At 40.6% G+C, this 228,071-nt stretch overlaps 21 protein-coding genes across 30 annotated transcripts; 8 read left to right on the top strand and 13 right to left on the bottom strand.

Annotated features, from left to right (window-relative positions):
* Positions 1 to 13,294: 13,294 nt before the first annotated feature.
* scyl1 (SCY1 like pseudokinase 1) lies at positions 13,295 to 23,277 on the top strand. The gene is made up of 18 exons (XM_022759971.1): positions 13,295 to 13,464; positions 14,090 to 14,230; positions 15,262 to 15,384; positions 15,520 to 15,746; positions 15,998 to 16,088; positions 16,518 to 16,673; positions 17,001 to 17,159; positions 17,371 to 17,478; positions 17,943 to 18,056; positions 18,181 to 18,336; positions 18,481 to 18,669; positions 19,184 to 19,259; positions 19,487 to 19,678; positions 19,840 to 19,988; positions 20,121 to 20,210; positions 20,375 to 20,695; positions 21,190 to 21,268; positions 21,569 to 23,277. Exons 1-18 carry the CDS (start codon positions 13,357 to 13,359, stop codon positions 21,691 to 21,693), a joined length of 2,604 nt encoding a protein of 867 aa, XP_022615692.1. The 5' UTR covers positions 13,295 to 13,356; the 3' UTR covers positions 21,694 to 23,277.
* Positions 23,278 to 24,287: 1,010 nt separating this feature from the next.
* LOC111232445 (HRAS-like suppressor 3) lies at positions 24,288 to 27,940 on the bottom strand. Its single transcript, XM_022759970.1, has 5 exons — positions 27,695 to 27,940; positions 26,726 to 26,791; positions 26,143 to 26,269; positions 25,569 to 25,849; positions 24,288 to 25,289 (listed from the first exon to the last, which is right to left on the bottom strand). The coding sequence occupies exons 2-5, from the start codon at positions 26,726 to 26,728 to the stop codon at positions 25,152 to 25,154; spliced, it is 549 nt and encodes a 182-aa protein (XP_022615691.1). The 5' UTR covers positions 26,729 to 26,791; positions 27,695 to 27,940; the 3' UTR covers positions 24,288 to 25,151.
* Positions 27,941 to 29,425: 1,485 nt separating this feature from the next.
* LOC111232453 (HRAS-like suppressor 2) lies at positions 29,426 to 32,956 on the bottom strand. 3 transcript variants are annotated; one of them, XM_022759984.1, is made up of 6 exons: positions 32,891 to 32,956; positions 31,638 to 31,730; positions 31,454 to 31,521; positions 31,006 to 31,132; positions 30,414 to 30,712; positions 29,426 to 29,791 (listed from the first exon to the last, which is right to left on the bottom strand). In XM_022759984.1, the coding sequence occupies exons 3-6, from the start codon at positions 31,454 to 31,456 to the stop codon at positions 29,663 to 29,665; spliced, it is 558 nt and encodes a 185-aa protein (XP_022615705.1). In that variant the 5' UTR covers positions 31,457 to 31,521; positions 31,638 to 31,730; positions 32,891 to 32,956; the 3' UTR covers positions 29,426 to 29,662. The 3 variants fall into 3 exon arrangements, with proteins under 3 accessions (XP_022615705.1, XP_022615704.1, XP_022615703.1); XM_022759983.1 differs by lacking the exon at positions 32,891 to 32,956 and adding an exon at positions 32,683 to 32,855; XM_022759982.1 differs by lacking the exon at positions 32,891 to 32,956 and adding an exon at positions 31,960 to 32,199.
* A 1,536-nt stretch (positions 32,957 to 34,492) lies between these two features.
* Positions 34,493 to 39,684, bottom strand: LOC111232455 (HRAS-like suppressor 3). Of its 2 annotated transcripts, XM_022759986.1 has the most exons (6): positions 39,603 to 39,659; positions 39,284 to 39,319; positions 38,654 to 38,725; positions 38,245 to 38,353; positions 37,738 to 38,006; positions 34,493 to 35,256 (listed from the first exon to the last, which is right to left on the bottom strand). In XM_022759986.1, exons 3-6 carry the CDS (start codon positions 38,666 to 38,668, stop codon positions 35,134 to 35,136), a joined length of 516 nt encoding a protein of 171 aa, XP_022615707.1. In that variant the 5' UTR covers positions 38,669 to 38,725; positions 39,284 to 39,319; positions 39,603 to 39,659; the 3' UTR covers positions 34,493 to 35,133. The 2 variants fall into 2 exon arrangements, with proteins under 2 accessions (XP_022615707.1, XP_022615706.1); XM_022759985.1 differs by lacking the exon at positions 39,284 to 39,319 and having other exon boundaries at positions 39,603 to 39,684.
* A 1,011-nt stretch (positions 39,685 to 40,695) lies between these two features.
* Positions 40,696 to 46,545, top strand: ints5 (integrator complex subunit 5). Its single transcript, XM_022759812.1, has 4 exons — positions 40,696 to 40,931; positions 42,407 to 42,659; positions 42,883 to 44,859; positions 45,255 to 46,545. Exons 1-4 carry the CDS (start codon positions 40,837 to 40,839, stop codon positions 45,972 to 45,974), a joined length of 3,045 nt encoding a protein of 1,014 aa, XP_022615533.1. The 5' UTR covers positions 40,696 to 40,836; the 3' UTR covers positions 45,975 to 46,545.
* Positions 46,546 to 47,376: 831 nt separating this feature from the next.
* ganab (glucosidase II alpha subunit) lies at positions 47,377 to 60,788 on the top strand. Of its 3 annotated transcripts, none has more exons than XM_022759962.1 (25): positions 47,377 to 47,411; positions 48,250 to 48,351; positions 48,469 to 48,577; positions 49,060 to 49,187; positions 50,085 to 50,264; positions 50,420 to 50,485; positions 51,787 to 51,844; positions 51,969 to 52,050; positions 52,234 to 52,330; positions 52,469 to 52,649; positions 52,822 to 52,975; positions 53,272 to 53,507; positions 53,638 to 53,764; positions 53,970 to 54,049; positions 54,287 to 54,427; positions 54,881 to 54,977; positions 55,294 to 55,395; positions 55,969 to 56,212; positions 56,745 to 56,809; positions 57,105 to 57,181; positions 57,401 to 57,475; positions 57,640 to 57,753; positions 57,879 to 57,988; positions 58,239 to 58,339; positions 59,100 to 60,788. In XM_022759962.1, exons 1-25 carry the CDS (start codon positions 47,392 to 47,394, stop codon positions 59,207 to 59,209), a joined length of 2,856 nt encoding a protein of 951 aa, XP_022615683.1. In that variant the 5' UTR covers positions 47,377 to 47,391; the 3' UTR covers positions 59,210 to 60,788. The 3 variants fall into 3 exon arrangements, with proteins under 3 accessions (XP_022615683.1, XP_022615686.1, XP_022615684.1); XM_022759963.1 differs by lacking the exon at positions 47,377 to 47,411 and adding an exon at positions 47,482 to 47,657; XM_022759965.1 differs by lacking the exon at positions 50,420 to 50,485 and having other exon boundaries at positions 59,100 to 60,787.
* Positions 60,789 to 62,051: 1,263 nt separating this feature from the next.
* LOC111232486 (pre-mRNA-processing factor 39-like) lies at positions 62,052 to 71,276 on the top strand. Its single transcript, XM_022760041.1, has 15 exons — positions 62,052 to 62,109; positions 64,003 to 64,253; positions 64,490 to 64,615; positions 64,731 to 64,849; positions 65,378 to 65,545; positions 65,963 to 66,143; positions 66,294 to 66,398; positions 67,218 to 67,335; positions 67,450 to 67,604; positions 67,749 to 67,875; positions 68,590 to 68,861; positions 69,317 to 69,501; positions 69,639 to 69,713; positions 69,930 to 70,101; positions 70,231 to 71,276. The coding sequence occupies exons 1-15, from the start codon at positions 62,052 to 62,054 to the stop codon at positions 70,300 to 70,302; spliced, it is 2,184 nt and encodes a 727-aa protein (XP_022615762.1). The 3' UTR covers positions 70,303 to 71,276.
* A 699-nt stretch (positions 71,277 to 71,975) lies between these two features.
* Positions 71,976 to 76,073, bottom strand: ubxn1 (UBX domain protein 1). The gene is made up of 10 exons (XM_022760226.1): positions 76,034 to 76,073; positions 75,419 to 75,483; positions 75,235 to 75,288; positions 74,970 to 75,097; positions 74,453 to 74,534; positions 74,110 to 74,301; positions 73,518 to 73,569; positions 73,257 to 73,379; positions 72,853 to 73,036; positions 71,976 to 72,642 (listed from the first exon to the last, which is right to left on the bottom strand). The coding sequence occupies exons 2-10, from the start codon at positions 75,475 to 75,477 to the stop codon at positions 72,602 to 72,604; spliced, it is 915 nt and encodes a 304-aa protein (XP_022615947.1). The 5' UTR covers positions 75,478 to 75,483; positions 76,034 to 76,073; the 3' UTR covers positions 71,976 to 72,601.
* A 4,783-nt stretch (positions 76,074 to 80,856) lies between these two features.
* On the top strand, positions 80,857 to 94,496 carry LOC111232380 (EH domain-containing protein 1-like). The gene is made up of 6 exons (XM_022759873.1): positions 80,857 to 81,635; positions 86,452 to 86,549; positions 90,820 to 91,061; positions 91,844 to 92,014; positions 92,874 to 93,038; positions 93,364 to 94,496. The coding sequence occupies exons 1-6, from the start codon at positions 81,247 to 81,249 to the stop codon at positions 93,895 to 93,897; spliced, it is 1,599 nt and encodes a 532-aa protein (XP_022615594.1). The 5' UTR covers positions 80,857 to 81,246; the 3' UTR covers positions 93,898 to 94,496.
* Positions 94,497 to 97,048: 2,552 nt separating this feature from the next.
* LOC111232381 (microtubule-associated proteins 1A/1B light chain 3C-like) lies at positions 97,049 to 98,889 on the bottom strand. The gene is made up of 4 exons (XM_022759874.1): positions 98,698 to 98,889; positions 98,545 to 98,600; positions 98,328 to 98,434; positions 97,049 to 98,089 (listed from the first exon to the last, which is right to left on the bottom strand). The coding sequence occupies exons 1-4, from the start codon at positions 98,753 to 98,755 to the stop codon at positions 97,900 to 97,902; spliced, it is 411 nt and encodes a 136-aa protein (XP_022615595.1). The 5' UTR covers positions 98,756 to 98,889; the 3' UTR covers positions 97,049 to 97,899.
* Positions 98,890 to 101,645: 2,756 nt separating this feature from the next.
* LOC111232561 lies at positions 101,646 to 115,014 on the top strand. Its single transcript, XM_022760137.1, has 5 exons — positions 101,646 to 102,163; positions 109,351 to 109,570; positions 110,668 to 110,851; positions 110,894 to 110,985; positions 111,227 to 115,014. Exons 1-5 carry the CDS (start codon positions 101,897 to 101,899, stop codon positions 113,776 to 113,778), a joined length of 3,315 nt encoding a protein of 1,104 aa, XP_022615858.1. The 5' UTR covers positions 101,646 to 101,896; the 3' UTR covers positions 113,779 to 115,014.
* A 119-nt stretch (positions 115,015 to 115,133) lies between these two features.
* On the bottom strand, positions 115,134 to 116,578 carry ttc9c (tetratricopeptide repeat domain 9C). The gene is made up of 4 exons (XM_022760136.1): positions 116,476 to 116,578; positions 116,111 to 116,293; positions 115,298 to 115,441; positions 115,134 to 115,162 (listed from the first exon to the last, which is right to left on the bottom strand). The coding sequence occupies exons 1-4, from the start codon at positions 116,576 to 116,578 to the stop codon at positions 115,134 to 115,136; spliced, it is 459 nt and encodes a 152-aa protein (XP_022615857.1).
* Positions 116,487 to 129,752, bottom strand: LOC111232427 (high-affinity choline transporter 1-like). 2 transcript variants are annotated; one of them, XM_022759939.1, is made up of 10 exons: positions 129,666 to 129,752; positions 125,376 to 125,603; positions 124,065 to 124,178; positions 123,301 to 123,456; positions 122,679 to 122,827; positions 122,242 to 122,385; positions 120,377 to 120,530; positions 120,074 to 120,291; positions 119,694 to 119,988; positions 116,487 to 116,842 (listed from the first exon to the last, which is right to left on the bottom strand). In XM_022759939.1, exons 2-10 carry the CDS (start codon positions 125,557 to 125,559, stop codon positions 116,583 to 116,585), a joined length of 1,674 nt encoding a protein of 557 aa, XP_022615660.1. In that variant the 5' UTR covers positions 125,560 to 125,603; positions 129,666 to 129,752; the 3' UTR covers positions 116,487 to 116,582. The 2 variants fall into 2 exon arrangements, with proteins under 2 accessions (XP_022615660.1, XP_022615659.1); XM_022759938.1 differs by having other exon boundaries at positions 116,755 to 116,842; positions 118,205 to 119,988.
* Positions 129,753 to 132,687: 2,935 nt separating this feature from the next.
* On the top strand, positions 132,688 to 141,511 carry LOC111232472 (zinc finger protein ubi-d4-like). 4 transcript variants are annotated; one of them, XM_022760015.1, is made up of 11 exons: positions 132,688 to 132,720; positions 134,519 to 134,679; positions 135,055 to 135,162; positions 135,409 to 135,602; positions 136,058 to 136,150; positions 136,629 to 136,713; positions 137,209 to 137,343; positions 137,994 to 138,125; positions 138,399 to 138,511; positions 139,356 to 139,437; positions 140,100 to 141,511. In XM_022760015.1, exons 1-11 carry the CDS (start codon positions 132,689 to 132,691, stop codon positions 140,183 to 140,185), a joined length of 1,221 nt encoding a protein of 406 aa, XP_022615736.1. In that variant the 5' UTR covers position 132,688; the 3' UTR covers positions 140,186 to 141,511. The 4 variants fall into 4 exon arrangements, with proteins under 4 accessions (XP_022615736.1, XP_022615735.1, XP_022615738.1 ...); XM_022760014.1 differs by having other exon boundaries at positions 135,406 to 135,602; XM_022760016.1 differs by having other exon boundaries at positions 132,702 to 132,720; positions 134,498 to 134,679; positions 135,406 to 135,602.
* Positions 141,512 to 144,619: 3,108 nt separating this feature from the next.
* On the bottom strand, positions 144,620 to 157,636 carry LOC111232559 (sodium/potassium/calcium exchanger 3-like). The gene is made up of 17 exons (XM_022760135.1): positions 157,528 to 157,636; positions 157,113 to 157,211; positions 154,714 to 154,790; positions 154,519 to 154,593; positions 153,479 to 153,563; positions 152,437 to 152,540; positions 152,148 to 152,222; positions 151,928 to 151,953; positions 151,767 to 151,820; positions 151,520 to 151,656; positions 151,001 to 151,170; positions 149,506 to 149,770; positions 147,742 to 147,908; positions 147,531 to 147,645; positions 146,585 to 146,697; positions 145,771 to 145,836; positions 144,620 to 145,472 (listed from the first exon to the last, which is right to left on the bottom strand). Exons 1-17 carry the CDS (start codon positions 157,634 to 157,636, stop codon positions 145,362 to 145,364), a joined length of 1,848 nt encoding a protein of 615 aa, XP_022615856.1. The 3' UTR covers positions 144,620 to 145,361.
* Positions 157,637 to 163,936: 6,300 nt separating this feature from the next.
* Positions 163,937 to 168,129, bottom strand: zdhhc24 (zinc finger DHHC-type containing 24). Its single transcript, XM_022760230.1, has 3 exons — positions 167,527 to 168,129; positions 166,522 to 166,799; positions 163,937 to 165,692 (listed from the first exon to the last, which is right to left on the bottom strand). The coding sequence occupies exons 1-3, from the start codon at positions 167,829 to 167,831 to the stop codon at positions 165,400 to 165,402; spliced, it is 876 nt and encodes a 291-aa protein (XP_022615951.1). The 5' UTR covers positions 167,832 to 168,129; the 3' UTR covers positions 163,937 to 165,399.
* A 6,190-nt stretch (positions 168,130 to 174,319) lies between these two features.
* On the bottom strand, positions 174,320 to 180,902 carry pola2 (DNA polymerase alpha 2, accessory subunit). The gene is made up of 18 exons (XM_022760189.1): positions 180,562 to 180,902; positions 179,909 to 180,033; positions 179,678 to 179,760; positions 179,481 to 179,538; positions 179,204 to 179,313; positions 178,508 to 178,707; positions 178,211 to 178,299; positions 177,674 to 177,826; positions 177,132 to 177,194; positions 176,921 to 176,972; positions 176,592 to 176,710; positions 176,376 to 176,414; positions 176,090 to 176,163; positions 175,850 to 175,952; positions 175,608 to 175,714; positions 175,311 to 175,367; positions 175,096 to 175,222; positions 174,320 to 174,942 (listed from the first exon to the last, which is right to left on the bottom strand). The coding sequence occupies exons 1-18, from the start codon at positions 180,644 to 180,646 to the stop codon at positions 174,790 to 174,792; spliced, it is 1,797 nt and encodes a 598-aa protein (XP_022615910.1). The 5' UTR covers positions 180,647 to 180,902; the 3' UTR covers positions 174,320 to 174,789.
* Positions 180,903 to 181,801: 899 nt separating this feature from the next.
* On the bottom strand, positions 181,802 to 188,886 carry LOC111232771 (type 2 DNA topoisomerase 6 subunit B-like). The gene is made up of 14 exons (XM_022760431.1): positions 188,814 to 188,886; positions 188,503 to 188,626; positions 187,504 to 187,557; positions 187,309 to 187,430; positions 187,105 to 187,188; positions 186,970 to 187,025; positions 186,463 to 186,534; positions 186,051 to 186,255; positions 185,187 to 185,310; positions 183,073 to 183,222; positions 182,808 to 182,929; positions 182,281 to 182,391; positions 181,975 to 182,073; positions 181,802 to 181,863 (listed from the first exon to the last, which is right to left on the bottom strand). Exons 1-14 carry the CDS (start codon positions 188,832 to 188,834, stop codon positions 181,816 to 181,818), a joined length of 1,392 nt encoding a protein of 463 aa, XP_022616152.1. The 5' UTR covers positions 188,835 to 188,886; the 3' UTR covers positions 181,802 to 181,815.
* A 1,173-nt stretch (positions 188,887 to 190,059) lies between these two features.
* Positions 190,060 to 193,671, bottom strand: LOC111232685 (thiosulfate sulfurtransferase/rhodanese-like domain-containing protein 1). Its single transcript, XM_022760311.1, has 4 exons — positions 193,608 to 193,671; positions 191,420 to 191,548; positions 190,946 to 191,108; positions 190,060 to 190,780 (listed from the first exon to the last, which is right to left on the bottom strand). The coding sequence occupies exons 1-4, from the start codon at positions 193,618 to 193,620 to the stop codon at positions 190,726 to 190,728; spliced, it is 360 nt and encodes a 119-aa protein (XP_022616032.1). The 5' UTR covers positions 193,621 to 193,671; the 3' UTR covers positions 190,060 to 190,725.
* A 677-nt stretch (positions 193,672 to 194,348) lies between these two features.
* Positions 194,349 to 196,424, bottom strand: LOC111232661 (leucine-rich repeat neuronal protein 4-like). Its single transcript, XM_022760279.1, has 2 exons — positions 196,261 to 196,424; positions 194,349 to 195,527 (listed from the first exon to the last, which is right to left on the bottom strand). Exon 2 carries the CDS (start codon positions 195,523 to 195,525, stop codon positions 194,734 to 194,736), a length of 792 nt encoding a protein of 263 aa, XP_022616000.1. The 5' UTR covers positions 195,526 to 195,527; positions 196,261 to 196,424; the 3' UTR covers positions 194,349 to 194,733.
* Positions 196,425 to 204,188: 7,764 nt separating this feature from the next.
* Positions 204,189 to 224,258, top strand: slc16a2 (solute carrier family 16 member 2). The gene is made up of 7 exons (XM_022759950.1): positions 204,189 to 205,171; positions 215,030 to 215,174; positions 216,017 to 216,515; positions 218,666 to 218,809; positions 220,192 to 220,420; positions 222,550 to 222,822; positions 222,935 to 224,258. The coding sequence occupies exons 1-6, from the start codon at positions 204,754 to 204,756 to the stop codon at positions 222,804 to 222,806; spliced, it is 1,692 nt and encodes a 563-aa protein (XP_022615671.1). The 5' UTR covers positions 204,189 to 204,753; the 3' UTR covers positions 222,807 to 222,822; positions 222,935 to 224,258.
* Positions 224,259 to 228,071: the final 3,813 nt, after the last annotated feature.

Raw genomic sequence — 228,071 nt, 5'->3', positions numbered from 1 at the left:
TCCTGCACCCTGGGCTGAGGATGGAGGGGAGCTGGTGGGTCCTCTGTGCCCAGAGCCTGGGTGCACTTGCTGAGGTTGGTGCTTGTGGAAGTGCTGGGTATGTGAACTGTGTGAGGCAGTGGGCTGCTGTTTGCGGTGGTGGCGTTGTTTGGGTTTGCTGGGTTCAGGGCTGGTGCTGGTACCGTCAGTAAGGTGAGGGCCACATCTGCCATGTCTGTCTCCTGACACAGAGCCTCCAGTGGGCGATGGCCTCCTGTCTTTACGACTGCTTCCATGGCGAGTATTGTGGCTGGTAGACTGGGGGTGATAATGAGGCGGGGGGCTACCATGGTGGTTCCTAGCTGCATATGAGATCAGTTTGTCCGGATTGGAGCAGACTGAAGGTTTTCGAGAGCTGCTGCGAGCTGCTTTCTCCTGTCTGCTGTGCTGTTTCGGATGCTGCTCCCTTTCCTCTCCTGAGCTCTCTCTGTGCTTCTTGGGTGGGAGCTGAGGTTTGACTGGGCTTGGTGTTTTGGGGGCTGGGAAAGGTGTCTTTCCAGTAGTTTTATTATTGTTCACACCCAAGATGGTGAGGTCCGATGCACTTATAACCTGTTTTGTTATCTCATCTAGAAAGGCTGAGAATTGCACCTTTCCCTGCACAAAATTTGACCTGGCTTGCTCTATCTCAGCTTGAGTGATCCCTTTCCCTTTCCGTCCACTCGGATCTTGTTCTTTGGAAACTCTTGGCGACAGCACTTCCATCGACTTAGCCTTGCGAATGTCAGTATGAGGCTCCTTGTTCTTGAGGATCCCTTTGCTGGGTAGCTGGCTGGAGGACACTGCTCTCTTCGGGCCCCTGGAGACCCCTAGCAGAATGTCCTCCTCGCTGAAAGCCAAGCTTCGGTTCAAACTAGCTGTCTTATACAAAGGCCCATAGTTCATGTGTGGTGCCCTGGATTTTTCTCTTCCAAGATTACTTTCATTACTCTGCAGAAGGCCTTCTTCACTTCTGCTGTGACCTCGGTCAAGAGAAGCAAAACCTTGCTTTCCCCTCTGTTGTGAGCTTGCCTGTATCTCACTACAAACACTGCCTTTTTTGCCATGATTCACTGTGGCAAAGACAATGGGCTCACTGCTGTCGTCTTCCCGAAAACCTCTGCGTGCATCTGAGATGTTGGAACAAGACAGGGAGTGCTGTGGCCGCTCAGCATGACGAAGAGAGAAGGGATCATTTGCGCTCGCCTCTGTGTACCAGGAGGAAGAAGAGGAGGAGGAAGAGGATGAAGAAAGGGTAGAGGAGGAGGCCCTGGAGAGAGTCACAGGGGTGTGGTGGTTGAAAAGTATGTCATCCTCTTCGCTGTGGTGAAATTGCTGTGCTTGATGATGATGGTGGGCATCGTGGTGAGGGCTATCATGGAGATAGTGACCATGATGGTGGTGGCGTGGGTGCCCATGGCTATCATCTGTATTTCTGTCTGTATCATCAAACATTGTGTATCTACAACAAAGGGAAAAAAGGGGCAAAGGAAAATTAGCAACAACTTAAATGATGTATCTGCACCAATAAGTGGACATATGGAACTGCAATTTTGCACACTTAGAACTTATAACCACTACCAGCATCTGTATTTTTAATTCTGAGAGGTTGATTAGAAAAAGCAGATTACTTTGTTGGCAAATTTCAGAATGTAATTTTTTTCCGCTAAAACCCCATTATAAATTCATATAAACCAAGCATACTAGAATGTATCCTACCTATGTGAATGAGGGTCTTGGTGATGGTGATGGTGAAGGTGATGATGGTGGTTGTGGTGCTTCCGCGGCTTGATCTCGTCCATATCAGAGGGGCTGTGAACAGGCTTAAAGAACTTCTCCATCACCTGTCTCTTGCCTGGCAGTAGGCTGTGGATGCCGTCCTCGCTGGGTTGGCTATACAAGGGGTGCTGATGGTGGTCCGTGTTGGTACTCAGCTGTTCCCTCAGCTCCTCTGCTTTTTTTCTGACAATATTTGTCTCTATAAAGATGCAACTTATCTGTTGATATCAGCTGCAAAAATCATCACTTCAGATCACACAATAATCTACTGCTGTTTAAAGCCATTCTGACCACAAAAAATGGATAGAGAATGTGATCTAAGCTAGGTGATGTATTCAGTACTCAAAACATTTACTCACAATAGTCTCTAAATCTCCAAGTGTTTCAGGAAAGTATCCAGCTGTGTATCTACCTATGGATAAGTTTGTCTCCCTCAGTGTCTGGCTGCAGAATAATGGAATCACGGCTCATGAGCAGGAATGTATGAATTCCTGAATGGTGGTTTGATTTTGCATCACGCCTGATGTAACAGCTGGGTGCTCACTGAACCAGCTGAAAGAGCGGGACCTTTGTCCTCATACAGGAGACAATCGAACTGAGCCCGTGGGACAGGATCTATAATGGTGTTCATTTAACCCACTGATATAACCCGCAAAAGTGAGGTTTGCTCATATGTTTGTGCTGCCTCACACTTCAGCTTGTCTATGTCTATATCCTATTATGTTGTATAACATTGTTATGTTAACTTTGTTTTCACCAGTATTGTTATAAGTCAGCCAAAGTTACTGAACTGCCTACAGTTGCCCCATTGATTTTAAGAAGTTTCCTGCAACCATTCAGCTGAAGCCTATGTAATTACATTTACTAGGGGTGGGTGATGTGACAAAATGGATACTGTTGGGATGATATACATTTGTCAGCTGTCAGAGGTTATATCCTTACGTTTTTATTGTGGCAGCTATCCGCTTTAATATCTTAGTTTGTATTAAATAATTATTGGCAATATCGTAAGTCAGTGAGTTAGACTTATGAATTTGTCATTTGGTCTTTTCAAAGATTTTTCCATCAATGTGTAGTACCTTCAGGTTTTAGTAGTAGTGGTAGTCAGGTATTTAATTAGCTGGATCAGACTAATTACTCCTCTTTGTCAGGCTATTTCAATAATAAACAAGTGATATCCAGAAAAAAAAAATCTTTACTGTCATCAATATTGATATAAGGTCATAGATACAGATGTCCACATTATTTCCATAAACTTCCTACTTATAATTAGAATTGATTATTCTTCACAACTTCTAACACAGTCCAGTCCAACTCAATGCAAATTGAGGACAACCGCTTAATAATGACTTTGATTAGCAAGTACTTCACACCAAGGTCTTGATCAGCCCTTTGAACGCCTTTGTGTGGCATGGTTATCATATGAAAGGATCCATGCCTCTTTTTCTAATGTCTCTGTGGCACTAACTATACTGTCTAACAACCATGAAAGAGATCAATTCATTGAGCCTGGGAGGGGCTGAAACTCATGCAGAGGACAACTCCCTACAACACAACAGGGTGCTGCTGATCAATGAGCTATCATAAGAATAGTTGCATAAGGGAGGTTGCCCAGACTTGTCCAAGTTACTGTAATCAATGTTGAAAACAGCCATGCACATGAAAACACAAGGGAGGGATAGGCAGATTTCATGTTTTGGTTCAGACGTGACAAATGGCATGTCATTTTGCACTGCACCCCCTGCTGGTTATCAAAAGTAACTCACAATATTACCTTTTAGTACTGGTAATTTTCCACTGCCACAGCAACACACTTCCTGGGACTAGATGTTTCTGGATATTTCTAGTTTTATCACGTACATTCTTCGGCCAACTATAACACAGTAACAATTTAATATTTAAGTTCATGTTGATGACATTGAGCCTACAGTAACATTATGAAGGCTTGTAATAATGTCTGAAACTACATGATACCACCTGATATATTTGTTTAAGAAACACTGCAAACACCAGCGCCAGAGAAACGCGTTATTGACCGTGGGGCATCCAAGTTAAAGGAGATGAGTTGGCTGTTTTCTTTTGTTCGTCAATCACAAACAGCATATCATTGCAGTAAAGAGGAAGGAGGTCCGGCAATTCAACCATATTCTAGTTTGATCCGGTTTGTAGGACCGTGTTACACACAAGTAAAGATTAATCCGCGCAGCCATTCCTGTGACGTCAGCTGTTTTGACCGTTACTTATCTTGGTACAAAAGGATGACAATGTGTCTTTCTATTGAAAGTTTCTTCACTGCTTCGTGTTTCAGACATTTACATATATTTAAAAAGAAACTAGCAATCGTAATGAAATCACACACACACTCCTCTCTTTTGTCTGAAAAAGCCATTTCATAAAATACCAAAACTTCGTGTATTAGTACAGTATGAGTATCTTTAGTTACAATTTATCTTCACGCATTTGATTAATTTGTCACCCTTAATGCTTTGAAGTCATATGTAAAACCACAATCAACATATGTAAGCGTTCTTTGTCCTTTGAAAGCGGGACTACTTTCTCATCGGAAGAGTATCTCCTCTTGCCTTAGTCGAATCACCCAAACAGTATAAATAGCTCCAGTGACGCCGTTACAGCTCACACTGCATTGAGACCGTTTCGGCGTAGCGTGAGTCGTAGCAGGTCAAACCGATCTTGTTTTTCTTCCTTTTAATACTTCGAGGTTTAATCGTTAGGGATGAAGATATGTCGATTTGCTTTACCTAGTTTTATTTTTTGTGAAGTATTTGAATTTAGCTTGTTTTGATGAGTCAGTAAGCGTTAGCCCCTGCCTTAAGGGTAGAAATGTCTTAAATATCAAGATACGCATTTTGCTTTCTTTCGTATTTTTCAACAAGGCTTTTTGACATCAAGCTTGACAAATTTATACGTCTCCGCGAACAAATGTCAATGAAAAATAGCCTTGATCGAAACCAAAGCTTCAGTTTTTTGACGATTAGCTACCGAGCTAACGGCAGGCTAAGTGAGACAAATATAGACTGTTAATGCCAGCATTGTCAGAACTTTTTAACGGTCGCCTTGTTACTCTGGCAAGTTAAAATAATGTTTTATCAAGAGTCAACATGATAGATTGACGTTATGTATTTTTTAAAGAATGTAATCCAGGTCACTGTTTTTTATGTTCGTATTTGGCTCAAGATGGGAGCCGTGACGTAGTACCTTAAAATGTTGGCTATTGGTCTATTTGAACAACGCGCTTGCGTGGCCCATGCTATTTTCCCAGTCGTGACGTATCCACACAGAAATGGAAAGGGAGTGGTCAGGATTTCACAAGCGCAAGGCTGGCAATGGCCGCAAGGCGACATCCAGCGACCGCAAGTATTTGAGTTAAATAACTGACTGTACAAGGGAGAGCGTTTTAATAACAAATTTAATTGTACACTTACGTAAGCAATGATGTTAGTTATCCAGGCAGAGAAGTGAGATACTGACTAGGGTCCAGGCGAGTCAACTGACTTTGTCATAAAGCAATCGCTCAAAATAGAAAATGTTACTGAAGCCAGTTAATAGCAGAAGTAAATCAGACTGCCTTTAAGATTCATCATGAGAGCAGTTAAGCTATGATTAATGAGGAAATAATATGACAATCATCCAAAAATATTCTAGTATTTAAATTATTTAAAACATGCGCCATATCTAATATCATTAGATAACCTTTGGAAATGAATAGAGCCAAAATAGGAGACGACAAAAAAATAGTCTGTTAAACCAACAAAGGAAAATGGCGTGTTTGAAAACCAAAGAAGCAATCAAGACAATCAGTCTCTTTTGTAGACAGTTAAAATGGTAGACGAGGCCCTGGCCTCCTCAGTTTATGCCGTTGTTTGGGCAAGCATCTTGAAATGCAACCAATTTTAACTTTTTTTTTTTTCTTTTTTTTATTTCTCGAGTTGCACTCAAATGGTTTTTGTTTCTTTCTTAGTTTCCTTGTAATATTTTAAGCATCTTTTGAAGGAATCAAATCTTATATTACCACAGCTCTAGCTATAGCTCGAGGAATCACAGGCTGATATTCTATATGGACTTTCAGTTATCAACTTTTTTTTTTTTTTTTTTTTTTTAATTGCTTAGAGAAGACAGAAGATTTAATTTTTTTTAATTTTTTTTCCTCTGGGGGGGGAACATGGACTGAGTTATCGATGGGAGGAATGGACTTAGTTATTGTGAGGAAGAATGGACTTAGTTATTAGAGGAAGAACACAGGACCAGCGTGGAGCGAGGCCATGGGACGGGGAGGACCAGAGTGGAGCCAGGCAGGACAGGACCAGAGGGCGTAGGAGGACCAGAGTGGTGCCAGGCAGGACAGGACCAGTGGGCTTGGAGGGAAGAGCAGAGGGGGCCCAAGAGAGCAGGAATCAGCAGAAGCAGCTGTCGGCGAGTGTACACCAGAGGGAGCCAGAGGAGCAGGGCAGGGTAGCGGCACAGAGTGGCCATTGCTGAAGCGGTTCCAGAGCAAACCAGCCAGTGATGAGAGGGTGGGACGGGGCGCACAAGTGTCTTCTAGCTTCACAAGTTTAAAGCAAGGCGTTGGTTTGTATATTGGGTAGAGGTATCTCTGTAACATTCTCTGGCATCTAGTTTTTTAACTACTTTCTTGAAACAACTGTTTTAGAACACAATTTCTCGCACAGCTCTCTCTTCCTCTTTTCAGGCAATCCGTGTAAATCGTTTTGTACCGTGGTCACCCCTCCTGTTGTGCGCTGACATGAGTGTGGTGGTGTCTGCTGTGATGAATGCCTTGATAGTGTGCTGGCGAGAGGAACATCTTATCGGACTTCCCGACCCCTGCAATCAGAAGTAGTTCCCCCAGCCGGAGAGAGGCAGCTCCTTGTTGTTCGATAGGTCTTCCCCAGAGAAGCTTTCAGCATTGGAGTGTGAGAGTGGATGGTCTCCTGTGCGGCCGATTGATGTGTGTATTCAGCAACCCTTCAGTGCTTCAGCAGCAGCGCCTCATTGGTACAGATCAGCTACATCTACCTCTTAACCCAGCAGTGAGTTAATGCATGAAATGTACATGTGGGTGTAACTATCCGGTACATTAACTCATCATTGCCTATGCTGTATAGTAAACAGTAATTTTCAATCCCAAAAAATTGTACTGAAATAGTAGTTGATCCTAGATGGTAAAGAGTTTTGGGTTAAGGGGAGGGGGAGGGGGGTATTTAAAACGTGTTTCGAGTTCTTCTTTTCACAGGCCTGGCCCCCTAAAGCTGATCATCGAAAGAATCCCCCTGCGCTAGCTGCTCGGTACAAGTTGAGCTCATCTTATTTACTATAGTGCTATGGATCGGGATCGGGTGCATCCACTACAGATTAAAAAGATGTAGGAAGGTATTTGGTATTGTTCAATAAATCCATTAGATTAATTTATTCTACACCATTTGGAACGTGTTGTAAATGGGGTTTCATGCACATCTTTTGGGTAATGGGAGGGTGGGTTGTGGGGCCTTAATCAGTCTCTTCCTAGACTTCACAGCTCCATGTTACCCAAGGCAAAATGGCTTGGCTAGGAAACATCCAGGTGCACCCAACAAGATTCAAGTGGACACTTTGCTTCGCAGGATAGCAACCCCAAAACTAGTCTCCTGGTGTAGCAGGAAGTGCGGTAACGAGTCTCTTTACTAGAAGTCATTGTAATTTTGTGCAGGCTTCAAGTTGCTTTGTGGGGTTGGGAGGGGGCTGTGTATTTGTGACTCTTGCAGATTAAGTTATATGGCCCGCCCTTCAAAATCTACATTCAAGTCCACGTCTACATTTCATAAGGAAGGAATCCCTCGCGTTCAGGCCTGCGGTATTTAAATGCTTCTTCTGGAAATAGCTTCCAATCTTTGAATTGTATTCATAGTCAAACAGTTGTGTCTTCACTAAGGCAGTTGTACTTCTGATTACTGTAATGCAGTGATTGTCTTATAGTTGTGTACTGCTTCATTGTATTTGGGGAAGGGTTTTGTGGGAGAGAGGCTTTTTCCTTTGCATTTTTCAGTGTGCTGTGTCCTGTGCGCTTTCCAATACCCGAGACCATCAGGAACTCTCCTAACTCATTGTATGTACAAGTTTTCTTGCGCATCGAGCATCACGTAAGGTCACTAAATGTGTTCACATTTCTCTTAACATTCATTGTCTGGCTAGATGCCTCCATTGCAATTCCTTTGCAATTAGTTACTATGCCTTGTATTGACAATACAATGAGTGAACTATCTGTAAAGGATTTTCTTATTGCATAATAAATGCATAGCTTGTTGTGATTGAATACAGTTTTGGTATGCATTTGTTCTTTTGGGGGCTTGTGTGGGGGAGCTTTTTCTTGTGCTTTTTCAGGTATGACAAAAGCTTGGAGCTTTGTAGAGCACGGATGTGACCTGGGCTCGAATGACATCCTTTTCAAAGTGGATATTGAAGGCAGATAAGTTGAATCCATCAAATATTGATGTTGGAAAGGAGAAAATTTTCAACCCTAGAGGGGTCACTTATCTTGACTGGGCTCAACTGCCCTCATTGTTCTTGAAATGAAAGCAACTTGCTATACTGACTGTAGAAATAGCACTGCTGTGCTTTCTTAACAAGATTCTCTTGTGATAACGGGAAGATTTGATGGACCTTCATTGATTCTGACGTTATCTGCAGTAAAGCATTTGGGTAAGGATAACAATAGTCAGTTCTACGATACTGTGAGGGGAGGGGGTGGGTGTGTTTCTTGTCTGCCTCTCTGATCTTACAGAACAGTCCAAGGAAGAATGCAGTCTACCTAGGACAACACAGGAATCATCCTGCCTTTTTGAAATCAACCAACATGCAGTTTGAACAAATGGAGTCAGGTTGTTTTTTTTGATGCATATGGATTGGAACAATTAGCCCTCAGCTACTAGCCCTTGTGCAACTGTGCAGGTGGCAGGTTGGTCGAATTAAATTACTTTGAATCGTGCAACTGTGCGAGGTTCTCAAAATTTAAGTGGCTGAGGAAAGCTGTGCATGGTGCAGCTTGAATTTGGTCTGAAATGCAGCGCAAATGTGTTGCCGTACTTTATATTGTGCATTGGTTTGGTTGGGTGTATCCCTACACTTCTCTTCACAGAAATCAGCGTGCAAGACTGGTTCAAGCACGAGTGAAGTCCTTTAACCTGGAGCGTGTAATAAGGTGCTGGCTTAACTTGTTAAAAAAACTTCTGCAATGTTGTAGTTGGAAAAATGACATCTTGGAACTGGCTTTATGTTAACCTCAAATCATCAGTAACAACAATGCTTTACTAGCATATTCCTCTTTGGCCACGGGGCCCTATTGCTTTGCATCTTAAACCATAAGATGAGTAGAACTCGAATCTTTGAGTATTGTGTGGTGGGTGTGTTGTGTAGATCACTCTTTGTTTCAGATCATTCTCGTCTGTCCACTCCGATCTCGCCTGCCTCTGAATGCAAAGCCATCTGTGGAAGCTGTCAGCGAATTTGAGTGTGGCCCCTGAATGAAGTACCAACCCCCTGTGCGCTTGAGCTTAAATCTGAACCCTTGACGTCCTTCGCAGAAGCCCCGCTCTCTGTGTTTGTGTGTGCCTTTTTTCTTTTCCCTTTGGTTTCTCAGGTCAAATTGCCTAAAAATTGTCTATTTGTCATCTGGGATGGCCTAACCTGTGATGGAACACTGAGAATCCAGTCACATTAAGATCAAGAGCTGCAAGCTTGTCTCGCTAATACTGCATCACTTCAGTCTCATGGGTGCTAAGTTAAGTAATTTCGGTTCCCTTGATTTTTTTCTTTAACATACCATGGCTTAAATGTGTAACTCAACATGTTGCATGCACATCAGCTCTGCATAACATTTTATTCGTAATACACAACATAATGTCCATGAAGTCGTTGTCAAACATTGCAGTAGTATTCGGTCAGGGGTTTTCTGGGGTGGGGCAACACTTCTCTCTCTTCCTTTCAGATTTCTCGTTCAGCTTAACTTGCTACTGAGCCAGGCGATTTAAACCGCTGCAGGGAGTCATGGGATATCTTGGTACAGCCTGCTTCTAGGGTACAGTCTTTATTACTTGGAAGAATTGCGCATCACTGAGGAAGAATAGCTGTGGCAAATGCTGCTGCGCCATTTGCGGTAAACAATAACCATATTGACAAACTGTCATATTGGATGAGTATTGGTATTTCAGTGTGGGGTTTATGTGGGAGGGGGGGTGGGGAGGCTTAAATTGTCTGTCTTCTTTCCATTACAGCCGTAAACTTGGCAAGAAAGCCTTCACAGTTCGTTTGACCCGCGAGTCCTGCTGAATTGCAATGGGGAAAACGGCTTTGAGTTTCACCAGGGATGCTGGTATCGTGGCTTTGTTAATATGGATAAAAGGATATCGAGGAATCAGTCATACACCAATGCAGTGTCGTCATGGGGAATGCTGGGGATTGGGGAAACCAGTTGTCTCTTTCTTCTAGTTTCAGCCTCGAGACCAAGAGAAATCCCCATGTGGTGACAGGATAATATAGCAGCAGGTGTTTAGGGGTTTTCTTTTCCTGGAGGAACAAACTCTTTGGTTTTGTTCCTCCAGGTTTTGCTTTTGCCCTTTATTGCAGCAACAACAAAAGCAAAAGACTCCGGTGGTGGCACTCCTGACTCTGTCGGGACGGGGTTCAATTCCCTGCGGTGTCTTGCTTTTTTAGTATGCTGTGTGGGGTTGGGGTGGTAGGATAAATGTGGGTTTACAGACCTTTGGAAACAAAGACTAGCTGGTCATAATGTGGTCACAGGCGTAAAAGCCCTGCTCAGTAACATGCCAAAGCTTTTGAAAAGAACAGCAAAACAGGACAGTTACAGGTAACACGGTTATAATTAAAACATTTGTTTGTGAATTTTTTTTTTTTTTTTTTTTTTTTTTTTTTTAAATAAAGGGTTTTCTTACTTTTTTTGTAAGAATGTTACAAAATCTTGTATATGGTGTAAAATACGCAATAAGTGATGCTAATTCATAAGGATTTAGTAAATTGAGTGGAAAAATGGAAGTTGTACCAAAGAATTGTCAATGGCTGTAGAAGATGTCTGAAAGTGTAATTTACAAAGTTCTTGAGTGTTTTTTTTTTTTTTTTTTTTTTTTTTTCTTTCTTGTATGTGGACACCGGCTGTTAGGAGACAAATATCCATAAACTACAAGAGACTGGACTGTTCATGTAGCAAGCAGTTTAATTCTTGTGTGGAGTTCAAATTGTTTATTTTGGCACAAACTTAAACAAATTTTGTACTTGGTTAATCCATCCTTTTCCAAGTTTCCTGCTGCTAATTGGGCCAATGTCACATTAGATGATATTAAATTATGTTTGTATATTACTGACTGTTATATACACCTTGAATATAAATGTATGTACTTAATAATATACCCTATACTGTACCTTTTAAAGCATTTAAGAATCAATTGTTATTGACGTTTGCACATCACACAAATCTTAAAACTGAAACATTAATGTTATATGCCTCTAATAAAGAGAATCTATTTGTTATCCCTGTCAAACGTGTTAACATGAGTTTTAAAGGCTTCGAGAGGTTAGGAGCCAAAAACATGTTGAATAAAGGTGTGTGGTATTTTTAGATATCATACTTGCAAAAAAAAATTTAGAACATGAATTTTGCACAAATGGGTGACAAATGAAAGGAACAAGAACTAAGTCAACACAAGTCCCCAGAACAGCTTCAGTACACCTGCAGTTAAGACAAGTCAGTGTCCTTCTGTAACTCACCTGTATTTGTACAGTAAAACACTATATAGCATGAGATGCAGTTAAGATGTTATGTGTGAAAGTGAAACACAAAAAGCAATATAAGGCAATGTATTTTCATTGTAGTGTCTTGATTGGCTTCAGCCTTCAGTTACAGATCAAATTTCGTATTTGACACCTGTGTTATCTTGCATTGAAAATTACCACTAATATTAAACTGAAAAGCAGTTGCACAGAATCTATAATCCTATATAGTGATCATCTCGACACTGGCCCTTGGAGATAAATACTGAGCAGAGGGACTCTTGAGCTCCCACAGGTCTGATGTAACTGATCAATTTACAGTACTAAGACTACTCACTGCAAATTGACCAAAATCCTAAAGCGAAACACTGACAGCGTTCTCAGATGGAAATATGTCTGATGTGCTCCTCTGTGTCACAACCAAAATAGCTTCACGTCTACACGTCTGAAATAATCTATCACAGAATAATGTGGCTTTGCTGCACAGTTGTACAATAGTTGGTCTGGCAGTTATGAACAACCAGACCCACAGGGTTCCCAAAAACCCAGACCACGAGGGCCCTAAAACCTACCGCTGAGCATTCAGGTATGTCTATGAAACAAACAAAAGCCCCGACTGAAGACATACTCTGGCGCAGCATGGTGTTCCTACTGAAGTTTTGAGCAGTTTGTTGATACATGCCTAAATACACAGCAGACAGTACTGATCACTGGTTGGGTCATTTAGGGTCCTGTCATGCTATTTAGAGATATAATAAATATATTGGTCCTATATGTAAGGTCAGATCATAAGTCTCCTATACATTTTCATACATGTAGGTGACTTTTATGTTTTTTTTGTGTATTGTTTTCTTAAAGAATCGTTCAAGTTAAGATTTGTTTTATCAATTTCAGTCATTTGGAACAATTTATTTGTCCTCTTTGCCCATGTTTAAAGAACCCTTATATGCAAATTAAAAAAAAAAAAATACTCTTAAACAATGACTACCACGTTTGTGTTGATCATCCACTACTTTGTCTCTGCCTTTTATTTTCTTCTGGTTGTCATGTTACTGTGTCCAGTTCTTATAAGTTCTCCACAGGCAAAACTAATATCTGATATCGATATAACTAATATCTATTGACCCCTGTTGGAGGTTGGTTGGTTAAACACAATTGTTACCATTTGAATGTAGGTTATAATGTGGGACCTGCATTAAAGCCCAGATCATTTGAGTTTATATTCTGCTTTAGTGTTGCATTGTACAGGGGAAATTTTTAATTTATCAAATTTCCTCAAACCAACTGTTACACAATCAATAAGGGGCGTTTTGTGTCTGTAGCCCTCTTGACCATGTGGATAATCTAAGTGGAGACCAGCGGCCCATTATCTCATAATCCATAATATTTAAATGTCATTCTTTGGTATTGATTTAGCATCCATGTGATGAACTATTTAATGTGTTATGGAATACAGTTGTCCTTTGCTACAAAGAAAAATAATTTTTCTAACATGCGAAGTCTCACCAAAAATGCTTCAGATTGTAACCTTAACTAAATATTGAGAGGAATTTATCTGCATCAAATCTTATCTAGATTCAGTTTTTACTAAGAATACCTCTGAATTATTGAATAATGAATTTGATTAGGTTTACTGACACCAACCTAATGTGGAACTAAAGGGGAGAAACAGAGTTCCCACGGAACCATTTCACATCCGTGCCATTTGCTAGCTAGCCTCTTACAGTAGTCTGTGTTGTTCGTCGGTCTCTGTGTGTGTTTGATGAGGTGTGGAGGAAAGAGGAGATGTGGTCCTTTTTTGCCAGGGATCCTGTCAAAGACTTTGCTTATGAAATTCTTCCAGACACCCAAGAAAAGTCTGGAATATGGACTTTACATCGGGGGAAGCGAAAGGTAAACGATGGAGACCGCTGCCGATTCTCCGCTAGCGGTTAGCGTTAGCTCGCCTTCGTTATGGAGGCCTGTCTGTTAATTAGCCTTCAGATACGTTGTCCGTTGTTATACCGGCGTGGTAACGAGTCAGTTATACCTGTATTGGTCTCTTCTGTCTGGCGGAGTGCATGTCAGTACTGATATAAATGTTTCTGGTTGCTCTGTTTTCGCTAACGACGTGAGCTTAGGCGTTGTTTACTCGCTGAGACAGACACGTATTTCTCGCCACGTCACCCGGTTTTAGCCGAGTTAACAGCTCTTATCTCAGTCGTGTTCAGGCTTCATCACACGGATAAAGGTGTCGTGATCGCTAATAGCTCCTCACGGAACAAACTGCCTTGATGAATATCTTTGAGAAGCTGAATCCAGACAGTCATCCTCCTCACTGCAGGGCCACATAATGACAGCCAAGCAGCAGCTTCCTGTTTTCAATATCCTGAATCACCCTCTTTGAATATGATGTGGTGATATGACTATACTTGATTTTTCAATTCATGTCTGATTTGTTTACACAAAGCACAAACGCTTAAAGTGTGGCATGTCAATGTATGTGAGTGAGTCATTTTACCCCAACCTGTCTCCTCAGACCAGTGGAGAGCCGGTCTCTGTGTTTGTGTACGAGGTAGCACAGGGTACAGAGCTGCAAACCCAGCTGGCCAAGGCTGCCTTCAAGCGTATGAAGACCCTGCGTCACCCCAACATCCTGGCCTATGTGGATGGATTAGAGGTATGTGTGCTTTTGTGTGTTAATTTGTGCCCACTGTCATTACGTCTGCACACTCTGCCATTGTCTGTAATGTTTAAAAGAAAGGGTCATTGTGCCTGCTTTGTGGCATGTTGCAAAATTATGAGTAGCCTTGTTTTGTCATGTAACTATTATATAATTAGTTGTGTCTCATCTCCACCATCTGCTCTTCTCTGCCTGTTTACGTTCAGATAGAGGTGAGTGAATATGCCACTCGAGGCCTTGAATATTTGTACAGTAACTGTAGTGAGTAGTGTTCAACATAATGTATGCAGATTATTACACAGTTTTCTCAGTTTTTGTGTTTAAGAAGAGTATAATTAGATTATTACATTAATGTTATGCTTTTGAAATCGGTGCATCTATGACATGATATGACAGTTTGAAATTAAAACCAGCCTGTCTATTAATCGTCTTCCACCTCATCTGTGTTTGTGCATAATCAAAATTCTGAAGATGTTTACTACTGATCACACTTACTAAAACTGAGCAGCAACTAGGAAGTTGCCCAAGTCCTTAACTCAGTAAGATTCCTGCCATAAAGTCTTTTTGAATGTTAGTGTTTTTGCACGGCTGTGTTGTCCAGGTAATAATGCAGTATTAACTTTTATTGCCTTAAAGAAAAAACCTATGCTGATGAAATGATCATTTCATTTGTTTCCTGAAACATTGTAATATTATATAAATGGATAATTAAAACAATATTAGTTCATATATCCCAGAAGTCAATATCAAAATACTGTTTTACTGTGTATTGAGTTATTGTGTTAACTACCTGTTATATTACCATGTAGTACACAATGACAAAAGTTAAGTAAAAGATATTAACATGTAATTTTAACTGGCAATTTTTGTTGCTATTGTGTATATATACTATATGTTAGGTGTTTTGTGTTTTTATTATAGATTACATTATTTTTAATCCTTTCATTCAGCCTTCTAGTTCAGTGTTTTTGCAGTGGTCAATAAAATAGCCACTAAATGATAATCAATCATGCTTGTGGTTGTTACAGACAGAGAAGAGCTTGTACCTGGTTACTGAGCAGGTGACACCTCTGGCAGTCCACCTGAAGGCCCAGGCAGAGAAGGGTGGTGTCGGGGAACTGGAGATCTCCTGGGGACTGCACCAGATAGTGGTAAGGACGGGACAGTGTGCCAGCTGATACTTTCAGGGCAGCCATAGTGTAGCCATTTCTGTCACTATCCTCTTCAAGCCCTCTCTTGCTGGTTAACTTTTTTACGCTACCTCTGCCGTTTGCTGTCTACCACAGAAAGCTCTGAGTTTCCTGGTCAACGACTGCCACCTGCTTCATAACAACTTTGGCGTGTGGGCTGTTTTTGTGGATCGAGCTGGAGAGTGGAAGCTAGGGGCCCTTGACCATGTGGTCCCTGAGCAGGGCGACCCAAGTGGGGTCACACTCCCTGCCCCGAAGGCTGTTTACCCAGACATGGAGAAATATGACCCACCAGAGATGTCCAACAGCAGTGGAGAGAAATGGTAAGACAGGGGGATTAAAAAACAAACAAATTGAGAGGAACTAGTCACAATAATATGTTACACAGGAAGTAAAAGGGAGCAGCAACAAGAATATTTGGAGAAAGTGCAGAAATGTCCGAAGAGGTTCGTTATAAGACCATGTAACAATACCTGAGTTAAGTGTTGCTGAGATGATGTTAAACCTGGCCCTTGCCACTGCCTAGTTTTCTGTTGTAACTTTTTTTATGCAACTATGTGCATGTTTGTTGCAGGGCAGGGGAGGTGTGGCGGCTAGGCTGCCTGATCTGGGAAGTGTTCAATGGGCCACTACCTCGCACGTCCTCCCTCCGTTCACTAGGAAAGGTGCGTCACCTTGACCGTTCTTTTGTCTAATTACTTAACCATTGTTATTGATACTTGCCGTATTTCCACTTGATTATTCTAAAGATTCTTCAGATTTTTATAGGTATTGAAAAAATATTGTCTTTATCAGTAAATCAGTTTCCATACAAAGATTTATCGAAGGTTATCAATTTAAATGCAAATCAATGCTTGTTTCCATCCACTGCTGTTACTCAAATAAAAGGAGTTGGTTCATCAAGATAAACAGCTGGTGATGCTAGTTTTCCAGTCGGGTGCCATTAAACTCTTACAGAAGAAGAGGGCACAGCAAGATGATGTAATTAAAAGAGTGCCAGTTAAAAAATCTGCTAAAAGGAGTCTTTGTTTGTGACCTAGAGTAGTATTGCTCACAGAGTTGTGTTCTCTCTCTTGTTTCCTTTTTGCTCACAGATCCCCAAGGCTCTGGTCCCTCATTACTGTGAGCTGGTGGGAGCCAACCCCCGGGCTCGGCCCAACCCAGCACGCTTTCTCCAGAACTGTAGAGCCACCGGGGGATTCCTCAGCAACAGCTTTGTGGAGAGCAACCTTTTCCTGGAGGAGATACAGGTCCAGACCTCAGAGCTACCATCAATTTCCACCAGTATACTCACAACCTAAAGTATTAGATGATAGGACAGAAGCTGAACAAACTCTGGTGGACCTATTCTGGGTGTACATTGTTTAATTTAGTGAAGCAAACACCAAACTTTGCTGTCTCACAGCAATGGAAACTATACTATATTACAACTCTAGCATTTATTCGATTAATGTGTTTCTCAGAAATCTTGAAATCATGAAAATCAAGTCATAATGTTAGCGTAATTATTATTGTGCACAATAGATGATATATTATCAGTAGAATTCAAAGTATGTCCCTAAATTCGCCCTGTCTAGATCAAGGATCCAGCCGAGAAGCAGCAGTTCTTCCAGGATCTGAGTGAAAATTTGGACTCCTTCCCCGAAGACTTCTGTAAACACAAAGTTCTGCCTCAGCTGCTCACCGCCTTCGAGTTTGGCAATGCTGGTGCTGTCGTTCTCACACCACTCTTCAAGGTAAACCCCTCACCTCTCACCCTCACACCTTACTAAATAGTAAGTACGAAGTAAAACATTCACAAAACCATTGTTCAAACTAAGTCAAAGTAAGACGTGGTTATGCTTATGTTAATATTCAGTGCACACTTATTTCAGGCTCGATTTGTAAGTTACACCTGTACCCACTTTTTAAAATCTCTTCGATCTTCTACATCCGTCTGTGTGCCAGGTAGGGAAGTTCCTTTCAGCAGAAGAATACCAACAAAAGATCATCCCAGTCATCGTGAAGATGTTTTCCTCCACAGACCGAGCCATGAGGATACGACTGCTGCAGCAGGTGTGTACTTACTACAGGCCTGTTTTATCTGCACTCATGGAGGTAGCTTTACCTCCCATGCAGCACTGGAAATGGATTTCAGAAATGCCTTCAAGCTAAATTCTGCATTAAAAGAAATGAGCATTTGGAGCAGGATTTTCTGAATGTGTAAGCTATAACCAAGTGTGATCTTTTTAAATATTGTCTGGTTTATATAGTGTATGTCCCAGAAGTGAGGTGAATGTTATAAAGGGAATTAGTGCACATGTTATTTGAGTTTTATTTCCCTCCCTTTGGTACCCATTTAAAATTAGCAGCTCGTCTGTTTTATAGCCAGGAACGAAAAACATCAGTAAAAAGTAGGATAAAATAGATGAGCAAGACATTTTATCTGCCTGTGCTGTTTGTTAGCCTGTGTTAAAGGACACAAACATTTATTCGCTCTACCGTTGTTCCTCCTCTCTGTGTGTGTCTCCGTCTCTCAGATGGAGCAGTTCATTCAGTATCTGAACGAGGCAGCAGTCAACTCGCAGATTTTTCCCCACGTTGTTCACGGCTTCACAGACACCAACCCCGCCATCAGAGAACAGACTGTTAAGGTAGTTTGCACAGAACAACCACAAACCAGGAGGTTTCATCACATATTACATATTACCCGCGTACTAGATGTTGTCAACCTGCTGTAGCCACTGCTCTCCTCTTTTTCTTCCTCTCCCCGTCCAGTCTATGTTGTTACTGGCTCCCAAACTGAATGAGACCAACCTGAACCAGGAGCTCATGCGTCACTTTGCCCGGCTGCAGGCCAGAGATGAACAAGGCCCAATCCGGTGCAACACCACTGTCTGCCTGGGCAAGATCGCCTCCTACCTCAACGCCGGGGTAAATCACACCCACACCAATGTGCAACACTTAGTTCATTTAATGCAAACCCCCCCCCCCAAAAAAAAAAAAAAAAAAAACACTTCCACCAAAGTTCAGCAAAGAATCTGCTCAAGGCAAATTTGGTTATCCCTCTCTTCACAGACTAGACAGCGTGTTCTGATTTCTGCCTTCTCACGAGCAACTAAAGACCCGTTCCCAGCTTCACGCTCCGCTGGTGTGCTGGGCTTTGCCGCCACTCACAACTACTACAGCGTAACGGAGATCGCTGCCCGCATCCTCCCCACCCTCTGTGCCATCACTGTGGACCCTGATAAGAGCGTCAGGGACCAGGTACACATGACTTTACTTAATACTGAATGAAACTTTATCATATCTTTATCATTTTTTGTCACTGTGGCTCATATTAAATAGTAAAGATTCAGCAAGTACTGCAATCACATAGTGTAGTGGAATAATGCCTGGTCACTACAACCGGCAGCTATTACAAAAAAACGTAGGAGAGAAAATGTAGTCAAGGTTATTTAAGAGTAAAATGAGATAGATTCTTTGTAATGACCAGCAGTTTAATGAGGTTTAGACACATAATCTCATATACACACTTGGACTGTTTATTTGAAAACACAGCAATCCCAGGTTAAATTCTTGGATGAGACAGGGGTGTTTGAAATGTCAGTGACAAGCTGTAGTGTTTAGCTGGCTTGTGATATGATTAGTTTTTACTTAGGCTAAATATCTCTGTCTGGCTTATGAATTATGGTGAAATGAAATGATATGAAATATGGTGTTTATCCTGTGCTGGTGTATTTCTGCTTAGGATGTGCTCTATCATCTATCTCTTTGTCAGGCATTCAAAGCCATCAAGAGTTTCCTTTCCAAGCTGGAGACTGTGTCAGAAGACCCCACCAAGCTGGCCGATATAGGTGTGTAACATATTGCACTGAGATGCAAAGTCTGCTGTCTGTTTTAATGCCTCATTCAGCAAGGAAACCAATGATTACATTTTACCTTTTTGTTTACCTTGCTCTGTTTCTGGGGAAAGGAAAGCAAATACTTCTGCAACTACCTCAAGTATAGAAATTTCTGTCAGTTATATTTCTTAAATTCTAAAACTAAAAACTTGAAATGATTGCTCTTGTCCGTCCTGCAGAGAAGGATGTATCGTCATGTGCTCAGGCTGCAGGTGCCTCCTCTAGCTGGGCCGGCTGGGCCGTGACTGGCATGTCTTCACTAACGTCTAAGTTGATCCGCAACGCTCCAGGGACAGAAGGGGGTGCAGCAGCTGAGGGCAGCGGGCCCGCCACCAGCCCTACTAGTGCCACAGATGCAGCACCTGCACCTGGTAGAGTTATCAAATTTGATTAACTAGAAGTCATGGATAAAAGGGTGTTTTCACTCAGTGTGTCCTTATTTTGGTCTAATCCAGGTATTATTTAACCAGGACTGATGAAGTCTTAGTAATGCTGTCTAAAACCTTATCTCTTGTTTTTCTTTCTATCTCAGGTTCTGAAGATAACGCTCCGCAAGCCTCTCTGAGTCACCATGCTGCCTCCAGTAGTGCCAACCAATCACAGACTCTTGAAGTAACGGACAATGATGATGAGCCAAAAGGGGACCGCTGGGATGACGAGGAGGACTGGGGAAGTTTGGAGGTCTGATTTCACCACTTTTCACTGAACAAGAAAATTACTAATTATTATTTAGACACACATGTATGTGTGATTATGTTAATACATAACTGTAATTTCAAATCTCATGAATTGTTGATTTTTTTTGCCTCAAAGGAGCCAGAGAAATCTCATGCAGAGCCCGATGATTGGAGCACTGACTGGTCAGGAATGGCATCATCGAAAAAGAAGGCCAGTGACAGAGGAGTATGAGCCTTTAATTTGGATCCATTATCCACCTGTCTTGTCTTTACAGAGTCCAAGAACTTTGTATTTAGTGTTCTTTAAGTGGTTAAAATTTTAGCTTTTTATAAAAAAAAATTTTAATTAGTCTTTATTTCAATCTTTTTTTTCATCTCTTCAATATCAAGGTGGGCCGGTCGTCCTCCTCCGTGACAGTGAAAAAGCAGAGCTCTGACTGGAGCAGCTCAGGCTGGGACGCTGACGACAGCTGGTCCAACGAGAAGGAAGGCCAGGGTCAGAGCTCTGCGGGCGAGGAGGGCTGGGGCAACGACTGGGGGGAGGAGGAGACAGACACAACCTTGGTCAACAAGACGCTCCCCCTGCCTGATGGGGTGCGGTTAGCCAGCGAGTACAACTGGGACAGCAGCAACACATCGAAGGGAGCCAGTCAGAACGACCTGTTCGCCAGCGTGTCCCAAAGAAACACAGCCAGTACTGCTGCCACAATGGTGAGGACAGAGGGAGGCAGAAAGACAAAAGAGCAAAAGATAGACAGATGAAATTAGTGTTAATTAGATTTGAAATTATCAGTGTGTGAGAAATTGTGACTCTTGAAAGTGAGAAAACACATCACAGAAAAAATTACTTCTATTAATTGGGATAAAAATGCTGCATCCTCACTGATCTGTTTTACATGTTTAAAGTGTTCCAGTCTGCAAAGTAAGCTATTCACATTGATGCTGAGCAAAAGGACTGTGATCAAATGTATGTAACTGTAAACATTAGATTACCATCAGATTTAGAAGATAGAGGTAGAGGGATGAAAAAGGACAATGTGGCTAAAAAAAGAACCATCTCCTTTGAATGAGGTGAAAATAAAATACTACGTTCTCTTGATGAGAAGTTGATCACTAGGTCAAGAGAACATGAACATTTAATAAGAAAAGAAAATAGTCAGGGATTTCTTGACAGTCCAAGGATTTCAGTGTTTTCTCCTTGTCAGACCGGAGACAGCTGGGGTGCAGAGGCAACAGGAGACTGGGGAGTGGAGGAGAGCTGGGAGTCAGTGGATGGAAGCCAGGGTAAGTCTCTCAGCTGGTCTCACTCGTCAGAAACGAGACCTTGGAATTTCTCAAAATGAGCTGCAAACAGATGATGCATGTCACGTCTACACTTAGTCTGGCATTTAATAAAAATCCAAATTCTGTGCATGTGTTGTGCTATGCAGCTTCACTAGCATTTGTCCCATCACTAGACCATTTTTACCTCCTCACTTGAACTGCTTCTGTGTTCACACTAATACCCAAGTATTCTTGTTACCTGACCGTTAATTCCTTACTGTACGTCTGTGCATTGAACTGCCTGTTTTTATTGCTGCCCAGGTCTCAGCAAGGCCGAGTTGTCCAAGAAGAAACGGGAGGAGAGGAGGAAAGAGCTGGAGGCAAAACGGGCAGAGCGCAAAGCTGCTAAAGGTCCTCTCAAACTGGGCGCACGCAAGCTGGACTGACGAGGGTGGAGATTGAGAGGGAGGAACATGGACCGCAGTCACTGATCCCAGAACAGTAGATCGACGCTCAACATTCCACAAGTAAAGGACCAGAAAGAAGTGTTAGAAGTGAAACTGTGAAAAGTTGCTTCTGCTGAGTAGATGAGCTCAGCTCAGATGAGATCAGCCTCTAAAGAAATGACAGAGGGGGGAAAAAGCAACAGTCCAGTTCTTTATGAATGCAGTGTTGTGGATGGAAGAGCTAAAACAATGGAAAACAAAAGCAGAGACATAAGAGTGGAAAACAAAACCCAGAGAGACATGAAGCAGCACAGAGCAGCAGCCCTTACAGAAGAAGTGATTTAACAACATGTCACTCTGGTTGTTGTTTTTTTCATTACTCATAAAGTTGCAGTTGTAAAGTAAATGTATATAAATGGTGCATCTTGTCCTAAAATGACATGAAGAAATAACACTTTTTAAAAAAACAGATAAACATATATAACAGAATTTCAGAATCAAACTTATTATTATACTGAAAGTTTTTCAGTACACACACACACACACACACACACACACACACACACACACACATACACACACACACACACAGTGGATATGAATGTTTTAGTTCAGCTTTCACTTAATTACAGATTTAAGGTGTAAAATCAGTCCATGCATGCACTTGTGTATTTGTACGGCCTAACACGCTCCATAGCACGAAATTACAACTGCTGAGTTTACTTTGCACATACCACACTGTATTTTATTGTACTGAACTGGCCTGACAGGTGAGTCTCTGGACTGGTTTCAGATCTGTAAATGTGAAACATGCACTGCAGACACATAACAGAGCAGCTGGGCCATGGACATAACATTGTTAAATAGAAGCTGGACACCAGGTTTCAAGGGGAAATCAATTTGTGCGTTTACATGCCGTTTTCTGTCCCATGAGCTATAGTGCTGTGGTGGAGGGTTTATGAAATCAGAGTTTTATTTGGAAGGTCTTGTTATACATTTGTACCTGTATAATCCTACAGATTTCACCAAAACCCCCTGGGATCATTTAAGGATATTAATATTTATCCTGCAGTTATTTTAGTCAATATTGGGTGTGGTCTGGGTAAAGGAGACGTTTCTTTTACTCTTTTATTTGTGCCTTTATTTAATTACAGATCTGCTCCGTAGGATCATAAGAACCCCCCAATTTCAGCAGAAAATTTCAAAAGTGGACCTGAGATGCCTCAAACCAGCAGATTCTGTTTCCATCAAACCTTTCAGTGTGACCCCATATCTCCTGTTGGATATGGTGTTGTTAGGTTGGGTGTTACAACACATAATGCTGTATAGATAAGCCAAGTGACGCAATCAATAGCCATCACCATTGGAGCTAATGTCCTGGTATGGGGTGGTCAGGACAGGTCAGGAACTATGCTGCATTTTTCTGAAGAAAGCTGGAGGGGATGTTTTTCAGAGAATCCAAATCATGTAGCATGTGAGCTATTGTAAAATAAAACGTATGTTTCTTCCTTACATTAGAGTACTGTTTGTGTGTTAGGTCATCCTCACTTCTAAATAACCACAATTAAAATCAAATAAAATGCATGACCTCAGCTTGTCAAATGTACAAAGCCATTTCACAGGTGAGATATACAGTAACTGATGGTGAAAGGAAGCGTCATGAAGTACTGAGCCATTCCAGGAAAGTGGTTTGAGAAGAGGTTCGTTTCTTCATGCTTCATGGTAACAGTTCGACATTCACAAGCCAGAATGAAAAACAGGCAAATACAAATGTTTGTATATTACAAATTAAATATCAGTTTAAGGGAAACCATGAATGTATTTTTTTATTCAAATAATACGTCTATAGTAATTACTTATATTTATATAAGTTATATTTAATAATTATATATTTATATATAGTGTATTCAGAAAGTGTTCAGACTCCTCCACCTTTTTCCCATTTTATGTTACAGCCTTATGCTACAATCCAAAATAATGTTTTCCCTCCCACCCATACCTTATAATAACAAAGCAAAGACACAACTTTAGAAATTTTAACAAATGTATTAAAAAGGAAAAACAGAAATATCACTTTGATGTAAGTATTCAGACTTTTTTCTATGACAATTAATTTAGCTCAGCTTTCTCCCATTTCTCTTGATCGTCTTTGAGCTACACCTTGACTTGAGTCCACCTGTGGTCGACTCAACTGATTGGACAGGATTTGGATAGGCACACACCTGTCTACATAAGGTTTCACAGCTAACAATGCATGTCAGAGCAAAAAACAACCATGAGGAGGAAGAAACTATGAAGTTTTGTCAAAGTGAGCAATCGGGGGGAGGAGCTTTGGTCCGAGACATGACCAAGAACCCGATGGTCACTTAGGCTGAGCTCCAGGGATCCTGTGTGGAGGTGGGAGAAACCTTAAAGAACTGCTTTGCGTCAATTCTAAGTGTGATGTCTGCAGGAAACCAGACATGATGCTTAGGATTGGTTGTCCTTCTGTTTCTGAAAACTTTCTACCTTGTCCACACAGGATCTCTTACAAGATAAAAGGAAAATCAATAAAAAACAAAACAAAATAAAATATGTTCAATTACATTCCTGGGTTTAGTTTTCATACATTCTTTATTTCAATCATTTACATTTGCAGAAAATATCATTTTGCATGGTTAATATGAAGCCCACTTTGTTAAGAATGATATATATTCTTGATATAGGTTTATTAGTAGATGTGAAATTCTACAGTTTTTCTATTAACTTGAACAAGCAGTTTGATTAACCTTGGTGATATAACGGCCAATTTCAGGTGTAGGTATTCCAGATGCTGTTTATCCCTAATGCCAGGATTCAAGATCAAGTACTGGAAAGTGGTAAATTAATCATCATGAAAGACCTGCTCCAGGTGTCTGATACAACTGTAGTCAATAGGGGATCCTAGGTTGGTTGTTAATTGATTAATTTGAAATTCCTGAAAAGGTTTCATCCTTGAGTTGAGATGTTTGTGCCAAATATGAAGAACCTTTGATGCTGGTGTTTGGCAGATTGATGCTGCTTGTGGTTGAATAAATATGGTGAAACATTAGAAAGAGAGAGGATGTCCTTGCCTGCTTTCATCACCACATTTGGAATAGGATGTGTGTAGCTATTGCTCTATTGTGTTTCTAAACTGACCAGGCACAATGTTAGTAAATCTAATCTACAGCATAATCTATATTAAAATGACGTACATCTTTGTATACCTTTTTCATAATGGTAAATTGGGATTATCTGGGGTCAAAACATACCCTTTAAATGAATAAGTGCAAATAAACATGGGGTAGCTACTTTCTGTGAATTGACATAAAAAAAATTGAAACAAATACACACACTTGGAAATTACAAGATATTTTTCAAATTATTTCATGTATTTCATTGAGTAGGCAACTGACAGAGAAATAAATTCAGGAGGAGGACAACACTGAGGAAGTTAACTACTCCAGTTTATCCAGCAAAGCCTTGGTGTAAACCGCTGCGCCGGTGGCTCCTCCCACTGTCCCTAATGGTCCTAGTAATGTTCCTACTGCTCCTCCCAGATATCCTGCTCCTGCTACTAATGTATACTTTAGCACCTGTACCAGAGATCAAACAAACACACACACACACACACACACAGTTGTAAGAAATGTTTTTTCCAGTATCAGGATTTTTTTCATCACTTGTCTTGTATTAACATTTGCAACTCAACAAATCCTTTGACCTTAATGAGAATACATCATGAACTTAACCAAACTGTGATTGTTGCATGAGCTTAAACTAACTCAAAAGCGGTTGAAAACAAAAAACAAATTTATGGTACAGTTTGGAAATCTGCCTTCTAGAGATAGATTTGAAATTGTGGGTCCACCTACCTGCCAAGATCTGCTCACGCCATATCGTAGCTTGTTGACAAAGTGCTCACAATTCCACTTGGTGACATGGTAAAACATGTCCTGACCCACCAAGGAAAGGGCCTCCTGCACAATTTCCAGGGCTGGCCGAGGACTGCGTTTGTTGTCCAATTTGTTATTTACGCGCCACTCGTCATTCCCTGCCACATCCTTGAGTTTTTGTCTCTTTATTTTGCCTTTGAAACCCTTAGATTTTGTTTGTGGCTTGGACGAGCTGGACGAGCTGGAGAAGCTGTCTGAGCCTAAGGGTATGAGGAAGAAAGAAAGACAAATAAGTTAGACTTCATATATCATCTGAAGGTTGTAACATGTTTTATGATGAGTTTGAACATTTATGTTGAGATCTGTTTTATCATTTGATTTGTGAAAGTTGAATAAAATGTTGGTTGGTTTAATCAACTAAATAATAATGGTCTGCACTCTCTGGTCTGCACAGGATTGCATCTTGGCTGCTAAATGAAGGTCTTTACTGGGAGTTGTCAGTGTTTGGGAGCATCAGTCCAGACTTTGTACAGACGGTAAAGAAATGACTCACCGAGGTTCACCAGGTGAACAACGTATCCATCTCCAACGTACACAGCCCAGTGCTGATAATCTAGCAGTGGCACTCGCACACCCGAAACGTTTGTACGGAAGATTTCAATCAAGTCCCCAAGCTCTGGCTTCTCGAAAAAATTATAATAAAGCAAAAAATTAATACATTTGACAAATAATTTTGATTCATGTCCTAAATGTTGTGTATATTTTGTTTTATTGATGATTGTTATAGTGATACATGGTGAAGCCTACTTGGAAAAAGCAAGAAATTAATACATTTTGATTGAGGTGCTAAATATTGCAGCATTTTTATCTAGGTGGTGTGTTTATTTTGCCAAAGTGATGGAAATCCTTCTTCCTTTACTTATATTATATATTTTACTATTTGCTGATGTTTTATCATGTTCTCTTGCTCTCTTTTTTATTGTCAGTTTTCTCATGATCTATTGTACTTAACTTGAATTTACAAAAATTATTAAAAAAACAATTTTATGTTGACCGAAACAAAAAAAGGTTGTTTAGAGGAATGTGTGAGTGCTCTGTAGTTTACTGTGGTTCAGCTGTTGATGGGACTTACTCACCATGGTTTGAGCTATTGCCTGTTCTCAGATTTTGGGCCCGGTTTGACTGTCTGACAGAATCAGCACCTGAAGGAACAAATCAATCACAAATATTATAAGAAAAGCAAAGATTTGATGTCATCCTTTACAGAAGTATATCCTGAGGTAGTCTAGTTGCTAGTCTAGTCTTAACTAAGTTATTTCCCTCACATTAACTGCTTCATATTTGGTGTGATATGTTGTTTTGAAATCCTATTGTATGAGATTCACAGTGCCCTATCTACATGCTCTCTGTACATCAAAGCAAAACTTAATTCTAAAAATTAGTATGAGAATAAACTTTTTAGCCAATAAATGTACAACAAATGTACCAAATTTATCATATTTGACAGTAGACAGTACAATGACTACATACAAATATATATATTGCAAAACAAAGATAGACAGACAGACTACAATGCCCTTTAGTCTTTAATAATTAATGGTTATAATTGAATAATTATTTATTATAATGTTCTTACATTATTTTTTTCAATGACCTGTAATGACCTAAAAATGTTTTTCATATTTTTAATTTTCATAGTAATAATAATAATAATAATCATAAGTCTGTCTCACAATCCATTTAGTTTGTCATTGCACTCAGAAGGCAAAACTTCAAACTTTTTGTTGATTACAGTGCAAACATAATTGACAGAGCACAGCAGCCAATCAGAAGCACAGAGGCGCCGAAGGCCCACCCACAAAGGAAAAGTTATTTGTCAGGGATAACGGAAAAGAAGGAGCCGGACTGAATTTGTGTTTTTAAAAAACGAAAAAATGTCCTGTTCCTGGTGTCTGCCTGTGTCAAAAAGAGACGGTTATAATGTAGGCCTATCTAGGTCAGTTAGTTGTCTTAGCAGTCAATTTCAGTTTCATTTTGACAATTCAAATCAATTTAATAATTTAGTGTCAGGTAGTTATGTCAGAATATATCAAGGAGTTTCCTACCTTCAGTAGTGAGGCTGTCACAGCCGGCGTTCAGGGGAGAGTCCTACTCCAGGAACTTTAGTTTGGCGATGACCAAAACTTATGATATCGTGGCAAAAAGACAAGAAAACGTCTACTCCCTCAACTATTGTGAGTTGCTTATAAAACAAAAGTCCAAAGTACAAGGTCACTCCTAGAAGAAACAAAGAGCCAAAAGAGAAAGTGGAAGACCGCTACCTTTTTATGTGCCTCGGTTGTGGGCGGAGACCAGGAAAGTTCCATCGTCTCCTATATAAGGTAAAATATAAAACAAACAGATTACACCCGTTTTAAACATGACGACCACTGTGGTCTGCGATATGAATTTGACTACTTCTTTGCCTACTTTATCAGGCCACTACACACACACAGTGGATATGAATGTTTTAGTTCAGCTTTCACTTAATTACAGATTTAAGATGTAAAATCAGTCCATGCATGCACTTGTGTATTTGTACGGCCTAACACGCTCCATAGCACGAAATAACAAATGTGCTGAGTTTACTTTGCACATACCACACTGTATTTTATTGTACTGAACTGGCCTGACAGGTGAGTCTCTGGACTGGTTTCAGATCTGTAAATGTGAAACATGCACTGCAGACACATAACAGAGCAGCTGGGCCATGGACATAACATTGTTAAATAGAAGCTGGACACCAGGTTTCAAGGAAAAATCAGTTTGTGCGTTTACATGCCGTTTCCTGTCCCATAAGCTATAGTGCTGTGGTGGAGGGTTTATGAAATCAGTTTTATTTGGAAGGTCTTGTTATACATTTGTACCTGTATAATCCTACAGATTTCACCAAAACCCCCTGGGATCATTTAAGGATATTAATATTTATCCTGCAGTTATTTTAGTCAATATTGGGTGTGGTCTGGGTAAAGGAGACGTTTCTTTTACTCTTTTATTTGTGCCTTTATTTAATTACAGATCTGCTCCGTAGGATCATAAGAACCCCCCAATTTCAGCAATATTCAAAAGTGGACCTGAGATGCCTCAAACCAGCAGATTCTGTTTCCATCAAACCTTTCAGTGTGACCCCATATCTCCTGTTGGATATGGTGTTGTTAGGTTGGGTGTTACAATATATAATGCTGTATAGATAAGCCAAGTAATCACCATCCATTCACCTTTAGAGCTAATGACCTAGTATGGTCAGGTCAGGAACTGTTTTATTATTCTGGCTGGAGACAATGGAGAATCCAAATTATGTAGCATGTGAGCTATACTGTTAAATCAATCAACAATCGGGTCCTCTCTTACCAGGGCCCTTCTCCCCGATTGCTCAGTCAGTCAGCTCTAGCAAGTGATCTGATTGTTACAAACATCTTCCATTTAAGACTTATGGAGACCACTTTGCTCTTGGGAACCTTCAATGCAGAATTCTTTGTTGTAGTCTTCCCCAGATCTGTGCCTCAACACCTCCTCATGGTTGGTTTTTGAGACCTGAGAGCTATGAGACCTTATACAGACAGGTGTGTGCCTGATAAAGGGAAAATGAATAAGAACCAAAGTAAAAGATGTTCAGTTATATTCCTGGGTTTGGTTTGCAGATAGCCTTTATTTACATCATTTACATTTACAGAAAATATAAGTTATACTTAATTCTATGTGTGAACACTTTTTAGCTGGACTGTAACAGCGGGGCCAGCCCTATAATCTCAATTGTTGCTGACTGTCTGACTGTCTGACTGACTGTCTGACTGACTGACGGTATTTTGCCTATGAATGAAAACTAAACTAAACAACTAAAAATGTTTCAAAAACATATTTTGTATTTTCACTGGGTAACTACTTACCATGAATTAGCATAAAACATATTGAAGCAAATACACACACTTGGAGATTACAACATGTTTTTTTCAAATTATTTCATGTATTCCATTGAGTAGACTACTGCCAGAGAAATAACTTCGGGAGGAGGAAGAGGAAACTGAGGGAGTTAACTACTCCAGTTTGTTCTTGACGTAAAGTGCTAAAGCGCCGGCTCCTCCTGCCACCCCTCCTGGTCCTGCGATTGATCCAAGTGCTCCTCCTGCTACTGCTGCTGCTCCTACTGCTGCATACTTTAACACCTGTACCAGAGATCAAACACACACGCACGCATGCATGCATGCACATGCGCGCGCACACACACACACACACACACACACACACACACACACACACACACACACACACACACACACACACACACACACACACACACACAGACACACAGTTGCAAGAAATTTTTTTTTTTCTTATGGCAATGTAGCTGCAAGTGTCAGGATTTTTAACATTGTTTATCTTGTATTAATATTTGCAACTCAACATTTTCTGATCTGTCACCTAAAACTACTCTGTTCAGGTTTGGGAAAAGATGTTGTCCAAGGGCCAGTTGAGCCTCCATCCTCAGGGGTTGGACACAGGTCTAATGCCACCCAGTTTTAGTAATAAATTTAGAATAACATTAATGCACTTATGATATTTTTCTAAACCTAACCAAACTGTGATTGTTGCATAAGCTTAAACTCACTCAAAAGCTGTTGAACACAACAAAATTATGCTATAGTTCAGAGTTAATTTATATCATAATCAAAAACAATCCCTTTAGAGACAACAAAAGAATAATAAAAGTTCTTTTACCATTTCATTTGATTGTGTATAGAAAACTGTGAATCTTTGTTCCAGTTTCCAAATTGTGGGTCCACCTACCTGCCAAGATGTGCTTACGCCATATCGTAGCTTGTTGACAAAGTGCTCACAATTCTGTACGGTGACATCGTAAAATATGTCCTGACCCACCAAGGAAAGGGCCTCCTCCACAATTTTGTGGGCTGGCCGAGGACTGCGTTTGTTGTCCAGTTTGTTATTTACTTTCCACCTACAGTGGTCTGCCACAACCTCCAGTTTTTGTCTCTTTACTTTGCCTTTGCAACCCGTAGGTTTTGTTTGTGGCTTGGACGAGCTGGGCGAGCTGGGCGAGCTGGGCGAGCTGGAGAAGCTGTCTGAGCCTAAGGGTATGAGGAAGACAGAAAGACAAATAAGTTAGACTTCATATATCAACTGAAGGTTGTAACATGTTTTATGATGAGTTTGAACATTTATGTTGAGATCTGTTTTATCATTTGATTTGTGAAAGTTGAATAAAATGTTGGTTGGTTTAATCAACTAAATAATAATGGTCTGCAGTCCCTGGTCTGCACAGCATTGCATCTTGGCTGCTAAATGAAGGTCTTTACTGGGAGTTGTCAGTGTTTGGGAGCATCAGTCCAGACTCTGTACAGACGGTAAAGAAATGACTCACCGAGGTTCACCAGGTGAACAACGTATCCATCTCCAACGTACACAGCCCAGTGCTGATAATCTAGCAGTGGTATTGGCACACCTGCAACTCCCATACGGAATATTTCGATCAAGTCCCCAAGCTCTGGCTTTTTGGAAAGAATAATTAAGTAAAAAATAAATATTTTTGACAAAAAAATTTGATTCAGATCCTAAATGTTTTTATCCAGGTGTTGTGTATATTTTGTTATAGTGATGAAAATCCTTTTTCCTTTGCTCCTCTATTAGCTTTTATTTTATCAAGATCTCTCTCTCTCTGTCTTATTGTCAGTTTTCATATGATCTACTGTTCTTAACTTGAATTAAGAAAGAAAATTCTTAGCATTTTATGTTAAATTAAATAACAAAAGGTTGTGTAGCCTTGGCAGAGGCATGTGTGAGTACTCTAGTTTACTGTGGAATTTACTCACCATAGTTTGAGCTATTGCCTGTGTTCTTGGATGTTTGGCCTGGTTTGACTATCAGACAGAATCAGCACCTGAAGGAACAAATCAATAACAAATATTATCAAAAAAAAGGGTGAGAGTTTGTGTATCTAACAGGGTAACATTCAATTTTCCTTGAAAGCCGGTGTAGCGGCCCACTTGGAATTACCACACAAGATGCAGAGAGCTTCGACTGGTGTTCGACTTTTATTCTCTCCTCCTTTCACCACTGGCATTTTAACACCTTCTGACACCGTGAAAACTATGAAAGTGGACAGAAATACAAATGCCATGGTACCAGATTTCAGTAAATAATACATAGAAATCATGTTCACATTTTTAAACTTAAACGATACATTTTTACATGAATTTACCGTTTTAAACTGCTATGAGTTGCAGTTCTTATTAAATAAAATAATGACAGTTTCTCTCAGTTTTAAATAAAATGAACCACTCTTTTTATAATGAATACACCGTTAGTCTCCTCCTACCTCCTTCTGCTTCCAAGGGCGCTAAGTTTTAGCTCAGCCTGCTAGCAGCCCGTCTTTCTCACACTCACACACCTCGCAGTAATAGCTTACATGAGAAATACCATGACACAAAAAACACGGAATGAACCACAATAAAATGACCGTTCACAAGTGTCAACACAAGATACCACATGTTAATAGTTTGTTTGCATGTTTTACCAGTTCTGTAGCATCATGAGCACGTTGTTTTTAGCGAGACGGGAGCAGGAAGTCTAGTGTCTTCGATAACAGGAAGTTACAAAATAAGAGTGGTGCTCTTCAATATAAAAGTACAAAAAGTAAAGTGGCATAACTTATAGACGAAATTAACTGCCATTTACAGCCGGCAAGATTCACCAAAAGGTGGCGAGCACTTGACGTTGCAGATTCTTACATCTGTAATTACAACTTCGCTGCAAGTTTTAATAAAAGGATGTTCCTGCTGACCTATTGTGCTGTAGCCATTGTAGTGAGTGACGCTGTGTGAGGGATGTACATCGAACAGATGTACAAAACGAAACAAGGCGATTGCCCCTGAGATGATAAAAGCAAGGGACTGCACCTGTGGGAGGGAGCGTCTGAGAGTAACAATTAGCATCAAGTAGACTAGTTGAAATGAGAATGTAAGATGAGAATGTCAAGATTAACCTTAGCCGTCCGGTTTCAATTTGACAATACCAGCCTGTCCTCAAGGAGTTTTTTTACCTGCAGTCGTGACAATGTCGCATCAGAGGTCGGAGGAGAGATCTAGGCTACTCCTGGTTTGGTTGCTGAATGTATAATCTATTTCTATTTAAGGCTTCACAAAACGTAGCCTATAATATCGTCACAAAACCCTCTGGGCAAACAGACAAGAAAAGCTTACTTCCTCAACTACTGTGAGTAGCCTACACAACGAAACCTCTCTACTTACAACAGTAAAGTGAAACATGTAAAAACGAGCGAGATTTCCTCCTAAAGAGAAAAGGCTGGAGTGGTAGTTGTTTACTTTGAACTGTGCGTCAGTTCTAAACTTAGAGCAGGAAACGCCCACTATCTGTTATATAAGGTAAAAACCAGAGACTGTTTATAAAAAGCTGCTAGATAAGACAAGGCTCCACGCCCTGATACTTGGACTTTATTTTCAGAAATGGGTATTAAAGAACAAAAAAAGTAGGGTTATTTGATTTTCATTTTAAAATAAAAAAAATTGAAAAAAATTAAAAAATAATTCTTTTTCATAGTGAAAAAGAGATGAGCGACCGTGGTTTGATTTTAATTTTCTATTTCATTAAAAAAAAAAAAGACCCATGTTTCATATTTTGAAATAGGCAGTAGCTCTGTTGTCAGGACACCGGACATTATAATGATTTCTAAGGCAAAGTAAAGGACGTTTAGAGTTATTGGACTGAGAAGCAGCGCTCTTGATACACTTCCTCTAAACATTTCTGTGGGCAAACTCTTTTCTGTTCTTGATCAATATGTTTTTAGCCTAAAAAGCCTCCTTTTCTGCCGGATAGAGGAAGTAGTATATTCATCCAGCGGTTCTGGTCATCTGCTGTTGTTTTGAGTGGTGGTGTGAAGTTTAGATTAAATAACTATAACAGCTTCGGGTATATGTTGATAATTATTCAGTGTTGCTTTATTGCAGTGAACAGTAGACTGCCACATCCTTGCAGTGGTAGGAGTTTTGGACCAGTTAATTGATAAGTTTGAAATTCCTGAATAGATTTTCACAATGTACATTTGAGGGAGAGAGAGGATGTCCTTGGCTGGCTTCCCTGTGTAAAGCGAAACATTATGACAGACGCCTATTGGCAGTGATGGTAGCCATAGGTGAAGTGTATGGAGCTTTAATGCATTTAATAAGCGACTAAAACATCTAGTATTTTCACAGTGTAGCTACCATGAATTTACATAAAAACAAACAGAAACAAATACACACTTGGAAATTATGAGATATTATTTAAATTAATTCATGTATTCCTTGGAGTAGGCTACTGACAGAGAATCAGTTCAGGAGGAGGATGACACTCAGAAAGGTAACTGGTCCAGAGTATCCAGTAAACCCTTCATGTAAAGCGCTGCACAAGCGGCTCCTCCTACTGTCCCTCCTGATCCTAATAGTGTTCCTAATGCTCCTCCTAGTAATCCTACTCCTGCTGTATACTTTAACACCTGTATCAGGAGATCAAACAAACACACACACACACACGTCTGAAAAAGGGTCAAAGCTTTGAAGCTTTGATGAAATAAAGTACAGTGACATCTAGTGATCTGCAGAAATTATAGCAGCCATTAAGGAGCGTAGTCAATACATAACTTATTCATTAACTTTCTGTGTGTGTTATAAATCTTTCTGTATGTCTTACAGAAATCAGAGGATTTTTGGGGGTGTGCTTATGAATATGGGGCATTTTGTGGTTGTGAAAAGTGTATTCAGTGTATGCAGAACTTTTACATGTGGGGGGATTATTTTTATATTGTTGCAGTGGTACTTTTACTTAAGTAAAGGAATGACAGACTAACATCAAGATTCACACAAATTATTTTTTTATTCAAATCTTTTGAAACGTCAAAGGATGACATAGTGGTGTAACATGACATTATATGGCTTTCCTGTGAGATGCAATAACAATTTCTTCAGTTAAATGTATTTTGATTGTTAAATGTTCTTTTTAGATAGCTTATTTAGTACTGGCTAACAACAGTCACCATTGAGATTTGATTCAAATAGCCAAAACCAATCCACCATGAGCAGCAATCAGCAACCATTTTTGTTTAAAACTTTTCAGGATGAAAATAATTATAAATCAGTAGAAAAGACCCCCCCTCCCCACCATATCACCCGCATGAATCTCACATCCTTCATAATTCAAAAAATATCTTCATTCATTCTTGAGATGTCTTATTAAAACATTTTAACATCTATGGCACCTTAAGTAGTGGAGATCCTGTTCGTTGTGCTTATGCCATAGAAATTTTAAAAAGTCAGAAAAAAAGTGCCTTGCATTGCTTTTCAAACTAAAAAAAGGCATGAGGGACAGGTGGAGGTTTAGTTAGTTAGTTAGTTAGTTAGTTAGTTATCTGTGACTGAGACTGATTATGATCAGCACAAGTTAGGCTTTGCTGGTGATGTGTTAATCAAGCCAGTAAACGGGCAACTCAGGACTTTGATCACTTTGTGTTCTTGTCTTGTTTTTTGCTGCTTCCAAACAGAACTCCTGCCAGAGCCACAACGCCCAGACCCACCATTGTTGCCAGGCCTGCAGCCACGACTACTTCTCCTGCCTTACGCACCTACAGAGAGAAACACACATCTTTCAGTAGGAGAACATGGACATGCTGAGTGTTCTCGACACCGAAAACTCCAATAAAATGATCCACAACTCAGGGAATTGTGTCACTTGCATATTAGTTTTAATTTATATACAAATGTAGATCCAATTCTTATTTTTAAAAAATGCCTTACCAAACTCACGTCTGTAGAAAAATGTGCAGATATTTTGAACAAGAGCCAAATATCTTTATTGTCAGCTTTTCCTCCGTGGCCATCTTTGGATATGCATGATATGCATATTTGCACACACACAGAAAACATCTTATAGCGCTGTTTTATTCTGATCCACAGACAGAAATATTTCTAAGGTCTAGGTTCTAAGCTGAATAAAACGGATACATGTGAGCTTGAAACATAGCACAACTTTTCCACAGTACACCATGCTTTATTCACCACACTTTTGGTAAAGAGTATAGGAGAATAGTTCTGTGTCATACTAGACTAGTGCTAATCTTTTATGTCTTTATTGAACATACCCATTAAACATTCACTGGTGGAAAAAGTAAGTGAACCCTTGGACTTGAATGACCGGTCAAACTTCCTTTGGCAGCAATAACCTAAAACAAGCTCTTCCAGTAGCTGCTGATCAGACATGCACAATGTTCAGGAGGAATTTCGAACCACTCCTCGTACAGAGCTGCATCAACTCAGACATGTCTGGTGTAAGCAGCTCTCTTCAGGTCATTCCACAGCTTTCTATACTGGATTAAGGCCTGGGCTATGACTGGGCCAATGGTGAATTTTCTTTGTTTGAAGTCATTCTATAGTAGATTTACTTTGATGTTAAGGGTCATTGTTGCGTCACCCAACTTCTACTGAGCTTCTGCAGGTGGACAGCCACCCTGAGATTATGGCCACAACAGCGGTGCCAGGGCTATAAACCACTGAATGACTGAGTGAGTGATAAAGTTGAGTGATCAAGTTACACCATTAGTCAGCTGGCCTGCAGTGTTGCCAACTTAACACATTTGTTGTCAGATTTTTAGACTTATTTTCCAAAAAAAGCACCTGGCGACTGATATAGTGACAAACTTTAGCTACTTGCCAGTAATGTGGATCGGAAAATGACTGTTGGTTAACATGTAGTCTTAATGGGCTGTGTTGCAGTCACTATTTCATAATTGTTCTGTTGTCTGACAACAGAAACAGAAATTCATGTAAATGAGAGCAACTTTATTGGAAATTAAATGCTATTAATACACTGTATTTGTTTACTGGAAATTCAGCTGTATTAAAATACTGTACATGTGAGCACAGAGAGTAGGAGCAAAGAGCTGAAACCAGCTGACACAAGGCAGAATGCAGATACACCATGATGATGTCAGTTGTTCACAGCGGTTCCACAACAGTTTTTAACCCCATCCTCACTTTTGCACTTTGACCATACACTGTCCGTACACTAGGTTTTGATTTAGTCTTGTTTGGAGAGCAGCCGTGTCCTCCATGGTGTCCATGGCAGGACACCGTGCTCCATGCAACCATGCACCACAATTTACTTTTGGACTCATCTTAGCTGGGCACCCTTCTAGGGAGAGTATCCACAGAACTAAAATGTCTCCATTCATAGACACTGTGTAGCTGTGGACTGATGAACATCTAAACTCTGAGATGACTTTGTAATCACTTCAGGTTCATGCAAATAAATAAACAATTCTTGATCGCAAGACTTGAGATCTCTCTTTTGTGAGGCATCGTTCACATCAGCAGATGCTTCTTGTGAATAGCAAACTCAAAATGTTTTAGTAATGAAATATGTAATGTAATAGGACCAAAATGTGTATGTTTTTTTTGTTATAAGTAAAAATAGCTCTAACCCACACCTCCAATCTTGTCTTTATTGATTGGACTCCAGGTTTGATAACTCCTGACTCCAATTAGCTTCTGTGAATGTCTGAATGAAATTTTCAGTATGGACAAGAATGTTATTAGTTAAATAGATTGTGTTTGTTCATCATTGTAACTTAAATGAAGATCTGACCAGTTTAGTTGACAAATTTATATGTAAATAAAGATAATTCTAAAGGGTTCACTTCTTTTTCTTGCCACTGTTAAAACCAAGCTATCAAGCTACCACAGCCACCATGCTTCATCACAGATTAAACTGCAAACGTCTGCATCAAAAGATAAAGCAGTGCACAGTTGAGGCTGCCTTTGCAGACTTTCTCACCCTCTTTAGTGGTCCAAAGTTCCTGCTTTCCTTTATGGGAGTCCTTTCCCCTCCATAACCCGTCTTGAGCAGATAGCCATGATAAGTAATGTGGAAGATCTGCGTTTCTTTATACATGTTGGGCCTTTTGGTACAAATCCCAGATCAGCGCTATATATCCACTCAATTTTAAGTCTCTTCAACGCTTACTTACATCAATCTACACTGGCTGCACCCTGTCCCCTGGTCCAAAAAATGTTTTGTAAATGTTAAAGACCAACATGCCTCGACCTACCTGCCGGGACTCAGCCTTGCCGTAGCGCAGCTCGTTGGCAAAGTGCTCACAGTTCCCCCTGAAGACACAGTATGGCAGTTCCTTGCCCACCAGCTTACGGGCCTCCTTCACAATGACAGGAACTGGGAGGGGCTTGTACTTCTCATCCAGGCTGTTGTTTATTTTCCAGTTGTTTGTTCCCACCACATCCCACAGCTCCTCTCTCTTCACCACAGCCTTCTCACTTAGAACGGACATCATACTGTTGGAGCCCGCACCTGGGACCTCAGCTATCATTAAAAAGGAATGACAGAAAGAGAGATAAACAGACATGCATACATTTGCAACCTATTGTGTGTGTGTTTTTTTATGAATTATTGAAACAGTTTAACCAATAAAATAATTTAAGCTGATACTCTGGTCTGAAAAACTTCATGCCACAGTGAATGTGAGCTGTCAGATGAAGGTGCTCTTTGTTCCAGACTGGGACTTCTGTCACAATCCAGAGACTTGTGTACCATGACTCACAGGGTGGTGCCAAGTGAACGACAAAGCCATCACCGATGTAAACTGCCCAGTGCTGGTAGGTGCCACGGAAGATTTCTATCAAGTCCCCAGGCTCTGGTTTCTCATCATACTTGGATTAGAAGACACAGAAAAAAAAAAGTTTGACTTTGCAACAGACTGTTTTAGCAACAACTGCAGCACATTTGACCTGAACTCTCTGACATAATCTGGGTTAAACAAAGATAAGAATATGACTTTTTATTAAATTAAATGCTATAAAACCATAGTATGCTGGACACACACACTTTAAATGTTATCCAGTGCATAATGATTCATAATTACTATAACACATCCCAAGAACACCAAAAAATAACCAAAAAACATCATCAAGTCTATTTTCTATATTCTAATTAAGCAGTAAATTCCTCACCAGAGTCGGAGCCATTTCAGTGTCTCTTGCGTCTGTAAATCTTGGATTGGTGTGACTTTCAGCGCCGGCACCCTTTTGTAGACCAAATATTAACAAACGATATGAAATAAAATTATACACAATTTATCTGTGTATCTGTGTGTATTTAGCATGGTTGCTCATGTATTTATCTCAAAAGTACAGCATTTTACAGATTGTCTGTGTGTGTGTGTGTGTGTGTGTGTGTGTGTGGGAGAGAGACTTTAGATTTTGGCAACTGAAAACAAAACCTGTACCTGAAAAAGTAAAGATTGGCATTGAAACATGTTTATTGAAAATAACTGTATTTGCTTTGATAAAGGTTTTAACAAAACACAGATGCCCATGTGGGAATGAAGAATGAACCTTATATTTTTTGACTATTGAATAATCTTTTTTATCTTAATTAATTTTTGGTAAGTTTGAATTCTGGTGTGTTTTTCAAGGACAGCCTCCTCTTTTTTCCTGGTCTTTTTTTCAGTGATGTTTTGTTATTTAACCAACATTCAGGGATGTAAAAATGGACAAAAATAATAGAAACAAACTACACCTTCCGAAATGGTATAAATCAGCACCTCTCAAAAGACTTGAATGTGAAAGTAACGTTAATACCTGCACACACCTTCCCGTTCTTGTTTAGATCAGATGCTGTAAAACAAAGTGGACCATCGCCAAAATAATGCGAGTGTATTCGGTTAAATGAAAGATAAAAATCATTGTTTCAAAGCTTAATCAAACAGCACGAGCCTAAACAAGCGACGAGACGTCAAGGGAGTCGGAAGCAAGCTAGTTCTTAGCTGGTTTGTGTTTACATAATCTAAATCACCTTTAATCATCATTAACGTTACACCATATAAAACACCGCAGCTCACGAAGCCTGACACTAGCCTACAACTCAGTATGTAAATGGTCGGAAAGTCCTTCTTCATACCGTAAACGATAATGTCCACGGGCCGGTGTATCGTCAGGGTCGTCAAAGGCACTGACGTCAAATTTCAGCTGTGAGCGACCAGCTGATCATTGCTCTCTGTAGCCGCTAGGGCCGGTCACCTTCACAATAAAAGCAGCTGCTACTGATACTTCTAGTACTGCTAACAACAACAACAACGACAACGACAACGACAACAACAAATACAACAACAACAATAATAATAATAACAATAATAATGATTATTATAATGGATAAATTCAGCTGGCAGTTAATCAGGTACACCTTGATAAAACTAATGTAGGCTGATGCAACAGTCCAGCAATAAATCTCCTACATTCATGAATGTTATAATGTTCAGTTTTTGACTGCATTACATTTAGTATGGTGTGCCTAATACACTGGCAACTGACTGTATGTTACAGATAATATTATGTCATATTATTAATATGAATATTATTGAACCCTATTTGCTGCAAAGCCCTGTCCATCTTTACCATTTTGCAATAGTGCTTTATTGACCTTTGATTATTTGTGATATATCTTCTAGGAGAGGCTTATATTGCTAAAGGGAAACCTTCAGAACACTACACTGGTAATCATATACATTTGGGATAATGCAAGAATTGAGCTGAGGGTGGCTGAGGGGTCCCACTGGTGTGGGAGAAGTGGGATGATTTGTGTCTGTCTGGACAGTGCTAAATGTGTGTAACTGGTTTGTATTATGGTATGTTGTTTTTTGGGTTTTTTATTTGACATTACCTGTTTTTGTATTCATGTTCAAACTAATAAAGTAGTATTTGGAAATAAACATTGCATGTCTAAATATAAGTTGATTTATTTCCAGTGTTCCATAATTACATAATTTATGCTTTCATTCTTTAAACAGTAGCAGAATTGACTAAACTTACTTTAGTTCTAAACCTAGAAATGTGTTATATCAATAACAATATATGGTAATAATATAATTGCCATACTTTTCTTTAAAAATACACTAAATTTCATGTCTCTAAACTTTACGAGATGTCTGTAGTCACCACTAGATGTCGCCAGTGACGTCAGCTGTCCATGTCGGTTTTCTTTTTCATAGCGACGAAGAAGTTCCACCTTCCGGCTTTGTAGCGCCCTTTCGCTGTATTTTTGTCCTGAAATTGTACAGAAAATATAACAAAAAACTGTCCTTGTTGTCCTCGTCGAAGTCACATTGGCTGACAGGAGGATTTGATGTGACGCTTTAATGTTAAAAGACCAAGCGATGTCTGTGGTGTTTGACGGGAGTCCGCTGAAAGCGATGCAGAGCTCACACACTCACACCCCGCAGACTGCCCTGAGGTGAGTGGTGGAGGACTGGACAATTTAGACCTGAAAGTCAGTTTAGTGCGTGTTTTATGTTTTATATTTAAGTTAACGGTATAGACAATACTGGGTCAGACTTTTATTTGTTACGACATTGTTCTGTAGGGCCAGCTCATGAAGAAAGTGACTGGATTGACAACATGCGGCACGGTTACACTGAGGAAATGTTATCAGTTGGAGCAAAGCACGTATTTGTACAGCACCAGTCACCAGCAAATGTTCAGTATTTTATATATTTTATATAAGATTTTCAATTGAATTTATTTTAGGGCTGTAATGCAACTGCTAATAATTATAATTAATACCATTCATAATGATCATATTTGATAGTAATCATTATTGTAATTAATAAATATTATAATTAATAATAATTAATTCTTTAAAAATTTTAGAGCTAAAATGATTAGTTCATTGACACTAAATGAATCTGTCCATGAATATAAATCAATTGATTACTAGTAAAAAAAAATCCATTCATCTAAAAATGCCTAACATTACGTAGTTCCAGCTTCTCAATTATGACAATGTGCTGCTGTTCTTTGATATAGAGCTGCAGATGACTCATTTAATCAATTAGTTGACCAAAAAAATATGAAAACTTGCTGCTTGTCTTCATCATGTGTTCTTAAATTTTTGTTGTAGCCTTTATCTGATAGCAATCGAAACACTAATCCATGAATATATCCACTTGCTCAGTTTAAACTATTTTCCGACAAATTTTGGACTAAGCAATCAATCAGTTAATTAAGAAAAAGAAAGATTTTAGTTGTTGCCCTTTTCTTCTTCTTTTTTAAATCTAAGAATAGTGAAAAACACCTACCACAACTTCCATGACACCTCATAATGACATCTTAAAACCGAGAACCCAGAAATATTCAGTTTACAAATTTACAAACCAGAGAAGAGCATCAAAATCTGATTTTTGATTCAAAAAAAAAAAAAAGAAGCTGTGTACAGAATATAAAGCAATAGAGAGAAGATTAATCTACAACAATTTCGATAGTAGATAGGAATTGTTTAAAAGATAATATAAATTAAAAAAAAACAATAGTTATTAGTTCCAGCTTCTCACATATAAGGATTTGTTGCTTGTCTTCATCGTGTATGACAGTAAATTAAATATGTTTTGGTTTTTGGCTGTTGGTCAAACAAACCTAGCAGTTTAAAGACATCACTCTGGGCATTGGGAGGTTGTGGGTCTTTCATTACTTTTTCTTACATTTCGACTAAACTATCAATTGACAAAATAGTTGAATACTATGTTTCTCTTCCTTGTTGTTAGTGATGTATAAATACATCTTTATGGGGAGTTTGAATTGAACCTTTCGCTCTCACACACATACAGGCGCACACCTCTTTTTATTTTGTTCCTTTTCCTCATCATTTTCTGCTTATGGATGCTAAACATCACACTTTGCAAATCACTCATCCTGTCCATCCTTCTCCCCTAGTGCCCAGGAACTCTCCCAGGAGATCAAGTCCTTCATCAGTGGCATTGACACCGTTCAGGGGCGGAAGCTCAGTGTCCGGGAACACGCCCGCTGCGCTGTGCGGTTGCTGCGCTCAGTCCCAGCCTGTCGAGGGGCGGTGCTGGAGCATCTGAGGGGTGTGTACGATGAGCACGTCTCTGCCTTCCTGCACAACCTGGAGACAGAGGGGGAAGCCAGCTCCGCGGTCAGCTCTAACCTGGAGGACATCATACAGGTGGGACATACATAGAACTTACAGTGATGAAATTATTAAGACTAATTAAGATTAAACTTTACAGGCCATTTTCAGTAAGTCCTCATTGAAGAGATGCAAAATCAACTAAGGTGTATTTGTATAGCCCAATATCATGTAAGGTTTCTAAATCACTCAGAAATATAGGATAATGGTCAGTTAAATTCCTCAGGAAACGGTTTTAATTATTTCTGTTCATCCATAGGAGGTCCATGGCGTGCTATCAGAGTTCATCCGGCTCAACCCCCGGGCCTGGGCCCCCCTGGTATCTGCTTGGGCTGTGGACTTGTTGGGCCAGCTGAGCAGCAAACACGCTGGCCGCAGGGTGGCCCCCCACTCCTCCAGCCTCAATGAACTGCTCCAGCTCTGGATGTCTTGTGCTGCCACCCGGTCCCTCATGGAGGCCTACTCTCAGTGTTTGGCCGCCATGCTGGCCTGGTGCCCTGATGCCTGTGTGGATGCGCTGTTGGACACCTCGGTTCAACACTCCCCACATTTCGACTGGGTGGTGGCTCACATTGGGTCTGCCTTCCCGGGTACTATCATCAGCCGAGTCTTGGCATGTGGACTGAAGGACTTCTGCTCTCATGGCGCCAAGGACCAAGGGCTAATGGTGATGGGAGCGGATAAAGGCAACAGAGTGCCTAAGATTGGCTCGGTGGTGGGAATCCTTGGACACCTTGCAGTACACCACTCCGACAGCATCAGGAAGGAGCTGCTCAGGATGTTTCAGGAGAGCCTGAGTCCATCGAGCCCTCTTTCTCCCAATTCGTCCTCGACCTCCTGGGAGAGTTCCCCTCAGCTGCGTCGTGCTGCTGTACCATTTCTGCTACAACTGGCTGCAATGTCTCCCAACCTCTTTGGTGCTGTGTCTGCAGAGCTGGTGGAGTTGTTACGCCCTCCTGTCCTGCTCCAGCTGCAGGCCTTGCTGCAGGGCCTCCCCAGAGAGGAACTGGATAATATGCTGGGGCTTGCTGTCCATCTCATTAGCCAGAGTCCTTCAGGAGGGTCCCGGGTCCTCCGTTTTCTGGCAGACACAGCGACCCCAGCCTCGGTCATCATCTCTGGCCCGACACCCTCCCCTCATGAAGGAGTCAGAGAAGGTTGTGACCGCCTCCTTCAGATGCTGCTTCTGCATCTCCACAAACTGGTCTTCAACCGATCAGATGTAGTTGAAGGAAATCACCATCACTCTGCTTCCTCTCAGCCCCAGAGAGTCATCCCCTTTTTGGAGGAGCTGCAGTCTCATGTGGGTGAGCTCTGTGCTGAAACACTACGACTGGAGAGAAAACGTCACCTCTGGCTTCACCAGCTTCTGTGTCTGCTGTCAGTGTATGGGGGTCCCAGCGTTGCCACCGAGGCCCTCTGCCAGCTACTCACCCAGGCCCGCAACCCAGAGGAGCTGGCTCTGGCCTGGCAGCTTCACACCACACTCTCCTCCTGCATGGCGGGACTCATTCCTGCCGCTGTAGCTCGCTGTGTGGCCCAGATCCATACACACACCCTGGGGCCCCGGCAGCTGAGACAACTGCTGCTGAACCTGGCCTCAGCCATCCAGAGTCAGGATGAGGAGAGAAGAGGATCAGCGGGCGCTCAGTCCTCCATGGCCATCCAGGTGGGCTCAGCGGTCTCAGGACACCTCCATGATTTTGGCCCACTCCTTCTCCACGGTGACCCGGCTGTATCTCACGCCACAGTGCGTCTCCTGTCCTGTAGCCCCCTCCCTCGCACCTCCTCCCCAGCACACCTGCTTCTGCTTTCCCGTGCTGCTGTCACTCATTTCTTTCTGGCGCTTCGGAGGAGAGGAGAAGGGGGGAAGATAGGGAGGGATGGGGGACAGGCAGGTGAGGCTGTGAACTGTTCAGTCCTGCTCCTGTCCCGTTTTGCAGCGTACTCTCCGCTCACTCTCAAGGCGGTGCTTCAGCAGCTGGTTGAGGGAGCGTTACATAAAGGCAACACTGACCTGTTTGGAGGGCTGATCGCAGACATGTCTGGGGCCCCTGTTACTTCCCCCTCTGTGTCCCCTGACCTCGGAGCCTCCCTGCTGGACATCAACTGTCGGTTCGGTACCACCGTCAACTTTTCTGGCAGTGTGTGGTCTGTATTTCATGCCGGGGTGATCGGCAAGGGTCTGAAGATCCGCACCATCACACAGCTGCCTGACCCATCTGGGGTCATCCAGGTGAGTTGGACAGTTGAATACTGCATTTGCAGCAAAATGTAGATGTATACCAAAAGTTATTTTTCTATTTAAAGTAGGCCATGTGTGCAGATTGAACATACAGCTAGAGCTTGAAAATACATTTTCAGGCAAACACTTCACAGGAAAAAAAATAATGTTGTTGGGGTGGAGGTAGAGGGCGGTCCACTGAAGTAAAGCTCTGCAGATATACACAAATGTATGGATTTGTATGTTTTATTTCATTTCTTCCTGCCTGACTGTTATCTCAACAGCACTTGAAAATGATTAAAAACGGTAGAACTTTTATAGTAAGCGTGATTATATGTATTTTGTGTTTGATGTACTGTAGCAGAAAAGACTGTCAACGTGTCACCATCATTTTCTTCCCTCTGTAGAACATCCAGACTCTGTTGGCTGTCGTAGTCCAGTGTTGCAGCTCCTCTGGTCTCAACGGCTCTATCAACGGCTCACAACCCCCATCTGACCCTGACGAGCCGCCGCCCATCAACGCCGAGGCAGCCAAGGTTGTAGCAGTCACACTGGTGGAAAACGTCTGTCCGGATGTGGCCAACGGGGAGCTGTCCTGGCCCCCAGAAGAGCATGCCCGCACCACGGTGGAGCGAGACATCCACATTCGTCGTTGCTTTGAGGCTCACCCGGTGCTTTTCCCTCTACTTCAGGTGGTGGCAGCTGGACGCCCGGCTCTCTGCTACTGCTCCGCTGTGCTCAGAGGCCTCCTGGCCACCCTGCTGGCCCACTGGGAGGCATCCCGTGAGATGTCATCCACAGACTCCCCGTGGCACCTCCAGGCCTCCTGCCTCCTGGTGTCATGCATGGGAGAAGGCCAGCTCCTGCCTCCTGTGCTGGCCAATGTACACGAAGCCTTCCCCCACCTTACTCCCTTTGAGGTGAGGCTGCTGCTCCTGGCTGTGTGGGAGTATGTGAGGGGCAATGGACCAATGCCCCAGAAGTTTGTCTTCAGCTCAGAGAAGGGCCTGTTCTGCAGGGATTTCTCTCGGGACGGTGACGTGGCAAGATACGTGGCACCGATTCACAGCGTCCTGCATAAAAACATTGATAGATTGGGACACCTGTGCTGGCGGTTCCAGCTCTAAAGGGTGGTGAACCGTGAAGAGCAGGTGGCAGGGAATAAATAGATGCCGTAAAATAGATGTAAAGCTGAGTTACATTGTTCCGAGAGTGGACTGCGAAGTTGCTATAACTGTTCTACATTTTCACACAAGTAGAGCTGCGTGTGTGCGTGCGTGTGTGTGTGTGTGTGTGTGTGTGTGTGAACCTTTTGTACCATATTTTTCAACTTTTCTAACAAGTTGTTTCTGTAAGAAAGACAAGGGGACAAGAGAAATGACAAACATGTATAATGTGTTGATATAGAATTTGCTCCCCACAAAAGACAGCCTTAATATGTAATTTCAGTTAGAAAGTACAATGTTACCATTTATAGATTGTTTGTTTGTTTTGTATAATTTCAGATTGTTCATGTTCAAAACTTCACAAACTGTTATTTCAGCCACTATACAAAATTAAATCTTCATTTGGTCCTAGAATGTGTCTCGACCTGAGCATCCTTGTTTACGCTAAAATGTATCATCACAGGACTCACTCACTGTGATTCAGGTGATCACCAAGTCTTATTACCATTGTCTTTACATACTGTTAATCCTCTGGGCCAGTGGTTTCCAACATTTTTTCTGTGTTTTTTCTTTGTTAGAGACTGTTTCATTTTAATAGTATATATATAAATAAATGAAAACAATAAATATATAAAACTGCTGTTTTTCACAAGAAAAAAACAATAGAAAAAATTCTGAAAAATAAACATTATTCAATGTAGCAGAATTTAGATTTTCTTACTTTAGACACTGGTTATCATCTTGTAACTCCTTAGATGCATCTTATGTGGGTCATGACCTCCAGAAGTCCTGCCATTATTTGTATTCCGGGGGATAAAAAACACTAATATTTTAAAGTATTATTCACCACAATTCAGCACCAAATTGGCTCCAGACCCTGCTTGTGACCCCCTATAGAATGATGTGATTACAGTTACAGGCTATGGCCTTAGTGTGGCAGATAGTGATATTTTTTTCTTCTCAAATTAACAGATTAAAGGTCTAAAGAGCCAACACTTATGGAAAAAAAGAAGTAAATATGATAGTGTATAACAAGATTGGCTTTTGAGGTAGAATGGTCTGGGTAATGAGGGTTATGGGTTCACAAAGTTATGATTTATTGCAGGGCTGTTGTGCTGGATTGCATTAGATTGTACACGTGTTTCCGCAGCTTGAACGTTGCATTGGTCGGAAGTCATTCCAGTGTGAGCGCTGGGACAAATCTGGGACAAATGTGTGCACTTCTCTGACTGGAGCTTGGAGATGACGTGTCATCTATTCATACGAAGTTTTTCTCTTTTTTTTCAACAAATATTTCGTTGCGTTGTGGTGACTCTTCCTTTTTAACGATCTTTGTTGCGGAGTGAAATGGGCGGAGTTAAGCGGGAGCATAATCAAGATGGCCTCCTTCACTGAGAGGTAAGACAAAGCAGTTCCGGTCTTTCATCGTGAATTTATCGTTTGTTTGATACATTATCAGTGCGGGGGAAACCGGAGATTATCACCCCGGCTGCACACTCGGTAAACGGGTCAGCAGATTTTTTTGTTTTGGGGTTTAACGGTCGATAGGAAGGAAATCATACCGGAGAAGTCGAGATCCCCCTCAATTGAATTAGCGGTTTGACAGGCAGTCTGTTAGCACGATATCCTGAAGTATCCAAAGAGGTAAATAACGACAACAACGCTATCAGATAATCGGGTGTTACTTCGCCCATAAAAGACTAATGCACTATTGTTGCCACGTAAATAATTAGTGCCTGTGTTTAGTTGCAATTTTACATAATTTAATTCCTATTGCCTGCGAGCTAGCGCGCATTAGCCGATACGTTAGCTAATGCTGTCTCTTGGCATCATGTCAAACACATCACATCGCCCGGCTCTAACAGGAGTATGAGGCCTGGGAATTAGTCTCTGTATGCAGACTCAGAGTATAAAATGAAAAACGGTACTCTGGACAGTCTGTTAAATGTTAATATATGCACAGTGTGGCTGCAGCAGGATGAGGAAACGGGAAATGGTTTAATTAGCTGACTGACATTTTTCTGGCGCTGCCTTTCACTGGAAGACATGTTCTACCTCCATAGTGGGATCAAAGTCCGGGTGTGTGCTTGTCACTGTGTGTTTTTGTGTAACTCCTATATACGGGCTGTAGTTTGGCTCGGGTATTGCTCAATCAAATGTGACTTAATGAATTGGAAAGGTGACTTTCAGCCAAACCATCTTAAAGCTTATGCTGTCTCCTTGATTTTCTTTGTAGGATGGCACCTGTCTTGGTGCTGTGGATGGCTGTGTGCCTCAGTGGGACGTGGGCTGTGGACAAGGGCAACTTCAAGACCTGTGACCAGAGTGCCTTCTGCAAGTGAGTGCAAGATGGAGAAAACAATAATACTTCACTTGTTTAAAGTTAGTTTTGCTGGGGGTAAAAAAACAACAAAATTAACATGGTTACTGACACTTGGTTTTAAATTTTAAACAGGCGTCAGCGAGCGTTGAAGCCTGGTGAGTCTCCCTATCGAGCTCTGCTGGAGACCATGGAGCTGACCAACACCAGACTCACCCTGCAGCTCATCAATGACAACAACAAGGTGAATCACACATAAAAACGACTCAGGAAGCAGTGGGCCAGTGGGATAACGCACTTAATGTTTAACATCAAGTCTTGCAAGGTGTCTTCTTTTGGAAGTTACCCTCCTCTCAAAAGTTCCCACAGTGTAATAAATCACAAACTCCTCACGTTTTTGAAGTGTCAGCTGAAAGCGAAACAGGTCCACAGTGGATATTCAGCCCATTTCCCAGAATGACCTCTCTGCTTACTAAAACTTCAGTAAACGTTGACATAGTGTCATTAGAGCACCAGTTACCAGTTTTCCTTTTCCTTGTGGTATCAAATGCCTAACATGACAAACTAAGTGTTATGCAGAAAAAAACTGTCTCTTTGCTGAACCCATTTGCCAACTGCTGCTTTAGTGTTTATCAGATAATAATGGAATTCCTCTGTACCCTCCTTTGCTTCTCCTGAATCTTTACCCGCTCCCCTTCTGCCCCCCTCTCTGTGTTTGGCTCTCAGGTGCGTCTGCTGCTCGAGCTCTACCGTCTCCAGGGAAACATAACAAGGGTTAAGATTAACGAGCTGAAGCCGCTGAAGCCTCGCTATGAGGTCCCAGACGTGCTCATCAGGGAGCCACCTACTGAGCCGTAAGTCTCCCATTGGAGTTACTAACTCTGTGGTGTGAGTGGGTAGGTGGAGGTTTCTAACGTTACAGAGTTAAACTAAAACAGGCAAAATTAATAATTTCTATCTGTAGTCCTGCCATTGTCAATTTCATTAATGCAGCCAAAAACCACACATTTCTCCTACACCTTCCATTTTGATGGGGAAAATAGGGGAGCATAGAGCGCTTTCAATATGAAGAGAGAGAATGATAATGTACCTTTTTTATTTGACATGTCACAGTAGGAGAAACTCAGTCATAAACAAAAGTCAGTGATGGCTGAATTCCATTTAGCTGCCTCATTTTCAAGGTCCTGGTGTTGTGCATGTTGGCTCACTGTCACACTGTTATGACTTACTTACTGGGACACTTGAATGCAACAGAGCCATCATTAATGTTACTCACATCAAGGTTTTCCTTCTATGACAAATCAAAACGTCGGCATATGAAGTAAATGAATACCTCCTAATAAAGTAACTCACAGGGAGATGGATGGAAACAAAAATGTGCTCTACTGTATAAGTTGAGGCATGTACCCCTGGTGCATAATTCAACTGTGAAGATGGCAGGAATGTGAGAACTGAAACTCTGAATATAAATTCTTCCTCTGAAACAAAAGAGGCCACTTGAAAAAGAGCCAGCCTATTCATATAATTGCTTTCTGGCTTTATCTCTCACAATCATTTGAAACTTCTAACCTTGAAGTTTGGTTTGGCCTCAGTAGAGTATAATAACAGTCTAGAGTAGATAATAGACTTATGATAAAAGACAGCTCTAATTGAGTTCTTTTAGTTTTTGTCTTCACTTCTCTTTTACAAAGCTAAATCCTCTCTTGACCCTGATTTCCTCCCTCCCTCCCTCCCTCCCCTCTCTGCCTCAGTCTGTCTCTCTTGTCTCAAGACGAGAACGGGGTGGTGCTGTCCCTGGGCGCGGAGTCTCAGAGGGTCATCGTCAGTGCCCGACCCTTCCGACTGGACATCATGGAGGGACGTGAAGTGCTGATGTCGTTGAACTCGCGCGGCCTGCTGGCCTTTGAGCACCTGAGGATGCGCAAGGACACGTGAGAAACCACGCATTCTTACAAATACCAGCCCTCTCTTTTAATCCACGTTCTCACTCAGTGGATGATTTCTATTTTTGTTCCCATGAAATGGTTTGTTTTTTGAGTATTGTCTCTGACTCGTTGTTCTGTCCTCTTCTCCCTTATCATCCTAGTTTCTCCTATAAAGTAACTAGCACAGTGGCTAGCGTGTGGGATAATATCAAGAGGGTATTCACTAGGTAAAGACCCTTAAGATTTGTAAGTGTGTATTCTGTTCCTTGTGCCAATGCTGCCAATAGTGACATAAAATATAGGGAATCCCATCACACTACGTTCTGTATCTACCCTCAAATGTGACTGAGCGTGAAAGAGAGCAGTGTGGGTGAGTGTGTGCATGGCGTTGTTTGATTTGATCCAGAATTAAGGCGCTCAGTATCGCCCTGACTGTTATCATCATTGTATTTTTGAAGGATAATTTAGATACTGACAGAAAATATGGATGTTGATTTTTTTTTTCATTTTATTTCATGAAACAAAAAAAATCATCCTGATCATCAGAAAACACGTTCACTGGGAGATTATACTGTAGGGTCTGCTGATTTTACTGTACACCACTGTCTTGTCAGATCAGTGTCTGATTAACTAAATCATACCTCTAGTGTCACTTCAGCAGCTCGTCTGATAAACTGATCTAACCCTGCAACTGCATGACCGACTGGGTCTCTTGACTAGTTATGTTGACTGTAATTATTTGTCACGCTTGCTCAGTTTCCAGAGAGAACTAACCGCAGTAGTTGAAAAGCGATGTATTTCTGACTTCGCACATAGCTAGTCTGTGTCCCACCAGATAGCTTTTGCCTTATTTGCAGGCATCGCTGCTCACTTCCCAAACCCAACAGCAACATCTCTCTTTGTGGTTATGCTTGTGTTTGTATTTTTGTGTTTTCTAGGTGTAAGAATTTCCTTAATTTGGGAACAATTTACCTCAGAACACAGTGCTTCTTTTGAGATCAAAAGTAAACAAATCTTTGTCACCACTGTGTCTTGCATGTGTGCTGCTGCAGATCATGCACTTCCACAGCTGAGTGTGACTACCAAAAGTTCTTTGCAGTTCAGGGCTTGTGTGAAGGGGTCTTTGGTGATACACCATGGCCTGGATTACACCTTGGTATATGTCGGATCCACTGGGTATCAGTTGGTACTTTTTTAAGGAGCCTTGTAGGTGTAGGCCTCTCGAGCTCCTGTCCCATGATGCCTAGCTTGAAATAGCCACAAGGTAGGGAGTTGCTCAGTCCCCTTTGTCATTAAAGTTAAGTCATTCATCACCTTGTAGAGTACTTGTTATTTTTCAGTGTGGAATCAGGGGACAGTCACCAACCTCCCTGTTTTTATGTCCTTTTCCTTTTTATCATAGTTTAATTATACTCCCATATATTGTCCCTCTTCACAAGACGGTGTGATTCTGTCAAAGTGACACATCTGTCTTTTTCCTGTATTCCCCCTCCCCAACTCACCTTCCATTCTCCGTGCCATGGAGCAGTCAGGCAGACCCGGAGGCCGAGAAGAAAGAAGAGGCTGATCCGGCTAATCAGGCTGAGGTACTCGCTACACTACAGCACAATTTATTTTCCTCTTTATTTTATTTTAAAGACACCATTTTTACACTGTCTCCCAGCCTCAGTCTCCTCCTGTAAATTACTGTTCTTTCTTTTCGCCTGCCAGGCAGCAAAGGAAGAGGAAGAGAAAGTAGAAGACGGGATGTGGGAGGAAACATTTAAATCGCACTCGGACAGCAAACCTAATGGTAAGTCATACTTATATTTTCAGTTACGGGTCATTTTGGTGTAATTACCGGTACCATATTATGTACCATAGATGTTTTTCAGATCAACTAAATGACAAATGTAGAAATCTCAGCTTTAAAATTGCTCTGACCATTTTTACTTTGCCGCCCCCTGAATGATTATTGGTTATTCTCACCCCACAGGTCCATCTGCTGTTAGTTTAGACTTTTCATTGCCAGGTGTGGAACATGTATACGGCATCCCCGAACACGCAGACACCCTCAGGCTCAAAACAACAGAGTAAGTGGCAACAGCAAGTCATATTTCACATTCAAAATGTAGTTTGACTTTTCTTCCACATTGGGTGGTACATGCACAGTTGTTAGTATAGTCTTCACTGCACTGAATCAAGCCGACATGTGTGTTTGTGCATTCCAGCAATGGAGATCCATATCGGCTCTACAACCTGGATGTGTTCCAGTATGAGCTGTATAATCCTATGGCCCTGTACGGGGCCGTCCCAGTTATGTTGGCCCACAATGCCCAGCGGACCACAGGCATCTTCTGGCTCAATGCTGCTGAAACCTGGGTGGACATTAGCTCCAACACAGCTGGAAAGGTATGTCTTTTTCACTGCAGAAACTTTTTCAGGAGCAAATGAACTTCACCTGCATTTGGACTGCATGAATTTAATTCCAGTTTTACTTTTTGGATCATAGTTTGTTTTAAGGGCCATGATGACTGTCTGATGTAGAATATCACAGTCCTTTATTCACTTGCTCTCTCCCCAGACGGTGTTTGGAAAAATGCTGGATTATGTTCAGGGCTCCAGTGAGACTCCACAGACGGATGTGCGTTGGATCTCTGAAAGCGGCATCATCGATGTCTTCATTATGCTTGGACCAACACCCAAAGATGTCTTCTCTCAGTATGCCTCTCTTACAGGTAGGAAGATGGATGACTGGCCATTTACATGAAGGCTCAGTTCTTTACCTCCTTTTCAATGTAGCACTTTCTTCTTTTCAACATGTTCCTCATACTGAAGTTATTTTATTTAATGGTGGTTCAGGCATTTCACACAAAGGCATTGGCTCCAGTTTTAACAAACCATGTAGTTATTTCATGTAGTTAATTTATATTAAATTAAATGTTTTACTGCCTGATATCAGGTTTTCACTGACATCCTCCGTCTCACCTTCTCTCCTGTCGTTGTCTTACCTACTTCTCATGTTGTCCTTCAGGCACCCAGTCCTTCCCTCCCTTGACTTCCCTGGGCTACCACCAGTGCCGCTGGAACTACAATGACCAGGAAGACGTGCAGTCAGTGGATGCAGGCTTTGACGAGCACGACATTCCCTATGACTTCATCTGGCTTGATATTGAGCACACAGATGGGAAGCGCTATTTCACCTGGGATCCACACAAGTTTGCGACACCAAAGGAAATGCTGCAGGGTCTCATGGACAAGAAACGCAAGGTACAGATGATAAATAATCCAGCATCAGTGTACCAGCAGACAGTGTTAGGATCCACATCATGGGTTTTCCTGCCAGAGGTTTTTACACTTTCTGCTCAATTTCTTTCTCAAAATTTTTTTTTTTTTATAGATGGTGGCCATTGTGGATCCTCATATCAAAGTAGACAGCAACTACAAGATCCATAATGAAATCCGTTCGCGGGGTTTCTATATCAAGAATAAAGATGGTGGAGACTACGAGGGCTGGTGCTGGCCTGGTAAGTCTAAATCAATCACCAGAAAATGTATAGAAAATGCTTTTGTGAAAACACTTTAAGAGCTATACTTTATGAACTTTAAAGTTATATGTAAGTTTAGCCATCTTCATTATCAAGATCAAAACCTTCATTCTGACAATTCATATTTGTATCACATTCTTTTCTGTTCTGCCTCTCTCCCCTGGGAACGAATGATGTGCTTTAGGTAGCGCCGGCTATCCAGACTTTACCCGTGCAGACATGAGGGCCTGGTGGGCCAGCATGTTCGCCTACGATCAGTATGAGGTGAGCCTCGAGGAGATTTCTTGATGACATCGAGATACTGAAGATTTAGCGTGCTAGCTGTTGCTCTGTGTGCCAGCTTTCTGTGAGACAAGACAATTATTGAAGAACACTCTCTGACAAGCATGACCCCCGATAATTTCTTTTAAAACCTTTCGTTTAACTACCAAGTGTCACAGGCTCTTTCTCTGGTCGGCCTGGCCTCAAGATTTACATCCACAATCTCTGTCCACTCTCCAGGGTTCCATGGAGAACCTGTACACGTGGAACGACATGAATGAGCCGTCAGTCTTTAATGGGCCAGAGGTCACAATGCACAAGGATGCAATGCATGGAGCCTGGGAGCACCGTGATGTGCACAACACCTATGGCTTCTATGTGGTGAGCGCATGCAATTCTTCTGTGGCTTTGTCTGTTGAACGTTTTTCTGAACTCAGAATAATTTAGACTTTGTGTTTCATCCTCGTGTTTTTTAGTCTGGTTGAGTATTCATGCATGAATGTAAGTAATGTTATGTAAGTGTAAGAGATGAACATGAATCAATGTATCAGCAAAATGAAATGACCTGTAGCCATTAAATAACTCTGGACAGGTGAAAATATATTACTGTACTTTTCCTTGATGTTCTGATACCATTTTCCTACAGAGGGAATGAAATATTTTTTTAAATAGTAGTCAAGTAGTAGTCTTTGAGATATGATTATACTGTACATTGTTCACAAACTTCTTTCAAAGAGACTCAAAGTATGATTTAACAATCAGATGATGTTGGTTAAAATACCCCTGCAAATTACCCACTGTGCCTCACTGATTTTGTATGTATACAACCTGCAGCAAATGGCCACAGCGGAGGGTCTGATCCAGAGGTCGGGAGGAGTTGAGCGACCGTTTGTTCTGACTAGAGCCTTCTTTGCTGGGTCACAACGCTACGGTGAGCCCCTTACTGCTTTTTACTATTCATTCTAAACGCAACCTCAAATCACTTTACTCTAATCCTGGGAACAATGAAAATTTGCCATCGCACATTTAATAATTCTCTTGTGCTGATTACAGTCATCTTTGTTTATGTTCATTGTTTGCTGGATCAAACTACACTTTCAGTTTAGTCCAGATTTAATAAGGTTTTTTTTAATAATAATAATAATGATCTGAATTTATAATTTACTAGTACTTTAATGACACTAGATTAAAGCTTACTATCGAAAACAAATTCCATTAATACCAAGAATTTGTTATTCTGTCTGCAGGTGCTGTGTGGACAGGAGATAATGCTGCTGAGTGGGACCATCTGAAGATCTCTATCCCCATGTGTCTGAGTCTGGGCCTGGTTGGAATCTCTTTCTGCGGTGGTGAGTATTATCTGGTAGTTTGTCCCTTTGGTCAGTGTAAAATGACCAACTTGTTTTGAAGAACAAAATATTAAGATTATTTCGGTTGGCTTTTTTAAATCGTTCGATTTTGTTTGTGTGAGCAATTTTTAGGTTTCAGGTTTCAGGGGGAAAATTCTTGTGTTAAAATCTGTTTTCTGAATTAATTTGACATGGGCACAGATCTCCCCAGAGTGTTTGTTTTATGTTGTCATGGAAACACCTACTGACAAACTGCATGACGTGTTACCATGGTGATAGCACAGATTTTCTGTGTAATCTAGCTGCAGTTATGTTGAACAGTTATGCTGCCCGTATGTGTCATGTACTGAGAGTTTGAAACTTCATTCATGATCAGATCAGTTGTTTTATGACACTGCACCTGCATTTAAAAAAAACAAAAAAACAAACTGATTTGATAAAAGAAATGCACACTTTCCCTTTCAGGTCTATTCATAATCTCAAAAAAAAATACAAGATCTTAAGTGGATGTTGTGTCTGTTTTGACCTCTGTCAGCCCAGACTTGCCTAACATTTACCCCCTCCATCTCACAGCTGATGTTGGTGGCTTCTTCAAGTCCCCGAGCACTGAGCTGCTGGTGCGTTGGTACCAGACGGGGGCGTATCAACCGTTCTTCAGGGCACACGCCCACCTGGACACCCCCCGCCGCGAGCCCTGGCTGTTTGGTCCAGAAAACACAGCGCTGATCCGTGAAGCGGTGCGCCAGCGCTACACCCTCATGCCCTACTGGTACCAGCAATTCTACCAGGCACACCGCACTGGACAGCCCGTCATGAGGTGAGGACAGGGCAGGGAAGACTGTGTGTTTGTGTCTCTTTCATGATAACTTGCCTGTAGCTGAAAATCAGCAACAAAATGGCAGAGTTTTAGTTGAATCCATCAAATCCAGATGTAAGTACTTGCTTGGTTTAGGTGTCTAACTAGAGAATATTTTCCTCTGGCTTTTTGATGTAGCCTCACGCGACCATCCTATTTCTGTCGATAATAATGATGAAGTTAAGCCTTTGCCATTAAATCTCAAAGTAGATATTTTCTCATGTTTATGATTAATGAATAAAAAGTAATGACGTAAAAGCTGTATTTACATAATTTGGAATAGAAAATACTCTGGCACACTGACAAATGTACACAAAGAAATATAAAATCCAAACATCTGTTCTTTAATCTGAATTATATTTGTGCACAATATTCCATTACACTAAATAATTGTGTAATTATCTTGTCAGTAAGTGTGAAAATGTTGGTCACGCTCACCCAGAGGATTCCTTGATGTTACTCTGCTCTGCTCACATGTGCATCTCTGTTGTAGACCACTGTGGGTGGAGTATCCTCAGGATCCTGCTACTTTTGCTCTGGATGACGAGTTCTTGATCGGTAAGAAACAAAACTCAAAAACTTGGGTTTTCTTTAACTGGAAATTTCTGTTGCCTCCAATTATCGATGATCAAATTAAATGACACTCTCCAGCTCAGTGCACACAAATAACATGTTGCATGTGTTGCAACATAATGTTGGCATGTGTTAGGTCTGAATCAGGCCTGTTTGCTGTGAGAACAGCTGAGGTACAAGAGGACAAACCATAACTAAAACTTGAAATCAGTGATGACGGTGAAGCAGACATGGTTCAAAAGGGTTACATTTCCATTGAAGTTACTTAACTCTGCTGCAGGGAGAGATTTGTTGGTGCACCCAGTGACTGAGGAGGGAGCCAGGGGAGTCACCGCCTACCTGCCTGGTAAAGACGAGGTAAGAGGTGGAAACAAGAGTTTAAATGCATCTTAAAGTTACTGCATCATTCTGGTGTCTTCAGGCAGAACTTCAGTGTTCATCTCAATGATTGTGGTGAAAAGTCTTTTTTTTTTTTTTTTTTTTTTTTTTTTTTTTATAGGACATTGTGTCAATAACATGTCTGCAGATTTGGCTGTTCTTGTTATTAGTCAAGCTTTTTTTATGTGTGTTCCTCAGGTCTGGTTTGATGTCCACACCTTCCAGAAGCACAACGGGGCCCAGAATCTTTACATCCCTGTCACCATGAGTTCTGTAAGACACACACAGAGATGTACATAGTACTGTCATACAGCACTACGTCTGTGTGAAATGATGTGGCGATAATTTACACATACATTAGAAGGCCCTCCACATCCTTTAATAGTTAGTATTTTCTCTCATTTCTCTGGTTTTAACATGAAGCCTTCTGTCTTTAGATCCCAGTTTTCCAGCGCGGTGGCTCCATTATTCCCAGGAAGCTTCGAGTTCGCAGGTCCTCCTCCTGCATGGAGCACGATCCTTACACTCTATATGTGGCTCTTAACCCGCAGGTAACTCAAGTGTACACACTCTGCTGCCAGTTCCAAGACACAACTGTCAACTGCTGCTATTTTGACATGCTGCGTACCAAGTAGCAAATTGTCATGTTTGAAGTTTTGTCCTCTTTGTCTGACAGAGAAAAGCAGAGGGTGAGCTCTACATTGACGACGGCCACACGTTCAACTATGAAAAGAAGGAGTTCATCCACAGGAGGCTGTCCTTCGCCAACAACATCCTCTCTTCTGTGTGAGTGATAAATATGCTCTGTTTCAGTTCAGTAGTAAACACTGCTTTGTTATTCCACAAAACATAAAGACACAAAAGCACAGTAAGAGAACTGAAGACAGATGCTGGTTTCTGGTGATAATGGCAAAGAAAAACAGCACTTCATCTCATCTCTATTCTCATTGTCGCTGAGTTGTGTGAACTATTACTAGGAACTAATCTTTGTATTGTAATACCTACCATGACCACCATGTCTCTGCTTGGTCCACAGTAACCTGGCTCCAGATGCCCAGTTTACTACCCGCTCCTGGATTGAACGCATTGTCATACTGGGAGCCAGTAAACCCAGCAAGGTTACCCTTAAAGCTGCTGGTGAGTCCTATACGCATAATTTCTGATGGTTTTCTAATAGTTAAGGTAGCGTGGAACTGAATCTACCTTTCTTTTTATTTTAATGTCATTCTCTATGTAGAATGTGTTGGTCTTTGCAGTGTTGCAAACAACCAGGTGATGTTGTAACTAATCCAACACCACTGTTATTGGAGTGCCAATCCAATAACACTTGCATTCCAACTGGTGTTGGTGTGAAAATCTGTTAATATAGGTGGCTTCTTGGCTTCTCGGGATTTAAGAATTCATGTGCCAACACGCTAACTAATGCCAAAACTCACTTCCCCAAATTGTAGTAGCTATTGTTTTTGCTCAGCCTTTGAGCTGAAACACAACTAAACTTTGTCTGGACTTTCATACTTCAAAAGCTGATGATATTTCTGTGGTGTGTAAAGGTTTTCTGCAACCACAGGGAAGGTTTTCCTGTGGTTGCAGAAAACCTTTACACTAAATTATACCACAGAAATGTCATCAGCTTTGAAGTATGAAAGTAACAGGAAAACAGGAAAGGCTTTTCTGTGGGTGCTGTTTCCTGTGGGTGCTGTTTTCTGACTGAGCCAAATCAAGTTGCACCCTCAGGATTACAAAGATCTTATTATCCCATGTTTTTTTTTTTTTTTTTTTTTTTAATTTTTAAAGATTGTCTGAATGAAAAATAAGAGATTTTACATTTTGGATGAGAATCTATCTGCTTTCTCTAATGTCTGCTTTGTCTAATACTTTCTCCTTCTTCCTTTTGCAGATGGTCAAGAGAGCCAGATAGAGTTTGATTTTGACGCCTCCATGTCTGTGTTGACACTCCGCAAGCCTGGCATGAACTCAGGGGCAGACTGGACCGTGATGCTTCAGTAACCATGGAGACGGAAAATGAGGAGCAGGAGGAAAACATGACTGAAGTGGACTGAACAGGAGGAGAGAGGCGGGAGGGTGCTGATACTCAAGACTAACTAAAGCAAGACAGGATAACCATCATGGAAAATAAAGACAAATACACACGCACACACTCAAAGGATATCAAATACACACAATTTTCAGCCCTATACACAGACACACACAGACACCCAAATCCATGTAAACCTGTTAGTCATACTGAGCCACATAACGTCTCTGCCATGTCCCTCTTGTGTTCAGTCACACTGTAATACCTAACAAAAAGGGTTACTATTAGATAGATAATTATTTGTCACATTTTTTCAGATAGATAACTGAGCAACTCAAATTATGTCATTGTAATGAATCTTTGGGGTTAAGAAAGAAAACATTCAGGCACTTGTTTTTGTTTATGTTTTATCGTCTGCTTGGTTTTCCATCCACTCTGCCTCGGAAGAAAAATCAGATCAGTGTGGAGCCATTGTTTGCCATTTAAAATGAAGGTTCACACTCAAAGCACATGCTCCACCTGCTGGTGATTCCCTCTATATGTTTCTGACTTGAAACTCATCAGACATTCATTCCATCCCTCTTTGTAAGCCAAGCATTTCAATCAAGTGAGCTAGAGCTAGACCTTCTTTACTTGTGCCACATTTCATGTATTTGGGGATGGCTTGCCAACAATCTTCTTTGTGGCTCCGCACTAAACTTTTATCCTGCAGTTTCGTAATTTTCCTGATTCTGCAAAATGTAAAGAAGTAATCATCTTTCTCAGCAATCCCGGCCAGTTCATTCTTGTTTAGCCTCTACCATAATTCCTAAGTGATCAATTTGTGTGCATGGAATTGATTAATTATCATCGCTTCATGATAGAAGTGATGAGGTCCTTGAAATGTTGCACAGAGGGGATTATCAGCTGTTCTTTTGAACAGACTTGGCAGTGGGAATCACTTCAGGGGACTGAACCACTGACAGTGTGGATCATCCTGTTGATGTGCTTTCTTTATTTTATCAAGTTCTTTTTCCAGCATCGTTAACTAGATTATTTTTAATGCACTTGAGGATGAGTGAGAAAATAAAAGTTGTTTAGATTTTCATGTGTTACTAGTTGTCGGGACAGTCCAAGATTTCCAGTGTGTCATTTGGATCTTATTGAAGAGGTTGCATCCAAACCTCCTATCCTTAAAAGGTATTTCACTTGCATATATCCATTTAAAGCCCTCTGATTTACATGAAAATCAATCTTAAATGCACACTGAGCAGTTATAAAAATATTCAAATGATTCTCTGGAGACTCAGGTTTATGTCCCGTCTAGTCAAATCATCTGACCTTTTTTAGGGATTTTGTTGTTCTGACTTTGTTTCGTTGATTGTTTTTATGATCATAAATGTACGTTGCTGCAGTTTTGTTGGTGATGGCTTGAACTGGTGGAAATGGAAGTGAAGGAACAGACTTCAGCTGTCAATCAACATTGTCAGATGTACTTTAAAAGATGAGACCAAGTGAAAATAAAGTTGACCAAATGTAAAAGAAGCTTCTGATTATCACTGCTTTTGAGTGAATTAACTTGATAGTGTCTTTCTATATTTTATGAGTTCTTCTAGAACATCAAGACTAGATTGGACAATTGTTTAGATCTGAAAAAATCAACAATTGGTTAAACATCAAGAGTATTATCGTGTATTATTAGACTGTACAACATGAAAATGGGTCCTTAGGGAAATACACAACATATGTGTCTAATTTGTCACATTTTATATAAGTTTGTTTGATTTCTGCCAGATTTTAGGAGTACCCCTTAAAAGGAAGCGCTTAACAATTTCATTCAGTTCATATACAACTCCTTGGCTTACGTACATTTACAGTTTGTTAAACATATGAGTTTGTTTTTTGTATTTTTTACCACAGCAAATTAAACTTTTCATGCAATTAAAAAGACAGAGCTCAATTTAGTCAAATAATCCACAATAACAGCAGAATATATCGAGTTACAAATTACAAAAAAAGAATGAATAAAAAACAAAAGGAGGTACAAGAAGTTTGTACAGTGGACATTTGAAAAAATCTCGCTTGATATATATATATTTTTTCCAAATCATCAGGTTATTGGAAAAATCTGTTATGTCCAGAGGTGGAAAAAGTACTCTTCAAAAGACCTTTTAATAAAGTAAAAGTAGCAATACACAGTGAATCATAATATACTTAAAGTAGTAAAAGTAAATGTACTAATTTCACAGAATGGCTCATTTTAGATAAATGAATATTATATTATTACTGGATTATAATTGTTGAATTGTATAATTCACCACTTTAATGTTCCAGCTGATAAAGGGGAGTAATTTTAACTATTTTATACACTGTTGGGTGACTTGTGGACTCCCCAACAGAGATCAATAACGTCTTATTTTATCTTAAAATAATACCTCAGTTTTTATTTAGTTATTTTACAATAGTCTCTATTATTAATCTGAATCTACAAAGTAAGTTGAAACTAAAGCTATCAAATAAATGAAGTAAAAGCAGTAGAATATTTGTCTCTAAATTGTAGTGGAGTGAAGTATACATTAGCAGAAAATTGAAGTACAAATAAAATAAGTACCTAGTAGTACCTAATAGTAAAAAGTACCTCACGCCTGTAACTGAGCACAGTACTTAGCCTAAATCACGCCACAGTTTACAAAGAAGCCCATATTCGTACAAACAAGTGTTCAGTGCATTGTATGTCCCTATAAAAAACAACAACTTTTTTTCCAAATTACTATTTTTTGTAGTTTTCATTAACTTGTTGTCGCGCCTCAGTGACGTAGCAATACGTTTTCCATCATGGCGGCCGAAGGCGGTGAGGAGCTGAGCGGCAACGGGGAGCTCGAAGATTCTTCAGGTTAGTTTGATTAACGTGTGTGAATCTTACAATATGCCGGTTTGTATCATTTTACAGTTACTGCTGTGCTCTGCTTTCATGTCCAGACGTTTCGAGTAAAGACTGTGGCTGGACCTGTTTTTAGGGCAAGCGTGAGAAGCTAGGCTAAGCTAACGTGATTTCAGCTACACAACCTATCTGTGAAAGTACTTTAACCAACTTTAACTAACCTTGCTGAGTTTAACAAAGGTGTTCATCACCTTTCATCACAAACTAGTTGAATTAGGTCCACAACAACCCGAAGATACTGGAGCCTAAACGGTGATCTTTTTATGAATGAAATCAACCTGTGCAGGTTTAGACAGGGGTGTGTTTCGAATAAAAGCCCTGAACTACTGATTTTGTTTTTGTTTTATTGGATGTTTTAGTCCGGTGTGCATCACCAGCTGCAGGTTTACTGTCGTGTTTAGCTGAGTAACTGGTTTGACTGCTCAGTGTATAAAAGAAGTATTTGGATTTTAGCTAAATTTGACAGTCAGAGTTCTGCTTAAATTCTTGTTCATTCATTTACTTTACCTGCTACTAGTTTACTACAATGCATGTGTGAGTGCAAAATGAGTTTTTCATACACAGTTGTTATTGTTGGCCTTTTCCAGGAAAGTGACCAGGAAGCAGAGGAACAGGAAAGTTAATTAATTACATACATTACATTCATTTGGCCAATGCCTTTTCCCTACACAGGAAATTTTCTAAGTAGCTTTGTCTTGAAGTGTGTTCACCCACCTAAACTAACACCCAAGAGTACGTCCAGTGCTATAGTAGAGATGCGACAAAGGTTTTAGTTTTTTTTCTTCACCACTACACCTCATAAACAATGATGATTAGGCTAATTACAAGGGAGGTTTAAGGAAAGTGCTTCAGCATGCACTGCAGGTAGGGTACAAAAATGACAACAGCAACCTGAGTCATTTAAAGTCATTGTTTTGTTCTCAGCCATGTATTGTTGTGTGGGAAAAACTGTATTGTGTTGGAAATTGTGTTCTGATTGATCAGTTTACAGTTGTGTGAAGGCAGGCTTTTATATTCTTGCGCAACCTGTGATTGTCTTGTTGTCAACCATGATCAGAAGTGCTAAAAAGATTCATCAACAACAATTTTCATAGTTTCAAGGTTAAACAGTGCTAATCGATTAGTCAATTGACAGAAAAGTAACCAGCAACAATTTAAAAAAATAGACTAATCATTTAAGTAATTTGATGTCAAACATTCACTAAGCTTCTGAACTGTGTTGCTTCTCTTTACCTTGTGTGATAGTAAACTGAAGCTCTATTGTTTCTATTGACTGTTGATTGGACAAAGACATTTGAAGATGTCAACTTGGGTTTTCGGAAATTGTGACTGTGAGGAACTGGTTTTTCTCTTTTGTGACAAAAACGATTAATCAGGAAAACAAGCGGCAGAATAATTGATGATGATGATAATTTTTAGTCGCCGCTCTAGAGTTTAACTGTATAAGCTGAACTTTTTACCAAGCAAAAATGTAAGCAATCAGTGGTTTAAGCTTCTCAAATATGAGAACTTACTGATGTAAATCAAATCTAAATCTTTGGTTTTTTGGGTTGTTGGTTGGATAAAATAGCAAACTGTGAACAATACCTCTTGAAATTTGTAATAGACTAAATAAATAACAGATTAATCAGTAATAAAAATAATCTTTGATTGTAATTCTATGGTCTGTATTAAAAACTTCACGCAGGTAGTGTGTGAGTCAGGTTGCTCCGGGACGAGAGATGACTTCATGTCACAGATTTCTGGAAAATGTCCGGCAATATGGGAAAACATCTTGAGGTGTAAAAGGAGCTTGTAATGGAGATTTATCTGAGTTATTAAACTTTGATCTTCTTCCCTCTTTAGCCATGGAGGCTTCTGAGGATCCAGCACCGCCTCCAATTGAGATGGCCGAGATGTCAGAAGAGAACGGCAGTGCCGGCGCAGCCCCTGAGGCTCCAGTGGCTCCCGACCCTTCTTCTTTCTCCATGCCTCCAGCTGTAGAGGATGAGGAGGGCGAACTGCCTGCTGACTTTGAGCGTCTGTGGAAGGCCGCCCATGACAATCCTCAAGACTTCACCAGCTGGACTGACCTCCTGCAATACTGCGAGCAAGAGGTGTGTGAAGAAACAGCAGAGAAGAGGTGGTGTTTAGATAAAAAACAAAAAAAACAAAACAAAAAAAACCAGCTTAGGAACCCATTGTATTGTTACTTAGTAATGATGTATTACCACCTCAAACTGTTGAAACATTGACTTCTAGCGCCCCCATGAGGCCACAAAACATGCTTTGTGAGGAAGCTTGTTGTAGCCTCATGCGACATTTGGACTTACATTTTCTCTCACCTGTTCAGAGTCACATCACAGCGTCACGCAGAGCTCTGGTGGCCTTTCTCGCTCGCTACCCGCTCTGCTATGGCTACTGGAAGAAATTTGCTGATCTGGAGCGCCGTGCAGGGTACAACGCTAAAGCAGAGGAGGTAAAACAGAATGAGAGTTGACAATTTTGCGTTTTTTCTTCCCAACACAACTATGTAGAGGATTAAAGAAGTGTTTTTATGTGCTCGTATAAATGGCTGTGGTGTGTTGTGTTAGGTGTGTGTTCAGGGTCTCCAGGCTATCCCTCTGAGTGTAGATCTGTGGATTCACTACATCAATCTGCTGCTGGGAACACTGGACATGAACCTGCCTGAGTCGCCAAAGCGGATTCGCAGGTAGACAAACCCTCCCACACACACACACACATTTAAGACTTGTTGTTGTAATTGTCCTCTTTTTGAAAGAGCAGAAAGGTTGAAAGCTGGATTTTGACTCCTTATATGTTAAAAAAATGGTGCTTGTTCACCACAGTTTACAATGAATTAGGTCCTCCAGTGCTGAGCACAGCACAGTAAGCACATGGGTCTAAAATTGAAGAGAAAAATAAGAGGAAATGCAAATGCTGCTTCTGATGAGCAAGAGTCCCTTTGTTTTGCTTTTAGTAAACTGCTTTTATTAAAGTCAATTTCCCTTAGAAATATCAGCAAAATCATTTAGCAGGATAACTTCGCTGGTGTTGATAGCAGATAAACTACACTATTAACTCCAGTATACTTTCCTTTATTAGCTGTCTATGACAGCTCTTTCAGTATCCACTATTGTTTAACCTTTCCTTGATCTTAAATAAACTTAAAATGAAATTTGGTACAGAACAGATAGTTGTGTTCATGTTTTGATGGTTTTCCTCTCTCTACCCTCCTCAGTGTGTTTGAGGACGCCGTTGTGGCAGCAGGTCTGGACTTCCACTCAGACCGGCTTTGGGATCTGTATGTTGAGTGGGAGAAGGAGCAGGGGAACATGAGCAACGCAGCAGCCGTTCTGGACAGAGTCCTCAAAGTTCCCACCCAGCTCTATAACACGCACTACGAGAAGTAAGACCACACACATACAGTCATCAAAGTCATACCCAATCAGAATTAAAGTAAATTTAGAGAAGACAAAAATATTGATATAAATGCATTATTGTTCGTACCAGGTTTACTACTGTAATAATAAATGTAATTTCCCTTTTTGTTAAATAATCAATATTTCCAGTTCTCTGCTATCCTCATTCAATTCTGAGAAATTAAAGTCATGATCTAATTTGTCTGTATTTCACCGGGCAGTATGCTTTCAGTAGAGCTTTTTTTTTTTTTTTTTAAGGGGAACAATAAGTCAACATGCTATTGTTATCTTTCGAATATTCTTCTCTTGCTTGGACACCTTCTCTTTTGCTCTTTCTCAGTCTTTTCTTCTCTCATGAATCTCATTTTGTGTCCTGCTCTGTCCTCCCTCCTGCTCTCCGTCAGGTTCAAGGAGCACCTGAACAGCCATGAGCCCAAAGAGGTTCTTTCTCCAGAGGAGTACGAGGAGCTGAGGACGTTGTGCCGCCAGAGCCAGAAGGCAGAGCGCGCTGAACAGGCCCAGGAGGAGGAGGAGGAAAGGCCACCGGGGGAGGAAGAGCCCGCCACGCCTGAGGGCACAGACACAGTGAGTAACATCGGACTAGTTGTCACTCAACCCTGAGAGGATTTTACTTAATTAGTCAAAAAGTATGTACTGGTGAGAGATAACTTAGATGAAAAAAGATGGTTGAATGGGTGATCATTTTTTTTTATCATTTTTACGTTCTGTGTTTAGGAGGAACTGATGCAGAAGATCAGGGAACAAGTGCTGGTTCGCAGGGACAAAGTGTACCAGGACAACGAGGGAGAAGTCCGCAAGAGATGGCACTTTGAAGACGCTGTAAGTTTTGTTTTTTCTCTCTCTCTTTTCAGGCACCTGTGTATTATATCTTTTTATCTTCCTGTATTTTTCCTCCTGCATTCATCCATTCAACTTTCTGTTTTCTTTTGGAAACTTGAGACCAAAGTATGACATCAAATATATTTTCCAGACACTTTGTTTTGAATCCAGGGCTGGATATCATTTGACAGATTTGTTTATTTTGACACCAGAGTTTTGGTACCATTATTATTTTGCTGTTTTTGGGGTGTAACAACATGTTTTTCTATAAAAATCCCCTTTTTCATGTGATAAAAGAAGCCAAACTCGCCAAATTGTCTAAAAACAGGCAGTGGCACAAGAGATTTAGGCTAAAATAAACACAGTATGAGATGAGGCAAAATCACGATTTAAATCCCAAACTGGTCTAAGCGTAAATAAATTTGATTCAGTACTTTACGTATTCTGTGTGATGGACACATTTAGGTAGATTTCAATACCCAGACCTTTTGAAACCAAAACCCAAATTCTTAATACAGCTGCGATTGTGCTCAAATAATAATAATAATAATAATAATAATAATAATAATAATAAAATATTCCCAAACCGGTGAAGCATTAATAGAATGTGTAATGGTTTTGCTTCTTAATTTCTTAATCACTATAAAATTAAGTTTCACTGTAAATTATTTGACTCTTGACCTGTAAACATCATGTTGTCTTTTTAGATTTAAAGTCTTTGAACTGGTTACCCACTTCAAACTACACTCACCTCATCCACTCATTGCTACATCAAAAAACACATCTGATTTTCCCTCTCTGTCTCTCTCCATCGTGCAGATCAAGCGGCCCTACTTCCACGTCAAGTCACTCGACCGGCTCCAGCTGCGAGCCTGGCACTCCTACCTGGACTGGGAAATTGCTCAGCTGAACAAGGACACCAAAGACCCCAACCAAGGTGACATACATGATGAAGATGCTGACTGTTGTCACCTTTGTCTCTGTGGTTTGATCAATTTGTGTTTCAACGTCTGAAAGCATCTGCAGTTTTGACACCATTGTCCCTTACTAGATCCAAACCAGGCAGCCACAGAGGGGTCAGAGGTCACGGCTCAGACCCACGAAGTGTCAGAGGATGCTGCAGTTGCCCTTGACGACCACAGGGTTCGCATCCTCTTTGAGCGTTGCCTAATCGCTTGCGCTCTGTATGAGGAGTTCTGGACCAGGGTAAGGAAAAAGTGTGTGTGTATCTAGTTCCATGTCTAAGTGTCGTTGAAAGCCTCAAGACTAGATTAAAAAGAGAAGTTTGTGTGTGTATAAATACTGGTGTGTATGATCTCTGCCTAACATGTGCATGTGTATGTTGTTCAGTACATTCAGTACCTGGAGCCGCAGAGTGTGGACGAAGCCCGAGCTGTTTACAAACGAGCCTGTGAGGTTCACCTGACATATAAACCCAACATCCACATGCAGTGGGCCACCTTCGAGGAGAGGCACGGTACGATGAGACATTAACACACATAGACACACTGTGCAAATAAAAGCTTTACTGTTTTTCCTTTTCTTTGAAATGTTAAATATCTTAAGAAGGTCTGACTTGAAGTTAAATTGATTGAAAGTGAAATAGATGGTAACCGATTCAGTGAAAAGTGAAGGCAAGTTGTATGTGTGTAGTTTCACCAAAGGATGTCAAAGGGACTAATAAGAATTCTACATCAATACCTTTATGTCCACACGTGAATTAATACAGAAGGTAGAGAACAGCTTGTTGAATATGATCTAGTTCTACTACACAGGATTAAATCATCATAACAGACAAACCTCAACTGGTCATTTCCTATTCTCTGCTTTTAGGATTTATAGTCAGCTTATCAAAACTATTTCAGTTGAATCAAAGCTGTGCATGTGTGACGTACATGATGCAATACAGTCATGTAATAAATACAACCATCTTGAATAGTTGTTGACAGTTTCACAAACTGGTAATTTTTAGGTTGTATCCTGCGGTGCCATTGTATTAGAATGCATTATATTTTAAGTATTTATATAAATATAGCCATTTATTTAAATAAGCGTATTACCTCATTATGAAGCAGTCCGATGCAAAAACATCACAAAGCCGCGAAACTTAATATAGAACAGAGCCAACACATCAGAGTCCTTTATTTTGTAGCCACCACATTCATGACAACTCGTTCATCTTCTCCAACAGGTGATTTAACTGAGGCTCGGCGAGTGCTGGAGGCCCTGGAGAAATTCCTGCCTGGGTTGGCAGTGGTCCGTCTCCGCAGGGCCGCTCTGGAGAGACGAGCAGGCCATCTGGACCAATCGGAGGCCTTGCTGCAGGATGCGGTGGCTGAATCCAAAGAGAAGCCCACGTTACACGCTTTCTACTCCATCAAGCTGGCTCGCCTGTTGCTGAAGCTCGAGAGGAACCCCGCCAGAGCCCGCAGAGTTTTACAGGAGGCGCTGGAGATTAGTCCGGTGAGATGATTAACACACACCCACAGACATCACAGGATTCTGATCCATCTCCTCTCACCGCTTTAAAAGTTAAGGAATGTGAATGTAGCTTTGCTCTAAAAATCTGTTTTGCTTCATACAACTTGCCCGCCAGTGGCTGAAATTAATTTATTTTTAATTGTGTGACAGCTTGAGCTTTCAGATTGTCCACACTCAGTTTGCAAGAGGCTTTGTCTATTCATGATGCAACCTGCTGAGTTTTTTTAACCATCTGACAGAGTGATAAGTTTCAGTTTCTAATAACTGACCATGCCAAGTGGTAATTGTCAGATTTCTGCATAAATGATGTGTTGAACGCTATGATTTACATCTCATATTCTTGTGAATGATACTTGTAGCTTCAGAAGTAAAAAGCCAAAATGTAGTACTTACAACATATAGTAACTCTTGTTTTTAATTTCCTCTCTCTGCCTCAGGATAATGATAAACTGCACTTGAACCTGTTAGAGCTGGAGGTGTCGGGGGACCCCTGGGCCTCTGCTGAGGCAGTGCAGGAGTGTGTGACGCGAGCTCTGGCAGCGCCTCTCGCCCCACACACCAAGATCCTCTTTTCACAGAGAGGCCTGCAGTTCGCAGAGGACTACAGCAACTCTATCCAGAGGTCAGAGTTCAGCACAAGTCATCTGATATTATTAAATATTTTAAATCCATTTGGTCATGTAAACCGTGATCGTACCTAACAAACCAGTCATCATCTTTGACCAGAATGTTGTTCCTCATTGTCTCTGTCCTCTGCAGTGTGCTGTCTGTCTACGAAGATCACCAGAAACTGTTGAAGGAGCTCGGTGGAACAAAGAGAGGAGCAGAAAACGGGTGAGAGGGGAAAGTGCATTATATATTAATGTCCCATTCTTTTGTGCAGAATAGCACAAGTTAAAGACGCAGTTTAGGATATTAATTGAAAAAAAAAAAATCACTTATTTCGTCCAATGACACTGGCACTGATACTGAGGCTGATGTTAAATAGGAGGAAGGTTGAAAACTGGCTGAAAGCGTTGACTTGCCGTTGATGGAGTGTTTGATCTGCAGGGACGAGGACTCGGAGAAACTGAGCAAAAGTGAGGACGGCTCTGCTGTTGCCGTGTCCACACAAGTCCCACCTACCATGCCGCACGTCCCCATCACCACGCCCCCTCCAACTATGATGGGCACCGACATGAGCGCACAGACTGGCTACGGGGGATACAGCAGTTGGTACCAGGTACTAATGAGATTTTAACTGACAAAATGACCTAAAGAGAAGCTAGGGTGAGGGTGGGTGTACTATGATAAAACACAGTTCAAGATATTCCGTGTACATTATTTCCTATCTGTTGTGATTTGTTCCCAGCAACCGCAGTACGGCAGCTACGGCTACCAGAACACCTGGAACTACAACCAGGGCTACTATCCTCCCAGCTAAAGAGATCAACAGCACCAAAAGTGTGGCACCAAAAGACCACGGGAAGCAGTTTGACCCAGGATGACTTCTCAGCTGAACAACAAACTGAAGCACCCAGTCCTGCCAGTCAAGTCCTGCTAAAAATAATCCCAGCATCCTTTCCTCTCCGTCCTTCCTCTGAGTTACCTCACTGTCCTGGATTTGTGAGATTGAGAGACTGGAGTTGAGATCTTTTAACATGTGTCATTTCAGCGTTGAGTCTGAGGGACAGGTGGGAAGACGACGAAAGGAAACAGTGACGTTCATTTTCAGTGCATCAGTGTCTGCATTTTAATCAGAACTATTTTTGTATTTGTTTGCAAGCCAACCCCTTTGCTTGTGTTTTAAAGTTATCCACAACTTTATCACAACTTTACAGGTGATGTATGATTGACATTTTGTACCATTCCACACAATAGGCCATTTGTTGTTTTTTCTAATGTATATAAAGGTGTTTTATAGTGTGTCACAACAGATCTCCTTTGTGTTGTGTGTCTTCATTTGTCTCTGTGATACTCATTAACTGAAACTAAAACTTTAGGCCTGTGCATCTTTTAAAAAGTTGGAAATTCTGGAAATTTCTGTACATCATGTTGTATTGCCTCTGGCCTCATGTTGGCAGGAATTCAACTGAAGACAATCTCATTTGCTCAGTGTAGTGTTATTTTGATAGGTACATATATACGTAGCGCTCATTTTCTTTTTGTTAGATCATTACCAACAGTCCACTTATGCATTTGCCTTCCTCAGAGTGTTATATGAAGACAACACGAGTGCTGTCTGTAAATTGAATGGACTTTCAGGTGGCTGGAGCCACCTAACATAACTTTAAGAGATTTAATAAAAGGGTAAGGGTCCCTTCTTCTGTTTTTGCCCATTAGTTCTACTAAAAGTGTGTGTAACCAATATTCTTTATAATGGTGTCAAATGACAATGTGAAAGGGGTCACTTGTAGTGATTAACCTACACAGAATTACTCTGTAGCTACTCTCATCTTTACGGAAATAAATGGTGGGTTTCAGCTCATTGTGTAGTTAGCCAACCTTCTCATAGCGTGGTGAAAAAAAAATCTAAAACCAGCTGTACACCAGCTGCTCAGCACCAAACATCAGACGGACACAGCAACAAGCTGGTGAACATAGTGAAGCATTTAGCCACTGAAGAGTCAGACCTTTGCAACCAATGTTGCTCCTTAACTCCCGGATGTGTATATAAGCAACTTTTTGCTAACAACATTGTCATATCAACTTAAAAAGCGATGATGTCAGTGTTGTGTTCACAGCTGTTTCTAATTACAGGTGTTTGACATCAAAGATGGCTCAGTTCTATGACAATGTGTCAGCATGCACAATACCACAATCCTCAACCTGAAGCAGCTAAATGGAATTCAGCCAGCAATGATTTTATTATTTACAGCCGTGCTTTTGCATGTTAACATTTTCATCTTATTTTATATGTCACAGAGTTCCAGCTCACTAGGTGCTTTAAAATCCAGTGGGCAGTGATACTTTTGGCCTATTCCAGCTTTCCATGGTCTTAATAAAATGAAATCAATCCTAATAATTAAAATAACTAAAAAGTGTTTGACAAAAAGAAAAATACAGAATATCAGCAGGAGGGTTACACAAGTGATTTTTAGAAAATCCAGTCCACCATCACAATTCTCCAAGTCAGCTTTATTGTAAGTAGATTCTTGGTGATTATGTAGACATAACTGTCAATATATTTTAACTTATAAAAAAACTGGCAAAGTAGAATGTCACAAAATCAGGAAGATAGTGGGGATTAAATTTAAGGCCCTTTCAGAACCAATCAAGTAAGTCTTGTGTGGTGCTTTGCTATATAAGGATCGGGTTAAAACTGAACAAATTTGTTCTGTATCATTTTTGTAAATGTGTTGCTGAAACCATGAGCGGTGCTTCTTGAGGCAGTATCAGTCAGAAGCCAGCTATCATCACTTTGTTCTTGATAGGTAAAGGTCACTGTCAATCCAATCTACAGCCAGTGAAATCAGCCCAGAAAGACAAGGAGCTGCATTCAGTTAGTCTAGAAAAAACAAACCATTTTTCCTTATAACTTTTCCATATCTTCATTTTAAGAACTATTACACATTGTCTGAACACAGCCTCCAGCTCCATCTCTGCTTTAGTTCAGTTAGCTGGCTTATTGAGTGATACTAAAAAGGTGGCGGCTCTGTTCCTGGATCCATCCGTTTCAGGTGTCTCTGGTGGTGATGTAGTGGAAGTGGTGAGGTAGGCTCACAGAGCAGATCCTCCTGATCTCACTTTTTGGCAACAACCAGCACAGCTGAAGGCACCAAACCTAAAAAGACAGACAGGGAAATTGTGAAAAAAGGTCAGATACAATCACAATGCATTCTATGAGAGTACCAGGTGTAAATGGCGTACAGTTCAGACAGATGATGTAACCTCCCTACAGTCGTCCACTAAGTCCTGTGAATGCTATACGATGCGACCCATCTCGCCACTTCACTTCTCCTACTCAAATACCGCTCTACGACCCAGTGCTCACCCAGCTCTTTCAGGGGCTTCTCCATGTCCAGTTCGGTGTAGACGTGACGCGGGTAGGGCGACAGCAGCATGAAGTCCTGACCCTCTGGTGTGTTGCCGTTCATTTGCACGTAGACACGCACTGCCGCCAGCGGCTCCTGGGCCTTGAAGACCGTCGTGATGGTGGAGCCGTCCAGCAGACGTACCTGTGAAGAGCGGAGGGGAAGAGGAGAGAAGAAGTGGGGAATATACATTTTACAGTTTCATGCCAAACATATATTTAGTCATTAAAATAAATACAAATTTGCATCAATGTCAGTTTGTCTCACACTTTAAAATAAGTCTGATCTTTTCATTGATTACACTGATTAGACAAAAAAAAAAGAAAAAAAAAAGAAGCAAAACAAGTATGGCTGAACACTGCACCTGTATCCTGGACTCATCATACTCCTTCTTAGTGGGTGGAGGGCCCTGACTGGTGGGTGATGAGGGGCTGGGCTGGGCAGGTTGGAATGATGCAGCTGTGCTCGGGGGTCCTCCGCCTCCAAACTAGACACAAGAATAAATAAATAAATAAACAAACACAAGAGTCATTTAAGTTATTGGGTCCAACAGACGTGGCAATACAAAGAAATTGGAAGTGAACAAGACAAAGGGAAAAGTGAACTACACCAATGACAGAGGTACCTTTTGCGCTCTTTCCTCTCTGTCTCGCGCTATCTTCTCTTTAACCCTTTGTCTGACAGGAATAAAAACAAGCGACACAAAATCATTAAGAACAGTTTAGTGAAGATGCCTGCTCATATTTGTTCATTTGCAATTTGTCACTTATTTTTGGACCTAGCCTCTGAGATCCTTTACAGTGCCCACCTCAATTTTCCCAATTTATAGTATTTCTTCTATTATCTTAGTTTGTTTCAAGATGAAATAGGATGGCATTCAAACAAGAACTATGGGTGCATTTTATTTTTTAATGTTAGACCTCCTGTGATTAGCAAACCTGGTTCCAGACCTCTGCATTTCTGCCCAAATCTTTTGATTTTCTCCAGAAATTCATTAAGAATAATGAATAATAATAATAATTAAATAAATAAATAAAACAATATTTCAGTCTGATTATCAGGCAAAGAAGTGGAAACATCCTTGGATCATTTAGGTACTTTAACGTTCTATTACAGCTTAAACATGATAAATTGCTTCATGTCTCTATACACAGTCAATAACCATTACCTGAATCTCCTTTTCCTTGCTCAGAGATGTGTTTTAATTAAGACCCTACCTTGCCATTTTGTCCTCCATTTTCTCTCTCCTGCGCTGATCAGCAAGCTTCTTCATATCATCATCCTGCAGTTTTTGGCGGATCTGCTGCAGCTCTTGGCCCTGCCTCCTCCGTACCTTCTCTCTCTCCACCTCTTCTGCCCGCTCTCGCTCTCTTCTCTCCGCCTGCTTCACCCGCATCAGTTCCTCTAGCCTGAAGAAGAGACAATTCTCCAATATCTCTAAAAAGAGTATGCCCACATCATTTTGAACTCCTAGACACAACCATGGGTTTTTTATAGATAAAAGTCAAGACCAATACACTGAATCTCCACCATCAGTAAAAGTTACGTGTGCACTCTGACCTCTTAACTTGCTCACGTTTCTCCTCCTCCGTCATTGGCTGCTTTGAACTCTCATCAGTCTCGTTGTAGCCGATATCTCCACCTGAAGCCAAAACAAATGGACTGACATGAATGGCTGACATCATATTACATTCAGTGTAAATTAACAGTGACTACCACTTCATTCTACTCAAGATAAATTAGAGATTATATCTTGATCACAGATGGAAATTACATGTTTTGAAACATGTGACTCAGGGATGTGGGGGGCGCCATGGATAAATTTGTCACATATGATGATATCAGTGTATATCCCAATATTGCAATTTTTCTGGAATAATCAACTAAAAAACTCTGCAGATAAAATAACCAGATGGGAATGTCTCATTTTGTCAAATCGTGTGAATTAAATAACTTACAAATGAAGAAAGTGATGCAAAGTCATACAAAAAACAATACTAGAAAGCTGCCATGGGATAAATTTCTGACAAGATACTTGATGGTAGACAAATTTATATTGTCTCAAGGCATATGTGACCTTCAGCGGTGTCGGCTAGGGTTGGCTGTTCTGCGTTGGACTGGCTGTCTGCTTCCCCTCCCAGGACGTTTCCCACAGGCGGCACATAGGGCTCATCAATGTCAGGGTCGTTCTCATGTTCCATTAACCTGAGGAAAGCACATCACAGAGGAAAGACAGGGGTTAAACTGTTGAGAGAGTGGCAAGCTGCACTGTGGCGCTGAGGACTATATTAACCTGGGCAGTTCACTACTAGTATGATTATTCCTGTGTCTATCAGACTCACCAGTCCATGGCTTGTTCTATCCCCTGGTTCCCCGTGTTGGCCACCGCCTTCTCTCTGAAAACACCAACACAGCAGGACAAGTAGGGTTGCTTTAATGCTAGACAGTTTTATTTCACTTGAAACCAGTCTCATATCTAGAAACCATATTAAACAGGATCAGTCTTTGATTGTGGTGTCAACTCACGCTCTGTTTCTGTCAAAGCCCATCTCCAGCAGGCTCTCTAGTGTTGTTAGCTCTGCCATTTTGACCTGAAACAGATTGTACACATGCTGGTATATTAACGAGAGAGTCATTTCTCTAATCGTGCTATACTGTTACACTATTGTTATAGAAGGTAAGACATTACAAAAACGCTTTAGCAAAGTTAAATCACCATCTGAAATCAATACAATTCATGACTTTTGTTTGGCTCAGTCCTGTGTAAAGGAGCCATATTACGAATGAGGTGAATACAGAACACTATCTGAACAAAAACTACAATTTCCTTGACTAGCAGGCTGACAAAACACTTGTTTACTTGTTCTCTAGTTGTAGCTATTCAGTATCACAACTAACGTTATGTTGAGAGCTAAAATTAGCATTAATGTGGCTAACGTTCAAATTGCGAAAGCTAGCTGGGAAGTCTCGTTGGCTAGCACGATAAAAAACGATCGCGAGCTCTCATAAGCTCTCCATCAGTTTGTCTGTTAATGTATGTCTATATGTTACACGTTAAGGCACACGGGAGTAATATTTTATTCCTCCCAGAGGTAATTTCAGCCAATACACTCGTGAAGAAAACATTAGTTAGCTACTCACACATCGGCCAACACCGCTTCAGCAGTACGGGAGACCACATGGGTCAAACTGAACAGCTCGAGAATAGCGATTTTTTTTGTTTGTTTGTTTTTTTACCTCAGGTCTTTGGGGCTATTTTAGAAATATCACAGACATCGATATTTAATTACCTAAATACACTTTCAGAAACCACAGACACCTGAAATTTTTTACAAACTTTAAGAAGAATTTAATTCCCGAAAAGCTTTAGACCCTTTACTTAAGTAAAAGTTATACCATAAAAGGAGTTTATGTTTGAGTCCTCTTTTCTGTTATATATATTTTGTATCATTTGATTAGTGGATTAGTGAGGGAAGAATGTGTAAGTGAAATTACAATTCTATAAAGTACATTGTCAGAGCAGAGTTGAACTGATCTCTTTCAGTTTCCTTCTCACTAATATTTAGGTCTCCTGTTTTAGATCTTGACACATTAATGTGTTTTCTCGGTGTGACCAACAGGTGCTAAATAAGTAATAATTTATTCACAAAACTATTATTATACAGGGGACTAGGCTGATTGGTTACTCCAAATTGACCATAGGTATGAATGTGAGAGTGAATGGTTGTTTGTCTCTGTGTGCCCTGCGATGGACTGGCGACCTGTCCAGGGTTTTCCCCCGCCTCTCGCCCGAAAGGATGCTGGGATAGGCTCCAACCCCCCCGCGACCCTACTAGAGGATAAGCGGTAGAAAATGAATGAATGAATGAATTATTATAAAAGTTGCCAAACTTTGGTGAAAGATACATGCAAGTCAGTTACAAAGAAAGAAAAGTCATTGTCTGAGGACCCACTTTGCAGGAATTCTTGTCTTCAGGTGAATCTTTTCCATGAAAATGAAATACCTGACTGTGATGAAATGTGGAGATGTATGTTTCTCTATATGTGTTACACAACAGAATAATGACAAATGCAAAAGAAAGTTAAAATTATGCTGCTGGCTCAAATGCAACTTCTGCTATGACAAAAAGGCAATGTCTTCATTTTAATTTACATCATATTTTGAGGTAGCCTACATTTATTCTAAACTGTTTGCAAATTAAACATATTTCAACAATGTAAAACAAGTTCAACAGGTTCTTTGTTTACTCGAAAGAACGAAAGAAAGAAAGAAAATTAACTAGTTTTTGACTTATGCTTCTCTGGTGCATCATCAGTGATTGATTCTTTCTCCATTTAGATATTTAATCAATTAATTATAATCTGCCCCACATATCTGTATAAGTTTTTGAACCATGTAACAGCAGAGGAAGGAAGCACTAAAAGACTGAATGAAGAGGTCGAAGTGTGAGGGGGCTGATTTGAAGAGGTTTGAGGCTGAATGGTGTCTCTGATTGGCTACTCTCCATCTTGTATGATTGTATCCCATCATCATGTGCCTGTGGGTGTTTGAGCAGAATGCAGTTTGTTGAGTTTTATGGTCAGGTTGGGTCTGTTACATATTTACAGTAAGTGTAATGATTAATTTTTTTTTCTCTCTTCCCCCACACAGTCTTAAGCAGCCCTCATTCACGAGCCTACCATTACTTAGGGACAGACTTGTGTCTCTGTCTGCTCACTTCTGCCTTACTTCTTTTCTCTTTTAAAGGTTTTCCACTAATTTTTTCTCTCTAATTTTATCCTTTAATTGTTTGACTTGTTTTTCCTCACACTTTCATTTCTTTTTCTCCCCATTTTCTACATCTCTCTCAGAACTGAAATGAGTCTTGTGTGCAGTTTTTACTTGGTGAGTATAAACTTTTATATTTGCATCTTAATGTGGCTAATTAACTGGAAATTAGTAATCAAAGAAACAGTTTAGTCACTTTACAATTAATTTGTAGCCTATGGGACATATATAGTTTTCATTTAAACTAAGAGTTTTGTATTGCGTATTGATTAGATATTTACTGTACATCCCCTCTGTTAGAGTCTTTGAGAGTACATTCATATTCTTTGGTCAGTAAAACTTCAATCACAGATCATCCTTTGAACAATTTTGCCGCCAAATTTGAAATGAACTGAATGGCTATAAACGGAGATAGAAAATGGCCCTTGAGGAAATTTATGAAATGAGTGTAAACTGAAATGAGTTTCAAATGCTTCCTGATTGCGTTATTGGTTGGCTGGCAACAAACGTGTTCCTTCTATAAACTAGGTTGTTGGATGAATGCAACTAATTTGCACAGCTGTGAATGGGGCTAAAATCCACTTTTCATATTTCATTTCAGTAACAGAGCATCTTCAGCCTCAAAATCTCTGCACCTGTTGTATCTCCGTAAACCATTATGGCTGTTTTTGAAAGGGGATCTAAAGTTGACTGAAATATAATGTGTTCAGGATATAAAAGGTAATCGTTGTAGATTTTGACTCGAAGCCAGTCTGATCCTGTGAAAATGGTGAGTGTGAAGATATCTACAAGTATTGAGTGAACCCTTCAGCACAAAGTCTTTTATATAATATGTCACTTTCTTCTCAAGCCCAGAGATTCATGATAAAGTCTCTAAATGCACTTTCAGTGGAATTATCTGGTAAAAAAAAAAAAAATGGGCAAAGTTGAAGGAGACAATAGGGGTGAAGGTCTCTTTAGCTTAAATTGCTTTATGGCTCTGTTTTGTACAGAGGGAGAGAGTTAAGGGTCAAAGCTCAGTCAGGATAAGTTAAGAGAGATTATGGGAAACTAAGGGGATGAGGTGTACACAAGGAAATGATGCGTGCTGCTGTTTACTTCTTGTCTTCAAAGCCATATCAGTACCTATGTGTAAAAGATTAATTTTAATGGACAAAGGGGTTAAAATTATTTTGATGGGATGGCACTCCCTCTTGACTCATAGCACACTTTCACCGAGTAATTGACATTGATTTTATTGGAGTCAAAAGGGTAACATGTAACCGCAGAAGCAGTAAAAACCAAGATCAGGAGTCTGAAGGCTGCAGTGGATGATATCTTACTAACCATTTATTAGGTGTGGGTTGTATTATCACATGAGGACTCAGATATAAAATCTGCAGTAAAATGATTTGAATTTGTGTAGTCAGCAAGGCCCGACCAAAAGAGGGCAGCATTATTTCATTTGTGGTAAACTTTTATGACACTGGTGCCATGTAGGTTAAGTATGTAGGGTTATGAAACATTTATCTTTGAGCCATTGTTGGCATCTACCAGTTTAAGTAGTATGGAAACAATACGATTCTGGCCTCTGCTGGGGATGTGAACAATTCACACACATCATGTTTAATCTGCATTGTAGTTGTCAAATGAAGATAATCACATCTGGATGATCACAATCAAACCCCACAAATATTCCCAAGCACTTGAAGTAACCTCAGTCCTGTGGTGAAATGAATACTAGAACTTTCTACCAGTGCTGTCAGCTGTGTTGTTTCTGTGGGTCTCACCAGCTGTAACAGCATCTCCATATGGAAAAACTCTGGCTTCCAGTGGAGCTGCTGTTATCTGTGGAGAGACACCTCTTGTCATCGAAACACTGCTGCGACTCTGTAACTTACAGTGGACACATCTGACTTTCAAATGTTAATGGCTTGTATACAGCAACACCTTCCAATGGTTGTTTTTCTGTTCAGTTTTGTGTTAATTCTTTTTTCTCTGCAGGTTGGTCTTTAAGATAAAATAAAGCAAATCCTGTAAATCCTGTATAACTGTCTCTCTGGTTCTTTATTATACTGTTTGTACAGAGAAAACACAAACAGAACATTAAAGGACACCTTTCTTATGAATATATCAAGTGTGTGTGTGTGTGTGTGTGTGTGTGTGTGTGTGTGTGTGTGTGTGTGTGTGTGTGTGTGTGTGTGTGTGTGTGCACAATTTGATATAGCTATCTGAAATTAAAACCAAAATCAAAACTTCATGTGATTGTAAAGGCGACTTTGACTGAATGAATGAATATTTTTGTTCAAGTGTCTTGTACCCTGAGGTGCCCGACCCACATGAGCTTACATGTACTAGTTTCAGTGTTGCAAGTAAAATGATGTGAGGAGAGAACAGATCAGAGTCAGACTAAAAATCTAAATTCCACAGAAACTGACTCTGAGAAATGTGAATCATGTGAAAAATACTCTTCACCCAGACTGAGAAATACATAGTAGGCCTATTAATTATGTAAAAAAAAAAAAAAAAAAAACACATGAAAGAAACCCTTGTGTGTTAATGGTAAAAAGTTACTGGCATGTATGAAATACTCTGCTGATTGTAAACTATAAACCTTTCTAAAGATTAAAAGTCCTTACAAAAGACAGGTTCAAATTAACCTCTTCGATTTCAATGTAGAAGAGAGTATTAGTGAGAGGCTGTTGTACTTTGTACTTGCGCCAAGGTCTCCTACTGCTCTGAAGCTTAAGTGATGTCCCACTTTGCTTTGGATAAAAGCATCTGCCAAAGGAATAAATGTAAATGTAAAATGTTTCGGTTGAGACTAGCAATGAATTAATTATAGTAGGCTACTACACAAGAGATCAATTAATTTGCATAATTCTGTTGATACCCACAAATCAAAAGAGGGCATCAGAGGCGGCTATAAATTTTTCTTAGGCTCAAAACAGAAAAATGCACATCAACAACTATGAAAAATACCCAATATTATTGTGGAAGATACAAACAACACTCAAAATAAGTCTATCATTTTGTCCCTTTTAATGTGAGGAAATATCATAAATAAATTAAAGACTGATAAATTGTGGAAAGTTGGGACGTAAACATTCACTACTATATTAGTGTATATTGGAGTCTGGAGTGGATTGCGTCCTTGAGGCTTTTACTGTGAAATATATGTGAGTGTTTCCGGTATCCGTGTGCCACTCTCCTTCCTTGGTGGGGTTCACCAACTGACAGCCGGTCGCTAGAAGAGTTAGCCAACAGCTAAGAGGAGTTGTGACGGTATTGCAGTCATAAAAGTGCAGCATTAGACTATATCTCGCCACCTAGAGCTAGATATTTATGTTGGAGTGTGGCTTGCTGTCTTAGGTGAGCCAACGTCAGTTGAAGAGGGAGTCCTCCCTGAATGACTGGCTGAGTGTGTGGCTAGCTAACGAAGAGGAGGGTGGGGACAAAAAACTTCCAAGACCTCGCCCAGCCGTTGCTTCATTCCAGCAGGCAGCTACTCACTTGACGGTGTGAGTGATCCGCACCACTAAGCTAGATAATTATTTAAGGGGAGACTGACACAGCTGTGTCAATTAAGGGCAAAAAATCAGTAATCATGTTCAGAAAAAACTTGAAGAAGGACCCCGAGCTATTTCAGAACGTGTCGGAGGGGCTGCGGAGGCTTTACCGGACCAAACTGTTCCCACTGGAGGACACGTATCGATTCCACGACTTCCACTCCCCTGCGCTCGAAGATGCCGACTTCGACAATAAGCCCATGGTCCTCCTGGTGGGTCAGTACTCCACCGGGAAGACCACTTTCATCCGGCACCTCATGGAGCAGGACTTCCCCGGTATGCGGATTGGCCCCGAGCCGACCACAGACTCTTTCATCGCGGTGATGCACGGTGAACAGGAGGGGGTGGTACCGGGTAATGCTCTGGTTGTCGACCCCAAGAAGCCCTTCCGAAAACTCAACGCCTTTGGCAACGCATTCCTCAACAGGTAAAGCTAGTGCCAAGTCCACAGAGCACATTAAAGAGCTTACACTGAGCAATGTGAAAATTGTAATACATTAGGATAATAGGAACTGGGCAGTAAGAGCCCAACAATTATTTGCCTAATATGTGAATGGAAGGGATATGTCATGTCAATGTCATGCTTCATATCAACAGCTGTGTGTTAACAAACGTGTCATAACAACAGATCACCCATGGTTTAAATGACCTGCCTACAAGTCCTTACATGTAGCACACTTTTTCAAGGTAGCACTGTGCCATTACACAATCTTCCCAGCTGAGCCAAGTGTGTGTGAGAGTTTTCCCTCTTTCATCATCCTGAGAGAATGCGAGTGTTTAGTGTCAATAGCAAGGTGGAAGAGCCAGTCTGTGTATAGAAAACCAAAGGGCAGTAAGGTGCTTTCCCAGCACCTTATGCCATTCGCCCTTTACCTTTCACTTTGAACCAAATCCTGCCAGTTAACATGGCACCTTGCCCTTTTTCATGCACTTCTTCCTATGCTAAAAGCACCTGGCAGAGCCACTCGTGACAGACGGTGTTGTCCCAGTGTCACAGTATTGCCCCTTGAACATACAAATACTTGTAAGTGATGTTGCTAGGTAGCAAGCTGACCTTGTCCTGTCCTCGGATGTTGGTGCCATAAGTTGAGTACCTGCTGGTCATATAAATGTTACCACATCAGTAGAAACTGAGAGCCAACTCCCTTATTTCACTACCGGTGAGTGTGTCTTATGAAATCTTATCACAAAGGGTTAAAGGTTTTGGAGTTACAGTCTATCTTCTTAAAGTATTGTTAATTTGAGTCAGCCAGTGTTTTACCATGGTTACAGTTAGGTTATAGTGACAAGACATTGGAGTTTGATCCACATTCCTGATGACCTATAGATTCTGAGGAAACTTCCCAAGGTTTTATGAATCACAGAGGGCGCACTCAGGTCTGTTATTCACCCTGAAAAGTCAGAGGTAGAATTGTTCCCCTGGCAAAAACTCAGATGACTCAGAAGTATTACTCAGGTGGGGCTTTCACCAATTAATGCAAGACAGCAATGGAAAACATCTGAAAAAAAGATATAATAGCAGTATATAAAACAGAAGAGAAACTGAAAAAAAGCAAATGTAATAGAGAGAAAAGGGGCCATGAAGGACAGCGGAAAGACTGCATAGTGTTTCACATAGTACATGAAATCAGCTCCTACCAAGTCAACATACAAGGTGAGACTGCACAGGCAAGGTGCTATGAGTCAGTGTCAGTTGCTTGGTGAAAGCTAGAACATCTTAATCCAGTCTATTGCGTGTGTGGATTTGTGATGACAGGAGATGGCTACCATCCGATTGTTGAAGGTGTCACTTCCTGGTGGATGTGATGGGTATATATCCTTCTCTTCCCGGTAGCCAGGGTGGTGTCACCCAGCACAGGAGTAGCCAGGAAAACAGATGGACAAATAATACAAAGAGATAAATGACTAACTTGTAGACCGTAATGATCTTAATCTGTTATTAGCTTCAGATTATCAAGTGGGTCATGTAGCCCTGTTCTTTATTAGTACAAACACTCAGATTGATGCTTCCTCAGTGAGGCCTTTTTCCCATTATCCATTGAAATCATTTCCCTCAATTATGTGAAGTGTTTGCTTTATCTTGCATTAGTTCACACTTCTGCCAAACAACATCATGAGAGTCAGACCCAGAAAAGTGAAGTAATGCATTTCAGATAACGCTTAACGGTGTGTGTGTGTGTGTGTGTGTGTGTGTGTGTGTGTGTGTGTGTGTGTGTGTGTGTGTGTGTGTGTGGCCAGGGTTGTGACACTTCATAGGCCACAATTCACTGCACTTGAGTTGATTATAGACTTGAGGGGAAACCAGATAAGATTGTATATAAACAAAGACTACCGTCCATCACAGCATCATTTATCAAACTGTTAGACTCAGTATTGTGGTATCATGGGACTTGTGGTTCCCTTTGAATTCATTCTGCATCTTTGTCTCAGAGGCATATTGAGGCTTGGGTGGTCATCCATTGGCTTAGGGAAAGTTCACATGATCGTACATAACAGGATATGTGTGTATGGCAGTCACAGGTGCATGACCTGCTTGAACAGCTCTGTGTATGTGTAGGCCTAATGCAGAATTCAGTTGTGATGGGATGTATCATGGAGTGGGCCAACAGTTGATAACATTTTTGTCAAGAACAAGATCCAGACAGACATTTGGAACTGGGCTGTTTTTGGCTCAGACTGGGCCAATTTTCCACCCATGAGGCCAAAAGTATTTGGATTGGCCTTCAGCTGATGGCTGGTTACATGTATTTTTACTCATAAAAGTAGATAGTGAATATCACGGGTCAGATTGTTAATTGATGGATTTGAGGTGGAGACCATGATGGCAGCTCCACTCTGTAGTTCTTTAACTATAGTCATTCAACCTGCAGATTATCCCTTAACTGCCAGGCTCAGATAGGGCTTATCCTCAGTATAACCAGTTATTTATGAAGAGAGTAAACACAAATCAGTCATGGGATTCTCACACCTACAGTTTGTTCTTGGACAAAGCAAAAAGGTAAAGACTGGTGTACTCAACTAGCTTGCCAATTTATCCATTATTTGTATTCTGTAGCGGCTCTTGTGCAGTGATTTTGTACCATGTGTGTCTGTAAAAGTAATTTAATACTTCTTTTCCACCTCCTGATAGACCTGCGTATTTTTTAGCTCTTGTTCCCTTCTAGTTAAAATGCCACTGCAGTCAGAGGGCCCCAGTGTGTTTGTGCTCTCTCTGTATGCCATTAGTCAGTAAAACCAGAGTCAGCAAAGTTTAAGTTCCGCACTGGCCCTCCCCGGCCCACACTGTCCTGCTCCGTCCTGTCCTGCTCATGGCCTGTTATTCCAGGACACTGACTCTGCACTTTGCTGAGATAGGGGCTGACATATGCACAGCCTTACACAGCACATAACAAATACACGAGGAAACGTGTAGATATAAATATATATAATATATAGATCATTTTTTCACACACACAAACAACTGAATTTTAGAGGACGCAAACGTAGAAAAACCAACACTGTTGTGACCTCCCTGTCCAAATCCCAAGTGCTAGTGACAGCCACCCCGTTTCCTCTTCTCTACGGGAAGCTGAGGTTACGATGTGGGGGAAGGTCATAGATCAGGAGGTGGAGCAGGAGAGGAAGACCTTCTGTTATAAGCTGGAACCAGACTTCCAGTATGACTGGACAGGTCTGATTTTGAAAAGTAACCTAGGTCTGTGGCCTCAGAGAGGATGGGTGTCTCACTCTCTCGAGACATAATCAAACATCCAAGCACGCAGATATTTTCAAGTTCTCGGGCCCCCGTGCCTGGTAGGGTCCTGCCCTGTTTCTAAGAATTCCTGCTCAAGTTCATCGGAGCATTTTTTCCTACTGTGTGGAAAATGTTGGGATAGATAAATGGAAAACCTGAGCCAAGATTCCAACTGGATATCATACTCCATCAGCTATGAGAGGGAGGGGAAAAAACTGCATGTTTGTTATCTTTGGCACTCACTATTATTGTATTGTAATACCATACATAGGATCTCCATGCAAGAGGCACTGCTTTCATTTTTTTTTTACTTGTTCATTGTCCTCAGATTTTTCCATTTTCCCCCTCTGCGAGTGGTGTGAGACCTCTGTTAAGGTCTGTGGTGTGTCTGGCCTTAGTGCGGTTGCAGCAGGAATGTAAAAGCACGTTTCTCCCGGTCTTATGACCTGGTGCCTCTGAGCTCATGTTGTGAGTATCGGTTCAGATTGACTCAAAGGGCAACAGAGCGAGAAGTAGTACTCTGAGCTGTGGGGTCACTTAACAATCCCCTTCTTTGTTCTGAATGGGACACCGTGGGTTTATTCAAAATCACTCATCCTCTCTCGTGCTTTACAGTGTGTTTATCTGTCTGTGTTTGTCTGTGTGTATGATTTCAGTTGGAAAGTGAAACTGCCACTTGAAAGTTTAAATCCCAGTGTCCCAGCATAAAAGAGCCTATTGTGTAGTGAATAATGTTGCATTGGGAATGACTCATGCGTACAATTCATAAATTGTTAAGTATTCCCCCGGTGTTTCCCTTACATTCTTACATCAATGGAGGCCTCATACAGTTAATACTGCCCCCACTGTTAGGAAAATGACTATATCATCATGTATTCTTCTGATCTCTTAGGAAGAACAATTAAGTGCAAACTAGCGCTGCAACTCACAATTAGTTTAATTTATGGTTTGGTGCATAACACATCAGAGAAGAGAAAAAAAGGTCCATAATAATTTCCCAAGGTGACATCTTTAAGACCGAGGTGATGTCCTCAGTTAGATTTTTTTGATCAATTCACTATAATGTGAAATATCTGGCATTGTTGCTTGATAATGCACTTAAACGATTAATTAAATTATCAAAAGTGTTGCCTGTTAAATTGTCAGCTGTTTGACTAATTGATTGATTGATTAAATAACAAATTGTTTCAACTTTAGTTAAATCTAACTGCAGACAGTAAAAATTCATTCTTTTTCAGAATTTATTTGCAAAAATCAAATTATTCTGTCAACATGAACAATTTTTAAATGAAAGGATTTCTGAAAATGTGATAGTAGCTGCACTCTGAACCCATATTTACTCAGTTCCATGTTTTACCTGCTTAGCTTTTCCAGTAAGGGTATTCCGCTAATATCAGGGCCCCAGAGCAAGGAAGTTGTTTCTGAAAAGCAGTAGAATAATGTCTGTTTAGTGCCATGCCTATTTATAAACACTTTCAACCAACCGGTTTTCTTTCTGTTTTCTCAACAGGTTCATGTGTGCCCAGATGCCAAACCCCGTCCTGGAGAGCATCAGTATCATCGATACTCCTGGAATCCTGTCTGGGGAGAAACAGAGGATAAGCAGAGGTCTGCTTCACACACATACACCGTCACTTTACCCATTCTCTCACTGACCTATTCTTTAGCACTACTACTGTTAAATAAAGCCACACCCTCTCTGCTCAGAAACCCTGAAATACTCTAATCAGAAAGCCTTGCACACACACATGCAAAATAACCTCACAGGAAGTCACAAGTTTAAATAGAAGAGGAAACATGCTTAAACAACCTGCATACTCTTCCTTTCCCTGAGCCTCTCTCTGGTATTTCTTTTTGGTATGTGCTCTGCAAAGTCAACCCTAGTCTCTCTCATAGTGCTGTCAAACCCATATTTAAGGCCCTCAGGCCCAACCAACCAGGTCATGTCAATCTGATAGAAGCCTTCACAGCTTGACAGAAGTAAGGAGGGGACACAGGACACTTTGAAGTTCATTTCCTGTCTCTGTACCTGTGGTTTTCTAGGGCACCATCGTCATTCATATCCTTCCCTCTTTTTTGTTTTTCTTTTAGTTTTCAGATCGTACTGTAGCCAGGTTTATTTTAAAAAGGGCTGAATTAACACCAGTAAATAAATAAACACTTCCTCTGTATAGCTGTTTTCTGTCATTATGTGCACCCTCTGTTTGTCCTGTGCTGTGTCATTTATCACTTTATATCTGAGTCATTTCCCTGTTCTCTGTGGAAATAAATCAATTCATATTTTTATCCATTTCCCCCTGTGGTCCAACAACGCTGTTGACCTGCAGGGTCACTTCAGAATTGCCACATGCACAGTTTTCCCTTTACTTTTGATGATCCTACAGAAAGCAAGCAGAAATAACAGTACATCTCAAGACAGCTTCTGCTTTTCTACCTGATTTCAGCCCCTTAAAGAGGAAGCACACTTACAAACAGTGGAGTTTTTGTGTACTCAGGAGAAAGGAAATGGAGTAAAATGGCAAACATAGCATAGAGTTTCCCAAGACCCCCCCCCCCCCCCCCCCCCCCCTCTCCCTCTCACCACCACCACTGCCTGTGTTGCACAGAGAGCTGAAATGAAATTAATTGATAGTGTCAGTCCTAATAAGAAGCATGAGAAACATGAGAAAAGCATGATGGTTGTCGGAGAGACTGAAAAGGCCAAACAAGCGACTGTAAACACAGAGGTGTAACCCTAACCAAAGGAAGTAGGTGTGTATGTGTGCATATGTATGTGTGTGCGCGTGCATGTGTACAGTATGAATGAAAAGACTGGCACATGTCGAGGTGACCCCGTCTGAGGAGCAGATGAAATCTGATGCCTCATTCCTCAGACAGTTTTGTTTCCGTATATACATACTTATACATTCTTACCCTCAAACACACATATGTTTATTCCTTTTTTTTCAAGCTTACACACACACTCACTCACACGTTATCCTCTGCTCTGTTTCTGTATAAATACAGATACAATACAGTACTCAAAGACATACTGTACTGACTGTGTCATATATAAACAGGACTGATTGGATTGTGCAGCTGAGGTGTGACGGGCATGTGTTTGTCTCAGTACTAGTAGTAGGCAGATGTTAGGCTTGTACCAATCTACAGGAAGTTACACTATTATTTCAGGTTTTCCCTCAGTGATGTAATCTGCTTACAAAAGTTGTGCTTGTCAAATATCATAGCCAAACACATATATATATATATATATATATATATATATATGTGTGTGTGTGTGGTATCAGGTGTGGTCCGACCCATGAATTCTGAGCACTCATGTTATAATGTAGTAATAACTACTGAGTACTCATGGGTCAGAACGTCAACGTGCTGATGGGCGTCACAGCTGGTGTGATCCTATTGCAAGAGGGCCTTTACTTGGCACATCATTTTTAGGCCTGTCCAAATTTGTCATGAGTGTCTGGGTGTATCATAGCATGTCTATGCATATGTTAGAGACATAGCAGTTGTTGATGCTATGTGTTATGAGTCTAAGTCTAGGCTTGAGCAGCTGTCTTTCTGCCTGATTCCCTGACACGTGTGTTAAAAACAGACTTAAGAGAGAATGAGCAGATGTCCTCGGCTGGGTCCCACGGGGATTTCAGACTTAAAATATTCCCCTTTTATCCCTCTACACTTACATGTCATGAGCACAGTCACACATTCCTTTTTTGCTAGTGTTTTTCTTTGTCCATCCCCTATGTCCATCTCTTATTACATTTCTGTTTTTCCCTTACTTTCACTTTTACTCACCCCGTCTTTCTCTTTCTCTTTCTCTTCCTCTCCTTTCTTTTCTACGCCTCTCTCTGTCTCCCTCTCCCATCTATCTATATCTCTGTCTCAATTTGTCTCTCTCTGTGTATATTAATCGTACCTCTCAGTCTCTGTTTTGTATTCACGTGTTCAGACACAGACAAAAGACAGCCATGTTGGAATGCATGTGCAGCAGATCTGGCGTTGATTGTGCGGCAGCCGAGATGAACTTTTAGAGCAACTGCATTCTTCTCTGATCAGATGACACACAGACTCTAATCAAAAACATAATTCTCTCTTCCTCACTTCCTGCACAGCTCCTCCAAAGGAAAGTCCAGGAAAAAGTCCTGTTTAATGTAATTTGAGTTAGCCCCCTTGTGTCTCAAATACCCAAAGGAAGTGAGCAGTACATTACGTTTCGATACTCAGGCAGGGATAGAAATCTGTTTATAGGTTAACCCATGTCAGGCTCATCACTTTTTGGTGTTATCGTCATTACTGACACTGCATAGCATAGTATTTTACTTAACACTTGTATTTGCCCTCTGTCTCAAATGTTTGTTCTCTTGCTTCCCTTTTTGTCTTTCATGACTGGCAAGCTTGTTGTTTATAACACACATCACTGTCCATGATAGAGGTCATTTCTTTTTTGAGGCTAATACATGCTGTAGATTTATGAGTCAGACCGTGCAAAGGGACTCTGGTTCAACTGATCTTTACCTCCAAATGCGTCTCTCCTGCTGTCTCAATAAAGCTAGTTAATCGGTAACCAAGGCTAAAAGCTCTGCCTCTTCAAAACCCTTATCTAAACATTATTGGATCAACATGACTTGGAATATGAAAATACAAGCCACAATTAAACCTTGTCCAACATGCATTTATTGACCAATTGGAGCCATTGAGATCTTTGTCCAGTTGGCCTCTGTATTTCTCCACACAGACTATTTGTAAGCACAGCATTCAGTGGAAAATGCGAGAGATCTTTTCATATTGACATGAGCTTTCCAGATTTTTGTCAATAGCTTTCTAATTTTTTTGCATGACACTGTTTCTTTACTTGGACCCACTTCCACTGCATGTCCATCCTCGTTTAAAAAAATGTGTAACATGTCCTAATGAGCTAGTATTTTCAGTTATTTTGTCAAAGGTTTTCTCATTTTTTATCATAGACACTTTGACAACCCTTTTTGTTTTTTGAATATTGAACTAAAATACAAATCATATTTAAATTTTTGCTTAATGTATGTACTTGGTTGTTTTAATTATTTTGGAGGTATGAGCAGCTAATAAAGGTAACAAAAACAAACAAACAACAAAACATTGAGGGAGTGAAATTACCTGTAGCCTACTGCAACAGCTCACATGGTGAATATAGTATAATGCACACGTCCATAGCACTAATTCCATCAGTGCAACAGAGTCATGTTATAATCACCACTCCGCTGCTCTCAGTTTCTAGAAATAGTGTTTTCACACTACAGTTATTTCTAATAGTTTTTTTTCTTTGCCCTACTTCTGATTGATGTTAAGCAGCATCAAGACAACAAGTTAACAGAGGACGTTTTGAGTTAGCATTCACTGGAAAACAGGGGAAATTAGAAATAAAGGCCTGGTTCCCTCTGCTGCTGAAGTAAATAAAAGGCCCGGTCACTCTACGTTGTGGCAGCTAAACTTAAACATATACATACCATATGTATGAGGATTATAAATGGCAGTAGAATACAGAAAATGAAGCAGTGCAGAGTATCTCTTACACATTTCTGCATAAGCCCTGTCCCCATCCAGTATAACTCTGAATATAGATATTTTTGTGAAGTAAATAGATACAAGAAGGAGCTTTGCATTGCTGTTACCTCAGTGTTTAGAAATGTCACTAATGTCAGACTGTTGTTTCCAGCCTAAATACATTCAAGCCTCATGTAATTCTGACCGTGTCTCAGTCACTTCAGCCTGGGGAAAGTCGTCAAATCAACTGTAAGAAAAGGCAATAACCAGGCATTATGTGAAGTTATTAGAAGGAACAACAACACATGTACAGACCCCAACTTTTAACAGCCGGTCTCCTCCACTTGTCTCTCTCCAGGTTACGACTTTGCCGCAGTGCTCGAGTGGTTTGCAGAGCGCGTGGACCGCATCATCCTCCTGTTCGACGCCCACAAACTGGACATCTCTGACGAATTCTCTGAGGTGATCCGCGCTCTCAAGAACCATGAGGACAAAATGCGTGTGGTGCTGAACAAGGCGGACCAGATCAGCACTCAGCAGCTGATGAGGGTTTATGGAGCACTGATGTGGTCTCTGGGCAAAATCATCAACACACCTGAGGTAAAAATCATTTGTTTTTCACACTTGTGCTTTTGTTTTATCCATTGTCTATTTAAATAAATCCGAGCATGTGTTTATTTCCCACACTGGCTGCCAGAACTTCCCTTCTTAAGCTGGTAATGGCAGGTTGTTAGATATACTCAGAACGGTCACAGTCTGTTAATGTTTTGAGGGAAAATGTGGCCATCTTAGGCAGGTCTGGACAGAGGTCAGATGACCTTTTTTTCTTCTTCAAGGACATGTAATCGAATCGTCATTCCAGCCAGTGTTTTTAGCCTGTTGTTGTAACAAAAGTCATAGTCAAGACAAAAACTCTTAAATGTGTGAATGTAATGAAAGTGAAAGGCAATTTTAATATCTTCTATTTCAGATCCTATGTCCTGCCTGATATCATGTGACCCAACTTGTCTTGATTTTTCCCTGACTGTTTAGTTAATGTTTGATCCAGGGCCATATTCATAAACCGATCCCAGAGAAACCTTTGGATCATGTAGACAATTATTCATTGACTTTGAGGGTGCATTGTACCGTGAAGCCTCTCTATATGATATAAAACACAATACACTTCCCTTTCGACATCACAGTCCTGTATCATGTTGTCTGCACATCATGTTTGTACTTTTTTGGGCATATTTAGTGCTTATTTAAACATTTTAGCCAGATTACACTGTCATGTATCTGACCTGTGCAAGAATTTGCTCTGATGTGGGTGTGGTCAGTAAAGTGTAACCAGAGGGACAATGAAGATTAATGGAGATTAACTTGGGCAAACTTTATTCCAGGTTGTGCGTGTGTACATTGGGTCGTTCTGGGCGCAGCCTCTGCTGGTCCCAGACAACAGGAAGTTGTTTGAGGCAGAGGAGCAGGATCTGTTCTTGGACATCCAGTCGTTGCCACGTAATGCAGCACTACGCAAACTCAATGACCTCATCAAACGCGCACGCCTCGCCAAGGTCAGTCTACCAGCTCTGTGAAGTACAGTGATGCTTTGAGCTAATGGCTAACATCAGCATGCTAACATGCTCACAGTGACAATGTTAACATGCTGACAGTTAGCAGATGTAATGTTTGACATGTTTGGCATTTTAAGATGTTTAGCATACTAACATTTTCTTATTAGCATTAAACACAAAGTACAGCTGAGGCTGATGGGAATGACATTAGTTTTTTAAAGTAACTGAAAAATTAACATTTTGACCTAATGATGGCACTAGGTGAAATGTCAAGAGACCAAAATGAAATAATTCATCCTGAGGGGGGCTCATGAATGTCTGTACAAAATGTCATAGCAATCCATCTGATAGCTGTTGAAGGCCAAGGTGGTGGACTGACGGTCATTGTCATACCAGGAACCATGCTGCTTGCATGGCTAAAAACCCCCTGATTTAAAAAAACTGCATCAACACATTTTATTTTCACTCTTTGTTCTCATTCTTCTCACCACCTGTCCTCCAGCCCCACGAGGAGGATTACTCAAAAAAGTCCTGTCATATTCAACATGGGTAGTATTTAGTTTCTAAAGCAGCCACAGGCAGAAGTGAGAACAAAAGTGTGTCTGAAGAGTACAGCAATCTGACACACCAGTAACCTTGTAACACACAAGAATTGAAGAAAGATTATTTGTTGTTGCTACCAGTCTGTATTTATACTGAGTAAATCCCTAATTTTAAGAATCCCCTCCAGAAATGTTTTAAGACATATATGAAAGTACTCTGCGTTGAATAATAATAATCTGGTAAGAATTTTCCACAAAAAGTTCAATTAACTAGTTACAGTTAAAATAAATTATGTCTGTTTTTCTATGGTGACCAGGTGCAGGCCTACATTATCAGCTCTCTGAAAAAGGAGATGCCCAGTGTGTTTGGAAAGGACTCCAAGAAGAAGGAGCTGATAGCCAACCTGGGAGAGATTTACCATAAGATCGAGAAGGAGCACCAAATCTCACCTGGAGACTTTCCCAACCTGGCCAAGATGCAGGTGAGATAAGGATAAATCCAGACGTACTATCCAGAGATACAGATCTGATGAAGTAACAACTTCGACTCTATTTTTGTCATGTTGTATAAAGTGTTTGGTTCAGAGTAGAATGACCTTCTAACCTTTACTCTCTTCACATCTTTGCCCTTCTTTCCTGTCCTTGCCCTCCTGGATGGGCCAGGACGGGGATGAGATTTATTTTTCCTGGTTTGTCAGGAAATCCTGCTTCTTGTATGCTAGTCCTGTTGGTAGCTACTGAAGACTGATCTATTTCTATCACCAATTCCTGTTTTCTCTCAACCCCCCCCCCCCCCCATCCCTTCAGGAGCTGCTGAATGGCCAAGACTTCTCCAAGTTCGCCGTGCTGAAGCCCAAACTGCTGGAGGCGGTGGAAGACATGCTAGCCAACGATATCGCCCGTCTTATGGCCATGGTTCGCCAGGAAGAGGCTGCCATGCCTAGCCAGACCGTGAAGGGTGGAGCCTTTGAGGGAACCATGAGTGGTCCCTTTGGTCATGGCTATGGAGAGGGTGCCAGCGAAGGCATTGATGAGCTGGAGTGGGTGGTGGGTCGCGACAAGCCTACGTATGATGAGATCTTCTACACCCTCTCTCCCATCAACGGCAAAGTGTCTGGTGCTGCAGCCAAGAAGGAGATGCTGAAGTCCAAGCTGCCCAACACGGTGCTGGGAAAGATCTGGAAGCTGGCTGACGTGGATAAAGACGGCCTCCTCGATGACGAAGAGTTCGCCCTCGCCAACCACCTCATCAAGGTGAAACTGGAGGGCCACGAGCTGCCGCCCACGCTGCCTGATCACCTGGTGCCCCCGTCCAAACGTGGGATAGTCCAGCAGGATTAGAGGAGAGGGTAGCAGCCTAGAGATGTCAGCGCTTTGAATCATGTTTAGGACTCTCCAGACAAAAAAGTCCAACGAAAAGCATGAACAGCATCATCCTCCATCAAGCTGTGAATCTCCAGGCTTCCTGACGCACCGTGAGGAGGTGTTACTGTGATCTTTTCCACCAGAGAGAGACTGGAGGGATTCTGGGGGGGAAGTGGGAGGGAGGGTAGGTCCATCTTTGTGCATTAGGGAATAATGTTCAGGTATCTATTAGAAATAAATGTGAGGGGGGGTTGATTTACCACCTGATGAAAGGACATTACTGGATGGATTACATGATCTGATGCGTAGCTGGAGGTTGCATGATGGGGCTGAACATGGATTTGTGAATCCTGTGTAAAAGATGTCTTATAAGCATACGGTCCATATTATTATATGTTGATCCAAAGAAATATAGTTTTTTTCCATTTGGAGAGAGAAAGAGGAAATAAATCAAAACAGCTGTTAGAATTGTTTTATCTATATTTTTGTATTTCCTGACTGTTAACTTTGACTCTTTCCAAATGCTTGCCTTTTTATTATTTTGCCAGATAAATAAAAAGGAGTACTGTACCGTCCGACTCGTGGTTATGTGGATTTTTATTGAGTCTTTCTATGGTACATAACTTTGGTTTGATTTTAGCAGATGTTTGACTGATGGGAAAAAGCCTCTAATTAAAATCTGGGGAAACCTAACTAAAATAAATTATGTTTGCACAATAAATCTGAACTGAATCATAGTTTTGTGTTTTTTTATTTGTATTAATTTGTTATTGATGTTCAGGCCAAGGACTATGTCACTCAGAGGTCATCCATAGACTGACTTTTATTTTGAAATGCACTCATTTTGATAGTTGTGATGTGGTCTACTGCCCCCTGTGGTCCAGAAAGACTAACCAGATGCCTCAGGAGGACATAAAAGGCCATTTATCCATGAAACAAGTCGCTTCTGACTGCATATATTTAGTGCAAATTGAGAACAGTGGTGTCGGCAGACACTCGTCACATGGAGACAATTTACAAAGCTAAAAATTCAGTCCAGGTTCAGGGAGATGAGCACAAATCAAAAACAGAAAGACCACAATCTCTCACATGTGAGACTTATTTTTGAATCTGAATAGAGATGAAGTTGGCTGTTTATAACTCCTTTGAATTCACCTCATAAACCTGCGTTATTATTGTTCATCATATTATTCACCATTATTATTATAACCTGGACAAGTTTGAATCTGCTCAGGTCTGTTTGCATAATTCAAACAGGATGTAGGAATAAGAAACTGAAATGTAAATCAGATGCACTGCAACCTTTGAGAGTAAATTTAAGGAAAATATGTTTTTCCCATGTGAGCCTTGTTTTTAATGGGAACAGCAATCAGGTGATTGATGCAAGGCCAAGAATTACATCAGCATATTCCCATATTAAATCTTCCACTGCATGTCTGGTCAAGTGTGTTTACATATTTCCGCACTTCCACATCTATCATCCTCGACTTGGAACAATCAGCTGGTTGTTTGGAATTTGTGTGACCGTGGCATCACAGCTGAGCGCACCAGACTGCCTCTCAACATCTCAGTGTTTCGTTTCATTTTCATGTTCCACTCAGAGTCATGTTTTTCTCCCTCATCAGCATACTCATTGGTATTCTGCTCACTGACTCACTACATTATCAGTCAGCCTGATCTCACCTCATTATCTCCACAGCAGCAGGACATTTCATGTTTGATAAAGTCCAGAGGCGCTCTCTTGTGTCTCGATAAGTTACTACAGTTATTGTGCTTGGATATAGACTCATATTAGGGCCAATTCTAACACTATGTATGGTGGTGTTCTTTGTCCTCTGCTGCAGCTACAGTACAGGGCTACTGCTCAGTGAACATTGTGACTCATGGTGCATTGATCATATTTAACCCCTAGATAATAATGTCAAATCTATGTCACAGATCTACACCAACCTAAGAGATGTGAGCATTTTCTCCCCTTCTTCACTATTTACATAACCTTGAGGAAATAACCACAGACTGCAACAATGATTAAAATCCAGTGATGAACATATACAGTGTTGTGTTGCTCTGATAAAACCATTGCGTCATGTATTATATGATTTGATACAAATGTTTTGATTCAAGGCCCAAATTAGGATTAAAGCATTTTCTGTCACAGAAACTGAGCTGAAGTGGCTGTACAATAATAAGAAAGCACTGAAGTGAACCTCCCTCAGAAAACTTTTTGTTCGGTCAACAGATAATTTACAGCTGGTAGAAGCTTCGGGCTTCCTCTTGTTCTGTTGATGATAATATATTGACAGACAGCTGCTGGAATGGCCACAGTGGTGTGAAGTGAGAGGCGGCATGACTGCATGTCCCTGTGTTTCTGTACACTGTGTGTTTAGATAGCTGTTGCCCTCCTCCACTGTATATCTCTGCTTTACATTGTTTCCTTTTTCCTGTCTTCCTCTGTTAGGACGTCACTATATTCCCCATGTCTCTTTTCCCCTCTTCCTTCCTTTTCCTTCCACTGTTTATGAAGAGCAGCTTCTCCCTGTTTTTCTTCTTCTGTTTCTTTGTTTTCTTTGTTCTGTATTCCCATCACTCCCCTGACTCTTTCTTTCACCCCTTATCTCAGTGTTTTGGGTCACATTTGTCCCTTAGATGTCTAAAAATAACCCCCCCGCACCAACCCTCTGACACACTGACCCCTGCAGATAGTTGACTGGGTCGGGCTTATATAACACTGTCATGTGGAGGGAGTGCCTCTTCTCAGAGGCAGGTGAGGAATGAGGCACCTGTATGTGTGAGTACAACACATATGAGAACACAAGTACACAGGGAATTGACTGGATTTCAATTGAACATACTCACGACCTCAGCCGCAGCAGATCGTCCTCTAATAAAAAGCCCAGAAAGGTTATTAAATAAGGCCTGGTTTTGATGTTTTAACTCTCCATGAAGCTGTTTGAAGTGTTTCTTAGTGGTTCTGGATTTCAAGCACTGAAAGGGGGAACAAGGAACAACAGAAGCTACTGTAAACACAGTTCACAATGTCTCATATTGTTGACATTTTAGCACAAAGTCTCCCATAAAAAAATTGAAGTAAACAACACACAAAGTCAATAAATTAAAACGACAAGAATTCATTCATTTTCTTTTAATACTGACAGCTGGATACAGAACACATCAGAGCAGCAACAACAGCCTCAAAAGTCCCTGTAATGATCCACGAGAGTCCAGAGCACAATTTCACATTTTCAAGGGATGATGAGGATGATGAGGCAATCAGAGAAAAGAGAGGAGGAAGGGGAGATAAGTGCTAAGAAGGAGTCTGATTACCAGCAAGACTCCGCTTTTGTAGAGTGGAGGAGAGGGTGGTGGAGGTGGTGGTGGTTCCACTGGACTGATTTTACCCTGAACTGGCAGTGCAGTTATGTGAAAACTGGTTTGTCTGCACTGAAGCTCAAAGCTTCTGAGGTTACTGAAGGACAAATATGAGAATGTTTGTCATGTAAAGGGGGAAAAAAAAACATCACAATTTTAATATTTTCTCTGAAATTTTTGGAGTAACGGAGAATGATTGCAATGCTCAGTCCATTGCATAGTCATGATTGTTTTTTTTTTTACATAAAAAAATCAAACAAGTTTCTGTGTTGACTTCTACTTCTTCTCCCAAAATCTCTTAACAGAAATCATTAAATGAGCCAATCAAATAATCAATCAGTCTAAAACGTCTTCCTCAGGGGGAGTTTTGTCCACATATGTCCGGTTTTGGCTAGTTGAGGTTCCAATGCAATCACAAGATGGACATAGTGATTTGCTGTGTTTAAAAGTCTACAGGGGTTCATGAGGTAGTCTGAGATGCAGTTTGGGGTTAAAAAAAACTGGACGAAACAGTCTCGCCTTGGCTCAGTTAGTCCTTTTTTTTTCCAGTTTGGTTGTGTGGTGTCACCACCATTGGTCCGGGTTCAGTTCATTTTATCTGTTTCTGGCTCAGCAGGGTGGCCCAGCTGCTGGCTGAGGTGCTCCGAACATCTCCTGTGAGGCGTAGGTGATGTAGAGGAAGCCATCAGTGTCACTGTGGCGGGAATAAACCTCCCCCATGCTGGAGGACATGCAGGACATGCTCTTCTCTGCCACCAGGAGGAACAGGGCCTGGGTAGAGTCCAGGGCGATCTTATTCCTGAGAGGAAGAGAGAGGGAGAGGTGGGTGAATGATGGAAAACAACAGAGATTTTTTAAGACAGAAAAGTGTGTGTAAGGGAGGCAGAGAACAATGGCAAATCTGACAGTTTGGGGGAGAAAATGTGGGAGAGGGAGATTTGAAATCAGAAGAAAAGCGTTAGAAACATCAGACACAAGCTGGATGAGAAGTGAGTAATAACCATTAGAAAAGTCTGACCCAGTAACAGATCATTTACCTGAGCAGGCAGAGGAACTGACCCAAGGTGAGCTCGAAGGGAACCAGGAACTTTGTTTTGTCCAACAGGGGGAGAGTCTTTTCACGGATGTAACGTTCAACAATCACCTGGGCACAAAAACACATGTGTGATCAGCTGACGGTGCAATCATACCCAGCAAAAAGAAAAAAGCATAAGACATTACATTTATAAAATAACAGAATTTAAACAAACTCACAGGCAACTTGTTGGGGAATTTAGACCGAATGCTGCACACTTCATCTTTTCTTGTTTCTAAAGGGAAATATTTATACACATTTTGCACTTTGTTAATGCAACTAGATGCACCAGTTAAAGAGTAATCAAAGAATCAACTGAAGATGTGACTCACCGAGGCATTTCCTCTGCTTGAAGGGCATCATCTCCATGGATTTCTCAAAAGGAGCCATGTTGGTTTGTTTGTTGCTTGGGGCGGTTTGCAGAGACAAGTGGTGATGGAGGCGTGTGTGGCTGGTAGCACCGGCGTGGTGGTCTTTCCCGGGCTGACGGTGACGTCCCCTCGGGTGGAAGTAAGCAAACCCCACTGAGAAGCTGTGACCGGTGGTGTTTTATAGGAGGCAGAGCTGGGAGGAGTCGAAATGTGACACCAACAAACAAAGACACACTCCTTGTCCTGGTGGGCAGCGTGCGGATGCAAGGATGCATCAGTGTGTGTATGTGTGTGTGTGTCTGTGTGTGTGTGTGTGTGTGTGTGTGTGTGTGTGTATGCTCTTGCCCCCCCTCATTGGTTCAGAGCAGATTCACACGTACTGGTTATCTCACAGAGCATTCTCACATCTGCTTGTGATATTGGTGCTGCTGTCACGTACACATTCACACAGAGGGGTACAAACATGAAGAGAAGAGTGTAATGAGGGCAGCCCACCATGTGAAGAGAATAAACAACACATGACATTAACGATTCAGACACACAGGGACTCCAGAGGAACCTTTAAACATGGCCGGTGCCGCCTTTATGATAAGATTTGATAGCACTGAATTCAACCTTTTGTTAATGTCCGATCTTAGACCTCACTATCTGATAACCACGCTGGCCTAATGGTCATGTCGTCACCATATCCACCATGTTTCTTACAGGTACTGTGTCTCCAGACTGTAGCAAATGGGATGTGAATATATTTCTGTTTTTCTTCTATGCAGTTTCTTCCTGCTATTATATTATTTACTGACTCCTTTTTCACACATTTACTGCATTTAAGAAAAGGTTTCGTGGCACTGAACCGTACAGAGCACCACCCAGTGAGAATTGGTGGGAATAGTAAAATGAATGATGTCTGGATTTGATTTAGCTGCTTCAGGTATTGCTTATGCTGCCTCACTGTCATGTCTTACTGGGACACTTGAATAGAGCAGAGCCAATGTTAATGTTATTGGAAACGTGTGCTTTTCCTACTATGGACTTGTGAAAACAGCCTATAGTCGCCATCTTCATCAGCAGATGGAGTTTGCTCACTTGTCATGTCAAATTTCCATTTTTTTCTGAGCACTTTAGGGACTTGCAGCCAGATAGGAACAGCGTAAATGCCATCTGCTTGAGGAGAACACTTTTATTTAGTTTTTGTTGTGACTGTTTTAGAGAGGCTGCTGATTCTGCTTTTCATTCCAGGGGCTGCGGTTTGTGGTGGCATCTCTGCTCCTTCAAGAGGTACTATACAGTCTGTTTGTATTTTGGGACCCTCCAGCCTGTAGAGGCACAGCAGGGGACAGAAGCTGTGTTGCAGGTGAAGATCACCCTCTGCTGGTTGAAAGTTGGCACCGATGTGCACTGTACCTGTCAAGGCTGAGAAACAGAATACAGAAGTATTCCAACATCAGTCATGTTTCATTTTCCTCTAGCTGCTTCTCCGTGAATGAGTCTTGCTGATAAAAATGTAATTATCTTGTTTTTCTCCAACAGAAGGATGTATACTCCTTTGGTTTTTAAAACTTGTGACATTGGACATTTTTATATTCAAGAGGAACCATTTGAATCATTTTCCAACCATGTTTGAGCATAAGGCTTTCAGGATAAATGCAATGCCATCAAACTTATAACCACAAAAACAACAAAGGATCCAGGTAAGAATGCATTAGATTTACATTAGTGTAAAAATAATCTGAGTGTTATTATTGAGCATGGCTGGAGCTCAAGGGCAAAAATTTGCTGTTGGCTATTGACCCTCAAATCCTGCAATGTGTGTGTACTGTCACCTCCAAGTTGCCATCAAAGCCTAGTGCACACAACAGACTATACATGGTAGCCTCATTAATTGCAAGAGTCCATGCATGAAGGATATTATAGTCATATCACATATAAAAATTTTGTATTACAAGTCTTGTATTCAAAATATTATGAGATAAGCGAAGGCATCAAAAGTAGAAGCACTCAGTGAACCCTGTCAGTGTTATATTTTTATATAATTTGTTACATCGATGAAAGTATTTAACAGCTTTTTAATGTTGTAGCTCCTTGAGGTAGATGGAATTCAATTCTGTTTGTTCTGTTTGGTAGTTGACTCAGCAGCTAATCATATGTTATAAATTGATGATACTATAATTGATATATAAATGTTTTAAATAGGTGTTTTCACTTATGTTGCTTGATTGAACCTCTTCCAATTATTTCGGTTTTTGAAATTAGTTTGATCGACATCTCACTCAGCCATTAGTTGATTTTGCGTTACCTTTAAGGGGCGGGGTAATTCAATTAAAGCCAGCCAGAGAGATTGAAAACACCTGTGGGTGAGCGGAGCCTTTATTTTGCAAAGTAAACGTAACTGGTAAATGAATAGTGGAGAGTGGAGAGAGTAGGTTACAATAGTTTCCTCTGAAGTCTAAGCAGAAGTTTAAGGCAGCATAAAATGGAAATAGCCTACTCTAATAAAGTGCAAGGGGCTCTAAGCTTTGCACTCGGTTACATTCCTCCACTGACTATGGGAACGGGTTAAGAATGGGAGTATTTGTCCTCTGGCATGATGCTCACTGAAGTTGGACAGTCGTGGGATTTTTCCGTGCGTCCGTTCGAAAAACTTCCCTGACCAATCTCTGTGCAGGTCTGCTGCAGTGGCTCCTCCTCTCCGCTGCCTGCTCCCACATGTAACGTTATCACCCTCTGCCTGTCTGTTGCATTGTCTCATTGGGGACGCTGCGTACGGAGCCCAGCACCATGGTAACTCCACCGGACCGGGAAGCTTAGAAGTGACATAAAGAGAAAGGACAATGTCAGTAGGAAATCAAGCCTGGATTAATATGAGGCATGGCTCGCTGATGATCCTCCAGGCTACCAGTGGATTCATTAATTCTAGTCTTGTGCCAGTCAGCAGGGCTGCCTGAAACTGTAGGCTGCATGGCACGTTACAGATGGTGAGGAATATATTTGCCTTAATGTCGCGTTGATTCAAGTGGCTACTATGTTGCTATCGCTCGTCCGGACCTGTGTTGCTGTACCTGGAGCTGGCCCCTAAGCCACTCATTCCTCTCAACCAGTGCACGGTAACTGAGCGGCGGTCAGCGTTGCGCCCTCGTTCCGCCTTGCCGGCACCTCGACGAGGATGGCCGGCCGCCGCAGCTGCGTGAACTCACTCTGGTCGGGCACCGAGCGCGTCCGCATCGGCGAGCGCCTCAAAGCGACGCTGGCCGGGGTGCTGGAGCTGGAGCTGCTCAGGTGCAAACACCTGCAGATGGTGGACGCCGCTCTGGAGGACCGAGCCTCCGCTGCCGCCAAAGCCGAGGAGCCACGGGCGGAGGAGGGGAGCGGAACCCCGGAGAGCGCCGCCTCGGATGCCGAGCATGGCTCTGCGACATCCCGCAGGCAACAGGTCAGTCAGTGCGTCTGTCAGCTCATAGCCCGGATCTCTACATGACGAGATTATTAAATATGGATGCGGGGATGATGGTGATCTGCCAACAAGCCAGTCCCTCTGCGGCTCAGTAGACAGATTTTATCTCTGCCTGGCGGCGCATGGCTATGCTGAGGGCTGAATACCCAATTGATTGAGATGGTGCCAGAGACCGTCCGAGCATGCAGCCCGATCATTATACACAGCAGCAGTGTGTGACCGTCACATGGAGCAAATGTCATTGAGGTCAGGGCACCAGGACCAGCTCCTGTCTGGCTGGCCCTGTGCCCTGCCTCAAGGTTATAAAGGAGGATGTGGTGGGATACAGGCGCTAAAATCAAGTGTAGGTATTAATACACAAGCCAGCAACCAGACACTGCTGCATTGTTTGGCTGTTGCCGGTAAGCTCATCAGCTGTAAAGGTCACTTTGGCACCCTGTTTGCATTCAAATCACCCTGATCACAATATGAAGGTAGACTCCATCAATGTCTGTCATCTTGTCCCAAGCCAAAAAAAAGTGCTTTTTTTTAATCCTGAAATCCTGAATGCTCCAGTTGTGTGTGTGTGTGTGTGTGTGTGTGTGTGTGTGTGTGTGTGTGTGTGTGAGTGAGAGTGACATGTACTCAGAAAGGGTTAGGTTGTGTGATCTCGGGATCATCTTCACCCACACAGAAAAAGAAATAAACCCATTTCCCAACCTTTTCTTGAAATGGATACGCAGGTCGTTTTGTGATGGGAATGTGGGTTGACATGTAATACAGGATGTGAATAGGTCCCATACTGAGGGCTGGTTACAGAGGCTGTAGTTGGTCTGGTCCATTATTCCTGAGCATGAACTAAATCTGAACCTGTGAGGTCATCAAGCTGTAAAATCTATTGAACACAGCAGCAAAAACCCAGCAGGATCTTACTGGGAAAAATGGGAGAAATTGAATTAAGACTAAAATGGGCACTGGCAAGAAAATACTGAACCATGAAAGTGATAGGGAATATTAGGGCTGAACTGATTGATTGATTAATTAATTAGATGATCAGCAGAATAATCAACTAGCCTATTTTGATAATCAAGTGGCCTTTCTTTAAGTCATTTCTAACAAAAACGCCAAATATTCTCTAGTTCCAACATCTGAAATATGAAGATTTGCAGCTTTCTTTGTCTTGTGTGGAAGTACACTAAATATCTTTAGGTTCTTGATTGTTTGTCTAACAAAACCTCACATCCAAAGATGTCATCTTGGGCTTTTCAGAATAAAGTGATGGACACTTTTTTTTACCAATTAGTTGAAAACTGAGGGAATACCACAGCCTCTTTACATACGGCACCAACTTAAAGAAAATAACGGCACCTTTCATCTGAAAGACCAAGCCGTGTGTGTGTGTCGTTTTCTAAAAAATCAGTCTATCATGGATTGTCTCAGGATCATTCACAGATTTGACAAACCAGTTAAATGACAGATCTGTGTTGTGGTGAGTGAATTTTTCACCAACTATTTTGATAATTGCTTAATAATTTAAGAAATTCTTAAAGCAAAACTACCAGACCATCCCTAGCTACAACTTCTCAAAAGTGAGGATTTTCTGCTTTGCTTTGTCTTTTGTGACGGTAAACTGATATATATTTTGGTTTTGGAGTATAGGTTGAAGAAGACATCACCTTGAATGAAATGATCCTGTATATTTTCAGCAGTAAAGTCACTGTAAGACTAAAAACATCAAAAAATAAAGATGCACTGACATGCAGTATGTTCAGAAACAGACTTTTTTTCTGTGGACTTAGCGGATTCACTGCATTGCATGTACTGTCGAGTGCAGTGACGTGTGTGTTAATTTCTACTGAATCAGTCTCTCATGGATTATCTCTGGATCAATCCCAGATTTGACAAACCAGTGACACGTGTTCAGGATCTCCTGGTGATGTCAGTTTTTCACCTCAGGTATTACAGTAAATGGGTCATTGTTGGCTGCATTAATAACATTTTATTGTCATCCACAGAAAGTAAGAGATACTTTATCACTTTGCACAGTGTGTTATTACACTGTCAATATGTGTGCTTGGTACCAATGAGTGGTATGAGTCAGCAGCCTCCAGCACATTTATACATGTTCTGTTTAAACCAGGCCACTGCTGAGATCACCTTTGCGGAACGGTAAACTTATTTGACAAAATAATATGAAATCATATCCCTCGTAGAGAGGAAAAGAACTTGAAATAATAAAACCTTGTTATTATCAGTGCAGGGACAGAAATTTACAGTCCCATCAGAGCGAGGGCATTTGCATGGAAGTGCGGCTCATAATGTGCTGCCTTCCCCACCGCCCACCTACCAACATCTCCTCTGTAGTTCCCCCCGTGGTGCCGAGATATCCTGTGGAGAGGCCGAGCAGCATTGCTCATTCTCACCTCTGAAGGGAGCTGCCAGTGTAGCAGAGCAGGCTGGCATCCTGCCCTCTGCCCGGTGTCAGCCTCCGCCAACACACACTCCAACATTTGCATAAATGGAGACAAATTGTTGTTCTTGTTGTTGGAAAAGTGACCACATCTAAACAGTGCAGCAGCTGGACAGAACACAAGGAAGAGACAGTAGAGGGATACCTGCTGCTTTGTTTACTACCATAAAGGTGGAAAGGTTTAGTGGAAAAGTAAAGGTTTCTTCCTTAAACACATTGTATTTGTTTTACCTGAAATTCATTACTTGCTGCTTTAAAATCACAGCTTGTTCCGCTTTCAAAAATATAACTAGTTTGTAAGCTGAGGATTAGGTGACTCATAACATAATGCGCTCTACTTTAACACCAGCTTTTTTTCTTTTTTTTTTTGGAATTAAAACTCTTGAAATATGATTCACCTTTTCTCTCTTTAATAGCAGAGAGAGAGGGCAGAACTTATCACTGTGTAAATCCATATTTAGCAGGTTGGGATTATGGTTGTATGGTGTCATCTGTGATGGGAAAATGCAATTTAAAATGACTCCTTTCATCTTTTGTAGCATGTGATGAGTCGAAAGCGTTTGTGAAGCATGCAGGTTTTTGAAAAAAGTAGCAACACCTATTGAAAAACGATGCTTCTTCAATACTGTTTGTGGAAAGGAAACGCATTTAATTTGCATAGATACGTTTTCATACCATAACTAATTCTGTTTTGTGCATGGAGTCTGTTTTTATAAATAGATCAAGCTTTGATTCCAAAATAAAGTATTCTGCATATATTGAAAAAGTAGAAGAAAACTTTCAGCGTTCACAACTTTTAGCAACTCTTCTTGCCTTCAGAATGGGTGTCAAGGCCAAGTTAGTGAAAATCGTCATTGTTGCCACTCGGTGTTCAAAAATAAAATTCTCCTTTTGCGATGGAAACCCACAGCAGTGCGACAAGTAGAAGAGCTTCCAATAACTACAGTAGAGCTACAACAATCAGCTGCTTAATAGATAGACATAAACTTGCCTGGTCTTAACAGAATAGTAAACTGAACATCTTTATGGTGTGTGTCTCTGCTCCATCTGCAGCGCTGTGTGCGCTCTTACTGAAGGCAGCCTGTCTTGAAATTAGGTTTAGTATTGGAAAGCATCATCTTACATGGAGAGCCATTACCCTGACTTGTGGAGTGAGACAGCTTTTGTCTCTGGTTCTAGCCTCAGGATCCTTCTGAACTCACCAAAAAAACAAAAAAAAAAGTCTGCAACATTGATGCAACTTGAAAGATCGACCTGAATGTTTCAGCAAAGCTGGAGCGCATCGCTTCACTCAGTGGTGAAGCTGAAGATGCACAACGTGGCCTGTCTTAAAATTTCAATAACACATTAATAATGGCCGGAACATTAAATATTGTGCTGTGTAGGATGAGGAAGTACTTCCTTCCTACACTGTTTGACCAAATTATTCAGCCTCAACATGACTACCGCTGCCCTTTGTCTCGCTGTATTGATATTATGCCCTTAATAAGAGGAGGTGTGTTGCTTGGGTGGTAATGATCACTGTTGCAATCGACCCATGCATTTTCTACATGTTATTAAAGAGCTGCTGTGCTGCGCCCTCACATGAAGGGATATCATATTACAGAGCTCTGAGCAGACCCCCACCCACTTGTCTGTCATCTGCCTATGATTTGATCATGCACTGATCTCTGTGTAACATTATATCCTGCAATGCATTATGCTGTTGAAGGATAATACGGAGAAGTGGGGGTTTGTGTAAGAAAAGAACAGCAAGGGATATTTCTTCAGATATTTACACATTCAAAGGACTTTTTACAGGGTTAATTTGTATCTTGAAATGATCATTATTAAAAAGGGGAAGGGGAAAAACCTAAGATGAGGCCCGCACAAGTGCAGAATGATAAACATGGGCTTTTATGGCAGCTGCAAGAGAATGCAAAAAGTAGGATTTAGCAGCAGAACAGACGAGAGAACATACATGCGAACGACAGTCACAACGAGACTGGATTTGTGTGCGTTCAGGCTGAGGATGAGTTAAATATTTCGCCAGGCCTGTTGTGCTGTTGTGGTTCTGTGTGGGAGGAGAAGCGAGCGAGAGTTAGAGCGAGCAGCTGTAGCTATGGTGAGTAGGGGGCGGCTGGCTTGAAGGATATACAAGAAGTCGTTGGGGGGGGGGGGGGGTATTGTCATGGGAGTGTGGGGAGGGTGGGGGTCCTTCAAGATGCCCTTCTCTCACCGGCAAACCGCTCACCCCTCCCTCCCCACCCACCCTCCCTCCCTGCGTTCACCGCCTTCACTCAATCAGTGACTCACACTCTTATTTCTCAGTCTCTGTCTCTTTTTTTGTCCCTCTCGCTCGTTTTGGTCACCCACTCAGCCACGTCTCACTTTAGATTCACCGAAAAAACAAAATGAAGAGAGAGAGAGAAAAAGAATCGGGGGACAGGAGTGAGTCAACTCCCTAATCTGTCAGAGCTGAGATAAGCCTAAGACAGGTCAAAGTCTGAAAGTCTTTCTCCCACTTCTTTTCCTTCCTCCCCTCTTTCCTCCTTAGTCCAGCCCCCCCCCTTCCCTTCTGTCGCTCCGGCTGCTCTTTGTTACGTCATCTGTCTTCCCCCATTATCTTCTGAATCCCCCTCTGCTCCTGTCTCCCCAGCAGTGACTCACTACCTGTATTGTTTCCTCAGTAACAAGAGGATTGATCGCTGCCACTCACAGTGTTTCTGTTGTCTGGGCTCGATCGCTCTAATGCAGGGGCTCTTGGCTGCTGTCCTGGAGGGGTGGGTTAAGGGATTTGGAGGATAATTGGAGGAGGGGGGTTTCTCCACCAAGCCTTTACTAATTTGGGAAATTGAGGCACTTTTCTTACCTGACAGGGCGATTGCTATTCTTGTTATTGTGTGTGGGGCCTCATTCCTGACTGTTCCGGTAAGCGCGGTGTGATGTCATTGTTGCGTGTCTGGTAAATGATATCATGGACACACAACACTACATGTCCTGTCACACGGGTCTAAATGTGCCTCTGCAGTTCCAAGGAGTTGTGCGTTTAAAGTTGTGGTCTCGTTGTCAGTGGTGGAGAGTTAGTGCGTACATTTACTCATGTACAATGTGCTTTACTTGAGTATTTCCATTTAATGCTACTTTCTGCTTCTGCTCCACTACATTTCAGATGGAAATATCCCACTACTTTTTTTGACAGCCTTAGTTACAAGTTACTTTTCATAGAGATTAAATATAAAAAAAAACATAAAAAACGTATGATTCATTTAAAAAAAATACAATAAATAATAATAGTCATGTCATTCACAGGGGACCCTCATCTTCAGAACAAGAAGTTAGCTATACTTTTGAGACTTTAAGTACATTTAATACTTCATAATACTTAAATACTTTTACTTAAGAAGGATTTTGAATAAAGGACTTTTACTTGTAATGGAGTATTTTTACGCTGTTGTATAGAGACCTTTTCTTAATTAAGAATACTTTTTGTATTTTACATGTGTTACCAAAGTTTTGCAAAAAAATGCAATGTCCACTTACTTACTCATACTAAACTTTCAGATAAATCTCATGGCCTTCCTCAGTGGATGGAGATGTTTAGTTTGTTACCATGCGACTTGAGTGTGCTATTTCAGTGATCTCATAACAGGTGCTTTATACAAAGATGGTCTCCTAGTGAAATATTTTGTTGGATTTTATACATGATTTTGCACACATTGGCCTTTGTGATAGTGACTTCAAACATATTGCCCAACCCTACATCAACAGATATTCAGTACATCACCTACAATACTAGCTGCCCTGGTGATGTGTCTGTACTTGCACCCCTTGAAAACAGGCTCACAACCACTTGGCAGGTATGGATGGAGACACAAAAAGATAACGCTCTGTTAGGACTTAAAGATAATTCAGTACTATTGTAATCATATTATAATGACATGATCATATTATGTTATTATTGTTAGTAATAAATGATTCAAACTAAATTGTGATAAAAAAACTTAAAAAATTAACGGTTAAATTATTGTTTTACATGTGTGAATGGTTTTGTCTGATGTAATGCACAGTGGTGGGACAAAGCTTCTTGCACTGGACGTAAATCTGATGAATAAAACAATCTCACCACAAAGTTAATTTAGAAGCCACTCTGGGGCTTTCAGTTGTATCACACAATCTGCCTGGACAGTTGGACTGTTTTGCTGTTTCTAAGGTCAAAACTGAGCTTTCACATTTTTATATATTATTTTGCATATATATATATATATATATATTTTTTTTTAATCACCTTGTCAGAGGTGAAAATCATTGTTATAAGAGAAGCCACTTTCAGTATGCAATCATTCATACAGCAATATGCCCACTAAAGTGAACATCTTCCACACTGGTGAAATTTCACTTTAGCAAAGAAGCCCTGTAATGTGTGTCACAGCAAGTAATTCCTGTCACTGGGTGATAATACCCTGGGTGATAATACCTATAGTAAATTAGACACAATATCATCTAGGTAATTTTGCCACTTATATTTTAAATTTTATTTGATTGTAATACAATTCTTTTCTGAACATATGATTCCTATCTTTTTTTTTTTTTTTAAGACAAATAATTCTTTTTAAAAAGTCGTACTGTATATTGCACATATTGTCATAGTCACAGTATTTTGATATTTTGGTCACAGATACTGTAGTATTTGATTTTGTCAGTGTTGCCCTCCTATAACTTATTACATTTCTTTCAGGCTCCCTCTCCTTCAGATGTAATGGTATTGCCATGTCAGATCAGCCCAGAGGACTGTGGCAGTAATTCAGGGGATGGGACGGTCCACTCCTCATCTGCAAGGGGAAGTAATTCCCGCTGGTCTACTCTGTCCTGGGACGCTCCCTCTGACCTGCTCTCTCCCCCAACACCAGACCCCAGTGGTATGGTCCACCTGGACAGTGACTCCAGACCTAGTTCAGGTAAAAATGTTTGTTCAGTGGTCAAAATGATGGACAGTGTGTGATAACAGCACTGACCTGTATGATGACCAACAGTTTGTCACCTTCTGTTAAAACTGGAACTCACCTTGTGTAAGAGAAGTCCCATTAAACATTAACCATACTCTTTTTACTTTGTTTACTTGCACTCTTTGTGTCTTGGCACTGACTCTTTTTTGCTGTCAGCCTTTCTTGCCAAACTCTTATCCAGTCCCTTTGTAACTCTGGTCCCAGTGTTTCTACACCCAACTCAGACATTTCTCTCTCAGCTATGCACTCATACACGCCTTCTTTTTTTTTTTTTTTTTTTACTATTCTTTACTTTCTCGTAGAGGCCACCTGAAAACTCGGCAAGTAAATCAATTCAAACCTAAGAACCTAAAGTGTATTATTTCAGATATTTTTATGTTTGATGTTATAATAGCTTTATAGGTTAACCTGTTATTCTTATAAATCTTAATTTTGATATTTAAATATTTTTTTTAGAGCTACCTACATGTTACTTGTTAGTCAAACAGTGGCCCCAGTACTATGACGCCTTTCTCCTGGAATTTATGCTAATGAAGTTTGAGTTTCTGTTGGTGATGTCTTGTCTTTGTTTAGCTAGTTTTTACTGACCTCACAAACTACCCATTTCTCTTTATATACATCCAAACTAAACACTGTTGGTACTGAAAACATTCTTCAGGAAAGACCTACCAGACGAGTACATAGAAGAGAAAATGTAAAACCTATAGGTTGAAGCAGCGAAAATTATTGACATCCACGAACTGATAGTTGAAACTATTTCTTAAAATCAAATTTAACATAAGCAGTGAGGCCCATGTGAGCAGACCACAAAAGAAAAACTAAAAATTACCCAACGAAGCAAAAAGTACAATCCCTAATTTAGAGATTGATTAATAACATAATAAAGGAAATTAATAATAAATCAAATGAAATATCGGCAGTATATTACAGAACAACCAGAGAGGTTAGGACTCTAGGCGGTATCACGATGACAATGTATGACATGTATGACAATGAGCACCATGGAAAAATTGATGGAATACTGAATTTATTTCCTCTCTCTTGTTAAGGTTTCTATTCAGTGAGCGGCAGCTCTCTGTCAGACTCTTGCTACTCTGTGTCCAGTGATGCTGCTCAGGGAGGACCAGCGCCACCAGCCAGACCTCAGAAGCTGTGGGAGCAGGTTACTCTGTCTACTGACAACACTGACACCCTGTGGTCAGAAGGGCGATTGCAGCAGCAGCAGCAGCAGCAGCAGCAGCAGCACCAGCACCACCACCACCACCACCACCACCACCAGCAGCAGCACCAACACCACCAGCAGGACCAGCCTGTACTGCAGAATAGCCAGGATGATGCTGAACCAACAGAAGGGACCCCAGTTTCAGGTGAGCTGGTGCAGATGACGGAGTCATGTCTTATGAATCCTTCCAAGTAAATACAAATTTACAGTAGACGGCTGAAGCTAGTTCAGAAAGGGCAACTGAAGACAGTTCAAAGCAAATTTCGGGTGTAAACATCAGTGGAAGTGTTATGTCTGGGAAGAGTTGGATATGTAAATATTTAGGGAATGATAATCTAAAATAAAAAAAAATGTTACGTCTAAAATTCCTCTCTCGTCTCTTACAGTACCAAGTGACATTGAAGGAGCTGGTCTGAACTTTCTGTCTGACCTCTGCTCAGGACTCGGTGACTCCCTGATTGTTTCCCTCCTCCCACTTTTTGACCCAACCTCCTCTTCTTCAACCTCTTCCCTCCATCCGAAACCCCAGCTGGACTCTCGCTACTGTACTGACCTGGTGTCCCGTCGGACCAAAGAGGTTTACCCCTACCCCAGCCCGCTTCATGCCGTTGCCCTCCAGAGCCCCCTCTTCACCTCCCAGAACCAGGAGCAATCAGCATCTCAGAGTCCTGAAGAACCACAACATGATGAACAACTAGAGTCCAACACTGACCCAGCTCTGCCTCTCCAGCCTCAGCAGCCCCCCACCCTGGCCTCCTTCACCCAGCTAGAGCAGTACATCTCTCGCCTGGCTCATCAGTACCACAGTCGGGTAACCTCTTCCACCTCTGATCTCACTTCAGGTGTCACCCCTGGTACAGTTGTGCACAGAGGCCTTTGCACCCCTGGCAAAACTCATGGTTCCACCCAGTCTCTTTCTGCCTTTGAGAGCCGCAGTACACCCTCCACTATGCCAGGGGGCAGCATCACTCCCTGTAAGTCACTACTGGGAAATTCAGCCAGAGTCAGCCTCAGCACTACTGGGAAAAAGGCCACTAGGAACTCAATCAACCTGGGTAACCTTCCTTCAGCAACTGGAGAGGACTTGAACATAAATCTGCATCTCAACCTTAACTTGAACCTGGCCCCAGGTTTAAATTCTAGCCGGGGACTCATGGACAATCCCAAAAATGGCAGTTGTGGAGCTTTGAGGAGTGACTTCACTACAGCTCCTACTGCCTCTGCTTCATCACTCTCCTCCGCTACACCCACCCCAGCACTTAGAGCTCGCCCTCGCATTTCAACTTGTCCGACCAGCCTGAGCCACCGCAGTTCCCTGGAAGTCACTTCGGCGTCTGGACCAAGCACTGGTTTTGGGTCATCAGCTTTCTGTCGCTCATTAGACTGGAGCAGTGGTGCTCCACCTGAGGCTGGACCATCAGTGTTTGGTACAAATGCTGGATCAGCTCCTGGGTCTCAGCGTAGCAGCCTGATCCAAGAGTCCAGTTCCAGTCCCAAGTTAAGCGAAGACTCCCCCATGGTGGGAGAGATATCCCGCCTCTCTGGCTTGTCCAGGGCTGTTGTGGTCGGACTGATGGAACAAGGTGTGGAACTGGATATTGACTGCTTCCAAACAGATTCTGCAGGTGAGGTGAGGGGTCACAGTAAAACTCACCTGACTGCCCAAACAGATCAGTCACATGACTATACTAGACTAACCGACCTGAATCCCCAGAGACCAATACAGCTCTCCCTCAGTGTCACCCATTCTCCTCAGTCTCAGTCAAGTCTCACCCCTCCTCTCTCACACTCTAGCAGCCCCATACACCCTTACCAGTCCGTCCATATTCCCTCTCCCCACTACTCTTCCCACTGCCACTACCAGCAAATCCCTTCCCCATCCGACCTTCCCTCTTCCACGGCCTCTTCCCCTGCCTCCCGCCCCACTCCCAGGGGTCGCTCCCCGCCACGGCCTCTCCAGCCATCCCCACTGGGTGCCACCCCTCTCTCAGTTTTCCGTCGGGATACACCCTTCCAGTGCTCCCTGCCCCGCACCAATACTAGGACCTCTCCTTTAGAGCATGGCGGAATCCAACCAAGAGGAGGATCACTTCGACAGAGTGGGGGAGGAAGTGGAGGTAGTGGCGGGTGGAAGAGGGCAGAGGGGGAAGGGCTTTACAAAGGAAAGCATACCTCCCACAAGTTAATCAGGGCAGCCACAGTAAGCAGCTATGCCAAGAAAGAGGACTACAGCTCTGTTTGGGGTGAGGAGGAGCAAAAGGAGCGAACAGCGGCTCAGACACCAAGAAAGACCTCCAACAAACTCTGGAGGGGCTTTGAGGGACGCCTCTGGGGCAAAGAGTCAGAAAGTGAAAGGGAGGAGATGGACAGAGCTGAGTATGGCTACGGATGGAGGAGGAACAGTGTTGGAAGCTGGAGGAGGGAGCACCGCAGAGTGAAGGCTTCATCCAACAGTAATGACAAGAGGCCAAAAGTAGATAACTCCCCCATCTTCTCGAAGAAGAGGGGGAAAGAAGATGGGGAGAGACGCAGCTCCAGCCTCAGGCTTTCCAGAAGGGCTTTGTTCAGGAGCGAGTCCCAGGGTTTGCTGGTGCCTCGTAACCACAGCGAGGGGCCCACAAAGCGGGCACACTGGGTCTCCTCATTAGACGTAGGGCAAGGAGGCATGGGCATCAGCAAAGACGAAGGGGTCAGACTGCTGAGAGCAAAGGAGGAGGACAAACGCCTGTCCTCCACTGCCAGCCTCTTTAACCTTTCTCGCTCTCAGAGCCTGGAGGGCAGCTGCCACTCCCTTTCCCCTCTCTCCTCTCCCTCTTTTTCTCCATCCCCTCCTCCAAGGATGCCTCTCCAGCGCTCTCGATCACTGAGGGACTTGGGGAGGAGAGTGTTTGGCTCCATGAGGTCTCTGAGTCTCAAACGGAAGCCATCCAAGAAGTGACATTTGTACAATAAATGATCATCACGGTAGATGATTCTTCCATGTGTTACATTCAAAACACCAGTGATGGTTGGTATTATATTTCATGTGAAAAGAAGTGCCATTGTTTTTTAATTTTTAAACTTCAAAGATTTGTGATTGATTAGACAGATACACATGCTATAATACTGGCCATAAGTTATATGCCAGTCCTTTCATCCACCACCAACATGATGGAAGTTCCTCTCAGGCACATTAGTCTGTAAAACCTGCTATTAATTTTGTTCTTGGCTCACGACATTCATTCCAGTGACGTTTTTGTAAATTTTTATTGACATAGCCACTTTTTATAGCCTTCCAAAAAAACTACAAAATGTCTGACAAATTTCTCCAAACAGGTTCTACAGCCTAAACAGAGTGCTTTGTAGCCAAATGATTACACTGTATCTCCCAAAGTCTTTCCTCACTAACAATGTGTTATTGTAAATTGTACAAGCAAAAGCGCTGCTGGGTGCAGCATGGCCTACAGAGAAAGGTCAGTGAAGAAAACACAGGTGATGTGGGGTGTTGAATTCCTTTTAGGTGCTGCAAAGAACTACACACCTTTTTAAAAACTCTTATTCTGGGTTCCTTTTGTGGCTTAAAAGTAGCCCAATTTAAAAAATATTCAATATGAACTCACAATATTGGCTATAACCAGCTTCATTACATATTGGTTAAATCCCCCTTTACCATGAGTATGAATGTGTATGTGTACACTCCCCCTCTGCATGCTGCTCTGTGACTTGTTCAGTGATTATAGCTATTGTGAGAATGTGATATTCCTCTTTGTTTATGGGCAATATTGCCTCTGAAGTACAATCATATTGGCCAGACAATGACCAAAACCAAGCAAATACTCTTTAACTTGATATTGTGCTCAGGATTTTCAAATAAATATTGAATGATTAAAATATTGATGAGTTATTTGAGACAAAATGTGGCTTCTCATGGCTTACGATTAATAAAAGAAGCTGATAACTAAGACTTGTACTGTGCCTGAAATATCTGCATTATATAATGTTTGTCAAAAAGACATCTGAGCTTGGACATTATTTATAAAAAATACTTTACTTGAAAACTCACAAAATCAACATTCACAGCACTGACCAGACAACTGCAATCATGGAGGCGTTTTCAGAACTTAGTAGTAGTGCATGAAGAGTCACATTTTTGTTCAATATCCAAACCCTTGCTCTTTTGAGATAAAAAAAAAAACAGCTCTGTTTCCATGTTGCTAGGAAACTAATGTTCCGGTCCTCATCTTTCTATTTTCAGCAGCGGCATCTTAACTTTCATATTGACTACATTCCAGTATTCTGTATACTGTACAATCCTTACTCCCCTAAACTCACCTCATAAGCGTCTAGAGGAGAAACAGTAAAATTAGTGATTCAGGATGTGTGATCATTCTTCAGTTGCTCTGTGATCAGTTGAACGCAGTCTCTCTCAGGTTGAGGCTTTACTTGGTGGAGTGAATGTGCAGGCTAGACTCCCTCACCAGCTCTGTTGGTTTGGTCAATCCCCTCTCTGGAGCTGCTCTTCGGGCCGGAGGAAAACATGCCTCGATACATGGCCTTCTCTTTTTGTAACTCACGATTCAGTTTCTCCTCAGCTCTCTGTAGGTGCTTCCTCACGTTAGCATCTGCAACAGAAAAATCAAGACTTATTTTGGAGAGGCCTTCTTCAAATATGTTGGAGAAGGCTTGGACAGAATCTGCAGAATTGTGATAGAGGCGTTACATATACGGATTTGATTTATACAGCAATTATTTGACGGAGCCAAAGTCCAAAAAAACCTCTTTACATGTCCCATACTTGGCAAAAATTAACAGAAAATGAATGAACTGGCTGTGATAAATTGGTCCATGAAATAAAAATACAGAGCACAATTTGGTCTTCGTCAGGTCTGAATTTGCAGTGTCAAATATTTTATTTTAAGTTGTATCTCATTTGATTAATTGGGGACAGCTGATAACTTGTTAATTAATAAGCTTTAGAGGTGCTGATGGGCAGATTTTGTTACTTTGGAGAGAGCCAGGCTAGCCGTTTCCCCCTGTCTCCAGTGTTAATGCTAGGCTAACTGGCAGTTGCTTCATATTTAACAGACATTTAGGATGGTGGTATTGATCTTTTAATCTAAATCTTATTAATAAAGCAAATAAGCTCATTTCCCAAAATGTCAAACTATTTCTCTAAGGTAAAAAGTACATCATGCTCCGTTGTAAGTGGATCACATTTTGGTATAAAACCATCTTGACAATTTTTTTTTCTTTTTCTGCTGTTGATGATACTGATGTGCTTGGTTTTTTACCATTAGGCTGCTCTCTGCTGGCCTGGATGAGGTACTGTTTGGCAGTCTGTGCATCTCCCATCTCCAGAGTGGCTACTCCAGCCCTGTACAGTGCCTTGACATCACCTGGTCGCCACTTCAGCACCCGCAGGCTGTACTCCTGCACACGGGCGTAGTCAACACTTTGTCTCTGCAGCAAACAGGCTGAAAGAGATAAATATGTACATATATATTATATAAAAACATACACAGTGATACTCAGAATAGTTGTGCTACCACTGGAATACTTTTTAACAGAACATGAGATGTATTTAAGTCAGTATTTCCACTTGGGCTGAATATTATAGTGGTTGTTCCACCCTGCATGGTTGTGATGTTTTATTTACCAGCTAAGTTGTTGTAGCAGTCCACTTGTGTGTTTCTCAGTAAAGCCTCCTGTTCAGGTGTGAGAGCAGGTGTCTCAGGTCCAAACCCTTTCACTGACGTCATCACATCAGAGTCGAGGCCTCGGAGGACAAGCAGAGAGCGGTGATAACGACCTATGGCTGAGCGAATGTTCTTCTCCCTGTAGAAAGCGTTTCCTTCCGTTTTCATTTGGGCTGCTTCCTCTAGCAAAGACCAGACTGGCTTTGTGTAAGTCCGTCGGTGTCCAGAAGTGCTTGGTTCTGCTGCTGCTGCCGCCGCCGCTGCCCCCTGCACATCTGGACTCTCCTCTCCTCCTGTAGCCTCCATTTCTGCAGTGGAGCTCATTAGCTGGTAAAATGAGAAACTTAAGGTAAATGAAAGTGTTATGAAGTCATTGAAGAAGACATCATCTCAAGCTCCTGTTAGACGCTGCTGTTGTACATTTAGTCCTCCACTCAATGAACATACAATACCACCAATACCAATACCACTTTTATTGTCACTGTCATTATTAGACTGATATGATAAACCATCAAGGACATCCATCCATTATCTATACTGTTTATCCTTATAGTGTAACAGTGCTAACCGCCCCCATCCAGGGTAATAAAATCAAAATTTGCAGTACTGTATATATTATTTGGATTATTTCCTGTCCTGTTTGGCAGCACCTGAAGGTTGCTCAACATCCTACTGGATCATAATTTTTTACACATATGATTACAATCTTTCATCTTTCAATTTTTCATCCTGATTGTGCCTACTGTAAATTCACTATGACAGGGCACCTGTATTGCCCAGGGATGAAGTGTCAACACTACCTATACCTAATCTCATTTTGAGTATTGATACTTGAGTCAAGAGGATCAATACCAAAAAAATAATGGATCCATCACATGTTAGATGACACCCTGGGCACATGAACACATGCAATACTTGCACCTGCGTTGCTGATGTGTGCATTACCACATTACCACTGAAAACTGTCTTGAATTTAAACATGCAGGTGATTAAGTAGTTAACAGAGAATAGTTTAAAAACCATGTTTGGCAAATGTTTTGTTTGTAATTCAAATACATTCAGAATTAGCCAAGTATAATGTATAATTCACCACATATGTGATATATGATCATATTTCTCTCCCTTATATGATAGTACAGTAGCTGCTTTCCCATAAAAAAATTTTCCAGCTCTGTATTTCTTACTGATGTCTGGGACGATTTCATTAACACTGGGGTTCACTGATCTTACACTTTCATCCGTTCAAAACATACAGCCCGATACATGAGACACTACAGAACTCATTAAAAAGTATTTTTTTTGGCAACAACCACTTCCACCACACTGTGAGAAAACTTAACATTAAATGTTTTACTTTCATGACTACCACTTTGCTATCCTTAACTTGTATGTACCTGAGGCACTGCTTTGGCACATTAGTTTCTATGGCTACACTGAAGTCCCTCCTAGCATACGCCATAATTTCCAAACGTCATCCCTTAGCAACATTTCAACGACCCTTACCGAACTTTAACGAACAGGAGACCGGAGACAGGTTAGTCGCTACAGCTAAGCGAGCTAACGGTGTTACCAAGCTATCTTCAACTCCTCACTCCCACTAGCTTACTTTCGTTCATTTAAGGATGTCTACACATTTTAAAGGTGTGGTACATTAAAATGTGACGGATAAAGTGTTATGCATTATCTCACCTTACAAACTACCGGGACGATAATCAACCGAGAGCTAACTATTAGGATAGTTCTCCCAGTTGACAACCATTCTACTGCTATTGGTCACTTCCTTGTTTTCTCATGAAGTGGTAAAAACTTCAGCCACACGCAGCGTTACTGCCACAGCAAGGCCGACCGAGGAATTACAAGTACCGTTACATAGACACAAAAATATCTAAATATATTTTCGCCACATTATTTTATCAAAATCATGATAGTGTCTCTTTTGTCTTTTAGAAAAAAAAGTCTTGTTATAAAGTATTGAACAGTATTTTTAAAATTTACTTTGCATGTTAAGAAACCTCTTGGGTGATGTGCACTAAACAAAGTGAAATTAAAGTAAATTTTAGCCTCCCTACACTCACAAATGTATTTTGCTTATTGTTGCTTCACAGACTGGAGTATGTTCAAAGTTTGAAACTGGAAGACTGTTTTCAAATTGATCTACTGAAGATGGAAAGTTTGAGCATGATTGTGACAAAATCTCCAGTGCACATACACTGAGAATGGACCTTTCAGGAAAGTAGGTGACATCTTGCATCCGTTTAACTTTTAAAATTAAACATATTTGCATATTCATAGATTATGGAGTTTTCAAGTAGGAAGACGGGGTAGGCTAGATGTCATTTTAAGAATTTCCAATAAGGGAAAACCATTAAAAGCTCATTCCAAGCAGAGAATTTTTAAAATGTCTTAATGTGGATGGGATTTTTAAGCGCCCCTTACTCAAAAACCTTATTTGAGAGCTCAGACATGTTAATTGGGATAACTTTCAGCTGCATACCTATATAAGACATTATACACTATGTATGAGTGTAAATGTCACAATGTAAGGGAGGGAGTCGGAGGTCTATAGATTTATCCAGCAACTCCAATCATTCATTCATTCATTCATCCTGTTCATTAATACACAGTTTCCTAGCTAATTTGGGCATTGATTGATTGTTTGAATGTTAAACTTAAAATTACACCACTATCAAGGAACAAAAATCAACAGCCTCAGTTAATCAAACCCCACAAAAACATAATTAGAGCCAATGAAATTACTACAAATTCACTAGCACGTGCCCTTGTTCCAAAGGATGAATTCTTACACCATCATGTGGCCAAGATCATCATTTTAAAAAGAAAAAGTATTTGGTATGAAAACATGATAATATAACTATATAAAAAACACGTTTGCATTCCTTTAAATTGTTTCTCTGTCAGTTCTGCTGATTTGTGGTCAACATTAATTCAGTCTCATTTTGATCTTCAGGTTTCTCCTCCTCGTCTGCTATGTTGGTGCCATTGCTCTTTAATCTTAATTTCTGTGGCGGTTTGGGGGTTTTCACTTTGAATACATCCCACCTCCCAGAAATCAGTCCTTTGTTGAAGAGCAGTGAAGCCAGGTATGAGAATAACAAATTGGCAAACATGTTGGACAACATGCAGATAGTCATAACAGGAGAGCGCTGGACATACACACCGTCCTCAACAGTGCAACCTGGGAAGTGGAGAATAATTGGCAATCCTATGGAAGGATCACCACTCAGCACTCTCAACAACACCCCTACTATCAAGCCCATGATGGAGCCGTAGCCATTGGAGATGTTAAAGAAGAGGACACAGACGAGTTGAGGGAACATGATAGTGTAGGTTATGCTTGAGCCCAGGATCCAGAAAACCATGATGCTGTTGTGTAGGAAGGAGAGTGATGTGCCAGCCAAGCCCACCAACACCACAATGACACGGATCACCCACTGGAGCTCCCTATCTGATGCCTGCAGGAGGGAAAGAAAAGGCCTGTAAGATGAAACAGAAAAGAAATAATCACAAGTCTAATCTTCCTACAAGGTCTCCTCATACCTTGGTCCTCAGGATGTTCTTATAGATGTTGGATGTGAAGATGGAGGCAGCCGACAATAAAGCTGAGTCTGTTGATGACATCACGGCGGCAGCTACAGCTCCAATACCAATAATGGAGATGTAATTTGGGGTGAGGTGCTGCAGAGCAATGGGCAGAACCTGACCAGCCTCACCTCGCTCATATGGGGACAGGGGGCCATATAAGGTCATGTTCCAGTCTGACACCAAAACAAACAAATATCAAATAAATTATCATAGTTTCACAATTCTATTATACTCAGTTCTCAATTGCTGTAGGCCTACTCGTTGATGCTGCGACTGCTCCAATCAACACAGAAGGGATTCCAAGTATGATGATGAGGGGAGCTGCAACAAAGCAGGTGATCCTGGCTGTGGCTGATGAGGAGGCTGACAGCGTCCTCTGGTGGAAGTCCTGATATCCAAGGTTACCTAAAGTCTTTAAAAAACAAAACAAAATTTCTACATTTACTTGCCATCACTCTGGGGCATCAAAACTCCAGCAACACTTAGTAGTGGTAGTAAACAGAAGAACTTCACTTGACTGATGTGTTTCGGCTCGTGGCATTCATCAGGGTCATCATAAAACATATCGCAAGGGACTTTTAAATAAGATAGGTATGGAACAAAAAATACAAAACAGCCAATCATGTGTGAACACATATATAACTGCCCATGGGGCTTCTCCAAAAGTGAGTTTGGCCTGTGGTCATGTGGCTTCAGGTCAAACGTTGTCCCAGGCTAGGGGACATGGGTGCCACCCTGTTTTATTCAAAGCCTGGAGAAGTGCACCTCAAGGACTGTACAAGAGGGACCTTGTCCCAAACTGTGTCCATTTGATGTGGCATGGCACCCCCACAAAACTCTTAAATTTAAAAAAAAAGTTTGAAAACGTGCTTATTATGGGAAAGACAACAACAAGAAATTCATAAAAACATTTCAGAAGTCATCATAAAAATACATAATATACATAAATACATCCAAACCCAAAGGTCTTAAAAGTCAAACTCAAGAAAGAAGTTGCCAACACCTCTCAGTAGGAAACCTCCATAAAGGAGCTTTATGTGTTGATGAGCACTGGTCTTATAATGTGGGTTATTTACAATGTGACGTCAAGTCAAGTTATTTAGTTATTTATTTAGGTTTTATTGTTCTTTAGAATCTAGAATCTAACTTTTTGCCCCAAATGACCCTAAAATCACCACTGTCCTTACCACATACTCACCTTCTAAATTAAAAAAATATGCAGATTGGACTGCAACAGTGGGACCTGTCCTATAAAAGTGAATGTCGCTGACTGACTGACTGACTGACAGATCAAGTTACACCATTGGTCAGCCGAATGTTGCATGGCTGAAGTTACACCACTGATCATCTGGCCAAGGGTTGAAGTTTCCCCATGAGTTGTTGCTATTTCAAAATGATTTAGCGCAATCAAGCAGTGTTGACAACTTAGTGTCTATGTTGCCAGATTTGCCAACTTTTCAGACACCTATTCTGAATTTTTTTTTTTTGTAAAAAGCACCCACTGCTAAGCACCCAGAACTAAAATACTGTGTATGTGAGCACAGAGAGTAAGTCAGAAAAAAACAGATTAAGGGCTGAAATTGGGCAGAATGCAAATATGACGTGGTCCCACCATATGATTTGATAGCAACAACAGAGACCTGATTGGAAATTAGTAAAGAGTGAGGAAGGATGAGGGATCTCCCCAGCTGGACTCAAATCAGAGGTGTTACAGTTACATGGTCAGTGTCTGAAACCGCATTTTACCAGGACGCCCAAGGGTAAAGTTTTCTTATGCATCCCCTGATGGGCCGCTATTACAGCAGAGATTTTGACATATTAGAAAAAGCACAGGTTATACTAATTACTTTCATGATGGCTCTGTTTCATTCAAGTGCTAGAGTTTTATTCACGGTGAGCCAGCATGAACACAACCAGGATGCAGAAACTGAAGCAGCTAAATGGAATTCAGCCATCATTAAATTTTATTATCTTCACATGTGCTTTTCCTGTTGAGACGTGTGAAAGTGTCAATGGGGTTGGGGTTAAATGGCAGACAAACTAGTGCCTACTCCTCTGGTATGAATGACTTCATGTGCAGATAAACTAAACAAATTTACAAAATTACTGAATCCAGTCCTTACCAATATTAAGAAATTATCAATCCACCTCCATGCGCTTTCTTTTTCCACTGTACCAATCCAGGGGGCCTGGTAGGTAAAATTGAAAGCGGTCTTGGTGATGTCAACTGAGTGGGGGTTCATCATGATGAAAGGGACAGAGATCCACTGTAGAAAAGACAAGGAACAGCTGATATAAACATTAAAATGTGCATATTTGGTAGGCTGATGTTTAGAAGCTTGGAGGATTACCTGGAAGGAAGCATAAACCTTTCAATAAGAATTATTGTGTTCTCTTCCTCAAGAGCTGACCTTGCACTCAAGATTTCCTATAGTATAGTAGCAGGTATGGCACTTCCAAATGTCTTATTTCATTAATAGTCAGAAAACATAAAGTAAATGCTATTTATGGCTAAGGTATGATTCAGCTGCCAGATGCGGACACTACATGAGGAACTCACCAAACTGAAGAATATGAGTGTTAGCTGTATGATGTCTGTGTAGGCCACAGAGTAGAGGCCTCCCATCAGGGTGTATACGGTGGCTACTGCTGCAGAGATCCAAATGCAAAGAGCATAGGACAAATCCAGGATCACACTCATAGTTGAACCTACAAAAGTGACATGATCACATAGATTCAGATTTATATTCATGCATGCACAAACATTAAAAAAATGTTAGAATATCTGCTCATTGAGTTTAGCATGATAGCCACTGTGCTCTGTGTAATCAATTTGACAGGTTGACATGTGATAGATTATCACCAATTAGTAATGTGCCTGTTTTTGTCCAGGCATTCTGAAAGAAGTTAAGCATGTTTCAACCTTTAACTTGTTGATTTTCTTGAATCATTACAGTGGCTCAAATATAGGAAGCTTTTTTTCCCTGGAATTTTGCTGCGTATTAGCAGGTGTGTTGTGTTCTTGCAGGCAGATTTAATCACATTTCAAAACAAAAGAATAATAAGTTTCAAGAAATCATATAAGTCCATTATGGTGCAATAAGTAAATAATGGTAGGAAGAACAAATAGTGTTATTGCAGTAAGATGACTCTTAGAGAAAACTGACATCAGTATCACTTACCTAAACCGATAAGAGTTCCTGTCACCCAGATTATGTCAGCAATCAGTAGTGCCACAGACAGAACTCCACCAATCGAGTTTCCATATTTGATCTGGAACGGGTCCATCATTGTCACATATTTTTTGTCTCTCATCACTTTGGCGAAGAAAAGTCCACCTTAATAATTGAATTGCACAAAGAAAGACAGGTTTGTGTTTCTGTATGGGAATGCCACTGCATGTATCCCTGCATTTTCCTCTATTTAAAAAAGTTTTCCACTGATTTAGTATTTAAGTCCTATAATTGAAATGTTCAAAATCTGATGCAGCAAAACTGGATATTTTATCTTTTTATTCCACACACTCAAAAACAGGTTTATTATTACACTACCCACAATGCAACTTTCCCACTGACAGTTTGGTCAGAGATTCAGTTGTGTTATGGTAGTGGTGGCTAATGTAGCCTCAAGCAGGGATGAAGAGGGAGATGTAGTCTTCCGCCCCAAAAAACGTCTCAAATGACATCAATTGTGGCAATTATACAACTTCCTCTGGAGCCGCAAAAGGCTTTATACAACTTCTTTCACATATGCTCCTTGAGCACTACTGCATATATGGAGTTCCCCTTCACACCACATCTGAAATTTCATCTCATGCAAATGTAAGTAATTATTATTTGGTGCTGACAAGGACATGTAGGCTCTCGTCAACACTGTCTTATCGTACAGGTCTTGCTGGACCAGTATACATTATGATACCATCGTGAGACCTGAAAACCTGTCTTACCCACAATGAAAGACATGGCTGCTGTAACAGGCATAACAGCCCAGGTGAGTCCCATGGTTGGAGTGTACACAGCCTCTGTCATACCAACGATGAAACCTCCCCCAACAAATGTAGCTGCAGGAAGCACAACACACACACACACACACACACACACACACACACACACACACAGTATATATATATATATAAACATATAGGTTACTCATGTAAATCACACAGAAGTCTGTCCAGTTTAAGGATTATCGTAATTATTGTACATTTGAAATGCCGCATAAAATTACAGGCTAAAGGATAATAATCAAAAAGTAAGTGATGACATTCAATTCAATCAATATTGGGAGCACTACAGATTGCAAAATCAATATTTAGGCTAAATTATGTTTTTACAGCACAGGGGAGGGTCTGTTTTTCAGAGGGTCAAATTCAATTTCTTTGCAAACTTGTCAGCCTACTTACCAATAAAAGTTTAGTTTATTTAGTTTATTTAGTTTATTTCGAACATGTGCGAGTAACACAACAAAGTAAACTGAAAAACAAATAAATCCAATAACAATAGCCAAAACAAAAATAATAATGTGAACCCAACATGTCCGAAAAGGAGTAGGATGAAGCATATGCTTATTTAAACCTACCCCTTCTCCACTACTCAATTATCAGTCCTTCTCCCCAAACATATAGTATATATTTACATAAAAAAGAAAAAAAAAAAAAAAAAAGAAGAAAAAAATAAACACCCGATTATTAAAGCCCTTCTTCCTCCCTGTACCTACAGTTCATACAAAAAAGTGCAGAAGTGTGCAAATATAGATATAGATTATATAAAAAAGGGCGTAAGGCCAACACCTTAGTAACTCTTGGTAAGTTGAAGGTTGCAGAAATGAGGTATAATGTTCAAAATGATCCAATAAACAACATCTTCATTGTTAAGTTTAAACAATGGTAATCTAGAAAGTTAAAATAGCCAAAAGCCTGTCTACTGCATGTATAGGGTAATGTCATTATTAGTTCAATGCAGCCGAGAGGAGCTGTAGCAGCAAGACAGGACGTGTTTCAAATAAAGAGCTGCTTCAAATAGATCCAGTAAAATAAGGTAATGTCTTCATCATAAAAGTTGTCATGTGACGATCTTGTTAAACAATGTATAAAGATAGACACGTTGTGCAGCGACCGATAAACTGGAAGTATAAAAACTTAATGAGACATTAGCCTATAGATTAGGATCTATAAAAATAAACCAGATGTCCAGATGTTACCCAGAAACTAATTTTCTTAATGTGTTTCAGCTGTTTTCCCTTTCTTCTGCGCGCTCACCCGTCATGGTGAAGACTCCCACCACCAGGCTGATCCCCCTGTTTCCCAGGAGAGTGACTGCTGTGCGGTCTGCCTGGTTCTCCTTCTGCACCTGCTTGGACCTCATGGAGGCCCAGATGCCGGTGCCCAGCACCATCAGGTAGAAGACAACCATCACCACCAGTCCCGCGACGTTGAGGCTCATCGTGCAATGATACTGTGCCTCAAATGCTCATTCACTGATTACCTCTTGAAACAAAGACTGGATCAATTAAGAATTCAATGAGTTGCTCAACACCAGTAAAACCAGTTCAAGAAAAAAAAAATTCGGAAGCAGTAACATTGCTTTGATATTTTCGTTTTTGTATTTTACATTGTGTTAGAAATGTATGGGTTTAGCCCACTTAATTGTAGTCTAACAATGTTGTAGATTGCTTACATAGGCTATTGTGCAGATGGGTGACACTTTACCTTCAGTATCATGTCACTCTTTCAATCTGAACGCTGTAGTCTTTTTTAGAAGTGGTTGCTGACACTTGAGATTGCCCTCTGGCTATTTTCCACATGATTTCTTACAACATTTGGTGATGGCTCCACAATTCACACACATCCAAGCCCATGCTTATCTTCTACCAGCATCACCAATATGGTTTACCCATATTTAGGGTTATTTAATCACGCAACCTCACAGTTGATATCAAGAGGGCAGCTGCACAGGAAGCACACGTAATCCTTGTGTACAAACTTAAAAATATTCATTGTTACAACCAGCTCTCTCTTGCCCAGACTGGTGAGACTGATAAGGCCAGCAAAGTCAATAAATGTTTCTCCTTCTCCCTATGATTCAGACGAAGTGATATCTAAAGAACTGGACCAGCTACAGTGACAAGTTATTTATCAGCTACATATCATGGGCTGGTTAACTGGTGACCAGCTCGACCAGTTTGAGCTATAGGATTTTAACGAGACATGTCGTACTTTGATAAACGACATGTGGACACGATCTTACAGTTTCATAACAAAGAAACAAGCAAAACAAACAAGGCTTTATTAACGCGTCTCATCAACAATCATAAAAGAAGTGTAACGCTGTGATATGTACTGTTCTGTTATGTACTTCCTTGTCGAGCTGTGCGCACTCATCCACTCAGCCCCTTCTTGCACCTCGGCGCGCACAGAAGTGCGGTGTATGAATTTTTGTCACTTAGTGTTGGGTTCATTTTTTTATTTAACACTTAAATTTTTATTGAGTAATCTTCAACTTATCTATGATGTAAATGTCTTACACAATTTCCAGTCACTGTTCCTGATTTTGAGTGTTTACATTCAGCCAATTTCTGGTAACAGCTTTCTTACTTCCTGCGAGTACAACTTTGGTCAGGTAGAATTCTTCTCTCATCACAGCACATTTAATGTTCCCATGATGCATCACAGGGCAAGTATTTGGAATTCCATATCCCAAAATATTTTTAACAACTGCATTAACATTTTTCCAGCCTTATCTTTGTGCTGGTCCAGAATTCATTTTTCATTTTTCAACCGTGGAGTTGCCAGGATGGATGGATGGATGGATAGATGGATGTGTCAACAAATCACAGGAATTTCACACAGGAGGCCGGTGTTTCATTCCCGTGTGAAATTAACAGTTTGTTGTGTGTTTTAGTGGCACTCTTAGCCTTTTCCTAAACCTAACCAAGTAGTTTTTATGGCTTCCCCTAACCAAGCCATGACCATTTATTATTGTGACCATGGTGACGAACACCTGCCACCGTAGGGGCACTATTTCAGGAGACACTCCAATGGGTCGTATCAGAGGGTTGCGAACGACTTATATGGTTGTTCAGGTTGGGGGACTTGTCGTTTTTGAAAGCTGTTAGGCAAGCTACCAGCTACTACCTCTACTGGTGACTGCAGCTACCACCTCCTATTTGTACACAGCTACCAGCTTATTATCTGTTACCATCTCAGGTTCTCACCAGTTACTGTCTCATATTACCAGACCCAGCTAAAATTCTTATTAGTTACCAGCTCCTATTGTTAGCAGCTGTCAGTTCCTACAGGTGACACCAGCACCTGTTAAAATTCACCATCCTGTTTCAACTAGTTTTTGGTTTACAGTTGTTACAGCTTCTCTAACTCAATGTCTTTGTCAATCTCTTTGAATCTCTGTGTTTGAAATTTGCTCTATAAATATATTTGTCTTGCCTTGCCTTTAATATTATAATATTAAAACAAACACTTTATTAAATGTGTGGTACCAGGAGCCATCTTACTCTGGCTCCTACAGTGAGAAAGGATTACTGTATTACTATATGCAATATTGAAAGACAATCAAATAAGATGTCACCATAATCATGTTCTATTTGCAGAATTAGTGCAGCTCTGTCTGTTGCAACATGAAGGTAACATAATAAAAACTTATGACCTAAAGACACAATCCAAACTAGCTGACTCTTAATGAGTCAGTGTCTGACTCTGTCTTATTACAGCAGTCATGTGGGGAAGAAAATACATATTTTTGGTAGTGGGGACTTTGATACGTGTCTGTCTGCATCTAGGGTCCCCCTTCCCTTATCTACCTTCCTCACTGTCTTACAATACCCTTACCTTGTTTACTGACATCCCCCTGCCCTTCACTCTTGGTCAGTCTAATGTCTCAGATCTGTTCTGTGTCAGTAAACTCACTGTATTCTGAAATACACCACAACAGCAAACTTCACAACTAAGGACTTTAGTGAATTTTCTTCAACAAATGTTAAATAACAACTTAGTCGGAGTTATTAAAGTTTTCTAATGCTGCTGATGGTCTATTTCCATCAGTTAAACAGATCAAAACTCTATATTCATCTAATTACATTTCAAAAGTTATTACTTGAGAAGAACTGTAGATGCATCTCAAAATTGTAATAAATGGAATAATATTGTACAGTGCTTATGATGAAACTGACAACTTAGTGATATTTATGCAAATCTCATTTCCTTGTGAACTGTAAATATCTCTAAATGACTGCTTATGGTGACATTTAGTTTGCACTTTGCACTATAAATTATTATTCTCAGGAGCATGAAAAGATGCTGACATATGGACCTGCAGCTTATTCAGTCTTTGTAGCTGTTTCTCAAACGGAAGCAAACACTGCTTTATTTATCAGCAAACTAACTATTAAGTACCAACCTTTAACCATTCTGAAACACTGCTAGCAAGCAGTGTTCACAATTTTAGTGACATGATAGCATTAAAGTTCACCTGACATCTTCACCATCAGCATCAATGTTATTACCATGTTTCAACAAACTGTTGTCCGTCACACTGCCGGAGTGGACTGAAGAATGTACTCAGCCAACGGTAGGTTGGTTGACTATGGTTTACTTGTCATGCTGATAATGTAAAATCTAAGAATTACAAATAAAAACATGTCTAAGGGTGCCTTTGTGGCTCACGTGGTAGAGCGCATACCACATAGGCTTAGTCCCAACTGCATGTCATCCCCTCTCTCTCTCTCTCTCTCTCCCCCTGACTTTCCTGTCTGTCTCTCACTTCACTATCTGAATAAAGGCAAAAATGCCCAAAAAATAACTTTAAAAATAAAAAAGATTCTATGATTAAACGCTTTGTGAGTTCAATATTCCCTGAAGCCCAAGTTAACATGTTGCTGTCTGGCCAGCAATTTAAAAAAAATCAAAAAATGTTTAATTTACTATCATAGGAAATATTAACAATCAAACTTTGCTTTAAAAACTGAAGTAGTTGCAAAATCAATCAATCGATTCTGTCACTAATAAATTAACAAACTTATAGGGGAGTTTTCTAAATGTTCACCATGAATGAATGGCTCAGGGTGAAAGGTCAACATGAGACCCCTAGGTGTGTTATAGTTACTGCTTTAAATCTTACAGACACACCCATGGTTTTTCCAATCTTAATCTGCAAAGTAGCATTAGCTGTGAAATGAATGTACTGGACTATTTTCCTGTGAAATGTAGTGTCAGTATAAAGCACAACAAAATGGAAACACACTGATGCCTCAAGGCTGTACTTCAAAGTAATTTACTTGACTAAATGTACTTTTCTGGGTTGTCTAGCCAAAGACATCTGCTACTACCTGCTGCCCTGAAACAGATGTTTGTTGTATCGCAGCCAGATTAATGTTAGCAAACATTTCCCAGCCAGGAAGTTCAATTCAGAGTCAACTGGCTAACTTCAGCTACAAGTATAAATGTAGAAAGAAGCCGTTAGGTGGCCTCTAACTTTACCAGGTTTTTAGCAAATGAAACGACTGAATGAACATCACCCACCCATGATGTACTTACCAGTCTGCTGTGCCTCTGGTCAGCTGTCTGTGCGGATGAGTGTAAATTCATCCAGGACTGTCTTCGTCGTCCTCCTCTGTCTTTCTGCCTGTCTCATTGTCAATCATAGCCCCTCTTGTGAATGGGGAGGAGTGAGCTTATCACTGACACCTGATGTTGGGTATGGGGGAGGTTCCCTGCAAAATTGTGCCAAGGTTAGTTAGGAGTAAAAAGATGATAAATATTTGCAGTTTCATTTTACCCCTTTGGCTTAAGACTCCTCAGCTGTAAGTGATCCATTCTGTTGCATATCAGAGATGCTTGGTTATTTCCTGAGCGCAAACAGCAACGTCTTTGTTTAAAAAACTTTTTTTTTACTCACTGCATATTGGCCGTGTTTTCATTTCGACTTGACAACTTTTTCACAGCTTATGTGACCGGATAGTTGTTTTGAAAAAGGGTCATGCAGTTAAAGTAGTACCACTCCCTTAAAAAAAAGGCACCATTTGTAAAGGGTGTATAAGTTGACAACCGATCAGTTAGTAACCATGACTAAGAACTTCTCAGCTGCCAGGTTGTGGAAAATCCCCCCCCAGCAGAACACTTTTCTTGTCTGTTTAGCTCTGCTATTCATTAGGCAGACCTCTCAATGTACTGCTTGACCACTTATCTGCTAGAAAGGGTTCTAGTTATTAACTAATTGGTGGATTGTAGAACATTTTGTTAATTACTTATCAACATTTATAATTGCACATTAGTGATATTGATGGCTTACAAGAAATTGTGAAACCCAAGACACACCATTAATGTCATATGACACTGATCTGTCATGTGAGTGATCAGATACTTTTTATTATTGAATTGTATTTTGAACTGCGGATATGATTGTTCTTATAAATGGGTGACTGAATGACAAAATTGAAGAAATTATCTCCACTGCCACAACCCACAACCCTTGTTTTTTTTTTTTTAAAAGATGCAAGTCTGGAAAACAAACACTTGGTAGTTGACTGAGAGTTGAAATATTTAGATGTAGATATGACTCTCCTCCTCTCCAAACCCAGACATTTAAAATCTGGAGGTACTGTGGATATTAAATGAAAACTGCAGGGTTCATATCTTACCCCAGATGTATTCAGAACAGACTTTTTATGATAGTTTTGACACCCGTTGTAGATCAGCAGCTATATTTTTCCAGTTTGGAAACTGGAAGCAAAGTTGACAGCCCATTGAACAGTGGTGTGTTTGTCCAGACCATGAAGGCCTGTGATTATGTCTGGGAGAAAGGCAGAACTGTACAGCAACTCTATTGTCCAGCCTACTTGAAATGGCATCTGTGTCAAGCTAATTTGCATTTGACCTGAATGATGGTAAAAAAAACAACAACAAAAAAAAAACGTGTCACCCAGCCTTCTGCCTAATGCTAATCCCTAATGCTCCTATTACCACTGGGACCATTTTGGATTTAATCTTCCACATCCAGTTGCTCCTTCAGCCCCTGGTACTTTTTGATGTTCATGTGTTCCTTCTTACAAGTGTTGCTGTCAGTTGGGATTGCCACAGCTATCACCCTCTTCTGCTCCTTGTCAACCACAATGTCTGATTGGTTAGTTTGGTTGTGGATGTTGCTCCTCTGCATACATTGCATGTAACGCCTCTCGTTGGGCCTGCTGTGGTAGTAGTACTCCATCAGTTCAGTATTATCTGTTGCAGTCCATGAGTGTTGTTCCAGTAGGCCACTTCTCATTAATATGGCCTAATCCCCCTGAAATTAATTTGGACGTCCTGAGGGAGGCCTTGGACTATAAGCCTGCGGATGCTTACTGAAAGCTACAAAAAAATATTACAAGTCTTAAAAGCATGTAACAGGCTGGTGGACAACAAAAGCAGTGCTGCACAATCTCACCCCCTTTCTCTGACACTAAATTTCTCACCTGGTATGTATGCCTAGAGTCTCTACCAGCTCAGTCCTACAGTTGAGGTCATAGGACCACACCCACAATACATTTAGTAAATATATTTGCAATTTAACATTATCAATATTTACATACACACAGCACAAATAACTATTGCCTTATACAGGATAAATAAGATAGCCATAATAAACTCAAGAAATACCAAACAAACGTAACCCTCCTTCTCTCCTCCTTGACAACTTGGTTCAGCCTAACAAGGTAATTGACATTAGCTGAAGTACTGTGGATGCAGTCTCATGTCTGCGCTGCATGAAAACACGCCCCCGGAATTAGACCTCAAAAAGAGAGTCAAGGCCAGAGGTGTTATGTTTTTAGGTTGTCTGTCTGTCTGTATGTACATACTTAGTAATGCCTTGAGGGAACTTCTTTGAATTTGGCAAAAACATTCACTTGGACTCAAGGATGAACTGATTAGATTTTGATGGTCAGAGGTCAAAGGTCAAGGTCACTGTGACCTCACAAAACACGTTTTTGGCCATAACTCACAAATTCATACTCAGATTATGACACAATTTAACTCAAATGTCTATGAGGATAAAATGACATTTTATATCCAAATGGTCAACTTCACTGTGATATCATATTGTTCTGAAGACAAAATCTCTGGCTATTATTCAATGCTGTAACTCAAGGAGAGGAGATTGTGACCATATTTCCTGCAACTTGGCTGGTTGGCAGAAGCATACGACCCCATTTGTTCTGTTTTATTTTTAATAACTCTTAAAAATATTCAAGCACAAACACCTTTCTGGCATATTACACAATACAATTATACAATGCTTAAAGATGTATGTATGTTGATACAGTAGTGTCACACAATAAACCAAAAAAAGGCACACACACACACACACACACACGCACACGCACACACACACACACACATATATATATATATATATATATATATATATATATATGTTAGTCCCATCATGTTAAAAAAGGCCGCAGTGTGTGGTGTGGCGCACCGCTCCAGCAGTGTCGTGCAACAGAAACTGTGCACTGCACGTTTTCACCGAGGGAGGCAGTAACGCTCACTGACGTCACTTCACACAACCGCAATAAGCAAATATGGCGGCGGCCGTCGACAGTGTTGTGAAAGTGTAAGTTTACCTTTATTTATTGTAAGAGTAAAACGAGCAGCCACGCAGAGGTGAATATATAATAGATCAAACATCATGTTACTGCTGAATGCATAAGGCTATAAACATCGTATCCTCAATGCTGAATACAATAACTGTCCCAAGAGAATAACGTTATCCACTGAGCTAAGGTTAGCCTGTTAGCTGTGGGACAATATAAATGAGCCGAATCCATTGTGGAGATGTGTTTTAACTACTGCTCATCAATAACTTAGACAGTCAGGGGTGTGTTTAAGGTGGCGCCACACATCGTATCACCTAACTGTTGCTAGTCAGATGAAGGAGAGTTAATTTTCCAGTAAGCTGTCAGCTTGGCGGGCGCTTTGTTGTGGCGAGGAGCTTGCTAACAATCAACCTTTTGTTCTGGCATCCCTCCGTCGGTACTGTTAGTGTTAGGTGATATAATGAAGTATCCTGATATTGAATAAAGAGATTGAACAGTCTGTGAACAGTACAATGACTAATGCGACAAACTGGTTCGAGAGTGAAGACGAAAATAGATAGTGTATTTTTGAGGAAAGACACTCAATCGTGTGCCATAGTCTTTATTCATTTTAATTAACGTTGCACCGAAGATGGCTGCCATATTCGGATTATGTTAAAAAAAAAAAAACATAATTTGCTGGAAGTGAGAATTGTGAAATACAGTGTATGCGAACTGTGCATTATGCAAGCAAAGTATCAGTAGGTTGTCCAGTAGAGCCATCTTCAGTGATTACATTGCTCCTTTGTGGTGCACTTCTACAAACACCAGTTGGTGTGATCACATTGTTAGTGTAGTGTTGATTATTGCAGGATAGTGTGGCTCTACGAACCACATAATCATTCAAGAAAATGTGTGTTTTAATGTAAAAAATTGTCTTATTGTGAATGTGTCCTTTGTTTTGTAACTCTGGTGTGCACAAACATGTTGATAGACTCTAACTGGTAAATTGATCAGGTTGATATTAGCTTATTGCAGATAAATAAGAAGAAATTGGTGTAGAAATATTTCATAGGTAAAAGCATTTTTGTAGTATGACAGAAAAATGTTTCTCTTCGTTCATACCTTGGTCCCAGGTCTTTAAAAACCAAATGGAAAGGATTTTGATAAAATAATTTTCATGTTCTTCTTCATGAGGACGATGGTCTTAAGGGAGTTGAAAGCCAGTAAGTGGCTAGTAATGTATCAAAGTACTTTTCACAAGGTCAAGATTGAACATTGGCACTTAAATTTTAAGGGATTGTTATCTTTGTAGTCATTGCAGTAGAGCTGCAATGACTACTTGATTAACAGAAAAATAAAAGTCAACTATTTTGATAACCAGTCGATTGTTTAAAGTCCTTTTTTGAGAAAATGTGTCAAAATTCTCAAATTTCAATTTCTCAAATGTGAATTTATGGTTTCCTTAGATTTCTGTGAAAAAAAGTCAGTACGATTTGGACTGGTAACCAGACAATACATCTCATTTAAAGAAGTCACATTGGGCTTTGGGAATTTGGGATGGACATTTTCACAAGTTATGCACATTATAGATTAATGGATAGTAAAAATAATCGCCCTGGTAATATTATCTGTTGGAAAACCATGTTAAGAGTAAAAAGTGTGGCAAGAGAGAATTGATTACATAAGTGTATGGATGCATATACATTTAGAGATACTATGTGTATTTCTCATTTTACCTCTGTTTAATTTGCAGTATTTATCCAGCAATGATTATTAACAGTCTGTCCCAATGTGTGTTATTTGACCTGTCAGTGTCCAACTTACACATTTCAGGCTGGGAGAGCAATACTACAGAGATGCCATGGAGCAGTGTCATAGTTACAATGCTCGTCTTTGTGCTGAGCGCAGCATCCTCATGCCTTTCCTGGACTCTCAGACTGGGGTAGCCCAGTCCAACTGTTACATCTGGATGGAGAAGAGACACCGGAGCGCAGGTATAGAATTAGAATGATAATTCAACATGATCATTAAATTGACTTTCAGTTCAGCTATATCATGATGATATAGTCAAACCGTGTTATCATTTTACAAAAGAAGTGAGGGAAATTTTTGTTTTATGTGATTTAAAAAAAAAAACAAACAAACAAAAAAACTTTTGTACTCATTGTAATGTAGATCAATATTGGAAAAATAGTTAATATAATTACACGACTGTAATTTGTAGCATACCATCTATAGAGAAGGCACACCATACAAAGCACAGAAAGAGCCATTATTTTCACAGTTATATGTGCCACAAATCAAACCAAAACTCAGTTCACCTGTTTTTTTGTCTTTTTTTCCATTTGTACTGTTCTGTGTCACATTAGGCGTAGCTCCAGGGCAGCTGTACACTTACCCAGCCCGTCGCTGGAGGAAGAAACGGCGTTCTCATCCCCCTGAGGACCCCCGGTTGGCTTTTCCTCCTCTCAAAGCCGGTATGATATCTGATAGAATAACTCTTCCATCACAAAAACAGTCAAAGGCCTGGGTGTCATTCATGCTGGTCGACTTAACCAGTAAAATTTTGTAGATATTCAGTATTTAGTAAGTATCTGTTTATATTGAACATTTGTGAATAGGAGCCTGTGTTGTGATAATTAATTTGTTATGTTTGGATGTCTTTTTCTGTGTTCATGTCATGTCTGTGCATGCATTACTGTTGTGCTTGGTGTGTGCAGCAGATTTGGAGCTGGGTCTGAAGCGTGATGCATTGGGGGCGGTGGATGGCAGCAGTCTGGAGGCCCTGCTGAAAGGGGAGCCCCTCGACAGGAGGAGCGGCGCGTCGGACCTCCGCGGCCCTGAGGATGACACAGCCACTGTGGAACCTCCTGCCACGTCGACGGCCACTCACACGTCCTCTGGGCGCATCCGCAAGGTCAGACTCAAAGCTGGCTGGACCGTTTTGTTTTTTTTTTAAACAGTCATTCTAAAAGTATTTCATTTAATGACGCAGGTCCTTTTGTGTGGTGAATTGATACTAGAGCACAGGATACTGCATATTAACAGGTTTAGGTTGTTTAATGATTGTTTGCTTTAATGATGCAGCTTCAGTTTGAGATTTTTCTTTTTAAAATGACTGCTTGCAGAAGTTTTTACCCCAGTGTTTTAATTTCCGCATACTGTCTATTCCACTGCAACATAATGATAGCCATGTTCTTAAACCTCCCTGATTTCTCCATTTTGAAGTCAGTCATCGTCAGAGGAACCTGTAGCATGGCTGACGTCTTCCTCAAATCTATCCTTGTGTCAAACTCTCAATGCTGGCTCAAAAGTAAGGAAGGGTTCATACTTTCAGTGCAATGTGACCTAATCCAGACAGTTTCACTGCAGAGAGTCCTGGACCATGATGACTACTTGGATGACCTGGACGATGAAGACTTTGAAGACGAGACACCCAAGAGGCGAGGCAAAAGCAAGTCCAAGGTGTGTGCCGTGTCTTATTCTGCAGTCCCTAAGGGATCCCAGAGGATCAGTGTGTGTGTTTGTGTGTGGAGGAGTGAAAATACAACAATGGTTAGTTTCAGTGTAGGAACCAAATTTCTTGTCTGTTCACATGTTCACAGAAAACATGTCATTTTTCAAGCAAAAATGCCAAATGTTTGGTGGTTCCAGGTTTTCAGATGCAATAATTTGCTATTTTCTTGGTCTTACAGACATAAACAAGACATTTAATGACATCACCTTGTTTTCTGATCAAATCACACCAAACAATTAATCGAAAAAATAAAATGCAGATGATAAAAAGACTGTACCTGTGTATTTGATCGACATCCTCATCATAGCCTTTCTGTACTTGGTTCATATCTAATGTTCTTTGTTGAATTTTAAGTGTTACACAAAAATGAAAAGGTGAATTGTTTCAGTAGCACTTTCTGTGTCAACTGTTTAATGGGTTCTGCAGGGTCGCAGTGACAAGAATGGCAAGAAGAAAACGGAGGCTGCAGCTGCAGCGCTGGAGGAGAGGGACAAACCTTACGCCTGCGACAGTGAGTAGAAGCTTCCTTTGTAATGCCCGTGTGTGTGTCATGCATGTCAGCAAGTGAGGCTTTTGCTTTTCCCCCTGAAAGACAAAAACGAGCCTTCTGCCATGCATGGTATGATCTTAAAGACCCCATCTGGAACTAAATTCACGACATAAAAAATTGAAAAAGTTGCCCGACTGGATGCGTTTTTTTGTTTTTTAAATTTTTTTATTTTTTTTTTATTTTTTTATTTTTTTTCTGAGATGCTGCTCGGTGTGTGCTATGTAACTTCCTGCTGGCCGTAGTTCACTGTGCAAATGCTCACCTCCGCTATATGAGTTTGATATAAGTCTGAACATTTGTGAAATTTTTATTTTTTTTTTTTAATTATTTAAAAAATCCGGTTTGGGGTGATGAACGGCACAGTTTTGTGGTTCCATCTTGGGCCTTTTTGGACGGTACTTAGAATTAGCCGCCTTTACTATAACACTTTTGTATGACCGTGTGTGTGTGTGTCAGTCTGTGGGAAGCGCTACAAGAACCGTCCTGGCCTGAGCTACCACTATACACACTCTCACCTGGCCGAGGAGGAGGGCGAGGACCGCGAAGAGATCGAGGCACCACCCACTCCTCGCCAGCCTGAGGAACAGAAGAGTGAGTCACTCTCTAGTACTGAGAGAGGGGCGGAGAGAGAGGGGAGGGAGGTTTGGTTGCATGCCATGTAGCATGTGTGTGTTTGCTCAAGGGAAGTCTCTCTCTCATTCTTTTTTTTCCCCCCACTCTTTTCATTTTTTGATTTTCATACTGATTTTGAATCCCAACTCGGGGATTAGAGTCCATACTCCTGACTAAAACATGCTTGCACAGTCAGGATTCCTGGCATTTTTTTCAGCATATCATCCATCTTTTTTTCTTTTTTTTTTCTTTTTTTTTTTTTTTTTTTTACCCCAACATATCCATCGCATTGTTTTCTTTTGTGCACGCGACACCGTGTTAGCAAATACATTCAACAAGTGTGTTTTGTCAGTTGTCAGTCATTCATTAGTTTGGATCATGATTCAATGCATCATCAGCCAGTTACTGATAAATGGGGGTGTTGTTGGCAGACATGAACAGGTTTGTACTTTAAAATTTGAAATATTTGATTTGTAAACTTTATTATAATACAATTAAACAGCGACTCTCCAGTTTTGACATGTTCATCTGGAAAAAGACAGATGGATATTTAACTGGTCTTCGTTGATAGTTTAGAATGATAGTTCTAGTGTGCACTGAAAGGTTTCTTCACTCACTTTCCTGCTCAGCTACTAAGAAGGGTCCTAATGGGCTGGCGCTGCCCAACGATTACTGTGACTTCTGTCTGGGAGACTCCACCTTAAACCAGAAGACTGGCCAATCAGAGGAGCTGGTATCCTGCTCAGACTGTGGACGTTCAGGTATGAACTTTTAATGTCTCTTATCATTAACTATCATTAACAAGGCTATCTGCGGTAACATTGGCTTGGGTTACTGGAATGTAAGCGCTCCAGATAAACACACTAGTTGAGCAATTCTTACCCCTTTTTTGTTGTCATTTTAGCTTTGGAAAGTCTAGACTCTTTGTTACTGAATATCACTCTCACTGCAGCTCCATGCACATTGTTTCAACTGCTTGACAGATCTGCTGCGCTTGTTACAGATGTTATTCTTGTGCTCTCTCCTTCCTGCAGGCCACCCGACATGCCTGCAGTTCACACCTGTGATGATGGCGGCAGTGAAAACCTACCGCTGGCAGTGCATTGAGTGCAAGTGTTGCAACGTTTGCGGCACCTCGGAGAATGATGTGAGCCCTTTTGCATTATTCCCAACAAATGTGTTTCCCAAAAAAATCATGTTGTAGTGGTGACAGGCTGCTTCTATGGAAATTTAAGTTAAACAAAAAATTATATTAGCCCAGCTAACCTGAAGAAAACATTGTTATTTTTTAAAGGATCTCTCTGTTGCCCTGTTTACATGTGTCATGTGGTCCAAAGCTTTAAAAATATCAAAACTGGGTGCCCCGGTGGCTCACCTGGTGGAGCGTGTGCCACTTGGGCTCAGTCCTTGCTGCGGTGGACTCAAGAGACTCGAACCCGGGCCCTTTGCTGCATGTCATCCCCTCTCTCTCTCTCCCCAGCTTTTCATGTCTCTCTCAGACTGTCCCTATCCCAATAGAGGCAAAAAAAAAACCTGCCAAACCCTCCCCCCCCAAAGAAAAAATAATGGACATCAAGATGACAATATCATCAACAACAAAAATCAATACACATGATGCACAAATATAGATATACAAAGAAAGCAATAACACAAAAACATGAGCCTAATTGGATATGCCAAATATTGCCCTAACATATCCCATTGTAAGATCTTCTTCCTTGATATTGGACTACCTCCTCCCTACCTTCATAAAACTACACCCAGAACGTCTCACACCAAAGAAACAGCCCATTCAAATATAGTTGAATTGAGGTGAAAATGAAATGTGTACACTTAAGAATAAAATGAACTGATGAACCATTATGGTAAATGTCACTTGCACTGCACCTATCAGCCTGAGTTTTCAGATGATGGTTGGTGGAAAATTCGTGGTCGGTTTTCTCCTCTTGTCTAATCAGTAGACTGAACTTGTTGACTTTGTTTTTTCATAGGACCAGCTGCTGTTCTGTGATGACTGTGATCGAGGCTACCACATGTACTGTTTAACCCCTCCCATGACTGAACCGCCCGAGGGTAAGCTGACAATGAACACGTGCATGTTCTTGTATATCCTCATTGCTGGGTTAAAGGTCGGTCCCATGACATTGACTTCCACCCATTATATCCAAGGTCAACTTCATCACCCAATGCCTTGGGTCTGAGCTTTACTCCTCATCCTATAATCATTTGTTTAGAGAGCTCTCAGAAATCTTCACAGCACTGCATAACCGTTACCACATAAATGCATCCTTTAGAGGCCCACTGTGCACGGGTAGTTTCCCAAGCAACAGCTGCAATGTTATAACATTTGGTTTTGATACTGCAGTAAGGAAACAGAGCCTTAGTTGATGTGTTAAATTTTAAGCAAGGGATCGTGGCTTTTGAAAAAAGAAATTTTAAAAAGATCACCATGTTTTTTTTGTTTTGTTTTTTTGCTTAGTTCTCCACTTAAAAACAGCAATACTGATACATAATGACCAAAATATAGTAAACATGATAATTACTTAAATTGAAGGAGGGAGTTCCAAGCCAAGTTGTGAACATTTATAGTTAAACATTAATAAATATACTACATGTAACATTTATAGTTGTAGAGAAAGAAAGTTAGACTTAAAGTTAAAATTAATTTGGTGCTTGATGTATTTCTACACCTGCGGTTCTTGATTCTCGTCTCACTGTGCTTGTATGTTTTCCAGGGAGCTGGAGCTGCCACCTGTGCCTGGCTCTACTGAAGGACAAAGCCTCCATATACCAGCAGAACCAGAGCTCTGCCCCCGAGTGACATCACATCAGCAAGTTGCACCCCCTCAGCACCGGGACCCAAACCCCGATCAAAAACGTCAGACCTCCTCTCAGTTCGGAGCTCCAGGCTCTGTCCGGATGTAGCTGAGCCGGATTGCAGATCAGCTTTAGAAGTCTTCATATCTACAGCGACAATGGGGGGACTCAAACCAAAACAGACCTCACATCAGTCAACATGGGGATCAAACCATCACTACCAACCTGCCTGCAAAGTCTCTGAGGCTTGCCGTCAAACACATACACATTACACTGTTACACAACACACACTAGATACAGAGAGCATGCAGTAACCATAGTAACTGCTGTCTCTATGGCAGCTCCCAGGAGCAAACGGATTAGCATCACACGCTAATTATCTGCACCCTGTCACACTCAAAGACACAGTGTGGACTGTCGAGACAACACAGTCTTTTTTTTTTCTGCCAAATTATCTATTTTTACTCCCTGAATGTGGGAAAAAGAAAACTTCACCATGTATATGGTCTAAGAATATTATTATTATTATTATTATCATTATTATTATTGTTATTGTTCTAGTGGACATTTGTAGTGGCATTTGTCTGTGTACTTTTGTCTGATCCATTGCATCGATTATCTTTTGAAGAGGTTTCTCTGAGGGAAGCCGGTCAGTGCCAAGGTCCATCATCGTATGAAATACACAACAGTGACCCACAGAGCTTATCATAATCACTCAAAGTATCGTGTTTCATTTCAAATCAGTAGGACAAAGACTATGGCTTTGACTTGTTAAGCTGTTAGCACAAATCTTTGGCCTTGCTACTTTAGGGTTGCACCAAAACTAACTTTTCATCACTGATTCTGTTACGGGATAGATTAGTTACTTTTAATCAAACACTATATAACTGAGCATGTACTGTAGGTTGGGCTCATGAGATGAACACTTTTAGTATAATGTAATTTTAAGTGGTATTTCTCCATCAGACAGAACTAACATTCTCTTATTTTGAAAAACCTGTGTCAGATAATACTGTTGTTATTGGGGAAACTGATAGCAGCTCCATATTTTAGTCTACTCTAAGTCCAAACTAGTAACCATAAAGGTGCATCCGTTTCTCAAAGATGTTTTTGTGGTAGCTTTTTAGAAACCGTTTGGCAGTGGCATCGTCCTTCTCAAGTGATTGTAAACAGCTGCTGTCAAACCGATGACAGAATCATTGACAGACCGTAGCTGCTTTTATCATTTGTCACACTGAGGCAGATTTGCATGCAGACTGCACCTGTATGAATGCACACACACTCACATCACAAGTGTTTTTTTTTGTTTTGTTTTGTTTTTTTTGTTGTATTGTTTGTATTTTTTTTTTTTTTTTTTTTTTTTTACATTTTATATTACCTGATAATCCATTGGTATTGGGAGTTTTTTCTAGTAGAATTTTGTAAAGTCTATCGTATAGCAAACACTTAAAGTATATAGCTCCTAATGCATTCTATGTACTGTATTGACTTTTTCTATTTTTGTTATGACTGTGACATGTTTGAATTTATTTGATTATTCTGATATGTCAGACCTCCATTATGAGTATTTGTAAAATGATGTACTTTGTTGTACTATTTTTATTTTTACATTTCTTTGGTATTGAAGCCAATTTAGCCTGACTGAAATAAAAATCACTTTGAATTACGTGTCCACTGTTTTTGCTTTAAATACATATTTACTAGTATATTTAAAGAGAAATTTAAAGAACATGTAATATATGTTGATATATGTTTTGATCTGCTGTGCATGGTTATGGTGTCCTGCTTTAAATACGTTGTGTTGTTGACTTGTGTCCCTTTAGTCTTTATTGTTGGTGCATGTAAACCACAAAATCCCAGTTCCATACTTCATACTCATTTAATGCAAGCTTTGAGTATATGGTGTATTCATACTGGAAAAGTGACAAAATCGCATCAAGAAATGGAGGAGCTACTTATAGCTGTAAAATGTTCAGAGAGAAGTTAGGAAAACAAACAAAAAGCATTAAATCTTTTGAAAAAAATTTTGATTTCTCTGAAGTTTAATTTACAGATGTTAATCCAAAATCGTTTGGATTGACATGTTAACACACTCCATGTGTGTTAACATGTCGACAAAAGGGTCAAGTAAGTTGATTGTTTAGAAGTAGTAGAAGTAGATATTACATACACTACAAAGTACAATTAGTGTGGATTTGGGACACTGCAGAAGATCTACTGGTATAATAATAATAATAATAATAATAATAATAATAAACTTCATTTGTATAGCACCTTTCATACAAGAAATGTAGCACAAAGTGCTTTACAAAAAAAGAGACATGCACCAAGTGCTTAACATGAAAAGAAAAGACATAAAATGAACATAAAACATTGTTAAAAGCTCTGATCTGAAATGAGGCAGGTTGTCTGCCTGTGTGCGCTGTCCTTCGTGCTTATCCAGACGTTCTTGTTTGTGTATAGCATCCCAAGGGCATGACGTAGGTTGGCACCTAGTAGTCTGGATCCAGTGATGTTTGGATGAACACTGTCTGGTTTAAAGCGTCCTTTACAGATCCAGAAGATATTGTAGTTGTAATAAACTTTATCCCATGGTTGAGGCAAGTCTTATGTCAGCCATGTATTAAGGCCAAGGAGTCTGCTGAAGGATTCAATTCCTTTCCCAAGAGTTAAAATTGGACCAGAAATGTGAACATGTTGCAGCTGAGATTCACTAAATTTTTCCAGTAGTAGGGAAAAGTCTTTTCTTCAGAGCCAGTTTTCAGCCAGTCTTGTCTAAGGATCCAGTGTGGATAACATTGTTCATATTGCTTAGGTGTGTGGAGATGATAGCTGTTAACAGATCACTGACAGATGTGTCAGTCGTGATTAGATTTTTAGTCTTTGCCATTTATACATGCTTAGTTATTGAGTCCCCAATCAAAATTAGTGTCTGGCTCAGGTGTGAAGTTCACGGCATGTCTTCTGGCCCTCGGCCTAGGAGTGGTTTTGGGGGCTTTTTCTCGAGTTTTCTTCAAGCTTATAAGCGGTGTTCAACATGATTGGCCACGTTACTCCTGACATTCGGCTTAGCGTTGATTTCGAGCTATTTCTTGGATTTTGTTTATCCTTGATGCTAGTATTATTAATTTCAGCATCGTTAATATTGTTCAGAGGATCGTGCCTGTTGTGTAATGAGAGTTCAGGTGGTGGAGTGAGCGTTGGTGCTCTCCTATTTGATGTCCTGCTGGATTTCCCTCTGTCGCGGACGACGTCAGACCAAGGTCCTGGCTGGAGTTGATGTTTTCGGTCTAGCTCCGGTGCGGTGCCAGTATGAGGCATCAGGGAAGGCTGGTCTGGGAGCCTCCGCAGCTATAGCCCAGTGGCATTAGGACATATCCAGGGGAGAGTGTCAGTTAAGTCCTCTCACGTATGTGATAGAGCGTTTCAATCTTCTTCTGGAGCTCAGTTATCCTCTCAATCAGTCGTTCACAGTCCGAGCAGCTCACCGATTTTGCAGGGTTTGCCATATGTTGTCTTTTGCCAATGGGACTCTTTTCCGTGTCCCAGGTCCCAGAAGTAATCTTTCGTCCCGTTCAGCGAATCCACTATAGACGTTTTCGTTAACGCTGGTATAGACGGTAAAAATAGCTCTCTTTGGAAAAGTAGCCGATAGGAAGTTAGAAAATGCAAGCGCAAAGCATATAGAAAACAGAGGAAAACACGTCTGCACTATTCCTGGGCCACAAAAGATCCAGTGTGAGCTGTAACAGGCCTGCTGTTTCTGCTTGGCTCTCTTGTTCCAGCTGATCATCATTTAAATCAGTGGGCTGGCTGCTTGAACTGGCAGTGATCTGTGTTCAGAACATGGACAGCTCCCTTCAAACAGTCAGCTGAGCACTGAAGAGCTGTCTCTGGTGCTGAAGTGATGCAGGTCAACAGACTCTGCACTGACTTATTCTTGTGTTACTTGTGTTCCACTATTGCACTATTGGCCTCCACTGTTTATTTTTTGTATAATATTCAACATAAATGTTAATTCAACGCCCAGACTTGCCATGGAAACATGATGTCATTATGTAAAGGGCATGTTTGTAAGTGCTTGCAGCAAGTTTCGTGTCAGTTGATTGAAGATTGGCAGTAAGTGTTATTTTGTAAGTCCTGCATGTTTTTTTTTTCTTTATTTTGGTGATTTAATAAATGACAAATTTTGCATCCTCCCCCATTCACAAAACTCAGCCAAACTCTATTGAAAATGTTGAAATTTAGATAACTTGATTATGACTTTTCTCCAATTCTTGTCACATTTGTTAACTTTAAGTAAAAGAAAATTCAAAACATAGGTTCATTCATTTTCAGCAGCAGTTTGAATGAGCATTTATCTGTGGCTTGTTAAAAGCAGAAGAGAAACCTCACAGAACAAAGTGTTTTATTGCACTCAACAAACATACACGCAAGGACTTTCTCCAAACACAGACATTCAAAAACACCTTGTAGCATACAGTCGCCTTTGTTCCAGCAACAAAACATGACCTCTGTGCTGAGAATCTTTTAGGAAAGGGAGGTGGGGGTGGGGGTGGGAGATACATTATGAACAAGGCCAAGACAACAGTGGCTTAGTGCAATTATCCGGAGCGTGATGATCAGCCATGCGATGCCATTTACAGCTACAGACACAAAGGCGTAATGAAATCCTGACATTAAACTTTACATAAAGTAACTGCACAGACTGAGAAGCAACTATATAAACTTACATGTATAATCATCTGGTCGTTGAGGTTACTTATGGCAGTCATAAAGTAATAACAGGTAAACTAACACACTTTGGGATTCCTTATACAATATTCTTGGTTTCAGAATACAAATTCAATACTTTATAAATTTGTTGTGAGACAGTGCATTATCAGTTGGGTTTGATTTCATAAAATCTGGGCTGGAAGTGTTCGGTACAAAACTATGTAAAATACTCGTTTATCAAAGGTAAACAATGTTGCTTTCAGGCAGTCGGTGTTGCATTAACACTGCTCAAACATGTACAGCCACCGTGAAATGAAATGAAAATTCGTCTGCCCACACGTATAATTAATAATGGCAGCAGTGAGGGTGGAAAACAAGTTCGACCACTTCTTTAAATCTGGGCGTTTGACCATACAGGTGTGTCCTTTTGTGTGACTGCAAGTGTGTGTGTGTGTGTGTGTCCTTTACAGCCTCTCAAATCCGACGGAGCAGAGGAGGAAGATGGCGTAGAGCAGCATGAGACTGAGTCCCAGCCTGCGGTCCAACCTCCAGCGGTTCAGATGGACACAAAGCACCTGAGGAGAGACAGACCGAAAAAGAGAGAGAGGTTCTGTTCTCACAGCTGCAGCCAAAATTAATACAAGTCAAACTCAATTTCCTGTTGCACTGCCCTAAATATAATCTCAAATAGGAAAAAACTATTTCTCTGGGTCTAAAAACAGAATCCAGCGCTCTCAGGCCATAGATGATGAAAAACAGGCAGCTGATGTTGGTTTAGACTTTGTGTAATCATGCCACCATCTAAGAAACAATTAGATTAATCTAATTTTAACAACACAGGACAGTTCCGGTGTTGAACAGAGATCAACTCACAGTAAGTGCGACTGAGGCCAACAGCAGAATCACTGAGTACACCAGGCCTTTGCTGTTGATTGTCACCTAAAAACACAAAAAACATCATCATCATTTTAGTGATCAGTTCCATCTTACAATGTTCATTCAGTTTATTCCAGGTGTTGTTTTATACTTAAATGCAGTAATTTACTTTATTTTGGCCACTGACTACATTCACATATGCTTCTAACACAGACAGACGTGGCCTCATTTCTTCTTTGAAATGCTGAACAATATTTAGATTTAACATTTTTACAATGTTTTACAGTAACATTCATAAAACTGCAATAACTGATATTTTTTTCTCCTTTGAGGCAAGACCAAGTTGGGAACACATGTCATCATCTTTTAAGTTGATATGGTGAGCCTGTTAGCAAACTGTTGCTTATTTACACATCCAGTAACGTTACTCATTTGGAGTTGTTTGTGCCCTTGTGATGAATCTAAGTCCAGTATTCCCTCTCTTTTAGTTCTGTTTTTGGTCTCTACCACCTCCTGAGGGAAATATCTGGCTCTTTTGTGGTTAAGGCTCCACTATGTTCACCAGCCAACCATTCAAAACATGTTGACTCTATAAATGTAAAGGATGAAGCGACACCATGGAAACAGCAGTTGACAAAACAATCTCAGCATATGATTTGAATCTTAACCACTAGGTCATTGGATGCCTCACCAAAACAGTTTATGTTATAGTCTTAAAAGGTTCCTAACCCTGAACATGTGCAGGATATCTCTATATTTTCATTCTTGTCAGCTGTTTAAGATTTTAGGTAGAGAGAACAGCTGGTGTTACCACTGATCCATAGCTGACTATGAGAGTCCTCAGCGCCCAGGGGAAGCCCAGGCCCAGCAGCACATCAAAGATATTACTGCCAATGGTGTTAGACACGGCCATGTCACCCATCCCTGCAACATTTGACATACGAAGAAACACAAAGTGGAATCATGTGAAAATATGTAAGCTTTCAGATGAGTTTTTGCATATGTTCACATTCTCATTTTCCATGACTCATTCCACACATAGCTACAAAGGATCATGAATCATGACTGATTTAGTCTGTCCTGTCCTTTTCTTGTGAAACACTTTGTAAACACTGCCTTGTAATTAAGCTTAAGTTATTTTCTTTTCATTTTAATCTATGATATTCATAGTGTAATTATGGGAGAGAACATACAGTCATTTTTTTACTCTTCATGCTTAGATACAGAGTAGTGGAAGGATGTTAATTTTTTTTGTGAAACTCAAGCAAATGGGAATTGATAAAAGGTGTTATGATGTAGAAAACACCCCACATACTTAATTTCCATTCAGATGTCATTTGGAAAACTAAATTTGAGGAATAATGACCAGAGACTACTGTTGTGTAAATACTGTATGTTATGAAATGTTTTTGGCAGAGAGATCATTTTTGTTTCTGCTTTTTCCAAGTTACTTACATTAAATCAAATAAAAGCCCTAGCGTCATACAAAAGTATTTCAAATGAGTTTGACAAAACAATCTTAACTCAGGGTCTACTTACCAGCTTCTTCCAGAGCTTTCAACTTGCTGATGAGTTGAGATTATATTATTTTTGAGATTCTTTGTGGTCAATATTCTGATTTAGATACATAGCAAACCAAAATGGGAAAACAACCAAAGTCAGCAAATGGTTTTAATCAAGCATGTACACACACACACACACACACACACACACACACACACACACACACACACACACACACACACACACACACACACCTTGTCGGGCAACGATGAGGCTAGCCATACAGTCAGGGACACTCGTGCCGGCTGCCAGAAAAGTGATGCCCATGATGACTTCTGGGATTCCAAGTGTGTAGCTGATTATGGTCACCTGGATAGAAGGAAAGAGGTTGTTTATGTGTGTGTGTGTGTGTGTGTGTGTGTGTGTGTGTGTGTCCAAGCGCTCCTGTGTCCATGCGCTTCGTACCATCCAGACCATGAGGTAGGAGAAGAGGGCTATCCAGAGCGTGGAGGACAGGAAGGTGAGCAGGTACCATCGCTCCCACCGCGGCAGGTTACAGTCGGGGATGGTGCAGTGAAGCAGGACGCTCACAGGCCAGGACAGCAGCCACTTCAGACGCACACACCAGCCATCTGAGAACGTGATGAAAAGACACACAAACACACACACATGCACATACAAGTTTCCCCACCGGGATCATTACAGATTCATCTAAACTAATAAATTATTCACATGGCACAGCCTGGATGTGTTTGAATCTTGCTGTCGTCCCTCTCTAATTAGCTCCATTAACTGTAAATCCATCTATTATTCTGAAAAACATTGACATTGGGTGAAGCAGGAGTCAATCTTTCATGGTTCTTTTCCAAAGACAATTGTTTGGAGACACACGTTAGTGTGAGTTATGACGACCTACTTGTTGCTACTGGTCCAGAGGTGTCAGTTACAACCTGAGAGATGTTTTAGCTTTATGTAGGTATTTGACACATGAAAGAGTGTGGCAGTAGTTTGTTTTGTTAAAACAGCCATAAGAAAACATCTTTATTGACAGAACATTTTCCTTGTGAAAATGACTTGTGTTTATGCTGATCTCCTTTTTCCTGATCCTCTCCCAATCTTTGTGCCTTTGCAATGATATTCCCCTGACTAAAATGGGAAGCAACATGTTCCTCCAAGACAGATGTTTCCATTGGAGGAAACGTACTACTTATTTTACCACTTGGTCTAACTATTTTTCAAGCAATTTTGTATCAAGAGTCACATTTGTCTGCCTAATGTACTCGTCTATCCAATAGGACATTTCCACCACAAGGAATTTTCCCAGGGGAGCCAGAGCCTAGTGGGAAACTCAAGATCTTTATCTGCATTTTGACCAAAGACTAAATTTAGATCCGGGTGCCAAAAATGTCCCTGTCATAGCGGAGTCATTCATTACATCACCTCAGCATCTGTCTGTGGCCTAATTTGCCTTACCTTCATGGTTCTTCAGATGCAGTGGAAACAGGAATGGGCAAAAATAACTTTAAACTTGTAGTTTAGTTGCTTTTGTTCCATGGTTGCTGAAACTACTGAATCAAAACAAGGGTTGGGGTATACTCAAAACTAGAGATGCGATAGTGCTAAAAATACAGGGACAATGGTGCATATTTTTAGATAGTCTCTCCTGGGAGACATTCATCGTGTTGTACTTCATTGTGATAGAAATAGACGCGTAGAGAAAGAAAAAGGAGGATCTAGAGAGAGAAGTTAAAACTTTGGCTCTTTTCTCACCTATGCACAGATGGAGAGTCATGTCCTGGAGAGGTTGTGAATGCCAGATTGCTGATTTTGAAAAGCTACAGATAATGATCGGACCCCTCACGCCTTATAAGACATTTGAAAGGCATGGGGGTGGGGGGGTGGGAGGGGGGGTGAGATCCACGATGCTCTGATCTGATCATCTGACAAACGGATCGGATGGAGTATACTGGCCTCTTAAGAGGGGGCATCTTTTTATGAAGTTGGCCAATAGTTGTCATATCATCAGCATAAGTTTGGGAGGTTCTGTGGTGTAGCTGTTTGGTTGCTAGTTGTTTTTGAGAAATGAAGCAATGAAAATAATAATTTAAATGAGATTCAGGTTAACTGAGGTCAGAAAAACATTACTTCAGTGTGCTCAGAGATTTAATTCAACTAATAAAATGATAGACAAGTGAGACAAGTGAGTGTCTGCTTTCATTATCCACTCACCTGGCAGAATGAAGGGTTTGAATGGAGTGTTCTCCTCTCCTTCCTCTTGCTCTTCCTCCTCCTCCTCTTCTTCTTTAGGCTGTGCTCCCCCACCTGTCTCCCCCCCCATCTCTTTACCCCTCTCCGTCTCTCCCTCCAGCATCTGCCTGTCTCCCTCAGCCACCGTCCCATTCTCCCTCCCCCACGACCCGCTAGCACCCAAACCCTCCTCCCCCGAAGCTCCCCCCTCCTCTGGGCCAACCCGAGCCCGAATCAGCCTCTGCCTCTGTGGGTGGGGAGGGGAGTGGGGTGAAGTCAGAGAAAAGACAGAGGAAAAATGAAAAAAAAAGAAAGAAGAAAACAAAGTGACATGAGAAACACTGCGGCAAGCTTATGGAATAGACTTCATCTGACTGTGGATAACAATATGAGAACTGGCAGGAGGAGTGATTATGCAGCCAGGCATGTCCTCACATTCACTGGAGGGGATTTGGAAGCATTGATCAAGGGGCATGGCACAGAGCAGGGGCAGCATTGGCAGTTGCGATTTAATTTGGCACTGGAAATGGCAAGCACACATGCAGGAGAGCCGAGGGAGTGAGGAAGCAGATTTGGAGATTGAGTTCTTTTCTGCTTTTGTGTCTAGGATAATATTATGCATTAGGCAGCAGTGTGTATGTGTCTGTGTTTGTTTCTTTGTCGGCTTATTACATGGTGTCCATCCAACAACAGCTAACAGGATGGTGTTTGATATGCCAGTACATATCTCCCCAGCTTTCAGCCTATTTACTTGAGATGCACCGGTCCAACGTTTTTCTCTTCCAAGACCTCAATTTAGGATATCTGCCGATGCTGAATACTGATCCTAAACCAGTGCTCTCATTTCCCAAATTTGAAATCTGTAAACTTCACTGTGTGAAACTCACTGGAGGGCTTTCATTATGTAGAGTAACATAAGGGCCAGGGATTGCTATGGCACTGAATCCTGAGCTGGCAGCCTATTATGACTGAATGAATGTAACTGATAGCAGATTTAATTTTATGACATTAACAAAGAAACTGTCTGATCCGCTTAATGTTGGTTAGAATCAGACATGATTGGGGTGTATCACACTGGTAGGATGGCACTTTTCTTCCAACAAGAATAGAGCTAAAGCTTGTTTATGGTAACTTTAAGTGAAGGTAAACTGTTTCACAAAGTGAAATGAAAGAGGCAGGTTCAATTTGTGACCAGTAACAAATGTTTTTCACCCCATTCTGCATAGAAATGACAAGACGAAGACAAATTTTACTCTCACTGTGAACAAATTTACCTTTAGTTGGAGGTATGCCGGTTTAAATGCACCAGAGAAACAAAGTTATTATATTATATTATTATAAGATCTCGGTATCAATTTGACAGTAACATACTGATGTTTAAAATGCTGCACATGCACATTTAAATACCATCCAAAACTAGCCGAAAAAAACAGGGGAACTTGGCGTTATGTGAAGGGTGTGAGCGCTTGCAGTATACCTCATTGATGACCATGCGTCCTGCCATGCGCAGGCGGGTGAAGGGGGGGAAATGCGGGGTGATGAGAAGGCGGAGGCTTGCCTCAGAGAAAGAAAGCTGGTGGGGGTGCAGGTGCAGCAGCTCATCCACCATCACCACCCCTGAGTCCTGACCGGCCACCACGCTTGAGTCTGGGGAAAGTGAGGGGAGATGGATGAATATTACCCGGACATAAAAGCAGAAAGGAGACGATAGTTTCATAAGACACAGGTAGTAAAAGACAAAGTTTGAGAAAGAAGGAGAAAGACACACAGAACAGAGTGACAGAGAGACATAAAATGGAGAAATGGAGAAAAAAAACTTGTCCATCAAAGTGATCTAGTTCTTTGTCAGCCTGTTGAATCCACAGAGGAGCAGAAATGGGTTTGACTGGCAGCCTAAACTGTGTCATTAGGTCTGTTGAACGCAGCTCAGAGACTGAGGGAACTTTCTGATGTTTTCGATGCACACATGCGCACGTACAAACACGAGCTCCTGCACCTGGCTTCAGCGGCACCATGTCGTTGTCACAGTCTCCGACGTTTCCGACAGCAGTCGTCCGTCGCAGACTGCTCAGACACGGCAGACCTGCCCTGCTGCAGTGTCTCTCTACGAGGCTGCACAGAGATCTGTTGAACCTGTACAAACGACAACACACACAAAGATATTGTGGCTTTAGTGTGTGTAGAGGGTGTGGTGGCTTGATACCAACAGGATGCAACTGTGAGAGGAAGAGAAAGAGACTCACTTCATAATGATTATGTAGATTCCATACATAGAGATCAGGATGATGGTCTCCCACCTGAGACATGAACACCACATTCATCTCAATGAAAATCAGCCATCTGATCTAATCTGATATTCAAACAGCAGAGGCTACTGAGTCATAAAGTTTCATTACAGTCTTACCACAGGACTTTTTCATCATAGATGACCTGCAAATAAAATGAAAAATACTTTAATTACAACTCAAAAACTTTTTACATGTCTCATCAAAGGAACATAAAATATTGATTAGATAATGAACAATATATATATATATCTTTCTCCGTCTCACTCACTCTATCTATCTATCTATCTATCTATCTATCTATCTATGTTATAGTTTGACCAGAGGAGGATGTCTCACCAGAATAAGCACCAGTATGGACAAGATGTAGAAAACAGCATCACGAAAAACAGGCCACCAGCTCAGGGTGATGGGCTGGAGAGAATGAACACACATAGTACATTTATATTAGTTTGATCAAGGACGTTGTGGGCCAAAAAGTTTGACTGTTTTTGGTTGTCAGAAAAAAAAAGGAAAAGCCTTCACTAATATTTATCTACATTGATAACTGATAAGTTTCTATTTAGTGATTTGGAAAAGGTCAGGTCAGTGCTCCTTTTAGTTCCTGATTTGAACACAGTGTATGTACCTGTTTAGAAAAGATGCCACAGATGCCGATGATGACCAGGATGTTAAAGACAGCGGATCCCACAATAGTTCCCACGCCCACATCTCCTTTTGTGATAAACACCCCTAAAAACACAGAAAGGTAAAGAACAATAAATCATAAAAACAATGTCACAGTGTTCAATCAATGATGGATTGTATCTTTCTCCCATACAAACTAAGTGAACAAAGTTAACACACAATAGCTCTCCACTCTGACCAGAAATATTGCATTTTTGGTTCATAACCACAGGGGCTGGGTAGATGCGTTTTATCCTGCCTATAGTCACCCCAATACTAATAAAATAGATTATTTTAGTGGCAATATAGTGGAAATATCCTTAAGCCACATGGATTTAGACACAAAGTTTTCATTCTTATAAATCAGAGAAAGACATTTGTTTCCAGAAACATCACCATTTTAATAGACTACATCTTATATCCTCGATCAAGGGGCACTAGAGATGTGTCCGCTTGGTAAGGTAGAAGCTTTTTTTACTGTATCTAGGATAAATCTCCTATATTGTTTAGTTTCTCAGATTTACAAAGCGTGTGCGAGGGTTTCTTTCTTTGTTTCATTTCTGTTTTGAAATACTGTGAACAACATGCTGTGAACAACAAGACTTCTTTAGAAGTCTTTAAGACAACTGACAACTTTTGTCTTATTGATTCATTGTTGTTTTCTACTCAAAATCATTTGTTTCATCTAAGTCTACATTTACTGAAACCCTAATGGCTTTGTAAAAAAACAGAAAAAAATGAAAGCTTGCTGAAGAATCTGGGCTACAAAGTAATTTATATTTAAGCTGACAAACAATAAAGCAACATGAAACATGCTCTCCTTGTTGTCTCTGTTTATGTCTAATGCTTGAAAAGGGCCAATCAGTGCTTCTGCCTATGTACACTTGACTTTTCTGAGTCCTCATCAGGTGAAGATGCATATGATTGCAGGTAAGGAGTAATGATGGAGCAATCATTGGGCTGACACATTGGGGTGAGTAATTGACTAGACAAGCATTACTGACCAATCAAAGAGGTGAAGAGCTCAGGGGCGGAGCTCCCAGCTGCCATAAAGGTTGCCCCAGCAACATCCTGACTGAGCTGAAGGTTCTAGAGGACAGAGGAGTTTAAACAGATTAAAGAGTAGGGCTGGTGATATTATATATTTTTCATATTGCAAACAAATATCACTGTATATCCAAACACTATTGCACTGGCTGACATGTGAATTTATTATGATAAACATGGGCACTGTAGTTTAATATGAGTCAATACCACACACTGCACATAAGGTGCTAAATGTGAATTAATCCACAACTGAAAATAATATCAAACAAATGCACAGTTTACTTCTTTTGAGTGATGTTAAAACTATGGTGCCCAGCTGTTAGGTGGATTCATGCAACCCTGATGGGCATTTTTTGTCAGAGATGTGTCACCTTGCTCGACCAGGGAAACCGTGGCCTCCTCCTGGAGCCATGTTGGATATTGTTGTGCTGTCTTGACTGACAAGCCTTTTAAGTGTCACATGGAGGTCAGGGACATTGTCCGTTGACTGGCAGACTGAGGCGTTGGTTTCCATATTTAAAAAGGAAGACTAGAGATTGTGCTCCAGTTATCGGGGTATCACACTGCTCAGCCTCCATGTGAAAGTACAAAGCATTTCTCTAATACACACATACACACTGATGGTACATCACCAGTACATTTGGAGTTCAGTATCTTGCCCAAGGACACTTCGACATGTGGACTGGAGGAGCCAGGGACGACCCGCTCTACTTCCTGAGCCACAGCTGCCCCTTTGCATGGTTACTGGAGGGGTCATGGGATTTTACCCATACAATCTTCATGTGTTTTGCAGACTTGGAGAGTCCTAGACTAGAGAGACTCATCTCATCTGGCCTAGGAACACCTCGGGATCCCCCAGGATGAGCTGGAAAACACTGTTGGGGAGAGGTACATCTGGACTACCCTGCTTAACCTGTTGACATCATGACCCGACTCCAGATAAGCAGCACAGCATTTTTTTTTTTTAAACCATGGTACATATATCTTTTGTTCATACCTCTGATACTTTTTCCAGTGATGGCACAAAGTAAACATCACACACGATGGCCAGCGCATGAAACATGTAGATAGCCTGTAAAATACAGCAGACACTAAATCGGTCAAGTGAGTTAGTCTTTGAGTTATAATGCAACAAAATGTAGCGTCTCTCATTTCAACTTCTGGCCTTCCTGCCAGCCGAGCTGATACTCACGCACAGAACATGAAGGAGTACTGCTCCCTGCCTCCTCTGCTCCAGAGTAAAGATATCTTCAGGGAACTCATTGATAGCTGAAGAAGAGATGGACAGAGGATAACTTGTTGATAGATGAAATTAGGAGATTTTAAATAATTAAAGCAAGAGACAGCCGACCCTGAGCTACAGCTGAAACAATTAGTCAGTTTCCTGATTGACAGATAACTAATTAGCACTTTGTCCCTCAAATTAATTAATCATAAACTGTCAAGCTACTCAGTTCAGTCAGAGGCACTTGAGTCAAGGAAGTGACCCTTATACACTTGCATGAATATGATTGACTGTTACTAGTCACACCACTGTGATTGAACCAGTTATTACGAATGAAAAAGCTGATGCCAATCAGCTAATATAAGTGCAAAATAGAAAAAGAATAGCAAAACAACTCACACTATGATTTGGTAGTGAGGATTTGCTGCTGTTTCGCTTTGTCACTACTGGCTCCATGTCACTTTTAGGATTGATTTTGACATAATCTTGAAATTATAAATTGATTAATCAATTAGTTGAAGTTTAAATTAATTCATAATGAAAATAATCCGAATTCCAGCTTCATTCAAAAGTTTTTAAACACTTATGGTACTTAAAACTGCACTTAAAAGAGTTGTTGTACCCTTTAAGCTCTCAATTGAGGAACTTATAACAGTTCTAAGGTCAGGTGGTTTGTTGTTACACCTCCTACAAAGTGTCAAAGATGTCAAATCAGTGCACATTTTTAAAAAGCATCTTAAAAGAGCATTTGTTTATTTTGGCTTTTTCTGTTCCATTTAGTTTGTGGATTTTATGTACTTATTCCTCTTTTGTCGTCCTCTTTCTGTTTAAAGCACCTTGTGACTGTTTTGAAAAGTGCCAATGTATAAGTTTGCTTGCTGTTCTTTGTCAGAAGATATTCATGTGACTGTAAACCGAATATATTTGGGCCTTGGAGTGTTGGTCAAACAAAACGAGCAATTTGAAGATATCACCTTTGGCTTTAGGATATTTTTGATTGTCTTTTTTTTGGTCGATAAGGGGAGAAAAATAATCAGCATATTTGTTATTTGCTGCTCACCATTGACCTTCATTCACTTGTGTTTGTGTGTGTGTCACAGTCATGTGACTAAGCCAGTTCAGTTGCATTGTAATTGAGTTTTTCGCCCATTTTCTTGTAAAGCACTCCTTGTGACTGAACACTATCCCTCGTGCCATCTGCACTTTGGTAATAATATTGACATTCTTTCCCACTTCTTATTCATCACAAGCACTCTCTTTCCAACTGTACATACAGTAAGCTCAGACAAATGACACAACTCACTGTGCCATAAAAAACAAACAAAAAAAAAACTAACACAAAAACACTCTTTTATTACAAGCTGCCTTTCAAGTAATTTTCCCTACAAGATTTTCTTTAGTTGTGAGTCAGGACTTATAAAAAGTCCACTGAAGATCAAGATCACAAACAACAGAGTGAAGCAAGTGTGACAAAATTGGATAAGATCCTGTACAGAGGCAACATTGTGCAGTTGCAGCTAACAGTTGCAGTGTTAGCTGTGCAGTTAACACGCATCACATGTAAGGATGGAGACAGAGATATGGTGTGATATTGTGACAACCTGTCACATGATGTTGTTTGGACACCCTGATTAAACAGCATCATTTCATCAACAGCAGTGTTTGAGGCCTTGTATTTCCCAGTGGAAGAAAGCTTTTTCTAGCTCAATATATGTAGCTCCACATACTCTCTGTAATTGGCTACAAACTCTCTTCATCTCAGTATCAGACTTTAAGATGCAGTCACCGTCTCTCTCTTTCAAACAGCCCAACAGATCCAAGCCCACACAAGCGATGAGAGAGCTGCTGATGAGAGGCTACTAATCAGCAGGTCATTAGGACAGGGCACTTTGAACAGCTTCAGATGCACACATCATCCAACCACAAATTCACAATTCAGTTTCCTAGCAACTGGGCCCCTCAAAGACCTAACTGTGTTTAAACATCTAGATATGCAGTTGGAACAAATGAAGGATGAGGTAAACTGGAGAGGAGAGGCTGATCGATGCACGGAGGAGATAGACTTGGATTAAACACATTAATAGAGATGGGACCGCACACTCACACTGCCTTTGCACACAAAGCACGCACGCACACGCGCGCGCACGTACACACGCAAACACACACACACTGCACACTGGGGTGTTACCAAGATCATTGCAGTGACTTTACATCCATTACTGCATGAATATCAAAACCCAAACTTAAATCTATGTTGCTGTTGGTTAAAAAAGGTCTATTTTTCTGTTTTGTGGGGATAAAACAGAGGAAATTCTCTCTCCCCTTTATCATGCGCACGTATTACCACATGGTAAATCACGTCTCACCAGATCTAGAAATACTGTCAGTCTGGTTATCTTCTTTTTGCTGGATGAGCTCTCTCTTGGATAAGACGATGTCACGCTCCACAGTGGGTCGATGGGAGCCTGAAAAGAGGAATTGGCAAAATAAATAGATACTAATGATAAAAATGTTATTATTATACTGTATATCAGTGTCTTTGTGAGATACTGTAAGTTGAGCATAACGCTTACCCAACTTTATGGTATTGCCTTTTTCTACTGTGCCGCTAAAATGCTCGTTCGAGGTTAAAATTACCCATTAATAGGTGTATTATTACCGCAATCTATCATTTGAATAATGTAATGATAATTTGCATAGTTATAAACAACACAGATAAAGGATGAGTTTAACAGAAATAAAATCATAAGTTATATGTTTTTTCTTTTTCTGGAGACGTACCTGTCACATCATTGAGGTGAAAGATCAAGGCGGCTGCGAGCAGACCGACTCCACATAAGCAGACACGCGGGAGGAGCCGCGTCTGCCTCGGTCTCCTCGGCGCCTTCATGCCGCCAGCCCCCGCAGCTCACCGTCTCTCCGCTCAGAACATGTCGCCACTGCCGCCGCTGTCGCTCCTCCTCGCACAGCCAGTCCTTTCCCTTGTTTACTGACTAGAGCAAACCAGCCTGTTGCTCTCGTTTCCTGATTTATTGTCTTTCAGCTGTTCTGGCTTTGGTCCCCATCCACGACACAGGAGGACGTAAAAGAGACTCGGCCTGTCATCAGCATCTCAGCAAGTTACAGTCAGTCAGTCAGTCAGCCAGTCAGCCAGTCAGTCAGCACCAACGAACGCAAGCATCCGCGCCCCCAAGCTTCAGCTCCCGCAGATATGAACAGACAACGAATATCAGTCAGCACCTACAGAATAATGCCCAATAATGCCACCAGTCCACACACCGCTCCAGCCCTAAATCTGATCCCTGGTTTATGATTTTCGCTCTGTCTGCGAGGGGGTGTTTTCCTGGAGTCACAGACAAGACCACCAGGGAGCGTCTTCAGCTGGGTGGGGCGAATGGAGAGAGCCTGGCAGCAAAGGGAGGCATGGGAGTAGTATGGACTCACTTTGTCTAATGCATATAGTTCAACAGCGACATTGTTAACTTTCTAATAAAGCTGGGGGCTTAACCTCTTCCTCGCAATAAAGTCTGTTGTGTTTTAAAAAGACATGAATACTGGACTTTCTGGCAGCTGGCAACTCTAAGCCTTTCCCAGAATTTTTCATGGTTTTTCTGTTGCCTTCAGTGAGGTGTTTATCTCAAACTATTACCAACCATCAATCACTCACCACTTTTCCACAGTTGTGTCTAAACTAAATGTTTCCATATCAGTATGTAAAAAGCACCCTGTTTATTTGAAATAAATTATAATTTATATATTTGTTCAATAAGTAATTTATAAAAGACTCAGTGACTTTGATGCAAGTCATTACTGTAGTGGCAAGGACAGATTTTTTTTTTAATTAACAGTTTCTTAGAAAAACAATTGTATCCCTATTTGATAATTGTCTTGGGTTGAACAAGCAAATATAAAATAACACGTGTCTTCCTAACCAAAGTGAAGCTTGAGGTACAGTGAGCAAGCAACTCAAATTTTTCACTCAAGATAAAAAGTTTTAAAGTTAAGAATTTCCAAGTCTTGCTGAGTTTGACTTTCACCAACATAAATTTGAGTATTTAATTAAAAACAACTCAAAAGGAAAGCGCAGATGATTTAGAATCAAATAGGCCTTTTTTCACAGCACAGGAAAAGCACAGGTGTTACTAATAACATTAACAATGGCTGTTATATTCAAGTGTCCCAGTAAGCCATGACAGTGTGACACAGCTAAACAAGATGCAGCGGTCATTAAATTTTTATTTTTTACACTTGTGCTTTTTCTACTATGACATGTCAAAATGTCTTCTGTGAAAAACTCCTTTGGATGTTTTATGAATTTAAGTTACTGAATGTAGTTTTTAAAGATCTTTCATGTCATATTAAAAAAAAAAAAAAAAAAATATTTGAAATAAAATCGTCAGTCTTATGATCTGCTGTGTAGAAAATAAACTCAACTACAAAAATAACCCACAGTCAGGCAGAGGAATAGACTTTTATGTTTATAAGAGGGAGTGCTAAGATCAAATCGGAGGTAGGGCACCATAGTGCACTCTGCAGTAGGGCTGTAACATTAGATGTGCACTGGTCCACAAGCTGCTAATGGAAAACAAATCACAGCTTCCTGCACAGCTTCCCGAAGCCACAAAGACCAAAACAAGGACAATGAAGATGCACATCATAAATAGTCTTGCTCTCTGGATGGCTGTCTCAAATGTACCTTCACGCCTTAGACAACAGAGAAGCCAGAGGGACGGTGACGAATAAAGAAAGAAGAAGAGAAAAAGAGTGTGAATATGATACAGAACTACTGCAAGTTCCAGAACAGAAAATTTTCTACATATTCCTACCTTTCATTCATCATATACCAAAGTACCTTTTGGTCTGAAGGTCTACTGTGAGACTTTGAGGTTTCAGCAGCTCCTCCTCCTCAGTTTCCTCCTGTGGACACAGTACCAGACATCACTAATCTACCGTTTCTATATCTACAGTAACAGAGCTTCTGAAACTGGGCTTTGTGGTGGCACACTCTAGTGGTCACTTGTAGAAGTGCAAAAAAGTCAAAAGGTCGTAAATATCTCACTAAATATCTATCTACTATTTCTAAGGGTCTAAACATATGGGTCACAGAGAGAATTCATACATGTCTTAGATGTTCGGAGTCTGACATGCTGGTTTTCAGTTCATCTGAAGCAGCCTGTAGCTTCATTTCGTCTGCGAAAGACAGAGGGGGACTGAGCGAGCCTTCATTTTCTTCTACCAGAGCAGAACTGGAGACCAACAGCAGAAACACAATCCAGTGTGAGTGCACACAGACGACTCAGTGTACATCATGATATTCATTCAAAGCAAGAGGACTTTGTGCGTCATGGTTACAGTATGGCCTCATCCTGTCTGTTCTCCAACTGCTTCCTCAGCTCCTGATTTGTCAGCCTGAGATCCTGGAGCAAAGAAATCAAAACATCTGACAGCAGTCAATAGTCAATGTTGCAAATTAGGTGAAATATCTGTCATGAGTACACCTCAATTTGTTCTGTGATATATTACTGTTCTTTTACAGACGCAACAACCAAATTTACCCTCAGATTAATTTCTTGTCATAGTTTAAGTAATTCATATGAGCAAGGAGTTGGCATGTTCAAATTGTACACGACAATGTCTAATTAACAATGAAATAATAACTGAATGGCAATGGATGAGAAAATCTTTACCTTTATGATGATGGAACACTCGTCTACTGTTCCCTCTGAGTGCTTTAGTTTCAGGTTTTTCTATCACAAAACACATACACACACGTTTAAAAATGTGATGTTCAAATAATGACATATAAAAACCTGTCAAAATACTCATGTTGAACTCCAAAGAGAAAGATCTAGATTTATATCAAAATCTTGGACCTTTGCTCAGTCAGTGCCTAATACTGAAGTCTCTGTTCCTACCTTATGAATAACTTCATCCCTATGCAGCAGCCCTAACTGAGCCTCCTCCATTCCAAGCTAAAGCAACACACAACATAACAAATAAGGAGTTGGTTGACAATGTAAAATGACTAATGGTAGGATGAATGGAGAGAGAAATACAATCAAACATCTCCAAGTTGAACCTGCGTTGTTACCTCGAGGGTTTGAAGTGAAACCTTGAATTTGCTCAAGCTTATCTTGTCCTGTTCTCTCTCTTGCTGGAGTTTCTTGAGCTAAAAAGAATTTAAATGTGGACAGTGTTTTCAAATTTCTGTACCCCTTCTAACTGTAGTATACTACATGATGATGACTACAGTTCGGAATTTGAATTGGAAAAATTATGTGAAAATAAAAGACATCATACCTCTGCAGTTAGTTTCTTATTTTGTTCCTTCATCATGGTGGATTCCTCCTCCTGCACAAAAACACAATTTGAAGGCTCACCTTGAGATATTTAAAATGCCAACCATCAGCCTATTGACAGACTGAAGTTTACCTGCAGATATTTATGCTAATGTGACGTTTCATTTAGATTTTGTGCTCTCCACTAGTATTGTGGTGGCAGAGCTGAACTGAATCCAGTTTCACTAACTGTGAATGCACTGCCATTTAGATGAAACCCATTATGCAACTGCCCTTTCTGACAAACAGGGGACGTTAAGCAAATATTAATGTTGTTAAGTCTCACAACTAGTCTTAAATTGTGGTGGTTTCTGAAAAATGATTCTTACAGCTCTAGGTGTCTGTGAGGCAAAAATTACCCACTAGAAACACAGCCGGGCAAATTGTTAATGCAATGTAAAACTAAATATCATCAAGGATTTTGCTTTCGCTCAAGTGTATGGCAGGTTAGTTCAAGTGATATAATTTTATGAACTGAACTCACTGTTATAGCTGAGTGAAATCAACTATAACTGCCACATCACCCACACATTTAAGCTTTTATTAAGTCTAAATACATTTTTAAAAACAGAAGTTCTACTGTAATACAATAACAATTCTGGTTACTCACCAATTTCTGAATCTTTCTGTCACTACATCTCTTGACATCAAGGTCATCTGTTAGGAGGGACCTGCTTGGCTCTGCTTCAATCTGCTGTGCTTCACTGACAATCTTCTCCAGGCTGCAGACACACAAAGAAAAGCCCCTGACAGTTTTTCCACCTAAGTGTTACGACACTGCTTCAAAAGCACTACAAAATTGAAACAGTGCTGAAAAATTACAAAAACATAAATACAAAACAGGAACGATTCTGTGGTTATAATTAGGTAAAGATAAAAACCTCTAAAGCTAATGATATAGTGGATGTGTTTATCAAATTCTGATCCAGAATCAAATACATAGCTGTGGTCTGCAAGTCCAAGGATGGGGACCTGGCCTGAATGCCAACAAGATGCATGAGAAAAAAAAAAACACTGGCTATGTTGAGGGCAGCAAGGGGCTCAAATAGAATTATCGATGATGAACACAGTAAAAGATGATTGCAGTGACAATACAGGGACCTTTCTGCTAATGAGTGGAGATGATAATGTGTGACTAGTTACGTTTTCACTTGTTTTCGGAGGGTGACGTTCTCTGAGCGCAGCGCTGCCATATCCTCATCTGCAACATCCAGCCAGTGCCTCATCTCAGTGTTAAGTTCCTTCAGCTGGCTTTGACTGTAATCCAGCTCAGCTATTTTCTCAAGCATCTCCTTCATTGTCCTACACACACACACACACACACATACATACACACACACACACACACACACACACACAACAGAAACAAATCTTCATATATTTGCCACTACATCACTCATCCAAACAGTTTTTTTGTGTGGATTTGTTCAATAAAATTCACTCACATATTTTCCTCTGTGACAAACATCCTGCTTGTTTACTCCTCCTTCCTCCTGCTTGTGAACAACATATAAACAACCAAACCCCTATTAGGAGTGATACACAGCTTTTAGGAGATATTCCCCATATCTTCTAATCTAAACATATTCCAAAGTCAGTTTATCTACCTGGTACAATGTGCATAAATTATTAAAACACTCTACATAAAGCAACAATACCTGCAATATTTGCAAAATTATTTTTTACTGTATTCAGATAAGCATACAACGCAACATGCAATGGGTAGATGGATCAATTTCAATTAAATTCAAAAAACTTATTTTTAAGTTCCACATATTAATTCTACATGGCATAAAGTCTTTTCCAGACAGATTTGTTATTTTTTCTTTTGTTGTTGTTGCTGCAATGACATTTTATAAGTGACATTACAGCATATGGCAGCAATAATTTTTTTAAAGACTTTTTTAGACCTGCAGATACCCTGGAATGAGATTTATGATTTACAATGAAAAATTAGTCACAGTAACTTTGATAACCGCCCTTTTCTGAAAAATCTACATCTTTGAAAACCAGCCAGTGTGGTGTGACTAACGTTATAGCCGATAAACACAGAAAAAAAACGTATTTTAAATGTTGGTAACGTTGAATTTTATGCCGTTTTTGTCGCTAAAGATAGCAAAGGTTAGAGAACTTAGGTTAGCTAGCTAGGTTACACTTTTTTTGTTTTTAAAGAACTAAGGTAAACATTAGATAAGTTCACATTTCACATGTGTCTTAGACACAATAACTTTTTGGAGTTTTGGAGAAAATAAAGTCGGTCTTTTTCAAGACCTTTTAACCGACACCATTATTCCATGTCTTCACCTAACTTGGCTATAAGCTAATGTTACCATTAACAGCTAACGTTTTTCAGTTAGCTAACTTTACGCAACGAAACCGAACCCTGGACATTTTGATTTCCGCATTTACTAAAAAACCAACAAAGCCCAATGCTGAAACTGCGGTGCCGCCATAAATGGACAACAAAATGCCTTACCAGCAAGTAAATTCAAGCTAATAAAGTTACCACAGCTAAATTGTAGGTCTAGCTGCCACACCAAGCACAGGTGACCTGGGTTAACAGGTTGCTATGGACTTGGTCGTTATGATTTAGAAATGAACAGCTGGTTGTGATTATGTCAGACATGGAACAAAAGTCCAAAATGTCCCTGTTCAAGAGGGTCATGAAGATGGGTCTAAAATGGTTCTTGCTATAGCCTATTAGTTGTAATCACATTTCTAATATTTTAACAACATCATCCCTTAGAATTAAATCAAAAGGAATGTGAATGAGTACATTTGACTCTTCTTACACTCAAGCATACATTAAAATAATTTCAATAGCAGCAATTTTGAAAGTTTTCAAACTCAAATTTAATTATTATAACAAAACTTACACCACATACATTTTCAGAGTACAAAATAATGAAACATTTTTAAATAGTTCTGCACATCCCTCGACACAATTAATTTCATCACTCTCAAATGGCAAAAAGAAATTCAAATGGTGTGAGCCATATGAAAAGGCAGGAAAAAAGAAATTAAGCAGACGTACATATTTGGCGAAACAACTAACAATACTGACAAATAATAGTTTTTGGTAAGTAAGTGCACCTGTGGTGAGAGGGGTGGGTGTGAGGCTGGAGGGTGTTGTAATGAGGCAACAAAAGTTAAGATGCTGGCATCAAGTGCTGTAAAACATGTTCATCTAGTTCCTAATCCATACTACTTACAGGTTTTTCAGTATGTAGTGTGTTCACACCAGAAGAGTGATTAAATAAAATATACTCAAAAACAGTCAGGTGAAAGAGCGCCAGGAACACATCAGAAAACAAAAAAGAATTGACTATCAATCTTTTGGAAAAACATATTGCTTTTTCATTAAATTTAATTACCAGTGGAATTCTGAAGTCACAGTTTGATTGACGCCATCTTGTTACACTGTAAATTTTGTTTGTAATAGTACCTGACTGGCCAGAATGTGAACAGTGTCCATAAGTAGATTTTAAATACTGCATTCACTAAATGACCTTACATTAGTCTGTAAACTGCAACACTAGATGTACAATTTGTGTTGATTGTTCTCTAACACATATGCTGTCTTGTAGATGTTAAGACATTAACTGTAATTTTTCTCATTGTCCCATGTGGGACAAAGTTCTGTGTAATAATCTCATCTCAGGAGTCGAAGGTATACGCACATCATGTTCATTGCAGCAAACACACAAAAGCAGATAGGAAGCTAATAATGGTGTATTTTATAAACCTATGGTTTATTCAGGAACAGTGCAAGCCAAGTTTGTTCGACCTTCAGATTTAGGCAGTTTATCTGTATAAGAAAGACTCCCAGTTAAGAAGTCATTGATTCCAAGAGGATGACTACCCAGGAGTCATAATCAGTAATTACGAGTTGTTCCTCCATCCTGTTAATGAGGATTTAAAACTTTTCATTATCTATAGAATACATTCTCATTTCAGTGTTGTTTACATACATATTTTAGTGCTAAAACCCAAAGAACCACTGCTCATTTCTGTGGTAATATTATGAGGCCAGCCTCAATGAGTGTACAGATTACCTTTAGGTCAAGGACAATGTACCTTCCAAAGTAGGCCCACAATTTCTTTGTCTCAGCACAGGTAAAGGATGAGGAGAAGATACTGGTAGACAGTTATACCCAGTAACACCTTTAACAACCACACACCGTTCTAGCTTCTTCCCATCCCAAGCTATCTCCCCTCGAACTGAGGTGATATTCCCTGCTGCTGCTCCCCGATAACATTAACTATCACCAATAAAGTAAAGACACAGCCTGTTAATATTCAGACTTTTAAGCTGTTACCGGGCAGGTTCCAGTGATCCTGTAACCTGAAAGCTTATCCCATCTCCAGGTAGAGGTGATGGGATGAGCGGGCAAAGCCAGCAGAGGTACCAACGAAGGCCCAGGGTGTGACGCATGTTGCCCAGGAGTCCCAGGCTGTAGGGTCGGCGGGATGAGTACCACTCCCTTGTGGTCTGTCCCCGAAACATCAGGAAGAGATGGAAGAAGAAGAAGGCTGACACCAGCAGGAAGCCCACCACACATGTGTCAGCAATGAAGGCAAAGGCAAAGGCACGGGCCGAGACCTGGCCTAGGACACAGAGAAGGGACACAGTCAGTCATAACACTCCAGCTAGATTTGTGGATTGCACCTCATCTCGAACAACTGAACCGATGCACAAGAAGCATAAAGATAGTATTCCTTTTGCATTAATACTGAAAGAGTTTCTTGGACAATAACCTTCAGTGTTTATTAAATCAAATACAACACTACAATAGCCCTGATAATAAGTGCCATTTTTTGTGTCAAGAGTCATCCACATGTATTTGTGAATTCAACTACTGATCCCCGTGAAACAATGCAGTGGATTAATGGGACGTCATGAACGGAGCTTTCTCTCAAGTGAATTCTGGCAGATAAAAATAGAGCAGACAAAAAACAATAAAGTACACAGCATGAGGGAAGGGCATGTTTGCTATTATGTAGTATATTTGTGTATGTGATGGCTTGTTTAAAACAAATAGTTTCAGAACAACTGAAATTATTTAAAAATAAGTCAGTCTTAGAGGTGCAAATATAAGGGTCACGTTTCTCCTGTGCCCTCCAGTACTTCTTATTTAAAACCCCTCTGCTGCATTAGGGCAAAAAACTAGGGCTGAATTAATTAATTAATTAATTAATTAATTGGCAACTGTTTTGGTAATTGATTAATTGAGACATTTTGAGACATTTGCCTCCTCCAGTTTCTCTGGTGTGAGAATTTACGGCTTTTCTCTATTTTATATAACTGTAAATATAATATTTTGGACTTGTCAGACAAAACAAGACATTTGAAGATGTTGGTGATATAGTGTGCAACCACAGCTATGAAGAATAGATACAAAATGGGACAACCAACAGATGAGACACCAGATTCTACCTGAAACAAGCATGATCCAGGGTATGAGCAGCAGCAGGACGCTGTGCACAGTCACCCCCTCCTTCAGTATGACGATGAAGACCTCTGCGTTCATCAGCGTGGCGTAGAGGAGCCCAGACCACATGAACAACAAGCAGCTCAGGAAGTAGCGGTAGTTACGGAAGCCCACACACTGGCCAAAAAAGACACAGTGGTGATCCCGCCGCAGCACGCACACTTTGCAGTCATAGCAGTGGGAGCAGCGAGGAGGAGTGTGTGTCTCACATGTATAACAGTACCTGTGTAAGGAAAAAGACAAAATATCTATTGTCAAATATGACAAAAGCAACATTTCACAGGTGAAATTGGAAAAAATCTTTACATTTGTGAAAAAGCAGAGACGTTTCTTTGCTGTGGTTACTCTGCTTTTCTGCAATCATGAAGGATTTGACCCACACAGCAATAATGACTGGATGGCAAATTTTTCTTAGGAATTGGTAGAAAAGTTGACAGACAGAACAACATTTCCTCAACTGGGGCATGTACAGTATATCTCTTTTATGTTGTTTAAATAAAAGAATGAGGTGAAAGCAAAGAGGTGGAAGCAAAGTGATGATGCAGATTTCCATGTTGGAGTTTTGCTTTGTATGGTCTCTCAAAATTGTATTGTGTCTTTTTGCTTTATTTCTATGGCAGGGACTTTGTATTTTGGTGAACCCTTCTAGTTTCCATGGGGTTGGATGGAAATGGGAAGTCCCTACTGATATATGCTGCATCTCTCTTTTTTTTTTTACTGATTTACAGGACTGATGTTATATTTCAAAGTAAGAACTGGATGTCAAACAAAAAATCCTCGATTGGAACTAAGGAGGCTGCCCCTGACCAAAAGAGCACAGAAGTGTGTAGATAAGGGTGTCCACATACTTTTGGTCATATAGTGTACTGTGTATTCACTACTGCTAAATTGTAATTAAAATCCATTCATTTTCTTGTCTATAACAACCCCCACAGCGGCTCCTTCCTTACCTCCATCCCTGACCCACCCCCTCTCCTCCCAGGAACACCCCCTTGATGCTGGGGCTGGTTTTAACGAAGAGCAGGGCGTTCCAGCAGATGTTTCCCAGCATAAAGTACTGGGCCAGCAGGTGCACGACCTTCCACCAGGCGGACCACTCCGTCTTCTTCTGGTCCGCCTCAAGCGGAGCCTCGACCAGGACCAAGTAGCTCACCTCCCCGGTGATGGAGAAGACCAGGAAAGTGTTGAGGGCAACGGGGAGGTGGCGACACACCCTCTCGACCCTGCAAAACGTTTTACTGGCAAAACTCGTCATGTTTCCTGCGTGTCCTCCTCTGCGCGATGTCTGAACCACAGCTGGAAACCCAGTGGTGTGGTTATGGGAAGGACTGATTTCAAAGACGCACCGCCAAATAACCGTTGGTTAGCTTTGTTAGCCGTATAACCACACCATTAGCTTTCTGACTGAGGTTAAACCAACCGCACGGTATTAACAATACCAAGAAAAACTTCGGGTACAACTTAACGTAATGTAAGAGGTGAAATGTGACGCCGGTAATCTGTAAAAACCCTCTCTTTACCACGATCTGTCAATGGACGGAATCAAGTTTCTGCTTGCAAGCGTCACACAAAAACATATCCGTAATGCTACATGATACTATGGTTCCGCTAGAAAAATGCCGTTAATCTTGTACCCTTTTCAAAACAATGTTCAAAACGTAATATGGACAGTGGTGAAAAGTTACTAACCACATTTACTGAAGTACCATACTTGGGTACAATTTTTAGGTACTTAGGCACCAGCTAGCTACTGAGGTACTTTACTTCAGTATTTCCATTTTCTGTCATTTTGTACTTTTACTCCACTACATTTATTTGCCAGCTTTAATGACTTCACAAATAAAGATTTTCTACATACAAAACAAATGAAGAGTCTGTAAAATACTTGAAAGACTTTGTTATGAATAAGAATAACCAAGAGTATATATACATAGAGCTGAAAAGAGTAATTGATTAATCAATTAGTGAGCTGACAGAACTCTTGATAATATTTCATGGTTTCATCTTTTTAAATGTGAGTATTTGCTGGTTAATAATAATGCTTTTAATTCAATAATTCAATAAGTTTGGAGTTTTGTTTAGGGTTAGGTTAGGTCAGGGTTAGGTCAACATGGTTCACCAACAAGGCCATCAGCATTGTGAATGACCCCAGCCTCTCCTTAGCATCCAGCCAGTGTTACTGAAGTATCAAGACCTCCTCTAGCAGGCTGTACAAAAGACAAATAGTCCACAAGAAATGATATTCCGTTTACACGTGACAACAATAAAAGCTTGAACCTTGAACCTTGGTTGGCATTGTGAAGTTGTCACTTTGGGCTCTGGTAATTGCGTCACTTCAAGAAGCTAGAACAATAAAATGCTGCTTACACATTAATGCATCAAGAATAATAATATAATGATATATATAATAGTACAACAGTCACACAGGGTTTTCTGCATTGAGTACTTTTACTTCTAATAGATTAAGTCATTTTTTCTGATTACATTTACATACTTTTACCTAAACCAACCTGGATGTTTCAATAATTTGGTTACCTGTGTGGCCTTAAAAAAAAAAGCTCACACTACTGTTTAACCCCATTACCATGCCCATGTGTGGATTTGGCAGCATGTCGCTGGTCCCTCCCCCTCAAAGCGCAGACCTTAATCCTTGATAATCTCTGCATCCATTGAAAGCCTGCAGTCATGGCTGCACCGAAGGAGAATTTACTGTCTCTTGGACATCTGACCGGCATTGAAAGAAACACTTTCACAAAACAAAGAGAGCACAGTCTAAAGAATAGGTAAGATTCTTGGATGCTGCCCTGGAGTCAGGGAGTGGTGATCATGTTGGACTTTTTTTTTCAAAATGCATTCAGCAAACACAATGATTACCATTCCTGACTAAAATGACCATAATACAATTTGACTTCTGCAGGGATTTGAACAGGGTGGTACTCAAGAGGGAGATCATTATGTAGCTTTGGTAAAGCTTATTGAATTTTTATTTGGAAACTTTAAAGTTTAGTGGTGTAAACTCTGGGTGGTGTGTGAGAGTGGAGAAGTGTGTGTGTGTGGCATGCTTTACTATGTCTCCTCTTACAGTGTCCACAGGCCATTGCTGTTGCAAACTGACTTTTCAACTCTTCAGAGTCACCAACATCTGTAAGTGCACAGACAAAAACGCAACAAGATGTTTGCATTATGCATCATTGTCTATGAATTGGGATGTGGAGGAGAACACATACTGCAGAGTTCATGTCAGGATAACCAGCTGTTCACCACCTCTGTCAAAAATCCAGGCTGTATGCGGGCAACTAAAGAATATTTTCATCATCAATTAATCTGTTCATTGTGTAAATCGGTTCATTCAGTGTTCGTCATCTCAGACTCTGTGTGTGTTTCCTGCAGCAGAATGATGCACCTGCAGCAGCGCTGGCAGGAGCTGAAGGAGAGAGAGCTTACAGCCCAGCAGCACAACAGGCAGCTCCTGCAGCAGTTCGAAAAAGCCCAGGACACACTGAGAGAGATGTTGGCCCACAATGCTGCCATGAAAATGATCCGGGTACACACACACACACGCGAAGAAAAATTTAGGAAGTAGCTCAGGAAAAGAACCCTGGCTTCTGTGTTGATTGTAAAAAACAGTCACACTTGTATTTCATTCCTGCATCGGGGAAGCCCTTGTGCTCAACGTTTGTCTTGACCTTTGACCCCTGCAGATGGAGTATGAGAGGTATCTGGAAGAGAGCGCCCCCCGCTGGCAGCAGCAACTCAAGGAGAAAACCCAGGCTGCTCAGAGGAAGGTGTGTAGCGGCTTTCCTTTAATTCAGCAAGCCATTCGAATGTGAGGCATTTTGAGACATTTATGAAACTGGATCAGTGTGAAAAAGGCTGTTTCTTCAACAGAGGATGGAGGAGTATCTGAGGTCATGTCTAAAGAATACAGAACAAGAACAAACGACAGATCGACCTTTACTTTCGCAAGGTTTTTTCTCTTCCTCACTCACTTTAAGAAATTATATTGTCACATTTATTCTTAAATTTTATTTATAGCATCACACAACAGGTCTTCTGTACTCTGTACTCTCACATTCAGCGTGTACCTCTGTTTGTAGGCCTTGCCAAAAAGACACAGAAAGTTTCTGCATCTCAAGAGAACAACAACAACCAAAGCAGCCACTCAGACTACAACCAAGATGTCTCCTCTCATCTCCCCTACGTACAGTCTTCCTGGCTCACCCACACTCAATCCCAGACAGCTAGGTTTCCTATCAGAGTGCCCTGTCAACCCCAAGGTTCCTCTCATGCCCCTCCATCCTATCTCCCACCGCCCGCCATCTTCCCACATCCTCATCAATTCCAGCTCCAACACCTCGCGTCTTTATCTAGTCATCATCATCATCATCATCATCCCTGGCCCAGACAGGATCCACCAGGCTGGGCTTCCCCTCAGCCTGACTACCCCTGGTCCTGGCCTACAGGTGCTGCTGGGATCCCCTCAGGCTCTGGGGCTCTGTTGGGTCAGCTCTACACAGAGCAGCCTCCTAATGAGAGGGGGGTGGAGGCTGAGACAAGCAGAGCACCTAGCTCAAAGAGAGAGAGAGGCAGTGGAAGCAGGAGTAGCCATTTATCCCAGGAGCTGGACATTAAACCAGGTGGGAAAATGAAATTTAACAGAAAACAAGCACTTATTTCATGTCAGTGTGTATATCTATACAACATGTGTAGCCTTGTTTGTTTTAAATAAATTTATCTGTAATGTGTGTGTAGTTCGCCTGTCCAGTGGCCATGCAGAAAGCAGCGAGAGTGGCAGGGATTCCAGTCAGGCGAGAAGAGAGATGAGGAAGAGGAGGGAGAAGAGAGGGAAAACACGGAGTACCTCCTCACACAGAGACAGGTGCAGCTCTCAGGAGTGAGTAAAGATATTCTCTAAAGATTTCACTTTGTATTTGGTGCAACTAATTCACCTTGTTCCCTTCATGCCTGTCTACTTCATTAAGTTTTCCACATACAGCTTGTCTCATTTGAATGGTTTTAAGAGGCTTTGTAGTATCTTACATAAATAGCAAAGATTAGAGGAAAAAGAAAAATGACACATTTTGTTGCAGAGATACTGTAATAAGCTTTTTTTTCTCATCTCCTATCTTGTTAACAATATTGCAACCTGGGGTCCCATCCCCGAGGCAGAGAACCACCCCTCTGTGTTCATACAGACCTAATCAGTGATGGAAAGCAACTAAGTACATTCACTAAAGTACAACTTTAGTGAATAAACTTGAATATTTCCACTAAACTACATTTCAGAAGAAAATATTGTAGTTATTCTTGTAAAATATGACAGTGTAATAGATTTAACAATGTATGAAGCAAACTTTGCTCCATCTGACATTATTAAAGTGCTGTGTAGATGTTAATGCATCAAAAATAATGAATTAAAACTATTATTTATTTTAATCATAAACAAACCCTGGAAGTGATGTGTAAGAATCTGGTGGAAAGTATTCTTCAGTATGGCCATGTGGTGAGGAAATATAAATGTGTAGCCATGAGCTGAAATAGCACAGAATAGTAAATATAACTGAGTGAGAGATATGAATTCACTATAGAGAAGAGCTGTCCAGATTATGAGTGGCCATTCGTGACTGGACTCTCTCTTTGAGCCCTTTTACCCACAGGAAGGCAGTGTCCTACCACAATAAAAGCATACCTTGCCCCTCTCCCATTTTATTTTACTTTTTATTTTTACTGTATTTATATAGTTTAATTTGTTATTTGATGATAGAGTTTCCTACTGTCCTGGGCTTTTATAGGACTTTACTGGACAATTTAGTTCCTTACTAACAATAACCCAATATTACAGTAATATAACACTGACATGGCCTATTCTGTGCTGACTACTTTTAACTTTGATACTCTAAGTAGATGTTAATGCCTTCTACCTCTATATTTCTACATTAAATGCAGGACTTTAAATGGAATATTATTTTTTCCACAGTATTGTATTGATATTACTGTACTATAAATTTCTTCAAATCATCTTACCTGACAGTTTTTTGTTCATTCCTCTTTTAAGGTCATCTATGACTTCCAGTGCAATTGTCGTTGCTGGAGTCACTGTGGTTCAAAGCTCAGAGAGCGAAACCTCATCAGAGAAGCGCAGCACGAGTGGCAGTGGTAGAACAAGGACTAGAAGTGGGGGACTTGCTGTTGGATCACCAAGGATGGAAAAGGTGGTAAATGAAAGTACCAGGAGCAAGGGAGATGACTCTGGTAGTCACAAAGAAGAGAGTAACTCCACTAGTGAGGAGTCAGTGAGTCAGATTGAGAAATCCAGGAGTGAAAATGTCCTGAATCAAGGTCCTGATGACAAATCAGACAGCTGTAGAGAGGAAGTATCACAAAGTGTTAGTATAAAGATTGAAAATGGAGCTGCAGAAATAGAAAAGCAGGAGCGAAGGAGCAGTACTGAAGAGAGCAGTGCTGAAGAAAAGGATGAGGAAGAAGAGGAGCATGAAGATCTTGAAGAAAGAGCCGATGGTGAAGGTGAGGAGAAAGAAAACAGTCAGAGAAATGAAGAACAAGAGTCCAGAAATGTGGAGGAAGATGATGGTGAGGTTTCTGCCAAAAAGAACACAGCAGAGGAAGAGGAGGAGACAGAAGCAGAGGAAGAGTTGGAGGATCAGGGAGATGATAAAGACAGTTTGAAGAATGAAGACGGCGAGAACAGAACACAGGGTTCTGCCTCCTCTCAGGATGAAGAGGGTGAGAGTGAACAAGATGACAACAAGATAGGTGAGGATGAGGAGGGGTCTGCTGAAGAGGAAGGCGAGGGTGAGGAGGAAGAGGAGGAAGAAGAGCAGGGGAGTGATGAAGTAGGAGAAGCAGAGGAGGAAAGAGATTCAGAGGACAGTATCATCTCACCACAAAACAGGTAAGATCATATAGGAATACAACGATTTTCTTTGCAAATGACTGAACCTAAACTAAATATGAAATAATTATTTTGTTTACAGACTGAAAAAGATGCACATTATTCCAGAGGAAGCAGCTGAAGATGATGACGATGAGCAGAAGGGGAGTAAAACAGGATCCTCAGACGAGGTCTCAATTGAGTTCAGCGAGGAGGACGATATTGAGGATCTCCTCGCACCTCAAGAACAAGGAAAGAAAGAGTGAGTACAGATTTCACTTCTCTGATGGCAAAAACACATCTGCATATGCTTCTCACATCTTTTAAAACATGTATTTTCAGAGAAAAGGACCTGAAAGTTGATGACAAACCTGAAGGTACGGTCTCAGCCAGTCAAAAGAATCACAAGATGAAATGAATATACAAAAATCTTGTTGTTGAAGATTCTGATTATGTGTTCAACTTCTTTTCCAGCAACTTGTGACAAGGTGGAGATTTTTCAAGTGGAGCTGGACAATTCGACAAAGACAGATCACCAAAGTGACTCTGATGAGTTTGATCACTTTTATGACTAAATACGTTGTTTTAAACTGCCTAACCCTGAGAATAAGGGACAAAAACTACCTCAGTCACCTGCAATTTAGGAGAATATTTAAAAAAGACGTTAATTCATAGATAATGTTGATTATTTAGTTTCTTGGCATTTAAATAGAGATGGATATCTAAATGTTACATAATTTCCATTCAAAAATAAAAGAAATCTCACCTCTAATAATGGCATTTCTTACATATCAAACATTTATTTCTTTTAGTTTTGAGCTACAATTTATAGGTTTCTTTCTCCTCCAGTCAAAACATACCATAGAAACAAGAAAACATACCATAGAAACAAGATATAAAGCTCTGGCACAGGAAAGGAGCAGACTGTGCAACAATTTTATTTTTTTTTCTCTTAACTTTTTGCATGTATGTAACCCAAACCGCAGGCGAATAACATTCTCAAGTGGAAGTAAGAGGAAAGTACACAATAAAGTACAAAGGGTGACAATAATTTATTGAAAAGAGATCATCTGCTGTAGTGACTGCTATTCCTCCACAGTCCTGACACCACCAACCAGAGTACTGTACACCCCAACATGTTTTGTCATATAAAAATAAACCGGTGGGCAAAATGGTCTCAACAGCACAAGAGTCGTTTCCTGCTTTTACATATTTTACATCCGAGAGCCTGGAGAGTGCAGCGTGCAAAACTGCTGGCAAACTGGTCCTGGTTAATCAAGTCACTTCTGTTGAGAGTGAGAATTTAAAGTCTTTGTTATTGTTAGATTTTCACCACCTGAGCTGCCAAGCAGGGGCTCACTCTCTTCCCATCCTCTGATGTAGCGCTGCGCTGAATGAGCAGCCTGCCGTAGGTCCCACCCACCTGGCCTTTAGTCAGCCGTCCGGGATTGACACAGACACAGCCGACAACATCCTGAGGACAGGTGAAGATGAAGTTTAAAAAAACAAAAAACATAAATTCTTACATTCTTTAGTGTCAGTGTGAAAATGTATCCTCTATTACACTTCATGTAAATGATTAACTATTTAAATGTGGACTACATGTTAATGAAAGGGATGTTTGCACCTTTACAAAGTAGCGCAGCTCAGAGGGGATGATGAGAACATCGGGGGTGAGCGGCATCTGACCGAAGCTCTGAAACTTCTCATAATCCATGTTAACGTCCTCCACAGGTGGGTACAGCGGGTAGTAACTTCATGTTAAGACAGAAACAGAGGGGGCATTAATGCTGGGCATCCTCAAAAATAGAGAGAACAAGTGAACTCTTTCAGGACTCCCACCTCCTCTGGGTCAGCATGTGTTTCAGTATCCGTGAAAATCTGTCTGATCCAGTGCCACTGCAACACAAATCAATGGTAGTTTTTACATAAAACTCTATAGTGATGGCAACCATTAACATATTCATCAGTGCAATGCAATTATAGCTTTAAAGGGTTGTTTGTGTGAATAATGTGAAACATATTTGAAAACAAAACAAAAACATATTTTCAGTTCTAGTCAGTTCTAACTGAGCTCCTTTGCTGGATGAAGGTGTGTGACCATTACAAATTGCAATTTAAGCACGTAGTCTTCCTCACCAGCTGATCTCCTCTGCGCCCATGTGGAACAAGATGTCGGTGGACGTCAAGCCAAAGGTCACGCCATCGATCAGCAAGGTGCAGGGGTCAGGGACCAGGGTGACACGCTGCAAAGCATGAGGAGAAAACATTGTCTGAGACTGATTGTGATGATGGACTACGAAATTTCCAGTGACGATAAAAACAAGCAGTTTGTTTGTTTGGCGTGAAGAATCCTACAGTCAGGTCTTTCTGTGTCTGACCTGGTCCTTGCTGAGATTTGGCAGGGTGAAGGGAGGCTGTGGGTAGATGAAGTGGTGGTGGATGTCTCTCTGCGAGGGCACGAACACCAGATGACAGCCAACACTGCACAAAAGAAAATATGAAGCTTCATGGAGGAAAAAAAAAAAAAAAAGTCTGATGAAAGCACAATACAAAGCTGCTCTTATGGTCACCTGGAGCTTAAACAGTAGAATCAGAGTGAGGAGAGTTATGACACGTACCTTCTGGTGCCATCCACGATGCTTTCAATACATCTTGTGAAAATGGCCTCAAATGTCTCAGTCACCTGCGCTTTCTGTTGGAGATGGACACATATATTCAAGTTAAACAAATTAATCCGAGCTCAAAAGAGTGATTAGAAGAGCGACTATTATGTTGGACAAGAGGAATTCATATTTCTGTCTTTTGATTTTTTTAAAATCAATTTTTAAAAACAAAATGAGTTCAAAGGGAAGAAGGTATTCTGAGATAAACAAACAAGCGGATCATGTCCGCTGTTAAACCTACCTCAATTTGTTCGTGTTTGGAATCCACAAATGGGCCCAGCTGGTGAAAAGAAGGGAGAATTGGGAAACTCACACATAACACTGAATCAAAAAAGGATTGTGCGCCTATAAACTAGTGACAGGGGAGTTTTTATGAGCCACTGTGTGCATCTAGCCACACATGGAAAGTATCTGAAATATAGTTTATGATGCAACAAAAAAAAAAAAGTTACTATACCAGTAGGCAGACATCAGGACGATCCCTCACAATGACATTGATTAGGTCCAGCAGAGGGTCAAAGGTCAGACTGTCAGAAGGGGTGTACGGTCCACAGGCCACCAGTACATTCATTGGCTCTGCAATTGCATGAGATGACGAGTGTGTTTTCATTGATGTGAAAGAGAAAGTCATACAAGCGGACTGCACATGCCTTCCTTTTGTAGTTGAGAGTTCTCTGCATCATTCAGTCACTGGAGATTATTGTAAGATCCATGTCTAGTTAAACAAGTCAGTAACAGGATACAGTGATACCTGTATGATGCGTTTAAACCGACATTGTTGCTTACCTTCATCCATCTCCATTTTCACCTCCGAAGTGTAGAAAGGAAGTGGGACACTCTAAGAAAGGAAAAAAAAGACAAGACCATTAACAGAAGATACACAAACAGGTCTCAGCTCTAAAAGAACGTCATTTTTAAACATTTCAAGTAAATGTGGCTTTAAAAGGCTTCATCTTTGACTCGCTCATGTGTCAGCACTTGTTAACTTGTAGCTGACCTCATAGAGTTTGGAAGCCACCAGTTTTCTTCCTGTTGTGTTCATTCCCTCCATCATTACAACCTGTAGGAAGAGGACAGACAAGGGGATGAATCTGTGCTCCTTCCCGCACAGCAGTCTCATACACCGCAGGGAGGCAGTTATTGATTCTTATGTGGGAACGGTTGTTTTTGTCAGAGTTCTCGGTCAGACGCTGGGTGAGTCTCCAGCCCAGGTCCTTGGCATGCTCTGTTACTCTTGGTGGACATATAACCTGCTGCACACAAACCTCAGTGCACAGGCAAAGGAGAGCCCACCACTCAGTGTGCGTTCATCACTTCATTACGGTGTGTGCATTTTAATCGAGTGACTCTCAATGGTAGAATACATGACAGATAATAGTAGCATAGAGCTGCAGAGATGGGTGCACATCTTAGAGGAGAATCATGCAGGAGACATTTGGTTCAATGTCAAAAAATATTTCCTAATACAGCTAAAACAACATTCACAGCAGACCCATTTGTAGCTTGATCTATCACAACAATTGTGTTCCTTCTGCGCACCTGTCCAGGAAACAGGGAGTACTCTTTGAGCTCCGATAGGTCAACAGGTACTTGCTGACCACCTTGCTCTGGTCCCGCCTCCAGCAGAACTGACTGCGCGTTCAGTTTGCCATTGCTGTCGCAGCACACCTGTCCCAGCACTGTTACACTGTCCTACAGGTGGAGAAACACAACAAACTGAGCAGTCAGGTAATAGTTATACAAAGATATAACTGAGCTGTATCTGTTTTAGTCACATAAAACAACAAATGCGGATTACACAGTAGAAGCCTAGTCGAGGCACGTTTTATCCACATACTAGGACATTTCTACAACAGTTTTATAACATAAGAGAAAACTTACATTCATGTGCCTGAATCCAAGTTCAAAACAATCAAAAGCTCATTACAATGTACAAGTTTAGCAGTTAACACATTCACATTAAAAAACTTTTAGGCTAATTTTATATTATAAAATATAAGATCTAATCAAAACTTCAAAAACAGGTTTAAGCTTCTGTGATTAAATGAGATGTCCACAACAATCAAACCTCTGTACCTGCGCGGGCAGAGAGACAGGGGAGAACTCTTCGATACTGAAGTGAGACTTGAGGCCCTCTCCCAGCTCCTCTATCTTCTCTGTCAACACTGGGGAGGAGAGATGCAAAAATATGTATTACAGGCTTCAGGCATTTCTACTGTCTCCATTTAGCTGATCTGGATTTTCAGTTACTTTTAATGTATGTTTTTACATCTATACATTAAGGGGAGCCTTTGTTTTTTTTTTTTTTTACAGACAGTAAGTGTCAAGATGTCTGAGATTGATGACGTTGAATAAATCTGTACAGCTACATACCATTTCGAACATCTCGCAGCCTCTGGAACATGTACTTGTAGCTGCAGCGGAGGGAGTCTTCAGGACCTTCCAGCAGCTCCAGCTGGACGCCTTCACCCGGAGCCTTCCTGCCTACCCAGCGGGTGCCCTGCACAGCCCCAAATGTAACCACCACCTCCCCTTTCCCCCCTCGCTGGCTGTACTTCTGTGAGGGAGTTGCACTGCAGAGAGACATGGGAGGAAGGGCAGAGTCTGGTCACAGTGCAACAAATGTCCATTTTATCAAGTGATTCAGTCTTATGGTTCAAAAAAGGTAATTTTCTCTTGTTGTCATGGCTCCAAAATTAGGTCAAGTTAAAGGCTAACTTAACGTTTTTTTGGCTTATTATGTCGATTATACAACTCATGCTTATTTAATTTGAGGATTCTGAAAAGTGATATATAAAGTTTACTCTTACTGTGAAAGTCATCAAAATCAAGTCTATAACTTTTCACTGTAAAAAAAAAAGAGACTGTCTGACTAATTAAATTACACTTGGAAACACGACAGACAAGCAGATATTGTTCACTTAGTTCACACAAGAAAGTGATTTCAATACAAGGCAAGACTGAATAAATCTTAAGTATGTTTTTTCTTAACAGTTGACCAATATCAAAACCAGGAAGCAGAGCGTATTTGTGGGGATTTGGCTGCTGTTGGTCTGCACTGCTGAATACCTGGGAGAGAAGCTGGCAGGAGACAGCAGCAGGCCCGGGCTGGCCAGCAGAGCTGCACTCCTCTTTGAACGAGGGTGTTCGGGAGTGGTCAGTGCTCGTTTCTGAGAGCCCTGCACAGACGTAAACAAACATGGTCAGAGCAGAGCATACAGAAAACACAAACATGCTCAGACTCACTGTATGGACAGCTAGTGAGCCACACCTATACTAATTCATCTTTTCTAAGTGAATGGAGAGTGAACAGGAGTAAAAAATAAAAGTTGTCATCAAAATTTACCTTTGCAGGGGTAGAGTAGGAATCTAGTAGATCGTCCTCCTCCTCCTCAGCTTTGATTCTGAAGAAATGATGTTAAGGTCTGGTCAACATGTTGACAGTAACAAGACACTCATCACAGACAACAGGTAAATCCAGAAGGAGGAGCAGCTGGATAATCAAGTGTGTTTTTTGTTCCGAGAGTTCACTGTGAAGGATACAAGTCCTGCAGAGAGTTGATGTCTCTGGTTCTGTTATGAGTTTCTTCTATTCTGAAGCTTTGTTTATTCCTCTTGTTCAACACCTGCAAAGAAGATAGACACACACACACTGTAAATTGGTTTCCTAGGGGTTCCCACCAATTCAGATGAGTACAAAATGGTAGAGTCACAAATAAATGTGGTTACTTTATTGACTGGAAAAATATAACAAATTCAGTATGAGCCTGTCACCTCATGTTCAAACTGCTCCAGGTTGTCCAGGGTGAGTTTCAATCCATTTTTTGTGCTGCTGTAGGCCACCCACTCCAGCACTATCTTGTCTATCTGTAACCTGCTACAAATACACTGCTCCACCACTGAAGGACAGAAGGAAGGACAGCAAGTGAAACGTAAAGCAAGCTGCAAACACACTGAGGGACCATAAATACGACATTACAACAGTTACTGAAAATAAAACTATAAATCAGAGGATGAGGAGGATAACAGGTGGCATAATTGTTGTGCAGGTTTTTTTTTTCTAAAGTCTGCCTTTACATTCTGATATAAGAACATTTAAATTGAGAATGAATGAAGTGCACAAACACTTTTGCATTTGACAGTAATGCAAATGTTCATCTGCAGTCACTGGAAAGTGATGTAGATGTTTACAGAAAGACAAAACACAACATAAAAGCCCATACATTGGGATGGAGCACAGGTGACAAGACACCTCATAAAATCCGTCACATAATAGAGACATACTGTAGTTTACTCTATAGCAGATGGGACCAAACATCGCAATGTAGCAATACAGTCACATAACGTTGAACCCTGTTGGACGGTTGTTGAGGTACTGGCTGCTTTCCAGCTAAGATTGAAAAAATTAGCAGATGTTAGCTACTTACTCTTGTCGAGGACCGAGTCATCCTGGTAGGGTATGCCGAAAATTTCCAGCTCTGATTTTAGGGTTTCTGCAGATAGTTCTGCCATTGCTTTATGCTGTATAGTCACTAGACACTGTGTTGTAAATATGGAGGAATTCAAACGTAAGAAGCTCGAGCGCAACGTTAGCTTTCGTCTCACTTCATAACAACGACGTCGAACCAATTCTCAACAATGCAACTTCTAAACACCAGCTACGGCAGTTTGCTCCAGCTTAGTTTGGTGGAAGATGTGAGAGCTGTGACTAAATCTGACCAACATTAGATGCACATTTCATTTTACCGCGAAAAAGCGCTGTCGGTGTTGGCGGCCGGAACTTGCGTCACATCCAAAAACAATAACAAGCGGAAGTTAGCAGTGCCGAAAAAATAAGTCTCTGTTGCCACCTATTGGTCACTGTGAGAATGTTCACCCTGTTAGCCGGGGCTGTACGAATACTTTCATGTTTAATTTGTTTTTCCCTGTTCAACTACAAACAATAGCAGTAACTGCGGAGGTATATAATGCAACCTTACAGCGTCAGTAGGAATATAAACACTGTAGATGCCCATGCTACTGTACCATATTGTTTATTTCGGGCTACATAATAAAAAAAAAAACATCAACAAAGGAGTGTTTCAGATCAGAAATGAGTCAACTGAACGAGTAGTTGACGGAAGAGAAAACAAAAACGTTTTTGACAAATGATTAATCATTTTATTTTTCAAATAAAAATACCAAAAATGTAATCCTTTCAACTTCTCAAATGTGAGAATTAGCCTTTTTTCACATTATAGTAAATTGAATTCGTTTTGGAGTGTTGATCAAACAAAATATGACATATAATGATGTCACCTGGTTCAGGATATTTTCACGGGCAAGTATCACAGTATTTTGATTGAGAAAAGAGATTAATCAGATCAAAAATATGAAATAATAATAATGAAAATAACTGTTAGCTGCAGACCTTATATATATGTATTATATAGATCTCTTTTAGAATATTTTATATCTTAGAACTGTGTAAAAATCAATCACATCTGGTATAACACACAAACTATAATAAGCCCAGTGTATTTTTAAAATTAAAGGTTAAATAAATAGCTATTTCAGCCATTACCGGCATATTTACAACATGCACTACTGCCACACTAAACTGCAAAATAATCATCCTAGTGTTAACTCCTTCCACAGGTTTCAAATGGAACAAAACTCATTCTAGAAAAACACAGACAGTCTCAGATTTCTGTTCTCGTGGCCCCATCACTCTCAGGATGTTCTTCCATCTGTGGAAGCAATGATGTGGTGTTAGATTATGGTACAAAATCAGAGGTCTGACAGTAATGAAGCGCTGCTATAGAAACTAGTAGGTGTCAAAAAACAAACATTCCACTCACCTGAACAGAGTAGCACCTGCCCCTGGGGGTGAATTTCCATGATGTCACCCTCCTCAGAGATTCAGAGAGGGAGGCCGACAGTTCATGAGTGTCATGCACCTGATAAACACATACATTATGTACAGATATCTGACAGACAGGATCAACATGGATGCGTGTTTATCTTTGTATGTAAAAGATGTATTTGCAGTGTAGCTGCTAATATCTTTGCTTGGTGTCTTTTACTAATGACGAGATGTGAAAGTGAATAACTATTTTATTGTTTATATAAATATCTGCATGAGCATTTTAAAACTTTTTTCACACCTTCATGCTGTTCAGACAGGCATTTCTGAAGTCCATGTTGCTGCTGCTGCTCACGATACTGATGGATGAACTGCGAATCACGTCGACAGCTGAACGCAGCTTCTCTTGGTCCTTTCATGTCACACACAATACCCAAACACACACTATTAGGGCTCTAGTAAATTATTAATTTCATAATTTATTTGATTAATAGAAATGTCAAAATATAATGAAAAATAACCATTTCAATCTCCCAGAACCCAAGGTGACATCTTATTATTGCTTGTTTTGACCCACCATCAGTCCAAACCCCAAGGATATTCCATTCATAATAATTAACAACAAAAACAAAAGCAGCAAATTCTGAGATTTGAGAGGGTGGCGCCAGGAAATGTTTGGCATTTTATGCTGATAAACAATATCAATAAATTGATGGTCAAAACTGTTGCTGACTTATTTTCTGTGGATCAATTAGTCAAATAATTGTTCCACACACCATCTTATAAAACTAGTAGGCCAGTTAGTGTATATGTGTTTCTCAGACTTGCCATTTTTCTGCGATTTTGGGCTTTCAGAGTGTTTTTCAGCTCAGTCTGTAGGGTTGTTGTGACTGCCTGTCTGTTGTTGCTCAGAATATCCTCCAGGTGGTGCTCGATCAGTGCCTCTGTATCTGTAAGAGGATAATAGATTTCCCTGTTACCACTGTAGCTAAAACAGTATTTTATTCTTGTATTCAGCTGTAGAAGAAAAAATTAAGACAGGCCACCTGCAACCCATTATTTTGTGAGTCTACATGATGCAGTTGTCTCTCACCCATAACATCAGAGATCTGGGAGGTGAAGGGGTCACTGTGCTGCAGGAAGAGAAAAAGCAGGAGACTCTGCTGCATTGTGGGAAGACGTGATTCTTCCTCTGAGTTTTCTTGCTCTATTTTATACACGGTGCCACCACTGAGTGCAAGATCTGCAGAGGAAGTTAAAATATTATTTTGCAAAACGGATAATGAGGAGGGAATGGAAGGAAAGCGTGATTATTAGTGATGAAACAGTAAAAACATTGCAAGTCAACACTGGTTGAAGGCACACTAGTACAATTACAGCAAATGGAAGACACACCTTTGGGTTGTGGTTTTGGTTGCGCAGGTAATGTTTTAATGTTTGGTTTTAATATTTTCATACCAAATTAAACGAAACCTTACCAACATACATGTTTGTGGGAGAGTATCTTCTCTTTGACAGCCAGAGACTGGGGTAGACTGTACTATGAGACCTTTTTTTTTTTTTTTAAACTTTATTTATCATGTATTGTGGATGAATAAGCTACTTGTAATTACTGTAGACCTGTGGTTTTGCTTGTGGTTCTGATTCACTGTGTAATCTACAAGGGAAAAAATAAAATAATGCAACAGCAGTTTCTGAGAAATCAGCCAGTTTTTAGCTTTTTCATGATACAACTTACACATAACTGTACTGCACTATATTATATCCTATTGTCTGTACCAGACAGCGATCATTTAGCAGTGATTAAATTTAGTTTCCAGATTAAAGTGTCTCCTTACATTACATCAGATTAACCCAAATTCACTCTCTCAAACATAATTTAGAGCTGTCAGACTCTTTAACTTAACTAACTTTAACCTATTGTTGATTTAACTGAACTGTTTGCCTGAAAGAAGATCTTGTGTTACTCCAGGGCTTAAATTAAACCTGTGATTAGGCTGGTTTTAATTCAGATATGCTGACTGTTGCCTGGAAACATACAGATTATTTGGACTATTTTAGTTAAGATTAAACACCTACAAGGTATTTATTGAAAGGAGATTTACATGTAATAAATGCAATCAGTTTGCATCAGCAAATAACATTTTACATTTCTAGCCTTGGTAGTGGCGTTGGCCTATTGGTTGGCTGGTCCACAACTGTGGGCCTCTTTGCAGACTGAAATATCTCTACAACTATTGTACAAATTTCTGAGACATTTTCTACATTCATCTTCTCCAGAGGATGAATTGTTCCATAACCATGCTTGTCCTTATAATGATTTTTGGTTTTTAATGACATGCCTTGACAACTATTGGATGGATTGCCACATAATATGGTACACACATTCATGTTTCCCTCAGGATGAATTGTAATAGCCCTTAACTTTTCATCTAGCACCATAATCAAGTCAAACTTTCTGTTTATGACATTATCATTTAGCTGAAACCCACTTAGTTAAGGTCTGGGAAAGATCAGGGTCAAAGTTACAAAGGACAAATTTAAACACTGATGTCTAGTATAAAACAGGATGGGAACCAGAGCATCCTGTGTCAAAGCCAAACACATGGTAAACCCCTTCTCCACCCCAGATTCTGCACAACAACTTTCTGTTGTGAGAATTCTTTGTGACGTGGACGTATGCAACACTACTCTTTGCATCTGAACCAAATGTTTGCAATCGACATAAACCACTTATGCGAATTACTTGCATATGAGCATATTTCACAGGAAACAGCTTTGTAAAATGCAGTGGCAATCATTTCACTGCTGTGAAAGCTTGCAGTCTATTCTCTTCAAGTGCCGTCACAGGTTTTTGTTATCGTCTTCATTGAATGTTCTTTTTTCCTACTTCCACTGTTTGGTCTTGTTTTATTCTTCTGATTCAAATTATGGGCCTTTTGTGATTCATTAAGTTTTTATAAGCAGCTGCAGGCCATGGTTTTGTGTGCAGTCTCTCACAAATGAGCACAGGTGGTTTAAATTACTCTCAGGCCTCATTTCAAACCTTATTATCAAGAAGTATCTAATCCAAATTTCAAGTGTTACGTTACTTTTGCAGGGCAGGATTAACTGTCCCGGACTTCGGACCTACTCCAGGTTCAATTTATAACCTTTAAAACTGGCCCTTACCAGTATGTGTTGTTCCCATCAGTGGTTGCTGTCTACCTTTGAAGGAGGAGCAGCGAAGGCCATGCAGGGTCAGTTCTTGACAGCCCAGATGAGCGGGGAGGTTCTGGAGGAAGGTGGAGGGCCCTGTAACAGGAACATTACTGGGGCTGTAAACCAGCACCTAGAGGCATGTGAAGTCAAGGAAGACTAATCCAAATCAGATGCCTGGACCACCTCCACGGAGTCAACACAAAGCAGCAGTGGTTGCTACCCACAACTTTGACCAAAAGTGAGGGCTGGAACATCATCTGGCCAGCAAATCAAGAGTGTCGCCTTCAAGCTGCCTCTTCACAACCACAGTCCAGAACAATGTCCACATTACTGCTAGGTTATAGCACCAATCTGTTGATTTTACACTGCATCTAAAGCTGCCAGTATAGTTTTGTCTGAAAATGTGCACTTACTTAAACAGTACTGCATTTCCACAATGTCTCTGTCTGGCTTTTCACTATGCCTTTGTGTTTGGATGTGCAGAACAACTATAAACACACTTGATTTACGACGTGGTCACACGACACGTCTGACTAACTGGTTCTTTATGCACAATCCGGCCCTTACCCTCACTCATAAAAAAGATTTCAAAATACTTTAGCTCCTTCACTTGGGGCAGTGACTGACTCCAAATCCAAAGGGAGCAAGCCTGTTTTTTCAGGCAGAGTACCATGGCCCCAGATTTCGAGGGGCTGGCCCTCATCCCTGCTTGCACACTCAGCTGCAAATGGTCCCAGTGCGGACTGGAGGTCACAGTCTTAAGAGGCAAGCTGAACCACGTAATCTGGAAAAAGCTGTACTGAACACTGTCTACAACTCTGCCAAGAGATTCTGTACCTGACAATCACCACCAAAATGACAATGATCAGCAAAGGATATTTGTATGTGAGTGAGCTGGGTTGCCAGATTGGGGTATTGCAGCACACAGGGCCTGAGAAGTGTTACAGGCTGAATGCTGAGCTCCCCGTACAGGCCCTGATCCATGGCTTGTGGTGGGATACTGAGTGGTAACCTGCCTCCAAGGACAGGGTGTCCTCCCTGACACCAGCATCCTTTCTTCACACACTCTGGAGGCCTTTGAACCCGAGGAGAGAGAATCACTTTTTGCAGTTAAAAGCAGGCATACAGTATATACAGAAGTATTCATGTTGTTGCAGCATTGATATATGAAGATAAAACTTGTATTCATTACACATCTGTAATTTCCCTCCTAAAAGTAAGACAACATTGATCCAAACAAACAACCACACATTAAATAATATTAAAAATTTGAATTACTGACTGTGTATTACAAGTGACATCCAAGATCAGTGATGGGTCGTCTGCCTGTGCAACTTTACTTTTGATTTTCACTCTGCATGAATAGGAACACAATGTTTGTACTTCATGAAAATGGAGGCTGACATTCCCATTGATCATTTAAAATTATGAACTTCCTTCCACCCATGGGAGATTAACTGGAGTAGTGAGCTTTTATCTTTGTGGCTGTTATTATATTGTAACTCCAAAAGCCAAAAATGTTGCAAGCCACTATTAAAATCTATCCTTCTGCAATGCAATCCTTGTGTGTGAGGCTAAATTTTACTTCAATAAATTACTTTATTAAACAAACTATCTAAATACTGTGTAATGCACAGAGACTGCATAGGTCACATTTTAAAATAAATGTTATATAAAGACACAGTTTTACAGTAACCTGCTTTATTGTGGTCTTATTTAATGTAAGGTAGGCTCCCTACAATTACCCAAAAGAAAGTTTTAACTTTTGCCTTTGTTGCTGCTGTCAAACCTGAATTCTTGTTGGAGGGTCTTCTGGTTGAATTTGAATTTGAGGTGGATTTTAATCTGTGAAAAATAAACAAGTCATGTTTTTGCTAACTACCTTATCATATAACTGTAAATAAGGAAACAGATCCTTTCATACCCCTGCATTAGCCAAACTGAATATGCGTAGGAATGCCTCTATATGAGCTTGACACTCTGGACTGAAAAGTCTTGCATCTTTCATCTGTATAGTGCAATGAGATAACGTGTCACATCATCAATCATTAATGACATTTGAAAGGAAATACATGAAAAAATTTCACTTCAAGATTTAACATTAGTAAAGGGTCACTATTATTTGTACCTGGAAGGAGAGGAGTAATCTGAGGGAACCGTACAGATCAGTAAAGGAACACAGCTCCTCAGGGTCGGGCTCAGGACACAGCCATGCACAGGGAAACATGCTCTCCTTCAAATCTGTGAGGACTTATGCGGCAAAAAGAGTCATATGGGATACAGAAACTGAAGATGAGTGCATATGTTGTATGTGTGTACATACCAGGTTGGAGTGCTTTCATTTTAATCCCTGTGCACCAGGGACCAGCAGCTGCAACTGCACAACAAAGGGGACTGCTGTTACAACACCTGGCAGTTTGTTACTGTACACCAGACCTATATTCTTTGTTGTTGCACCTCGTCCTGACAGCTTTTTTTCTACCGTACAGGCTTGAATCAGTGCCAATACATATGGACTGGATGACTTGCACTGTTTTGTCAAATCTCTCTGGAATTAAACATCTGATATCCATGTGTTTTCACTATGTCTGGCAGATTTTTACCTCAAGTGTCATTTTTATTTATGGTTACTTAATACCCATGTTATTTTATAATTCATGTCTAAGGATGTTGAAAATTTCCTCTGACTCCATTCTCTGCACCAGTGGTAGGCAAACAGAGACCCCCCCCCCCCCCAAACAAAACACATTTGGTCCAAAACAAAACTTAATCTTTCATATTGATACTGTGGGTAATAGTGTATATCCAAGGCTAATGTAAATGTAAATAAATATGACCTTGTAACATCTGATAATGATCAGAGATTTGTGTGTCAAACCAAGCATAAATAGGTGACAGTCTTTTCAAGGCAACAGCAAGCACAACAGTACTTTCATTCACCACAAATGAAGCAGACCACAGTTTAATGTGTCATAACTTCATCCATTTGACTTTCAGGTCTTCAAGCACAACACAAAGCATAAAGTTGCCAAAATGAGTCACTTTTTGTCAAATGAGTACTCATACTGGTAGTAGTGTTAAAGTGCTTGCAACTCAATGTTTCAGTGTTTGGAGGTGTTTACTAAGATATTTTTGTTTTGTTTTACATATATTTAAAATAAGAGTGATCAAATGCATAGCTTCTACCCTGTTCCTTTGTTCATGTACATTTAACAGATATTTCTACCACACAACAAGGGATACTTCATGTCATCCTCCTGCTAGTTTAACCTGATGGAGCAGTTCACATTGTGAGACCATTATGAGAAGAGTTAAAGCTTACCGGTGCAGTATAAACTTTGAACAGAAGTTCTGGTTTCAGTCCACAGAAGAACCAAAAGCCCTCCTGCCCTCCTAAAACCATGCTGCTGCCTTTGCTTTCCCATTAGCATGACCAGCCTCAACACCTGCAGAGGTAATTACATAAAACACAAACATCTAGCTTAGCAAGCTAACGCTACATATGTTATGCTAGTTAGCTTCAACCGGAGATGACCAGTCTGTACTTTCTAAACATTTACAAACTGGGGGTGACAACACTAAACAACATTCTTACACGTGTTTCTAGCTGGAACAGCTAATTTAAACCATTACCTGCTGTATTTCTCTGAGCATTTTTGTGTACTGACACAACAGCACTCGATAATGAATTTCAGATGCAGTTTCCCACTGGTTTACTTTGCTAAAGCAGAGTTATCGACACTTGAAGTCCCTCTGCACCCAATATCACAGCTAGTAAAGTTACTACACCTTTGAAGTCGCAGTAAATATTCCTACAAAGGAAGTAAATACCTTTGGTAAATAGTAAAAATACCAATACCACATTGTAAAAACACTCGATTACAAGTACTTTGCTTGAAAGTGTTAAAGTGTTATAGTAAGTAAAAGTATGTAAATAAAATCAGGAGAACGTACTTAATAAATTAAAAGTAAAAGTACTGTAGCCTACTCAATGAACAAAATGGTCCCTGTGAGGATTATATCAGTACTATTCATTCATGTGTAGCCTAAGCAGCATTTTACTGTGGCAATTGAGGTGGAGCTAGTTTTTAAATTATTTTATATATGATCAGTTAATTGTTTGTTTGGTTTGTAACAATTCAGGAAGTAGCGGGAAATGCTTTTGTCAACAATAGTCCAAATTTCAAAATAGAAATTATTAAAAGGAATAAACAGTTAATCCTCACATTTACAATCTGGAACTATACCACAAAGTTTTTTACCTGAAAAATGACCTAACCATTATCACAATAGTTGCCAATTAATTTTCTGTCAGTAAACTAATCATTTCAGCTCCACTACAAGTTTCATTTATAACAAAGTATCATATTTTATAAGCTCTTAATATGTTTTGTATGCAAAAATCGTCATTTGTAAAGTAACTTAAGCTGCCAGATAAATACAGTGCTGTCAAAAAGTATGATATTTCCCTCTGAAATGTAGAGGAGTACAAGTATAAAATCGTATGACAAGAAAATACTGACGTAAACTACAAGTACCTCAAAACTGCACTTAAGTACAATACTTGAGTAAATATACTTAGTTACATTGCAGCACTGGGTATGAAGTTTAAATCGGTAGTCTATAAATTAGGAGGAAATGACCATGACTTGATAATTGTAATAAAGTAGGATTTTGTAAATACTGAAGTCATGAGTCTGCAAAAAAAAAAAAAACAAACAGCCAAACTCAGTAAATGTAAAGGGCTTCAAGATTGTACTATGCAATTGCTGTGTGCATATTTTTACCTTGCAGGGAGTGCTTTTCCTAGTTTTGCATGTCTAGATATTGAGCTCTCATAAATGATCCACACAAATACATGTAAATAACATAATTTTATTTATATTCATTCATACATGGTGCACTCTATGAAAACAAAACAGTATCAAAAGATGAAAAATAAGACACCGAAATGTTTCTCGTTTGTCTGTCGTGGTTTCACAATTGCCATTTTGTATAAATATACAGAATGGTGAGAAATTAAAGGAAAAACCTGAATAAATGAGTGCAATCATAACAAATGCAGATGCCTCCATACGGGGAACGAGGGCTCACTGAAAAGTTTAAGGTGTATAAAAAATAGTTATATGTTAGCTTTGTTTCCAGTATGTAAATATTTGGATTTGAAATGTTCACAGCTAAATTACGGAGGAGCTTGTGGAGACAGTAGTATTTCTATGTGTCCCTAGTGAACACTTTGAACACAGTTGGCCTGAAAGCTTTGATGCTTCAACGAGACTTTGTCAACCCATCACTAATGGTCTTCACAGTCTCCATATTTCAACCCAGCGGAAAACATATGAGAGACCACCAAACCACCACATGGGAGAATATCATTTGGTCGAATGTTGTTCATCCCTCCAGTAGAGTTGGAGAATATATGACAAGGAAGCAATGAAGCTGTTTTGGAGGCTCAAGGTGGAGCAACACCTTACTGGGACACTACATGTGGATTTATCCATTGTTTTGTCACCCATCTGTACACGAGGCTTTCCTTCCACACAAATCACTTCCCCTCTTTCTCAGACCACTCCTTGTATCCTCCAGTATAATTGCGTGCACTGAAACACAAGACAGAGGAACACAATAGAAGAGTTGTCATCATTACATAATTACTTATTACATAATAGTTAGGGCTATTAATGTAAAACACTGCCTGTTTAAAAGCAAGATGGGCTGTGGGTGTGTGTGTGGGTATTATGAATAGTAAACAATAATTTATTTACTTTGCGTATCCAAGCTCATGGGCCATGCCTGTGGCCACTCCCCCTCGCCTTCCCATCTGGCAGTGAAACACCAGCTCCGGGGCGTCCAACGCTGGCTTGGTTACTCCGTACGCAGCCTTGAATTCTTCAGGCCCCTTTGTAAAAGCATCTTCTACTTTATCAACTGAATGAATAATGGGAGGAAAGGAAGAAGCATTTTGAGATTGAACAGATGATGGACATACAGCATTAACATCTATCAGCATTAACAAATATACAGAACCAGCCTACAGTAGACTGATGCTTTTTCAACAAGGCACACTTTGGCATATTAAGTATACACAACAACACATGCGGAAGCACTTTGGTCTGGGTTTGTATGGGAGTGGAAACAATGGGGGAAAAAAAGGGAAATTTCATGCTCAGGATGAGACAATGGTTAACACTGTATGCCTTTTAACCTTGGAGATTTAATGAATTTAAAAAGATGCTCACCTGGGATGTGAATAGATCCTGGAATATGTCCTTTATCCACTTCCTCTTTACTGCGTACATCAACCAGGAGGAGATTCTGGCTCTTTCCCAGAAGCGCTTTCAGTTCCTCATAAGAGATTTCCTTGGTAACTGGCAATGACAGATGAAGGACATCAAAGCCTTTGCAAAGTCTGAGAGGTCATTGTTGAAAACTTCTATAAGATTGCAGAATTCACTTTAAATAAGCCTGACTCAAGATTTTACTACGAACTTAAAAAGAAGAACAAAAAAAAAGTTAGTAGTAAAAACTTTTTTTAAATACGATAATTAGGAATGTACCCAACAGTAAGGGCACTGGGTATCACCCATGATGTGACTGATACACATTTAATACCCTTTGTTTGTCAATGTTATTATTAAATGCAATATTTCCATTATTAGTTAAATCCATTTTCAGTCACAAAGGGCTACTGTGCTAACATTGTTAAGAAAAGTGCCACATAAATAAAATGTGTTTATTATGATTATTATTATTATGATTATTATTACTGACTGTGTTTTTAGTGGCACAGCAATAATAATGAATAAAATGAGATACACACTGAAGTACAGAGATTTTGAATTACAGTTGTATGTATTAGCTTTTCTTTGAATGCTTATGGGGCTTTACTTTTCATTTTAACTTAACTTAAAAAACAGGAAAAAAATTAAACAGTAATTGTGGCATGTGGAAAAGTTTGAGCACCCCACTATGTCAGTATTTATTAACTCCCCCTTTGACGGATAGCACAGCTTGTCAACACCTTTTGTAGCAGCTGAGAGTCTTTTTATTCTTGATTTAGGAATTTTCCCCCTCTCTTCCTGCAGATCACTTCACACTCAAAGATGTTTTTACACTGTTCTGCACACGCAGCATGTTTGCAATCTACCCACAGATTTTCAGTGACGTTCAGGCCAGAGGACCGTGAGGGCCGTTCACAGTAGTTCACGGTGGATTTTAATGTCTGCTTTGGATCATTGTCCTGTTTTTAAAATCAGCCTCTTTGCAGTGTCAGTTTCCTGACCGACTGCAGGACATTTGCATCCAGAATTTGCTGCTATTTAGTGGAATCCATTCTTCACTCTGTCGGTGCAATGTTTCCTGTGGCACTGGCTGCCACACAACTCCAAAGAATAATTTTTCCATCCCCATGCTTAAAAGTTGTCAAAAATACTAAGTACTTAGTAATTTGACCAAACTTTTGATGCATGCCACAATTAAGTGATCATTCTTTTTTTAAGTTCATGAAATAAAAAGTGACACTTGATTAACATTTGTAGAAAGGCAATTTTTTTCTAATCTATTTGCTGCTGGGGTTGAATTTACTTCTTTTCTCAAAAATCAACAAAATATGGAAAATATGGTTAGCCTGGGGGTGCCCAAACTTTTGCATATACCTACAGGTATCTCAATCACTATCTGGAGAGCAAATCAGACTGAATGCCCATTTGGTTTCACTTTCATCATTCACTGATATTTGACTGTATTTGAATCACTGATAAAAATCATAAGCATAGGTGATAACTGAATAGGTCTGGAACCAGGACAGGATACAAGTTGGTGATCATGATAAGAAAAAAAAATCATCATCTCCATTATCAGGGTGCATTCATCTCCTGAAGACGGCTCCCTCATGTTGGTGCTAGTGCTTTTTCTTATCAGACAGTGTACCTGTGTGTGGGTGTGTGTGTGTGTGTGTGTGTGTGTGTGTCAAAAAATTAGGAATAAAGGTACAATACCCTCATTGCCTTTGGTATGCTTATCAGATTTATCAGCTTCATTTAATTGTCAAATACTGGAAATGGTTTATTGTTGCTTGGGTAACCAGACTGCATTCCCACAAGACTTTAATGCCTGCTGAGTCATTCTGAATCAGTCATGTTCTTACAACCTGATATTGTTTCCTCTCTCATTATTTATCAAATCGCTGCCTAGATAGTTGCAAAAGACCCACAATTGTTAACACGATCTGACAATGAAAATACCATTAATGCCACTTAAGATACGATTGTTTATTCATTAACTGAACAAGTGTTAGATAACTACTTAACTCAACGCAGGTTTCTAAAACCAAAATTAAGGATCTTTAAAGTTGTTCAGCCAATTCAGATAAACTAGAGTTAGTTAAATTATGTCTATCTCAGTGAGTCAGGTGAAAGAAGGACTCACCTATGCTCGCCATCCTGCGTCTGTAAAGCTGTGGACATGAACGGTACCTTCTTCCTCGTATTGTTTGACGGCAAATCATTGGCTTAGACACCGGGGAAAGGCGGGACTTAGCTTGAATGACTCCAGATGTTGGCCAATTAGATGAACTTCTTGCGGTATTGTTTCAAGACTTTCAAAATAAAAGTTAAGAACTTGGAGTTGAATAAACAGTTGTGGAAGTTATATTTAGGTGCGTCACTTAACTAAAAGTAACAATAGCAAAACGTTCAAGAAGTCTTGCATACAAAATCGTGGGCAAAAGTATAAAAATAGCACTTGAAAGTATTAGAAGTAAAACTACTCCCTATAAAGAATGGCACATGCCTCCAAAACTAATGCCGTCAATTGTTTTTAATTATCACTTAACGTCATACAAAGTGAAGTAAACAGAGAAAAACTAAATCAAATCCATATTTGGTGTGTTGTACACTTTGCCTTTAAAATAGCACCAGCTCTCCAAGTTATTTGGCAGTTGGTTGTCTGGGCTGTCTCAGTGTCTTGTGTTTCAGAGAACACAGCCCAGAGTAAACAGCATACCATCTGATGCCAAGGCTCATTTAAGCTGTTGTGGTTCTCACTGTGGCCCAACAACTCAGTTTACATTATCATGGTTTTTCCTTTCCTTTGTCACCCATCTGTATGTTATAAAATCTAGGCCTATTCAAAATCTTTTGAATGAAAACAAAAAATTCAACCACAAGAGTCTATACACAGTTTTTTTTATTAAAATAATTGTTAGTTTATTACAAAAGTTTCAGTCAGTAAGTATTCTCAAAACATTATTTACAATTTAATTCACTACAATAAACCTACCGAGGTTAATTTGCCAGCAAATAAACCTGTAGTTTTAACCCAAATATAACACAATTAACTATTTGTTAGTGGTTTTCCATGAACACTGCTGCACTCTCCCAATCTGATCACATATCGATTCCTGAAACAGGAATGTAAACAACTTTGATTCTCTAATGAATCACAAGACCATCCCAGAACTGTTTGACTTTTGTTCGTGATCACACTGCTGTGCCCCCCTCCATCTCAAGGGGCCTGTAACTGGGTTGGATCATCCATGCTGCAATAGTCTGTATTACAGAGTTCCCTCTGTGCTGTAAGAAGGGTTCCCTAGTCCATCAGTGGAGTCTTCCTTTCCCTTTTGACATACTTTATGTTTCCATAGGATCACAGATGTTATGATGATGAGTAGCAGGAGGGCGACTCCTCCACCTATGACCCAGGCAAACAGGTTATGATCAGAAGATTCAGGAGGGTCATACCGCTTACACGCGGACTCTGAGCGGGTGCTGTGTCCTGCACTGTTCACCGCTTCCACACACACCTTGGTCCCAATTTCCAAAGATCCCACCAAACCTCGCCGCCGAGCACCTCCAAACTCCAAGGCATCACCGTGGCTTCCCTCAAACACCACTCTGTACCCAGTCACCACAGAGGATGGAGCACACCACTGCACCTCTACCATCCCCCTGTTATCCCCTTTAGTGATTGGCAGCAGTGCTTGAATGCGTGGTGAATGAGGAGGCTCATCAGCCCCACTGATACCAGGACAGAGGCACCCAGTCTGCTTTAAAAGCTTGGCGCAGGGCTCCTGATTCTCTAAGCAGGGGTTGTGCTGGCAGAGTTTGGGTTCCTGGTGGAGCTGGGGAATATTCACAGAGGACAGCACTTCAGGAGGAGAGCTGTGGTTGTCAAGGTAGTCATCTTTATAGTCATCATCTGAGCCCAAGTCAGTCATAATTAGGATTCGTGGAAGAGTGACGGGACGGGAAGTTGAGGCGGCATGAATGAGGAGGTGGTAGTGGAGGAGTGGTGATGCATTCAGAAAAAGAAGAAGTGCAGCCAGGTTCTTGCCCAGTGACGCCATCTCTACGGAGTAACAAATGACTATTACTTCCAAAAATATTGGTCATTTAAAAACTAATACAGCAATAAACAGATCATTAACACTGTTAACAGAAGGTCCAAACACATACGTATAAGGCAAGAAGTATCTGAAGTGGTCCTAAAGATAAGAGATAGAGTATATGAGGTTTCAAGATTTCCCCCCTTTTGTTATTTGGATATGTCAAAGAGGAGAAGAACAAACAAAAAAATTGAGAGTCAAAATAGAAGAAAGCTATTTCGCCAGATTGAAATCCCTAGGATGCTATTTCCCCATAGTTTATGGCTAGGAAATGTCTTTGCTTATAATCAAACATTTTCAATGTTTTGGTTTCCATCCCTAAACAGCTTTAGATAAATAAATGCTGAGTGCTGGAAGAAAAAAATACAACTATTGGGGGTGACCCAATCAGCACGTCCATCATTTTCTCCTGGCAGCAAGCCCGTTGAATTCTGTGGGAACCCAGAGCTGAATCAGAAAAGTAGAAGGATTTCAGTTTACTCTCTGCTTGATTTTGAAAATAACTCGAATCAGCGAGAATATCTTTTCTCATGCCTTGAAATGCTGAAACGGATGACTGAATCTCTAAGAATAAACATGTAACCACTCCTGTGGTTTCAGTCTGGTCAACACACACAACACACATATCACCGTAGAGATAAAGTGAATGGAAACTAAAGTAAAGCAAAGAAAAGTGCTCAAAATGTTTTACTGTACCTGTTGGATGTTGATGGATATTTCAAGTCTTTTTCTCGTGTTCCCGGTCTCTCTGCTCACACCGTGTGCTTACTTACTCTTCAGATTTCACCGTCTTAAGTTGTTTCCCTCAGTCTCTCTCCTCCTCCTCAACACCCCCTCATTTTCTCTGCTCAGTGCCTCTCCCTCCCCTCTCCACTCTTTCATACTCTGTCTTTTTTCCCTTCTCCCTCTGTCTCAACAGGGTTTCCAACCAGCCATCGCTGCGCCTTTATAGTTCTTTTTTTGTGGAATTCTTGCGATTATTGTGTCAAGAAACTTTGTGTGTGTGTGTGTGTGTGTGTGTGTGTGTGTGTGTGTGTGTGTGTGTGTGTGTGTGTGTGTGTCACCCCATGCCTGTGTGCTTCTCAGCATATTAATTTGCTGAGCAGCAGCAGGAGGCAGGCTTGTGCTTGTTGCAGTATGTGTTTGTGTAATCTCTAGGTATAGATGTCTGTTTTTGATAACTTTTTTAAGAGATAAACACCCCGCATACTCTGCAGGTGTTCTTGTGAAATGAACAGGACACAAGGTCACTTCAGTGTGTGTTTATGTGTCCCTTTGAGAGTGGGGGATGAAGAATGCATGCATGTGTGTTTATCATAGACCCCCTCCACCTCTTGCAGCCACCATTGTGACAAGCTGGAGGGGGACGATAAAAGCTTTCTTTTTTCTCGTCCTTTTATGGGGTGAAGCTGGCAAAGTGGGCGAGTTCTTTCTTATTCCAAGTGCCTGCGTTGAACAGATGAGAGTCAAAGTACAAGGGCTGGAGCCTCCTTGTTTTCCAGTTACAGAACCCAAAGGATTAGAGAAACAAAATCCCAGGGACTTTTTCTGTTTTTTCTTAGAATAAATGCCGTTCTTTAAATTTCAGTTGAGCTGACGTAGAATCTGTTTATTGTTGAGTACATGTACATGAGAAAAACCAGCAACATAAAGCAAAGTGAGGTTGTGAGAAGTTGCACTTGCATATATAAATCAACTTCATATAAAGGCAAATAATGTAATAATATGTTCACAAGATAAGGGCTGAGTGGAAAGAAACACTAAATTATTGAGAGAAGAATAAACACTGAAGGGAGACTTAAATTTATAGCCATTTAAACAGTACAGCAGGAAATACAGAGCAGATTTATGTACTTTTTTATTTGGATTTTATGTACTTACAGTAATTGGGAGAAAATGCAGTGTGAAGATTCATAGATTGTGTGTCCAGTACATGCATGGTTGTACAGATGTACAGATTAAGACTGAACGTGACTGAATCCAAAATGAGAAAAAGTATCACACACAAAAACTGAGTTCTAGACCCACTTAATTTTAATGGATAGTTGAGGGGTAGCCTATGCAGCTTTTGATAACACATGTAATATGCCTCTCAAAAATTTACAACTTTGCAAAAATGCTGAAATAAAATGACCAACAATTTCAAGCTGGTCTAAAGCTGAATTTTGCTTTCTGGTAAATGTGTCACAATTTAGATTCCCTCCCATGCCTAAATCGGTAACATATGTGCCTGTTTAAAGGGAGCATTAGGGAGATATTTGTGAAGAAGAGACAAGCCCTTTGCAACAACTTCTTTGTTAAATTTGTTGCTCACTGCCTCTGAGGGAGAAGCTGAAGTTCTCTGACATTTACCATGTGGCAATGCTCAGAAAAAGGTGGTGCCTTGGGTGAGAAACATCAGTCACGACGTTGAAGTTCTTGACTCATGTCATGTCATACACATGGAGGGCATGTTACATCCAAACGATCTTTTCCTCGGAGCTACATGACACACAGAGCCGTGATCTACTACGCTGGGTGGGCTGCTTTGTGCCAGACATTGAGAAGATGAACTAAAGTGGAATAGTACAATTACTCCTCCCGCGGCAGATTGGTCTATTTAACTGATCATATTTCTACATGAAACTGAGGGGGGCACAGATGGTAGAGCAGGTTGGCCCCTGATCATTAAATTTCCCAGGAATTTTTTTAATTGTTCGTTGTGGGACTATGTGTCACTGTTGGTTGGTCAATCCACCCCTTGGGACCTCTTTACAGACCAAAATATCTCCACAACTATTAAATGGATAACCACAGAATTTGGCACAGACATTCAATGTCCCCAGAGGATAAAGCAAGTCACTGACTTTTCTTATAGTGCCACCATGAGGTGGCCATCATGTTACAATTAAAACTGAAAACAATCACCAAAATAACACAAGAGTTAAAACTGGACATAGTTGTAAGCCAGCATGGGGATATATGCATGTGAAATTTACCTATATGCATTGCTGTCTTGTGTTGTGTGAAGTGGAGCAGTAAGTGTTGCACAGAGAAAGTAAAATCTGATGACTGTTATTTGTGTAGTTCTGAAAAGTTAAGGCATCAGAATGGGAAAATGCAGTACAGTTGTGAGGCCAAGGGGGAAGAGTGACATGGATTTTATAAGCTATGTTAGTCTTGCTATTGGCTCAGTGAGTTCCTTTGTGTTGAGGGACCAGGCTGGAAGACAATAGCACAATGCTAAAAGAATGACTGAATAATCATTTTGGTGATCCACTGATTTTTTTTCCCTCTAGAATAGTATCTCAACAACTACTGGAAAATTTGACACAGACATTCATCCATGATATCAAGTCAAAACTTCAACTTGTCCAAAACTTTGGTTTATGACACCCGCAAAATATGATGAATAAGATGGAGAATGTAGTGAACATTATACCTGCTAAACATCAGCAGATTAACATTGTCACTGTGAGCATGTTAGCATTTAGCTCAAAGCACTGTTGTGTATAGCCTCATAGAGCCGCTGGCATGACTGCAGACTTGTTTACTTTGGGTTGGTGGGCAATAAAAAGCCTGATAATAGTATGTATATATTAAAACCATGTATTTATAATGTAACACATTCCAGCGGAAGATTCAGAAATGTGTATATTCTGTAGCCAAGGCTATAAATGGGTGACAGAGAGGGGATTTTCTCATGACGTCTACCCTCATCCCTACTGTTTTTTCAGCTTTAAGCTTCGGGTTGTTTTGGCTGCATGAGACAACCATCTCTTCCACCCTGTCTGTCCCCCTGTCCACAACATCAGGAACTGATAAGTTTCAGCAACCCATCTGCAACTGGGTGGTACAGGTTGCTGTGGCTTATCACAGATTTATGAGATTCATACCTTCATTCATTCCTTGAACGAGACAATCCGTCTCCAGGTACTCTGAGTACAACTTCTTTCATCGCTGAAATTTTCAAACATTTCCAGCACAGTAGCAGTTATTTGGTATTTCATCACACAGCTTTATGTGGCCGTTTCTCCCACGAGGCGTTTTAACCTCCAACTGTAAGTGTACAATATTATTATACTCTTGGATTTGTGACAGTAATAATGCTTGAGTGCTGAAACATCTGACCTTGCTTTTCTGAATGAGCAAAGTTTCATATTAATAATATAATATAAAAGTATTCAATTGTATGTATGTCCACTTGAAGTGCACATACTTGTGTGTAGGGAGGATTACACCAGAGTATAAAAGAACTCCTCGCTTGTTCAAATAAAGGAAGAGGACAAGGCTGAGGCAAACAGACGTGTGTGAAATGCTCAGCTTATCTCTAGCCTCTTTTTCAGATCGACTTTATAGTTCCTCCGCTCTGGTACTTTAGCTCTGAGGATCCACGTCCTTATCACGTAGCACAAAGAAAAACAAAAGGACAAAAGGACAAGCTTATGTCATACATACAATTTGTATGTAACAGACAGTAGTAGAGGCAGTCAGTGACTAATGGGCAGCAGTTTGTTCAGTAACACTCTAGGTGGGTCATTCCAGGATGAATGTCTAAACTCATGTCTCACATGAAACCAAGCACAGCAAAGGAGGCAGGCACATACAGTTCACTGATCTAGTTCACACCCTTGTCTTCAGTTTCAAACATGCTGTCATGAACTGATGATGCCACAGTGCTCACATTTGAACTTTTAAATAGTTTACTTAAAAGTGGGCGACATCACTACGGAGAAAGTGTTCATTCTGTATTATTTCCTGCTGTCATTGAGAGGCCCCGTGTGCTGAAGTTTTGCAAAAAAATGTGATTCCAAGGCCCCAGAGGAATAAAGGAAGCTGAATGAGGTGTGAGTCATACTACTCTAGATAATGACTATGCTGCCATTGCGCATTCCCGCTCCCACCATCGCAGCGTGTTTGAGCATGCTACTAGACAGGAATCTGTACATATCACCACCATCAACCTTTTGATTGTAGACAGCGGCACAATTTCACCAGAGCATTGTAAATTCTCACTGAAACCAGATACTTTTGTTTGCTCAATAAAATTAGAGTCATATAAGGCAGGAATTCCCCTCCATCTGTTTAGTCGTCTACTTTCATGTTCACCAACTAAGTCAGCCTTCATTTCTCAGACTCAGACATGTGTGGGCCTCTCTCAGATGCTTATTCCCTCTGCTACCCACACCTCTCTGAGGATTTAAAGTATTCCAATTTAAACAGGAAGCACTACCATTGGCTGTGTCCCACTTTTGCCCCCATTTCATTCAAAAGGAATTCTTTGGTACTCTTGTAACCAGACTCTGTGAAGTTGTGTGAACTGCTATTTTTGCCCCTGGAGCCAGAATGGGCCATGCAATCTTATGTAGCCTGTTCCTCAAGGGGCTAATTGGAAACAGGCATGTGATGATGAAGCAGCTCCATCTGATGATGAGGTGTCACATTCCACCACTTCAGAGCAGATTTTTTTGAGTATCATAATGTAATATTGGAAGAGTAGGCTGGTTGTCAGAAAATAAACATACAAGTGGAATTCAGTTGAATCTAGTTGAATTCCACCCAGGTGAAATGGGTAATAGTAATATTAACCTTTTGTTTTGGAAGGGTTGCTAAATGCTCTTTCACGTATCCGATTCATTTGACAAAATAATACAGAGTGGATTTCTTTTGACTGGATCAAGTAGCGATATTATGGCAACAAACACAGACATCACATGTTGAGATGTCTCAAATGTTTTATGATGAGCAACAAAATGTGTCACATTTCACATAGATTACACAACCCTGAGGTGTGACTGGAAAATCTAAATGCTGGCCATACTATAAGTGTTGCTTACCTTCCAGTGTGACTGCAGGACTACACTAGATCATAATCAGCATTTACAGTATATACTCCAGCATGTTTTTGGTTGTTAATATCACTCAGTCACAATAAATCTACTTTCCTTTATATGAAGATGTACATTGAATGAGTTTAAATTGGTCCCCTTAGTTCAGTCATTTGGGTTTCAATGGTGTCAATGTTGGACACATCACTGAAATAATGACTATGAAATAACAGCTGGCCTACACCCTAGGGCACCATTATAAGAGAACAGGGGCACTGACTGATCACTGACAGCAAAAAGTCACAAAACAACTCTTGAATTATAAGCAGCAGAAATCAGCTAGGTCAAGGCCTTTTTAGCCTATATTAAACAGAAGGGTTAGGCCACCTGCCCAGAGGTCTTCTGTACTTACTAATTGTACCAATTCTAGTTTTTCATGCTGGGGTTTGAAGTGGTTCTTTAACTGACAGTTAAAAAATAATATAGAATATAATTATTGTTCAGTATAGTTTTGTTATCTATTGTTTATTCAATGGCTAATCTTTTACGTTTTGTCAGCACTGATTGATATGGATGGGGGTGGTGAGATTTTCATGATTTTATTCATGAATAAATTGAACCTTGAACATATTAGGAAAGCTTTTGTAGGATTAACTACAGTGAATGTAACTATTGGGTGACCTCCAACCTTGCACTTGTGCTTGCAGTCCTGAACAATACCTTACACAGGGCTGTAGCTCCTCTTAGTGGTAAACGCTTGTTACTGTTACTTTCTTTCCTGTGGCCAGATGAATTTTTAAAAATCCATCGTAGTATCTCTGGGAAAACAGTGGTTCTTGCCTATTTGAGGTTATTAATTTGAATGTAATGGACTGATAGGATAGGCAGAAATAGTGTCCAAACACACATGAGATTAAAAAAAATAAATTTAGATTGAAATGTTGCGGTTAAATTTTTTTGTCATGTTGTAACCCTCACATAGTATACATAGGCCATACGAAGAGGATTGTAATGTAGTTTTTCCTCGAGCAGGGGTTTTTGTTGCTCACTCACTTGAGAACACTGCTGAAGTGTGAAATTCTTTCCCTTTAATTATCTCTGCCTGGAGACTCACTCTGCCCCCACCCTTCTAATCTCATAAGGATGAATCAGTAGAGGAAGAGCAGCTTTTGTTTAGAAACTCTTCGGTTGACCTACATGTTCAGAAACAAAATAATCATTCTAGCCTGATTTTAGTCTATAAAATGTTGTGCTTTTGTCAGTGCTGAAGGAAGAAAATTTTATTTGAATGAAAGTTGCAATACCACAGTGATAAAATACTCAGTTACAGTGATGGAAAGAGAGGAAGTACATTTACTCAAACAGTACATTTAAGTACAGTTTTGAGGTACTTAATTTAGGTATTTCATACTTAATAATTTGCTTTAGTATTTATATATTACACTTCTTCATACTTCCATTCCACTACATTTCAGAGGGTTATATCTTACTTTTTACTCAACTACCTTTGTATTACAACTATAGATATGTGTTAGATATTTGGACGTTGAGATATTACATACATATCATTGGTTTAGAAAATATAATGCATTATTATAGAGATTTCTGTATCATGGGTAGCTACTTTTGATATTCAAGCACATTTTACTTCTAACACTTCTGTGCTATAGTATTTTAGTTTTACAATTTTCTTCCACCAGTAATCAATTACAAGTGAAACTTTTCCATTTAGAATTCTACTTAAAAGTATATAATTATTATCGGTTATTGTTTGGTTTATTTATTATTCTTTTATATACTTTTGGGTAGTTTAATACTGTAACAGTACATGGCATTGTGTAAATGTGATGAATATGTTTTGCTTTTTACAGTCTTAATCTGCATTAGGAACTAGTAACTATAGATCACTCTAGGAAGACATTGAATGCAGGAGTTTTACTTGTAATTAAGAGTATTTACAGTTGTGTTGCTTTTACTTTAGTAAAAATCTAAATACTTCTGTCACTTCCACAGATGTCAAATAATTGCACTGGAGTAAGAAGAACCACATTCTCCTTTGAAATGGAGTGAAGTAGAAGTGAAAGTCGCACAAATTGGAAACACTCAAGTAAAGTACAAGTATTTGTGAAAATATAGCCTGTTTAGTTACTTTCCATCTGTTTTTTAGCTAGCGTTAGACCAGAAATGGGCGGGAACCTGGAAGTAGCCTTTTACTCCCGGTACAGTATGTACAGGAAATATCAGGTACTGTACATGGGGCAGGAAACGATTAAAGCAGGCACAACAGCACCACAGTTTTAAGTTACGACTTTTTAGCAACGACTTAAGTAACTTGATTGTTTGTAGCTGTTAATATCGAAATACTCCGCCGTTACAATCACAGACAATGACGTTGTGTCTAAACCAAAGTAGACTCTCAGCACTGATGGAAGACAAAGATTTTCAATGTCAAGTGTAGAGAGACACCATTAGTGGCTGGATGGAAGTAAACGACAGTAACACCACCCCCCTCCATGATGAAAACAGTGAGTGTAGCTACGTGCTGGCGTATCCTTTAAAACCTTTAGAACCGAAGATATGCTTTTAAGGGACGTCGCTGACGGTGATTAACTACAGGGTGTAGTTACCATCCCAGTAGTCCGAGAAATACTCGGCTCTTTACGTGAATCCGAGAAGACACGAAGTATAAACTCGTCCCCCTGCTACACCGTAACGGTTCTGAAGCTCCACTATTGGTTCCCATCGACCATCCGCCGGGGAGAGGAGGCGGGGGGGAGCGGTTGAATGACGGCCGTAGTTGTGTTGACACTTTGGAGCCGAGACAGCCTCCGGGACCCACACGGGCCTACCTTTTCACATTTACGTTGTGTAAAGACATCGAATGAAAGAGGAGGAGCGCCTGATAATTTCTTATGCGACCGCGGGATGTTGCGGACCGTATGCGGACTGCGTGACGGGAGGATACGGTGTCGAGGTTGAGCGGACGTTTTCACAGGTTGATGATCTGCATTTGGCACTGAGCAGGGAAGCCAACAAAAGTAAATACATAGTGTCAGTCTTTATAGGCTGTTCCTAGAAACACAGGCTCACATTAAAAGGAGAAATAGGCGGTGCCTGCTAATTCCTGGAAAAAGACATACCTCCGGCCAGAATGACACATTTAACGTCTGCAGGTTGGAGTTTAACCGCTGAAGTTGACGCTCAGACCTGGGCTACATGCAGCGTGTAAGGCTTGTCTGTCAGTAAAGGACCGTCTGTCTTACACATTTTGACAGATAGCCAATCAAATTTGTTTCTCAAATCGGTGCTCTTATGTCAGTGACCTATATCTCATGCATGTGCGCCAAGAACCCACAGTAACCTCACCACCGGACCAGACTGCATGGGGATCAACGGGGTAGATAATCAACCACAGCCGTCCAGCGGAGCCTGCCGGACGGAGCAGCCGGCTGCAGATCCCCAGATGGAGCAGAGAGATGCTCCCCATGAAGCAGTGAGGAGCAAGGATGATCAGGCGGCGGGCAGCGAGAGCAAAATCGTGCAGGAGGACAGCACCGTGCAGCTGATCGAGGCCGGGTGCAAGCCGCCCTCTGATTCCGAGGCGGGGGTTCAGGTGAAGCAGCACGGCGACGGTGCCGGATTCGTCCCACCCGAAGGAGGTTTCGGCTGGCTGGTGGTTCTCGCTGCAACCTGGTGCAATGGGTCGATCTTCGGGATTCAAAACTCTTTCGGCATCCTGCATTTGATGCTTGCACAGGAGCATGCAGATCCAAGAGACAAGACGACTCAGTTCAAAGTGGGTGAGTAGTACCATACTGTCTGCTGAGGTGAACTGGACAGTGAGATGAAACAACACAGCAACTGGTGGACACAAGTACATTTTGTCCTGGGTGCACGCTTGGTTACAATCGATGAAAAATTAAAATATGGGAAACTTGTATCACCACTGGGTGATTATCATAGGAAAGACCATCAGCATGACAAAAACAAATGACATCTTTATCTAAGTAACACCAGCAATTGATCATGTATAGGCTGCTATACTGTGTCACACACATACATTCATGATTCATTCATGGATGTGGGTCAGCTCTGAGTTCAAGTGAGTTTACCCTGCACTTAAAGTGGCACACTAACCGTAGTGTCAAATGACATATGTGCCTCTGCAATACATATGTCTGCATTATTTTTTCTTCATGCGTTCTGAAAATGCCCCTTAACCCTCCTTTGGGTTGCATGTTTTGGAGAGCACCATCTCTGATGTTAAATGATTAACCGGCTTTCAACTGACTAATAGTGTACTTGTCATCTATTCACTAACACCATTGTTTTTCTAAATCTATTAACCAGTTGCTGCAAATCCATTTCAGTTTGTCACAAATGGCCCTTTGATAAAGTCTTTCCCTGACAGGCTTGAAATTTGTTACATAGAAAGTCATAGAAATGTGAATGTACTGCAGACATTTTAACATTCTGTAAACCTGTGATCATACTGCCCTTATTAAGTGTGACAAAAAGTAACTTCATCAAAGTGGTGAATGCAAAAATAACCTGCCGATTCAAACTGGAGACATTTCTGCCACATATAGTATAAAAGAGCTAAAAGACTTTGTGATATTTTAATTCTAGTTACTAATATTAACAAAAAAAGATGCTGTTTACCACTGACTCTGACGTACATGACCAGAATAAGGCCAGTGTTCACCCCTCTGTTTCCCTTCATGGTTCAGTTTAAATCATTTTGCTGAGGATTATATCACAGGCTTTCACTGATGTATATTCAAATAATTTCTCTTTATTTCCTGGGTACTTCAGACTTGAGTGTGATTTAGAGTAATGGGGGAGGCAGGATGGAAAGCAGACAAAGAAATCCATAACGTAGAAATGTGGAAATCTGATGTCACTGTTAAGGAATGAGACAGCCCAATCTTGTTTTATTCAAATAAATTAGTCTCTAGATAAAGTTTGAAAATCATGGAGCAACGACTGATGATCCATCAATAGTTGATAGGGAACTGACATTTTCTTGCTTTTGTCTCTGGAGCACTTCTGAAGTCTGGGTGTCCAGAGGTTTGGTCCCTTCATGGCGTTACATATTGGAGCACTGGCCTCTTGTTTTGGCCTGAAGTACTCACTAAATAAATAATTATCTGAGGAATGAGACAGACCCTCTCCTTGGGCAAGCTGCTGGTTCTGATCAAACGGGAGCTGGTGTAAAGCTGTACGCCCATCTGCCCAGATTTTAGTGGAAAGAAATATTTTTGAGGATGGGGAGTAGCATGTAACAGGAGTGGGTATTTTTCTGAACTTCCTGTCAAGTCCCACAATCACCAGCAAAGGTTAAGGTCAGGATGTGGGAAGGGATTACAGTTCTAAGACTGTTCCCTGGAACAAATTCAACCCTTTATTATTGTCAGTGTAAAGACAGTTACAGGGGGAGAGAAAATAAACCAAAGACTCGTTTGAGTTCTTTATGTAAGTTGAACATCTTTAATGGTATCTTGCACCTTGTCATCTCTAATTCATTTTGAGGAAATTGCTGTGTCTGTGGGCAGCGTGACAAGGCATCACATTATGTTCAGGTTTTGTGTGATAGAAAACCTCAGAACTGTGAACATGTTGAGCCTGAGAGCAGAAACAGTAGGACTGGTAGTTGCTTTTCAAGAGTCATGTGAAACCAGAGGTAATATGTTGCAACAGAGGGCAGTTGCTATCAAGGTATTTATGTTGTTTTTTCCCCCTTTTTTTTTGGCTTGTTGAGGATTTCATCTCCAGCCGTTCTTTGGCTTTAATTCTTGGTTTTTCTCATATGTGAAAGGATTAAGCGAGTCGGCTGAGTCCTGACCTTTTCCTCTCAGCAACAGAAGAAAACAGAGGGGAACAGCTTAGCTATAATAGTCACAGTTGTAAAGGCTCCTTTTGAACTAGCCAGTCTGAGAGGGTGCAGTCAGTGAAAGTTAAATTGACGTGTGCAGAACATCCTGAAACAGGACTTCTGATTCACAAGCAAAAAACCCGTGGGACCATGAGGTGAGGAGGTGACAAGAAAAGACTGAGTTGTAATTAAATCTTGATCAGAGATTACCATTAGGTCTTTATACTGAGCTTGATTATGCTGAGTATTTATTAAGCCTTAAGGGGTAAACAAGAGATTTTCAAAATAGCTCAGGAGTAACAAGGTGGGGGATTAGAACAGCCTTTTTTTCAACAAAAGAAAATAATGAAGGAGAGGTGAGTGGATTATGAGTTGCAGATGTTGTTGTTTTGCTTGATCACAGCATGGCACGGTCAAGTTTCATCCCTGTTGTGGTCCGAAAATGCTGGTATGTCAAGGTGTGTACTGAGTTCAAGTATCCAACACAACATTCTTTTCAAATCAAAAACAAAAACTGTGGTGCTTTTACAATCAGTGGGGAGTAAGCCCCTTGTGAGGTGATGTGTGACTGAACATGGGCGCGGCAAATGTGGGAGAGAAGTTCAGACTGCAGCACTGTCTCTGCTGCGGCAGAGTTTGCAAAACTGGGAATGCGTGTGAAGGGGCAGAAGAAAGGGACTGAGTGAGCGAGTGATTAATTTTTCATTGATCCCAGAAATGATTTCCATCTATATGTCCCTAGTGTTAAACAGTAGGGAGCTTTAATGAGACAAAAAAAACCAACAAAGAAACAGAGGCTCATCCAAACACAGTGTGTCCTATTTGTGTCTATACAGTTTAGTACTGAAGTTACTGAGCAACATCACCTCTATTCTTTTTTTTTCCTTAAGAAATTTGGTGTCTTGCTCACAGACATCAGGGCGAGAGTGATGTAACTGAGGCTCCATTAGTAACACTGCTCCATCAGTAAAAGTAATTTTCCACTCTAACTTAAGTCTTAAGTGGACAGACAATAAATCATACTGACAGCAGCGTTTGGGCATTAAGAGAGTTACCCATTAAAAGTTGAAAAGTCACTGATAATATATAAATTACATGCACATACCACAAACAAGCTCTTAGCCCTGGGCTTACATACAGGAAACCGGCCTTTTACCACTATATGTTACAAAATGGAAAGATTTCTGAAGGCTACAAGCACCTCTGTGCCTCTGTGCTGACACACATTAAATTATATAAACTACTTAAGAATAGCTCATAGTGAGTGCAATAACAGTGGCAACATACAAGTAAAACTAGGCAGAGATTACTATGTGTTCATGAAATTTTCCAAAATCGCTAAGGTGTGTTCAAATGTCCAGTTTTGTGTTTGATCTCTCTGCTGTCCTCTTTGTGTAACCTTGTCTCTGTGTTATTTGGCTTGGTAATCATCAGTATTAGGGTAAAATCAATATTACTTTTAAACATTTATGTATTGAAGCTGTTGATTATTAATATGTAGCAGGTATTTATGAACTCAAAACATTAGGGGGAATTAGTGTCAGGCCTGGGTTTTGAGAAACAGCGTTTAGAACATTATGGGACACTGAAACTGAACTGAAACACAGGCTACAAAAAAAATCATATAGAATTAGCTGTTCTTTAAAGGTCCTACCCTTCCAGTGGCGGGGGAAACTCAGGGATCCCTGCAGCCTTCAAATGAACAGTTAAACTAGGCATAATTGCAGTGTTCAACACTGTGTTTCTTTAGCTGTTGTCATTATGTAATCTCTCATCATATCAGATGCGGTAAACATTCAATGGCTGATATTTCTCAAAAGCCAAATATCAACTCAGTGAATAGAATATTCTAACAGGTGTCTGTGCTGTCTCAAGCAAACCTCTCATTAACAGACTTCTTTCTTCTGTGGAGTGCTACATTGTAGCTCTGCTGCCCCAGATTTCTTCAGTATCTCCAGGGTAGCTGGAAATCCTAGGTTGGCAGATCAGGGAGTACTGTGGCATTTTTGACATTCCAGAGGGCAGGGGAATGGGTTCAGGTCAGATCATAGTCTTTAAAGGCACCACACACAAGCAGGTAATCAAACATAGGGGTAAACTGTTTTTTTTTTTTAAATATGGGTTCATTAATAAAGTTTATGCATTTATTTATAGGCAGTTTTCCAGCAGGTGCAAATGCAAATAGAAAGTGTAACAGGGGTGAATGCAGAGATTCGTGCTGTCAGACACATTCGTGGACTGAGGCCGCGTTGTTTGAACATAACTGTGGCAGCTGGTCCCCCAAATGACTTGTCTTACATCTGTAATACTCCACAAACTGACCTTAGGCACTCTGTGGTAGCCATTTAGGTAACTGAAGCTAAGATGAGAGTTTATGAACATAATACCCTCACACAGTGGTAGCTTATGGTGCACTGTTTTGTTGAAATGTCTCAAAATGAAGAATCTGCTCTCACTGTGTACTCATAGAGGGTGTATCCAGCAATATACATAGGCCTATAGGAAGGTTGAATTTGGCTTGATAGTGGTGACCTGCGAGGAATTAGCTAAGATAAGCTAAAAAGCTAAGTGAGGATTCGCCTGAAACATTTGCAGGCTTCTTCTCTGGTAAACAAGGCTTACAGTCCGCAAAGTATCAAATATCCCTCAGAGAACTATAGCTACACTTAGTCATCACTTAGTATGCTACCAGACCTGCTTGTTAATAATTTTAAAGCTAACCGTAGTTATAGTCTTTGGGTAGTGTACGCTCTTAACCATAACAAAGGTGCTATAAAAGTCTATTTTGGTAGATTCCTACAGTGTAATACCACTGAGTAGTGTGTGTTTTTCAGTTGAAATTATCATGTATGTCAAACAACAACACATTGTCCACCCCTACCACCTGCTAAGGGCATTTCATGTGGCCTTGAGGGAATGGGCTTCCGTACCAAGTCTATAGTCTTGTACCTTCGTGTTTCCTTTAATGTTGCCAAAGTACGTACGGCCATTGTTGCTATAACTGTGAGTACCCAAGACAGTTTCGAACACAATATGTTGCATTGTTTAGCAGATAGAATATTTCCTCTGTGTGTCTATGGGAAATTGTTTTAGACACAAACACTGCGGTCAGAAAGCATTTGGATAGTCATTTGTTTTTGATTGTTTTGGCACATTGGATTTGAAATAAAACAATGATTATGTGGATTTCTTTCAACTTTAAAGGGTTGATTCAATCCAATTCCAAAAAAATATTGTTTCCTACTTACTGCAGTGGTATCTATCTATTCAGATAGTTTTTGTTTTATTTGCCCAAGTTTAGAGATATGTGTCTCTGCTGATGCCAAATAAATTGGAGGTGAATAACATTTTGTTGGTTCTGCTCCAAGTGTTGAAAACATTTGAAAAAGTCAACAGCGACACTTCTTTCCAGGAACAATGAATAATCCACAGAGCATGCTGTAAACAGTTTTCTTTGAAAGTACTTCCTGTTTTACTTGCTGTCTGAGGGGCTAAATAGCTAGAAATCCAACACTGATCATCTCATGTGAACGTTAACACCCTCAAATAAAGGCTGAAATTTGGCACTTTAGCCTCATTGTTTCATTTGAAATCCAATGTCCCGGAGTATAGGGCCAACACACTATCACAGATCTTTGTTACTGCACCGTGGCTGCTACTGTCGTAAACAGCTGCAGTTCTTTGTGATCTTAATCTTTGTCTCTATATTGCAACTGCAGTAGTGAGGTAATTGTTCCATCACATATGTCAGTCTGGAACACAGTGAGAAGACCTGAATAACATGAATGACTCAGTGTTAGTGTTCTCACGGCAATAGAAAAGCTGGTTTGTTTGGCATGCAAGATATTTGTTAAGATGTAAGACCCATCTGGCACCAGATTCAGTTATGTACTCATGATGCAGACCAGTCTTAATAGCCACATGTTCAAGCATGTATACGCTATAGTTTTGGCATTACTCAAACTTACATGATTTGGTTAGGTTTTGTTTTGCCATAAAACAACTTGACATACTTACAAAAATATATGTAGTACACAAAACAAAGATATCCACAAATTACAAGCCTGTACGTCCTACACCAGCTATACTAAGTAACCTTGGTTAACCTCTTAGTGCATTAAATGACACTACGTCTTTAAAATAGAACAGCGTGTCTCTGCTGGAAGACGTTTGTTCCACCAATGTACAGATGGGACTTGTAGTCTCTCTGTCTCTCTATTGCTGTCAAACTGCATCCATCATTTAACAAGAGGGATTGTTTTTAAACCCCCCCTCACTGCACACACACACACACATCCACACACACACACACACACACACACACACACACACACACACACACACACACACACACACACCTCTTTTCATTTTGCCTCAGTGTCCCTCGCTGTGTTCTTTTTCTTTTGTTTGAAAGTGTTCAGACCTAATTGTCTCTAATGAGTACGCTCCTCTCAGTCTATTCACAGACCTTTGCTTGTGCCAGGCCAGAGGGAAATGGGGGTTCGGTGACTGGGTTGGCCAGAAAAAGAGAAAAGAGAGTGGAGGAAAGAGACATGGGTCTGCAGTTCTGTTAGCTTTTGTATGTTGCACGTTGTAGAGTTTACCCCAGGAAATGTAACTGTAACCATCCTCTCCACATTGGTCCAGCCATGAACCTGTGGATGCAGGCTTGAGACAAAGTGATTGCATAATTTATCATAACATGACAACAACCAGCAATTAGGATTGCTGTACTGCTGTCCTCAGAGCTAGATTGTTGGCGCCACCAGTTCTCGAAGAGGCAGAGGGCTCTGTTGAAGCTGGGTAAAGGGTTGAAGAAAAAGCTTCTGGAAATTAAGCCTTGCCCTTATTTACGTGTGCCTAGTCTTCAATAATATGCTGCTCTTCGTTCCTTTCTATTCAGTATTCCACATTACTCTATAACATCTCCCTGTAACATTATATTCAGCCAGGGAGAGACCACAAACATGAAATAACAGCCTTGGTTTAAAGTTGTAATCTGTGATGTTTATTTTATCTCTCTCTTTGGTGGTAAGCATTAGTGCTGTCAGTTGCACATTTACTCCATTGCTGAGACATATATTCCTTTAAGAAAGAATATGAGAAGCTGGAGAAATACCAGTGAAGGTTAAAAGTGATCCCAGAAGCACGCAAGACTGTGGCTATTCATTTCTGAGATTCCAGGCACCAGAGGGCTGCATCCCAAACTAAAATCAACCCAATTCTGTCAGAAGTTTTGAGCTGAGCTGAGGTTTTTGGGTGATTAACTTTTTAAAGCTATGCATGTATGTCATTCAATTCTAGGGCGGTATGTTTTATTTCTGACTGTATGCCATTTGTCTTTGCACACATTCTTGAAGCTGCAGGCTATTCTTGTGGAACACGTCCTTTGAAGGACCCCGCCACTGAATGTGGACGCCACTGTAATCATGGGGGTCATTTTTGGCCTTTCCCTTGATGCCACCATCAACTTTACCTTCCTGTATGTATGCATATGTTTTGTCATCTAAACAGTACAGTAGCCCTAACTGGAGAGATTATTGAGCAACATTTACACTCTTTTACAAAACATACACAGAGCAGTCTAATACTTTCCATTGTGGTGCTGTTTCAGCTTGTTATTTCCACACTGCAAAAAGACATATGTTAAGCCCTCAGGGCAAATATGGGGAAAGAGCTAAACAGATTAAATGTGTTGCACAGCATAACATGATTTTTTCCTCAACATTGTTGCTCCATGATCAGTTGTGAGAGTGTTAAGGGTTCAGCATATTTAAAGCTGCTATAATCTACTATTTTTATATTGGCTTTTAAAGGTTTCATTTGTAGTGATGAACCAACAGAGAATTGTAACCCAACTACAGTTTTGATACACTCTCATAGATCTCACCAGTGTCATTTTCGGCCACAGCATGTTGATGTTTTTTTTGTGGAAAAAAAGTCTAAAAGCTCCCCAGACATCATTTGCCCAGCACCAAATAGCAGGAAGGTAAAGTTAGCGATTATCTGGTGAACAAAGTGAGCTATTTAACAGCTGAGGAGCCAACTATTTCCTTCAGGATTTGGTGGATACTGAAACCGATTGCAACCTCAGAAAGACCTGAGGTTGAGGGTTACAGACAATGTTAGATAATCTGACACACACTAAGTTTAAAGGATACTAAGTCCCTTAAGAGAACGGTTCTTAGCTCTCTAGATCAGTGGTGCAATGTGGTGCAATTGTAATGTTAAGGTGCTTATGGGAAGCCAAACCCAAACTCTCTGGCTTATGAAGTAAAGTGGGTTAATCTGATCTCATGCAACTGATTTCTCCCTCAGTGGTATACTTGATATATGTGTTTTTATGTATGTTGGTTACGCCAACATGTGTTAACAACCATATGCTTTTACCTTGATCGATGAAGTGTTTTCTGTTGCTCCTCACGATGAAACTCTGAACATTTTGTAGAGAAAGTTGCTAGGTGGTGGGAGTTTGAGAGTAAGGTTGAATAGCTGAATTCTCTCTTGTTTCATTTGGATAAATAAACTATAGGAGGACTGAGGTGCAGTCCCACCCTTAAACTGCAAAAAATGTAACTTTGTAGTGTACACTATGTATGCATACAACATGTATAGTACAGAATGTTAATGACAACCCACACAACAAAGACTGTTGTACGTGTGTGTAAATAGGTAAATCAGTCCACCCGTCTGTTTATCGGTCTCTCTGGTCTCATTCCCATTGAGCTGTTAGATCAGTGTGACTCACAGCCCAGACACTACGGTAGACATTAAAGCTACCTTTGCTCCCCAGGAGACTGGACCCAGACATTTGTTTGTTTTCACTTCAGGGTACGCAGTGTCTCTGCTGGATCATTCTGGCGCGTTATATTTTAACACTGGATGGATGTTACACCACAGGCCAGAACTATCCACTTTGATCCACTTGTTGATCTGCTTGTACCCCACGAGAAAAATCTTATAGAGTGTGTCTGATGTACATGATGCAAGCAAAGACACAATAAAGAGCAGAGTTACATACATCTATATAGCAAATTACATCAGATGGTGGAGTGTCACAGAGAGGTATCAAGGTATTCATGCTGTCTGAGTTATGAAATGTAGGCGTAGGTGCAAGATTCAACATGAAGCACACATTTACTTTATACTGTGACCTCCATTGAGATCACAGGTGGCACATGTTCAAACCGTCAAAGAAATGAAGCCAATCATGAAGACTTGCACACAAGTGCAGCAGCAGATGCCTTTTTAATTTTCATACAATATCTTCCATATGGAAATTATTTTTTATTTATTTATTTATTTTTTTATAAAATTGCTTTAAAAAGTGTTGTTTTCTCATCTTTCTTCTACAACAATTTTGTTCCATACTTTCAGTTTCAAGTGGGGCTGTATATACACTACATTTGTTTGACTGTATAACATTATATAGTAGTAAAGGCAAATCCTCCAACTGCATATGATTTAGTAAGGGGAGTTTCAAGAACTGTAGCAACTGTTGAAAGATTACATAAGGCAAATGATATAGTGCGTTGTTTCAATGCAAGAAAGAGAGTCCATTTCTCCTCATTGTCCTCATGTCAGTTGTATTGCACAGAATTGTATCCTGTATATCTTTCCATGTGTTGATTTACAGCACACACATTTCATGTTGCATGGGCTTTTAGCCTCAGTCAAACAGGCAGAAGATTGTCTTATATTTATTTCTGATTCTAGCTACAACATACAACATTTCTACATATTACTGATGATGAATTATCTCCCCTCTCCTCTTCCTCTGCAGCCTGGGTCGGGGCCCTGGCCATGGGCATGATCTTCCTTTGTTCACCTGTGGTCAGCATGTTCACCGACCGTTTTGGCTGTAGGAAGACGGCTGTCAGCGGGGCGTTGCTGGCTTTTATAGGGTTGCTCAGTACATCCTTTGCAAAGTAAGTTAGTGTACATTTATTAAAGACGTCACTTGTTTCCGCGCCAGTCTGTGCCACTGGTGTTTTATCACATTTTAGTCACAGACCTACTGTTAGCATTCAAAGTAAATACCTAGTATTGTTGGATAAAACTGAGAAAATTGTTTATAACACTGCCTGTAGTCCTGATGGAATTTCCAGAATTTTCAAAGTCAAAGTGTCTAACCATCTGGATGAAAAAGTAATCCATCTGCTGCACACCACCAAAGATTTTCAACCTGTTTCTGAAATTACAGCTTTATTTCCTGATCCAGGTGCTGGAAATGAAATAGAGTATGTCGTTGCTATATTGTACACAATACAAAAAAAGTATCACCCAAACATTTTGTATGAAAATATGGAAAAAAAAAAAAAAAAGGAGACAATTATCATTGAAAATTCAACCAAGACATAAACATAGATAGTGGATTAGGAAACAGAGCCACACTTTGGGAAATAGGTAATTTTGTTTTCCTTCAGATTGTTTGATGACCTTCTGGGTTTTTTCAAATGTCATCAGGTATTTTTTTCCCAGAAATTAGGAAACTATGACATGCCATTTGATAATTTTGTTACACTGTCTAGTGGCATGCCTTCCACTAAATCATGATATCTAATCATCTTTTCATCGATTGTTGTCCTATTCAATTTATACAATAATTAATGTTACAGAAAAACAACTGGACATATAATAATTGAGTTATTTCATAATGATTTTCTGCTCATATTCAACATCTTATCGTCACTATCATCTTATCCTCTCTTCTTTTCTTGTTCTCTTTTGTTACTTTACTCCTCCTTTTCCTTCCTCTCTTTTATTGCAGCTCCCTAGGCCTTCGTTATTTCACATATGGCATATTGTTCGGCTGTGGCTCTTCCTTCGCCTTCCAGCCCTCATTGGTCATCCTCGGCCACTACTTCCGCCAGCGCCTTGGCCTGGCCAATGGCTTGGTCACAGCCGGTGCCAGCCTATTCTCTATGGGCCTCCCGGTTTTGCTCGACAAGGTGGTGGAACCTCTGGGCCTCAGCAGGACCTTTCAGATCCTAAGCCTCTTCATGCTGGTCCAGGCTCTGCTGGCGTTGACGTTCAAACCTTTACTGCCTGCTGGAGGAGGCATGGGACCACCGGGTATGGGTCCTGACCCTACTGGACCTCAAACCCAGTCGGGAGCTACCGATCAGGGTGGGAGCAGGTGGAGTAGAGTTCTGGTTGGGCTCAGGAAATACTTCAACCTGCGTGTGTTTCACAATGTGACATACCGGGTGTGGGCGTTTGGAGTAGCTACAGCTGTATTGGGCTACTTTGTGCCATATATCCATCTGGTAAGAACATCTCATGGGCATGCTTATAGAAGAGTTACATGTTGTGTGTTCCTGGCGTAAATTAGCTTAACTAAACCCAAGGCAGTTCAAGTCTTCTGTCTCAAATAGCACCAGAGTAAAAACAGCCTGTCATATTTTGTTTATATTTGATAGATGTTAATGGAAGATCGCATGTAGATACTAAGCTTTGTGTACTTTACACTCTTCCATCCATCTCAGCTGTGCTAAAACGTGACCTAATATAGAATACATGCTATAACATCCGTAGGTATTTTTGGTACATGACTGTGACCTTTTCATTGGTATTACAAGGTTTATGGTTTTGATTGGTCCGAGTTGTACAATTATGTGTCTGACATAAAAAATGATGTCCCTACTTGGGGAATGGAGAGACGTGGAGAGGGAGGGAGATTGTTGTAAGAGCTGTCCTGTTGTACCGTGGTTTGTCTGATGCCATTCATTTTCTATAGGGCTCAGTTGAAGGGCAGTGGAATGCATGTGAGCATGGTATATGAGCGGTGAAAGCTAAAGATCTGACTTGTTCCTATCGACATGATAATAGGGTTTTGTCAGAATAATGGCTGTGACTGACCATCAGCTGCCAGGTTTCTGATGACAGAGCTAAGTGTCCTTTCATGGTTCATTTCATGGTTGTGTTTGCTACAGCATTCACATCTGCTCTGTAAATCACTTGTCCTGTGTTCTCTAGTAAATATCTGAAACCAAAAGGGAGAAAATCATACTTCGCATTTTATAGTTTCATGATGGTGCCCCCTATTTTTGCATTAATACCAATAGCTCTCTGTTACGTCCATGTAAGCGCTTCATATTAAGCCATGCATAAATCGGCAACGTCATCATTTTGTCAGCCAGGCAGCAGCCTGTTACACAACACAAGCCACAGACTTTGAACAACAACAACTCACATTAGCTTTCATGACATGAACACGAGTCACATCCTGTAACTGGTTGAAAAAACCACCAAACAAGCAAACGTCAACTGGGAAAAAGTGCACTGCTAACATGAGTTTGCAGGCTAAATACTTAATTAGCTGCTCAGCTTATATGCAAATATCACTTCACACGAGTCAGCATGACTCCTGACAACACACTGTCTAAGGCTTGTAAACTACAGACAGGTTTGTTACTTTGTCTCTTATACTCCTGCTGGGGCTCAGCCTTCCAGCTGATGTCAATCAAACAAAGACAAACCCCTCCAGGGGCTGAGAGGAAAAGGAGTATTTCTCAAAAGACATTGTTTTCCTTTCTTTTAACAATACATTTAAAATAACACTGACATTATTTTTTTTACTGCTAAAGGGTATGACGAAATCAAATCACTCCCAAAGTACAATCATTTTGCATTCTATAACGGTTAGAGTCCAAAAGTCGGCCAGAGTATATTTGCAAAATCTGTACACGAACTATGACCAACTCTGGTGTGAAATAGTGAGATAGTAAAGGATGAGGGTGAAGTGTAAAGCTGCAGCGTGGAAGCTGTGAAGTTGATCTCCCTCTATCCAGATGTCGGATGTTCCAGCTCCGGCCTCCCTCTGTCAGGCCTGTTGTTTCAGGCCCAGGCCCAGATGTAAACACAGCCCCGGCCTTTGTATTGGCTCAACCACCTCAGGAAACCTCTCCTGTATGGCCTCTCTGTATCCCTAAACATGCCTATCCTATGGCCATTGATGAATGTAGAGCCCTTCAAAGCAGAGCAAATATTTCACAAGGACCAGCATGCTCAGGAAAGACTTCAGAGGGCGGTTTCATGTTTTGGATCTGAATTGGGGGGTCAGGGCTGAGGGGAGTGGGAGGGTCTGACCTATATGCGTTGGGTCTTCCTGTCCTGCTGTTCCAAAAGTCTGTGGATGAAGACATTTTGTTATTGTTAGACCGTGGCTTTGGGGTTAAGGATGGACAATTCCACCACTCCAAAATGCACACCCATTTTATGAGGTCATTGACTTCTTAGGCAAAGAGCACAAAAACATCTGAAGGAGTTCAACAGCAAGTTGTGTGGTATCTTTGCTCACTCATCCATTATTGGCAGCTTCTAGAGTGTTTCTCATGCAGCACAATCCCATTATCCACTGTTACGCACTGCCAAATCTCACACAGCACCATGGCCTGTCTTTCTTTTCGTTTCTCAGATAAACTTTGTGAAGACAAAGTTCAAGGACACCCAGAAGGAATGGGTGCTCCTGGTGTGCATAGGAGCTTCATCCGGGGTGGGACGCCTTGCTTTTGGCAAGATTGGTGACCTCATTCCTGGTCTTCAAAAGGTCTACATGCAGGTGAGGAAATTAAACATCTGCATATAACATTTGACCTGAAATAGAAGACTTGAAATTAACTATTAACATTTGTGCTTTAAGTCTCTTTTTTTCAACACCGAGTACGCTGGTACTCATATTATCACACTGAATCCATATCTGTTTAATGTTATTCTATTAAAACGCTAATTTAGTGTTTACTGGTGGTTGAACATTGGAATTTTATTTGCAATTAGAGTGATTCAGTGTCATTAATGTCTCATTAGATTGCAGATAAACATAACTCAGATACTAATTTGCACACACTTGTGGAACCTTGTTGTTGTTGTTGCACGAAAAATGACTGGCCTAGATAATGATAGGGAAGATTCAGTTCAGTGTAAATAGAAGGGGGAAATGTATTCACAGCAATTTTAGAGGAGAATACAAACAGGATTTGTCATTTCTTGCTGTATATGTGCGCAATTTCTGCAGAACGCAAATGTACACATAATCCACTGACTGAGTTGGCCAGAACCAGCACACTCACGCTGCATGTTGTTGATAAACATGTACAGTGATTCAGCAGAGGCATAATGAATCTTAGGTTAATTAAAAACCTTGAAATTGCATAACATACATGTTTAAAATGTGCAACTGTATGTGATATGAACACGCATAGATACATGTTTATAATGACCCTTTGGCCCTGTTGGCCATTTAAATTGTGCAGAGATCATCTTTTCTGTTGAACAGGATAATGTGTTTACTGTGTGCTGCTCAATAGGTTCTCTCCTGCTGTCATAAATAAAGAAACACACTGGCTGCGGTGGAGTCTTTTACAGATGGAAAGGCTTGTTCTTTTCTTTCTTTTATCCAGAGTTGAACACTCACTGTATTTTTAAGAGTTGATTTCTCCTACAATATGGTAATTATGAAGGGTTTTAAGGTAACACTTCGGCTCATTGTCAAGGAACAGAGCCCTCCCTCACAGTTCACAGTATTAATCATGAAGTCGGAGCTCAGTATAATGTGACTGCTCAGATTTGTGCGAACAGGCAGGCAGACTTCTGCAGAAGTAAACAAAAGCTCAAAGGACAGATATAAATATCTTTCTCAGCCGATAGAACAGATGACGTGACTGAGATGTATAAAAGTTCCTCGGTTGTATGTTCCTGCCCACATTGCTCATACTACATGAACTGAATTGGTGGTAGTAAACAGCAACTACTGTAATCTAAAAAATATAATAATAATATGAAAGTCATTTTCATGGCAAAGAAACTGTTTTCAGTATCACTTTTTTTTCCAGTTTTCGAGCTGGAGGTTGTACTCTAAATGAGCTAACTTACAGTTTTCAGTGCAATATAATGAACGGCGACTATAAATACATTGAAAGCTTGTGTTCTCGCCGTGTGTTTCAGGTGGTGTCCTTCATGGCTCTGGGCCTGATGTCCATCATGATTCCTCAGTGCTCGGTGTTCGAGGGGCTGGTGGTTGTGTGTGTGTTCCTGGGGCTGTGTGACGGCTGCTTCCTCACCATAATGGCTCCCATAGCGTTCGAGCTAGTTGGGCCCATGCAAGCCTCACAGGCCATAGGCTACCTTCTAGGCCTCATGGCTCTTCCCATGACAGCAGGTCCCCCCATCGCTGGTGAGAAGAACGCTTCTTTTTTCACAACAAAGCACTCATTTATACATTATATACCAAAGGGAACATTTTGATCTGGCTCCTTTCACTGACGTCAAGATGTCAGCAATAACAGTGCACAAAAAGGTGATTGATAATAGCAGAGAAAAAGGGGATAGAAAAGATGTAGGGACCAGGTAAGACGAATGCATGGCAGGATGGATTGTACAGCGAATTGTATTTAGAGAGGTTTGGGCTTTTAGCCAACTGCAGGCTGCCTCCAGGGTTTTGTCTTGGGAAAAAAAAGTACATACAGGGTAGGATCTCAGAATTCAACTTAATTTGTCTGCTCTGCCTCCCCCTTCTCTCTGCTGAGCTCTCTATTAACAGGAGTATATAGAAGACCATTGCTGGCAGACGGTTAATTCGATGACTCAGGCATCCTTGTGCTTTGTGTTTCCAACCACTTTTAGCTCTTACACATACCGGGACTGCATTTACTACAAAAAACAAACTCTGATTTCTGTTTTAAACTACATCTACTATACTCTATACTAGAGCTGAAATAGTTAGTAGAATAGTTGATTAACAGAAAATGAATCTGCAACTATGTAAAACTGTTGATAAAAAAAACAAAAAAACTAGGTTCTGAAAACTTTCTGTGTGCACTTTTACTGTTTTCTGACATTTTCTACACAAAACAATAAATTGATGAATTGAGAAAATAATTCAGTCATTCAATCAGATTATAATCTTTTGCGGATTTTTTTTAATACTGAAAATATCCCGGCTTCATGTGTGATTAGTTAATTGATTTTAGCAGAATAGTTGATATTTTTTATAGAGAATGTGTGTTGCAGTTAGGCAGCAGAAACTGGAAGGGGGGAGCAGGCCAGAAGGAGAGTAGTTTAGAGAAAAAACTTATCAATTATCAATTATCTTATCAATTATCTACCCCTCTACCCTATCGTCCCTGCTCATTTTATGTCTGAAAAGTGTCTTATCTTTTTCAGTAACTACGATCAAATCATAGGATTTTAGGGATCCAGTGCATATGGGAAGTCACTATAAGAGACTAACCGGCCAAATGAATGCACTGTTTGTGTCCACACAAAGAACTGTATTCAGACATCGAGGACAGGATAGTGGTTTCAATTGGCTTATGGTTTTCCTTCCAACTAAATATAGTGCCAGCCTATCATCTGTAGTTAGACATGCGTACTTGACATGAGGCAGATTATTATAACGTGTAGACTTACACTGCACAGGGGAATTATTGCTGTAGGAACATATATTGTTCTGTACATTCTGTACAGTTCATGAGCAAGCACATATATGTAACAGGCAACAATGTACTGTAAGTGCACATCCCTCCCACTGGTCTGTGCTGTAGGTAGAGTTTGTTTGATTTAGCTCAAGTGGATAAATATAGGCTGCGCATATACACAGTACAGACAGGGTGAGGTTTTACTGCTGTATTGTATCACAACCCTGCAGGGTGCACAGGGGTGGGGAATGAGTATAGGCCTTCATTACTATAAATATATGATGTATAATGTATGACAGAGTTATTGTGGCCGTAACTTGCATTGCTACATCTGTTAGTAGATCATAATAGAGCTTAGCTTACTTTCTTGAATCGACCTTTTTAAAGTGCATTGATCAGACAAAACAATAGCCGGCAAAGTCTAAGGAAATTTCACTGCATTCAGTGCTGACGATATGATGTTGTACAGAACCAACGGCAGGATGTGAATCGTTCTGCCCACATGCTGTTGTGCATATATGTGCACGTATGCATGGCACATGGTACGATAGGGAACAGGCTAATGCGCTTTTACGTCACCTGAAGGCCACCATAGGTTCTCCCACACACTCGGAAAGGAAAGGGTGAGGGGAGGGATGTTCAGTTGGTTGCAGTTGACAGCCTCACCGGTAGATGCTTCTGAATCCGACACACTTGTCCTTAAACTTACGGACATAACAGTGTTTTTGATCTTCTCATTACACTTTGGGGAAAAAAGTAAATTTGATGCCTATCTGTCACTGATGACATCAGGGACTCCTAGTGAAACAGACACTGTGTTTCAGAGGGATTCCTTGAGTGAAGACAGGATAACAATATATGTATCCCCCCTGCCACCACTTCCCAGGTCTCCTACATGATTACTTTGGGAACTACACAGTGGCCTTCTCCCTGGCTGGGGTGCCTCCTATCGTGGGGGGCGTGGTGCTCTTCTTTGTGCCCCTGATACACTCCCGGCTCCAGCGAGGCCAGGCAGCAGCTTCACCGGATGACACATCCACGACTGCCCACATGTTGCCCTCTGCGCCACTAGCGGAGGAGCCCAAGAGCTGCTCCAATGGAGACATCCTGCCTGGCTACACTGACGTAGAGACACACATCTGAGTCGCACCGTACAAAGGTTACATACATTTACACATGCCCAGCACATGTTATTTACCTGGAAATATGTAAAAACACACGCTTCTCCTTGTGTTTACTTTCCTTTTGCTTTGTGTTTTTTTTTTTTCCAGGGATTCAGCCCACCAGCACCTTTTCTCATCCTTAGATTGCCCTCCTCCCAACCAGAGCTCTCTTGTTGGCTGACCTTTAGCCCCTCCTGGCCCTCATTGGCTGTTTGTTATTTTCTTGTGGAGAGAAGTCGAATAGGGCACTCTGGCTGCAAGCCGCAGAGAGGACAAAAAGCAGGCACATCGGGATAGGATGATGGAAATGTTTAAGGAGGATAAGCACAACACAGTCTCAACTAGGATTGTTTTCATCAGTGGGGACTCTGTAGTAACACATACCTCCAAGAGAGAAGAAATTAAGAGATTTTAATGGGATTTTCTGATTTCACAGCATTAATGACTATAAATATACATTCATATTTATACTTATAGTCATAAATATAGTCATATCTATGACTAAAAATGACTATGCTTTGTTTATAGATTCCATATAAACACATTGTTAAGATAAAGAGGCATATAGAATAAGAACTAGTTAAGGGATGAATTCATAGATTTCTTTATGTAGTACCTCATGCATCTTATTTTTTTCAACACATTGCATTTTACTTAGTTTGTGTAGCGGAAACACAAGCTCATTTTGAGAGATTTGCAGGTTTGCTTTAATCTATTCTACAGTTTTCTGCTGTGACAGCTACAAGAGAAACACACGGATCTGTTGTAAATGTCACTGGAGAGAGATCAGCCACCAGACGCAATCACCTCAACTCAACCGCACACTGTACCACACTGCACTCACAGCCAGGGTCTAAAACCTTAGCGAAATGACTTCAGCTACTCTACCAGCCTGCCTGCATGGGAGACAGATGTGTGATTGTGGCAGCTGTTGATTCCACTGATTAACAATGCCGTGAACCCGAGAGTGTTCGATTTTTTTTCTTCACAGTTTTAATATAGGTCAGTGACTTTGCATCATGTGGCAGGTTAACTTATGCAGTCAAAGTTTAAAGAGGTGAGCAGAGAGAGTTGTGCATCTCCTGCCCGAATCACCGAAACTAATCTCTACAGTTGATGCAAGGTCCTCACATGAGTCAGCCTTAACTTTCAGCTTTTTTTTTTTCCAAGAATTGAATTCTATAGTTTTTATTGTCCTTTTAAAGTTTTAGCAGGGTGCTGAACAAATCTGCATAAACTCTTTGTTATGACTTTGAGAAATAATTCACCAATAGTTTTGTGGTGTGCACACCGTATACCTGTTTAAGTGGAAAGAGAAAGAGAGAGAGAGAGTCACGGCTATTGGGAGCATAGATTTTTCTCATATTATCAAAAGTTAAGTTTTCCTCTGTGTGGATGTGTGTGTGTGTGTGTGTGTGTGTGTGTGCGTGTGTGTGTGTGTGTGTGTGTGTGTGTGCGTGTGTGTGTGTGTGTGTGTGTGTGTGTGCGTGTGTGTGTGTGTGTGTGTGTGTGTGTGCGTGTGTGTGTGTGTGTGTGTGTGTGTGTGCAGCACCTGCGCAACTGCATTTGGATAGTAGAGGCAGTTATGTAATATGAAACTATTATGTTGCAATCTGTTGATAATAGGGGACTACTGAAATTAAAACTGCCAAATGGCCAGAGCCCTCATCAGGCCATCTCACAGATAAATCAGTTTGCTGCTTTAGTTCAGTCTCGTCATGAGAGCCTCACTCACTGTGTTAGCATTAATGAAGCAAAACGTCGCAGCCTCGTTGAGATATTCCCTCAAGAGGACAGTTACTGTTAGATTTCATAAACATTTGGACCACTTACCTCTGCACTCTTAGATTACAGGTTCTCCTGAACAATGAACTTTAATGAACAGATGTGAAGAGCTGCAATAATAGAGTTTGAGTTACATTCTATGGTTATATACAGTACATAACAGAATAGCATCGGGGGGAACTGGGAAAAGGAAATGCCCTGGTGTTAAGGTGGTATGCCTTTCTAACAATTCCCCTCGTTGCTTTCACTGCCATTACTCAGTCGGCTTCTTTGTTACAACACTTTAGGGACTAAAAGCTACACAAACCTCACTGCTGAGTGTAGTTTTTTAGGGGTTTAATGCTACAGGAAAAAACGGTTCTGAATAGGAAACATACACCTATACCTCAGTAATCAATCAATCCTCAGCAGTTTAGTTGAACACGTTGACATTCTTCATTAACTTTGTAATTTCACTGCCCTGTGTAGTGGTTCGTTGTTGCAGTCTGAATCTCACACCACAAAGTTGCCAAACACCAGTTTTCAATGAACCCTGCTTCCTCTCAAACCTCATTAGTGTCTGTTTAAGTACCACAAAACAGTGGAAATTTCACACTTCCATTCCCCATGATCAGCTGGTGCATAGTATATTTTGAGATTTATTGTTCCTCCTTTTTTTTGCCTTTATATCCATTTGCTCTGTTGTGTTTGATCCTCATCATTCCTGCCCTCTATTACTTCTTCCTACAAAAGTGCGAGTGGTCGTTACTGTAGCTTCTCCTCATCACAGCCTCTTTTCCATGTCTGTGAATGAAAAATACAGATATTTAAATGTCTGATACTCTTAACTAAAGTTATAGGAGTCACGTAACCATGGAGTGGAGATATATATGATGGTTAAAGATTGTAAAGTATGTTTGAAAGCAAAAACATAGGCCTCTAATTTGACTGAGGCAGTGTTGAATTCTATTGGTAGTTGTTGCAGCTGCTATTAAAAGACAAAAAAAGGTCGGGATAATTAAAAATTATGGGCAGTGTGAGCTGTCCATGTACCAGCTATATAAGCTAACCAATATCATCACAATTGTCATCACAAAACATAACAGATCACATCAACCTGAACATAAAGCTCCAGCACAGTAATGATTAAAAACAGTCCAATTAAATCTTTAAAATCTTCATGACTTATAAATAACTCATTTACAGTTTCCGATTTGCTTTATTTAACAGAATCATTGTCTTCTTGCCTAGTAAATAATGGGTAGCTGTGAAATTTGTTGTAGATTTTATTTTTGTATTATGAAGGTTGCAGGAGATTCTTTTATAAAACTGCAGAACTACATGAAACATCAGTAAACCATCGCCCTAATGGCTGAATTTTTTTAAGATGATGACTGCATCCACCTTCAATCGAAAGATGATAATAGATTAATAGGTAACATTTGATATGTAAGTTGATATTCTGCTGGTTTGCACAGCACTAATATAAAATTCTGTTACGGCCCCAGTGAAAGTGCAGTGTTTGGGTGTTACTGACAAGTTGCACTAGTTTGCTGCTGCTAAACTAGAGGCCTATGTCATTAAAGTCTCAGAATCTTGCAAATGAATGAGTGAATGAAAAGTCTACAGAGGATTTTCCCTCTGGCAGCCATATTGGAGGACTTCAGCCTTTTGGTTAACAAAAGCTCTAAAAGGCTGATTGTGTTTCTATGCACGAAATGTGTTGGTCTCAACAAAATTGACTAGAATGGTTTAATTTTTTTTGACTGTGAACTGATATTTTCTGTCTATATTTTTGTGTTGAATATGTCGTCAGCTTGTTAGCTAGCAGCTTACTGTTGTTTTCTACAACACATTTTTGAAGAAGGACTAAATAGCAAGGCATTTGAGTCACAGCAGTAACCTCAATTTAGAAAAGAAAACAAATCTGCCTTACAGTAACTGAACAGATACACCAGAACCACAACTTGTTGCCAGATTTGAGACACAAATGCAACGTCTATACAGTGAATTTTTCAGATCTTAATGTGACTTTTTACTCATTATTTTCGTTTTTTGCTTTCAGTATAGTCATTATCGGTCCTGGATGTTTTTAAACAGCATCCTTACTTAATTTCACCTAGGGCTGGGCGATATGGCAAAAATATCATATCACGATTTTTTAAAAATAAAATCACGATTTCGATTTTATCACGATCTTAAATTGGAAAAAGAAAAACAGACAATTTAGACCGAAGAACCTTTCTTAACAGATTTTATTTCAAATAGTCGCAGTTTTGCCTGCATGTGCAAACAACGTAAAGTTTAAGGTAAACAACAACAACATTCTGGTTCGTCGTGTTACCGCCCGACGTGCGAACGGTTTCTGTGCAAACTTTGCAAATTACATTTGCTTGCGCTTGATCAGTTGCGGAAAATCCAAACCAATTCCATATAATGGAGGTGGAATTTTTTTTAGCGACCGACTCCGTTTGGCTTTCAGCCACCGCTCTCCATGTGCTACCGCTACACACACAAACAAGGAGGCGGGTAGGAAAGTGCGTCACTGTCCGTAATTCGCTATGATTGGTCGGTCAGGTTGACGACGTCAATACGTCTGGTGCGTCGGTGCATCAGCATAGAACTGCAATTTATAGAATGTGCCCTAGACGATCCCACGATCTCTGCAGTTTGAAAGATCGTCTTCACGTTGTAATCCTTCACGATTTAATATCGTCATATCGCCCACCCCTAATTTCACTTTAGTCAATCTCACCCAGATTCTGGTCAGGACCAGCTGAGTGCGCCTTTTTATTAGCCTACTGCAGATTCAAACAGAGTAAAATGACATGTATCAGCATATGTACTTTATATACTTTGTAATGGTTTCTAATTAACCATAAACTGTTTTATTGTTTCTTTAATTATTGATTTGTTTTAGTGATTCAATGACTACTGGAAAAAGAAGAACTGTTGAGTTAGTTCAGATTTAAAATAATATATAAAAGTGAAGGAGTTGAATGCATGAAGAATGATACAATACATCTGAATGGTGTGCATGGTGTCTGCTCAACCAGTGTTTGGCTTGCCAAAGTCTTCTCGTCTATGCAGCATTCCTGGGCTCACGGTCCACTTCCTGTGACCGCTTCACTTTCTGAAGTCTGAACATGTCAAACTGTTAATGATGAATGTTTACTTGGACTCTGAGTTTGCATTTGTCTCCTGTAGCGCTCAGAGCTGTAGCCTGCAGTAGTTTGAGGAACAGTTAAACTTACAGTAGAGCCCCTTGTATGTTACCTAAACTATATACTACTAACATTACATTTGTTTTACTTATTGTTTTTAAGACTTCGTTTTTTTTTATAATTAAAAAGTTTTTGAGCTGTTGTTTTCCCTGGCAGTCAAAATCATGAAAACATCTATTCTTCTTCTATGTTTGCTTTTTTTGATCTCTTGGTGCCTGTCTGGGGCATACACGATGCGGGTCAGAGCTACAGAGAGG

This window comes from Seriola dumerili, unplaced genomic scaffold (assembly GCF_002260705.1).
Source record: "Seriola dumerili isolate Sdu_G_001 unplaced genomic scaffold, Sdu_1.0 BDQW01000331.1, whole genome shotgun sequence".
NCBI classification, from domain to species: domain Eukaryota; kingdom Metazoa; phylum Chordata; class Actinopteri; order Carangiformes; family Carangidae; genus Seriola; species Seriola dumerili.
The sequence above is the reverse complement of the archived record's forward strand: the minus strand, read 5'-3'. Positions and strand labels throughout refer to the sequence as shown.

What these genes read in the sequence shown, in the direction of transcription:
- scyl1 (XM_022759971.1), top strand. Translation starts at nt 13,357, where the DNA reads ATGTGGTCCTTTTTTGCCAGGGATCCTGTCAAAGACTTTGCTTATGAA. An exon ending in GGGGACTGCACCAGATAGTG is followed by an intron (nt 15,385 to 15,519) that starts GTAAGGACGGGA and finishes TGTCTACCACAG; the next exon opens with AAAGCTCTGAGTTTCCTGGT. An exon ending in AACAGCAGTGGAGAGAAATG is followed by an intron (nt 15,747 to 15,997) that starts GTAAGACAGGGG and finishes TGTTTGTTGCAG; the next exon opens with GGCAGGGGAGGTGTGGCGGC.
- LOC111232445 (XM_022759970.1), bottom strand. An exon ending in TGTTCACCTGGTGAACCTCG is followed by an intron (nt 25,850 to 26,142) that starts GTGAGTCATTTC and finishes TCATACCCTTAG; the next exon opens with GCTCAGACAGCTTCTCCAGC. An exon ending in GCGTGAGCAGATCTTGGCAG is followed by an intron (nt 25,290 to 25,568) that starts GTAGGTGGACCC and finishes TCTCTGGTACAG; the next exon opens with GTGCTAAAGTATACATTAGT.
- LOC111232453 (XM_022759984.1), bottom strand. An exon ending in TGTTCACCTGGTGAACCTCG is followed by an intron (nt 30,713 to 31,005) that starts GTGAGTCATTTC and finishes TCATACCCTTAG; the next exon opens with GCTCAGACAGCTTCTCCAGC. An exon ending in GCGTAAGCACATCTTGGCAG is followed by an intron (nt 29,792 to 30,413) that starts GTAGGTGGACCC and finishes TCTCTGGTACAG; the next exon opens with GTGTTAAAGTATGCAGCAGT.
- LOC111232455 (XM_022759985.1), bottom strand. An exon ending in CGTTCACTTGGCACCACCCT is followed by an intron (nt 38,007 to 38,244) that starts GTGAGTCATGGT and finishes TTTTAATGATAG; the next exon opens with CTGAGGTCCCAGGTGCGGGC. An exon ending in GCAAGGCTGAGTCCCGGCAG is followed by an intron (nt 35,257 to 37,737) that starts GTAGGTCGAGGC and finishes TTCTCTCTGTAG; the next exon opens with GTGCGTAAGGCAGGAGAAGT.
- ints5 (XM_022759812.1), top strand. Translation starts at nt 40,837, where the DNA reads ATGTTAAAAGACCAAGCGATGTCTGTGGTGTTTGACGGGAGTCCGCTG. An exon ending in ACCCCGCAGACTGCCCTGAG is followed by an intron (nt 40,932 to 42,406) that starts GTGAGTGGTGGA and finishes CTTCTCCCCTAG; the next exon opens with TGCCCAGGAACTCTCCCAGG. An exon ending in ACCTGGAGGACATCATACAG is followed by an intron (nt 42,660 to 42,882) that starts GTGGGACATACA and finishes GTTCATCCATAG; the next exon opens with GAGGTCCATGGCGTGCTATC.
- ganab (XM_022759962.1), top strand. Translation starts at nt 47,392, where the DNA reads ATGGCCTCCTTCACTGAGAG. An exon ending in GCTCCAACACAGCTGGAAAG is followed by an intron (nt 52,650 to 52,821) that starts GTATGTCTTTTT and finishes CTCTCTCCCCAG; the next exon opens with ACGGTGTTTGGAAAAATGCT. An exon ending in TCATGGACAAGAAACGCAAG is followed by an intron (nt 53,508 to 53,637) that starts GTACAGATGATA and finishes TTTTTTTTATAG; the next exon opens with ATGGTGGCCATTGTGGATCC.
- LOC111232486 (XM_022760041.1), top strand. Translation starts at nt 62,052, where the DNA reads ATGGCGGCCGAAGGCGGTGAGGAGCTGAGCGGCAACGGGGAGCTCGAA. An exon ending in GGAGCTCGAAGATTCTTCAG is followed by an intron (nt 62,110 to 64,002) that starts GTTAGTTTGATT and finishes TTCCCTCTTTAG; the next exon opens with CCATGGAGGCTTCTGAGGAT. An exon ending in ATGAGGAGTTCTGGACCAGG is followed by an intron (nt 67,605 to 67,748) that starts GTAAGGAAAAAG and finishes TATGTTGTTCAG; the next exon opens with TACATTCAGTACCTGGAGCC.
- ubxn1 (XM_022760226.1), bottom strand. Translation starts at nt 75,477, where the DNA reads ATGGCAGAGCTAACAACACTAGAGAGCCTGCTGGAGATGGGCTTTGAC. An exon ending in GGCTTTGACAGAAACAGAGC is followed by an intron (nt 75,289 to 75,418) that starts GTGAGTTGACAC and finishes TGGTGTTTTCAG; the next exon opens with AGAGAAGGCGGTGGCCAACA. An exon ending in ATAGAACAAGCCATGGACTG is followed by an intron (nt 75,098 to 75,234) that starts GTGAGTCTGATA and finishes TGCTTTCCTCAG; the next exon opens with GTTAATGGAACATGAGAACG.
- LOC111232380 (XM_022759873.1), top strand. Translation starts at nt 81,247, where the DNA reads ATGTTCAGAAAAAACTTGAAGAAGGACCCCGAGCTATTTCAGAACGTG. An exon ending in GAAACAGAGGATAAGCAGAG is followed by an intron (nt 86,550 to 90,819) that starts GTCTGCTTCACA and finishes GTCTCTCTCCAG; the next exon opens with GTTACGACTTTGCCGCAGTG. An exon ending in AACGCGCACGCCTCGCCAAG is followed by an intron (nt 92,015 to 92,873) that starts GTCAGTCTACCA and finishes TATGGTGACCAG; the next exon opens with GTGCAGGCCTACATTATCAG.
- LOC111232381 (XM_022759874.1), bottom strand. Translation starts at nt 98,755, where the DNA reads ATGGCTCCTTTTGAGAAATCCATGGAGATGATGCCCTTCAAGCAGAGG. An exon ending in CAAGCAGAGGAAATGCCTCG is followed by an intron (nt 98,601 to 98,697) that starts GTGAGTCACATC and finishes ATTTCCCTTTAG; the next exon opens with AAACAAGAAAAGATGAAGTG. An exon ending in CAGTTCCTCTGCCTGCTCAG is followed by an intron (nt 98,090 to 98,327) that starts GTAAATGATCTG and finishes TCTTCCTCTCAG; the next exon opens with GAATAAGATCGCCCTGGACT.
- LOC111232561 (XM_022760137.1), top strand. Translation starts at nt 101,897, where the DNA reads ATGGCCGGCCGCCGCAGCTGCGTGAACTCACTCTGGTCGGGCACCGAG. An exon ending in CGACATCCCGCAGGCAACAG is followed by an intron (nt 102,164 to 109,350) that starts GTCAGTCAGTGC and finishes CATTTCTTTCAG; the next exon opens with GCTCCCTCTCCTTCAGATGT. An exon ending in CAGCAGCAGCAGCAGCAGCA is followed by an intron (nt 110,852 to 110,893) that starts GCAGCAGCAGCA and finishes CCACCACCACCA; the next exon opens with CCAGCAGCAGCACCAACACC.
- ttc9c (XM_022760136.1), bottom strand. Translation starts at nt 116,578, where the DNA reads ATGACGTCAGTGAAAGGGTTTGGACCTGAGACACCTGCTCTCACACCT. An exon ending in CAGCAGAGAGCAGCCTAATG is followed by an intron (nt 115,442 to 116,110) that starts GTAAAAAACCAA and finishes TTTCTGTTGCAG; the next exon opens with ATGCTAACGTGAGGAAGCAC. An exon ending in TGACCAAACCAACAGAGCTG is followed by an intron (nt 115,163 to 115,297) that starts GTGAGGGAGTCT and finishes TTTCTCCTCTAG; the next exon opens with ACGCTTATGAGGTGAGTTTA.
- LOC111232427 (XM_022759938.1), bottom strand. Translation starts at nt 125,559, where the DNA reads ATGAGCCTCAACGTCGCGGGACTGGTGGTGATGGTTGTCTTCTACCTG. An exon ending in AGCCATGTCTTTCATTGTGG is followed by an intron (nt 123,457 to 124,064) that starts GTAAGACAGGTT and finishes TCAATTATTAAG; the next exon opens with GTGGACTTTTCTTCGCCAAA. An exon ending in CACTCATATTCTTCAGTTTG is followed by an intron (nt 122,386 to 122,678) that starts GTGAGTTCCTCA and finishes TCTTTTCTACAG; the next exon opens with TGGATCTCTGTCCCTTTCAT.
- LOC111232472 (XM_022760014.1), top strand. Translation starts at nt 132,689, where the DNA reads ATGGCGGCGGCCGTCGACAGTGTTGTGAAAGT. An exon ending in GTCGACAGTGTTGTGAAAGT is followed by an intron (nt 132,721 to 134,518) that starts GTAAGTTTACCT and finishes TACACATTTCAG; the next exon opens with GCTGGGAGAGCAATACTACA. An exon ending in CCAGCCTGAGGAACAGAAGA is followed by an intron (nt 137,344 to 137,993) that starts GTGAGTCACTCT and finishes TTTCCTGCTCAG; the next exon opens with CTACTAAGAAGGGTCCTAAT.
- LOC111232559 (XM_022760135.1), bottom strand. Translation starts at nt 157,636, where the DNA reads ATGAAGGCGCCGAGGAGACCGAGGCAGACGCGGCTCCTCCCGCGTGTC. An exon ending in TACTCCTTCATGTTCTGTGC is followed by an intron (nt 154,594 to 154,713) that starts GTGAGTATCAGC and finishes TGTATTTTACAG; the next exon opens with GCTATCTACATGTTTCATGC. An exon ending in GCTCTTCACCTCTTTGATTG is followed by an intron (nt 152,541 to 153,478) that starts GTCAGTAATGCT and finishes CTGTGTTTTTAG; the next exon opens with GGGTGTTTATCACAAAAGGA.
- zdhhc24 (XM_022760230.1), bottom strand. Translation starts at nt 167,831, where the DNA reads ATGACGAGTTTTGCCAGTAAAACGTTTTGCAGGGTCGAGAGGGTGTGT. An exon ending in GGGGTGGGTCAGGGATGGAG is followed by an intron (nt 166,800 to 167,526) that starts GTAAGGAAGGAG and finishes TTCCTTACACAG; the next exon opens with GTACTGTTATACATGTGAGA. An exon ending in CTGGATCATGCTTGTTTCAG is followed by an intron (nt 165,693 to 166,521) that starts GTAGAATCTGGT and finishes TCTGTGTCCTAG; the next exon opens with GCCAGGTCTCGGCCCGTGCC.
- pola2 (XM_022760189.1), bottom strand. Translation starts at nt 180,646, where the DNA reads ATGGCAGAACTATCTGCAGAAACCCTAAAATCAGAGCTGGAAATTTTC. An exon ending in GCTGCGAGATGTTCGAAATG is followed by an intron (nt 178,300 to 178,507) that starts GTATGTAGCTGT and finishes TCTCCTCCCCAG; the next exon opens with TGTTGACAGAGAAGATAGAG. An exon ending in CCAAACACGAACAAATTGAG is followed by an intron (nt 176,164 to 176,375) that starts GTAGGTTTAACA and finishes CATCTCCAACAG; the next exon opens with AAAGCGCAGGTGACTGAGAC.
- LOC111232771 (XM_022760431.1), bottom strand. Translation starts at nt 188,834, where the DNA reads ATGCTCAGAGAAATACAGCAG. An exon ending in TCAAAGTTTATACTGCACCG is followed by an intron (nt 187,558 to 188,502) that starts GTAAGCTTTAAC and finishes TTTGTTGTGCAG; the next exon opens with TTGCAGCTGCTGGTCCCTGG. An exon ending in TCGCTGCTCCTCCTTCAAAG is followed by an intron (nt 183,223 to 185,186) that starts GTAGACAGCAAC and finishes CTTCCTCTGCAG; the next exon opens with ATCTTGCACTCAGTGGTGGC.
- LOC111232685 (XM_022760311.1), bottom strand. An exon ending in AGGATCTATTCACATCCCAG is followed by an intron (nt 191,109 to 191,419) that starts GTGAGCATCTTT and finishes TTATTCATTCAG; the next exon opens with TTGATAAAGTAGAAGATGCT. An exon ending in CATGAGCTTGGATACGCAAA is followed by an intron (nt 190,781 to 190,945) that starts GTAAATAAATTA and finishes CTTGTGTTTCAG; the next exon opens with TGCACGCAATTATACTGGAG.
- LOC111232661 (XM_022760279.1), bottom strand. Translation starts at nt 195,525, where the DNA reads ATGGCGTCACTGGGCAAGAACCTGGCTGCACTTCTTCTTTTTCTGAAT.
- slc16a2 (XM_022759950.1), top strand. Translation starts at nt 204,754, where the DNA reads ATGGGGATCAACGGGGTAGATAATCAACCACAGCCGTCCAGCGGAGCC. An exon ending in TTGTGCCATATATCCATCTG is followed by an intron (nt 216,516 to 218,665) that starts GTAAGAACATCT and finishes TTCGTTTCTCAG; the next exon opens with ATAAACTTTGTGAAGACAAA. An exon ending in TTCAAAAGGTCTACATGCAG is followed by an intron (nt 218,810 to 220,191) that starts GTGAGGAAATTA and finishes CGTGTGTTTCAG; the next exon opens with GTGGTGTCCTTCATGGCTCT.